The sequence below is a fragment of the Aptenodytes patagonicus genome, chromosome W, assembly GCF_965638725.1.
Source record: "Aptenodytes patagonicus chromosome W, bAptPat1.pri.cur, whole genome shotgun sequence".
Classification (NCBI taxonomy): Eukaryota; Metazoa; Chordata; class Aves; order Sphenisciformes; family Spheniscidae; genus Aptenodytes; species Aptenodytes patagonicus.
This window is the reverse complement of record NC_134981.1, coordinates 44,462,161-44,750,518: the sequence shown is the minus strand read 5'-3', so window position 1 is coordinate 44,750,518 and position 288,358 is coordinate 44,462,161. Positions and strand designations below refer to the sequence as shown.

The following is a 288,358-nucleotide window of genomic DNA, read 5'->3' as shown; positions in this document are numbered from 1 at the left end:
TGGGAAAATCGAACGATACAATGGACTGTTAAAGACTACACTGAGAGCAATGGGTGGCGGGACGTTCAAACATTGGGAGACACACATTTAGCAAAGGCCACCTGGTTAGTCAACACTCGGGGATCTGCCAATCGAGCAGGCCCTGCCCAGTCAGAACTTTTACGTACTGTAGATGGGAATAAAGTCCCTGTAGTGCACATAAAAAATATGCTGGGGAAGACAGTCTGGGTTATTCCTGCCTCGGGCAGAGGCAGACCCATCCGTGGGATTGCTTTTGCTCAAGGACCTGGGTGCACTTGGTGGATAATGCGGAAGGATGGGGCAGTCCAGTGTGTACCTCAAGGGGATTTGATTTTGGGTGAAAATAGCCAATGATCTGAATTATGTGATGTTAAGTGCTACATAATATTATATGCCATACTAATGATATTACAATAAGAATCACCCAGACTAATGAAGAATAACTTCAGTGAAACCAAGCAAAGCACAGTGATGATGGTACCAGAACTGACTTCAACATGAAACAATCCAACACCACATACCATCTCCATCTTTCCTGCCCTGGAAGATTATTATGACAGATGGAGCCCGAAGTCATGGACTAAATGAACTCACCGAACATTTTAGAGGGATGGCCCATGGACTAAGGGAATGATATCTGTGTGTGTGTATATATATATATTAAAAGAAACCCAGGAAAAGGGGTGGTGATTAATGAAAATGTACTGGAAAATATGAGACTTGAGCATGACGTAGATGGTATAGAATAAGGGGTGGATATTGTCCTGGTTTTGGCAGGGATAGAGTTAATTTCCTTCCTAGTAGCTGGTACAGGGCTGTGTGTTGGATTTAGGATGAGAACAAAGTTGAACAAACGCACCGATGTTTTAGTTGTTGCTAGGTAATGCTTACACTAGCCAAGGACTTTTCAGCTTCCCATGCTCTGCCGACTGAGAAGGCTGGAGGTGCACAAGAAGCTGGGAGGGGGCACAGCCAAACTGGCCAAAGGGACATTCCATACCATGGGACATCATGCTCAGTACATAAACTGGGGAAAGCTGGCCGGGGGGGCCGCTGCTCGGGGACTGGCTGGGCCTCGGTCGGCGGGTGGTGAGCAATTGTACTGTGCATCACTTGCTTTGTGTATTATTATTATTATTATTATTATTATTATTGTATTATTATTATAATTTTATTTCAATTATTAAACTGTTTTTATCTCAACCCACAAATTTTTCTCACTTCTACTCTTCCAATTCTCTCCCCCATCCCACCGGTGGGCGGGGGGAGTGAGCGAGCGGCTGTGTGGTGCTGAGTTGCCGACTGAGGTTAAACCACGACACTGTTACAAGCCAGGATGGTATTGGCCTTCTTGGCCACCTGGGCACACTGCCGGCTCATGTTCAGCTGGCTGTCGACCAACACCCCCAGGTCCTTTTCCAACAGGCAGCTTTCCAGCCACTCTTCCCCAAGCCTGTAGCGCTGCATGGGGTTGTTGTGACCCAAGTGCAGGACCCGGCACTTGGCCTTGTTGAATCTCATACAGTTGGCCTCGGCCCATTCATCCAGCCTGTCCAGATCCCTCTGTAGAGCCTTTCTGTCCTCAAGCAGATCAACACTCCCGCCCAACTTGGTGTCCTCTGCAAACTTACTGAGGGTGCACTCGATCCCCTCGTCCAGATCATTGATAAAGATACTAAACAGAACTGGCCCCAGTACTGAGCCCTGGGGAACACCGCTCGTGACCGGCCGCCAACTGGATTTAACTCCATTCACCACAACTCTCTGGGCCCGGCCGTCCAGCCAGTTTTTTATCCAGCGAACATTATACCCGTCCAAGCCATGAGCAGCCAGTTCCTCCAGGAGAATACTGTGGGAAACGGTGTCAAAGGCTTTACTGAAGTCCAGGTAAACACCATCCACAGCCTTTCCCTCGTCCACTAAGCGGGTCACCTTGTCATAGAAGGAGATCAGGTTGGTCAAGCAGGACCTGCCTTTCATAAACCAATGCAGATTGGGCCTGATCACCTGGTTGTCCTGATGTTCAGGTTCCTCAGGTGGTCCTCAAACCTGATCTTCTCCTAAGATGGGTGCTACTTCGTTCCCCCAGTCCCTGCCTTGAGTTTCAGGGGCTTGAGAAACGTGGGAAGAGATTACCATTGAAAACTGATTACCGTTTGTTGCCTGCCTCCTCGGTGCCATAAACTCCAGTGAGCTAGATCCTCATCTGATACTGGGGCTCTGAGCTCAAAAGGTTTATTGGCTAATTTTGGCCCTAAAGGTACCACATGGGAGACTGCATGCTTTGCTTGCTCAAAGGTGGTTCTTTCCTTCTGTTCCCAAATGAATTGAATCTTTTTATTCTCTACAATGGTTTCAATATCTGGCCCAAATATGGTATAAATTGTCTCCAAAACCCCCAAAGACTGATGATTCTTTGTACCTCTACTTTGCTTTGCATTTCTGCCATATGCAGTATGGTTTGGATGGCTGATTCAGGTATCATTCTGCAAGGGCCTTGCTAAACTATCTCCCAAAATTTTACTTCTGTGGCAGGTCCTTGAATTTCTTGGGGTTAATTTCCCAACCATGATTTCGCATTGTCTCAGTGACATTACTCAATGTTTCTCTCACTTATTGTTCAGTGGGGCCAGTGATCATAACATCATCCACATAGTGGAACAATTTACAATGCAGAGAAATATTGCAGTCCTTCAAATGTTGGGCTACCAGCCCATGACAGATTGTGGGGCTATGTAGATATCCCTGAGGTAGAACTATAAAGGTATACTGTAGACACTCCTATGAGAATACAAATTGTTTCTGTGATTCCTTAGCAATTGGGATGCTGAAAAAGGCATTAGCTAAATCTAACAGCGTGTGAGACTTCCCAGCTCCAGATTCAGTTCGCACAAGGAGGGTGACAGTGTCAGGCACTACAGCTGCAAGTGGAGGGGCAGCCTTATTTATCAATTGGTAATCAACTGTCATTCTCCAGGAGCCATCAGGCTTTCTCACTGGCCAAATGGGGCTCTTGAAGGGGGAATGGGTTCTCTGATTCCAGCCTCCAATAACTGTTTAATTGTCTGGGTGATTTCAGCATGACCTCAGGGCAGCTTATGCTGTTTTGACACAATCGGTTTGAGCAGAGGGTACCCCAACAAATCATGCCCAATAATATATTCAGGTACTTTGGTTACCCACACTTTTGTCATAAAAGGCAGGTAGAAATCCAACTGTAATATTAAAGAGATTTCACGAGCAGGTTCTTCTACTCCCCCAAAGGCATTAATTTTCCTTAGTTTATTTTTTGACTATTGGGATGGATCTCCATGAATCAAAATAACCTCAGCCCCTGTGTCCATTAGAGCCATCTCCGGCTGTTGGTTATGACAGCTCCAATGTATTGTCATCGTCTGTTATCTCCCCACGGGACTCCCACCACCCGTTGTGTTACCGTAAGTTGGCAAATTAAAAACTCTCTAAGACTCAATTTGGAGTTTTAGAAAGCAGGCATTCTTTATTGCAGCACCGGGCGCACAGGGGATCGCTCCACCTAGTGTGCGCACCGAGCTGCTCAACTATAGGAGTTATGTACAATCAGAATATATATATTCATTAGATTTCTGAGAAATTATTAACATATTCATGTTATTTCTTGGAACTCATTAACATATGCAAATGTCTTTAACGCATGCACTCTTATGTTCATTGGTGGTCTTTCAGGGTCCTCTGGCAGTCGTCGATAGTCTTCCTCACCGTGTCTGCTAGTTGAACTCAGTCTTTGCGCCTGCACAGTTTGTCTTTTGGCCCAGCTGCACTAGCTAGCTGATTTCAGCAGAACTTCCTTATCTATTCCACCCCTGTACACAGAGCTTCAAGGCTTCCTTTTATCTACGGAATGTCCAGTCTATCTATCCACGGAACATTTAGCTACTTTGTTTCAACAAAGAGAACCATATGTCTCCTTAGTATTTCTTTATATTCGGTATCAGTTGCACCTTGGGGGTGAGATCCAAATCTTTCCTTCACTTTCTAAAAACCTCCCAGAATTGCTGGAGGCAAGTTAACAATAACCAAATACTATGCAAATCCTGTTGTCCTTTGCCCAGTCCTACCCCTTGCTTCTCTAAACATTTATTAATACCCTTAGAGGTGGAACACTGAGGTAATTCTTTCTCAGCTTACAACTCACGGGGGTGGTGGTGGGCGGTTACCCAGGCTAAATGCTGTGCAACTGGCCCCCATACCTGTGTGCAGGGCCAACCTGGCACCCATTCAGACTTTCCCTGCTCTCTGCTATCCTTCTTCAAAAATGGCATTTCTCCTTGAGATCCTGCTGACTACGTCAAATGTTCTGCACCAGGAGGGGGGTGGTGTAGGGTTCTTTTTGGATCACAATAAGAAAGGCATGACTACAAATAGCATAATGAAATTGCTTTAATAGTAGTAATGTTACCGTAAATCGGCAGATGAAGAACTCTCTAAGACTCAATTTGGAGTTTTAGAAAGCAGGCATTCTTTATTGCAGCGCTGGGTGCAAGGTGGAACTTCCACAAATCAAGCACACCTCAGGTTAGATCACCGTTACATTTATACACAAAAATTACAAGGTACCACACTCCCAGTTACAATGATTGGTTAGTGATTTACATAAACTTATAATATCTGCTGTGTCATTCTCCTCCGTTAGTACGCTTGCGCAGGGGAAGGGTCTTCACCTGGGCAAGGGTCTTCTTGACCTGTGGGTGTGTTTTTTAGTATTATAATGAGGGCAGTTCACTTTAGGTTACTTTAAAAGTAAGTTTCGTTGCCAAGTTAGCTAGATATTCATCTACCTTGTCAAGTTGTCAAATAACTCATCCCATATACAATAAAGCCTAAGTGGTCTGGTTACGGTCTAGAAAATTAAGACTAAGGCTAACATGGTCCAGTGAATAACACAGCAACCCCTACATAACGCTAACATAAAGATTAATCAAAATATTCTTATAGTCGCTTATTCATTATCAAACACAAAATATAGAAAGATTCAATAAAAACTTATGATAATCTTCAACATTTCCCCCCTTTGAAAGTTTTGAAAATCATTTCAATACTTTCATTTTAATATTTTAATTTCTATTTTAGTGTTTATATAATCATTATATCTCAGTGGTCTCCGTGGGAACCCTTGAAACTGTATCTAATTCATCTTGTTGTCTGGCCACTGCTTGGACGATCATTCGATTAAATGCAGTCTTACTATTTATTTGTCTTTTTAGATAATAATAAATCAAACTGATTATCAAAACAATTATCAATATGATTAATACAGTGTGTATCAATGATTTTACCCATGAACTCAAATTCCATCCCAGTCCTTTGAAGATTTTATCTATCCAACTTTCCTGTATGTCTTGTTGGAGCTCTTGAGTATCTTCCTCTACCTTCTTCAATAAATCTAGGTCATGTTCTACATCTTGTGTCACATTCGGAATATTTATACAACAATGGTCAATCCTGTCTTTTAGATATCCACAGACTCCATGTTCTTTTAGTAAGAGCATATCCAAAGCCATCCTATTCTGTAGAGTCATCCCTGAAGTTGCCTGCAGTTGTAAATTCAAATCCTTGAATCCTTTCCTAGTTACATTTGCTATCCTCTCCACTTGTCCCGTCAATTGATATATCCATTCTCTATTTCTATATACTCCTATTGGAGTCAGCAAAGATTCCAAAGCCCAACCAACTTTCACTCCAGACTCAGGTTCGTTCCACTCTTCATTCATCTCTGACCTCTTTACTCGTTCCAATTTCAAGTTTTCTAGTGCTCCTTTGAAAGGAGATTTTTTCCAAATTGGATATAGAGTTGGCATGCCTAGTGTTATTTGTTTCACTTTACCATCTACAGGCAAATGAGTTGTCCAAGTCCCATCACTCATTGCCCACACCAGGTGTCCTGGGCTCCAGATTGCAGATCTTTTACAACTAAATATTGTTCCCCTTTTAGGTATATATTCCTCGGGTAATCTAAGATCATTTCTAAGGCCTCTACACAAACATCCATATTTTAAAGCAGCAGCTAACGGAGGAATGACCTGAATTTCCTCACCAATGGTACTGCAATTATACACTTTTCCACACTTCCACCAAGACACAATATTTTCCTTTTCTCGTAGTGTACTACTTTTATCATTTACATTTGGCCAGGTTGCAAAAATTGTTCCATCCCAAATAAAACACCATGGCGCCTTAGCCATGTATTGATATTGAGATAGGATGGCCATTGTCCAAACAGAATCCCAATTTGCCTCATTTTCTCGCACCTGTTTTATTTGATCACATTTCCATTCCATAACCATTCAACTCACATTTTTCTTTTTTTGTTCATCATACGAACAATACCCCATCTCTGTTGTACCAAAGAAAAAGAAAGATGACTGGGGTCTAGTAAAAACATGGTTCAACAATTTTTCACATTCGGCCTGATAACCCATGAATTTCCATTGTTTCCGAATGGTTGTAATCTGTTCTTGCCATTCTATCACAGGTTTTGATTCAGAATGTGTTGTTTCATTTCTTTCTATTTTTGTCAAATTCATTGTTAGAATTCCCCATGGAATTGATTCTCCTACTGCTCTAGGAATTGGTAAACAAGCAGTAATTTGTCACACATTTTGTAAATTAGCAAATTCTTTAATTAATCCTAACATCAGATTTTCATTCTGTGCTTTCCTTGGGATTTGTATTAATTGATGTGCTTCTATTTGTCTTTTATATCTAGTTCTGCTTTCTTTTCTTTCCCACCTTTTCTCCAACTCTCCCATCATCTTCTCAGGATCTAGGTCTGGAATTTGAGTAAAATTTTCTCTCAGTTTCAGTAAGTTCCCCTGTTTCTCTAAATCTCCTATTGATTCAGTCTCTACTGAAAAATTGACTCCCACTACCATCCAAATCAGTATCCATATCCATTCCCATCTCTGAAAGGAACATTCAATATTAGACATATTTCAGGGTCAGCTTTGAAGTCTTTTTATCCCTATTGATGATTTTCCACAATGGGGGGGCTTTCTTCACCCTGGTGTAGTGTATCCACGCTTCTGATTCGGCTATCTTGATGGCAGTGAAGGTAGTCAACAGTACTTGGAAAGGTCCTCTCCAACATTCCTGAAGGGGTTCAGAAGTCCGTGTTTTCACATAAACATAGTCTCCTGGTTGGAAATCATGTACTGGATTCTCCAAGGACAGAGACCTGTTCCAAACAACTACACTCCGAAGCGCAGTTAAAGTTCTTCCTAGGGAAAGTAAATATTTATATACGTCTTGTTTTCCTTTAATGTGTACATTCAAATTTGGTTCTGGAGATTCATATGGTTTCCCGTACAACAACTCATACGGACTAATTGAGGTTCCACTCTTAGGTTGTACCCGAATTCTCAAAAGAGCCAATGGGAGTGCCTGAGGCCGCTTCAAATTAGTTTCCTGACATATTTTACTAATCTGTTTTTTTAATGTTTGATTCATTCTTTCTACTTTACCACTGGATTGTGGTCTCCAGGGTGTATGCAAATTCCAAGTAATTCCTAATTTTACTAACACCCTGTACCACTTCTGCGACAAAATGTGGACCTCTATCTGAGGATATTCCTATTGGTACTCTAAATCTCGGGATAATTTCTTGCAATAGCCATTTAATAACTTCTTTTGCTTGATTGGTCTGACAGGGAAAAGCTTCGGGCCATCCTGTAAAAGTATCAACCCCCACCAAAATGTACCGATATCCCTTTTGGCGAGGTAATTCTGAGAAATCAATTTGCCAATTATCTCCTGGTTCTATTCCCGATTTTAATGTTCCCATTTGAACCTTTTTCTTTACAACTGGGTTGTTTTTCAAACATATCTCACATTTTGCAGTTATCACTTTAGCCACTTCTAGCATCTTTACTGATACTATTTGCTTTCTTAGAAGTGTCACCAATGCTTCTGCTCCCCAATGGCATTCCTTATGTTTTGTCTGTATTATTTCCCTCATTACTAGTGGTGGGACTACTACTTGGCCTTGTGATGTTATCCACCATCCTGCCAGATTCTTTTTTGCATTTAACAACTGACCTAATTTCTCATCCTCCTCTGAATACTTAGGTTTCTCCCTTGGTAGAGCAATGGTCTTAATATGGATCAATGCCATTTGAAAGGCATCTCTCTTTGCAATTCTCCTAGCTGTCTTATCTGCCAATTTGTTTCCTATAATTTCTTTTGTATTTCCCAATTGATGTGCTTTACAGTGCATGATTGCCACCTTAATCAGTTTTTGGACTGCTTGTATCAATTTTAAGATTTCTTCTTGATATTTGATACTCGTCCCCTGTGAGGATAATAATCCTCTTTCTTTCCACAGGACTCCATGAACATGTACTACGCCGAAAACATACTTTGAATCAGTCCAAATGTTCACTTTCTTCCCCTCACTTAACTCCAATGGCTATCAATGGTCAAGGCTATCAATTCTGCCTTTTGGGCTGATGTTGTGCGGGGTAAAGAATTTGCTTCTACAACACAATTCTCAGTAGTCGCCGCATATCCTGCATATTGGATCCCATCCTCCACAAAGCTGCTGCCGTCCGTGTATAACTCCCAATCAGGATCCTCTAGCAGTCTATCCTTTAAGTCTTCTCGACTGGAATAGACATGTTCAATGGTCACCAGTCATGTTCTATTTGTCCTTCTTCCTGTACAGAGTTCAAAAAGACTGCGGGGTTAATTAAGTTAGTAGTTTTCAGTATGACATCATCCTGTTCTGTCAAAATCACTTGATATTTCATCCTTCTGCTAGGGGATAACCAATGGCCCCCTTTTTGTTCCAAAACAGTGATTACCATGTGTGGTACATATACTGTTATTGTCCTTCCCAAAGTTAATTTCCGGGCTTCTTGTATTAACATCACTGTAGCAGCGACTGCTTGGAGACATGTAGGCCATCCTTTACTTACAGTGTCCAGTTGTTTGGAGAAATACCCAACCGGTCTTTTCCAGCTTCCCATTTTCTGAGTCAGCACCCCGAGGGCAAGAGGTTGCCTTTCATGAACAAATAACTGAAAATCTTTGGTTAGATCGGGAAGTCCCAATGCTGGTGCAGTCATTAAAGCCTGTTTTAAGTTCAGGAAGGCTTTTTGCTGTTGTGGACCCCACACAAATGGTACATTCTTTTGGGCCTCATAAAGTGGTTTTGCTATCAGAACGTAATTCATTATCCAAAGGCAACACCATCCAGCCATTCCCAGAAATGCTCTTAATTCATGAACATTTTTTCGGTTCAGGAATACTGCAAATTGCTTCCTTACAGTCTGTTCCCAATCGTCGTTGCCCTTTCGAAATCTCAAAGCCCAGCTATATTACAGTTTGGCTCGCTATCTGAGCCTTGTTCCTAGACACTTTGTACCCATTCAGTCCAAGAAAGTTTAAAAGGTCTATTGTTACCTTGATGCAGGTCAGTCTTTCTTCTGTAGCAATCAAGATGTCATCCACGTATTGTAGAAGCAAATGTGCAGGTTTAGGTTCTGTATCACTTTGCTTCCACTGTTCCAGGTCTTTTGCCAACTGATTACCAAAGATCATTGGACTATTCTTGAGTCCTTGTGGCAGTCTTGTCCATGTTAATTGTGTTTTCCCGTCCTGTTTGTGGATTTTCCCACTCAAAGGCAAATAACTTTCGTCTTTCCTTCTCCAGAGGTATACAAAAGAAATCATCCTTTAAATCAAGCACTGTAAACCACTGATCAACCTCTCTCAATGCTGTTAAAAGTGTATATGGATTTGCGACTACAGGGTGTATGTCTTTAACTATCTGATTTATAGCCCTTAAATCCTGTACTAATCTGTATTCACCTGAAGGTTTTCTTACTGGTAAAATTGGAGTGTTATATTCTGATTCGCATTCTTCAAGAATTCCAAACTTTAAAAATTTATCAATCAATTTCTTGATCCCTTGTCTCACCTCCAGCTTAATTGGATATTGCTTAATTCTTACTGGTTTTGCCTGTTCTTTTAATTCTATTTTTACAGGTTGTGCTGTTTTTGAGTTACCAGGTACGTCTGTATCCCAGACTATAGGTATAACAGCCTGGTCTACTTCCTGTGGTATTTGTTCCCTGACCTTTTCCTGTATCATCAATATTTCACCTGTCTTTGATTCTGGTATTTTTAAAAGAATTTCTCCTTCTTCGAACACTATTTGCGCATTTAATTTGGACAATAGATCTCGCCCTAGCAAGGGTATCGGACAATCTGGCACATACAAAAATTCATGGGTAATTACCTTATTTCCAAATTTCAAATCTAGAGGTTGAAGGAATGGCCTGTTTTCCTGTTTCCCGGTCGCTCCAATTATATTAGCCACTTTATTTCCCAGTTTTCCTTTGCAAGTATTTAAAACAGAATATGTGGCGCCCGTATCTACTAAGAATTCAACCTTATCATCTCCCAGCTTAATTATAATCATTATAACTTTCCATGCTACTTCGAGCATTTTATTTAAATTTCTGGAATCCTCTCCCTCTAACTTTTGGAGTTTTCTTTTTATATCGGGTGCTGATTGTCCCATAAAAATCAAAGCCAATTGTTGTCGTTCTGCCTCTGTTCCCATTTTTAAATCGGTAAATTTTCTGGTAATCTCTTTTAATTTTTCTAGGAACACAGAGGGAGATTCATTTTTGTCTTGTTTTACCTCATATATTTTAGACCAATTTAGAGCTCTTGGCATTGCATGCCTTACTCCATACAATATCCAGGTTTGGTACCGGTTTAACCTTCTTTTGTGTTCCACATTATTTGGGTCCCATTGGGGGTCTCCTGATGGGAAATTCTGCTCCAAAGTTACAGGGAGAGCTACCGTCTCTGCTTGCACTCTTGCTTTTTTAACACCATTTGTTTCTCAGTACTATCCAACAAAGTGTCTAGTATCACTTGTAAATCATTCCAATCAGGGTCCTGAATTCTAATAATTGTCTCTATGATTCTTCCCACCCTCTCTGGATCTTCTCTATATACCCCTGCTGCCTGTTTCCACGCCATCAAATCTGTGATTGAGAATGGCACTTTTACATATACTGGGCCATTCTGTCCCACTCCCTGTCTTAAAGGAGATAACAATTGGGTTTGTTGTCTCGTCCTCTGAGAAACAGGAGTATGAATCTCTACCTCTTCTATCTCCTCCATTCCACTGCTATCCGGTTCTTCAACACTTCTTTCCCTTATACGTGGGAGGGGGCGTCCCTCCTGCGGGGGTGCCACTTCTAATTCCAACTCCATTTCATCCTCTTTTGGTATTGTACATTTAATGCACCTCCTTCCAATATCACAAGCCGAACAACAACTCTTTGTCTTCTTATTTTCCGAAGTTAACGCCATTACCATATTATCTCGACTAATTAGCTTACATTCGTTCTGCCAATCCACTCGCTGCCTCAAATAAAAAAACAAATCTACATATGGCACTTCGTTCCACTTGCCTTCCCTTCTACAAAACAACATTAACTGTAAAATAGTATTATAACTCAAAGTTCCATTCTTTGGCCACTTTTCCTGATCCTCCAAAACATACAAAGGCCACCAGTGGTTACAATACTCAATCATCTGACTCTTTCGTAAATCATCATGTAATTCGCCCCAATGTGCTAACAAACACCCCAACGGCGAGGTTTTTTGGTATCTTTTCATCCGCTGCCAAATTCCCAACACTTTTACTCTTAAACAGTTTTACAAATCCGGTTGCCATCCTCCCCACAAAATGTTCAAAGATGATTAGTAAAATTTAAAGGTGACTGTGGTTTAACAGATTTCAATGGCAAAAGTACTTTACTGGATAGAGGATAGGGTCAGACAAAGTTGTTAAGGAGACCCTCCCGTTGAGTCATGAGGTTCAGAAAGGACCCCCTTGCTTTCTAAACTCCTTCTCAGAGAGGAGTTTAGGTGCGGCTGGATCCAATCCTAGTCCCAGACTTGGTCAACGGTTTATGTCTAAAGGATTATAGATAACAGATAGAGTTTAGAAATAACAAATAGAGTTCAGGCAAATAGTGTTTCAGATAGAGTTTAGAAGTAACAAAGAGTTCAGGCAAATATTGTTTAGAAATAATGAATAAAGTTCAAAAGAAATGAATAGTGAACAGAGTTCAAAAGAAATGAATAGAGTACAAAAGTCCAAACAAGTGTCCAACCCAGCAATAGCTTTCGCTTATGACTTACGGGCAGACGCCTAGGCTTCCAATGCAAGCGGGTACCCTCTAAGCCCCAACCCTGCGCAGCTTTCACCGCGCCTTACAGGCAGGCTTGCGGCAGTCTCCGACCCCACCAAACAAGCAAGCAGGGGAATTCACCCCCTTCCTGGGTTTCAAGTTTCTAAGAATGCCTTAATACTCACAATGTTCTTTGCTCAGGGGCTCTTCGGTCCAGGGATCGGAAAACCCTCTCCGAGAATCCCTCGGTGCCGGCTGAGGTTCCACGATCCCAGGATCCGTTGAGGCTCAAGAGCAGTGTCCCATCTGGGTCGCCAAAACTGTTACCGTAAATCGGCAGATGAAGAACTCTCTAAGACTCAATTTGGAGTTTTAGAAAGCAGGCATTCTTTATTGCAGCGCTGGGTGCAAGGTGGAACTTCCACAAATCAAGCACACCTCAGGTTAGATCACCGTTACATTTATACACAAAAATTACAAGGTACCACACTCCCAGTTACAATGATTGGTTAGTGATTTACATAAACTTATAATATCTGCTGTGTCATTCTCCTCCGTTAGTACGCTTGCGCAGGGGAAGGGTCTTCACCTGGGCAAGGGTCTTCTTGACCTGTGGGTGTGTTTTTTAGTATTATAATGAGGGCAGTTCACTTTAGGTTACTTTAAAAGTAAGTTTCGTTGCCAAGTTAGCTAGATATTCATCTACCTTGTCAAGTTGTCAAATAACTCATCCCATATACAATAAAGCCTAAGTGGTCTGGTTACGGTCTAGAAAATTAAGACTAAGGCTAACATGGTCCAGTGAATAACACAGCAACCCCTACATAACGCTAACATAAAGATTAATCAAAATATTCTTATAGTCGCTTATTCATTATCAAACACAAAATATAGAAAGATTCAATAAAAACTTATGATAATCTTCAACAGTAAGATAGAAATAGGAAGAGAAATATAGATAGCAAGTAAATCTTATGTCTCTTCAGATACTGGGAATGCTGCTTTTGTGCAACATTGGATGGACCCCAGGTGGACAGCCATGGCATGCTGTGCAGTATTCCTGTCTGTGGAGAGGTTCGCCCTTCCCCCAGTACCGATGGGGTAACGTGTAAAACCCAAAACTATACAACTTGTTTTGTCAGGTAGGAATGCTATCTCTTTCTTAATGCCCACCAGAGCATAGCTATCTACATGTATCTAGGAACTGTATCCAGGAACAGCACATATCCAGAGCCTTCCAGCATGTTACCTTATATTGTTATATACCTGAGGTTATACAGTGGTCCCTTATGCTAACATATGGGTATCTCAAGCCTTAGCACAAGGCCCAATATGGCTGTCAGGGCTTGCTCAAGATCACTAACTCCTTGAATACAGTGTCTTCTGCAAGGACCTCAATACAGCATTCGAGTGATCTTTGTAGGACTGCATATTCCATTCCAAGGTCTAAATAAGATGCTTTATATGTTAGAAAATTGGAAAAAAAGCCCAACACATTCCTTGTGGTCTACTGACAGACCAGTTTATGATCTATCCCTTGAATGAGACTACAAGCTGGGAGACCCAAGGCTAAACATTTTCATTTGCCACTCCAAATATTCTTTCTGCCTCTGTGCAAATCAAGCACACTAATTCACTGGTGGATCAGCTCTAGGTAGCTCTTTATTTCCCATGGACAAGGTACCAGGGAATAAGGAATCACATGGGCTGTGTGATCTTGGGCAAGTCACCTACCCTTTTTGGATGACAGTTTTCCAACTATTGACTTTTGTAAAGGTTGGTCATCTGTGGACAGATAGTGAGATGAAAGCCCTAAATAAGATTATTCAATGATTCCTCCATTTCTTTTTCGCCAGTTCCCTTTTCTTCTGCTATTTCTGGTGGATATGCTAATTCACAGTGTCTTACCAGCTATCTTGACATTGGGCTGAACTTACAAATAGCTATAAGAGCTAATAGATACAACATGAATATAGACTTTTCCTTACCAGTGTGTCTACCTGAAACTTAACATGGAAGAATCACTTCTGGAAGTAGTCTTCAGGTCTTGTGCAATCCTAAGAGCTGATATCTACCTGAATGGGAGGCACTTAGTGTTAAAAGTGGCATTAGTCTTCTGTGACATGGATTTAAGCCATTGTATTGGGTTTATGTGGCAAGGTTTTGGTAGTGCAGGGGGCTGCAGGGGTGACCTCTGTGAGAAGAGGCATGGGGCTGTCCCGTGCTGGACACAGCAAGTTCCAGCTGGCTTTGCAACAGCCCCACTGCAGACCAAAGCTGAGTCAATCAGCAAAGCTGGTGGCACCTCTGAAAACATATTTCAGAAAGGGCAAAACACTGCATGGCAGTAAGGAGTGAGAAAGAAAAAAGTGTGAGAAATAAGCCTGCAAACACCAAGGTCAAAGAAGAAGGACAGGGAAGAGGTGCTCCAGGTGCTGGAGCAGAGATTCCCCTGCAGCCCATGGAAGAGACCACGGTGGAGCAGATATCCACCCTGCAGCCTGTGGTGGACCCCACGCCAGAGCAGGTGGATATGCCTTGAAGGAACCGCGGCCCGTGGAAAGCCTATGCTGGAGCAGGTTCTCCTGACAGGAACTGCAGCCCGTGGAGAGGGCCCACACTGGAGCAGGGGAAAAGTGTGAGGAAGAATGAGCAGCAGAGAGGACCTGTTATGAACTGACTGCAACTCCCCATTCCCCATTCCCTTCTGCACCACTCAGGGTGTGGGGGAGGAGGTAGAGGAGTTGGGAATGAAGGAGTGAAGTTGATCCTGGGAAGAAGGGGGGGTGGAGGAAAGGTGTTTTAATTTTTGTCTTTGTTTCTCACCATCCTACTCTAATTTTAATTGGCAATAAATTAAATTAATTTTCCCCAAGTTGAGTCTGTTTTGCCTGTGAGAGTAATTGGTAAGAGATCTCACTGTCCTTATCTCAACCCATGAGCTTTTTCATCTTTTTTTGTCCCCCTGTCCTGTTGAGGAAGCTGAGTGAGAGAGTGGCTGGGTGGGGGTGTCTGGCAGCTGGACAAGGTCAACCCACCATAGCCATTTAAAAGCCCTTTGTTGGCTATGTGAGAAGATTGCATTTTGGGAAATGTCTGGCTTCTTCCTTCCATTCTGGGTCAGATTTGAATGAAGGTAGTGTAGACTATTGCACAGGTCATGCAATCCATCCAGATCATTTTAAACAGTTTGCATACTATTAGGGGTGGACTTAATCTGGCATTGTATGTCATTTCTGTGGGGAAAAGGAGGGGAGACATCATGGAAAGCTCCTGTAAAACGTAATAGCGGCCTGTCTGAACAATCCTCTAGTAATAGAATATTATATCCTTGTTACAGAACAGGAAGTTTCAGGAAACTTATGAAAGGATGTTGGCCCTTTCTGTATAATCATCTTGTGTTGCTACAGAATCCAGGCCATACTATGCACAACAGATTGTTTCCATCATGGGGGATTAGACAGAAAGGTTCAGTGGCTTCTTAGATCAGAAACTTCTCCAGAGGTTTGGATTGCATCTGAAATCTGAAAGGGCCTGTTTTTCTGCATGGGATAGGAATGCAAATAAAATTTAATGAAGACAGATTTACTTATGAAATTTTTGGGGCAATCAGTGGACACTCACAAGGACTACTGTTAACAAGTGAGGTTTTGAATATTAATAACTTGAAGGAACAGTTTTCTTATGCTTTCTGCCCACCATACTGAGGGTCACTGTTCTACAAGAGTGGATAAGGTGATTTCAGGCTGACCTTGAATCTACCTCTGAATTCAAGCTCTGATTTTGCCTAAAATATTGTCCTGAACCTACTCCAAGTCTGCCTATTTGGGCCCCAGATCATCCACATTGTACACGTGTCTTGGTTTCAGCTGGGATAGAGTTAATTTTCTTCCTAGTAGCTGGTATAGTGCTGTGTTTTGGATTTAGGATCAGAATAATGTTGATAACACACTGATGTTTTTGTAATTGCTGAGCAGTGCTCACACAGAGTCAAGGCCTTTTCCTGCTTCTCACACCGCCCCACCAGCGAATAGGCTGGGGGTGCACAAGAAGTTGGGAGTGGACACAGTCAGGACAGCTGACCCCAACCGACCAAAGGGATTCCACCTGACCAGGAAGACCGAGCAGATGAGGCCCTCTATAGACAGATAGGAGCAGCTTCACGCTCACAAGCCCTGGTCCTCATGGGGGACTTCAGCCACCCCGACATCTGTTGGAGGGACAACACGGCAGGGCATAAGCAATCCGGGAGGTTCCTGGAATGCGTCGATGATAACTTCCTTCTCCAAGTGGTAGAGGAGCCAACGAGGAGAGGTGCTACGCTGGACCTTGTTCTCACCAACAAGGAGGGGCTGGTGGGGAATGTGAAGCTCAAGGGCAGCCTGGGCTGCAGTGACCATGAAATGGTGGAGTTCAAGATCCTTAGGGCACCGAGGAGGGCGCACAGCAAGCTCACTACCCTGGACTTCAGGAGAGCAGACTTTGGCCTCTTCAGGGATCTGCTTGGTAGAGTGCCATGGGACAAAGCCCTGGAGGGAAGAGGGGCCCAAGAAACCTGGGTAATATTCAAGGATCACCTCCTCCAAGCTCAGGAGCGATGCATCCCAACAAAGAGGAAGTCAGGCAAAAATGCCAGGAGGCCTGCGTGGATGAACAAGGAGCTCCTGGACAAACTCAAACACAAAAAGGAAGCCTACAGAGGGTGGAAGCAAGGACAGGTAGCCTACGAGGAATACAGAGAAATTGTCCGAGCAGCCAGGGATCAGGTTAGGAAAGCTAAAGCCCTGATAGAATTAAACCTGGCCAGGGACGTCAAGGGCAACAAGGAAAGATTCTATAGGTACGTCGGGGATAAAAGGAAGACGAGGGAAAATGTGGGCCCTCTCCGGAACGAAACGGGAGACCTGGTTACCCGGGACACAGACAAGGCGGAGGTACTCAATGGCTTTTTTGCCTCGGTCTTCACCGGCAAGTGCTCGAGCCCAAGCCGCAGAAGGCAAAGGCGGGGCCTGGGAGAATGAAGAGCCGCCCACTGTGGGAGAACATCAGGTTCGAGACCATCTAAGGCACCTGAAGGTGCACAAGTCCATGGGACCCGATGAGATCCTCCCGCGGGTCCTGAAGGAACTGGCGGATGAAGTTGCTAAGCCACTATCCATCGTATTTGAGAAGTCGTGGCAGTCCGGAGAAGCTCCCACTGACTGGAAAAGGGGAAACATAACCCCCATTTTTAAGAAGGGAAAAAAGGAAGACCCGGGGAGCTACAGGCCAGTCAGTCTCATGTGTGTGCCTGGGAAGATCATGGAACAGATCCTCCTGGAAGCTATGCTAAGGCACATGGAGGACAGGGAGGGGATTCGAGACAGCCAGCGTGGCTTCACCAAGGGCAAGTCCTGCCTGACTAACCAAGTGGCCTTCTATGATGGAGTGACTACATCAGTGGACACAGGAAGGGCTACAGATGTCGTCTATCTGGACCTCTGTAAGGCCTTTGACACGGTCCCCCACAACATCCTTCTCTCTAAGCTGGAGAGGTATGGATTTGATGGGTGGACTGTCCGGTGGGTGAGGAATTGGTTAGATGGTCACATCCAGAGGGTAGTGGTCAATGGCTCAATGTCCAGATGGAGATTGGTGATGAGTGGCGTCCCACAGGGGTCCGTATTGGGACCGGTACTGTTTAATATCTTCATCAGTGACATAGACAGTGGGATCGAGTGCACCCTCAGCAAGTTTGCAGATGACACCAAGCTGAGTGGTGCGGTCGACACGCCAGAGGGACGGGATGCCATCTAGAGGGACCGGGACAAGCTCAAGAAGTGGGCCCGTGTGAACCTCATGAGGTTTAACAAGGCCAAGTGCAAGGTCCTGCCCCTGGGTCAGGGCAACCCCCGGTATCAATACAGGCTGGGGGATGAAGGGATTGAGAGCAGCCCTGCCGAGAAGGACTTGGGGGTACTGGTGGATGAGAAGCTGGACATGAGCCAGCAATGTGCACTCGCAGCCCAGGAGGCCAATTGTATCCTGGGCTGCATCAAAAGAAGCGTGGCCAGCAGGTCGAGGGAGGGGATTCTGCCCCTCTACTCTGCTCTGGTGAGACCCCACCTGGAGTACTGCGTCCAGCTCTGGAGCCCTCAGCATAAGAAAGACACGGACCTGTTGGAGCGGGTCCAGAGGAGGGCCACGAAAATGATCAGGGGGATGGAACCCCTCTCCTATGAAGAAAGGCTGAGGGAGTTGGGGTTGTTCAGCCTGGAGAAGAGAAGGCTTTGGGGAGACCTTATTGCAGCCTATCAGTACTTAAAGGGGGCTTATAAAAAAGATGGGGGCAAACTCTTTAGCAGGGCCTGTTGTGACAGGACAAGGGCTAATGGCTTTAAACTAAAGGGGGGTAGATTTAGACTCGATATAAGGAAGAAATTTTTTACGCTGAGGGTGGTGAAACACTGGCACAGGTTGCCCAGAGAGGTGGTGGATGCCCCATCCCTGGAAACATTCCAGGTCAGGTTGGACGGGGCTCTGAGCAACCTGACCTAGTTGAAGATGTCCCTGCCCATGGCAGGGGGGTTGGACTAGATGTCCTTTAAAGGTCCCTTCCAACCCAAACTATTCTATGATTCGATGATTCTATGGTTCTATGATATTCCATACCATATGACGTCATGCTCAGTATATAAACTAGGGGAAAAGCTGGCTGGGGGTCTGCTGCTCGGGGACTGGCTGGGCATCGGTCAGCGGGTGGTGAGCAATTGCATTGTGCATCACTTGTTTTGTATATTCTTTTATCATTATTATTATCATTATTATTTTCCCTTTCTTTTCTGTCCTATTAAATTTTCTTTATCTCAACCTACGAGTTTTACCTTTTTTTTTTTCGATTCTCTCCCCCATCCCACTGCAGGGGACTGAGCGGTGTGGTGTTTAGCTGCCTGCCGGGTTAAACCACAACAACATGTATGTGGTAGATTGTTAGGTAGAGGCAGTAATAAAAATACACCTGTTAAATGCCTTTTATTATGTACATCCTACTGAACAATCGCATGGCCATTTAAAAATTATTACAGAAGATATTATATGCTTGCACAATAAATACTATTTTCAAAAAGTATAAGTTAAATATTCTTTGTTATTAAACTTTGAGTAAGTTTTCTAATAAAGTTAAAGCCTTCTCATTTCTCATATTCACAAACTTTCTTCCTGATTTAGCAGGAAAAAAAAGAAATGACAGACACCAGAGATCTCTTCCTAGGAAAATAGTTCTCCTTAACTCTGTTTTTACCCCGAGCTATAATACCTAGATATGCATTTAGAAACTCTGTTCATTGCCATACTTTATCTATGCCAGCATTATCTTTGCTAACACTATAATTTGATCAGGGTTATATGGTTGCCAAAAAGTAAATTTTCAAATATATTCAGAACACAGCCTGACTTCACAAATGTCTCCTTTATCTAGTTTACAAAAATTTCAAGCTTATACATAAATGCATTACAGGACTTTTATTCCTCCATTACAACAATACGATCCTCCTCATATTAGAGCAAGCCTTTATATATTTATTTCATTCATATGTTCAAGGTACAAATTCTTTTATGTCCATTATAGAATCTAGCACATCTTTTAGGTAGGCTTCTATTTCCATACCCACTCCTGAACAAAGCTGTAGTAGAGACAAAAAATATCTTTAAATAGTCAACAGTTATTAAAATTATGCACTGTATTAACCTTGTTGGACTTAATGGAATACTCTCAAAGTTAAGGCAGTGTGTAAATGTTTTTTTGGATCAGGAACTTACATTTCATACTTAAAAATTATGTGCTCCTCCATGGATTTGGTTGCATTTGTGCTTTTCAAATAAAATTGGCCAAGGTTATTTTTGGTGTATTTCTACTTGACCCATGGCCTTGAAAGAAATGCTATAAAGGAATTGAAATTCTATAATAATTTCCCCTTGCTTTTATATCACCTCATTACTTTAAAAAGATAGAGTTGATAAAAACATTGAGGCCTTCTAAGGTTTCTTGCAGACATACTTTACAGGTTTGATCATGATGCATTTTTCAAGTACAGTTACTCTTTTCCTCAGTGACTCTGATGTTAACTTCGTCCTGTTATGGACTCTTATTGCTGAGGGATGAAATATCAGTTAATCTCCTTGCAAGAATTACATGCTCTGTCTTTCCATGAAGTAAACCTGGCTATGACTTATACTTTGTGAAAGACCTTCTAACATGGTAATAGCATATGGGAAGCAAATGGAATTAAAAGGGCTATCTTTGATTAATGCTAATAAAAGAAAATAAATTAGATGTACCAACTAATGCAGTTTGGGTTTTACAAACCTGCTTTAACTCTAACTTAACTTGACCATTTAGCAGGCTTTTTTCTGAAGAAGTCATTGTAGTAGGAAAATCTAATTTCTCTTTAAATAAAAGTATAAATTCATAGAGAAAATGTTGCGAGCCACAAAATCTAGATTAAGAACAAGAAGAATCAAACCACAGAAAACATCTTTACTTGATGTTTGGATATGTGTTCTATTGTAATGGTACTGCTCCAATCTCATAATGGAATTCACTAGCATAAATGAAACTAGATTATTTTCATTGGCCAGATGAGAAGAAATGAAATAAATGAACTACATAGAGAACTTACTATTTTAAAAATTCTTTTCATTTCTGCAATCTACAATATGTTACCATAAGTCGGCAAATTAAAAACTCTCTAAGACTCAATTTGGAGTTTTAGAAAGCAGGCATTCTTTATTGCGGCGCCGGGCGCACAGGGGATCGCTCCACCTAGTGTGCGCGCCAAGCTGCTTAACTGTGAGAGTTATGTACAGTTAGAACATACATATTCATTAAATTTCCAGGGAATGATTAACATATTCATGTTATTTCCTGGAACTCATTAACATATGTAAAAAGTCTTTAACGCATGTGCTCTTATGTCCATTGGTGGTCTTTCAGGGTCCTCTGGTGGTCGTCGATAGTCTTCCTCACCGTGTCCGCTAGTTGAACTCAGTCTTCGTGGATGCACAGTTTGTTCTTTGGCTCAGTTGCGCATTTTGCTTACACAAACTAGCTTATTTCAGCATAGCTTCCTTATCTATTCTACTCCAAGATACAAAGTTTCAAGGTCTTCTTTTGCCTACTGAATGTTTAGCTCATCTATTCACAGGGTACTTCTATTGAAGGTCTAGCTTATCTACAGAGTACGTCAAACTTGGCTACATTATTCCAATAAGAGAGAACCATACGTCTCTTCAGTATTCCTTTGTAATCGGTATCAATATATTTAGAAATTCTGGAGAGGAATAATTTATTCTATTTCTATTTTTCAATTAATATTTCTCCTTTAGTGAAGTTCTGGTTTTTGTTTTTGTTTCTGTTTTTGTTTTAATGTACTACTTTCATCATACTCTGCCAGGAATACTTTAGAACAGTAATGAACACCCAGGTCAAACTGTATTAACATTGACATTTCCCATGAATAGTATAGAATAGTCTAGGGGAGATCTGATTTAGGACAATGAGTCTTTTTGCAGTATAGCTACCATAACCCCAGAGAATGAAAGTAAGAGCCAAAACCAGAAAAGAAACCTGAATAATTAAAAAAGTGATCAGAAATTAAGCTATGAGAAGATGCAATGGAGACAGTGCAGACAAGAGAAAGGCGGGTGATGTTGTGGAGCCCAGTGGTGCATTGTGTAGCCTCCCTCTAAGCCAGCAAGAGCCGTGTAGTCTCTGCACCAAAACTACCCTATGCAGGGGTCTTGGCATCCACAGTATGAGGCTCTGACAGAGCATGTCAAATGTTTAGGGGATTGCAGAGCAACACTGGAGTCATATGTGGAGTCCAGATAACTCTAGGACAAATGCAGTGGGAATAGCGCATGTTCAGTTTTGTCATTTTGGGCCCAGCTCATTCCCTTTTGACTATATTCTACCTTAAGCAACTCAGTCCTTTTTTCAGCTCTCTCTGTGATAGCCTGGAGACAGCATAGGTGCTTTAATGGTCTCTTCTGACTTTAAAAATATCTGTATTTATTAATTAAAAGTACTAAATAAGCAGTAATTGTTGCTATGATGATCCCATAACAACTGTAGCCTCAGTAGCTGTTAGCGTCTTCTGTGAAACTCCATTTCATTGGGGTTTTCAGTTCAAATTTTACTTGTGCTGTGGGGTAAAAAAGGGTAAAACCTGTTGCGCAACAGCAGCCGGAGGAGACGAGTGAGAATATGTGAGAGAAACAACTCTGCAGACACCAAGGTCAGTGAAGAAGGAGGGGGAGGAGGTGCTCCAGGCACCAGAGCAGAGATTCTCCTGCAGCCCATGGTGAAGGCCATGGTGACGCAGGTTGTCCCCCTGCAGCCCATGGACGTCAATGGTGGAGCAGATATCCACCCTGCAGCCCGTGGAGGACCCCATGCCGGAGCAGGTGGATGTGCCCTGAAGGAAGCTGTGACCCTGTGGAGAGCCCATGCTGGAGCAGGCTTTCTGGCAGGACCTGTGACCCTGTGGAGAGGAGCTCAAGATGGAGCAGTCTGTTCCTGAAGGACTACACCCCGTGGAAAGGACTCATGCTGGAGCAGTTCTTGAAGAACTGCAGCCCCTGGGAAGGACCCATGTTAGAGGAGTTTGTGAAGGACTATCCTGTGGGAGGGTCCCCACACTGGAGCAGGGGAAGAGCATGATGAGGAAGGAGTGGCAGAGACAAAGCATTATGAACTGACTGCAACCCCCATTCCCCGTCCCCCTGTGCCGCTCAGGGGGGAGGAGGTAGAGAATTCGGGAATGAAGTTGAGCCTGGGAAGAAGGGAGGGGTGGAGGGAAGGTGTTTTTAGATTTGTTCTTATTTCTCATTATCCTACTCTGATTTTGACTGGCAATAAATTAAATTAATTTTCCCAAGTTCGAGTCTGTTTTGCCCGTGACGGTAATTGCTGAGTGATCTCCCTGTTCTTATCTAGACCCACAAGCTTTTCATTGTATTTTCTCCCCCTGTCTTGTTGAGGAGGGGGAGTGATAGAGTGGCTTGGTGGGCACCTGGTGGCCAGCCAAGGTCAACCCACCACAGCACTACACAGCCACTTGCTCCCCCACCCCAGCAGGATAGGGGAGAGAATTGGAAGAGCAAAAGCTAAAAACTCGTGGGTCAAGATAAAGACAGTTTAATTAGTGAAGCAAAGCTGCGTGCGCAAGCAAAGCAAAATAAGAAATCTATTCATTACTTCCCATTGGCAGGCAGATGTTCAGACATTTCCAGGAAAGCCGGGCCTCAGCACGCATAATGGTTACTTGGGAAGACAAATGCCATAACTATGAAGGTCTCTGCATCCTCCTCCTTTCCCCAAGCTTTTATTGCTGAGCATGATGTCATATGGTATGGAATATCCCTTTGGTCATTTGGGGTCAGTTGTCTCAGCTACGTCCCCTCCAAACTTCTTACACACCTCCAGCCTGCTTGCTGAGGGGACAGAGTGGGAAAAAGAAAGCCTTGATGCTGTGCAAGCACTGCTCAGCACTAGCCAAAATACTGGTGTGTTATCAACATTGCCTTTGTCAGAAATCCAAAACACAGCACCATACAGGCTGCTATGAAGAAAACCAACTCCATCCAAGCCAAACTCAGTACATTTGCACAGCTTGCTCTGCTCCTTTGCAGTAGGACTACCAGATGCCAGCTGAGAGACTGGGCTGTCATTTGGGTCACATCCTGCCACTACAAAATTGAATGGGGAGCGTGAGTCGGGGCCCAGCAGTATCTGTGGTGGAGAGCTCAGCCTCAATGACAATACGTGCTTGGCAAAACAATGCTTCCAAGCAATTCAAACCAGAGCTGTAAATGCAGAAAAGTGAATTGACAAGATCAATCCCACTTTAATTGCAAGTTTTTACGTGTGGGACTGAACTTTTCTTCAAGGCAACATTTAGGCAGCTCAATGCTACCCTGAAGACAACTTGAAAGCAACCATGTGGTAGCGATTCAGAGAGCAAATGTGGCTAACGTACAGATTCAGAAGAAATTTAGCAAGTTTGCAGGGAGATATGCAATTGCATAGTCGTAAGGGCAAATGCTGTTCATCTGTCTGTATAATGTTTAGCAATGTTGTTTAAATGCACAAAACCAGTTTAAGAATGAAAAAAGAGCTTATTGGCTCAATTACCTGGCCTAGCCCAAGCAAAGTTTGGAGCAGCCTGAGGACTTTTCTATTTTGTTATGGCTGACTGTGGTCATCAGGGTCCCATGTTAGCTAGGCATAGCTGGAGTACACCCTGATGTTGCCACGCTATTGACCCATCCCCCAAAGGTCTTCTGCTTCAGATGATGCAGGGAAGAAGGAGGTGCACTTTAATAAACAACCTCCATATCTGTAGGGGACCAGCCAAGTCCCCAGGAAAGGTCTTGAAAAAGACTCCCGCTATCTGAGCAGTAGCAGTAGTACCCTAACCTCACACTGGGTAGATGCTCTCAGAATATGGCCTTAAGCAAATCCAATTAGGAAAAAAAAAAAAGGAAAATTTGGCAAGTGGTATTCTGAACAAAGTGTTTATCCTTTGCTCATTAGTTTCAGCCATAACATAAGTTAGAATTGTAACAGTGCCATTCCTTATATCCTCAACAGAGACTGAATCTGATTCAGTGTGAGAAACCATGTCCCTATATGATTTAAGAACCAAAGCTAACTAGGATCAGGTTAGCCAGGAACTAAGCCAGGTGGTATTATTCAGGGGAGACTTCTTTTTCCTATAAATAATGCACCTTTGGGCTGACAATTCACTGCTCCAAACTGAATGTGTTAAACTGTGCCAAAGCAAAAGAGAAGAATGAGAAAATTCACGCACTGGTGAGAGTGGCTTGGTGGGCACCTGATGGCTAGCCAAGGTCAACCCACCTCACATACTCAACTCCTGGCAAATGCAAGGTAATTTGAGTTAGTTTAACCCTCAGCAGAAGGGCGAATTACTGAATTGCTCTTGTAGTGGGAAATGTTCTTTTAAGAGCTTCTTTTCCACAGCAGTCTCAATTTTCTCTCTTGTAATGGTTTAAAATAACTTGACGGCTGTTTGAAGTTCTTTTCTCTCCTTCAGAAGTCTCAAAGAATACATCGATGTAGTCAAAATATTCCAGCTACAGTGGTACCTCACCACTCCTCTCTGTCTAGTCCATTACAGCCTGAATCGTTCAATGTTAATCTTCATTGTTCTAAACCGATGTCCTATGCAAGTGGAGTGGTTTTATACTGGATTCTGGTCAGTTACCGTTCTGGCCATGGTTATATGGCTGCTTTCTTAAGGCAAATCTCTTACTGTTTTATCATCGGTATGGGGTGTTCTCAGCCAGTGGGAGCTGGCTTAGGTTGGGTCTTCAGGTCATGTTGACCCTGAGGTAAAAGCTCGTAGTCCCAGGTAGTGTTCATTCTAAGCAAGTTGTATTGCAGTTAGCGCCTTGCCTTTCACAGTATATCCCTGCAGCCAGTGGAGGGGACCACGTTGGAGCAGATATCCACACTGCAGCCAGTGGAGGACCCCATGTGAGAGCAGATGGATATTTCCTGAAGGAACTGTGACCCGTGGAGAGCCCACACTGGAGAAGATTTTCCTGACAGGAGCTGCAGCCCATGGAGAATCCATGCTGGAACAGATTTTTTCTTGAAGGACTGCAGCCCGTGTAGAGGACCCACAATGGAGCAGAAGAAAAGTGTGAGGAGGAAGGAGCAGCAGAGAGGAACTGTTATGGACTGACCACAACTCCCCATTCCCCATTCACCCTGTGCTGCTTGGGGTGGGACGAGGAGGTAAAGGAGTTGGGAATGAAGGAGTGAAGTGGAGCCTAGGAAAAAAGGGGGTAGTGGACGGAAAGGTATTTTAGTTTTTGTCTTTGTTTCTCACCATCCTACTCTAATTTTAATTGGCAATAAATTAAATTAATTTTCCCCAAGCTGAGTCTATTTTCCCTGTGAAGGTAACTGATAAGTGATCTCCCTGTCTTTATCTTGACCCAGGAGCTTTCCATCTTATTTTGTCTCCCTGTCCGGTTGAGGAGGTGGAGTGAGAGAGTGGCTGGGTGGGGGCATCTGGCAGCCAGCAAAGGTCAACCCACCACACCACCACAAGGCAAGAGGCAGAAATTTGGTATCTGCAGAGTGAGCAGCATTCATACATGTAAATAGTGTCCTATTGACTGTGTCAGTGGTGGTGAGCAAGTTGTTTATGGTATAAATTCTGCAAAGTTCTTATGCATATGCAGAAACTTTAACACCTGTTTAGGCCCAAAGAAGCTAAAGAAACCACTTGGGAATTTAAAATATGCATCAAAGTACTCTATCAATCAATGAGAGTGGAATTTCTAGAATGATAATCTAGCACTGGGACTTTTTCATATCATAGAAGCAAATACTGGATGTTCACATTCCAGGTGATTTTTTTTTTTGCAGTCGTATACTGTTTCTGATTCTTAAGCACCACCTTTTCAATCTTGCTCATGTTTACTGTCAGTCTTACAGGATACAGCTTTTCAGCTATAGATGCATATACATGCCCTTATTTTGTACGGGCAGTTCGAAGGCAAGCTAATCTAGTTGACCAAGGGAAGCCAGTAGATGTGGGGTTTTTTATTTTAGCAAAGTTTTTGATACTGTCTCTCACAGTATCCTTCTGGACAAAATGTCCAGCATGCAGCTAGACAAGTCCATAATAGGTTGGGTGAGCAATTGGCTGACGGGTGGGGCTCAAAGAGTTCTAGTAAATGGGGTTACATCAGGCTGGCAGCCAGTCACCAGTGGGGTTCCCCAGGGCTCAGTTTTAGGGCCAGTGCTCTTCAATGTTTTTATAAATGATTTGGACGCAGGAATCAAATGTACATTAAGTAAGTTTGCCAACGATACTAAACTAGGAGGAGCTGTGGACTCCCTTGAGGGTAGAGAGGCCTTACAGAGAGATCTGGATAGACTAGAGAGCTGGGAAATTGCCAACTGTATGAAATTTAAGAAGAGCAAGTGCCGGATCCTGCACCTGGGATGGGGCAATCCTGGTTAATCGTACAAATTGGGGGACAAGAGGCTGGAGAGCAGCCCCGTGGAAAGAGATCTGGGGGTTTGGGTTGATGGCAAGTTGAACATGAGTCAACAGTGTGTCCTGGCAGCCAAAAGGGCCAACCGTGTCCTGGGGTGCACCAAGCACAGCACAGCTAGCTGGTCGAGGGAGGTGATTGTCCCATTCTACACTGCACTGGTGCGGCCCCACCTCGAGTACTGTGTGCAGTTTTGGGCGCCTCAATATAAGGAGGACATCAAACTATTAGAATGTGTCCAGAGGAGGGCGACCAAGATGGTGAAAGGCCTCAAGACTTATGAGGAGCGGCTGAGGTCACTCGGTTTGTTCAGATTGGAGAAGAGAAGGCTGAGGGGTGACCTTATCACAGTCTACAACTTCCTCAAGGGGGGCAGCAGAGGGGAGGTGCTGATCTCCTCTCTCTGGTGACCAGGAAATGGCATGAACCTGCATCAGGGGAAGTTCAGATTGGTGTCGTGATTTAACCCCAGTTGCAACTAAGCACCACACAGCCGCTCGCTCCCCCTCCCACCCCCAGAGAGATGGGGGGAGAGAATCAGAAGAGTAAAAGTGAGAAAACTCGTGGGTTGGGATAAGAACAGTTTAACACTTGAAATAATAGAATAAAAATGATAATGATAATGATAATAATAAAAAAATGTAATGAAAAGGAAAACAACAACAGAGAGAGAGAAACAAAAAAAACAGGGAAAGAAAACAAAAGTGATGCAATGCCTCACCACCCACCAACCGATGACCAGTCAGTCCCCGAGCAGCAGTCGCCCCTCCCCTGGCTAACTCCCCCCAGTATATATATTGAGCATGACATCACATGGTATGGAATAGCCCTTTGGCCAGTTTAGCTGTGCCCCCTCCCAGCTTCTCGCTGGCAGGGCATGAGAAGCTGAAAAGACCTTGACTAGTGTAAGCACTACTTAGCAACAACTAAAACATCAGTGAGTTATCAACATTATTCTCATCCTAAATCCAAAACAAAGCACTGTACCAGCTACTAGGAAGAAAATTAACTCTATCCCAGCTGAAACCAGGACTGTATTCACCCTTATTCTATACCATCTACATCATGACCAGGTCCCCACACTTTCCAATGCATCCCAATTAATCACCATCACTTTTCTTGTCTTTTAATATACACACACAGATATCATTCCCTTAGTCTATGGGCCATCCCTATAAAATGTTCGTTGAGTTCATTTAGTCCATGACATTGGGCTCCATCTGTCATAACAGTCCTTCAGGGCAGGAGAGATGGTGTGTGGTGTTGCATTGTTGCATGCTGAAGCCAGCTCTGGTTCCATCATCACTGTGCTTTGCTCAGTTTCATCAAAGTTCATTCTTCATTAATCTAGGTGATTCTTACTGTGATACCATTGATATGGCATACAGCCACCACAGAAGTGATGATATACAGTATTACATAGTAATTAACATCATACAGTTCAAATCATTGGCTATTCTCACCGAAAATCAAATCCCCTTGAGGTACACATCGGACTTCCCCATCCTTCCACATTATCCACCAAGTGCACCCAGGTCCTTGAGCAAAAGCAATCCCACGGATGGGCTTGCCTTTGCCCGAGGCAGGAATAACCCAGACTGTTTTCCCCAGCATATATTTATGTGCACTACAGGGACTGTATCCCCTTCAACAGTACGTAAAAGTTCTGACTGGGCAGGGCCAGCTCGATTGGCAGATCCCCGAGTGTTGACTAACCAGGTGGCCTTTGCTAAATGCGTATCCCAATGTTTGAACGTCCCGCCACCCATTGCTCTCAGTGTAGTCTTTAACAGTCCATTGTATCGTTCGATTTTCCCAGAGGCTGGTGCATGACAGGGGATGTGATACACCCACTCAATGCCGTGCTCTTTGGCCCAGGTGTCTATGAGGTTGTTTCGGAAATGAGTCCCATTGTCTGACTCAATTCTTTCTGGGGTGCCATGTCGCCATAGGACTTGCTTTTCAAGGCCCAGGATAGTGTTCTGGGCAGTGGCATGGGGCACGGGATATGTTTCCAGCCATCCGGGGGTTGCCTCCACCATTGTAAGCACGTGGCGCTTGCCTTGGCGGGTTTGTGGGAGTGTGATATAATCGATCTGCCAGGCCTCCCCATAGTTATGTTTCAGCCATCGTCCTCCATACCAGAGAGGCTTTAACCGCTTGGCTTGCTTGATTGCAGCGCATGTTTCACATTCATGGATAACATGTGCAATAGGGTCCATGGTCAAGTCCACCCCTCGATCACGAGCCCATCTGTATGTTGCATCTCTTCCTTGGTGACCTGAGGTGTCATGGGCCCACCGAGCTAGAAATAATTCACCCTTATGTTGCCAGTCCAGATCCACCTGAGCCACTTCAATCTTAGCAGCCTGATCCACCTGCTGGTTGTTTTGATGTTCTTCAGGGGCCCAACTCTTGGGTATGTGGGCATCTACGTGACGGACTTTTACAACCAGGTTCTCCACCCAGGCAGCAATATCTTGCCACAATGCGGCAGCCCAGATGGGTTTGCCTCTGCGCTGCCAGTTGTTCTGCTTCCATTGCTGCAACCACCCCCACAGGGCATTTGCCACCATCCATGAGTCAGTATAGAGATAGAGCACTGGCCACTTTTCTCGGTCAGCAATGTCTAAAGCCAGCTGGATGGCCTTGACTTCTGCAAATTGGCTCGATTCACCTTCTCCTTCAGCAGTTTCTACAACTTGTCGCATAGGACTCCATACAGCAGCTTTCCACCTCCGATGCTTTCCCACAAGACGACAGGACCCATCAGTGAACAGGGCATATTGCTTCTCATTTTCTGGTAGTTCATTATACATTGGGGCCTCTTCAGCACGCGTCACCTCCTCCTCTGGCAATATTCCAAAATCTTTGCCCTCTGGCCAATCCATGATCACTTCCAGGATTCCTGGGCGACTGGGGTTTCCTATTCGAGCCCGTTGTGTGATCAGTGCGACCCACTTACTCCATGTAGCATCAGTTGCATGATGTGTACAGGGGACCCTCCCTCTGAACATCCCGCCCAGCACCGGCAGTCGGGGTGCCAGGAGGAGCTGTGCTTCAGTGCCGATCACTTCCGAAGCAGCTCGAACCCCTTCATAGGCTGCCAATATCTCTTTTTCAGTTGGAGTGTAGCGGGCCTCGGATCCTCTGTATCCCCGACTCCAAAACCCTAGGGGTCGACCTCGAGTCTCCCCAGGTGCTTTCTGCCAGAGGCTCCAGGTAGGGCCATTCTCCCCGGCTGCGGTGTAGAGCACATTTTTTACCTCTTGCCCTGCCCGGACTGGCCCCAGGGCTATTGCGTGAACTATCTCCCGTTTAATTTGTTCAAAAGCTTGTCGTTGCTCAGGGCCCCATTTGAAATCATTCTTCTTCTGGGTCACTTGATAGAGAGGGTTTACGATCAGACTGTAATTTGGAATATGCATTCTCCAAAAACCCACGACGCCTAAGAAAGCTTGTGTTTCCTTTTTGCTAGTTGGTGGAGACATGGCTGTTATTTTGTTGATCACATCCATTGGGATCTGACGACGTCCATCTTGCCATTTTATTCCTAAAAACTGGATCTCCTGTGCAGGCCCCTTGACCTTACTTTGTTTTATGGCAAACCTGGCCTTCAGCAGGATTTGGACTATTTCCTTCCCTTTTTCAAAAACTTCTCCTGCTGTGTTGCCCCACACGATGATGTCATCAATGTATTGCAGGTGTTCTGGAGCTCCACCCTGTTCCAGTGCAGTCTGGATCAGTCCACGGCAAATGGTGGGGCTGTGTTTCCACCCCTGGGGCAGTCGGTTCCAGGTGTACTGAACGCCCCTCCAAGTGAAAGCAAACTGTGGCCTGCACTCTGCTGCCAAAGGGATTGAGAAAAACGCATTAGCAATATCAGTTGTGGCATACCACTTGGCTGCCTTTGATTCCAGTTCGTGTTGAAGTTCTAGCATGTCCGGCACAGCAGCACTCAGTGGTGGCGTGACTTCATTTAGGCCACGATAGTCTACTGTCAGTCTCCACTCTCCATTAGACTTCCGCACTGGCCATATGGGACTGTTAAAGGGTGAGTGAGTCTTGCTGATCACTCCTTGGCTCTCCAGTCGACGAATCAGCTTATGGATGGGAATCAGGGAGTCTCGGTTGGTGCGATATTGCCGCCGGTGCACCGTGGTGGTAGCGATGGGCACCTGTTGGTCTTCGACCTTCAGCCGCCCCACAACAGAGGGGTCCTCCGAGAGACCAGGCAAGGTGGACAGCTGTTTAATTTCTTCCGTCTCCAAGGCAGCTATACCAAAAGCACACCGGTACCCTTTTCACAGAATCACAGAATCACAGAATCATTAAGGTTGGAAAAGACCTCTAAGATCATCGAGTCCAACCGTCAACCCAACACCACCATGCCCACTAAACCATGTCCCTAAGCGCCTCATCTACACGTCTTTTAAATACCTCCAGGGATGGGGACTCCACCACTTCCCTGGGCAGCCTGTTCCAATGTTTCACCACTCTTTCAGTAAAGAAATTTTTCCTTACATCCAATCTAAACCTCCCCTGCCGCAACTTGAGGCCATTTCCTCTCGTCCTATCGCTTGTTACTTGGGAGAAGAGACCGACACCCACCTCGCTACAACCTCCTGTCAGGTAGTTGTAGAGAGCGATGAGGTCTCCCCTCAGCCTCCTTTTCTCCAGGCTAATCAACCCCAGTTCCCTCAGCCGCTCCTCATAAGACTTGTTCTCCAGACCCCTCACCAGCCTCGTTGCCCTTCTCAGGACACGCTCCAGCACCTCGACGTCCTTCTTGTAGTGAGGGGCCCAAAACTGAACACAGTATGCGAGGTGCGGCCTCACCAGGGCCGAGTACAGGGGCACGATCACTTCCCTACTCCTGCTGGCCACACTATTTCTGATACAGGCTAGGATGCCATTGGCCTTCTTGGCCGCCTGGGCACACTGCCGGCTCATGTTCAGCCGGCTGTCGACCAACACCCCCAGGTCCTTCTCTGCTGGGCAGCTTTCCAGCCACTCTTCCCCAAGCCTGTACCGCTGCATGGGGTTGTTGTGGCCCAAGTGCAGGACCCGGCACTTGGCCTTGTTGAACCTCATACAGTTGGCCTCGGCCCATCGATCCAGCCTGTCCAGGTCCCTCTGCAGAGCCTTCCTACCCTCGAGCAGATCAACACTCCCGCCCAACTTGGTGTCGTCTGCAAACTTCCTGAGGGTGCACTCAATCCCCTCATCCAGACCATCGATAAAGATATTAAACAAGACCGGCCCCAATACTGAGCCTTGGGGAACACCGCTCGTGACCGGCCGCCAACTGGATGTAACTCCATTCACCACAACTCTTTGGGCCCGGCTGTCCAGCCAGTTTTTGACCCAGCAAAGAGTACACCTGTCTAAGCCGTGAGCCGCCAGCTTCTCTAGGAGAATGCTGTGGGAGACGGTGTCAAAGGCCTTGCTGAAGTCCAGGTAGACCACATCCACAGCCTTTCCCTCATCCACTAGGGGGGTCACCTGGTCATAGAAGGAGATCAGGTTGGTCAAGCAGGACCTGCCTCTCATGAACCCGTGCTGGCTAGGCCGGATCCCATGGTTGTCCCGCTCATGCCTTGTGAGCGCCCTCAAGATGAACCGCTCCATAATCTTCCCCAGCACCGAGGTCAGGCTGACAGGCCTGTAGTTCCCCGGATCCTCCTTCCGGCCCTTCTTGTGGATGGGCGTCACATTGGCAAGCCTCCAGTCGTCCAGGACCTCCCCCGTTAACCAGGACCGCTGATAGATGATGGAGAGTGGCTTGGCGAGCTCCTCCACCAGCTCCCTCAGCACTCTCGGGTGGATCCCATCCGGCCCCATAGACTTGTGAGCATCCAGGTGGCGTAGCAGGTCATTGACTGCTTCTTCTTGGATTACGGGGGGTTCATCCTGCTCGTCGTCCCCGTCTTCCAGCTCAGGGGGCCGAGTACCCTGAGGATAACTGGTCTGCCTGTTAAAGACTGAGGCAAAGAAGGCATTGAGTACCTCAGCCTTTTCCTCATCCTCGGTGACAATGTTCCCCCCCGCATCCAATAAAGGATGGAGATTCTCCTTGGCTCTCTTCTTGTCATTAATATATTTGTAAAAACTTTTTTTGTTGTCTTTAACGACAGCGGCCAGATTGCGTTCTAGCTGGGCTTTTGCCTTTCTCATTTCTTCTCTGCACGACCTAACGAGATCCCTGTACTCTTCTTGAGTTGCCTGCCCCTTCTTCCACAAGCGGTAAACTCTCCTTTTTTTCCTGAGTCCCAGCAAGAGCTCCCCGTTCAGCCAGGCCGGTCGTCTTCCCCGCCCGTTCTTCTTATGGTATACGGGGACAGCCTGCTCCTGTGCCTTTAAGACTTCCTTCTTGAAGATCGTCCAGCCTTCCTGGACCCCTTTGCCCTTCAGGACCGTCTCCCAAGGGACTCTCTCAACCAACGTCCTGAACAGGCCAAAGTCTGCCCTCTGGAAGTCCATGGTTGTGGTTTTGCTGCCCCCCCTCCTTACTTCACCAAGAATGGAGAATTCTATCATTTCATGGTCGCTAAGCCCAAGACGGCCTCCGACCACCACATCCCCCACCAGTCCTTCTCTGTTTGTAAACAGCAGGTCGAGCGAGGCACCTCCCCTGGTAGGCTCACTTACCAGCTGTGTCAGGAAGTTGTCTTCCACACACTCCAGGAACCTCCTAGACTGCTTCCTCTCTGCCGTGTTGTATTTCCAGCAGACGTCCGGGAAGTCGAAGTCCCCCACGAGAACAAGGGCTAGCGATTGAGAGACTTCTGCCAGCCGCTTGTAGAACGCTTCATCCGCCCCTTCATCCTGGTTGGGTGGTCTATAACAGACTCCCAGCAGGATATCTGCCTCGTTGGCCTTCCCCCTCATCCTTACCCATAGACACTCGACCGTACCATCATCACAATCGTTGAGCTCTATACAATCAAAACACTCCCCAACATACAGGGCCACCCCACCGCCTCTCCTTCCTCGCCTGTCCCTTCTGAAGAGTCTATAGCCATCCATTGCAGCACTCCAGTCATGAGAGTCGCCCCACCATGTTTCTGTGATGGCGACTAAGTCATATCTCTCCCGCTGCACAATGGCTTCCAGCTCCTCCTGCTTGCCGCCCATGCTGCGTGCATTGGTGTAGATGCACTTGAGCTGGGCTATCGATTTCGCCCCCGGCATCGGCACGCCACCCCTAGGCTCATCTCTAGCGAGCCTGGTTTTATCCCCTTCCCCCTTCGAACCTAGTTTAAAGCCCTCTCAATGAGCCCTGCCAATTCATGAGCAATGATCCTTTTCCCCCTGTGAGACAGCTGGACTCCGTCTGTCACCAGCAGGCCCGGTGCCATGTAAACCTCCCCATGATCAAAAAAGCCAAAATTCCTCCGATGGCACCAGCCCCTGAGCCACGCGTTGATCAGGTGTGTTTTCCTGCTCCTTTCAGTATCCTTCCCTGCCACTGTAGGGATTGAGGAAAACACTACCTGTGCTCCCGATCCTTGAACCAGTCACCCCAGTGCCCTGAAGCCCCTTTTGATCACTGCAGGACTTCTCTCTGCAACCTCATCACTGCCAGCCTGTATAACCAGCAGCGGGTAGTAATCAGAAGGCCGTACCAAACCAGGGAGCTTCCTAGTGATGTCTCTGACCCAGGCCCCAGGGAGGCAGCAGACTTCCCTGTGGGACGGGTCCGGTCGGCATATAGGGCCCTCTGTTCCCCTCAGAAGGGAATCGCCTATGACAATTACCCTCCTTTTTTCTTAGCAGCGGCAGTCATAATGCGTGGGGCTGACTGCCTCACCCTAGGCGACCCCCTGGATGGACTTTCGTCTACATCCTCGTTTGCCTGGCCCTCAAGTTCCAGGGCCCCATATCTGTTGTGTAAAGGCAACTGGGAAGGTGAGGGAGACCGGGCGGGGGTTCGCCTGGCACGCTGAGCAGGGACCCGTTTCCATCCCCCCCCGTCGCTTAGGTCCCCTCTTTCTACCTGGTGGCAAGAAGGCAGGGGATCCTCTGCTTCTCGCGGAGCCTCCATCTGCTGCCTCTGCCTCAGGGACGGTAGGGTGCGGCTCCACCAATCTATCTCCCTCTCACACTCCCGGATACTCCTCAACCTTTCCACCTCCTCCTTCAGCTCTGCCACCAGGCCGAGCAGATCATCCACCTGGTCACACCGCACACAGGTGGTGTCTCTGCCGCCCTCCAGTACAGCTGACAGGCTCAGGCACTCCCTGCAGCCAGAGACCTGGACAGCTGTATGCTTGCGTGTGAGCTCTGTCTGGGTCGCCACATTCCTTCTGGCGACGGCTTTCGGCCGAGTGGAAACCATAGCCGGTCCTCTTCTCGGAAGCCGACGATTACCAGTTGAGTTGGCCTCTAGAGCCGGGAGTGGGGCTGCGCCTTGCCTGCTCGCCTTCCCTGCACGCCCTGCCTGCGCGAACTGCCGCGCAAACTGCCGCGCCACGCCCTTCTGACGCGCCACGTCCTGTTTGCCCGCCCTGTTCGCCGCCCTCCGGGTCGCTCGTGCTCCCTGGGGGCTGCTCTTGTAAGTGAGGGGGTTTGGCCGCTGCCCCTCTTGTCCCCGCCCACGCTGAGTCAGAGCTGCCGCTCGTCAGGAACGCCCTCCTCCGGCTCGGGGAATGGGGGGGCTGGGGCTCCCTCTCGCTCCCTGCGCTTTTGCTTTTCGCGGGTTTGGCCGCGGTTTTGCCGCTTCAGGAAGGGTCCCCCGTCGCGATCCTCCGCTCCGGAGCCCTTCGCCTCGGTGGCTTTTGGGTCCTTGAAATACCCTCTCCTGAGGTAGTCTATGCCAAGGATGCACGGAGCCTCTGGGCCAGTCACAATGGGGTGCTTCTGCCACCCATTCCCAGTTAGACTTACTTGGGCTTCCAATACAGTTAGCTGTTGGGATCCCCCCGTCACCCCAGAAATACAGATGGGTTCTGCCCCTATATAGCTTGATGGCATTAGGGTACACTGTGCACCGGTGTCTACCAGAGCCTTACACTTCTGTGGGTCTGACGTGCCAGGCCACCGAATCCACACAGTCCAGTAAACCCGGTTGTCCCTTTCCTCCCCCTGGCTGGAGGCAGGGCCCCTCTAATCCTCATCACAGTACTCATTTCTCATTTCTTGTACGTACGAGTCAGAAGTTTCTTCATTAAGATCAGGAGTAAGATCAGCCCTTCTACTCTCTCTGGGGAACTGCCCGCTGGAAACTGGAGCAGCAATTTTCCTGGAAGAACCTCTTTCTGTGATTGTTTTCCCTTGCAATTCGCGTACCCGTGCCCCTAGGGCTGCGGTAGGTTTCCCATCCCACTTCCTCATGTCCTCTCCGTGGTCACGCAGATAAAACCATAGGGTGCCCCGTGGTGTGTACCCTTTATATTCTCTCTCTTGAGCAAAAGAACGCTTACTTCTAATAGCCGAGATACTGGTCCGTACAGGTGAGGAGTAGGACCTATCCTCTCTGAGTTGCTGGATCTCCCGGGACAGTTTCTCCACAGCCGAGACGAGGGAGGAAGAAAGACTTTCCTCGTATTGCCGGAGTTGACTAGCCAATTCATCCACTGTTTGTTCCTCTCCATCTTTCCAGGTCATCACTGCCAATGAGTTGGCATATGATGATGGTGAGCTCCTTACAAACTTCCGCCACATGGGTCGTGTGCACTTGACTTCGTCTGGATCTTTGGATAGCTGCTTGTTTTCTAGGTCATCATAAATCACCTCCAGCACTGCTAATTCCCTAAGGTACTGGATACCCTTCTCCATGGTGATCCACTTGCCTGGGCGACATATGACATCTTCCTTGAAGGGATACCTTTCCTTCACGCTTGACAAGAGTCGCCTCCAAAGGCTGAGGACTCGTGTCCCTTTCCCAATCACTTTGTTAATGCCCCCTTCCCTAGAAAGGGATCCCAGCTGCTTGGCTTCCCTACCCTCTAATTCCAGGCTACTGGCCCCATTATCCCAGCATCGGAGCAGCCAGGTGACAACATGCTCACCTGGACGATGGCTGAAATCTTTTCGTATATCTCACAGCTCGTTCAGGGATAGGGATCGGGTGGTCACTGCCTCGTTTATGAGTTCTTCCTCTTCTTCCTCCCCGAGCAGCGGCCAGCTTTCCTTCTCGTGATGGCTCTACTCTGGGGTAGTCTGCCTTGTCCACTTCTTCCTCCTGCTTACTCTTAGAATAAGCTTCTTCCTCCGTTACTAAATGAGCTGATTTCCGCTTCCAATATTTCTTCTTGTGTATAGGGGCGACTGATACCATCACAGGCTGGTTCTTTGATTCAGCTGCAGGGCCTGCCGCTGGGGTTAGAGAGGCCGTAGTGCCTGCCGCCGGGGTTGGACTAACCGCTGGGCCTGTCATGTTGTCATCAGATCCAGAGACCTTCTCTTCCCATTGAGGGTACTGAATGGTGTTGAACAGGGCTCGGTAGGCATGGGCCAGGCCCCAGCACGTTGAAATGATCTGCATCTCTCTGGAGTTGCCAGGGTGACAGCATACTTTGTCCAAATATTCTATTAGTTTTTTAGGATTCCGCACTTGCTCAGGGGTGAAGTTCCAAAACACTGGGGGTGCCCATTGGCCTAGGTACTTGCCCATCTTGTCCCACACACCCTGCCACTCATAACTATCCAGCCTTGGGGCAGATCTCTGGGTGATTCTTTTAAATAGTTCTTTAACCCTAAACAAGACCTGAAACACTTTCAGGAGACCTAGCAATAGGAGCATGCTGGCTTGAACATACCAAGGATATTCAAAATTCTCAAGAAGTGGTGTAACTAGCGTGAAAGAGAAAGGGAAGGTGAAAGAATGGGGGAAATCATCCCCCCCGTCTTCTCTGTAGGTTTGTTCTCCGAGGAGAAAACGTGAAGAGTGTCATTATTAATAATTTGTGAAAGATGGCACCCGAGGTACGGAGATGACAGCAATACTAAATACAAACACCAAATTAGTCTTTTTACCAGTAATATTATCGTATCATAAGCCGATGTTACACAGTACAGCAAAATGGAAATCCTGACCCATCTCCCAGAAGTGATAAACAGCACAGCAGGGAATATATACTGCAAGCAAGGATTTACATAACACAACCATGCGAACAAATAAAAGAACATTGTGACCAATGACTATTAAATGCTTATAACAAATCTATTTTACCACGCTCTGGTCAGATCTGTCGTCATCTCAGCCCTTTGAGCCCCACGTTTGGCGCCAAAATGGACTGTCGTGGTTTAACCCCAGCTGGCAACTGAGCACCACACAGCTGCTCGCTCACTCTCCCCCCACCCCAGTGGGATGGGGGAGAGAATTGGAAGAGTAAAAGTGAGAAAACTCGTGGGTTGAGATAAGAACAGTTTAACACTTGAAATAATAGAATAATAATAATAATGATAATGTTAATAATGATAATAAATTGTTATGGAAAGTAAAACAACAAGAGAGAGAGAAAAAAAACCCCAAAAACCCAGGGAAAGAAAAAGAAATGATGCAACCGCTCACCACCCGCCGACTGATGCCCAGTCAGTCCCCGAGCAGCGATTGCTGCCCCCCGGCCAACTCCCCCCAGCTTATATGCTGAGCATGATGTCATATGGTATGGAATATCCCTTTGGCCAGTATGGGTCAGCTGTCCTGGCTATACTCCCTCCCAGCTTCTTGTGCACCTCCTTGTTGGCAGAGTATGGGAAGCTGAAAAGTCCTTGGCTAGTGTAAGCATTACCTAGCAACAACTAAAACATTGGTGTGTTATCAACATTATTCTCCTCCTAAATCCAGAACACAGCACTGTACCAGCTACTAGGAAGGAAATTAACTCTATCCCAGCCAAAACCAGGACAACTGGACATTAGTAAAAGGTTCTTCACTGAGAGGGTGGTCGGTCACTGGAACAGGCTCCCCAGGGAAGTGGTCATGGCACCAAGCCTGTCAGAGTTCAAGGAGCATCTGGACGACACTCTTAGTCATATGATTTAGTTTTAGGTAGTTCCGCAAGGAGCAGGGAGTTGGACTCAGTGATCCTTGTGGGTCCCTTCCAACTCAAGATATTCTATGATTCTAAATCCTTTGAATATTTACCCTCCCTCTGAGTAAATAACAATGAAAGTCCTAGTTCTTAATGGTCCAAAATTTGGAACCAGAACTCATTTCTGTAGCTGAACACCATCTGTGCATCAATTGCATGGTGAATAATAATAAGAAACATACAAAAATTCTCTAAAAGTCCTGTATTTCCTCATGTTCTCCTGTTTCCTTAGCTGCAGCTCCAGTCTTCTGTACCTAAGCCTTTATTCAAAGTCTGTTCCAAGGCTGATGGAAATCATTCCATTATTTTACCATTGCTTTCAACGGGCTTTGGATCAAGAATAAAGATTTAGAAGAACAGATATCATATTTAAAAAAATAATTATGCAGAAACTGCATAATTTTTCTCTGATCGGTTGGGCCACTGAAGCATTTTCAGGTATTTTGAAGTCTTCTTTTATCTTTTTGGAGTTGCTAATGCACAGTTTTATCTAGATCCTCAGGATATTTAGATCCTCCTTGAAACCTCAAGCACTTGAATTGCTGAATCAAGGTTTATTGTGACTAGTATCTAGACTTCCTGCCTGAAGTTTGGAAATCTAAGCCTCAGACAACAGAAGATAAATAAAAAGAATGCAACCTTCATTATTATATTTTTAAAATCATGGATTTAAGGTAGTGCAATGATTTTTTGAGTCTTGATCCATTATCATTTAATACTTGGAACTGATAAAAAACCATCATTTCTTCTCTAAACTTGTTGCATCTAGCTCTCAGTAGTGCTAGTAATGTGTTCCTTAACTACTCACTCTAAACAACATCAAGCTTAGTGTCTTTTCTGCTAATATTAAGCATTTGCATCTCTTCACATCTTCTCAAGGTTGCTTTCAAAATGAGCACTTACGGCCCTGTATGCTGACCTCCTAAATTTGTCATGTAAGAGAAGCTACAGCTATTAAACAGTTGTGAAAAGTTGTCTATCAAAACACATCCATTTCAGAATGGTGTTAACCAATGCAGGGAACCCTTGCAAAGGAGAAAAAAAAAATTATGAGGAAATGTGTTAGAAGAAAATATATCATGCCAACAGCCTGAGAGAGGCAAGGCTGCCGCAGCTCCGTGACCCCAGGTCCAACCAGTAATGAGGTTGAAGATGTATCCCCAGCAGGCACATGCACACAGAGCACACAGATACATATATACATATATACATGGCCAGCCACATAGATCACACTCAGAGCACTTGCATGAACACAGACAGCAGTAATGGCCTTATCCTGCTCCCCTCTCTGGCTGAGCAGGATAGAGGTTCACTAGTGAGAATTGTTGGGGAATTTTAATGGTACTCCTCTGATACTGAAATACTAAGGAGACATATGGTTCTCTTTGTCGAAGCAAAGTAGCTAAATATTCTGTAGACTGGACATTCCATAGATAAAAGGAATCCTTGAAGCTCTGTGTACAGGGGTGGAATGGATAAGGAAGTTATGCTGAAATCCGCTACTGCAACTAGGTGAAAAGACTGAGTTCAATTAGCGGACACAGTGAGGAAGACTATCGACGACCACCAGAGGACCCTAGAAGACCACTGTCCTGGTTTTGGCAGGGATAGAGTTAATTTCCTTTCTAGTAGCTGGTACAGTGTTTTGGATTTAGGATGAGAACAAAGCTGATAACGCACCGATGTTTTAGTTGTTGCTAGGTAATGCTTACACTAGCCAAGGACTTTTCAGCTTCCCATGCTCTACCGACTGAGAAGGCTGGAGGTGCACAAGAAGCTGGGAGAGGGCACAGCCAAACTGGCCAAAGGGACATTCCATACCATGTGACGTCATGCTCAGTACATAAACTGGGGAAAGCTGGCCGGGGGGGCCGCTGCTCGGGGACTGGCTGGGCCTCGGTCGGCGGGTGGTGAGCAATTGTACTGTGCATCACTTGCTTTGTGTATTATTATTATTATCATATTATTATTATTATAATTCTATTTCAATTATTAAACTGTTTTTATCTCAACCCACGAGTTTTTCTCACTTGTGCTCTCCCAATTCTCTCCCCCATCCCACCGGGTGGGGGGAGTGAGCGAGCGGCTGCGTGGTGCATAGTTGCCGACTGAGATTAAACCGCGACAACCACCAATGAACATAAGAGCGCATGTATTAGAGACATTTGCATATGTTAATGAGTTCCAAGAAATAACATGAATATGTTAATCATCTCTTCGAAATTTAATGAATATGTATATTCTGATTGTACATAACTCCCATAGTTGAGCAGCCCGGTGCGCACACTAGGTGGAGTGATCCCCTGTGCGCCTGGCGCTGCAATAAAGAATGCCTGCTTTCTAAAACTCCAAATTGAGTCTTAGAGAGTTTTTCATCTGCCGACTTACGGTAACACCTCGAGGCGAATTAAACACGTTTGTGCTTAAATATAAAAAAAATTATTAATGAACAATGCATTGGGCAGCATCCTACCGCCATAAGCGGTTCTACAAGGAGTCTGCAAAGATATGTAACAAGTAGATTCCTTATATACACTTGCACCTGCACCAATCCGTGAGCGTGAGCGATTGCATGGGGCACCTCAGGCTGGCCTTGGGTCCATTCCGCGCCCCCTCCCCCCTCCCCGGCCCAGCCCTGCTGCCAAAGGTGGCCCCTGAGCAGGATTGCTGCAAGACAATGCTGCCTTTCTTACCTCATCACCGAGGGAAACTTCACTCCCTTACAGGGAGTCCTTCTCTCTCTGGCATGCCTGCTTCCAGCCTTTTTAACCCCTTCTGTAGTTGGGCCTTCTTGCCTTCTGTGCCAGATCATTCCTCGATCACAAATTACCACTGCTGAGCAGTTACAATTTGAATTTCCCCTTCAGAATATATATACACATATGTACAAGGTGGATCCCTGTAAGGGGAGGATTCATAAGATTAGCAAAGAGTCAAGGACATGGCTTGGTGTGTGCAATCTAGTCCCAGTTCATGAAGTGAACATCCTGCCCCCACTGATGATCATCAGGTCACAGGGACTCTAGCTTCTAAATATTGCAATATTGTATTGTTTGATGTGGGCATGATACATATAATCTGCTGTCAAAAAGAAAAAGTATATAAGTTGAGGCAGGGACATCCCAGAGCTGAGCCTTGATTGGATGCCTGACCCGACCGTCCGCTTTTTCCTTGCAACCCTCTGCAGTTACTGGGGGTCCCCACACTTATTGGACTGTGAATATATTATCAATAAACTAATAGCTATCTAACTCCTGTTGTGGTCTTACATTTCACCTGATGGTATCGAACTGCAGAATTATTTCTGAGAACCTTTTTGCCTACAATCCCTCCAGCAACTGGGCTCAGACACTCAGTCTCCACTGTAGCTGGCCCCTGGATCTCAGTCTCCCCAGTTGCTGGCATCTGGACTTACAAACTCCCGAGGCCACAGTACCACTCCAGTTGCTGCTACAAACCATCACATACACACACACACCCCCCCCACCACACACACAGAGCTGGCCAGGTCCCCAGTAGCTGACCCTAATAGGTCCTCCCCTGGTCCCAATAGCTGACCCCCCTGTGTTCTCGCCCTTAGAGAAACACAGGCACTCACACACCCAGAATTAGCCGTGATTCCCCTGGTCCCCAATAGCCAATCCCCTTGTGTTCTTGCCCTTAGACATATGCAAGCACTCTCACACAGAGTTGGCCCTTAGAGACCCACTTACCCTCTTGCTCCCAGTCCATTTCACCTATTCACTGGCTAGTCTGGCTTGTTCTTCGCTAGTGATCATGTACTTACACACTTAACTCACTCCAGTCACTGGCACCATGCATACGCAGGCCCTCAGACCCGTCATCTCACTCCAGTTGCTGGCACTCAGACCCCCATACACACACGCGCGTACAGAATAGAGAGGGCCCCACCCAGGACTGAGTTAGAAAATAATTTAATAAGAAGATAGGACAAACTGTGCTGATCAGGCACAGGGCATAGCCAGACAAGCATACTGACCAACAAACTATTTACACATGACCAGCCTTTTGTATCCCCTTATGCCCCTATTTTCCCACACTTGTTCCTCCCTACATCACCTAACCCTTTTCCTTTTCCTGCCTTTGGTTTCTCCCCTAAACAGCCCATAATAAGTCCTGTGCAATCCTGAACTGCTTTACCCCTGCATTCCATAATGTGTCCTACCCCTAGGCAGCAACTCTCCTTAGTCCAAAAGGTGATCTGGAGAGCTGCTCCAGATGACTCATCATGATGGCTTTCACGCCTGGACAACAGGTCTGTGTGTCTCCTGGAACAGCCTTGGGAGGGGCCTGGACAAGGTGTTCAAGGTTTTCTTGTTCCTCTGAGTCCTTGATTTGGGTTCCCACATGCCATTGCATGCTCCTGTGCTCCTCTGGGCTTGTGGAGACGGCCTTTGATGGGCTGATGGCCTCTGTGATGGGCCTGAGAGTATCCCAGCAGGGTATTATTTAAGTTTAGAACAATCTCACAGACGCAAATATAACAGAAAACTCTGTCATTGAGTGAGTATATTAAAATAGAAGTTTGGTTTGAGTCTGTCACACACTGTCAGAATAGCGTAAGTTAAGATTCTTTGTAGCAAAACTAAGGCAGCCTAACCTTTCCACACTCTTGAACCAGTTAAGAAGATTTCAGAGCTGTGGGTATAAAATGCAGATAAAACAGAGCAAGGGGACAAGGGAACTATGTGTCAAGAGATTAACTAAATAGAAAAATATCAGAAGCAAAGAATGTGAATATTATTGTTGGAAAAAGAATTCTGCAAAAGATTTTTTTTTAATAAATGGAAAATACTTCAAATTCAAGCCATACTTAAAATCATAACCATGTGGGACAAGAACAACAGCTGAACTAACATATTTTCTTAAGAGATGAGCATTCATACTCTGTGCTATATCAAAATAACATTCCTGTATATCAGTTTAGTTCATAAGTGCTTTTGAAAGAGAGTATTTCTTCGTACTTTCTGAAGCCATTTTTAGCTGGAGTCATCATTGCTCACTCTTCCCCAGTGACACACAGTATGCTGGATCCTCATAAGCAGAGTAGAATATCCCTTTTCTGGCAGTAAAGAGGGCATTGGCCCCTCTATATTGCCTGAAGAAGGAGAAAGTGAGGAATATGTTCTGCCCACATTATTTCAATATTTATCCATCCTTGAAATAAAAATTCAAGTATAACATGAAAAATAAAATGTTCAAGATCTTGCTCATAAATACTTTATTTATGGCTTTGAAAATATAAATTAGAATGTCAAACTGAAATATGTTCTGCACTTATAATCATAAATTAAACAGCACTATAAATTTACAGCACGTTTTACAAATACAGTTATTTCCCTTGTCCCAAAGAATTTAAAATCTATATCAGGCATGACAAACAGAAGACATGGCACAGGACAATAGTTCAAGAGATGAATGATGAGAAAAGAGTAAAGATTGTCTGAAGTGATGGGTTTAAAGGAGAGAGAGAAAAGACAAGGAAAAGTTCTCTTTTTAGGTGTGGACAAGGAGGCAGTTTTAAGTTTAAGCCCCTCTCTCTGCTCCCTAGAGAAGGAGAAAATATAGCTCTGGAGGGCTTCATTCACATGCCTACTGATAAGTCCACTTTCTGAGTTTTGAAGCTTTGGTTGAAGTTTATGTTTTGATTGTTAATACATTATTATTCTAAATATACTCACAGAACGACACTGAATTTAAAAGTGACAGCTTTTGGTTTAGTAACAAAGTTAAAAATCTGAGCCGGAGGTGGCAGAGGGTTTTGTATTGCTCTGTGTTCATGACACAGAGGGCCTGTGCCAAGTGCGGAGGGAAGCCATGACCATGGTGCAAAGCTGACTTCACAGATAGAATCAGCAGTGTCTGTGCAAAGCTGATTATGTGGGAACCTAGTTGGTGGCAGTCACCCAAAGCTAACCTCACTGCAACTTCTGGCTACCAGAAGCAGAGCTGATATCACAGGACTCTACAGACATACTGTGGGGTGGGACCCAGTGGAGGGGTGCTGGTAGACCTCAGGGGGTCTGCAGAGAGCTGCCACTTCCATGGGTCCCTTGTCTAGCAAGGATGCAAGAATGGGGTTTGAGTGAGGTGATAGATCAAGCTTGTGGTGGGACTAAATGTTCTGGACCTCAGAAAGCTGGGCAATAAATACTTGGAGCTCCAGGTTGATCAAACTCTAGGTGCAATAGTTTGGAGTAGTCATTTCCCTTAACGCAAGCTAAAAGCATGGAGAGTTATCCAATTTTTCCTTGTTGGTCTTTTTATCCCTCTACAAATAATACCTGAATTTCCTGTTCTTAATAAATGCTTAGGACTGGTAAAAAGCCATAGCGATTTCTCTGTGCCATAGTAGTGGTATAGATAAGATGATACCTCATGGGAGACTGTTTTGCACCAGGAGGTGCTGGTCCGTTATGATCCCAGTAAGAAAAGCACTCACACTCTGTAAACTATCATCTAAAATGCTATTTATTAGAGCTAACACTATAAAGAAGGAAAGGATAGTATAGATAATCTTATGTGCCTTCAGATGCTGGGAACCCCACGTTCGTGCAGCACCGGACAGATCCCGGATGGATTTTTCCCATGGCGTGCTGTGAAGATCCTGTCCGTGCAGAGAAGCTCCTCCTTTTTGGTCATTCGAGCTATTATAGGATTTTCTTGCAAGAAAACAACTCTATTCATCATTTCTACCGTCAAACAGAAAGGATGTTCTCATGAGAACTGCTTGCTGCACTGTTAGATAAAGGCAAGGCCACGCAGGTGGCGTATTCACCGGTACCAAGTGGGAGCTGCCTGCAGGCTCCTCTGGTACAGTGAGCTGGCTGAGTTTGTCCTGAGGCCAAGGGATTTGTGCGGCCCAACACAGGCCTGAAGGCCGAGCTGTATGTGGCGCAGCACAGCACAGTGCAGCACAGCACAGCGCAGCACAGCACAGCACAGCGCAGACCTGGGCCTACTCAGGTTAACTGTACTGTGGATCGCTAACTCCTCGATGTACAATGGTCTTCTGGTCAGGATCACTACAGAGACATAGTCCAACTGCAGCACTAAAAGTCTAGATTCAGTTGCTTTGACACAGGAGCCTACTGTGATTTGAGACATCCTCAGGCACCTGAAACCCTTGTAAAGGACTTGTGGGAGCCCTGCAACCATCTGGGACAGCAGCTGGAGGTAAGATGTAATACCCCATAGCACCTAAAATGACATCTATGTTTAACTGAATACCTTCCATGGTGTCAAACAAAAGAGGGGCAAAACAAAAAATACTTTAATATATGTGACTGAAATGATGTTTTACCTCAGCTATTGTTTCCTGATTATCATGAAACAGTGACAAATACAGATAAATTCTCAAATTATAAAATAGCCTGTGTATCTACCAGCAGTTGATGTTGCTGAGCAGTTCAAAAAGGTCTCTTGCCCCATCATCTCCAACTCAGCCTTGCTCTGGTCTAGATGCAACCAGCCAATTTATCTCATTTTGTTGGTCTTTGACAATTGCTGGAACAGTTTAGTGACAAAAGGGGTATCAAATTGCCAGAGGTGTACTGACTGGCCTGAGCAGTGGTGATGTCTGACCATTTCCAGTGGGTGCTAGACAGACACAGAGCAGGACATGTGATAAGACATCATGTGGAGAACTCTGGCAACTGAATTGTTTTGGAAGCAGAGAAGTTGCTCACTTCTGCTGTCTGACTGCATTTCATAGGCTGTCATCTAGGTCAAAGCTCCCCCCCAACACTGCTTGTTGTTACTTCTTCACAGAGGGACAGCTGTACGCTGCTTTCAGTAGTAGAGTGGACTGGGTTTACTTGTATAAATGGACATTTATCCCTCTTAATGCAAGAGATAGCCATGGTTACTGCTGATATGATTTAATGTCCTAGTCTGAAATCTGCACATAAGGGGCTATGTTCCTGGTGGTGGATACATCCAAAGGCAAATGGTTTACTTTTACCAAGAAAGACATGCTGGACAAATTTTTGAGATGTAAAGATTTCAGTTATAGCTTATGGCATGTCTCCCTTTTAAAGATGGAATTAACTATGCAATTACCAATGCAGACATGAGCTCCAGTTGCAGATCCAGGCTATCTTCTCTTTACTGAAGGAACAGAATGCATTTACATCTGGATGGTGAAATCTTTGTTGTCATGAGTTATTATCTTGTTTTGAGATGTAGAAACAGTACTTAAAGCTGTTTCAAGTGGTTTATCTAGGTCTATGTCCTTTTCGTTTCATTATAACCAAAGATTAGGAAGGATGTGTTAGAATAGAATAGAATAGAATAGAATATTTCAGTTGGAAGGGACCTACAGTGATCATCTAGTCCAACTGTTGATCTCTTATTATTGCCCACTAGGGATGCAAAACAGTCAGTTTGCTAGAAGTTGTGGGGCCAGAGCATCATGGCCTAACCCCAGTCAAAAAGACTGAATAAACATCTTGGTTCAAAAGTACACTTACTTCTTTGCACAAAACAATGACTTTCATTTTCCCAATTGGTGAATCCAGCTACTGGTTTCCAAAGAGATGCACCAAAGTGCACCTGAGCAAATCAAGGAAGAACTGGAACAACTAGATTGTTACTCTGGAGATATTTCACAAAATAAAAATTATGATAAATTAGCTTTTCCTGTGACACTTCTGAGCAAAACTCTTGTCTTTACAATGATAACTCCCAGCCTGTCTTATTTATCAGTGCTACCTAGAGCAAGTCTAATACTGGTTGTACCTAGGAACATGCAGATCAAAAAAGGCCACTGTACTCTTGCGATGAGAAAAATAGGCTCATTCACTAGATTTCTGCTTAGGCAGTAGTGCCATGGAAACTGCCTAGAACTCAGCAGTTTGGCTTCCCAAACTGAACAGAAGGAGGAAATTGATACAAAAAGTGCTAATATGCTAAATCCTGGTCTATAAACTTGAATATTTGGGTTTAGCACAACAGTGCTGGATGGGGCTATCAAGACAGGACTTGACCCCCACAATCCAAGAGGAAGCAGTCAATGACCTGCTACGCCACCTGGACGCTCACAAGTCTATGGGGCCGGATGGGATCCACCCGAGAGTGCTGAGGGAGCTGGCGGAGGAGCTCGCCAAGCCACTCTCCATCATTTATCAGCAGTCCTGGTTAACGGGGGAGGTCCCGGACGACTGGAGGCTTGCCAATGTGACGCCCATCTGCAAGAAGGGCGGGAAGGAGGATCCGGGGAACTCCAGGCCTGTCAGCCTGACCTCGGTGCCGGGGAAGATTATGGAGCGGTTCATCTTGAGGGGGCTCACAAGGCATGAGCGGGACAACCAGGGGGTCAGGCCCAGCCAGCACGGGTTCATGAGAGGCAGGTCCTGCTTGACCAACCTGATCTCCTTCTATGACCAGGTGACCCGCCTAGTGGATGAGGGAAAGGCTGTGGATGTGGTCTACCTGGACTTCAGCAAGGCCTTTGATACCGTCTCCCACAGCATTCTCCTAGAGAAGCTGGCGGCTCACGGCTTAGACAGGTGGACTCTGCGCTGGGTCAAAAACTGGCTGGACGGCCGGGCCCAAAGAGTTGTGGTGAATGGAGTTACATCCAGTTGGCGGCCGGTCACGAGCGGTGTTCCCCAGGGCTCAGTACTGGGGCCGGTCTTGTTTAATATCTTTATCGATGATCTGGATGAGGGGATCAAGTGCACCCTCAGTAAGTTTGCAGACGACACCAAGCTGGGCGGGAGTGTTGATCTGCTCAAGGGTAGGAAGGCTCTGCAGAGGGACCTGGACAGGCTGGATCGATGGGCCGAGGCCAACTGTATGAGGTTCAACAAGGACAAGTGCCGGGTCCTGCACTTGGGCCACAACAACCCCATGCAGCGCTACAGGCTTGGGGAGGAGTGGCTGGAAAGCTGCCTGGCGGAAAAGGACCTGGGGGTGCTGGTCGACAGCCGGCTGAACATGAGCCGGCAGTGTGCCCAGGCGGCCAAGAAGGCCAATGGCATCCTGGCCTGTATCAGAAATAGTGTGGCCAGCAGGAGTAGGGAACTGATCGTCCCCCTGTACTTGGCACTGGTGAGGCCACACCTCGCATACTGTGTTCAGTTTTGGGCCCCGCACTACAAGAAGGATGTTGAGGTGCTGGAGCGTGTCCAGAGAAGGGCAACGAGGCTGGTGAGGGGTCTGGAGCACAAGTCTTATGAGGAGCGGCTGAAGGAACTGGGGTTGTTTAGCCTGGAGAAAAGGAGGCTGAGGGGAGACCTCATCGCTCTCTACAACTACCTGAAAGGAGGTTGTAGCGAGGTGGGTGTTGGTCTCTTCTCCCAAGTAACAAGCGATAGGATGAGAGGAAATGGCCTGAAGTTGCGCCAGGGGAGGTTTAGATTGGACGTGAGGAAAAATTTCTTTACTGAAAGAGTGGTTAAACATTGGAACAGGCTGCCCAGGGAAGTGGTGGAGTCCCCATCCCTGGAGGTATTTAAAAGACGTGTAGATGAGGCGCTTAGGGACATGGTTTAGTGGGCATGGTGGTGTTGGGTTGACGGTTGGACTCAATGATCTTAGAGGTCTTTTCCAACCCAAATGATTCTATGATTCTATGATTCTATGATTCTATGACCTCCTACAGATGGTAGCAAAGGAACCGCATCCAGTAAGCCACAACTGTAACACGACAGCTGCTTCTGTCCCTACTTAGACTAGTTAAAAATATGCAGTTTGTCAGGATCAGAAAGTTTTGTGGGAACAGATTGACTTCCACAAGATTATTGTCAGGAAGTGGTTGGAATATGTAACTTCGATTTCATCATTTTGATTAAGCTTTAGATGCTCAAATTGTAACAAATATCAAGTTTATATGACACTGCAATCTATATATATACTATGTTAAATAGTTATATAGTTATAGGTGTTAACTATCACATGGGCTAATTTAGTCTAATTTTGAAAGTTCCAAGGAAACAAAACACTAATATTGAAACATTTTTTTTAGTACAACCACAGTAATTAAACTGTCAGACTTTTGTTTGACAGAGGTATTTTAGGGTTTTGTTCTGTTTTGGAATAAGCTTTGTTTCTAACCATTGGAATTTCCTTTACAACAGAAATCCCAATTCCCAACTAGTTTTGATCCCATTGTTCCTGTATCCCAGATCTCAGCACCCAGAGGCAAAACTTCTTTTCCAGTGCATGTCCCCGTTTCACCTCCCCATCCCCACAAGTCCTGCTGCGTAGAGTCTCACAGGCTTCTCTTTTTGAGAAACAACCTATGCAGACAGCACATGCACCAAGTCCACTATTTGTTTTATATTAGGTACCTGTGCCTAGGGCTCTTTATAGCAGAATCTCTCATAACACTAACATTAACCATCTGGTACTGTTTACCCTAAGGAGAAGCCTGGTGGACTACATTACCCAAAATCCTTGACAGGGGAGTTCATATGTGGCTACTGAGTGAAAAATGAATCATGCTCAATTACTCTATATTCCTCAAAGCCATGTTTTTTTTCTTGCCAGATGTACACAATGGATCATGGTGACAGCAGGTAAAAATGAAAGCCAGAAATAGGTTGCACTCAGATTTGTCTGAATCACAAGTGAAAATTCAAACCCGGTTGTTCTGTTCAGATCCCAGCAATAATTGTGAAAACCTTGGTTTGGCTGAACCCTTATAGAAATATTAAAAAAGTTGGATTCACTGTAAAATCCTAGGAAAAAAAACCCAAATTCTATAAATAAAATACCTGATGAGATTAACCAAAGTAGAGCACTAAGATAGTGGGAAGCAGTGGTTAAACATAGATGACTCCAGATGCTGTAGCGAGACACCCATAATGATTTCATCACAGGCACAGCTGGAGAGAAGCCAAACTTCCTCAGTGTAAATGGAGCAGGTGACAGTGAATCTTTGTTTCTCCCCTAAGTAGTCATGTATTTGCACCCTCCGCTACCAGCTCCTTAAGATCAGAGTGCTGCTGCTTTCAATGTTGACAGCAGGCATCCAGTTTCACACATGGATTGCTACACTTTAAAAAAGCTTATTTAAAGTTTACAATGGTGGAGTTGTCACATAACATTTGTTTTTTGATGTGATGCAGTGTAAATGCTGTAATCATATTTACAAAACATGATTGATAACGTTGCACGCAAACTCTTTCCTTTAAACTTTCCCATAAAACACACTCATCTGCCATTTCCCAATCTCAAACCCCAGAAGGTCCAAGTGAAAAAAAGAAAAATTAATTAGGTCCAAACATGGCAAATAGGCCCAGTCATTCAGGAGCAGGAGATGAAAGTTCAGTTTCAAATTTGAGTTGGCTGAATCATCATGCTCTTCCTTTAAAAGTTTATGCAAATAGTTTGTTTCTGTTTCAGTCAGCATAAACTCATACCCCATGTAAGATTAATGTGAGATACCAATGAATGCTAAGTCCCAAAGCAAAACTGTTCACTTGATTCCAAGTTCATTAATATTTTTTCAGTGCTGTGATCTCATTGATTCAGAAAGTTACTCCTGAGCAGCATCGCTGTACAGGGATCCATGGGAGAAGCTGTGGAGGAGGCTGTGGACTTCTTGAGCTGCTTTGCTGACTGATAATGTTCTCCCCTTAGCTACTCAATATTGCAAACTGCAGTAAATAACCCTAAGTCACTGCTAGATTAATATGGCCAACTCTTCTGGCAGGGAATTAGGGAGCACTCCGCTATCATTCTAACTCCAGAGTTGGGAGATGATAATCTCTGACATAGGGCAATCACAAACAGCTGTCAGGTTGTACCCCTGTTAGATACTGAAGACTTCCACTGCAGCCTTAGATACTGTGTGTGGGGAGGGAACATTTCACAAGTTAGTCAATCACTTGTGCTCACTTAACTTTCTTGAAACTCCCCCCTCAACATCCATACAGGAAAAGTTTGACTTCTGTAGAACTTGAACGTGACTAGCTCACATAATAGGAAAGGCATTAAATTCCTGTAATTAGATTGTGAAGGAACAATTAAATCACCAGTGAAAAATGCAAGTACATCATAGTAAAGGAAGAACATGGTAAATAAGTCCAACTGGGATGCTGGATCTTTAGATACATTTGTGTTGCACTTGACTTTTACATGATTCTGAGATTAAAGGTACCAAGTAACATGTATTCAAAAACTCCAGTTACAAAAGAATCAAATTCCATTTTTTTGTCATACAGAAATGTATTATTTTGCTATTGCATGTTTGAATCTGCAGATAAGAATGGTTAAAAATATGCTACAAACCTTTGGGCCAATAGGAGATGAGGTTAAAGTTGAAGCAAAATCATCATCCCCAGGAGTCTGGAATGTAGCAAAGTTGTGCTGGAATAATTTAAAACATCAGAATACCTTGCGCAGCAGTGGGAGAGACTTTGAATGATAGAAGGACATACAATCCTGCAGATGTTCAGATAACAAATGTTTTCAAGGCACTTTGAAGATAAAGCACTGCATATAAATAGAATGTTTCATTATTAGATATTAGGAAGAATAATAAAAATGAATACATTTCATCAAACTAAAGAACATCTGAAGGCCCATTTATGAGACACAACATAGGGGTCTTTTCAAAGTAATGATTTATTTTTTCATATTACTCCTTTTCATTATCAGAGTTCAGAAAATAATTTGACAGTTTCTGTTTCATCCAACCCAACAGTGTCAAACATTTTTGCAGAAGACACAACGACTTAGAGAGCATGAAGAAGTTTGTGAAAAGCTACTAGACAGAAATGTTCACTCAACCAGTAGCAGCACTGATTGGATCCAGAGCCACAATAAAATGGATGGACAATATATGCCATTATGTTAAAACCATCTCAAATATCACACAAAGGAAGGGGGGCACAGGAGCAGGAGAGAGCACTGTAGAAAAGCAAAATGAAAGCCATTCACCAACATCTCAGTTTTGAACAGTTGTGTAAAAACATCTGAAAGTTGCAAATCCTGAAGAACCCAGCAGTCCTCTAGTCTCCTGTTTCACCCAAGGACCATATTTGGCCTCTATGAACTAGAGAGCAGGAACAAAAAGAAGCATAGGACAACAAATAAAGAGCATGCATGATATAGATATTCATTGGCTTCATTACAATCAATCCATTTTCCATCTGATGAATGAGAAATGTCCTACGGGACTCAGGCTGTGAGAGGGGTATACCACAGAATTCCTTTTGTTTATATGGATAGCAATGGTAAGGAAAGCTTACACACCAAGGCTTACATACGTAAGTGTGATCTTTCAACCATATCCTTACGGCCATTGTAAATGTATATTGTATCTAGTCAACCTTCTGCTTTTCCAGTGAAGATTATAGGTAACAACAGTTTTGATGGATATATCTTCAATAAGGGAAATTACAGTAAAGATCATAGGAGTGCCTTTGAAGTAAGGAACATACTGAATGATAACCATTAAATATTTATGGGGTTTCCTTTGCTGGTAGAAGATAAAACTCTGTAGTATTTGATAAACAAAATGAGGCATACTGCAAATTTAAGTACCACTTACAGAAAAGTTGAGAAAACATCTCATATGGTATTAGGAAAATAATATAAGATGTTGTGCATAGTATGAGGCAATTTTTCTGACTTCTGAAGCTGTGAATCCTAGCATTGTCAGAGAAATAATTTAATTGAAATACAAGAAAGAACATTCTCAAAAAGAAAAAGGATAGAGCAGGGAGTAGGGAGGTAAAAACAAAGCAGAAGATAAATAGTTGTCAACTGGATCAGTAAATGACTGCTTACAAAATTGAAAACCAATCAGGTAAGGACAGAACAAAGCTATAGAATGCAAAGCTCTTGATTTTCCTCTCAATTTTGGAGGGAGGGAGGTTTGTGTTTGTGGATAAATAAATACCTATTTCTATGATTTAGACATAAAAGATTATATGGTTTAGAAAACCCACAAACATTTTTCTAGTGATAGAGAAGCCTAGGAATATAAGGAATATTTTAGGAACCTCCAATTATAGCTAGAACTATAATGATCCTGAAAAGCAAAACTATTAGGAATGGCAGTATTTTGCATCTGTGGTGCACATATGTAGAGTTAAAAATGCACAATGAAGTTGCAAAGGCAATTCCTTAAAGTTAAGAACATCAGAACTTCCATTGCCCATAAAAATCTTCTTTGGGTTCACTTGCATGTGTGCCTCGGGGTATGGTGAGAGCTTACAGACTGGGCTGCTAGTCATCAGTTTGTCCCATTCTCATTGTTCTGCACATGCCTTTTGCATAATTCAGACTCAACTTTGAAGACAGAATTACTAAATTGCTCGCAGGTCTCTCTGTTTTACTTCTTATTATAATACTTGAGTGCTCTATGGACATGACTGCATTTATAAGAAGCCTGTCAAGAGTGGGACTACTATAAAAGATGGGAATTGAAGCACCAACAGATTAATGTCCAAAGGGCCTGTGTATTTTGGGTGCAATAATTTGAGGCTAATTTGATGCTGCTAGGATTTCATTTTTCAGACTTTTTAGCATTAGCAAGCATGTTACATTTACCAGTCCAATTGACTTTTGCAGCTATTGTGAGTGCTCTGCAGTTCTGTAAGTGAGACCCCAGCACATAGCAAGTGATTACCTGTTAAATTCTTGGTGATGTGCTGCACAATAAATGTGTCGGAAAGAGAGAATTCATCTGTCAGTGGCAGCATTTCACCACTCTAGCTCTGCTCCATTCAGTAAATACCTTCCAGTTTCCTCAACAAGAAGGCTAGAAAAAGATAATGATGTCCTTCATTAAACAGTCCTGTCTCTTCTACTGGGTCTGGCTGGGATGAAGCTATGAAGTTAACTTTCCCCATAGCAGCCCTCATAGTGCTGTGCTTTGTATTTGTAGCTAGAGCAATGTTGATAACACACCAATGTTTTGGCTACTGCTGAACAGTAAAATTTAAAGTGTCAAGGCTTTCTCTCTCTCTTCCCTCCCCAACAAATGTGAGTAGTGTTGTGGTTTAACCCGGCAGGCAGCTAAACACCACACAGCCGTTCACTCACTCCCCCCCAACTCCCAGTGGGATGGGGGAGACAATCTGGGAAAAAAAGTAAAATTTATGGGTTGAGATAAAGACAGTTTAATAGGACAGAAAAGGAAGGGAAAATAATAATAATAATAATAATGATAAAAGTATATACAAAGCAAGTGATGCACAATGCAATTGCTCACCACCCGCCGACCGATGCCCAGCCAGTCCCCGAGCAGCGGCCCCCCCAGCCAGCTTTCCCCCAGTTTATGTACTGAGCATGACGTCCCATGGTATGGAATAGCCCTTTGGCCAGTTTGGGTCAGCTGTCCTGGCTGTGCCCCCTCCCAGCTTCTTGTGCACCTCCAGCCTTCTCAGTCGGTAGAGCATGGGAAGCTGAAAAGTCCTTGGCTAGTGTAAGCACCAGTTAGCAACAACTAAAACATCGGTGTGTTATCAACATTATTCTCCTCCTAAATCCAGAACACAGCACTGTACCAGCTACTAGGAAGGAAATTAACTCTATCCCAGCCGAAACCAGGACAGTAGGCAGGGGGTGGACAAGAGGTTGGAAAGGACATAGTCAGGGCAACTGACCCAAACTGACCAAAGGAATATTCCATACCATATGACATCATGCTCAGCAATAAAAGCTCAAGGAAGGGGGGACATTCGTGGTTATGGCATTTGTCTTCCTGAGCAACTGTTACATGTGATGGAGCCCTGCTTTCCTGGAGATGTCAAACAGCTGCCTGCTGATGGGAAGTAGTGAATTAATTCCTTATTTTGCTTTGCTTGTGCACGTAGCTTTTTATTTCCTTATTAAACTGTCATTATTTCGATCAATGAGTCTTTTCACCTTCCTTTGATTTTTTCTCCCCATCCCCTGGGAGAAGGGACTGAACGAGAGGCAGGGTGGGTGTTTTGCTGCTGGCCGGGGTCAACCCACCACACTACTGCATTTGTGTGCAGAATAGACCCACTCAGACTATTACCAGAAACAGTCCCCCATGCAAATTGAAAGCAGAAGTTTCCTACGAATATGCCAATGAGTTTCTTCCCTTTCTTGGAGAATTTCTAAAATATCACTGAGGGAGACTGAGGGGAAAAAAGAGTCGGGTCACAAAAGCTGAACTCCTATTAGAGTTCCTATTGGAAATCCTATTCAGCAATTTCAAACCCAAGCAAGGAGTGGGATGGGGTCTGGAAAATATAAATCCAACATGCATCCCTATATCCCTGTTTCCAGGCAAAATTTTAACTGGTTTACTGGAAACCACTTTTCTTGTTTTTCACATCATGTGCAGATAAATAAGAATGGACCATGGAATGGCACCCCTTCTATCTTGTGTTCTCAATTGTCCTGGTTTCGGCTGGGATAGAGTTAATTTACTTCCTAGTAGCTGGTACAGTGCTGTGTTTTGGATTTAGGATGAGAACAAAGTTGATAACACACCGATGTTTTAGTTGTTGCTAAGTAGTGCTTACCCTAGCCAAGGACTTTTCAGCTTCCCATGCTCTACCGACTGAGAAGGCTGGAGGTGCACAAGAAGCTGGGAGGGGGCACAGCCAGGACAGCTGACCCAAACTGGTCAAAGGGACATTCCATACCATGTGACGTCATGCTCAGTACATAAACTGGGGAAAGCTGGCTGGGGGGGCTGCTGCTCAGGGACTGGCTGGGCATCGGTCGGCAGGTGGTGAGCAATTGCATTGTGCATCACTTGCTTTGTATATTCTTTTACCATTATTATTATTATTATTTTCCCTTCCTTTTCTGTCTTATTAAACTGTCTTTATCTCAACCCGCGAATTTTCCTTTTTTTTTTTTCCAATTCTCTCCCCCATCCCACTGGGGAGGGGCAGGAGTGAGGGAACGGCTGTGTGGTGTTTAGCTGCCTGCCAGGTTAAACCACAACAGTCCTTTTGGCGCCCAACGTAGGGCTCAAAAGGTTGAGATAACAACAGATCTGACCAGAGTGTGTTAAGGCAAATTTGTTATAAGCATTCATCATATTGGTTTAATAGTCACTGGTCACAATGTTGATTAATTTACTCTCAAAGTTGTCGTGCTTGCTCTCAAAGTTGTGCTATGTAACACCTTACTTGCTGTATATGTTCCCTGTCGTGCTGTCTATGACCTCTGGGAGCTAGATCAAGGGTATCATTTTGCTGCACTGTGTAACACTACTGGTTTATGATGTGATAAAATTTTTGGTCATGAGACTAATTTTTGTATTTGTACTTCTGTATTTGTACTCAGTATTGCCATTATCGCTGTACCTCAGGAGCCACTTTTCGGAAACTATTAATAATTACACCTTTTACCTTTTCTCCTCGGGGAACCAATCTATGGGGTAGATGGCAGGGACACACTTTTTCCCGCTCCTTCACCTTCCCTTTCTCCTTCAGGCGAGTTACAACAGCTCTTGAGAATTTTGAATATCCTTGGGATGTTCAAACCAGCATGGTCCTGTTGCTCTGTCTCCTGAATGTGGTTCAGGTCATGATCTTGTTTGAGGTTAAACAATTATTTAAGAATACTATCCAGAGATCAATCCCGGTGACAGGCACTGTGGCTACTGAAACCCCGCGACAGGCACTGCAACTACTCCAGCCTGCACGACAGGCATTGCAGCTACTCAAACCCCAGCAACAGACCCTGCGGCAACTCCAACCCCGGCGACAGGCACTGTGGCTGAACCAGAGAACCAACCCGTGCCAATATCAGTTGCCCCTATACACAAGAAGAAATACACAAGAAAATCAACTCGTTTAGTAAGGGATGAAGATGAACCAGGGCCATCACAAGAACAGGAGCAGGAAGAGGCAGAACCCATAAATAAGATGGTAACCACCCCATCCCTATCCCTGAGTGGGCTGCGAGATATGCGAAAAGATTTCAGTCGTCGTCCAGGCGAGCACGTTGTCACCTGGCTGCTCTGATGCTGGGATAACGGGGCCAGTAGCCTGGAATTAGAGGGTAGGGAAGCCAAGCAGCTGGGATCCAACTCCGGCAATACGAAGAAAGTCTCTCTTCTTCCCTACAGGCCTGCATCTCGGCTGTGGAGAAACTGCCAGACATGTTACCTGAGAAACTGTCCCGGGAGTTCCAGCGATTCAAAGAGGATACGTCCTACTCTCCACCTGTACAGACCAATATCTCAGCTATTAGGAGTCAGCTTTCCTCTGCTTAAGAGAGAGAATATAAAGGGTACACACCACGGGGCACCCTGTGGTTTTACCTGCATGACCATGGAGAGGACATGAGGAAGTGGGATGGAAAACCGACCTCAGCCCTAGAGGCATGGGTACGTTAGTTGTAAGGAAAAACAATCACAAAAGGGGGTTCTTCCAGGAAAACTGCTGCTCCAGTTTCCAGTGAGCAGTTCCCCAGAGAGAGTAGAAGGGCTGATCTTACTTCCGATCTTAATAAAGGGACTTTCGATTCGCATTTACAAGAAGTGAGTCTACTACTCTATCCCAGCCGAAACCAGGACAAGTATTGTCGGCAAACTTAATGTACATTCGATTCCTGTATCAAAATACAGGAAAAGTGGTGGTGATTAATTGGGATGTATTGGAAAGTGTGGGGACCTGGTCATGACGCAGATGGTATAGAATAAGGGGTGGATACTGTCCTGGTTTCGGCTGGGATAGAGTTAATTTCCTTCCTAGTAGCTGGTACAGTGCTGTGTTTTGGATTTAGGAGGAGAATAATGTTGATAACACACTGGTGTTGTAGTTGTTGCTAAGCAGTGCTTACACTAGCCAAGGACTTTTCAGCTTCCCATGCTCTACCGACTGAGAAGGCCGGAGGTGCACAAGAAGCTGGGAGGGGGCACAGCCAAACTGGCCAAAGGGACATTCCATACCATGTGACGTCATGCTCAGTACATAAACTGGGGGAAAGTTAGCTGGAGGAGGGGTGACTGCTGCTCGGGGACTGGCTGGGCATCGGTCGGCGGGTGGTGAGCAGTTGCATTATGCATCACTTATTTTGTATATTCTTTTATCAGTATTATTATGATGTTCCCTTCCTTTTCTGTCCTATTAAACTGTCTTTATCTCAGCCCACGAATTTTACTCTCTTTTTTTCCGATTCTCTCCCCCATCCCACTGTGGGGGTGGGGAGTGAGCAAACGGCTGTGTGGTGTTTAGCTGCCTGCCAGGTTAAACCACCACACGTGGCAAGGCTTTTGGTAGCGGGGGAGCTGCAGGGGTGGCTTCTGTGAGAAGACACCAGAAGCTGCTTCCATGTTGGACAGAGCCAGTTCCAGCCAGCTCCAAGACAGACCCACCCCTGCCCAAAGCTAAGCCAATCAGCGACGTTGGTAGTGCCTCTGAGACAATGTATTTAAGAAAGGGTAAAAAAGGCTGTGCAGCAGCAGCTGGAAGAGAGGAGTGAGAAAATGTGAGAGAAACAAGAGAAAATGTGAGATAAAATGTGAGGAAGGAGTGGCAGAGACAAAGCGTTATGAACTGACTGCAACCCCCATTCTCCATCTCCCTGTGCTGCTTGGGGGGAGGAGGTAGAGAGGTTGGGAGTGAAGTTGAACCTGGGAAAAAGGGTGGGGGGTGGGGGGAAGGTGTTTTTAGATTTGTTCTTATTTCTCATTATCCTGCTCTGATTTTGATTGGCAATAAAGTAAATTTCCCCAAGTTGAGTCTGTTTTGCCTGTGACTGTAATTGGTGAATGATCTCCTTGTCCTTATCTGACCCACAAGCCTTTCTTTGTATTCTCTCCCCCTGTCCTGTTGAGGAGGGAGAGTGATAGAGCAGCTTGGTGGGCACCTGGTGGCTAGCCAAGGTCAACCCACCACAGCTAGGTAACTATTTTGCTCATAGGCGTGCGAGTTACAAGTTAGGAATTGGAGAACTTGAGTTAGAGAATTCATGAATTAATGAAGTAATGAATTAGTTAATTCATGTGTTAGACTAACCTGTACAAAGGGAATTGAGTCCTTTTTTTGATGCTTCAGGGTTTTTTTAATGAGCTCATAAAACAGTTTCATTTACAGAGCACATTGTGCTGTAAATTTGAGAGCGCCAAACAAACTGTGACACACACTACACCTGGAAGGAAAAGGCCACAACTGTATTTACGTTAACAAGGATTCCATGAAGACCAAAAGGTAATGGGACCCCATAAGCTTTTGGTTTCTAACCCCAATTCATTCACTTCCCTGTAAACTTTACCTTTCTCACTGTTTTAACCAAGCTTAAGTGAATACAAGGTAATCTATTCAAAACAGGTGTTTGGTAAATTAAATTGGATTGACTTCTTCAATTTTGAGATATCTCATTGAGAAAATTCCAAGTGTGAAATTAGCACTACCTAAATAATTGTTCTAATAGTTAAATAAATAATAGTATTTTGCATGTGGTTGTATAGGAACTTTTGTCTTTTTGAGGAATGTTGGTTGAGCCAATTGAAAAGAATTTTTCAGTATTTGCTTGTTTTGCAACTGGATGAAAAGTGGTGTTTCCCTCACTTTGCTTCCAACCAAATGATTCAGTTATGCACTTGCCAAACTAAGTAATTGAGGCATTTTGTTGGACTCAGCAAGGGAGTTAGTTAGCTGCCTCAGGTTAATCGTATGCTTAAATTCTTTACTGGCTTGCAGGCTATAGCTGAAAGCACTCCACAGCTGTTAAATGTTTAACTGGTAGGCTGACTTACCCCTGCAATTCCTTCTCCCCACAGTAGACAATTTTCTTACAATGACATTTCTGTCCCATGTAATGACCTTTATGAATGTTGCTCATATGCAGCTGTGTGGCCAACTATATTTCTAATAGGAATATGCTTATGACAGTTGTTCATCCACTAAAAATAGATATGAGTTACTCTAGTTTATGACCATTTTGGTGCAAATTCCATAGCATTGTTAGCATTATTGTCAAAACCATGTACTGGGATTAGAGGAAGTAAAATTTAATGCAGACTCTAAGTCCCACTTTATTTTAGCTATAGTTTTCCTGTTGATGTCATACTTCTATAATGTTAACTAGCATAAAATGGTTATGAATTTCGGTATATTCCCTGGGGGAGTTGGCCCCTGTAAGTTTCAGTGGGTATGAAGTAGCAGACAGGACTTTTACTGTAGTAAAGTGATAGCAGCTGTTTATGACTGAACTAGTCATACAGTTCTTAGAAGTCTTCTTGCTGTTTAGGTGAAGAGACTGCATTTTACAGCAGTGGTATTGCTTGGTGATGATTAACTCAACATCAACACAAAGCTGTACTCCAGTTTTCAGTGTTTCTATTGTGCTGTTTTATTATGATTGGGGAAAGGTATGCTAATAGGGACTATAACCTAATACAGTGAATATAATTATACTAGTTTTCTTGCTCTTGAATAGTTCTATTTATTTATTTATTAGGGCTGGTGAACTGGGTCTCAATTTTGTTGGTGCCAATGTTGTTATACTGTTTGATCCAACATGGAATCCAGCAAATGATCTTCAAGCTGTTGACAGGTATACTCTCAAAATACAGAACTCCGTCCACATTGTGTTCTTCTGTTTTGACCCTATAATCTAATTGTCCAATTAAAATTTTCCTAAGGGAAGAAGATACTTTTTAACATAATCTGACTTGTCCACAAGACAGTAAGAAATGTCCAGCTGTGGTGGGTTAACCTTGGCTGACTGCCAGATTCCCACCCAGTCACTCTCTCACTCCCCCTTCTCAACAGGACGGGGAGTAGAAAATAAGATGAAAATGCTCGAGGGGTGAGATAAAGACAGGGAGATCACTTGCCAGTTACCATCATAGGCAAAACAGACTTGATGTGAGGAAAATTAATTTAATTTATTGCCAATTAAAAATAGAGTAGGATGGTGAGAAACAAAGATGAAAACTAAAACACCTCTCCCGCCTTCTTCCCAGACTCAACTTCACTCCTTCATTCCTGACTCTTCTACCTCCTCCCCCAAACACTCAGCAGCATAGGGAGGGTGGGTGTCGTGGTTTAACCCCTGTAGGCAGCTAAGCACCACACAGTCGCTCGCTCACTCCCCCACCCAGTGCAGCTTCCTTCAGGACATATCCATCCGCTCCTCATGGTCTCCTCCAAAGGTTGCAGGCGAATCTCTGCTCTGGCGCCTGGAGCACCTCCTTCTTCTCTGTCCTTGGTGTCTGCAGGATTGTTTCTCACACTTTTTTTTTCCTCTCACTTCTCTCTCGTACACACTGCTGCACAGTGTTTTTACACTTTCTTAAATATGTTTTTACAGAGGCACCACCAGCTTCACTGATTGGCTCAGCTTTGGTGTGCAGTGGGTCCGTTATACAGCGGGTCTATGCGACATGGGGGCAGCCCCTGATCTCTGCTCAGAGAGGCCACCCCTGCAGCCCCCCCTGCTACCAAAACCTTGCAACGTAAACCCAATGCATGGGGTTAAAAAAATGCCATCGTTACTGCAACTTTTCATGATCTCTAAAACAAGTGTGTGCATAGAGCCAGATGGCATTTTTCCTTTTTGTCATCACAACGTATACTGTCACTGACCCTAGTTCAGAAGTGATGTTTTGAATTCCAGAATCCCTAAAGAAAAACATTTATGTTCTTTTCCACCTCAACTTTGTGGATACTAGTCGCTTTTCAGCATTCGCTTCCATGTCCGATATTATGCCATTGGAGTATTTTCAGGAGTCTTGATTTTTCTTTTGAGGCTTTTTGACCATAGCATGTTGTTTCCCTAGTAGTTCAGGACAGACTTTTGAATATCTGAAGTAAAGAAGATTGGAATCTTTCAAAATTTAGTAGTTTTATATATTTTAATGAGCAAAAGTAAACTTGGTTTTGTTGTCCAGTTCTTGTGGGTTTACCTTGGTAGGCAGCTAAGCACCACAGAGCCGCTCGCTCACTTCCCCCCCACCCCCAGTGGGACAGGAAAAGAGGAAAGGAAGAGTAAAAACAATAAAACTTGTGGGTCAAGATAAAAATAGTTTAATAAGAGAAGGAGAAGTGGAAGAAGAGAGAAAGAAAACAAAACAAGTGATGCAAAGGCAATCACTCACCACCTCCCACAGGTAGACCAATGCCCAGCCAGTTCCTGAGCAAAAGATGGCTAACCTACCTAAACCCCCTTCCTCTTCCTGAGCATGACATTATATGGCATGAGCTATCTCTTCGGTTAGTTCGGGTCATCTACCTGTTTGTGTCTCCTCCCAACCTCTTGTGCAACCCCAATCTATTCACTGGGGGGGCAGAGGGAGAAACAGAGACGGCCTTGACACTATGCAAACACCATTTAGCAATAGTAAAACATTAGTGTGTTATCAGCATTGTTTTGGTCACGAATCTAAAACATAGCACCATACGAGCTGCTATGAAGAAAATTGATTCCATCCCAGCCAAAACCAGTACACCCATCCAACTATGCAATTGCATTTTAAGGATCTTCCTGATTTCTAAGACATGTTTATGTGGACCTGTTCTACTGAAATAAGTCTAGCAGAAATGTGTATTGTTGAAAGGGACTGTCTTTATAAAACCTTTGTGAGATCATATTTCTATAATTGGTTCTTGTGGAAGAAGGGGCAGGCGACTCAAGAAGAGTACAGGGATCTCGTTAGGCCATGCAGAGAAGAAATGAGAAAGGCAAAAGCCCAGCTAGAACGCAATCTGGCCGCTGTCGTTAGAGACAACAAAAAAAGCTTTTACAAATATATTAATGACAAGAAGAGAGCCAAGGAAAATCTCCATCCTTTATTGGATGCGGGGGGGAACATTGTCACTGAGGATGAGGAAAAGGCTGAGGTACTCAATGCCTTCTTTGCCTCAGTCTTTAACAGGCAGAGCAGTTATCCTCAGGGTACTCGGCCCCCCGAGCTGGAAGACAGGGACGGTGAGCAGGATGAACTCCCCATAATCCAAGAGGAAGCAGTCAATGACCTGCTACGCCACCTGGACGCTCACAAGTCTATGGGGCCGGATGGGATCCACCCGAGAGTGCTGAGGGAGCTGGCGGAGGAGCTCGCCAAGCCACTCTCCATCATTTATCAGCAGTCCTGGTTAACGGGGGAGGTCCCGGACGACTGGCGGCTTGCCAATGTGACGCCCATCTACAAGAAGGGCCGGAAGGAGGATCCGGGGAACTACAGGCCTGTCAGCCTGACCTCGGTGCCGGGGAAGATTATGGAGCGGTTCATCTTGAGGGCGCTCACAAGGCATGTGCGGGACAACCAGGGGATCAGGCCCAGCCAGCACGAGTTCATGAGAGGCAGGTCCTGCTTGACCAACCTGATCTCCTTCTATGACCAGGTGACCCGCCTAGTGGGTGAGGGAAAGGCTGTGGATGTGGTCTACCTGGACTTCAATAAGGCCTTTGACACCGTCTCCCACAGCATTCTCCTAGAGAAGCTGGCGGCTCACGGCTTAGACAGGTGGACTCTGCGCTGGGTAAAAAACTGGCTGGACGGCCGGGCCCAGAGAGTTGTGGTGAATGGAGTTACATCCAGTTGGCGGCCGGTCACGAGCGGTGTTCCCCAGGGCTCAGTATTGGGGCCGGTCTTGTTTAATATCTTTATCGATGATCTGGATGAGGGGATCGAGTGCACCCTCAGTAAGTTTGCAGACGACACCAAGCTGGGCGGGAGTGTTGATCTGCTCGAGGGTAGGAAGGCTCTGCAGAGGGACCTGGACAGGCTGGATCGATGGGCCGAGGCCAACTGTATGAGGTTCAACAAGGACAAGTGCCGGGTCCTGCACTTTGGCCACAACAACCCCATGCAGCGCTACAGGCTTGGGGAGGAGTGGCTGGAAAGCTGCCTGTCGGAAAAGGACCTGGGGGTGCTGGTTGACAGCCGGCTGAACATGAGCCGGCAGTGTGCCCAGGCGGCCAAGAAGGCCAATGGCATCCTGGCCTGTATCAGAAATAGTGTGGCCAGCAGGAGTAGGGAAGTGATCGTGCCCCTGTACTCGGCCCTGGTGAGGCCGCACCTCGACTACTGTGTTCAGTTTTGGGCCCCTCACTACAAGAAGGACGTTGAGGTGCTGGAGCGTGTCCAGAGAAGGGCAACGAGGCTGGTGAGGGGTCTGGAGAACAAGTCTTATGAGGAGCGGCTGAGGGAACTGGGGTTGTTTAGCCTGGAGAAAAGGAGGCTGAGGGGAGACCTCATCGCTCTCTACAACTACCTGAAAGGAGGTTGTAGCGAGGTGGGTGTTGGTCTCTTTTCCCAAGTAACAAGTGATAGGACGAGAGGAAATGGCCTCAAGTTGTGCCAGGGGAGGTTTAGATTGGATGTAAGGAAAAATTTCTTTACTGAAAGAGTGGTGAAACATTGGAACAGGCTGCCCAGGGAAGTGGTGGAGTCCCCATCCCTGGAGGTATTTAAAAGACGTGTAGATGAGGCGCTTAGGGACATGGTTTAGTGGGCATGGTGGTGTTGGGTCGACGGTTGGACTCGATGATCTTAGAGGTCTTTTCCAACCCAAATGATTCTATGATTCTATGATTCTATGAATTTCCTGAAAATAATCTATGAGTTTCAGAGTTAGCAATTTAAATAGTCTACTGCCTGTTCATTATCTGTTTTTATGATGTTATAACTTGCACAGTGTTTTATAAAGTTAGGAAGGCACAGATTTCCCCAAATAATCCATGGTCTAACTAAAATATAATGCAAATAGGAACATATCTCATGAAAGACCAGATGCAGATGGAGGGGGAGTGGGGGAAGAAAAAGAAAAAACAGAATGGAAGATGTGTTTTCATGAGAGACGGGAGACAGGCCTTGTGATACCAAGAGATATGAAAGCTTTTTCAGCTGGATAGGGCTGGGAAGAAAAATACAAAATTAAGGATAAAAGAAAAGGGAATGGAATACTGAGAAAATTTGGAAAAGCAGAAAAATTTTAATGCATAAATGATTTAGAGTATTTCTGTTTTTTTGGAATTGAGATTTTTTTTACTGCCCCTAAGAGCTCTCTCTATTTTTACTAATAAAGAATATGTTTTTCAATACAGCTCTGTCTTTGCAGGGCTTATAGGATACACGTTCATTAGCTTATACTGAGAAGTAACCTATTTTATTTAGAGAGTAGGTTAACTCAATGGGCGAATTATACCCTATTTTAAAGAAAGCTTTATGAAACTGATGAGTTAACCTAATAATTTGAATGATCAGCCATAAACATGAAAAATATGGTATTGGGTCTGCAGTGACAGCCACCCTTTTGTGGCCAGGTTTGTCACATGTTGAAGGGGGATGGAGGATGAATGAGTGGGAAATGCAGTAATAGAGGGATTGTCATTACCCTTATACAGATGTAAGCAAATGCCAAATAAGAATAAGGTTCTGAGATCAAGTATTTGGACACCATATCTGGTGTCATAGTTTTCATACAGCAGATAGTCAGAAAACCCACAACTGGAGGATCAAGTCTTGAGTTGCTCTCAGTAGTGTGTATGACCTGCTTTAAAATGATACCATCAAAAGTATAACAGTGACGTTACCTTACTTAGATTCAGTATTTTGTAGAAGCCAAAAAGCCATTAGAGTTCTGTTTATTTTTAACAAAATGAACTAATTAAAAAAGAGGAAATTTGTTAAAAAGAAATTAAAAGGAATAGGTGAAGGGCTGAAATGCTCTCAGGTAATTGGGCAATTTTCAGACTGTATCAGAAGCTCAAAATGAAGAAGACATTGTACTAGAACTTGAAATCATAGCCTAATGAGGCAAGTTAAATTTAAAAACACAGTAAGTCCAAGAATGATTTTTGAGAAACAATGGGCTAAAAGCATAAAAACTAATAATTTATTTTCCAAAAACATCAGAGGCAAAATAGCGTTCATAGCAAGCAAGCAAGCAAGCAAGCAAACAAACAAACAAACAAACAAACCCCACTTAATTCTTCTTATCCACATTCACAGAAAAGCTTAGAGAGCATCCTGTATCACCATCTTTCCTGTGGGAAGTGTTTTGAGGATTCATTTCAAAGGCAAGTATCAGTAGAAGAGGTTTCAGAAAGACTAAAAAATGAGAAATAGCAGATTAGCAGGACCAACCTTATTCACTAGAAATCCTAAAGGAGGGAAGTCATGCTTCACAGAGGTACTTGGAACTGGTGATCTTGTGGATAAAGAAGACCTGGATGATACTGTCTGCTTGGATTTCCAAACTCTTGTATCAAAACTCTTCTTCAAAGGCTCTTAGCGTGTTTTTTTTTTCAAGTTGATGTGGAATAAGAGGCAATAAACTAGAAAACAGAATAATTGTAAATCTGGGATTGTTTTTTTAGTCTACACTTGGATTGCATTCCCTGCTATTGACACTGGAATTGGGCACAGTTAAGAAATTTTCAGTAAACTGCGAATAAAATGTGTTTGCATCTGCTGTTGAGAATTCAGAAACATCAGTTAATGTGAACATGTGGCTTTTATTAAACTATACAAGTGCATTCTCAGAGTGCTAAATGTTGTTTTCCGTCCTTTGTAAGAAATGAATTTATGCAAAAATGCTTTGTCATGTTTGTAGTGTATTCTTACTGAGGGAACAATTTTATTTTAAAATCACTGAACTTTTTATTAGTGATATTCAGTTGTCTGACCCAGCCATATGTGATTGTAAATCTGAAACAAAAAATTGAAATCTAACATATATAAACCCAAATAAGTTATATATGTATCCTGAAGTATACTTTTGTAAATACCATACAGAATTCAGCAAAGATGTAAATTGTGCCTAGCTAAAGTTAAATAATTACTGGCTTACATAATTCAAGAGACTGTTGCACTCTTGGAAAATGCCTGTTCAGTGCTAGAACTAGAAGTGAGTAGAGCTCAAGAACTACCAACTTCTTTGAGACAGTTACAAAAAAATATTACAGGTCTGGTATCCATAAAATCATAATTTTTATATTATTCCTGTTCAAATTAAGTATATCTATTGGGTTTATGTGGCAAGGTTTTGGTAGCAGGGGGGCTGCAGGGACGGCTTCTGTGAGCAGATGCCAGAAGCTTCCCCCATGTCCAATAGAGCCAGTTCCAGCCGGCTCCTAGATGGACCCACCTCTGGCCAAGGCTGAGCCAGTCAGCGATGTTGGTAGCACCTCTGTGATAACATGTTTAAGAAGGGGAAAAAAAACTGCTGCGCAACAGCAGCCAAGAGAGGAGTGAGAATATGTGAGAGAAACAACCCTGCAGACACCAAGGTCAGTGAAGAAGGAGGGGGAGGAGGTGCTCCAGGCACCAGAGCAGAGATTCCCCTGCAGCCTGTCTCTAAGGGTGAGACCATGGGGGAATTGCCTACTTGAGGACCAGGGGAGTCCTGGTCAGCTCTGGGTGTGCGGGTGTGTGTGCACGACGATCTGTACCAGCAACTGTAGTGGTGCTGCAGCCTCGGGGTCTCATATGTCCAGGTGCTAGCAGGTGGGGAAACTGGGATCCAAGGGCAGCCGCTGGGCAGACTGAATATTTGAGCCCAGCTGCTGGAGGGATCCACCTTATACATATGTGTATATTCTCACTAGTGGACCTTCATCCTGCTCAGCCAGAGAAGGGAGCAGGATGAGGCCATTGCTGCTGTCTGTGTCCGTGTGAGTGCTCTGTGTGTCTGTCTGTGATCTGTGTGGCTGGCCGTGCATACATGTATCTATGTGGTGTCTATGTGTGATCTTGTGAGTGTGTGCCTGCTGGGAATACATCTTCAGCCTCACTACTGGTTGGACCTGAGGGCACAGAGCTGTCGCAGCCTTGCTTCAGGCTGTCGGATCCAACACTATATGTTTTTTCCAAACAGTAATCTTGTGGCTTTATTTGGTGCTTACCAAGTAAGCATACAATACCATGTACTATGAAAAAATATCAAGAATTTAGTATTGAAAAATAAGCAGTTGAGATACAGAGTAGTGTCAGTAGTATGTATAGTAGGTGTCTGATATTAGACAACAAATAGAAGATTTGAAATATATCTTTATTTTATTTATTCAATAAAACCAGGCAGGTTCATATTATACTACAATGGCAAGATCTGTCAGGGAAATTAAAATAAAGTATTGTCCCTTAGGAATTTCTGAATGCTCCATCTAAAGTTGTGTATATAATGTGGATGCCAGGAAATTCTGACATGTTGCTGGAGCAAACACTTCTGAAATCTTGTGTTGTTCTGTTTTAGCAACTTCACTGTGCGGTGGTTGGAAGTGAAAATGCCAAGCGGTACTTTGAGGCAGCAAGCATCAAAGGAACATCAAGGAGAGCTTTTTAGGATCTACAGCCTTTTCAAACTTATGACTCGTGGGTCCTGTCTTACCAAAGAAATCCTGGAGGTGTGAAGTTTTTCCTTTTTACTTTTGGATATTAGTTTTAAATTTTTCCTTTCCTAATGAAATTTTTTTGTCATAATGTTGAATGGAGGCACTTTGTAAAACAGAATGTTGAAATTTAAACAGTACATATGTAGTGTCTTAAATGAACTAGGCCTGCTAATTTCTCTGATGTATGACAGAAAAATTTCCTTAAATCAAACAAAAAAATGGAAAATATGTTTGGGTTATAATTTCCAAAAGTCTGCTAATGCATGTCTCTTCCAAATAAACATACCATAACTGATTTTTGTGATCCTTTCACATATTTTCAACTTTGTGCACAGATGTCTTTTATTTATCAATAGCTATAATTGTCCTTTATACCTCAATTCTTTTCATAAAATATTTTTTATGATCATAGTCACCACTGTATAGTATGTGTTTAGATGGGAAAAACTGTTTCATAAAATATATTTTATTATGCTGCTTTTATTTAAAAATGTTGCAGGGTAGAAGTGTATAACTGAGGCTTTATTTTAAAAGTCATAGCTTAGTAACTCTAAAAAGAAAGAAGACTGTTGGCCCAGATCCACAGAGTGTGGTGCAAATTGGTTTGAAGTATATGCAGTATATATGCCTTTTTCTCCCCAGCATGTTTGTTGCAGCTGATTTGCATCTTGGAATTTTTTGTAGCCTTATTCTCGGTTTCTTTCCATTCTTCCCTCCCTTTATTTTGTTATTTTGCCTATACTAGGAGGAAGCTGGGGAAAAGTTGGGATACAAGTCATGTGCTATAGCAGTATAAATGTAGCATAGCAAAGAGTAATGTGAGCACGTAATATCTACTTTGGGGACATTCAGCTCAAAACTACTCTGCTGAGGTCTAAATTAAAACATGGCATGTACTGTAAACATTGTAGCAGTCATTTTGCTGGGGGAAAAAAGTCTGAAAGTATTAAAACAGCATTTGGATCAAAAGAGCAGTAAGTTTATTGACAAAATGTGTTAGTCTGGACTTTGGTGATTCTACTTCTGATGCTCATACCTCTACAGAAAGAAAAACTAAATTTTTGATGGGCTTGCCTTTGTTAACTTGAAGTCATAGAACACACAGGTATAGTTTTTATTATATAACGTTCTTGACTGTTTTAGAGGGAACGGCGAGTAGAAGCAGGTGTAATGACAGCAACTACATGGCTAAAGGAAGAGACTCCTCCATGCAGCCCAGAAAAGGTGAGGTATCTTTGTGGCATACAGAGCAGAGCATGAAAGTTTCTCTTGTTCCAGATGCTACAATGGCAAATGAGGACAATATGTTGTTAGGCTGGTCATGCTTTTACCCTCGATTGCACTTGCCATCTTTTATTGTCTGCTTGTCCTTTGTTTTGCATATTATGAAGTATTAGGTAATGTCACACTCTCTGTATGTAAAATGGAATGTTTTGAACATCTGGTAATACTATATTCTATGACCTTTACAATACTTAGATATCATCAGTTTGGATGAAGCTATTACTAACATGCTGTTATTCTAGAGCAATGCTGTTTACTGAAACACTGCGAAGTAGTATCTTAAGAGTAGTTTATATGAGAGCCTTCTGATAAAATCAGTTGAGAATCTGATAGCTACTGTTGTTTAGAATATTTTGTTTGGGGAATTGTGAAAAGTACAATTGGTTTAAAGGCTTGAAGGCTTTTTAGAAGGTTTTGTGGTCCTTTCAGTTTGTTCTGTCGGATCTCTGTGGAAGAGTTGAGCCATTTAGTTGATGTAATCAAACAGTGATTCCCACCACATCAGTTTATTCCATCTAGGCTTTTTGTTTGTTTGTTTGTTTGTTTGTTTCTGGACAAAGATTTTTTTTCTGTAAAGGTTAGGTTTAAATGGGAACATTTTCATGAATGTTTTTTGACTGAACACTGCATTCAGATGGGAAATGAACAACTAGGTCTAGAATATAGCCTCTAAGAGTGAAAATACTATTAGATGACCACATCCCACTGAATTGGACTGCATATTAGCCACCATCACTTATGCTTTGTCTTTGTGGGGATTTCTGCATATGGACATGGTGAAAACCAGTAACTTTTTAGCTTGTTAAATGCTTTTCGCTAAACAGGGTTATATCAGGATTAATATATTAATTTTAACTGGTAAAACTTTTCCACATGAACAAAAGTTTAGTATTTACCCTTATGAATTTTCATTTACATTTTGAAATAGAATAATAGAGAGTATTGGTGCTATATTCTGGACTTCTATAGCTTCTAAGTGTCTCAAAGTTGCATAGAGGCAATTTTTGTTTGATAACAGTGAACCTCAAATAATTTCAGAACAGAATGTCATGTACTCACAGCTCTTTTAAACTAGAAGTGTTAGCCCCTGTACACAAGGAGGTTGGCTGCTGTGCTCTGAGATTCTTTATGCATAATTTCATTATGCAGTAAATACTGCTTTGAATCATAGAATCATAGACTCAAAGATTCATAGAATGGTTTGGGCTGGAGGGGACCTTTAAAGATCATCTAGTTCCAAACCCCCTGCCATGGTCAGGGACATCTTTCACTAGATCAGGTTGCTCAAAGCCCTGTCCAACCTGACCTTGAACACTCCCAGGGATGGGGCATCTACAACTTCTCTGGGCAACCTGTGCCAGTGTTTCACCACCCTCATCATCAAGAATTTCTTCCTCATGTCCAATCTAAATCTACCCTCTTTCAGTTTAAAACCATTGCCCCTTATCCTGTCGCAACAGGCCCTGCTAAAAAGTCTCTCTTTCTTATAAGCCCCTTTTAAGTATTGAAAGGCTGCAATAAGGTCTCCCCAGAGCCTTCTCTTCTCCAAGCTGAACAACCCCAGCTCTCTCAGCCTTTCTTCATAGGAGAGGGGTTCCAGCCCTCTGATCTTTTTCATGGCCCTCCTCTGGACCCGCTCCAACAGGTCCGTGTCTTTCTTATGCTGAGGGCTCCAGAACTGGATGCAGTACTCCAGGTGGGGTCTCACCAGAGTGGAATAGAGGGGGAGAATCACCTCCCTCGACCTGCTGGCCACGCTTCCTTTTATGCAGCCCAGGATGCGATTTGCTTTCTGGGCTGCAAGCACACGTTGCCGGCTCATGTCCAATTTTTCATCCACCAGTATCCCCAAGTCCTTCTCAACAGGGCTTCTCTCAATCCATTCATCCCCTAGTCTGTATTGATGCTGGGGATTGCCCCGACCCAGGGGCAGGACCTTGCATTTGGCCTTGTTGAACTTCATGAGGTTCCCATGGGCCCCCTCCTCAAGCCTGTCAAGGTCCCTCTGGATGCCATCCCTTCCCTCAAGTGAATCAACTGCACTACTCAGCTTGGTGTCATCCACAAACTTGCTGAGGATGCACTCAATCCCACTGTTTACATATTTGATGAAGATATTAAATAGTATTGGTCCCAGTACGGACCCTTGAGGGACACTGCTTGTTACTGGTTTCCACTTGGACATCGAGCCATTGACTGCAACTCTTTGGATGCAGCCATCCAGCCAGTTCCTTATCCATCTAACAGTCCATCCATCAAACCCATATCTCTCTGATTTAGCGGCAAGAATGTTGTGGGGGACTGTATCGAAGGCCTTACAGAAGTCCAGGCAGATGACATCCATAGTTCTTCCCTTGTCCACTGATGGAGTCACTCCATCATAGAATGCCACCAGATTAGTCAGGCATGATTTGCCCTTGGTGAAGCCTTCTTGGCTGTCTCTAATCACCTCCCCATCTTCCTTATGCCTTGTCATAGCTTCCAGGAGGATCTGTTCCATGATCTTACCGGCCACGGAGGTGAGGCTAACTGGTCGGTAGTTCCCAGGGTCCTCCTTTTTACCCTTTTTAAAAATGGGTGTCATGTTTCCCTTTTTCCAGTCACTGGGGACTTTGCCTGACTGCCATGACTTTTCGAATATGATGGAGAGTGGCTTGGCAACTACATCAGCCAATTCCCTCAGGACCCTCGGATGCATCTCATTGAGTTCAATGGACTTGTGTATGTTCAGGTTCCTCAGGTGGTCTCGAACCTGATCTTCTCCTGCGATCGGAGGGACTTCATTCCCCCTGTCCCTGCCTTGAGGTTCAGGGGCTTGAGAGATTTGGGAAGAGAGATTACTATTGAAAACTGAGGCAAGAAAATTGTTGAGTACCTCAGCCTCCTCCATGTAGGTTGTCACTAGTTCTCCTGTCTTATTTATCAGGGGGGGGTACATTTTCTTTTGTCTTCCTTTTCTGGCCAGTGGACCTGTAGAAGCCCTTCTTATTATTCTTCGCACCCCTTGCCAAATTCAGCTCCAGCTGTGCCTTAGCTTTCCTGATCCCATCCCTACACATCTGGGTAGCGTCCCTATAGTCTTCCCAGGATACACATCCCTGGTTCCACTGCCTGTGCATTTCCTTCTTACATTTTAGTTTGACCATGCTGGTCTCCTGCCTTCCTTTCCTGACTTCTTACATATGGGAATCGAGAGCTCTTGCACTCTAAGAAAAATGTCCTTGAAGAGCTGCCAGCTCTGTTCAGCTCCTTTATCTCTGAGGGCAGTTTCCCAGGGGGTCCCATCCACCAGTCCCTTAAACAACTGAAAGTTCACTCTCCTAAAATTCAGGGTCCTGACTCTACTCTTCACCTGGCCCACATCCCTCAAGATTGTGAATTTTACCAGGGCATGATCACTGCAGACCAGGCTGCCACCAGTCTTGACATCTCTAAGTAGTTCATCTGTGTTGGTGAGCAACAGGTCTAAGTAATGCTTCTCCTCTGGTTGGGCTATCACCTGGATTAAGAAATTATCACTCTATTGGTGATAGAGATTATACTATAGTATTGGCTAATAATACGTCTCAACCAACTTCTGCTAAAGCTATCCTCTGTAGTTCTAAAAATTTATTGTACATCTCAGAACCTCAGTGTTTCAGAAAGCAGCCAAGTATTTCTCTGGAATCTAAAAAGATCTCTGGCTGTAATCTTTCACAGCAAGTCGTAAGTGTGAAAGCAAAAAATATGGTCAGCTCTCTGATAACATGATGCAGAACATGTGTATGAGGATTACACCATGCCTCACTACTCTAAACACCTGAGGGTAGAAAATATATGCCTTCTAGTGTGACAGACATCCAGTAAAAATTATCCAGAGCTGGTCCTTGTTGCCTCCTTATTCATATGACCACAAAATACAGTTGATCTGCTATTTCACAGATTATTCTTGAGAAAGGTTTTCTGGTCTTTTGTGCTGACTAAAAAAGACTATATTCAAAAATTAACCTGCTGGAATAAATAACTTGTTTTTCCTGCATTATTTTGTGTATTGCTTTTAGACTGATTTAATGACATTGAGTCATCTTTGTTCTGCTTTTTAATTTCAATTCAAATCTTTTTGCATGTTTGTGCATAGACTTCGTTAAAAATTGATTGCTTTTTCATGAAACTAATGGAATATTATTGCCTCTAATAATGACACATCACTATTTGTTAGAAAGACAGTTATTTATTTTGCTTTTCAGCTAGCTTGTGTAACTAGATAGAAGGATATTGAAAAGTAAAGCTTGTAAAAAAAAATGTGCAATGAACATGTAGACTGGACATACTAGCCTTCTAAAGCCACAGTAATTTTTTTAGAGGAGAAAAGGAATGTCAATTATTTCAGCCTTAAAAAAAAAAGGCTTGAGAGTCATTCATGCAATATTTGCTTCAAAACTCTTCTGGCATTATGAATTTTTAGAAAAAATGAAAGTGTTAAAATCTTCTCTAAAATCTTAGTCATCTACTAAGTACTTTTACAGATTTTGGTTTTTTAATCAGGTTTTTTCCTGGTGGCTAAATTCCAAAGCAACCTGGTTGCTTTTTCTGTGACTTATTTTGCTTTTGGGGTAACTTGCATTTTTATTTACAAAGCTTTTTCTTAGCTCACCATAAGAAATAAAACCTCCCAGAGCCAAGATGAAACATCCTTTTCTAACATTTCTAGTCTATTCTGAATTAGATACCTACATTCCTTAATTAATTCCCTAATTAATTTCTGTGTTAACTGGCAAAACCAACCTATGTGAAATGTTTTGCAAAAGTATAGAAGTCTGGAATAAGCTTTCTTTAGTTCCTATAAAGGTGAATTTGTGAAGTACTTTTTCAGTAGGAATCTTAGGGGCGGGGGCGTGGAGCATGGGGAAGACTGGAGAAGGCTTGGAGACTTCAGAGAAAAATAAAAAATGGGAACAGAACATACCAAATATTTTGAAAAACTGATGATGTCCCACATGAGAGCTAATTTGCTCTTTTTAATACATGGAAATGTGTTAGTTACAAAAACTTGTACCTGTTGAATATGTGGAGCCTTTTTTTTCAGTCAACTGCATGTTTTCACATTGTTTACTTAATTTTTTACTGAAATGTACAAAGACATATGTTCAATTGAGGATTAATCACTATGGCAACAGAAATGAGGTGACTGAAAAGGGGGAGGACGTATTCTCCCCTCAGCTTCTTGCCAGCTGTCATATTCAACTTCTGCGGAATGAATTCAGGCCAAAATATAGACTGTGACCAGCTCTAAGGAACTATATCTGTATTTTTATAAAATGATACAAGAATCACAATATAAAATAAGACTTAATCCTCTGAATTGGATGACACATACTTGGCACACTTGCCAGTGTTTGACAGAGAAATAATGGGATGCTTTGTAGTAAAACCTGGATTAATGGTAAATCCTTCTTTATGTTATTGCAATGTGGTGTAAATGCGAAAACTAAGCATGCCTGGGGAAAATGTGCACTTTGTATCTCCAATGCAGGTTTAAGTGCTATTGAAAATACCATAAATAAAAAAGTTGTGTTATTAAGAACTCTTCTTTATTGTATTTTTATTACATTGACATTTTGTGGATTATTTAAAAAAATACTTCTATCAGTTATAGTAACTTTCATTGCAGTGTGCTTGCACAGCTTTTTTGGATTCAGCAAGTTTAGATAGTTGTTTACAATGAGTACATTTTTGAGTGATAGCATTCCATTATCCTTATTCTTCCGGGATGGGGAATGCTATTCAGCTTTAAAGTAATTGTTCCCAAATGAATGGCCTGTAATGCTGCTTTACTGAGTTTACTGTTTCAGCTTACAAGGCAATTAACCATTTCAGTATGTCTTTCAGTGTTTTTTGTGTTTTTTTTTTAATAGAGTGAGTTCATATGTGGCATTCTGAAGCATATAGTTGCATTTTCTTTATGGTGTACATGCCTGGTTGCTCTTTTGGTGCTGTTTGATGGAGGGATGGGAGGACTATAGAATGTAGATGCAAGTCTACTGGAATAAACAATTACCTTAGCTTTGAATTCTGAAACAGGCTGATCATCTCCTTTCATTTTGAACAATAATGATAACTCTGTTGATTTATGGTCAGGTTTTTGGTGCAAAAAAAAGTGATGTATGGCTTACAGGAATTCTTTTTGTTTAAAAAGTCAAAAAACTGCTACTAATGAGACATGTTTACTCTGTTACCTGATTGGAGAAGAAACATTGAGACTTAAAAGTTAATGCAAAACAGAGAGGAAAAAAATCCATCCTCAACTGACTTAGTAGTCTATTCTCCACTACCAAGCAAAATACTAGTTTATGAAATGTCCTTGGTCCTTTAAACAAGTACTGTTTAAAGGACAAGGAATATCCTTAAAACAAGTAAAAAAGCTAGAGATGTCAACCAGGAGAAAATAAGTATATATTACTCTGATAAAATTTCTTTACTTTTATCAGCAGTCATAGCTTGTCGCGGTTTAATCTCAGTCAGCAACTAAGCACCACGCAGCCGCTCGCTCACTCCCCCCTCCCCCAGTGGGATGGGGGAGAGAATTGGAAGAGCACAAGTGAGAAAAAACTCGTGGGTTGAGATAAAAAACAGTTTAATAATTGAAATAAAATGATAATAATAATAATATGATAATAATAATAATACACAAAGCAAGTGATGCACAGTACAATTGCTCACCACCTGCTGACTGATGCCCAGCCAGTCCCCGAGCAGCGGCCCCCCCGGCCAGCTTTCCACAGTTTATGTACTGAGCATGACGTCACATGGTATGGAATGTCCCTTTGGCAGCGGAGTGCAGGCCACAGTTTGCTTTCATTTGGAGGGGCGTCCAGTACACCTGGAACCGACTGCCCCAGGGGTGGAAACACAGCCCCACCATTTGCCATGGACTGATCCAGACTGCACTGGAACAGGGTGGAGCTCCGGAACACCTGCAATACATTGATGACATCATCGTGTGGGGCAACACAGCAGGAGAAGTTTTTGAGAAAGGGAAGGAAATAGTCCAAATCCTGCTGAAGGCCGGTTTTGCCATAAAACAAAGTAAGGTCAAGGGACCTGCACAGGAGACCCAGTTTTTAGGAATAAAATGGCAAGATGGACGTCGTCAGATCCCAATGGATGTGATCAACAAAATAACAGCCATGTCTCCACCAACTAGCAAAAAGGAAACACAAGCTTTCTTAGGCGTCGTGGGTTTTTGGAGAACGCATATTCCAAATTACAGTCTGATCGTAAACCCTCTCTATCAAGTGACCCGAACGAAGAACGATTTCAAATGGGGCCCTGAGCAACGACAAGCCTTTGAATAAATTAAAGAGGAGATAGTTCACGCAGTAGCCCTGGGGCCAGTCCGGGCAGGACAAGAGGTAAAAAATGTGCTCTACACCGCAGCCGGGGAGAATGGCCCTACCTGGAGCCTCTGGCAGAAAGCACCAGGGGAGACTCGAGGTCGACCCCTAGGGTTTTGGAGTCGGGGATACAGAGGATCCGAGGCCCGCTATGCTCCAACTGAAAAAGAGATATTGGCAGCATATGAAGGGGTTCGAGCTGCTTCAGAAGTGATCGGCACTGAAGCACAGCTCCTCCTGGCACCCCAACTGCCGGTGCTGGGCTAGATTTTCAGAGGGAGGGTCCCCTGTACACATCATGCAACTGATGCTACGTGGAGTAAGTGGGTCGCACTGATCACACAACGGGCTCGAATAGGAAACCCCAGTCGCCCAGGAATCCTGGAAGTGATCATGGATTGGCCAGAGGGCAAAGATTTTGGAATATCGCCAGAGGAGGAGGTGACGCGTGCTGAAGAGGCTCCAATGTATAATAAACTACCAGAAAATGAGAAGCCATATGCCCTGTTCACTGGTGGATCCTGTCGTCTTGTGGGAAAGCATCGGAGGTGGAAAGCTGCTGTATGGAGGCCTATGCGACAAGTTGTAGAAACTGCTGAAGGAGAAGGTGAATCGAGCCAATTTGCAGAAGTCAAGGCCATCCAGCTGGCTTTAGACATTGCTGACCGAGAAAAGTGGCCAGTGCTCTATCTCTGTACTGACTCAGGGATGGTGGCAAATGCCCTGTGGGGGTGGTTGCAGCAATGGAAGCAGAGCAACTGGCAGCGCAGAGGCAAACCCATCTGGGCTGCCGCATTGTGGCAAGATATTGCTGCCCGGGTGGAGAACCTGGTTGTAAAAGTCCGTCACGTAGATGCTCACGTACCCAAGAGTCGGGCCACTGAAGCACATCAAAACAACCAGCAGGTGGATCAGGCTGCTAAGATTGAAGTGGCTCAGGTGGATCTGGACTGGCAACATAAGGGTGAATTATTTCTAGCTCGGTGGGCCCATGACACCTCAGGTCACCAAGGAAGAGATGCAACATACAGATGGGCTCGTGATCGAGGGGTGGACTTGACCATGGACCCTATTGCACAGGTTATCCATGAATGCGAAACATGCGCTGCAATCAAGCAAGCCAAGAGGTTAAAGCCTCTCTGGTATGGAGGACGATGGCTGAAATATAACTATGGGGAGGCCTGGCAGATCGATTATATCACACTCCCACAAACCCGCCAAGGCAAGCGCCACGTGCTTACAATGGTGGAGGCAACCACCGGATGGCTGGAAACATATCCCGTGCCCCATGCCACTGCCCGGAACACTATCCTGGGCCTTGAAAAGCAAGTCCTATGGCGACATGGCACCCCAGAAAGAATTGAGTCAGACAATGGGACTCATTTCCGAAACAACCTCATTGACACCTGGGCCAAAGAGCACGGCATTGAGTGGGTGTATCACATCCCCTGTCATGCACCAGCCTCTGGGAAAATTGAACGATACAATGGACTGTCAAAGACTACACTGAGAGCAATGGGTGGCGGGACGTTCAAACATTGGGATACGCATTTAGCAAAGGCCACCTGGTTAGTCAACACTCGGGGATCTGCCAATCGAGCAGGCCCTGCCCAGTCAGAACTTTTACGTACTGTAGATGGGAATAAAGTCCCTGTAGTGCCCATAAAAAATATGCTGGGGAAGACAGTCTGGGTTATTCCTGCCTCGGGCAGAGGCAAACCCATCCGTGGGATTGCTTTTGCTCAAGGACCTGGGTGCACTTGGTGGATAATGCGGAAGGATGGGGAAGTCCGATGTGTACCTCAAGGGGATTTGATTTTGGGTGAGAATAGCAAATGATCTGAATTATGTGATGTTAAGTACTAATTATAGTTATAATAGTTATGCTAATAATACACAGATATACTAATCATACTAATAATATTATATGCCATACTAATGTTATTACAATAAGAATCACCCTGTCAACTCCAGAGAGATGCAGATCATTGCAACGTGCTGGGGCCTGGCCCATGCATACCGAGCCCTGTTCAACACGATTCAGTGCCCTCAAAGGGAAGAGAAGGTCTCTGGCTCTGACAGTAAAACAACATGCACTGCGGCCACTCACACCCGGGCAACACGCCCTGCGGCCACTCAGATCCCGGCGACAGGCCCTGCAGCCACTCAGACCCCGGCGACATGCACTGCGGCCACTCCAACCCCGGTGACAGGCCCTGCGGCCACTCAGACTCCGGTGACATGCACTGCGGCCTTCAGCAGGATTTGGACTATTTCCTTCCCTTTTTCAAAAACTTCTCCTGCTGTGTTGCCCCACACGATGATGTCATCAATGTATTGCAGGTGTCCTGGAGCTCCACCCTGTTCTAGTGCAGTCTGGATCAGTCCATGGCAAATGGTGGGGCTGTGTTTCCACCCCTGGGGCAGTCGGTTCCAGGTGTACTGAACGCCCCTCCAAGTGAAAGCAAACTGTGGCCTGCACTCCGCTGCCAAAGCGATTGAGAAAAACGCATTAGCAATATCAGTTGTGGCATACCACTTGGCTGCCTTTGACTCCAGTTCGTATTGAAGTTCTAGCATGTCTGGCACAGCAGCACTCAGCGTTGGCATGACTTCATTTAGGCCACGATAGTCTACTGTCAGTCTCCACTCTCCATTAGACTTCCGCACTGACCATATGGGACTGTTAAAGGGTGAGCGAGTCTTGCTGATCACTCCTTGGCTCTCCAGTCGACGAATCAGTTCATGAATGGGAATCAAGGAGTCTCGGTTGGTGCGATATTGCCGCCGGTGCACCGTGGTGGTGGCGATTGGCACTTGTTGGTCTTCGACCTTCAGCAACCCCACAACAGAAGGGTCCTCCGAGAGACCAGGCAAGGTGGACAGCTGTTTAATTTCCTCCATCTCCAAGGCAGCTATACCAAAGGGCCACCGGTACCCTTTTGGGTCCTTGAAAAACCCTCTCTTGAGGTAGTCTATGCCAAGGATGCACGGAGCCTCTGGGCCAGTCACAGTGGGGTGCTTCTGCCTCCCATTCCCAGTTAGACTCACTTCGGCTTCCAATACAGTTAGCTGTTGGGATCCCCCCGTCACCCCAGAAATACAGATGGGTTCTCCCCCTATATAGCTTGATGGCATTAGGGTACACTGTGCACCGGTGTCCACTTGAGCCTTATACTCCTGTGGGTCTGATGTGCCAGGCCACCGAATCCACACAGTCCAGGAAACCCGGTTGTCCCTTTCCTCCCCCTGGCTGGAGGCAGGGCCCCTCTAATCCTCATCACAGTACTCATTTCTCATTTCTTGTACGTACGAGTCAGAAGTTTCTTCATTAAGATCAGGAGTAAGATCAGCCCTTCTACTCTGTCTGGGGAACTGCCCACTGGAAACTGGAGCAGCCATTTTCCTGGAAGAACCTCTTTCTGTGATTGTTTTCCCTTGCAATTCACATACCCGTGCCCCTAGGGCTGCAGTAGGTTTCCCATCCCACTTCCTCATGTCCTCTCCGTGGTCACGCAGGTAAAACCATAGGGTGCCCCGTGGTGTGTACCCTTTATATTCTCTCTCTTGAGCAAAAGAACGCTTACTTCTAATAGCCGAGATACTGGTCCGTACAGGTGAGGAGTAGGACCTATCCTCTCTGAGTTGCTGGATCTCCCGGGACAGTTTTTCGGACAGTTTCTCCACAGCCGAGACGAGGGAGGAAGAAAGACTTTCCTCGTATTGCCGGAGTTGACTAGCCAATTCATCCACTGTTTGTTCCTCTCCATCTTTCCAGGTTATCACTGCCAATGAATTGGCGTATGACGATGACTTTCGCTTCCAAGATAAAGGACAAGGAATATCCTTAAAACAAGTAAAAAACTAGAGATGTCAACCAGGAGAAAATAAGTATATATTACTCTGATAAAATTTCTTTACTTTTATCAGCAGTCATAGCTAAATGCTGGTCTCTCCATAAGCTGATGAAAATAAAATTATGTACCCTGTTTTGGCTGTTGGCAGAATATTTTGGAGGAGTAATTTGGAACCAGGATAAAACTAACTGTTTTTATAGCTTGAAGAATATTTCAGCTATTGGTCTGCTGTGATTATATATTAGATATCTTTGTCACAGTATTCATAGCCAACATCCTGAGTAGTTTTGTTTAGTTCAGAAAGTTTGAGTATAAAATGCAATTGTCCTAGAGTATTTGAAATTTCAAGGTTGGTTAGCTTCATTTTCTAAGACAACTGAGGTACTGAATATTAGCTTTACAATTACCTCTAATTCTCATTCTACAATCCTGTTTTGTTAGAACAATAGACCAACTCTTTCTGAGTGAGACTGCTTTTCAATAAGGAAATTTAAATTCTAAGGAAAAATTAATGTGCACTTTAGAAATCATTATAAAGTATGATAATATTTGAGCCTATTTCAAACTGAGATGCATAAGTCACCATAACCCTCAGAACTATGTAATTCATTCAATACTATATCATCAGTATGTAGAAAAGCAATTCTTGTTTATTTAAGAACTAGGTAAAAATAGATGCATTCTAATTTTTTGCTGTAGATAGCTATTTTATGATCCTGACTATATGGGCCTAATTTTTAGAGAAAAAACACAAAAAAATTTATGTGGACATATTATACTTTGTATCCCTTAGCATGCAGAATAATTTAGGAAGAAATTTTTGTTTTAAGTGTGTATATGTAGAAGAAAGAAAGAGAAGAAACCAAGAATGAAGTGTTAGGTAACAAACATTTCAGGGTGTTTATATATTTCCTGGCAAGTATAGAAAATATAGTTAAAATAAAAAACAATATCTAAGAATAGCATACATTCAAAAACAGCTTATAGAAAGATCATACTAATTCACACATGATGGAAAAAGCCCCCAGAATAAAAACCAAGGAAAACTATAAGGTGTGGTGGGCTGACGTGGACTAGCTGCCAGATGCCCACCAAAGCTGCTCTATCACTCCCCCTCCTCAACAAGACAGGGGGAGAAAATACAAAGAACGGCTCGTGGGTCAAGATAAGGACAGGGAGATCACTCACCAATTACAGTCACGGGCAAAACAGACTCAACTTGGGGAAATTAGTTTAATTTATTGCCAATCAAACCAGAGTAGGATAATGAGAAATAAAACCAAATCCCCCCACCCCTCCCTTCTTCCCTGGCTCAACCTCAGTCCTGATTTTCTCTACCTCTTCCCTGTGAGCGGTGCAGGGGAATGGGGAATGGGGGTTGCCGTCAGTTCATCACACGTTGTCTCTGCCGCTCCTTCCTCCTCACACTCTTCCCCTGCTCCAGCGTGGGGTCCCTCCCACAGGAGACAGTCCTTCACAAACTGCTCCAGCATGGGTCCTTTCCATGGGGTGCAGTCCTTCAGGAACAGACTGCTCCAGCATGGGTCCCCCATGGGGTCACAGGTCCTGCCAGAAAACCTGTTCCTGCATGGACTCCTCTCCACAGGCCACAGTCCCTGCCAGGAGCCTGCTCCAGCACGGGCTCTCCACAGGCTGCAGCTTCCTTTAGGGCTCATCCACCTGCTCCGGTGTGGGGTTCTCCATGGGCTGCAAGTGGATATCTGCTCCACCGCTAACCTCCATGGGCTGCAGAGGGACAACCTGCGTCACCATGGTCTTCACCACAGGCTGCAGGGGAATCTCTGCTCTGGCGCCTGGAGCACCTCCTCCCCCTCCTTCTTCACTGACCTTGGTGTCTGCAGAGTTGTTTCTCTCATATTTTCTCACTCCTCTCTCTCACAGCTGCTGTGCAGCATTTTTACCCCTTCTTAAATATATTATCACAGAGGCGCTACCAACGTCGCTGATTGGCTCAGCTTTGGCTAGTCGTGGGTCATGTTTTAGAGCTGGCTGGAACTGGCTGTTTGACATGGGGGCAGCTTCTGGTGTCTTCTCACAGAAGACACCCCTGCAGCCCCTCCACTACCAAAACCTTGCCACTTAAGTGGCATAAGGGAAAAAAGATTATCTGAGATTATTTATGACTGTAATTTGGATAGATAGATAGATAGATAGATAGATTCACTGGAATGTAGTCAGTGAGTAACTGCTGGTGAAAATAACAACAGTAGTCTAAAACCCCCTGCAACTCGCAATATATTTGGAAGGTCATCTATTTTTCTCAGGTTTTGAGGGGAGTGGGAATATACAAAGTAGAATATGGCATAAGGGTTTGTTTATTATTTTCTTGCAAGTGAGTTTTAAGAGGAGAGTCATACTGTGTTTAATGCTTTTGTATGATTTAGGTGATGACAAGGCAGCTAGAGATTTCAGTAGGCCTTTCTTGTTTGTTTTAGAAATGAAAACAATTAAACTGTGCAATGGAAAGTGTCCTGCATATCTGACAGCAGTGGTTTCATGCATACTTGAAGAGAAAAGCTAGTTAACCCTGTTCCAGCTATGAGCAGGGGAAATCACAGAGGGGAACTGCTGACTGGAAATCTGTATTTGGCAAGATACCTACCAAAGTGATATTTTGGGTAATCAGGCAGTAAGAGAGAGGAAGAAACTCAGACATAGCATAATTATGGCTGAGGAATAATTATGCAAACGCATACAACTTGAGATTCAGGCTTTTCAAGGAAATTCATTATCCTCTAAACCTGGTGACTTCAGCAATTGCCACAGAGTTGAGATACTTTAAAAAAACAAGTATCATCCCTAATTCCCCATTTCGCTGTTTCTCTACTCATCCCACTCCCAACCTCTGCTCGTTTGCTCTCCTGTACATTTTCATCTTGCTGTACTTAAAAAAGATGAACATTGTACTCTCTTTGCCTTGCTTGAAGGGGCTAAAGAGAGAAAGAGGGAGGTTACAAGCTTAAGGTGGCCAGGCATCTCAGTCATGTGAGGATGCTCATACATCAATTTGCATTAATTTCCCCAGAGCATAGAGCCATCTCTCTATGCCTATTGCAGGAAGGAAAGATACAGAAGTTGTGTACCACCAAAGATAGACAAAAATTGGTTTTAGTATGTGTATACTATTTTAAAACCTTCTGTAACCATGCAGCAGAAGACACTTAGATTATCACGCAGTGCTAACAGAGCCAAGAGTTATTACATATTCAAGATGGAATCTCTAGGTAGAAGTTGTTACCGTAAGTTGGCAGATGAAAAACTCTCTAAGACTCAATTTGGAGTTTTAGAAAGCAGGCATTCTTTATTGCGGCACCGGGTGCAAGGTGGAATTTCCACAAATCAAGCACAACTAGGGCTAGATCACCGTTACATTTATACACAAAAATTACAAGGTAGTACACTCCCAGTTACAATGATTGGTTAGTGATTTGCATATAATTATAATATCTGCTGTGTCATTCTCTTCTGTTACTACGCTTGCGCGGGGGAAGGGTCTTCACCTGGGCAAGGGTCGTCTTGACCTGTGGGTGTGTTTTTTAGTATTATAATGAAGACAGTTCACTTCGGGACACCTTAAAAGTAAGTTTTGTTGCCAAGTTAGCCAAATATACATCTACCTTGCCAGGTTGTCAAATAACTCATCCTATATACAATAGAACCTAGGGGCTCCGGTTATGGTCCAGAGAATAAGGACTAAGGCTACCATGGTCCAGAGAATAGGGACTTCAAGCAACACAGCCTCGGATAACAAATAGCACAGCAACCCATACATAACGCTAACACAGAGGCTAACTTCTTGAAATCAAGATGTTCTTATAGTTGATTATTTCACAACCAAACATAGAAAGATTCAATAAAACTTAAGATAATCTTCAACAAAGTGACTGCTGCATTTAACACAAATTTTTGCTTGATGCTCAGCTGCATGTCTTCACTGTCCTTGAAAAGCATGTACATATAAGTCTTAAATGTGCAGACGCTGACATTTTTGCTGGACTCTTGATTACAGCCTGTGTGTAATATGCAACTCAGAGAAATTCCTAGTTTTCCCTAGTTCACAATAGCACTTCACAATTTCATTTTACTGTAAGTTCATCAACATTATTTTTTCCCTTTCCTGATATTTTCTGCAGTATAATATTTTCTGAAGTAAATTTTTTGAATACAAAAAATATTGGCTCTAACTGAAGAGCTCGTATCTGTGACATTGTGTGTCTTATACATGCTTTTGTTTGAAAATAAATTGTCTCTTTAAATTTGTGTGAAGATTTTCTTGACAAACTGGAAGCGTTCAAGGTTGAATAAAACAGTAAAATTGTCACATTCAGTAATTCAATAATACATTAGGGTTTTTTTTGTCTTTGATATAGAAGGAATTATTTTGCTGGTCTTTTTTCCCCCCACTGATGTATTGATTTGAGAAAGAAGAAAATGAGAGGAATGCAGTAATGTATAGTGGTCTTACAGATAATTCCGTATATGTGCATTTAATTTATCAGATGACTAATAAATGTGGTCAAGTTTTAAAGGGAAACTTTAAGCATTTGAACACTGGAAATTTCATAATGTACACTGCAAATATAGACTATATTTATTATATTTTTTTTATATTTAAAGATTAAAATTTAGAAGATGTGCTATATAAAACATGAAAAATATGTTTTAACACACAGGAATTCTGTATGTGTGTGTTAGAGATCTGGGGACTCCAAGTGCATAATAACACAAGTACAAGTACAATTTAGGACAGATCAAACAGAAGCTTTATTAACTACGATCATAGTGAGAGAACATTTGGACAACATCTCCCCCTCTGCTTCCCTGTTCTCTGCCAAGTGATTGCAGAGACCCAACCTAAATACTGTTTCAGAAAAAAAAAAAAAGAGGTGAGGAAAACAATCATTTCAGTGTTAACAAAGCCAGGTGTCCAGCCCTGGGAGGGATAGACTCCTCAAGTAGCTTGTTAACTGCCACAATTCTAAGAAGGAATCAAACAGTAAATAATGTGACAATATGGAGAGATGACTCTTGATGGAGCCTATAGGAGTGCTACACCCATTATTATCTTAGCTCAGAAGTGGGGAGTTGGAAACAATCACAGATTGTTAACTTTTAGTTGAAAGGAATGTTCTTTTAGTTAGGAAAAACTTCTCAGCCAGACCTCTCAAATCTTAAATATTAATAATTTTACCATGACATCTGTGACAGTATAATGTTTGATAAGAATCCTTTTGGGTTTCTATACTGTGATTTTAGTTTTCATTCAGAATAACTTGCCCATAGTCACATATTTGAAATTTTCAAGCATATTTACATTTTAAAGTGAGAGAAGATTGTACCATTGCTTACTTAAGGACGGAATCTTAATTTCAGAAGAAATAATTAATGTTGCTATTTGTGCGATTTCAGCTTTTTGATTATTTTTCCCCTCCCTGTGCTAAATTAGTTAACATATTTCAGTAGCTATGTTGTCCCGAATGTGGGCTTGTTGCCCGGTGCACAATTGTCGTGGTTTAATCTCAGTCGGCAACTAAGCACCACGCAGCCGCTCGCTCACTCCCCCCCACCCGGTGGGATGGGGGAGAGAACTGGTAGAGCACAAGTGAGAAAAACTCGTGGGCTGAGATAAAAACAGTTTAATAATTGAAATAAAATGATAATAATAATAACCCAGTCTGGAATAACCCAGACTGTCTTCCCCAACATATTTTTTATGTGCACTACAGGAACTTTATTCCCATCTACAGTATGTAAAAGTTCTGACTGGGCAGGGCCTGCTCGATTGGCAGATCCCCGAGTGTTGACTAACCAGGTGGCCTTTGCTAAATGCGTATCCCAATGTTTGAACGTCCCGCCACCCATTGCTCTCAGTGTAGTCTTTAACAGTCCATTGTATCGTTCAATTTTCCCGGAGGCTGGTGCATGACAGGGGATGTGATACACCCACTCAATGCCGTGCTCTTTGGCCCAGGTGTCAATGAGGTTGTTTCGGAAATGAGTCCCATTGTCTGACTCGATTCTTTCTGGGGTGCCATGTCGCCATAGGACTTGCTTTTCAAGGCCCAGGATAGTGTTCCGGGCAGTGGCATGGGGCACGGGATATGTTTCCAGCCATCCGGGGGTTGCCTCCACCATTGTAAGCACGTGGCGCTTGCCTTGGCGGGTTTGTGGGAGTGTGATATAATCGATCTGCCAGGCCTCCCCATAGTTATATTTCAACCATTGTCCTCCATACCAGAGAGGCTTTAACTGCTTGGCTTGCTTGATTGCAGCACATGTTTCACATTCATGGATAACCTGCGCAATAGGGTCCATGGTCAAGTCCACCCCTCGATCACGAGCCCATCTGTATGTTGCATCTCTTCCTTGGTGACCTGAGGTGTCATGGGCCCACCGAGCTATAAATAATTCACCCTTATGTTGCCAGTCCAGATCCACCTGAGCCACTTCAATCTTAGCAGCCTGATCCACCTGCCGGTTGTTTTGATGTTCTTCAGGGGCCCAACTCTTGGGTACATGAGCATCTACGTGACGGACTTTTACAACCAGGTTCTCCACCCGGGCAGCAATATCTTGCCACAATGCGGCAGCCCAGATGGGTTTGCCTCTGCGCTGCCAGTTGCTCTGCTTCCATTGCTGCAACCACCCCCACAGGGCATTTGCCACCATCCCTGAGTCAGTGTAGAGATAGAGCACTGGCCACTTTTCTCGGTCAGCAATGTCTAAAGCCAGCTGGATGGCCTTGACTTCTGCAAATTGGCTCGATTCACCTTCTCCTTCAGCAGTTTCTACAACTTGTCGCATAGGCCTCCATACAGCAGCTTTCCACCTCCGATGCTTTCCCACAAGACGACAGGATCCACCAGTGAACAGGGCATATTGCTTCTCATTTTCTGGTAGTTCATTATACATTGGGGCCTCTTCAGCACGCGTTACCTCCTCCTCTGGCAATATTCCAAAATCTTTGCCCTCTGGCCAATCCATGATCACTTCCAGGATTCCTGGGCGACTGGGGTTTCCTATTCGAGCCCGTTGTGTGATCAGTGCGACCCACTTACTCCACGTAGCATCAGTTGCATGATGTGTACAGGGGACCCTCCCTCTGAACATCTAGCCTAGCATCGGCAGTCGGGGTGCCAGGAGGAGCTGTGCTTCAGTGCCGATCACTTCTGAAGCAGCTCGAACCCCTTCATATGCTGCTAATATCTCTTTTTCAGTTGGAGTATAGCGGGCCTCGGATCCTCTGTATCCCCGACTCCAAAACCCTAGGGGTCGACCTCGAGTCTCCCCAGGTGCTTTCTGCCAGAGGCTCCAGGTAGGGCCATTCTCCCCGGCTGCGGTGTAGAGCACATTTTTTACATCTTGTCCTGCCCGGACTGGCCCCACGGCTACAGCATGAACTATCTCCTCTTTAATTTGTTCAAAGGCTTGTCGTTGCTCAGGGCCCCATTTGAAATCGTTCTTCTTTCGGGTCACTTGATAGAGAGGGTTTACGATCAGACTGTAATTTGGAATATGCATTCTCCAAAAACCCACGACGCCTAAGAAAGCTTGTGTTTCCTTTTTGCTAGTTGGTGGAGACATGGCTGTTATTTTGTTGATCACATCCATTGGGATCTGACGACGTCCATCTTGCCATTTTATTCCTAAAAACTGGGTCTCCTGTGCAGGTCCCTTGACCTTACTTTGTTTTATGGCAAAACCGGCCTTCAGCAGGATTTGGACTATTTCCTTCCCTTTCTCAAAAACTTCTCCTGCTGTGTTGCCCCACACGATGATGTCATCAATGTATTGCAGGTGTTCTGGAGCTCCACCCTGTTCCAGTGCAGTCTGGATCAGTCCATGGCAAATGGTGGGGCTGTGTTTCCACCCCTGGGGCAGTCGGTTCCAGGTGTACTGAACGCCCCTCCAAGTGAAAGCAAATTGTGGCCTGCACTCCGCTGCCAAAGCGATTGAGAAAAACGCATTAGCAATATCAACTGTGGCATACCACTTGGCTGCCTTTGATTCCAATTCGTATTGAAGTTCTAGCATGTCTGGCACAGCAGCACTCAGCGGTGGCGTGACTTCATTTAGGCCACGATAGTCTACTGTCAGTCTCCACTCTCCATTAGACTTCCGCACTGGCCATATGGGACTGTTAAAGGGTGAGCGAGTCTTGCTGATCACTCCTTGGCTCTCCAGTCGACGAATCAGCTCATGAATGGGCATCAGGGAGTCTCGGTTGGTGCGATATTGCCGCCGGTGCACCGTGGTGGTAGCGATTGGCACTTGTTGGTCTTCGACCTTCAGCAACCCCACAACAGAGGGGTCCTCTGAGAGACCAGGCAAGATGGACAGCTGTTTAATTTCCTCCATCTCCAAGGCAGCTATACCAAAAGCCCACCGGTACCCTTTTGGGTCCTTGAAAAACCCTCTCCTGAGGTAGTCTATGCCAAGGATGCACGGAGCCTCTGGGCCATCACAGTGGGGTGCTTCTGCCACCCATTCCCAGTTAGACTCACTTCGGCTTCCAATACAGTTAGCTGTTGTGATCCCCCCGTCACCCCAGAAATACAGATGGGTTCTGCCCCTATATAGCTTGATGGCATTAGGGTACACTGTGCACCGGTGTCTACCAGAGCCTTATACTCCTGTGGGTCTGATGTGCCAGGCCACCGAATCCACACAGTCCAGGAAACCCGGTTGTCCCTTTCCTCCCCCTGGCTGGAGGCAGGGCCCCTCTAATCCTCATCACAGTACTCATTTCTCATTTCTTGTACGTACGGGTCAGAAGTTTCTTCATTAAGATCAAGAGTAAGATCAGCCCTTCTACTCTGTCTGGGGAACTGCCCGCTGGAAACTGGAGCAGCAATTTTCCTGGAAGAACCTCTTTCTGTGATTGTTTTCCCTTGCAATTCACGTACCCGTGCCCCTAGGGCTGAGGTAGGTTTCCCATCCCACTTCCTCATGTCCTCTCCGTGGTCACGCAGATAAAACCATAGGGTGCCCCGTGGTGTGTACCCTTTATATTCTCTCTCTTGAGCAAAAGAACGCTTACTTCTAATAGCCGAGATACTGGTCCGTACAGGTGAGGAGTAGGGCCTACCCTCTCTGAGTTGCTGGATCTCCCGGGACAGTTTCTCTACAGCCGAGACGAGGGAGGAAGAAAGACTTTCCTCATATTGCCGGAGTTGACTAGCCAATTCATCCACTGTTTGTTCCTCTCCATCTTTCCAGGTTATCACTGCCAATGAATTGGCGTATGACGATGGCGAGCTCCTTATAAACTTCCGCCACATGGGTCGTGTGCACTTGACTTCGTCTGGATCTTTGGATAGTTGTTCATTGCTCAGGTCATCATAAATCACCTCCAGCACAGCTAATTCCCTCAGGAACTGGATATCCTTCTCCATGGTGGCCCATTTGCTTGGGCGACATATGACATCTTCCTTGAAGGGATACCTTTCCTTCACGCTTGACAAGAGTCGCCTCCAAAGGCTGAGGACTCGTGTCCCTTTTCCAATTGCTTTGTCAATGCCCCCTTCCCTAGAAAGGGATCCCAGCTGCTTGGCTTCCCTACCCTCTAATTCCAGGCTACTGGCCCCATTATCCCAGCATCGGAGCAGCCAGGTGACAATATGCTCACCTGGACGACGGCTGAAATCTTTTCGTATATCTCGCAGCTCACTCAGGGATAGAGATCGGGTGGTCACTGCCTCGTTTATGAGTTCTTCCTCTTCCTCCTCCCCGATCAGCGGCCGGCTCTCCTCCTCCGGTTCTCGTGATGGCCCTTCTCCAGGGTACTCGTACAGTTCTTCCTCCGGTTCCCTTTTAGAAGAAGCTTCTTCCTCCCTTACTAAACGAGCCGACTTCCGCTTCCAAAATTTCTTCTTGTGTACAGGGGCGACTGATACCGGCACAGGCTGGTTCTTTGGTTCAGCCACAGGGCGTGTTGCCGGGGTTGGAGTGGCCGCAGTGCATGTCGCCGGGGTTGGAGTGGCCGCAGTGCAAGTGCATGTCGCTGGGGTTGGAGTGGCCGCAGGGCCTGTCGCCGGGGTTGGAGTGGCCGCAGTGCATGTCGCCGGGGTTGGAGTGGCCGCAGTGCAAGTGCATGTCACCGGAGTCTGAGTGGCCGCAGGGCCTGTTGCCAGGGTTGGAGTGACTGCAGTGCATGTCGCCGGGGTTGGAGTGGCCGCAGTGCAAGTTACCGGGGTTGGAGTGGCCGCAGTGCGTGTTGCCCGGGTCTGGGTGGCCGCAGTGCGTGTCGTTTTACCGTCAGAGCCAGAGACCTTCTCTTCCCTTTGAGGGCACTGAATGGTGTTGAACAGGGCTCGGTAGGCATGGGCCAGGCCCCAGCACGTTGCAACGATCTGCATCTCTCTGGAGTTGCCAGGGTGACAGCATACTTTTTCCAAATATTCTACTAACTTTTCAGGATTCTGCATTTGCTCAGGGGTGAAGTTCCAAAACACTGGGGGTGCCCATTGGCCTAGGCACTTGCCCATCTTGTCCCACACACCCTGCCACTCATAACTATGCAGCCTTGGGGCAGATCTCTGGATGATATTCTTAAATTGCTTACCAACTTTAGACAAAACCGAAACAGTATTCCCAAGAAGTATTAATAGAAGTATCTTAACTGCCCAAGGATGTTCAAAATACTGAAAAATTACTGTAATGAAGGAGGAAACATCATAGAAGAAGGTAGTGACACTGCCATTCTGTATTTCCTCCGTAAAAAAACTCTCAGAAAGGTTACTGCAATTGCTAGTTGTCTCTACGAAATGGTCTCCGTGGTACAGTAACGGCTTCATTGCGAAGTTTACATACCACAGAAACGTCAAGGTCAATGTTCTAAAAACAAACCTCACAAGCGAGACATTACTATTCACTGCAGACCACAGCAAACTGCAAAACCCAACACCAATCTTTAGCATGTACAGCAGGAAAAAGAGCGCGATGCAGATTATACAAATCAATATCAAGAACAGAGAAACCAACATTGTGACCCACAACTACTAACAGATATAAGTTCCTTAATACACTCTGGTTAACCTGTTATTATCTCAAACCCTTCGAGCCCCACGTTGGGCGCCAAAAAGGACTGTCGTGGTTTAATTTCAGTCGGCAACTAAGCACCACGCAGCCACTCGCTCACTCCCCCCTACCCGGTGGGATGGGGGAGAGAATTGGAAGAGCACAAGTTAGAAAAACTTGTGGGTTGAGATAAAAACAGTTTAATAATTGAAATAAAATTATAATAATAATATGATAATAATAATAATAATACACAAAGCAAGTGATGCACAGTGCAATTGCTCACCACCCGCCGACCGAGGCCCAGCCAGTCCCCGAGCAGCGGCCCCCCCGGCCAGCTTTCCCCAGTTTATGTACTGTGCATGACGTCACATGGTATGGAATGTCCCTTTGGCCAGTTTGGCTGTGCCCCCTCCCAGCTTCTTGTGCACCTCCAGCCTTCTCAGTCAGTAGAGCATGGGAAGCTGAAAAGTCCTTGGCTAGTGTAAGCATTACCTAGCAACAACTAAAACATCGGTGCGTCATCAACTTTGTTCTCATCCTAAATCCAAAACACTGTACCAGCTACTAGAAAGGAAATTAACTCTATCCCTGCCGAAACCAGGACAACAATGCCAATTCACACACAGAGACGAGGTATTTCCATTTCTTTATTCTAGTTTGGGTAAAGTAGGGAGCTAGGTAGTAGCCCACAAAAGACTAGCTCCTCGATTATCAAAGCCTTTCACTATTTATAGTCTCTGTCAAATGGTCTTCTCGCCTCTTATGCTAATTAGTTTGCATGCTCAGTCTCTCTCCGCATTTGGGTCGGAGGGTGTCTTGAGTCGGTGGGCTGTGAGACGGTGGTTGTGATCTCCCCCGGTCGGAATTACCTCTTCTTCACCTTTAGCTTCATGCTTCAACCGCTGCTGCTCGGTTCCTGCAGCTGTCTTGGCAAATTGATTATTTCAGGCTTGAATCGCCACTATCCATTCTTTGAGGTTTCGCTTGACAGAGACTTCACTTAGCAAAACAGATTATTGTGTCACAGTTTTCTTAGATCCTACGTTAAACATTCACTTGAATATTTAATAAAAGCTTTGGGCAAAATAATTGCATATTAATCAATGACAGCCTCTCGCAAACTTACATCACTCCTATCCATAGGGTACGTAAAAATGTAACCTAAAAATGTAAAGATAAAGCTGCCAGCTGTTGCTTTCCAAAAAAGAGGCAGCAAAAAGTTTCTCCCTCCAATGATGGGATGAAAAGAGCCAGCCAGGAGAGCAGAGCTGGTAGAAAAATACCTGACTAGATGGGCAAAAGAGAGGGAAACCCATCACATATGAGGCAGCTGGGAGGGAAACCAATAAGCAGAAGAAAAGAAAATCAATCATTTTTATATATAATACTTTATATAAACTGAGACTAGGAGGCTTCTGCAAGTTTGTATATGTTGTTTGATATTACTATCTATTTTAATCCTTTCAAGAATAAGAACAAAATTCAACAAAACATAAAATCCCCATGTGTCTTCCAGATTGTCCATTTTTTGAAGAATTATGCATCACAAATTTGTAACTATAGAAAAGGCTGTAGAAGAGGGCAACTCTGCCGAGAAACCATTGGCTCTTCCAGATAAAGCAGGAAGCAATCTAAAGGCCTTGATAGGAAACTAACTTATTGCAATCATGTTAAAAAACAATGTTGTTATTCTTGTTTCCATCTGAACTTTAGCTTGAAAAGGAAGAGCCGTACAGTCAAGCCAATTTACTACCAATTTACTACCCGCTGCTGGTTATACAGGCTGGCAGTGATGAGGTTCCAGAGAGAAGTCCTGCAGCGATCAAAAGGGACTTCAGGGCACTGGGGCGACTGGTTCAAGGATCGGGAGCACAGGTAGTGTTTTCCTCAATCCCTACAGTGGCAGGGAAGGATACTGAAAGGAGCAGGAAAACACACCTGATCAACGCGTGGCTCAGGGGCTGGTGCCATCGGAGGAATTTTGGCTTTTTTGATCATGGGGAGGTTTACATGGCACCGGGCCTGCTGGTGACAGACGGAGTCCAGCTGTCTCACAGGGGGAAAAGGATCATGGCTCATGAATTGGCAGGGCTCATTGAGAGGGCTTTAAACTAGGTTCGAAGGGGGAAGGGGATAAAACCAGGCTCGCTAGAGATGAGCCTAGGGGTGGCGTGCCGATGCCGGGGGCGAAATCGATAGCCCAGCTCAAGTGCATCTACACCAATGCACGCAGCATGGGCGGCAAGCAGGAGGAGCTGGAAGCCATTGTGCAGCGGGAGAGATATGACTTAGTTGCCATCACAGAAACATGGTGGGGCGACTCTCATGACTGGAGTGCTGCAATGGATGGCTATAGACTCTTCAGAAGGGACAGGCGAGGAAGGAGAGGCGGTGGGGTGGCCCTGTATGTTGGGGAGTGTTTTGATTGTATAGAGCTCAACGATTGTGATGATGGTACAGTTGAGTGTCTATGGGTAAGGATGAGGGGGAAGGCCAACGAGGCAGATATCCTGCTGGGAGTCTGTTATAGACCACCCAACCAGGATGAAGGGGCGGATGAAGCGTTCTACAAGCGGCTGGCAGAAGTCTCTCAATCGCTAGCCCTTGTTCTCGTGGGGGACTTCGACTTCCCGGACGTCTGCTGGAAATACAACACGGCAGAGAGGAAGCAGTCTAGGAGGTTCCTGGAGTGTGTGGAAGACAACTTCCTGACACAGCTGGTAAGTGAGCCTACCAGGGGAGGTGCCTCGCTCGACCTGCTGTTTACAAACAGAGAAGGACTGGTGGGGGATGTGGTGGTCGGAGGCCGTCTTGGGCTTAGCGACCATGAAATGATAGAATTCTCCATTCTTGGTGAAGTAAGGAGGGGGGCCAGCAAAACCGCAACCATGGACTTCCAGAGGGCGGACTTTGGCCTGTTCAGGACGTTGGTTGAGAGAGTCCCGTGGGAGACGGTCCTGAAGGGCAAACGGGTCCAGGAAGGCTGGACGATCTTCAAGAAGGAAGTCTTAAAGGCGCAGGAGCAGGCTGTCCCTGTACGCCGTAAGAAGAACGGGCGGGGAAGACGACCGGCCTGGCTGAACGGGGAGCTCTTGCTGGGACTCAGGGAAAAAAGGAGAGTTTACCGCTTGTGGAAGAAGGGGCAGGCGACTCAAGAAGAGTACAGGGATCTTGTTAGGTCGTGCAGAGAAGAAATGAGAAAGGCAAAAGCCCAGCTAGAACGCAATCTGGCCGCTGTCGTTAAAGACAACAAAAAATGTTTTTACAAATATATTAATGACAAGAAGAGAGCCAAGGAGAATCTCCATCCTTTATTGGATGCGGGGGGGAACATTGTCACCGAGGATGAGGAAAAGGCTGAGGTACTCAATGCCTTCTTTGCCTCAGTCTTTAACAGGCAGACCAGTTATCCTCAGGGTACTCGGCCCCCTGAGCTGGAAGACAGGGACGGTGAGCAGGATGAACTCCCCATAATCCAAGAGGAAGCAGTCAATGACCTGCTACGCCACCTGGATGCTCACAAGTCTATGGGGCCGGATGGGATCCACCCGAGAGTGCTGAGGGAGCTGGCGGAGGTGCTCGCCAAGCCGCTTTCCATCATTTGTCAGCAGTCCTGGTTAACGGGGGAGGTCCCGGACGACTGGAGGCTTGCCAATGTGACGCCCATCCACAAGAAGGGCCGGAAGGAGGATCCGGGGAACTACAGGCCTGTCAGCCTGACCTCGGTGCCGGGGAAGATTATGGAGTGGTTCATCTTGAGGGCGCTCACAAGGCATGAGCGGGACAACCAGGGGATCCGGCCTAGCCAGCACGGATTCATGAAAGGCAGGTCCTGCTTGACCAACCTGATCTCCTTCTATGACCAGGTGACCTGCCTAGTGGACGAGGGAAAGGCTGTGGATGTGGTCTACCTGGACTTCAGCAAGGCCTTTGACACCGTCTCCCACAGCATTCTCCTAGAGAAGCTGGCGGCTCACGGCTTAGACAGGTGTACTCTGCGCTGGGTCAAAAACTGGCTGGACGGCCGGGCCCAGAGAGTTGTGGTGAATGGAGTTACATCCAGTTGGCGGCCGGTCACGAGCGGTGTTCCCCAGGGCTCAGTACTGGGGCCGGTCTTGTTTAATATCTTTATTGATGATCTGGATGAGGGGATTGAGTGCTCCCTCAGTAAGTTTGCAGACGACACCAAGCTGGGCGGGAGTGTTGAACTGCTCGAGGGTAGGAAGGCTCTGCAGAGGGACCTGGACAGGCTGGATCGATGGGCCCAGGCCAACTGTATGAGGTTCAACAAGGCCAAGTGCCGGGTCCTGCACTTCGGCCACAACAACCCCATGCAGCGCTACAGGCTTGGGGAAGAGTGGCTGGAAAGCTGCCCAGCAGAGAAGGACCTGGGGGTGTTGGTCGACAGCCGGCTGAATATGAGCCGGCAGTGTGCCCAGGCGGCCAAGAAGGCCAATGGCATCCTGGCCTGTATCAGAAATAGTGTGGCCAGCAGGAGTAGGGAAGTGATCGTGCCCCTGTACTCGGCCCTGGTGAGGCCGCACCTCGACTACTGTGTTCAGTTTTGGGCCCCTCACTACAAGAAGGACGTTGAGGTGCTGGAGCGTGTCCAGAGAAGGGCAACGAGGCTGGTGAGGGGTCTGGAGAACAAGTCTTATGAGGAGCGGCTGAGGGAACTGGGACTGTTTAGCCTGGAGAAAAGGAGGCTGAGGGGAGACCTCATCGCTCTCTACAACTACCTGAAAGGAGGTTGTAGCGAGGTGGGTGTCGGTCTTTTCTCCGAAGTAACAAGTGATAGGATGAGAGGAAATGGCCTCAAGTTGCGGCAGGGGAGGTTTAGATTGGATGTAAGGAAAAATTTCTTTACTGAAAGAGTGGTGAAACATTGGAACAGGCTGCCCAGGGAAGTGGTGGAGTCCCCATCCCTGGAGGTATTTAAAAGACGTGTAGATGAGGCGCTTAGGGACATGGTTTAGTGGGCATGGTGGTGTTGGGTTGACGGTTGGACTCGATGATCTTAGAGGTCTTTTCCAACCTCAATGATTCTATGATTCTATGATTCTAATTTAAGCAAAAAAGAAGTAAAAAGAACCTTACATTGCAGAAGACTTCTAGAAAAGTAATTCTCACAGAAATCATCCTATAATGTAAAACTGGGAAGTTTCAGTCAATAACCAAGCATAAGAGAAATTTTCTATGAGACTGTAAATTATTTAGCTACTACATAATGAAGTTTTTTTAATATTTATTCATTTATACATATTAATCTTTTCTAAAAAAACGAGACCCTCTTCTACTTCACATGCACAGAACTGCCTTTCCCATACTGAACTTGAACATAAATACTGTATTTTATAAAAAATACAATAATATATTCTTTAAAAATTGTATTTTTGTTATGCAAACTTGATGTTGTGGTTAGAAGAAATAACCATCATACGGGAATTCCACAAAGGAACACACAATCACTGTGTGATGAACGTGACTAGGTGATGATCAGAGGCACAAAGTCCAGTTGGAGGCCAGTAACTAGTGGTGTACCCCAGGGTCAATATACTGGGTCCAATCCTGTTCAATATCTTCATTAATGATCTGGAGGATGGGGCAGAGTGTACCCTCAGCAAACTGGGAGGAGTGGCTGATAGGCCAGAGGGTTGTGCTGCCATCCAGAGGGACCTGGACAGGATGGAGAAATGGGCTGACAGGAACCTCATACAGTTCAACAAGAGGAAGTGCCAAGTCCTGCACCTGGAGAGGAACAACCTGATGCACCAGCATATGCTGGGGGCTGCCCAGCTGGAAAGCAGCTTGGCAGAAAAGGACCTGGGGGTCCTGGTGGACACCAAGTTGAACATGAGCCAGCAGTGTGCCCTTGCAGCAAAGAAGGCTAATGGTATCCTGGGCTGCATCAAGCAAAGTATTTCCAGCAGGTCGAGGGAGGTGATCCTTCCCCTCTACTCAGCACTGGTGAGGCCACACCTGGAATGCCATGTACAGTTCTGGGCCCCCCCAGTACAAGAGAGACATGGACATACTGGAGAGAGTCCAGCACAGGGCCACAAAGATGATGAAGGGACTGGAGCGCCTCACACATGAGGAAAGGCTGAGAGAGCTGGGACTGTTTAGCCTGGAGAAGAGAAGGCTCAGGGGGGATCTCATCAATGTAATAAATACCTGAAGGGAGGATGCAATGAAGACGGAGCCAGGCTCTTTTCAGTGGTGCCCAGGGACAGGACAAGAGGCATTGGGCACAAATGGAAACACTGGAGGTTCCGTCTGAACATCAGGAAACACTTTTCCACTGTGAGGGTGACTGAGCACTGGAACAGGTTGCCCAGAGAGTTTGTGGAGTCTCCTTCCTCGGATATATTCAAAAGTTGTCTGGACACGGTCTTTGGCAACCGACTCTAGGTGGCCCTGCTTGAGCAGGGGGCTTGGACCAGATGACCTCCAGAGGTCCCTTCCAATCTCAACCATTCTGTGATTCTGTAATGTTATTAAAGCCACCATTGCTACAAAACCCCAGAAAACAATGCTGTACAAACCAAAGCAGGAATTGCTACTTTAACCAGCCTGAGTCACTGACTTTTTTGAACCAGATCAATTACTTAAGTAGGGTACTAGCTTTATAAATGAAGACATTTATCCTGATGTGGCTTCATAGCATCGGATATAGTACACTTGCCATCAATAGTAAAAGCTGACATTTACCCTGTTGCACATTTGGAAAAAAGTGCCATTATACATATTGACTGTTCTAAATCATTCTGATAATGGCGTACTGTCACACACTAGCTCATTCCAACAACTGTTCCTATACAAATTAAGCAAAACTACTATGAATGCTTTATAACTATTGAGGTTCGACCACTTAAAGTGGAGTGCAAATTTTTTTTTCCACTCCAATTAAAAAATACTGTAAAGGTAAAATTTAAGCATACTATGAAGTAAAAACATTTTATTTCTTAAATTATGAAGCTTAAATACAAAATTGTTGAACAAATGAGGCTAAAAAAATGAAGAAGTTCTCTTCCAAAAGACGTCGAAGTAGGATGTTTTGAGTTCACTTAAATATACATTTCTCATTTAAAAAAAAAAAAAAAATTCAAAATGAACATTTCATATAAACGAACTGATTTCAAGAGATTTCTCACTGAATGTTTCCAAGAGATATACACCATTATACTTCTGATATTTAAACAGCTCACTTTTTTGTTAGGCAAGGATTCACAACACTTTGGCACTGAGATGTGCATACAAGTTACTGTCAACAAGCTCCCGTGGGTCAGCTGCCTCACAACACTTGTCTGTGGGCACACTCTTCCCCATGGTAAACATGAGTGAGCACCTAGAAGTTCACACACTTACTGTGAATTACCAAGCACCTGGTAACTTCTGGATCTGCTCTCTTATACAACCATCATTTTCCACCTGAGCAAACATTTTAATTAATAAACATCTGAACATCACTCTGGAAAGATATATAGAAGATGCTTATCTGGGACATTATCACGTTTTAATTTATGGCCATATAAACCTCGGTAGAGCCTATGCATTAAAGCATTCAGAGAAATTTGGCATACCAGAAGTCAGTCAAGGCCACTGATGTCAAAGCCAGGCCTGCTGCTTTGGGAGCGTATCACCCAAAGGAGTGGTTAAAGGGCTCGTGCAGTCTATGTGCTGAACACCATACACTTCCTCCTGGACAAGATGTAACAAGGAAAGGGCTTAGGAAATTTAGCTGAACACGGAGGAGTCACCAAGCATCCCCCAACCCCGGGGGGACATTTTAAGGCATTTCAGATTGGAAAACTTTTCTTTGCCTCCTGACACCCCTGCACCACTGCCAGACCCGATAATGGCTGGGCAGCCTCATAGCTGCCACCCTTCTGTCAAGGCTGCCCCCATCCAAGGCTGCCACTCAGGCAGGGATGGGGTGTGTGTGGAAATTAGGCACAGGGCAAAGGTGATCACTGCTCTGCCAGGAGCCATGCTGGTGTCCGGCTAGCCAGCAGGTGCTGCTGGGCAGGGAGAAGCCATGCCCAGGGATGGGTGGTGGTAGTGAGCGTCTTCATCACACGGTGCGTTTGTCTCCACCACCCACCCTCGCCCCACAGTTCACTGCCCCCTGCATCACCCTGCCCCCACTTCACCAGGCACTGGAGGTTTGGCCAGAACCATAAGAAGAACAGATCCTGTGGGACTTTTTTCTTAAAGGAGCTGGAAGTGAAGTGAAGTGAAGTGAAGTGAAGTGAAGTGAAGTGAAGTGAAGTGAAAGGAGGGGGAAGTATTGTGAGGTTTAGTGGTATTCTTGGGAGAGGTGGGCAGGCAGGTGGAAAGTTGGGGAGGGGAGGAGAGGGGCTGGGCCAGAAATTGTCCTGCACAGGCTGTAGGATGCAATCAGCTCTGGGTAGGGCTAGGCCCTTCTCAGCCAAGTGGTCTGTCATTAAAGTTTCTCAAGCAGTAGGTACAAGTGGTGCTGTGTCCCAGAGGGCCTTCGGGGGTGCTTGGCCTGAGGGCAGCCATGGTGTTGTGGGTGCTGGTGAGGTTAGTCCCCTGCAAAATACAGCTGTTATGAAAATTCCCTTCCCTAACTATTGTATCAACCAGTCTTTATAGTATGAAAGTGCATCAACATTGTTAATATATATTAATTCACATTATACACTGTAATGTAATGAGGTAGTGGAATTTTACTGGAGACTTTGGTATTGTTCATGCTTAAGTAAAACAAACTAAAGGACAGCCCAGCCCTGGAAATAAGGACTTTGCTTCTTGGAAGCTTAGAGCTGTCCATGAAGGATAAAGGATACCTCTGGACAAACAAGGTAATGCCAGCATCCAAGCCCCTCTAACATGTCTTTGAAACCCTCCCAGCATCATCTGGCGTCACAGATAAGTAACTATAGCAGGACTGGCTCCAGGGACATCTGGATCAATAGACAAGCAGCAAGAATGCTGCAGAAATATAGTTGCTTTGCAAAGTTTTACTATGATTAGTAATTGGTAGTGTGGGTGTTAGTGATTAGTCAAATCGTGTTGTACCTGAACATTTGAAGGGTATAAGAACACTGTGTAAAACCACATTCGTGGTGCCCCAATTTGAATGGGACACCTCATGTGCATGAATAAATATTTACTCTTGTAATTCTATACTTTGCGTCCTAGCGTCTCTCCTCGGTCGGCACGGGCCAGTTGCAAATTTTCGTGACACAGCACAGGATCCAGAATATCTCAAGTTTGTGCTATGCACTGTTAAGCCATATTACAAGCACAATATTAAATACACTTCTGTATAGAAATGTACAGAGATGGAATATGGTACGTGTAGTGCTATTGTACAGATTTGACAAGTGAAAAATATGATATTGCCTATGAATGTAGCCCATTGGAGCATAGCTACTCAAGGTGGAATTTAATCAGGCCATTTTTAACTATTGCTACAGTTTCCACATATCTTAAAGGCTATCAGCCCTCTTCAAATTGTTTTAAAGATACTGAGCTCTGCAGATTTTTCTTTTCCCTAGAAGCTAAATTCTTCTGCTGAAGTTGAAAGCTGGTGACAGCACTTCTTTTATTATTAACAGAATTGGCTGGGTTGGACTACTTTTTTTCAAACTGATCTAAACCCTTAAAATCAGAAAACAATCAAGCAAGTTCTGTCATAGAATCTGTGAAACCTAATCAGAAACATATCGCAGCATATGCTGAGTGTCACAAAGCATTTTACAACTAAGCAACCAAATATGAGGAGGTTGACTGAAAGACTTGCCCCAGACAAAAAGGAATACTTACAGCAACCAGGAATAAAAAAATCCTTAGATTCTTAGTTTCTCATTTCTAAAGTCCAGATTCTCATTCCTAAACTCAAATTCTAACACCAACTTTTACTGGTAGTATGTTGTTTTCTACTAAAAAATTATGAGTTTCACTCCAAAGTCAAAAGGCTCCAAACTCAGTTAGCTGCAGAAATATGAAAATATATAAACCTGAAATGAAACCGCATCATTCATGCCAGAAGCATTTAAAAACAATTTTATATAAACAAGGAAGTCATTGTTCTATATCAGCTAAAGTGGGTGTCTCCATTTGCATAAGATAACCAGAGAAGACTATCGCTCAGTGATACACTCTGAACTCTTTGTTTTGGAATGAATGTGTCTCTAAGATAAGAAAATGGAATAGTATATCAGTTTGCATACCACTTTCAATGAAAATACACCATCGAAGCCAGCCACTGTCATTCCACAAAGGCAGTTTCATCTAACAGAACATCTAGTCTACATGTACATTGAGAACTTTTCCCAGTATCATGATATTAGTATGATAAATAACAACATATTTAGACCAACAAATTTATGAATAAATTTATTTAGGCAAATAGGATGTTATTAAAAAAAGTACTCTATTGTCAGTATACATTGTATCTATATTAAAAGAGTGCAGAACTCTAGCTATATATACGCTGGGTGAGCAATTGGCTGACGGGTGGGGCTCAAAGAGTTCTAGTAAATGGGGTTACATCAGGCTGGCAGCCAGTCACCAGTGGGGTTCCCCAGGGCTCAGTTTTAGGGCCAGTGCTCTTCAATGTTTTTATAAATGATTTGGACGCAGGAATCAAATGTACATTAAGTAAGTTTGCCAACGATACTAAACTAGGAGGAGCTGTGGACTCCCTTGAGGGTAGAGAGGCCTTACAGAGAGATCTGGATAGACTAGAGAGCTGGGAAATTGCCAACTGTATGAAATTTAAGAAGAGCAAGTGCCGGATCCTGCACCTGGGATGGGGCAATCCTGGTTAATCGTACAAATTGGGGGACAAGAGGCTGGAGAGCAGCCCCGTGGAAAGAGATCTGGGGGTTTGGGTTGATGGCAAGTTGAACATGAGTCAACAGTGTGTCCTGGCAGCCAAAAGGGCCAACCGTGTCCTGGGGTGCACCAAGCACAGCACAGCTAGCTGGTCGAGGGAGGTGATTGTCCCATTCTACACTGCACTGGTGCGGCCCCACCTCGAGTACTGTGTGCAGTTTTGGGCGCCTCAATATAAGGAGGACATCAAACTATTAGAATGTGTCCAGAGGAGGGCGACCAAGATGGTGAAAGGCCTCAAGACTTATGAGGAGCGGCTGAGGTCACTCGGTTTGTTCAGATTGGAGAAGAGAAGGCTGAGGGGTGACCTTATCACAGTCTACAACTTCCTCAAGGGGGGCAGCAGAGGGGAGGTGCTGATCTCCTCTCTCTGGTGACCAGCGATAGGACACGAGGAAATGGAATGAAGCCGCGTCAGGGGAAGTTCAGATTGGACATTAGGAAAAGGTTCTTCACTGAGAGGGTGGTCGGTCACTGGAACAGGCTCCCCAGGGAAGTGGTCATGGCACCAAGCCTGTCAGAGTTCAAGGAGCATCTGGACAATGCTCTTAGTCATATGGTTTAGTTTTAGGTAGTCCTGCGAGGAGCAGGGAGTTGGACTTGATGATCCTTATGGGTCCCTTCCAGCTTGAGGTATTCTATGATGCTATGATTCTATGATTCTATATTAAAGTAGTTGTACCAGAAAACCTGTCCTTCAACTTCTCTGCAGTGACCTAGTTTAAATTAGCTAATTTCGCTGTCAAGTAGCCACAGCAGAAAAGAGCTCATCAAGGGTGGGCTTTTGTATTTTTTCAGGTAGGTTTTGCAGCCTGCATTGTGATCTATCTACCAAGTGATCAGGCCCAGTCAGCATGGGTTTATGAAAGGCAGGTCCTGCTTGACTAACCTGATCTCCTTCTATGACCAGGTGACCCGCCTAGTGGATGAGGGAAAGGCCGTGGATGGTGTTTACCTGGACTTTAGTAAAGCCTTTGAAACTGTTTCCCACAGCATTCTCCTGGAGAAACTGGCTGCTCATGGCTTGGACGGGTATAATGTTCGCTGGATAAAAAACTGGCTGGACGGCCGGGCCCAAAGAGTTGTGGTGAATGGAGTTACATCCAGTTGGCGGCCAGTCACGAGCGGTGTTCCCCAGGGCTCAGTTTTGGGGCCAGTTCTGTTTAATATCTTTATCAATGGTCTGGATGAGGGGATTGAGTGCTCCCTCAGTAAGTTTGCAGACGACACCAAGTTGGGCAGGAGTGTTGATCTGCTTGAGGGCAGAAAGGCTCTGCAGAGGGACCTGGACAGGCTGGATCGATGGGCCCAGGCCAACTGTATGAGGTTCAACAAGGCCAAGCGCCGGGTCCTGCACTTCGGCCACAACAACCCCATGCAGCGCTACAGGCTTGGGGAGGAGTGGCTGGAAAGCTGCCTGGCGGAAAAGGACCTGGGGGTGTTGGTCGACAGCCGGCTGAATATGAGCCGGCAGTGTGCCCAGGCGGCCAAGAAGGCCAATGGCATCCTGGCCTGTATCAGAAATAGTGTGGCCAGCAGGAGTAGGTAAGTGATCGTGCCCCTGTACTCGGCACTGGTGAGGCCCCACCTTGAATACTGTGTTCGGTTTTGGGCCCCTCACTACAAGCAAGACATTGAGGTGCTGGAGCGTGTCCAGAGAAGGGCAACGAGGCTGGTGAGGGGTCTGGAGAACAAGTCTTATGAGGAGCGGCTGAGGGAACTGGGGTTGTTTAGCCTGGAGAAAAGGAGGCTGAGGGGAGACCTCATCGCTCTCTACAACTACCTGAAAGGAGGTTGTAGCGAGGTGGGTGTCGGTCTCTTCTCCCAAGTAGCAAGCGATAGGATGAGAGGAAATGGCCTCAAGTTGCGCCAGGGGAGGTTTAGATTGGATATTAGGAAAAATGTCTTCACCGAAAGGGTTGTCAAGCATTGGAACAGGCTGCCCAGGGAAGTGGTGGAGTCCCCATCCCTGGAGGTATTTAAAAGACGTGTAGACGTGGTGCTTAGGGCCGTGGCTTAGTGGTGGACTTGGCAGTGTTAGGTTAACGGTTGGACTCGATGATCTTAAGGGTCTTTTCCAACCTAAATGATTTTATGATTCTATGATCTTGTTGAAATGAAACTGATAACTGTACCCAAGCAAGCCAGTTTAAAGCTAGCTTAGATTATTTAGTATCCAATGATATCTGAAACTGTTACATGAGCATGCTAACACCTACCTAGATTATTGATATTGCTGTATATTTACTTTCAGATGCATCATAGCTGTGGCTCATAGCATGAGTGAAGGCACAGGCATTTAGACGGTGAGAAAAGATTTATCAGTGTGGCAAGTTCCTCAAGAACTAGTTCCTACACTACCCCTATTTTTTCCCAAGAAAAAACTTTTATTCTAACTGAACAATTGTAATTGGCTACCTTTTTAATACTTTGCCTTAAATTCGGAGTTGACAGAAAAAAAGGATTAAGGCGCAGGAATCAAATCTTGAACAGTGTTCCAGTCCCATCACAATCCTGTATTTTAGTAAAGGCTTATTTTAGTTCAGTGTGTTCTTCTGAGTAATATAAAACTGTTCAGTTAACTAGGGTGAAGACATAGATTATGATCTAATTTCTGTTTCTTTCTTGCCTTCCCTTTCTTCTTTTTTCCTTCTGACTTTAGGAAGGAGTCCTAGGACCAGAAGGAAATTAGAATTAGATACCTAATGCGTGAGCTGCAGGCTTTCACAAACAGGTACACGAAATGCCAAATCTGAGAGATATGTTCCTACGTCTCCCAACCCCCTCACAGCAGGGGGGTTGGAACTAGATGATCTTTAAAGATCCCTTCCAACCCAAACCATTCTATGATTCTATTTCTTTACTGAAAGAGTGGTTAAACATTGGAACAGGCTGCCCAGGGAAGTGGTTGAGTCACCATCCCTGAAAGTATTTAAAAGACGTGTAGATGCGGCACTTAGGGACATGGTTTAGTGGACATGGTGGTGTTGGGTCGATGGTTGGACTCGATGATCTTAGAGGTCTTTTCCAACCTTAATGATTCTATGATTCTATGATTCTATGTGAATGATGTCCCTGCCCACAGCAGGGGTTGGAACTAGATGATCTTTAAAGGTCCCTTCCAACCCAAACCATTCTATGATTCTATGTATATTTGCTGACTCACAAAATTATTTATGTACATACTTCTTACAGATGGAGCTATACTGCAGTTTGTAAGGGACTGTTTTCTTTCACAGCAAATAAAGGGATGGCATCTCCACAAGTGGGCTTGTTTAGATGCCTTATGTTGTGTTTCCAGTTTACTTGAGTTTTATTTCAAAAATATTTTTCAAGAAAGGTTAGTTTAAAAGGTACAGCTTCTGCTAGGTTGAGTTTTATTTTATGCAGAAAAGTGGCTTTTGAGGTTACTGAGCTGCATTTTCTTCCCATTTAATGTTAATGCATTTAGCTTATTCTTTCAATTATATGGCAGCTAATGCAGAAGGAGAATAAGCAAATAATATATTTGAAGACTGACAAAGACATATGCTCAGTGTCATTGCTATGTCATTTTACTATTGTTGCATGCCTTCTACTGCTTTGCTTTTTCTATTATCTGTCTATATTATACACTTTTTGGATCAAAGCCATTTTCTCCACATGTGGAGTTATATGAACAGTATTTTAAAGCCTTTGTTTTAGAAAAAGAAAGAATGGCTGTAATTTGATTATGCTTTAGTTCCTCTGGGAGATTAAAGAAACATATTAAATTGTTTCTTTCAGATCTCTCAGATGCTATGTCCCTAAGTATTCATCTTTCTAATCTTCTATTGTGACACATGTAACAGACAGCAAGTAAGAAAATGCCTCAGTTGGCACCATGGACAGAGACCCCCTATGAAGTGGCTATAGTTGTACAGTCCATTCCTGACAAATCTTACTCATGTGTATAACTAAGAGACTTAAATTACTTAATTAGATTAACTGAATTAGTTGCATTGGTAGATTTTGAGGGTGGATAGTTCTTCCCTCAAAACTGGAAAAAAATAACTCTTCTATAAAATAACTGTAGTTCAGGGGAGTTTCAAATTGACAACTGATAGCCAAATGTTCTGCAGTCATATTCCCTACCACATAATGTGAAAATAAAAGTAAACACCACTATGAATCTATAGTCCAAGCCTGTAGCATAACACTGTCAAACTTTGCTTTTTGGTAGTAGTCTTCTGCCCTCTAAAATATACATTCAGCTCCCTGCAATGTCCCACCGTTGCTACACCTAACGAACACATACACCCTAGGAGAACACAATCCCAACACACTCCATGTGGGGGGTTGCATTTTTATTTTCTTCATGAAAAATGAAGTGGAGCTGGAAGACATTGGCTGTCCCCAGAGGACACCATAATTACAATACAGCTTCTGGAATTCCAGTACCACACTGTAATTAGTCATCCCCACTGACGTGAAAAAAAGAAAATAGGGGTGTGTGGGGGAAGCTCCCCAAAATATTGTTATCATCCATTTCATGTTCAGCAGTTAGTCACACACCTATAGCTGCAGACCCCTTGTTGAGAAGAAAGGATTAAAGAACCTTCTCTTTTGCACTGGGACGTTTTGGTCATGGTCAACTCTAATCATCCACACCTGTGAGACTTGGGCAGGGAGCCTCCCAAGACAGGATGGAGAAGAGGTGCTCCTCAGTCCTAAGACAAAGTACTGCTTCCTAACAGAGTGCCATTTACCAAAGCTTTCCCACATATGAAAGTAGGCTGCTTTTTTTTTTTTTTTGTGTTGGCTTTTACAAGGTTATATTTTGTCCTTCATACACAAAATAAAAACAAAAAATCCTCTGCCAGGGGCCTTAGGAGTCAAATGCGGGGGGACTACTAGTTTCTCCTAAAACCTAGGGCTGAAGTGAAATTCAGGAAGGGAGAGGAGATTCTTGCTGACCAACAATCCAGGGATGGAACCTACTCCAGAATAGCAGGGAGAATAATTTCTAGCTGAATTTATGATCCACAGTGGTGGTAATGTCAGGGTATGGTCCTTAGATTTTATCATGCCCATTTTTAAAAAGGGTAAAAAGGAGGACCCTGGGAACTACTGACAAGTCAGACTCACCTCTGTGCCTGGTAAGATCATGGAACAGATCCTCCTGGAAGCTATGACAAGGCATAAGGAAGATGGGGAGGTGATTAGAGACAGCCAAGAAGGCTTCACCAAGGGCAAATCGTGCCTGACTAATCTGGTGGCATTCTATGATGGAGTGACTCCATCAGTGGACAAGGGAAGAACTATGGATGTCATCTGCCTGGACTTCTGTAAGGCCTTCGATACAGTCCCCCACAACATTCTTGCCGCTAAATCAGAGAGATATGGGTTTGATGGATGGACTGTTAGATGGATAAGGAACTGGCTGGATGGCTGCATCCAAAGAGTTGCAGTCAATGGCTCGATGTCCAAGTGGAAACCAGTAACAAGCAGTGTCCCTCAAGGGTCCGTACTGGGACCAATACTATTTAATATCTTCATCAAATATGTAAACAGTGGGATTGAGTGCATCCTCAGCAAGTTTGTGGATGACACCAAGCTGAGTAGTGCAGTTGATTCACCTGAGGGAAGGGATGGCATCCAGAGGGACCTTGACAGGCTTGAGGAGGGGGCCCATGGGAACCTCATGAAGTTCAACAAGGCCAAGTGCAAGGTCCTGCCCCTGGGTCGGGGCAATCCCCAGCATCAATACAGACTAGGGGATGAATGGATTGAGAGAAGCCCTGTTGAGAAGGACTTGGGGATACTGGTGGATGAAAAATTGGACATGAGCCAGCAGCCAGTCTCCAAGCCCACTCGGAAAACCCTTCAGGAGTATACCAAGGAGGGGGAGGTTTATATCGCCATGGTCCTGGCATTTGTCTAACAGCATGTATTATTGAAGATAATAGAGAGACAGTATGTTCACCGGCCCCTGCATCAGGGTTCCGAAAAATTATTCCTGGTCCCAGAAATATTTGTCTGGCCTCATTCCAATCAAGAATAACAGTTCCAGCTCCCATTTGATGACACCGTGCCACCCATCCTAGCCAGTCCTCACTCCGCTTTTTGGCAATCTGCCTTAATGGACAAGGTGCTATACCCTAGGACATGATGACTGTGCTAGCAACAGCAGCAGGTAAAAAAAGACTATTGCAAAATGCAGTGCCTGGGGGACCAAAGGGTTTAGCCTTGATGTTACACAGCAGGGATACTGATTGGAATGCTATAATGACTCACAGGCTGCAAAATTGGATAGCTCTTATGGGGAACCACACTGAAAATGACTGTCCATAAAAGGAAAGGTCTGGTCAGGATTGCCCAAACACCAAAGGAAAATCCTAAGAGACGAAATGCTCAAAAATACCCCATTAGAACTAATCCATCTGACACAAAAGAACCACCTGACAAACAGAAGTAAGATTTAGAATGAAGATGGTTATGAGATCTCCTGCAAGGGGTAGGGTTTACGACAGGTGAGTTACAGAAACTATGGGATAATTATGAGAGAGATTGCACCGACAGCCTGGATGCTTGGAGGGTGCTAGACAGTATTTTTCTGTCTGCTCCCCTGATCCCAGTATCAGGAAACTGACGGAGGAACTTCTGGCCCACAGAGTTCCGACAACCTGTTCCAAGTGGCCTAAATTTTGGAATTAATTTTAGTGAAAGCCCTTGTATACTGTTAATAGTGAACGAGAAATATTTTGTCTCTTTTCTCATAACATGCTGCGGTCCCTTCCATTACAAATCTTATTTTGAATTACTCTCCCTAAAGCTAAATGACAGGGACCTAGTCAAGTAGTTCAATTTTTAGGTGTAACCTGGAAAGGCGGCAGGAGGTCTATCTCTGATATTTGCTGTTACAGCAAATATCTGAATTAGATTAACCCTCTAATAAGAAGGAGCTCCGACAAGCCTTAGGAACTTTAGGATTTTGGTGAGCACATATTCCAGGAATTAGTATAATTGCTTGACCCTTATATAATTTGTTAAAGAAATGTGCTACCTGGGAACGGACAGTTATTCATGAAGAAGCATTTTGTTTATTAATATGCAGTGTTTCAGAATATCAGGCTATGGGCCCAGTAATACCAGGAGCCCCTTTTAGCGTACATACAGGACTTACGGAAAAAGGATATCAATGGGGATGGTGTCAACAAGTTCCCGATAAAGCCCAATTAACTCTTATACGATGGAGGATAAAGGAGCTAGCGAGTGCTGGGAGTTTTTCAAGAATGCGCTCCTAGAAGCACAAAACCAGTTCATCCCCTTTAAAGGTAAGGGAAGTAGGCGGAGCAAGAGACCCCCTTGGCTTAACTGCGAGCTTCTGAGTCTGCTCAAAACCAAGAGAGAAGCATACCAGAGATGGAAATATGTAATAATAATAACAATATACAAAGCAAGTGATGCACAATGCAATCGCTCACCATCAGCCGACCGACGCCCAGCCAGGCCCCGAGCAGCGGCCCCCCCGGCCAGCTTTCCCCAGTTTATGTACTGAGCATGACGTCACGTGGTATGGAATGTCCCTTTGGCCAGTTTGGCTGTGCCCCCTCCCAGCTTCTTGTGCACCCCCAGCCTTCTCAGTCGGTAGAGCATGGAAACCTAAAAAGTCCTTGGCTAGTGTAAGCACTACCTAGCAACAACTGAAACATCGGTGCCTTATCAACTTTGTTCTCATCCTAAATCCAAAACACAGCACTGTACCAGCTACTAGGAAGGAAATTAACTCTATCCCTGCCAAAACCAGGACAATATCCACCCCTTATTCTATGCCATCTAAGTCATGCCCAGGTGCCCCACTTTCCAATACATTTCCATTAATCACCACCCCTTTTCCTGGGTTTCTTTTAATATATATATATACACACACACAGATATCATTCCCTTAGTCTATGGGCCATCCCTCTAAAATGTTCGGTGAGTTCATTTAGTCCATGACTTCGGGCTCCATCTATCGTAATAACCTTCCAGGGCAGGAAAGATGGAGATGGTATGTGGTGTTGGATTGTTTCATGTTGAAGTCAGTTCTGGTACCATCATCACTGTGCTTTGCTTGCTTTCATCAAAGTTCATTCTTCATTAATCTGGGTGATTCTTATTGTAATATCATTAGAATGGCATGTAATATTATGTAGCATATAACATCACATAATTCAGATCATTGGCTATTCTCACCCAAAATCAAATCCCCTTGAGGTACACATCGGACTTCCCCATCCTTCCGCATTATCCACCAAGTGCACCCAGGTCCTTGAGCAAAAGCAGTCCCATGGATGGGTTTGCCTCTGCCCGAGGCAGGAATAACCCAGACTGTCTTCCCCAACATATTTTTTATGGGCACTACAGGGACTTTATTCCCATCTACAGTACGTAAAAGTTCTGACTGGGCAGGGCCAGCTCAATTGGCAGATCCCCGAGTGTTGACTAACCAGGTGGCCTTTGCTAAATGCGTATCCCAATGTTTGAACGTCCCGCCACCCATTGCTCTCAGTGTAGTCTTTAACAGTCCATTGTATCGTTCAATTATCCCAGAGGCTGGTGCATGACAGGGGATGTGATACACCCACTCAATGCCGTGCTCTTTGGCCCAGGTGTCTATGAGGTTGTTTCGGAAATGAGTCCCATTGTCTGACTCGATTCTTTCTGGGGTGCCATGTCGCCATAGGACTTGCTTTTCAAGGCCCAGAATAGTGTTCCGGGCAGTGGCATGGGGCACGGGATATGTTTCCAGCCATCCGGTGGTTGCCTCCACCATTGTAAGCACGTGGCGCTTGCCTTGGCGGGTTTGTGGGAGTGTGATATAATCGATCTGCCAGGCCTCCCCATAGTTATATTTCAGCCATCGTCCTCCATACCAGAGAGGCTTTAACCACTTGGCTTGCTTGATTGCAGCGCATGTTTCGCATTCATGGATAACCTGTGCAATAGGGTCCATGGTCAAGTCCACCCCTCGATCATGAGCCCATCTGTATGTTGCATCTCTTCCTTGGTGACCTGAGGTGTCATGGGCCCACCGAGCTAGAAATACTTCACCCTTATGTTGCCAGTCCAGCTCCACCTGAGCCACTTGCCACTGGCCTTGACTTCTGCAAATTGGCTCGATTCACCTTCTCCTTCAGCAGTTTCTACAACTTGTCGCATAGGACTCCATACAGCAGCTTTCCACCTCCGATGCTTTCCCACAAGACGACAGGACCCATCAGTGAACAGGGCATATTGCTTCTCATTTTCTGGTAGTTTATTATACATTGGAGCCTCTTCAGCACGCGTCACCTCCTCCTCTGGCGATATTCCAAAATCTTTGCCCTCTGGCCAATCCATGATCACTTCTAGGATTCCTGGGCGACTGGGGTTTCCTATTCGAGCCCGTTGTGTGATCAGTGCGACCCACTTACTCCACGTAGCATCAGTTGCATGATGTGTACAGGGGACCCTCCCTCTGAACATCCAGCCTAGCACCGGCAGTCGGGGTGCCAGGAGGAGCTGTGCTTCAGTGCCGATCACTTCCGAAGCAGCTCGAACCCCTTCGTAGGCTGCTAATATCTCTTTTTCAGTTGGAGTGTAGCGGGCCTCAGATCCTCTGTATCCCCGACTCCAAAACCCTAGGGGTCGACCTCGAGTCTCCCCAGGTGCTTTCTGCCAGAGGCTCCAGGTAGGGCCATTCTCCCCGGCTGCGGTGTAGAGCACATTTTTTACCTCTTGCCCTGCCCGGACTGGCCCCAGGGCTACAGCATGAACTATCTCCTCTTTAATTTGTTTGAAGGCTTGTCGTTGCTCAGGGCCCCATTTGAAATTGTTCTTCTTTCGGGTCACTTGATAGAGAGGGTTTACGATCAGACTGTAATTTGGAATGTGCATTCTCCAAAAACCCACGACGCCTAAGAAAGCTTGTGTTTCCTTTTTGCTAGTTGGTGGAGACATGGCTGTTATTTTGTTGATCACATCCATTGGGATCTGACGACGTCCATCTTGCCATTTTATTCCTAAAAACTGGATCTCCTCTGCAGGTCCCTTGACCTTACTTTGTTTTATGGCAAACCCGGCCTTCAGCAGGATTTGGACTATTTTCTTCCCTTTTTCTGCTGTGTTGTCCCACACAATGATGTCATCAATGCATTGCAGGTGTTCCGGCGCCTCACCCTGTTCTAGTGCAGCCTGGATCAGTCCATGGCAAATGGTAGGGCTGTGTTTCCACCCCTGGGGGCAGTTGGTTCCAGGTATACTGGACACCCCTCCAAGTGAAAGCAAACTGTGGCCTGCACTCTGCTGCCAAAGGGACTGACAAAAACGCATTAGCAATATCAACTGTGGCATACCACTTGGCTGCCTTTGACTCATGTTCGTATTGAAGTTCTAGCATGTCTGGCACAGCAGCACTCAGCGGTGGCGTGACTTCATTTAGGCCACGATAGTCTACTGTCAGTCTCCACTCTCCATTAGACTTCCGCACTGGCCATATGGGAATGTTAAAGGGTGAGCGAGTCTTGCTGATCACTCCTTGGCTCTCCAGTCGACGAATCAGCTCATGAATGGGAATCAGGGAGTCTCGGTTGGTGCGATATTGCTACCGGTGCACCGTGGTGGTAGCGATTGGCACCTGTTGGTCTTCGACCTTCAGCAACCCCACAACAGAGGGGTCTTCCGAGACACCGGGCAAGGTGGACAGCTGTTTAATTTCTTCCGTCTCCAAGGCAGCTATACCAAAAGCCCACCGGTACCCTTTTGGGTCCTTGAAATACCCTCTCTTGAGGTAGTCTATGCCAAGGATGCACGGAGCCTCTGGGCCAGTCACAGTGGGGTGCTTCTGCCTCCCATTCCCAGTTAGACTTACTTGGGCTTCCAATACAGTTAGCTGTTGGGATCCCCCCGTCACCCCAGAAATACAGATGGGTTCTGCCCCTATATAGCTTGATGGCATTAGGGTACACTGTGCACCGGTGTCCACTAGAGCCTTATACTCCTGTGGGTCTGATGTGCCAGGCCACCGAATCCACACAGTCCAGGAAACCCGGTTGTCCCTTTCCTCCCCCTGGCTGGAGGCAGGGCCCCTCTAGTCCTCACCATAGTATCCATTACTCAGTTCTTGTAAATGCGAATGAGAAGTCCATTTATTATGATCAGGAGTAAGATCAGCCCTTCTACTTTGTCTGGGGAACTGCCCGCTGGAAACTGGAGCAGCAATTTTCCTGGAAGAACCTCTTTCTGTGATTGTTTTCCCTTGCAACTCACGTACCCGTGCCCCTAGGGCTGAGGAAGGTTTTCCATCCTACTTCCTCATGTCCTCTCCATGGTCACGCAGGTAAAACCATAGGGTGCCCCGTGGTGTGTACCCTTTATATTCTCTCTCTTGAGCAAAAGAACGCTTACTTCTAATAGCCGAGATACTGGTCCGTACAGGTGAGGAGTAGGGCCTACCCTCTCTGAGTTGCTGGATCTCCCGGGACAGTTTCTCTACAGCCGAGACGAGGGAGGAAGAAAGACTTTCCTCATATTGCCGGAGTTGACTAGCCAATTCATCCACTGTTTGTTCCTCTCCATCTTTCCAGGTTATCACTGCCAATGAATTGGCGTATGACGATGGCGAGCTCCTTATAAACTTCCGCCACATGGGTCGTGTGCACTTGACTTCGTCTGGATCTTTGGATAGTTGTTCATTGCTCAGGTCATCATAAATCACCTCCAGCACAGCTAATTCCCTCAGGAACTGGATATCCTTCTCCATGGTGGCCCATTTGCTTGGGCGACATATGACATCTTCCTTGAAGGGATACCTTTCCTTCACGCTTGACAAGAGTCGCCTCCAAAGGCTGAGGATACGTGTCCCTTTTCCAATTGCTTTGTCAATGCCCCCTTCCCTAGAAAGGGATCCCAGCTGCTTGGCTTCCCTACCCTCTAATTCCAGGCTACTGGCCCCATTATCCCAGCATCGGAGCAGCCAGGTGACAATATGCTTGCCTGGACGACGGCTGAAATCTTTTCGTATATCTCGCAGCTCACTCAGGGATAGAGATCGGGTGGTCACTGCCTCGTTTATGAGTTCTTCCTCTTCTTCCTCCCTGATCAGCGGCCGGCTCTCCTCCTGCTGTTCTTGTTATGGCCCTTCTCTGCCATCACAAGATGGCACTTCAGAGGAAGTCTGCCTCTTCCACTTCTTCCCCAGGCTCCCTTTTAGAAGAAGCTTCTTCCTCCCTTACTAAACGAGCCGACTTCCACTTCCAAGATTTCTTCTTGTGTACAGGGGCGACTGATACCGGCACAGGTTGGTTCTTTGCTTCAGTCACAGGGCCTGTCGCCGGGGTCTGAGTGGCCGCAGGGCCTGTTGCCGGGATCTGAGTGGCCGCAGTGCGTGTTGCCCAGGTCTGAGTGGCCGCAGGGCCTGTTGCCGGGGTCTGAGTAGCTGCAGTGCATATTGCTGGGGTCGGAGTGGCTGCACGGCGTGTCGCTGGGGTCGGAGTGGCCGCAGTGCATGTCGTTTTACTGTCAGAGCCAGAGACCTTCTCTTCCCTTTGAGGGCACTGAATGGTGTTGGAACAGGGCTCGGTAGGCATGGGCCAGGCCCCAGCACGTTGCAATGATCTGCATCTCTCTGGAGTTGCCAGGGTGACGGCATACTTTGTCCAAATATTCTACTAATTCTTCAGGATTCCGCACTTGCTCAGGGGTGAAGTTCCAAAACACTGGGGGTGCCCATTGGCCTAGGTACTTGCCCATCTTGTCCCACACACCCTGCCACTCATAACTATCCAGCCTTGGGGCAGATCTCTGGATGATATTCTTAATTTGCTTACCAACTTTAGACAAAACCGAAACAGTATTCCCAAGAAGTATTAATAGAAGTATCTTAACTACCCAAGGATGTTCAAAATACTGAAAAATTACTGTAATGAAGGAGGAAACATCATAGAAGAAGGTAGTGACACTGCCATTCTGCATTTCCCCCTAAAAAAACTCTCAGAAAAGTTACTGCAATTGCTAGTTGTCTCCACGAAATGGTCTCCGTGGTACAGTAACGGCTTCATTGCGAAATTTACATACCACACTAACGTCAAGGTCAATGTTCTAAAAACAAACCTCACAAGCGAGACATCACTAATCACTGCAGACCACAGCAAACTGCAAAACCCAACACCAATCTCTAACATGTACAGCAAAAAAAAGAGCACAATGCAGATTATACAAATCAATATCGAGAACAGAGAAACCAACATTGTGACCCACAACTATTAACAGATATAAATTCCTTAATACACTCCGGTTAATCTGTTATTATCTCAAACCCTTCGAGCCCCACGTTGGGCGCCAAAAAGGACTGTCGTGGTTTAACCTCAGTCGGCAACTGAGCACCACACAGCCGCTCGCTCACTCCCCCCTCCCCCAGTGGGATGGGGGAGAGAATTGGAAGAGCACAAGTGAGAAAAACTCGTGGGTTGAGATAAAAACAGTTTAATAATTGAAATAAAATGATAATAATAATAATATGATAATAATAATAATACACAAAGCAAGTGATGCACAGTACAATTGCTCACTACCCGCCGACCGAGGCCCAGCCAGTCCCCGAGCAGCGGCCCCCCCGGCCAGCTTTGCCCATTTTATGTACTGAGCATGACGTCACATGGTCTGGAATGTCCCTTTTGCCAGTTTGGCTGTGCCCCCTCCCAGCTTCTTGTGCACCTCCAGCCTTCTCAGTCGGTAAAGTATGGGAAGCTGAAAAGTCCTTGGCTAGTGTAAGCATTACCTAGCAACAACTAAAACATCGGTGGGTTATCAACATTATTCTCCTCCTAAATCCAAAACACAGCACTGTACTAGCTACTAGGAAGGAAATTAACTCTATTCCTGCTGAAACCAGGACAGTAGAACAAGGGATGAAATGACATGGGCAGCCATGAAGATGGCCTGGTGTGGTGGGTTGACCTTGGCTGGCTGCCAGGTGCCCACCAAGCTGCTTTATCACTCCCCCTCCTCAACAAGACAGGGGGAGAAAATACAAAGAACGGCTCATGGGTCAAGATAAAGACAGGGAGATCACTCACCAATTACTGTCATGGGCAAAACAGAATCGGCTTGGGGAAATTAATTTAATTTATTGCCTATCAAATCAGAGTAGGATAATGAGAAATAAGAACAAATCCGAAAACACCTTCCTCCCACCCCTCCCTTCTTCCCAGGCTGAACTTCACTTACGATTTCTCTACCTCCTCCCTCTGAGTGGCACGGGGTGACAGGGAATGGTGGTTGCAGTCAGTTCATAACGGTTTGTCTCTGCCACTCCTTCCTCCTCACACTCTTCCCCTGCTCCAGCGTGGGGTCCCTCCCACGGGAGACAGTCCTTCACAAACTGCTCCAGCATGGGTCCTTTCCACGGGGTGCAGTCCCTTGGGAGCAGACTCCTCCAGCATGGGTTCCCCATGGGGCCACATGTCCTGCCAGAAAACCTGCTCCAGCGCAGGCTCTCCATGGGGTCACAGCTTCCTTCAGGGCACATCCACCTGCTCTGGCATGGGGTCCTCCACGGGCTGCAGGTGGATATCTGCTCCACCGCTAACCTCCATGGGCTGCAGAGGGACAACCTGCGTCACCATGGTCTTCACCACAGGCTGCAGGGGAATCTCTGCTCTGGCGCCTGGAGCACCTCCTCCCCCCCCTCCTTCTTCACTGACCTTGGTGTCTGCAGAGTTGTTTCTCTCATAGTTTCTCACTCCTCTCTCTCACAGCTGCTGTGCAGCATTTTTACCCCTTCTTAAATATATTATCACAAAGGCGCTACCAAAGTCGCTGATTGGCTCAGCTTTGGCCAGCAGCAGGTCCATCTTGGAGTTGGTTGGAAGTGGCTCTGTTCAACATGGGGACAACTTCTGGTGTCTTCTCACAGAAGCCACCCCTGTAGCCCCCCCGCTACCAAAACCTTGCCACGTAAACCCAATACACCTGGTTGGAAGGGGAAAATTACTGAGCAAAAGAAAATGTCTGCTGAACAATACTGACAGAGAATGGCCTGCCAGCCTGGAACAGTGAGCCTGTGAACTAGACCTGTGAACCAGAAACATCCTTGAAAAGAGCAGCTGGCATCTTTGAAGTACAGCCGGGGTACCTAGAAACCGGAGACATCCTGAGATACCACCAATAAGTGCAAAAAGAAGGGACTGTAACAGCAACTTATTTTCTGAAAAAGTGGAAACAGTCTAGAAAAATAAAAATTGCTCAAAAAACCCAGAAACATCATGATCTATTGACTGTTACAGGTGAAGAAAAGAAATTAACAGCATCTATTGACTGCTCGAAGTAATATATCCTACGCCCACTTATGTCTCTGTTTTAAAAAAGACTTAATTTTTATCCAAAATGGAACCTCTGTGTCTCCGAGAACTTCCTGTTCTGCACTTATTTTTCCTTTGCTTAAACAGGTTGAATTCTCCACACAAAGTTTCTACGAGATCTTGAACTTTGACTGGGGATGCCTGGCTGACTCCAGACTCTGTGACATGGATCATCTTTGAAGTGCGACTCTGTCTGTTATCTTATTGATGTCCCTTTGGGCCCAGTTTTGGGGTCAGTTTGGTTTGTCCTCTCCGCTCTGGGATGGTTTGGCCTATTCTGAAATCTGTCTAATTCGCTTGATACTGGTATTATACATCCATATAAATAATCTATCATAAGCCAAGTCATACTATTGATTGATACTATATTATTGATTGCTGAAAGTAATTTGTAATAGCTTGAGAGATATATATGTGTGTGTGTATTCACTTTATTTATCATAGTTTTACTTGCTAGTGGTGATTTTTCTGCTATTTGTGGTAATCTGTAACAAAGTAGAAAAATTTAGAGGATAAAGCCTTTGTGTCCTTGTATATTACAAAATCCTATGAGCCCATGGTCACGATCTCTATACACCTGCAGACTGGGTAACATTTAGGTCATGACAGTATGGGCTCACCAGTGCTGAGTAGAGGGGAAGGATCACCTCCCTTGACCTGCTGGCAACACTCCTCCTGATACAGCCCAGGATACCATTAGCCTTCTTTGCCGCAAGGGCACATTGCTGACTCATGTCCAACTTGATGCCCACCAGGACCCCTGTCACGTCCCACCTGCGGGAAGGGGAGAGTGACTAAGGTCCGCAAATCCCCTCGGTGTGGATTAAGGTGAAATAACACTCAAGGTCCAAACACAAACTCCAACTTTAATGGCACAAACACTTCTATAAGCATCAACCCTCTATGTCTTAATATATAATACAAGCTAAGCAGCTTTGTGAGGAGTTGAGGTAGGCCTTGTATTACTTAGCAACATCAAAAGCAGAGAGCAAGAAGGAGGAAGGGGAGAGAGAGAGCTGGGAAGCAGGAGAGAGGTAGAGAGAGATAGAGAGATCACCAATCCTGGATCCAGCGTCGGACCTGCCAATGGGGGGGGGTGTGTCGGTGTGGAGAGTGCTCTAAGGAGGCTCATGTGCGCCCCTATTTATTGGCTCCAGCCCAAGGTTTCTAGAGTCTTCTCTCACCCCAGCTCCAGGAGTGGTTGAGACATTAGTCAGTCAAGGAGAGTGACACCGGGCCCCTCCCCGTGGCTGGCTTCTGGAGCTTTTCCTGGGGCATTGTCTGTGCTTACAGCACAGCCACGTGGGCCTCGTCCCTTACAACCCCCAGGACCTTTTCTGTCAAACTGCTTTCTAGATGGGTGGCTCCCAGCATATACTGGTGCATGGGGTTGTTCCTCCCCAGGGGCAGGACTTACACTTCTCTGTTGAACTTCATGAGGTTCCTGTCAGACCATTTCTCCAGCCTTTCAAGGCTCCTCTGGATGGCAGCAAGACCCTCTGGTGTATCAGTCACTCCACAGTTTTGTGTCATCAGGAAACATGCTGAGGGTATGCTCTGCATGAAGATATTAAACAGGACTGGAACGAGTAATGACCCTTGGGGTACACTGCTAGTTACTGGCCTCCAACTAGACTTTGTGCCTCTGATCACCACCCTCTGGGCCCAGCCATTCAGCCAGTTTTCAGTCCAATTCACTGTCTGCCTATCCAGCCCATACATCAACAGCTTGTCTATGAGGATCTTATGGGAGACAGTGTCAAAGGCCTTACTAAAGTCCAGGTGGACAATATCCACTTCTCTCCCCTTGTCTACCAATCCAGTCATTTCATTGTAGAAGTTTATCAGGTTGGACCCACAGTCAACGGGACAGGTAGAAAGAATGAATCGAATAATAAAAACCATGACTGTAAAATTATGTAAGGAAACAGGGTTGAAATGGCCAGAAGCTTTGCCTTTAGCCGTGTGGACAATCAGACGAACACTACGTCAATCCTTAGGACTTTCTCCTTTTGAAATTTTGTTTGGATGGCCTAGTTTTGTTCCGGGAACATATATTCCTGCTCATGCCAGCCTCTTAGACGGAGATGAGACCCTAACTCAAAATGTATTAAGGTTACAGTGAGAAGTTAAGTGTATTCAAGCTAATGCTCAGTTGTTCCAATCGGTGCCCTTAGGGTTGCAAATTCACCCTTATCAGCCAGGAGATTGGGTAGTAATTAAGAAATTTGCAAGGAAAACTGTACTAGAGCCTAAGTGGGTAGGCCCTTATCAGGTCTTATTGTGTACTTAATCTGCCCTTAAAGTTGCAGGTAAAGACACCTGTATTCATCATAGCCACATTAAGTCAGCTCTGGATTAACTTCACTGACTCACAAATGTCGGAGTTTCCCTTTGTTCAGTGTCGACGACGGAGCGGGAGTTGCGATTCCGGAGTAATGACAGATCTCAATATGAGTATGGTCATTCTCCTTTATTTACACTTATAACAGGGCTTATATAGTTAACTGCTATGGACACGCGCTACCTGCAGCTTGCAGATAGGTTACAGCCTTGTGTTCACGCGCATCTATGCTCTAGCAGATTGGCCTGTTCTTTCTGATCATGCGAAATGCCTTCATGGTCTTTATCTTGTTTTTCTCCTTCCAGCTGCACATTCCTTTCTCCGTTGTTTTCTGCTTAAGTGCCTTGTTATGCCGGGTGGTGCAGTGTTTGCTCATTAAAATCAAACTCAGGAATGTCCGTTAGTGAGACTCCCATTCCCACATCTCCCCCTTTTTGTTTTACTAGAAACACTGCTGAAACCGATCTTTCAATCATTTTTCGTATACATTGCAACAAACAGGGTACACAAAACAAAAATGCATATAAATACTATTACACATATCCCTCTTAGCTTGGCTAGTCCTTTTAACCAGCCATGAGGAGGAGCTGTCTGATACCTGCAAGTCTGCAAACGCAGCAGCCAGGGGGTCTTTCTCCCCGGTCACTCCCCCATCATTCATCGGAACGGATAGGGTGGCTGGGCGCGCTCTTCATAACAACCTATAATTGGTTAATCACAGCTGTCCACGCACTCACAATACCCTTCTCATTGGTAGCTGCCGGCTGGTCTCACCGATCTGTGCCTCCTCCTTATCCTGGGTGTTGTTCCGCTGTTGTTGTTCATCACGTAGTGAGGCTCCTTCTTCTGCTCAGGGAAGGATGGTCAAGGTCACCAGCCGTTTTTGTCAGCATATCCCTGCTACTGTTAAAAACATGGGTTGCTCATGGATACTAGATCGTGCCCCTGCTGTACCAGCCACTCCTCCACAATTCCCCCTTCTTGTTTTTGAGCAACCCAGACTTGATTAACAATTTTCATAATTGCTTTCTTCACACAGCTAAAAATTATACAAGAGCATATACTTATTACTAATATAACAATTAAAATGCGTAAGCTTTCTTTTATTAAACTTATTATCCAAGATGGCAGTTCCCCAAATATATTCTTAAGCCAGGTATCGAATAAGCCGTGATCTTGTTGAATATTCTTGGTGTGGTCCTTTAACCATTGTAGCTGTTTGTGGATTGACTCCCCATGGTCAGACAGATTCATACAACACATCCCTTCAAAATCCTCACACCCATGTCCTTGTGCTAATAACAGAAAGTCAATAGCAGCTCTATTCTGTAAAATCGCATGATGGAAGGTATCCTGATCTGCAAGTAATTTTTCAATAAGCTCTGTTGTCACATCAGCCTGCTTTTTAGCCCAACAAGCTAATTTCCCTACCTCATTTAGGGCCCTCGCAGCTGCAGCACCTGGTACAAATAGTGAAAGGAAGACCTTTTCGGTGTCGCTAGGCAGAATTACGTCATCACGACAGTCTGGGGAAAGACCCGTGGCGGCTCTTTTTTGTCTTTGTTGTTGCCCTTTTCTTGTTATGGTTTTCCACCAATTTTCTCCCGGGGCCAACAAGGTCAATTTTCCTAAGTAGCATGGCCCTCCTACAGCATTTGCTGGGATACCCTGCCAGGCCCTGTCCCCACATATTAAAAATACCTGTGGGGGCAACGCCTTTGGGGTACCATTGTTCCAGATCTCTATTCCTCCCTTTGTTTCCGCTGCAGCCGCTCCTAAAGCATAGCTATTACCACTGTCATTGGTACCACAAAAATCGCCCGCATCCTGATACTTGTAGTAAGATGCGTGAGAGGTGACATTAGTCCACCCTGTCCAATTTCTTGCCTGGTAGAAGTGGATACCCGTCTGTAGGGGTCCCCCAAATATAAAACATGTCTGAGTCCAATTTTTAGATGTATTTCCAACTCGCATCGACCCTAATAGTTCCAACTCCTGGGGATTCCAGGGTAGCGAGTGATTTAATCCTTTTATCAAGTTAGCACTACAGTTGCTAGTTGCAGTCACATTAGTACAACTGCCAGTACTGAACCTGGCAAAGTCACCTTCCTTATATCCAGGCATACCTAACAAACAAGTCCTAAACGGCTCAGTTGCTGAGGCGAGGGAAAGGCAAAACGCGGGCTGCCCTGTTTTATTTGCCCAGGTTACCCACATATTTTCCCTTGGGTTAATGCGATGTATAGTTGCCGACCCTGGGATTATTAAGATTAGCCCAATTACGATCACATCTGCCTGGCTCAACATTTTCTCTTCTAGGCGAATTGCCTTTCTTTTTTTGGTTTGGTGGGTTTTTTTTTTTTTTTTAATTTTTTTTTTTTTTTTATACAAACAATAATCAATTTGGCAGTTTCGTGAACTGTATTTCGTGTCCAGTGGTTATTAATATTCTATACAGCACTATTTCTTTCAGATCGCAAGTTTCAGATCACCTTTGTGCGCGCGTGCACCGGGCCCACCACTTCTTATCACAATGGTAACACTGACACAATACTCATGGTACACACCGTAGGCAGTCTTTGTTTTTGTTTTTTTTTTTTTGTTTGTTGGGGGGTTTTTTTGTTTTTTTTTTTCTTTTTTTTTCTTTTTTTTTTTTTTTTTTTTCCACGTATCGCCCCCCACAAGCAATCGACAAAATGACTATACGCTTCAGTGGCACCTTGCTGTACAGAACTAAAAGATGGAGTGGACGAACCGGGTAAGGCTAAAAAGGCGTCTAGCACCAGTTTGGCAGACAACTGCAACAAAGCAATAGGAAAAACCAACTGAGCATTAATATCATTAAACCTTCCCGTCCCCGTTATCATTTCCGCGGTAATCCCATAGAGGGGATCCCCCTGCGTTTGATGCTGTGCCGCAGCACTTGCCGCCCACCGTGACCATTCCGACCCCCACAACAAATACTGCGTAGGTGACAATAAAAGCCGCATAAGGTTTTGGCAGTCAGCAGGGCACATCAGGTCAGCCGAAAAAATCCAGATTACAATTTAACGTGAAGCTTCTGATTTTATCCCATACTGGGACACAGTGTTTTTTGCTTGCTGTAGGATTTTCCAATCGTGAGGTGCCCACTTATTGCTGTTATTCTCTTGCAGCACAGGAAAAGCACTCGCCCCCAAGCCGGATACCGCTTGCCACTGCCCGTCCAGCATAGCGTCTCTAGCCACTTCGCTCCAGCTGTCTGGGCTGAACCGTTGCTGGTGGCCCAGGGAGGCAAGGGGGTAGGGATTCCCCTGATGCCCCGGACAGGTGCTCCATCCCTCCCCTCTGGGCTGTAATTGTTAAGTCCTGTAACTGTTGCACTACCTTCTTCAGGAGCTCATTAGTCTCAGCCATACTCTGTTCTTTGCTGTCACCCTGTGGTGGAGTAGACGCACCTGAAGAGACTCCTAGAGGCGGGGCTGTTGGCCACGGAGGGGTTAACGGAACCAGCCGCTCCTCCTCCCCGGGTCGTCGCTCTTCCGCGACCGCCTCAGGTGAAAGAGGGGCCCCGTTACCGCTAGTTTCTGCATCTTTGCAGTCCGTAAGCGGAGGGTACGTTTCAAGCAGTTCAGAAGCGCCGTCACCCCCCAGAACACTATACTTGGCTTCCAAGGCAGTTCGTTTGGGGGTACCCGACATACCTCGGACTGCAGACGGCCCAAAGAACCGAAACAGTCCAGATGTTGTATTCTTCGGTCTATCAGGCAAGGGTTCTGGGGCTAGCATTTGAGTGGCTGCACAAGCCACCTTTCTTTCAGCTTTCATGGTTTTTAAAGTCTCTAACACAGACTTCCATAGTTCCCGCACTGTTTTAATCTCCTTCTTTGACTTTTCATCCCCCGTGATAGTCTGCTCCCACATAGTATTGCCAAGCTCTCGCCACTCAAGGTCAGAAAAAATAGTTTGACTGTCCTTAAAATGTCCCCAACGTTGTCCTAATCAACGTACATAATTGTTTTACCGTTGTCTCGATCCCTCTCTTGGAGAGGATGCTTACGAGCAACACAGCTGCCGCCTCTGTTTCCATGATAGCGGTCGCTCACTGGGAGGCAGTTGGCCAGACTGCTCCGTTATCTTATCCCCCTCCGATCATCGGGATAGTACAACTCCCAGCCGCTTTTCTCCCGCTCCCCTTCTCTCGCTGCTCTTACCGCAGTCTCGAAGATATGCGCCGAACCATCCTCTGCTACCAGATGTCGGAGTTTCCCTTTGTTCAGTGTCGACGACGGAGCGGGAGTTGCGATTCCGGAGTAATGACAGATCTCAATATGAGTATGGTCATTCTCCTTTATTTACACTTATAACAGGGCTTATATAGTTAACTGCTATGGACACGCGCTACCTGCAGCTTGCAGATAGGTTACAGCCTTGTGTTCACGCGCATCTATGCTCTAGCAGATTGGCCTGTTCTTTCTGATCATGCGAAATGCCTTCATGGTCTTTATCTTGTTTTTCTCCTTCCAGCTGCACATTCCTTTCTCCGTTGTTTTCTGCTTAAGTGCCTTGTTATGCCGGGTGGTGCAGTGTTTGCTCATTAAAATCAAACTCAGGAATGTCCGTTAGTGAGACTCCCATTCCCACACACAAACAATAGTATTCTGGACATTTGACCTGCTGTCAGTAAGTGTTGGACTAAGTGGACTGGGAGTACTTGCTGTAGTTATTTGCCTGTGTTAAAACCTTTATTTCAGATCCTTCTGTTGCTAGATTTATTGGTAAGCCATGGGGAATGCAACTGCCAATGCCATATCTGCCCTACAAGAGGAACTTGCCCAAGTATCTAAAATAACTATGCAAAATTGTATGGGACTAGATCTCCTATTAGCATCCCAGGAAGATGTATGTGCAGTAATTAAATCAAGTGGTTGTGTATTTGTAAACCAGCAAGGTCATATCAAAACTGACATAAATATTATACAGCAACAAGTTCATCTTTTTCATCGGCTGTCCCAAGATGATGCCTTTTGGGGTTTCAGTAACATGTGGAATTGGTTGACCTCTTGGCTTCTGGATCTCAGCCTTTGGATAAAGAAACTTTTATATATCATAGCATTAGTGATTATTATCTTTGTGATTGTTTTGTATTAATAGTGTTGTTGCTTATGTACTAAACAGCTGATGATAATTACCCGAGGGAATAAGTATCGTTCCCCTCCTTCATATGTTTCCTGATGGTAATATCAAAAGGGGGGAGTGTTGTGAAACAATATTAGGCCCTGAGGACTTGAGGCCTGCGCAGCCTACCTTCTTAGCCTAACTAACTGACCATACTTTAAACCCGTCCCAAGTATGGTAAACAGGATGAGTCTGTTGAGCCTACAAGATATGTTAACCAGAACTAACTTCAAGGTCTCATCCATATAAGGCTGTGATCATTGCATCAGTAGACAATTTGTTTCTTATGTTTTTGTTAGATAAGTAGTTTTGAAATTCTTAGTAGACTAATGAATATGTATGAGTCCATGCGCATGATATCCTATGTATCACGTGCCGAGTAAAATATGATTGGCAGAATGATACAATAGATATAAAAGTTATTGGGTAAAACTAGTAATCGTGTTGTGCACACTGGGTAAAAAGATATAAAAAGGCTGTTTTTCTATTGTCTGGGGTCCCTCCTCGGAGGCACCTTTTCCTGCAGCAAAATAATAAATAATACAAAGAAGGATCTGACCCTCTCGCTCTTTCTCACTTCAGCCTGCTCACAAACTATTACATGGCATAATTGCGTAATCTGTAACAACTGCAGGTTACAGTCAGCTTGTGAGCCCTCAAGGAAAAAAACAAATGGTGCAAAGGTAATCACTCACCACCTCCTACCAGCAGACCAATGCCAAGCCAGTCTCTGAGCAACTGCTACCTTGGAAAGACTCTCCCCCAGTTTTTATTGCTGAGCATGAAATTATATGATATGGAATAATTCTTTGGTAAGTTTAGGTCCGCTGTCCCAGCTGTGTCCCCTCCCAACTTCTTGACCACCCCTGGCCTACTCGCTGGCAGGGGCAGAGTGGAAAAAGAGAAAGCCTTGACACTGTGGAAACATTCTTTGGCAATAGCCAAAATACTGATGTGTTATCAACATTATTTTAGTCACAAATCCAAAACATGGCACCATATAGGCTACTCTGAAGAAAGTTAACTCCATCCCAGTCAGACCCAGTACAATTACAAGATCACTAATTGGTGTAAAGCAACAGAATTTGCTGTTCACTGAGGTGGGAGATGCCAACAACCCAGTGGAGAATCAGAATGTCATACAAGAATTAGGAAAGTCTGAGGACAAGAGTCATGATAACACACCAGTGTTTTGGCTATTGCTGAACAGTGGATACACAGCATCAAGGCCTTCTTTGTTTCTCACTCTGCCCTCCCAGCGAGTAGGTTTAGGATGCATATGAAGTTGGGAGGGGATGCAACCAGGACAGCTGACCCGAACTGACCAAAGGGATATTCCATACCATATGACGTCGTGCTCAGGAATAAAAAGGGAGGGGGAGGGGATTTGGGGAAGGCAGACATTGCTTGGGGACTGGCTGGGTATTTGTCTACTTGTGGGAGGTGGTGAGTGATTGCCTTTGCACCATTTGTTTTGTTTTGTTGGGTTTTTTTTTTCTATTTCTTTCTTCTTCCTGTAACATCATGCTCAGCAATAAAAATGGAGGTGGGGGATGGGTGTGAGTAGGTAGCCATTGCTCGGAGACCGGCTGGGCATCAGTTTACTTGTGGGAGGTGGCCTTTGCATCCCTTCTTTTCTTTTCTTGTCTTGTCTTGTCTTGTCTTTCTTCTTCCTCTATCCTTCGCTTATTAAACTATTTTTATCTCAACCCTAAGTATTCTTGCTTTTGCTCTTCCTATTCTCTTCTCTCCTGCTTGGGGAGGTGGGAGTGAGTGAGCGGCAGTTTGTAATTATATGCTATGTACAGATGAATGAATAGTGAGACATTTGATTATGATTAAGCACATCACATTCATTTTAAGCAAATGTTAAGAAAAAACTACTAAGAAAATCCAGCTGAGTTCTAGTGAATATCTAAAATCTGTGTTCACAGTAAATTTAGGTGGGTGGCCCTGGACTGTTTATGTGTCCTGGCCAAGAGACAACAACAAAATGAATTCCAGCTGCTGGAAACCAGATGAAAAAGTACAAGCTTAGTGGGATAAGGAACATGCCTCTGGAAGAAAGTATTACAAGAAAAAGCTACAGGTCAAAGTCACATCATACACAACATTTGGAGACCTTTCCTTGACCATCATTTGAAAAAACTATTTTCAAAAAGCATGATTTATTAAAAATTGCAGTGATTATAAAAATAACTAAAGAATGATTCAGAACAAAAATAGAAGTGTCCTGGTTTTGGCAGGGATAGAGTTAATTTCCTTTCTAGTAGCTGGTACAGTGTTTTGGATTTAGGATGAGAACAAAGTTGATAACGCACCGATGTTTTAGTTGTTGCTAGGTAATGCTTACACTAGCCAAGGACTTCTTAGTTTTCTATGCTCTACTGACTGAGAAGGCTGGAGGTGCACAAGAAGCTGGGAATGGGGGGCAGAAGCACCCCATTGTGACTGGCCCAGAGGCTCCGTGCATCCTTGGCATAGACTACCTCAGGAGAGGGTATTTCAAGGACCCAAAAGGGTACCGGTGGGCTTTTGGTATAGCTGCCTTGGAGATGGAGGAAATTAAACAGCTGTCCACCTTGCCTGGTCTCTCGGAGGACCCCTCTGTTGTGGGGTTGCTGAAGGTTGAAGACCAACAAGTGCCAATCGCTACCACCACGGTGCACCGGCGGCAATATCGCACCAACCGAGACTCCTTGATTCCCATTCATGAGCTGATTCGTCGACTGGAGAGCCAAGGAGTGATCAGCAAGACTCGCTCACCCTTTAACAGTCCCATATGGCCAGTGCGGAAGTCTAATGGAGAGTGGAGACGAACAGTAGACTATCGTGGCCTAAATGAAGTCACACCACCGCTGAGTGCTGCTGTGCCAGACATGCTAGAACTTCAATACGAACTGGAGTCAAAGGCAGCCAAGTGGTATGCCACAACTGATATTGCTAATGCGTTTTTCTCAATCCCTTTGGCAGCCGAGTGCAGGCCACAGTTTGCTTTCACTTGGAGGGGTGTCCAGTATACCTGGAACCGACTGCCCCAGGGGTGGAAACACAGCCCCACCATTTGCCATGGACTGATCCAGACTGCACTGGAACAGGGTGGAGCTCCGGAACACCTGCAATACATTGATGACATCATCGTGTGGGGCAACACAGCAGGAGAAGTTTTTGAGAAAGGGAAGGAAATAGTCCAAATCCTGCTGAAGGCCGGTTTTGCCATAAAACAAAGTAAGGTCAAGGGACCTGCACAGGAGACCCAGTTTTTAGGAATAAAATGGCAAGATGGACGTCGTCAGATCCCAATGGATGTGATCAACAAAATAACAGCCATGTCTCCACCAACTAGCAAAAAGGAAACACAAGCTTTCTTAGGCGTCGTGGGTTTTTGGAGAATGCATATTCCAAATTACAGTGTGATCGTAAACCCTCTCTATCAAGTGACCCGAAAGAAGAACGATTTCAAATGGGGCCCTGAGCAACGACAAGCTTTTGAACAAATTAAAGAGGAGATAGTTCACGCAGTAGCCCTGGGGCCAGTCCGGGCAGGGCAAGATGTAAAAAATGTGCTCTACACCGCAGCCGGGGAGAATGGCCCTACCTGGAGCCTCTGGCAGAAAGCACCTGGGGAGACTCGAGGTCGACCCCTAGGGTTTTGGAGTCGGGGATACAGAGGATCTGAGGCCCGCTACACTCCAACTGAAAAAGAGATATTGGCAGCCTATGAAGGGGTTCGAGCTGCTTCGGAAGTGATCGGCACTGAAGCACAGCTCCTCCTGGCACCCCGACTGCCGGTGCTGGGCGGGATGTTCAGAGGGAGGGTCCCTTGTACACATCATGCAACTGATGCTACGTGAAGTAAGTGGGTCGCACTGATCACACAACGGGCTCGAATAGGAAACCCCAGTCGCCCAGGAATCCTGGAAGTGATCATGGATTGGCCAGAGGGCAACGATTTTGGAATATCGCCAGAGGAGGAAGTGACGCGTGCTGAGGAGGCCCCACTGTATAATGAACTACCAGAAAATGAGAAGCAATATGCCCTGTTCACTGATGGGTCCTGTCGTCTTGTGGGAAAGCATCGGAGGTGGAAAGCTGCTGTATGGAGTCCTATGCGACAAGTTGTAGAAACTGCTGAAGGAGAAGGTGAATCGAGCCAATTTGCAGAAGTCAAGGCCATCCAGCTGGCTTTAGACATTGCTGACCGAGAAAAGTGGCCAGTGCTCTATCTCTATACTGACTCAGGGATGGTGGCAAATGCCCTGTGGGGGTGGTTGCAGCAATGGAAGCAGAGCAACTGGCAGCGCAGAGGCAAACCCATCTGGGCTGCCGCATTGTGGCAAGATATTGCTGCCCGGGTGGAGAACCTGGTTGTAAAAGTCCGTCACGTAGATGCTCATATACCTAAGAGTCGGGCCACTGAAGCACATCAAAACAACCAGCAGGTGGATCAGGCTGCTAAGATTGAAGTGGCTCAGGTGGAGCTGGACTGGCAACATAAGGGTGAAGTATTTCTAGCTCGGTGGGCCCATGACACCTCAGGTCACCAAGGAAGAGATGCAACATACAGATGGGCTCGTGATCAAGGGGTGGACTTGACCACGGACACTATTGCGCTGGTTATCCATGAATGCGAAACATGCGCTGCAATCAAGCAAGCCAAGCGGTTAAAGCCTCTCTGGTATGGAGGACGATGGCTGAAATATAACTATGGGGAGGCCTGGCAGATCGATTATATCACACTCCCACAAACCCGCCAAGGCAAGCGCCACGTGCTTACAATGGTGGAGGCAACCCCCGGATGGCTGGAAACATATCCCGTGCCCCATGCCACTGCCCGGAACACTATCCTGGGCCTTGAAAAGCAAGTCCTATGGCGACATGGCACCCCAGAAAGAATTGAGTCAGACAACGGGACTCATTTCCGAAACAACCTCATAGACACCTGGGCCAAAGAGCACGGCATTGAGTGGGTGTATCACATCCCCTGTCATGCACCAGCCTCCGGGAAAATTGAACGATACAATGGACTGTTAAAGACTACACTGAGAGCAATGGGTGGCGGGACGTTCAAACTTTGGGATACGCATTTAGCAAAGGCCACCTGGTTAGTCAACACTCGGGGATCTGCCAATCGAGCAGGCCCTGCCCAGTCAGAACTTTTACGTACTGTAGATGGGAATAAAGTCCCTGTAGTGCCCATAAAAAATATGTTGGGGAAGACAGTCTGGGTTATTCCTGCCTCAGGCAGAGGCAGACCCATCCGTGGGATTGCTTTTGCTCAAGGACCTGGGTGCACTTGGTGGATAATGCGGAAGGATGGGGAAGTCCGATGTGTACCTCAAGGGGATTTGATTTTGGGTGAGAATAGCCAATGATCTGAATTATGTGATGTTAAGTACTAATTATAGTTATAATAGTTATGCTAATAATACGCAGATATACTAATCATACTAATATTATATGCCATACTAATGTTATTACAATAAGAATCACCCAGATTAATGAAGAATAACTTCAGTGAAACCAAGCAAAGCACAGTGATGATGGTACCAGAACTGACTTCAACATGAAGCAATCCAACACCACATACCATCTCCATTTTTCCTGCCCTGAAAGATTATTATGACAGATGGAGCCTGAAGTCATGGACTAAATGAACTCACCGAACGTTTTAGAGGGATGGCCCACAGACTAAGGGAATGATATCTGTGTGTGTGTGTGTGTGTATATTAAAAAAAAAAAAGGGGGGAGGTGATCAATGAAAATGTACTGGAAGATATGAGACTTGAGCATGACGCAGATGGTATAGAATAAGGGGTGGATATTGTCCTGGTTTTGGCAGGGATAGTTAATTTCCTTCCTAGTAGCTGGTACAGTGTTTTGGATTTAGGATGAGAACAAAGTTGATAACGCACCGATGTTTTAGTTGTTGCTAGGTAGTGCTTACACTAGCCAAGGACTTTTTAGTGTTCCATGCTCTACCGACTGAGAAGGCTGGAGGTGCACACGAATCTGGGAGGGGGCACAGCCAAACTGGCCAAAGGGACATTCCATACCATGTGACGTCATGCTCAGTACATAAACTGGGGAAAGCTGGCCGGGGGGGCCGCTGCTCGGGGATTGGCTGGGCCTCGGTCGGCGGGTGGTGAGCAATTGTACTGTGCATCACTTGCTTTGTGTATTATTATTATTATCATATTATTATTATCATTTTATTTCAATTATTAAACTGTTTTTATCTCAACCCACGAGTTTTTCTCACTTGTGCTCTTCTAATTCTCTCCCCCATCCCACCGGGGTCGGGGGGGGAATGAGCGAGCGGCTGCGTGGTACTTAGTTGCTGACTGAGATTAAACCACGACAAGAAGAAATGGAGAAAAAAAAGTTTTCCCATTATTTTAAAATACATCTGTAAAGTTTTAAGTTAGAAATCCAAGAAGAGTTGCTTCCAGGGCTAACAACATGTTTAAATGTGTTGAAATCTTTTTAGAAGTTGTTAACTTTTCGTTACATACTCCTTCCAAGGAAAAAGTGGGGAGGGAGAAATACTCTTTGAAATTATGTATTTCTTCAGAAAAAAGTAAATAAGGAATGTGTACTCAGATTTCTTATAAAAATAACTATTGGGTCTCTTTGAATATTTGTTTGTTGGCTAGTTAAGCATGAAGAAAAGAAGTGAACCAGCACTCCTTTGTTGGTAGCATACCCATGCTGATGAGACTTAGATATCCTCAAGCCACAGTTCCATCATCAAAGGTACCTCTCTTAAAAGATGACTCATAGGCAGGGACAAAGAATAGGGGCTGGGTCAGAATTTACTCTGTATCAAATTGTGACATTTTAATATGCTTTGGAAACATGCCCCAGTCATCTTTCTGAGAAAAGTGGAGTGCCATAGTGACAGACTGATATTTAGATTCTGATACTGAGAAAAGTTCGAGTCTCTCTAGAGAATACAAGAGAGAAAAGAGAAAAGAAGATCCATCTCTAGGCCATCAGGACTGCAGCTATAATTTAATTTGTCATCCAAATCCCCAATATGTTACCGTAAATCGGCAGATGATGAACTCTCTAAGACTCAATTTGGAGTTTTAGAAAGCAGGCATTCTTTATTGCGGCACCGGGTGCAAGGTGGAATTTCCACAAATCAAGCACAACTAGGGCTAGATCACCGTTACATTTATACACAAAAATTACAAGGTAGTACACTCCCAGTTACAATGATTGGTTAGTGATTTACATAAACTTATAATATCGGTTATGTCATTCTCTTCTGTTACTACGCTTGCGCGGGGGAAGGGTCTTCACCTGGGCAAGGGTCTTCTTGACCTGTGGGTATGTCTTTTAATATTATAATGAAGGCAGTTCCCTTCAGGACACCTTAAAAGTAGGTTTTGTTGCCAAGTTGGCCAGCTAGATATCTACCTTGCCAGGTTGTCAAATAACTCATCCCATATACAATAGAACCTAGGGGCTCTGGTTATGGTCTAGAGAGTCCAGAGAATAGGGAATAGGGACTTCAAGCAACACAGCCTCAAGTAATAAGTAACACAGCAACCTATACATAACGCTACCATAGGGGCTAACTTATTGGAATCAAAATGTTCTTATAGTTGATTATTTCACAACCTAAAGATTCAGTAAAACTTAAGATCATCTTCAACAAATAGGGGGAATTTTTTTTTTGGTCAGCTTCCTTAACTTCCTAATGCTATAATTTTTTTTCAGTAGCAGCTTCAGCTTCAGTTAAATTTGTAAGGAAAAGAACACTTCTGTCTGGTGTTTGTTTGCTGGTATCAGATTCTCTAAATGATCTATCTTTGACTGAATGTGTGTTGGCAAGTTAACTGGGTTAGACAAGGGAGGGGAAGTTGCCTCTTTTTTCCGAAATACATACTTCTTGGCTTCAGCCTGAAAATTTTTGGCTATGTGCAGGGTGCAAAGACCCCCCACATACCTCCCTCTGTAGGTACCAATGAAAATAACCATAATCACAGAATAATAGCATTAAAGAAGGAAAAGGCCATAGGCATATATGCTTGCTATGCATATGCAGCATTATTCCATACAGTACTTCTATTAATAATCTGTGGCACCTAGTTTTAGCTCACAGGTCTTATAGCCAACCATTCTATAGCCAAGCAGATCGCACTGTTAGGAAGTTTTCTCTCTTTCTCTTTTTCCCTTTGTTTTGCCCCTTTAATTTCATTCCGCTGACTTATCCCCAAATTGCCTTTCCTCCTAGTTGCCTACCCTCTCTAAATACTTGCAGTATCTTGATGACCCCTTAATAGTTGTCTCTAGGCTCCAGAAGTATCTCACAAAAGGAAGTACCTACGGTCAGCAGGACCTCATTGACCTTGGTACCCAGAAATCCACCATTATTCTTCTTGTAAAACTAAGTCCCCATTTTTTTCTCAAGATACATTTATGCTAATATTAACATATTTACTTAACTTGCCATTCTAGAAATTTGTGTAAGTCTATGCCATTGAAAACTGACAGATTAATTTCTGCTGTCCTGCTACTAGTCAATAATGATTCTAGAGTCTGCAGTCACATGGTAAAGCTAGGTATAATAAAAATTGCAAATCAAACCTTTGATCCTATAAAATTTCCAGATCTGGTATGTTTTCAGTCTGAGCAGGTTCCTGCTGAAGCCAGTGGATTCTAAACTGGTACAGGTGAACCTACATATACCTGCAGGGTGATCCATGCTAAAGAAATAGGAATTCCAGCTAACCTGGGATCTTTTCACCCATACTATTCTCTGTCAGATCCTTTGCTCAGAGGGGAAAATCCTGTATAAGGGTTTCTGACAGCAAAAAGATTTATTTATTTAGAAGAAAACTGCCTTTTTTAAGCAAACAAGGTCTTGAAGAGCTCTTTTCTTCAGAACAGAAGTGTAAGCTGAAAAATTACCAGCAGTTGCATTCTTAAGCCAAATATTGTGGGTTTTCAGAGGTGTCCTTTGATGTATTTGCCAAAGCCCCATTTTAGGATTCAATATTTCCCCTGTTGTCATCATTAGTGGTTTCATTAAGTGTTTCAGGGGAGCCAAAGACTTGAGTGTTAGGTCTGCAGAAATAAAAACATGGAACAAAAACTGTTTAGCTGAGATAGCATTAAGCAAGAGCTTTCAAAATAGAAATTGAATTGAAAATGAAAAATACTATGTTTTTCTGAAGCACAGAAACATTATACACTGATGCATTATTAGACATTAAAACCAAGAGTGCTGGTCCATCATGGTGCATAACCATTAATATTTAACTGGGAACAGGTAATGGAGAGGTAAGAAATTGCCAGCAGCAAAAACATTTCAGGTAGCATTTGCTGGATAAATTTATAGACATAAATTCAAGAAGCTTTTAGAATGGCTGTAAATAGCACAATTTTGTAATTATGGCATACAGTTAAAAGGAGGTTTTACATCACGACTAAAAAAGAAAAAAACAACAAAATAAATCCTTTTTCAGCCCCACTCAGAAAAAGAGAAGAACAGAAAGTTATGAAGGAGGACTGAAAATTAAAATATAACAAGAAAGGAGCCTGTGGATAGTCAAAAAAGGGTTTGGTTGAAGCCCTGCGGGGAGAAGGGCCCCTGCAGTTTTTCCTCTCTGGCACATTTACTTATAAATATCTGATTTAAGTACACTAAACCCTCCCTTGGGTGAATCTATTTTTGAAGCATGATAAATACAAAACGATATACTGTAAGTGTCCTTTCTGTTAAAAAAAAAGTTCTCATTTACTCTTAAGTCTATCCTTCAATATTTAAAGAAATTGATTATGGGGGGGGGGGGGGAGAGGACAGAGAGAGAGAGAGAAAGCGAGTACTTTTATCCAAGATAAGTAAATCCATCAAGTACATCAAACCAGGAAGTCCCTTCCCCCTACATGCACAGGGAGTCGCCTTTTTGTTTCAGCTGCCATTTTATGGCAGAGCGCTGCCATTTTTGTTAAACGTCATAAACCACATGTTCTCATACTGCTCTGTGATTGGCTAACAGCCATTTCTTGACACTGCCATATGCATGTGTTCTCAGGTAGCTTTGTGATTGGCTCACAGGACCTTCCAGTTTACCTCAGAAGGATGTCAGAGCAGGAAACCCCCCTCCCACTAAATAGGCATGGACCGCCATGTTCTTTTAGCCACCATTTTGTGGCAGGTAGCCACCATTTTTGACAATGTCATGACTCATGTGTTTTCATACTGCTCTGTGATTGGCTGACAGCCATTTTTGGACACTGTCATACTTATGTGTTCTCAGATTTTCCTCTGATTGGCTACCCGCTTCCTTTGGACCAGGAAGGGCTCAGATTAAAAAATATATACATTTATATACAATATATACAATATATAGACATGTAGAAATATATATAAAAAAGAGTGTACAAATATGCATAAATATATATTATTTATTTATACATAGATACACCATTTTATATATATACTTTTTATATGTGTATATGTATACACATTCAAAAATATATAGAAAAATATATATAGCCATAAAAACATAGGTATAAAACAGATAAAAAATTCTTTAATAAGAGAATGGAATGAATAATTAAAGCTTAAATGTGAATAGAAAGGAATTAAACAAAAGTAAAAGGCAAGTTTGCGTGCCCCCCCCCCCCAACTTTACCAGGCTGCAGAACAAGTCTTGACATGTCTGGGGTGGGGAGGACCTTCAATAGGGTGGAAGGGCACCAAAAGCAGGGAGGGCAGGACATGCCCGAGGGCTACGGACCACCTCCTAGGATGCTCACCAAAGGGACCCCTGCACAAACTCTGCCACGTGCAAAGAAGAGACCAGTCCTGTGAGCTGCACAGAGAGGCCCCTGCATCCGGGCCTGGCCCAACAGAATGACCATGCAGTATTACTGGGGCAGACTTTGGGCTTTGCACCATACTGCAAGACACAGACAACACTGTCTGCAGAAATGGAAAACCAGAACAAAATGCCAACTTCGGAAGAACGTGTGCATGGGGACAATAAGGAAAAGACCTGAAGGGGATCCCTCAAAACACCAAACAAACAAGAAGAACCAGCCAATGGGCGCATGAACCGCAAACTGGATTTCGAGGCAAGTGCCACACAGAGAGGGAGGGTGATAGTGGGGGAGCTCCCTTTGCCCATAGTTGTGGGGGATCTTACAGCTACCTGTAAGACCATTATGGGCTGCAGGCTGGAGCTTTATGTGTTTTCTTTTCCTTAGGGCAATGCTGCAAAGAAGAGGCAGAAGACCAAGCATGCAATCAAGACTGTCCTGTTAGACAATGATTACTGCGAAAGCAGCAAGATGCAGGCTTTGGGACAGAGACTGCAGCCTTATGCTCTTAGAGATCACAGCTACTGCAGTGTACTGTGTCTGGCTACAATGAAGTTATGAAGTTAACTTCATAGCAGCATGCATGATGCTGTGCTTTGCATTTGTGGCTAAAACAGTGTTGATAACACACCAATGTTTTGGCTACTGCTGAACAGTGCTTGCACAGTGTCAAGGCTTTCTCTCTCTTCTGCGGACAAAGCCAAGACAGCTGACCCAAACTGACCAAAGGGATATTCCATATCATATGATGTCACGCTCAGAAATAAACACTCAGAGAAAGGAGGAGGAAGGGTGGATGTTCATGGTTATGGCATTTGTCTTCCCAAGCAACTGTGATGCGTGCTGAGGCCCTGCTTCCCAGAAAGTAGCTGGATATCTGCTTGCCAATTGGAAATAGTGAATGAATTCTTCTTTTTGCTTTGCTTGTGCATGCAGCTTTTTCTTTTCTTGTTAAACTGCCTTTATCTCCACCTATGAGATTTTTTCATCTTATTTTCTCCCCCCATCCTGTTGAGGAGGGGGAGTGAGAGAGTGGCTGGGTGGTGGTCTGGCAGCTGGCCAAGGTCAACCCACCACACACAGAAAGAGCAAGTAGATCACTAAGAGCAATGGAGGTGTTGCAGAGCTGAAAGACTGATTATTTTCTGACATAGAGGAGTAGCAGGCAGGTTGTTGGTGATAAAAGGGCTGGTGGGGCTGTTAGTTCTGGGGCCTTTGCTCACAGGCTAGGAAAACAGGAAAAAAATGGTTACAACAAAGACTGCTAATTAGGAAAGCTAAACGAATTTTGCGTCACTGCAACTGTCTTGTTAGCAAGGGATTACAGGGACCACAGCGGTTTAAATGCAATCTCCTTTTCTGAACCTGATGCATCAGTGAACATGTGTCCCACAAGGGTAGAAGATGACCCCCCTGGAAGGGACTTCCCAGTTACTGCAGCCCTCTGCAGACCAAGAGGCTGTTGAACATAATGAGGATTTTTCCCGGGGGGCCCACCTGCTGCACTCCCAAGTCCTGAGGGGGCATTTGAAAGCCCAGCTTTATCCCCACCCTCAAATGTAGCAAGGGTGGTAGAGGAAGGGGCAAACCATCCCACGGCTTCCATGGAGCATGTTCGTCAGTGGGCATGGCCAATCCAGAGGTTCAGGGCTAGGACATACATAGAGGAATACAGATTTGTTAATTTAGATCAGGTACCACTACATGAAGCTTATGAAACAATTATTTCCATGTAGAGCAAATTTTTGATCATTTACGCCAACTGCTTGATGATTACACTCAGCTCTGTATTGAAGCTGTCAGCATGCATGATTTATTATATTCTCTAACTATTTAAGCAACATGAACACTGTGAAATTTTTAGACTGGGTCAGTACTCTCCTGCAAAGTAAGAGCGCGCTGTGTTTTGATCAGACTTTTTACTTGGCTATCAATATTAGAAAAGTTGTTGGGGTTGAGGTATGCAGAACCCAACAGTCTATCCCCCATTCCAAAATTATAGACAAAAAGTGGCACTATTTAATTGATCTAAGTAACAGTGAAAATAATATCTGTTTTGCTGAGAATATCATAGCTCTTACAGCAGTGAGGGATCTGGCAGTTGCAGAATTGTTAAGCAGAGCAAAAGAGCTACATGACAAACTGGGGTGGTCTGTGCTCAGGAAGGTCATGCTGAGTGACATCCCCTTGTTTGAGGATCTGCTACATGTTAATATATGCATCCTCCTCCTATCTGAGAGGAAAAAGTGTTGGGGGATTTTTAAGCCAAACAACAGTCTTAGATATCCCAAGACCTGCTTTCTCCTTTTACACAATGAACATTACTATGGTGTTAAGGATGTCAGGAAGGTATATGAGTTGAGGAACTTTTGTGAGCTTTGTCACACATTCTGTAACCATAGCTACAGCTGTAAATGTTATTGCTGGCTCTGCTTGTCTTGCAACTGTGCAGTTAACATGGGAATGACAATAAGGTGCCCTAATGTTGTGGTTTAATCTCAGCCGGCAACTGAGCACCACACAGCTGCTCGCTCACTCTCCCTCCGCCCTCGTGGGATGGGGGGAGAATCAGAAGAACAAAAGTGAGAAAACTCGTGGGTTGAGATAAGAACAGTTTAATATTTGAAATAAAGTAAAATAGTAATAATAGTAATAATAATAATAATTGAAGAATATACAAAGCAAGCGATGCACGACGCACTTGCTCACCACCCAATGACCGATGCCCAGCCAGTCCCCAAGCAGCGGCCCCCCCGGCCAGCTTTCCCCCAGTTTATGTACTGAGCATGACGTCCCATGGTATGGAATAGCCCTTTGGCCACTTTGGGTCAGCTGTCCTGGCTGTGCCCCCTCCCAGCTTCTTGTGCACCTCCAGCCTTCTCAGTCGGTAGAGCATGGAAAACGAAGCATCCTAGCCCCTCTAACACCTCTGTGAAACCCTCCCATTATCTGGCATCATAGATAAGTAACTGTAGCAAGTTAGTAGTATGTGTGTCTTAAGCAGTGATTGGTCAAATCATGTTGTATCTGAACGCTTGAAAGGTATAAGAACCACGTGTAAAACTGCATTCTGGTTTCCGCAGGGATAGAGTTAATTTCCTTCCTAGTAGCTGGTACAGTGCTGTGTTTTGGATTTAGGAGGAGAACAAAGTTGATAATGCACCGATGTTTTAGTTGTTGCCAGGTAATGCTTGCACTAGCCAAGGACTTTTTAGTGTTCCATGCTCTACCGACTGAGAAGGCTGGAGGTGCACAAGAAGCTGGGAGGGGGCACAGCCAAACTGGCCAAAGGGACATTCCATACCATGTGACGTCATGCTCAGTACATAAACTGGGGAAAGCTGGCCAGGGGGGCTGCTGCTCGGGGACTGGCTGGGCATCGGTCGGCGGGTGGTGAGCAATTGTACTGTGCATCACTTGCTTTGTGTATTATTATTATTATCATATTATTATTATTATCATTTTATTTCAATTATTAAACTGTTTTTATCTCAACCCACGAGTTTTTCTCACTTATGCTCTTCCAATTCTCTCCCCCATCCCACCGGGGTGCGGGGGGGAGTGAGCGAGTGGCTGCATGGTGCTCAGTTGCCGACTGAGGTTAAACCACGACAATTATAATACTAGAAAACACACCCACAGGTCAAGAAGACCCTTGCCCAGGTGAAGACCCTTCCCCCGCGCAAGTGTAGTAACAGAAGAGAAAGACATAACCGATATTATAATTATATGTAAATCACTAACCAATCATTGTAACTGGGAGTGTACTACCTTATAATTTTTGAGTATAAATGTAACGGTGATCTAGCCCTAGTTGTGCTTGATTTGTGGAAATTCCACCTTGCACCCGGCACCGCAATAAAGAATGCCTGCTTTCTAAAACTCCAAATTGAGTCTTAGAGAGTTCTTCATCTGCCGATTTACGGTAACATTTTTGGTGACCCAGATGGGACACTGCTCTTGAGCCTCGATGGATCCTGGGATCGGGGAACCTCAGCCGGCACCGAGGGATTCTCGGAGAGGATTTTCCGATCCCTGGACTGAAGAGCCCCTGAGCAAAGAACATTGTGAGTATTAAGGCATTCTTTTGGAAAGTTTAAGTTGGAACCCGGGAAGGGGGTTGGAGTCCCCCGTTTGGGAAGGGGGTTATAGTCCCCATTTGGCGGGGATGGAGACCCCATAAGCCTGCCTGTAAGGCGCAGCGAAAGCTACGCAGGGTTGGGGCTAAAAGGGTACCTGTTTGGCAGTTGGAAGCCTAGGCGTCTGCCCGTAAGTCATAAGCGAAAGCTATTGCTGGGTTGGACATTTGGAGGGGTTGGAATCCCCGTTTGGAATTTGGAGGGGTTGGAATCCCCATTTGGAATTTGGAGGGGTTGGAATCCCTGTTTGGAAACTCTACCTGTTACCTTTGAACTCTACCTGTTACCTTTGAATATTTTGTTCGGATGACATCAGGATTTGTAAAACTGTTTAAGAGTAAGAGTGCTGGGAATTTAGCAATGGATGAAAAGATACCAAAAACCTCACTGTTGGGATGTTTGTTAGTGCATTGGGGTGATTTACATGATGATTTGCGCAAGAGCCAGATGATTGAGTGTTGTAACCATTGGTGGCCTTTGTATGTTTTGGAGGATCAGGAAAAGTGGCCAAAGAACGGAACTTTGAGTTATAATACTGTTTTGCAGTTAATGTTGTTCTGTAGAAGAGAAGGCAAATGGAATGCTTTTATTTGAGGCAGCGAGTGGATTGGCAGAATGAATGTAAGTTAATTAGTCGAGATACTTCGGTAATGGCGTTAACTTCAGAGAATAAGAAAGCAAAAGAGTTGTTGTTCGGCTTGTGATATGGCTTGTGATATTGGAAAGAGGTGCATTAGGTGTACAGTACCAAAAGAGGATGAAATGGAGTTAGAACTAGAAGTAGCACCCCCGCAGGAGGGACGGAATTTCCCTCCCTCACGTATAAGGGAAAGAAGTGTTGAAACAGAATGGGATAGTAGTGGAATGGGGGAGGAGATCGAAGAAGTAGTGGTTATACTGTATGGAATAAAGCATGCAATGCCAAGACCTCTGAATTGGTCTAAATTATATGAAGTAAAACAAGACAAAAATAAACCTGTGTTCTTAGAAAAATTAAAGGAAACTGCTAGAAAATATACTGATTTAAAATTGGAAACAGGCAGAACAACAACAATTGGCTTTGTTTTTTTTAATAGGAAAATCGGCACCCAATATAAAAAAGGAAACTCCAAAAGTTGGAGGGAGAGGATTCCAGAAATTTAAATAAAATGCTCGAAGTAGCATGGAAAGTTATAATGGTTATAATTAAGCTGGGAGATGATAAAGTTGAATTTTTAGTAGATACAGGTGCAACATATTCTGTTTTGAACACTTGCAAAGGGAAATTGGGAAATAAAATGGCTAATATAATTGGAGCGACTGGGAAGCAGGAAAACAGGCCATTCCTTCAACCCCTAGATTTGAAATTTGGAAATATTGTCCAAATTAAATGCGCAAATAGTGTTTGAAGAAGGAGAAATTCTTTTAAAAATACCAGAATCAAAGATGGGAAATATTGATGGTAACTCAAAAACAGCACAACCTGTAAAAATAGAATTAAAAGAACAGGCAAAACCAGTGAGAATCAAGCAATATCTAATTAAGCCAGAGGTTAGACAAAGAATCAAGAAATTGATTGATAAATTTTTTAAGTTTGGAATTCTTGAAGAATGTGAGTTGGAATATACTATCCCAATTTTACCAATAAAAAAAACCCCAAACCTTCAGGTGAATATAGATTAGTTCAGGATTTAAGGGCTATAAATCAAATAGTTAAATCCTGCACTTGTAAATCCATATATTTTTTTTTTAACAGCATTAAGAGAGGTTGATCAGTGGTTTACAGTGCTTGATTTAAAGGATGCTTTCTTTTGTATACCTCTGGAGAAGGAAAGCCAAAAGTTATTTGCCTTTGAGTGGGAAAATCCACAAACAGGACAAAAGACACAATTAACATGGACAAGACTGCTGCAAGGATCCAAGAATAGTCCAACGATCTTCGGTAATCAGTTGGCGAAAGATCTGGAACAGTGGAAGCAAAGTGATACAGAACCTAAACCTGCACATTTGCTTCTACAATACGTGGATGACATCTTGATTGCTACAGAAGAAAGACTGACCTGCATCAAGGTAACAATAGACCTTTTAAACTTTCTTGGACTGAATGGGTACAAAGTGTCTAGGAACAAGGCTCAGATAGCGAGCCAAACTGTAATATAGCTGGGCTTTGAGATTTCGAAAGGGCAACGACAGTTGGGAACAGACCGTAAGGAAGCAATTTGTAGTATCCCCAAACCGAAAAATGTTCATGAATTAAGAGCATTTCTGGGAATGGCTGGATGGTGTCGCCTTTGGATAATGAATTACGGTCTGATAGCAAAACCACTTTATGAGGCCCAAAAGGTTGTACCATTTGTGTGGGGCCCAGAACAGCAAAAAGCCTTTCTGAACTTAAAACAGGCTTTAATGACTGCACCAGCATTGGGACTTCCAGATCTAACCAAAGATTTTCAGTTATTTGTTCATGAAAGGCAACCTCTTGCCCTCGGGGTGCTGACTCAGAAAATGGGAAGCTGGAAAAGACCGGTTGGGTATTTCTCCAAACAACTGGGCACTGTAAGTAAAGAATGGCCTACATGTCTCCGAGCAGTCGCTGCTACAGTGATGTTAATACAAGAAGCCCGGAAATTAACTTTGGGAAGGACAATAACAGTATATGTACCACACATGGTAATCACTGTTTTGGAACAAAAAGGGGGCCATTGGTTATCCCCTAGCAGAAGGATGAAATACCAAGTGATTTTGACAGAGCAGGATGATGTCATTTTGAAAACTACTAACTTAATTAACCCCGCAGACTTTTTGAACTCCGTGCAGGAAGAAGGGCAGATAGAACATGACTGTTTGGTGACCATTGAACATGTCTATTCCAGTCGAGAAGACTTAAATGATAGACCGCTAGAGGATCCTGATTGGGAATTATACACGGATGGTAGCAGCTTTGTGGAGGATGGGATCCGATATGCAGGATATGCGGTGACTACTGAGAATTGTGTTGTAGAAGCAAATTCTTTACCCCGCACAACATCAGCCCAAAAGGCAGAATTGATAGCCTTGACGAGGGCATTGGAGTTAAGTGAGGGGAAGAAAGTGAACATTTGGACTGATTCAAAATATGCCTTTGGCGTGGTACATGTTCATGGAGTCCTGTGGAAAGAAAGAGGATTATTATCCTCACAGGGGACGAGTATCAAATATCAAGAAGAAATCTTAAAATTGATACAAGCAGTCCAAAAACTGATTAAGGTGGCAATCATGCACTGTAAAGCACATCAATTGGGAAATACAAAAGAAATTATAGGAAACAAATTGGCAGATAAGACAGCTAGGAGAATTGCAAAGAGAGATGCCTTTCAAATGGCATTGATCCATATTAAGACCATTGCTCTACCAAGGGAGAAACCTAAGTATTCAGAGGAAGATGAGAAATTAGGTAAGTTGTTAGATGCAAAAAAAAAGAATCTGGCAGGATGGTGGATAACATCACAAGGCCAAGTAGTAGTCCCACCACTAGCAATGAGGGAAATAATACAGACAAAACATAAGGAATGCCATTGGGGAGCAGAAGCATTGGTGGCACTTTTAAGGAAACAAATAGTATCAGTAAAAAATGCTAGAAAAGGCTAAAATGATAACTGCAAAATGTGAGATATGTTTGAAAAACAACCCAGTTGTAAAGAAAAAGGTTCAAATGGGAATACTGAAATCGGGAATAGAACCAGGAGATAATTGGCAAATCGATTTTTCAGAATTACCTCGCCAAAATGGGTATCGGTACATTTTGGTGGGGGTTAATACTTTTACAGGATGGCCAGAAGCCTTTCCCTGTTGGACCAACCAAGCAAAAGAAGTCATTAAGTGGCTATTCCAGGAAATTATCCCGAGATTTGGAGTACCGATCAGAATATCTTCAGATAGAGGTCCACATTTGTTGCAGAAATGGTGCAGGGCGTTAGTAAAATGTTGGGAATTACTTGGAATTTGCATACACCCTGGAGACCACAATCCAGTGGTAAAGTAGAAAGAATGAATCAAACACTGAAAAGACAGATTAGTAAAATATGTCAGGAAACTAATTTGAAATGGCCTCAGGCACTCCCATTGGCTCTTTTGCGAATTCGGGTTCAACCTAAGAGTGGAACTTTAATTAGTCTGTATGAGTTGTTATACGGAAAACCATATGAATCTCCAGAACCAAATTTGAATGTACATATAAAAGAAAACAAGATATATATAACTATCTACTTTCCCTAGGAAAAACTTTAACTGCGCTTCGGAGTGTAGTTGTTTGGAACAGGCCTCTGTCTTTGGAGAATCCAGTACATGATTTCCAACCAGGAGACTATGTTTATGTGAAAACATGGACTTCTGAACCCCTTCAGGAACGTTGGAGAGGACCTTTCCAAGTACAGTTGACTACCTTCACCACCATCAAGAAAGCTGAATCAGAAGCGTGGATACACTACACCAGGGTGAAGAAAGCCCCACCATCATGGAAAATTGTCAATAAGGAAGATAAGACCTCAAAATTGACTCTAAAATATGTCTAATTTTGTGTATTCTTTTCAGAAATGGGAATGGATATTGGTTTGGATGTTAGTGGGAACCAATTTTCTAGTGAAATTTGAACCAGCTGGGGAATTAATAAAACACAGAAATTTATTAAAATTGGGATGTAATTCTACTCAAATTCCAAACCTTAATCCTGAGGAGATGAAAATCTTCAAGGGACTAGGATGGAATTTGAGTTCATGGATAAAATCACTGATTAGCACTGCATTAGTCTTGTTGATAATCTTTTAACAATTATTTTGATTTACTATTGTTTAAAAAGGCAAACAGTAAGATGGCATTTAATCGAATGATCATCCAAGCAGTGGCCAGACAACAGAATGAACCAAATACAATTTCAAAGATTCCCACTAAGATCACTGAAATGTAGTGATTATCACATCGCTAAAATAGATATTAAAATGAAAGTATTGAAATGATTTTCAAAACTTTCAAAGGGGGGAAATGTTGAAGATGATCTTAAGTTTTACTGAATCTTTAGGTTGTGAAATAATCAACTATAAGAACATTTTGATTCCAATAAGTTAGCCCCTATGGTAGCGTTATGTATAGGTTGCTGTGTTACTTATTACTTGAGGCTGTGTTGCTTGAAGTCCCTATTCCCTATTCTCTGGACTCTCTAGACCATAACCAGAGCCCCTAGGTTCTATTGTATATGGGATGAGTTATTTGACAACCTGGCAAGGTAGATATCTAGCTGGCCAACTTGGCAACAAAACCTACTTTTAAGGTGTCCTGAAGGGAACTGCCTTCATTATAATATTAAAAGACATACCCACAGGTCAAGAAGACCCTTGCCCAGGTGAAGACCCTTCCCCCGCACAAGTGTAGTAACAGAAGAGAATGACATAACCGATATTATAAGTTTATGTAAATCACTAACTAATCATTGTAACTGGGAGTGTACTACCTTGTAATTTTTGTGTATAAATGTAACGGTGATCTAGCCCTAGTTGTGCTTGATTTGTGGAAATTCCACCTTGCACCCGGTGCCGCAATAAAGAATGCCTGCTTTCTAAAACTCCAAATTGAGTCGTAGAGAGTTCTTCATCTGCTGATTTACCGTAACACCCGCTTTTAGCCCTCCTCCACCCTCTTGAATTGCCTTCCCCCACCTCAGACATGTCAGGGCTTGTTCTGCAGACTTGTAAAGTGGGGGAAGCCTAACTTGCCTTTTACGTTTTAAAAAATTCCTTTCTATTCACATTTAAACTTAAATTATTCATTCTGCTATCTCTTATTAAAGAATGTTTTATCCATTTTATACCTATGCTTTTCATAGAATCATTTAGGTTGGAAAAGACCCTTAAGATCATCGAGTCCAACTGTTAACCTAATACTACCAAGTCCACCACTAAACCATGTCCCTAAGTGCCACGTCTACACGTCTTTTAGATACCTCCAGGGATGATCACTCAACCAGTTCCCTGGGCAGCCTGTTCCAATGCTTAATAATGGATATATATTTAATTTCTACATCTTTTAAAATTTGTATATATATATGTGTGTATACACACACACATATAAGTATATATATATAAAATATTGTATCTGTATAAATAAATAATATATATTTATACATATTTGTACATTTCTTTATATATATATTTCTTTATATGTATATATTGTATATTTTTTATATAAATGTATATATTTTTACATCTGAGCACTCCCTGGTCCAAAGGAAGCGGGCAGCCTATCAGAGGGAGATCTGAGAACACATGGCTATGATGGTGTCAAAAATGGCAACCAGCCAATCAGAAAGCAGTAGGAGAATGATGGGGAATGATGTTGTCAAAAGTGGCGACCTCCTTGTGTGTAGTGAGATCGGGCTTCCTTTTTTGACATACTTCTGGGTAAACTGGTAAGGGCATCTAGTCCTGCCAGCCAATTACAGGGCAGTATGAAAACACATGGGGCATGACATTGTCGAAAATGGCAGCTATCTGCCATAAAATGGTGGCTGAAAGAACATGTGGGTCCCTGCATAGGGAGGGGGGCTTTCTGCTTTGACATCTTTCTGGGGTAAAAAGTTTGGGGTGGCTTTTCCTATCAGCCAATCACAGGGCCACCTGAGAACACGTGGGTATGATGGCATTAAGAAATGGCTGTCAGCTAATCACAGAGCAGTATGAGAACATGTGGGTTATGATGTTTAACAAAATGGCAGCTCCTTGCCATAAAATGACAGCTGAAACAAAAAGGTGACCCCCTGTGCATGTAGGGGGACAGGACTTTCTGGTCTGATGTACTTCCAGGAAACCTGGAAAGGGTGGGTGGTCCTGCCAGCCAATCACAACAGACCGTGTGACTGGAAGAGGGAGTGAAACCCAGGGCAAATGGTATATGTGACTGCCTGCAGGGGAGCGGGACTTCCTGAGGAAGCTGGGGGCAGGGCACCTGTCACTTCTTATTTTGTATATTAGTGGTACCTATACTACTTACATGTCACAGATATCTGTCGGCATAGCTGCTTTCAGCAGCTAACTTCACCATTAGCCTTGCCAGATGCCACACAGAGATCTCCATGGGGATATGCAAAAGAGGGAAAGCAAGCAAGACAAAGGGAGAAGACAAGAGTAGTAGTGCTGTAGCTGTGACTAAAATCCTATTTAAATTTAAAAAAAAAGGATTATTTCCATGCAGAGATCCACTTCCACAGAGCGACAGGGCACAATCTAGGTCATTGCACTTAGGGTACAGAGATTTTCTTGCCCAAGTTACTTATCAAAGATTAAAGGAAGGGTATGAATAGCATTCATTTGCATTTCATGTACTCTTTCATGCATTGCATTGTACTATACTGTACATGAGCCAAACCACACAAAGATTAACACAAATGAAGATTTACCTAGAAGTCATCCTACTGAAGACAATTTAAAAGCAATACTTGCTTAAGGCTGAGCATGTTCTTAAACACCATTGCTGACTCATGGTTTATTCCCATTAGAGTTGGCAGGGATTTCTTTGTCACTCTATGTATACTCATTTCAATAACAAAATGTTTAGAAGTTCTTAACAGCTCCTAAGGAACCATAACCAACTACTGTGTAAATCCTTGTTAGTTCACAGGCTACTGATTCAATGGTTACTTTGGAATATTACAGTCTATTGCATTAGCGAACATCCATTGAAATTGGTTTAAATCCATGTACTGTATAATTAATTCATTGGGAAAGCTATTTATAAATGAGATTAAAGCTTTCACAGACAATGTGTGTAAAAGCCCTTTTTGCCTCCATACATGTACTTTTCCTCAAAATTATGCTAAAATGCCTGGGCCAAACTGAACAAAACTATAAGTGCACGGTGTTCACAAAGCTCATGCCATGGATACTTTTATTCCACTCATTTAGTTTCACAAGTACTTTGTGATCAATTTTTTTTCAAATTATGGGAATACAAAACTGAACAAAAAGAGTGTTTCCCCCACCAACACCACCTTTGCCAGGTAGAAAGCTAACTTGAAAATAAAAAGTTGTCTTTTATATATCATCTGATAATTTGCCTAAGTGCTACACTAAGGTGTGTGACACTGTACAATAATACTGCCCCTTAACCTTTTTAAGGTGTTTAAATTTGAACCTGTTAGTCTTCTAAAATTTTATATAAAGGTACAGAGGCATATAAAAATGGCTACCAAAATAAATACTCAAGTTAAAATAAATAGATTAATATAATTGCATAAAGGGAATTGATAAAGTGAAAGGGGGTTTGCCTGAAATATCTTATGGAATTTGCTAGGTATTTAGGGTGAAAATTGTGAGCTTCCTACTTCCATCAGTTGTTCTGACTGAAATAGGGCACTTAAATATTTTATCTTTATTAGTCTTAACAACTAATAAAATATCTGCTCCCTTGTTTAATGAAAAGAAATAACCTGTTTGGCTCTTAAAGGTAAATTATAATTACAGATAGGTGTCGTGTAAGAGTAGGAGTAAGATCAGCCCTTCTACTCTGTCTGGGGAACTGCCCGCTGGAAACTGGAGCAGCAATTTTCCTGGAAGAACCTCTTTCTGTGATTGTTTTCCCTTGCAATTCACGTACCAGTGCCTCTAGGGCTGCAGTAGGTTTTCCATCCCACTTCCTCATGTCCTCTCCATGGTCACGCAGGTAAAACCATAGGGTGCCCCGTGGTGTGTACCCTTTATATTCTCTCTCTTGAGCAAAAGAACGCTGACTCCTAATAGCCGAGATACTGGTCCGTACAGGTGAGGAGTAGGACCTATCCTCTCTGAGTTGCTGGATCTCCCGGGACAGTTTTTCGGACAGTTTCTCCACAGCCGAGACGAGGGAGGAAGAAAGACTTTCCTCATATTGCTGGAGTTGACTAGCCAATTCATCCACTGTTTGTTCCTCTCCGTCTTTCCAGGTCATCACTGCCAATGAGTTGGCATATGACGATGGTGAGCTCCTTATAAACTTCCGCCACATGGGTCGTGTGCACTTGACTTCGTCTGGATCTTTGGATAGTTGTTCGTTGTTCGTTGTTCATTGTTCAGGTCACCATAAATCACCTACAGCACGGCTAATTCTCTCAGGTACTGGATACCCTTCTCCATGTGTCGTGGTTTAATTTCAGTCGGCAACTAAGCACCACGCAGCCGCTCGTTCACTCCCCCCCCACCCGGTGGGATGGGGGAGAGAATTGGAAGAGCACAAGTTAGAAAAAGTCGTGGGTTGAGATAAAAACAGTTTAATAATTGAAATAAAATGATAATAATAATATGATAATAATAATAATAATACACAAAGCAAGTGATGCACAGTACAATTGCTCACCACCCGCCGACCGATGCCCAGCCAGTCCCCGAGCAGCGGCCCCCCCGGCCAGCTTTCCCCAGTTTATGTACTGAGCATGACGTCACATGGTATGGAATGTCCCTTTGGCCAGTTTGGCTGTGCCCCCTCCCAGCTTCTTGGGCACCTCCAGCCTTCTCAGTCGGTAGAGCATGGGAAGCTGAAAAGTCCTTGGCTAGTGTAAGCATTACCTAGCAACAACTAAAACATCGGTGCGTTATCAACTTTGTTCTCATCCTAAATCCAAAACACTGTACCAGCTACTAGAAAAGAAATTAACTCTATCCCTGCCGAAACCAGGACAATATCCACCCCTTATTCTATACCATCTGCGTCATGCTCAAGTCTCATATTTTCCAGTACATTTTCATTAATCACCACCCCTTTTTTATATATATATATATACACACACACACACACAGAGATATCATTCCCTTCGTCTGTGGGCCATCCCTCTAAAATGTTCGGTGAGTTCATTTAGTCCATGACTTCGGGCTCCATCTGTCATAATAATCTTCCAGGGCAGGAAAAATGGAGATGGTATGTGGTGTTGGATTGTTTCATGTTGAAGTCAGTTCTGGTACCATCATCACTGTGCTTTGCTTGGTTTCACTGAAGTTATTCTTCATTAGTCTGGGTGATTCTTATTGTAATAACATTAGTATGGCATATAATATTATTAGTATTATTAGTATATCTGTGTAATATTAGTATAACTATTATAACTATAATTAGTACTTAACATCACATAATTCAGATCATTGGCTATTCTCACCCAAAATCAAATCCCCTTGAGGTACACATCGGACTTCCCCATCCTTCCGCATTATCCACCAAGTGCACCCAGGTCCTTGAGCAAAAGGAATCCCACGGATGGGTCTGCCTCTGCCTGAGGCAGGAATAACCCAGACTGTCTTCCCCAGCATATTTTTTATGTGCACTACAGGGACTTTATTCCCATCTACAGTACGTAAAAGTTCTGACTGGGCAGGGCCTGCTCGATTGGCAGATCCCCGAGTGTTGACTAACCAGGTGGCCTTTGCTAAATGCGTATCCCAATGTTTGAACGTCCCGCCACCCATTGCTCTCAGTGTAGTCTTTAACAGTCCATTGTATCGTTCAATTTTCCCAGAGGCTGGTGCATGATAAGGGATGTGATACACCCACTCAATGCCGTGCTCTTTGGCCCAGGTGTCTATGAGGTTGTTTCGGAAATGAGTCCCGTTGTCTGACTCAATTCTTTCTGGGGTGCCATGTCGCCATAGGACTTGCTTTTCAAGGCCCAGGATAGTGTTCCGGGTGGTGGCATGGGGCACGGGATATGTTTCCAGCCATCCGGTGGTTGCCTCCACCATTGTAAGCACGTGGCGCTTGCCTTGGCGGATTTGAGTGGCCTCAGTGCATGTCGCCAGGGTTGGAGTGGCCGCAGTGCATGTCGCCGGGGTCTGAGTGGCCGTAGTGCGTGTTGCCCGGGTTTGAGTGGCCGCAGGGCCTATTGCCGGCGTCTGAGTAGCTGCAGTGCATGTTGCTGGGGTCTGAGTGGCTGCACGGCCTGTCGCTGGGGTCGGAGTGGCCGCTGGGCGCGTTGCCCGGGTCTGACTGGCCGCAGTGCGTGTCGTTTTACTGTCAGAGCCAGAGACCTTCCCTTCCCTTTGAGGGCACTGAATGGTGTTGAACAGGGCTCGGTAGGCATGGGCCAGGCCCCAGCACGTTGCAATGATCTGCATCTCTCTGGAGTTGCCAGGGTGACAGCATACTTTGTCCAAATATTCTACTAACTTTTCAGGATTCTGCACTTGCTCAGGGGTGAAGTTCCAAAACACTGGGGGTGCCCATTGGCCTAGGTACTTGCCCATCTTGTCCCACACACCCTGCCACTTGTAATTATTCAGCCTTGGGGCAGATCTCTGGATGATATTCTTAAATTGCTTACCAACTTTAGACAAAACCGAAACAGTATTCCCAAGAAGTATTAATAGAAGTATCTTAACTACCCAAGGATGTTCAAAATACTGAAAAATTACTGTAATGAAGGAGGAAACATCATAGAAGAAGGTAGTGACACTGCCATTCTGTATTTCCTCCGTAAAAAAACTCTCAGAAAAGTTACTGCAATTGCTAGTTGTCTCCACGAAATGGTATCCATGGTACAGTAACGGCTTCATTGCGAAGTTTACATACCACACTAACGTCAAGGTCAATGTTCTAAAAACAAACCTCACAAGCGAGACATTACTATTCACTGCAGACCACAGCAAACTGCAAAACCCAACACCAATCTTTAACATGTACAGCAGGAAAAAGAGCGCGATGCAGATTATACAAATCAATATCGAGAACAGAGAAACCAACATTGTGACCCACAACTACTAACAGATATAAGTTCTTTAATACACTCCGGTTAACCTGTTATTATCTCAACCCTTCGAGCCCCACGTTGGGCGCCAAAAAGGACTGTCGTGGTTTAACCTCAGTCGGCAACTAAGCACCACGCAGCCGCTCGCTCACTCCCCCCCACCCGGTGGGATGGGGGAGAGAATTGGAAGAGCACAAGTTAGAAAAACTCGTGGGTTGAGATAAAAACAGTTTAATAATTGAAATAAAATGATAATAATAATATGATAATAATAATAATAATAATACACAAAGCAGGTGATGCACAATACAACTGCTCACCACCCGCCGACCGATGCCCAGCCAGGCCCCGAGCAGCGGCCCCCCCCGGCCAGCTTTCCCCAGTTTATGTACTGTGCATGACATCACATGGTATGGAATGTCCCTTTGGCCAGTTTGGCTGTGCCCTCTCCCAGCTTCTTGTGCACCTCCAGCCTTCTCAGTCGGTAGAACATGGGAAACTAAAAAGTCCTTGGCTAGTGTAAGCATTACCTAGCAACAACTAAAACATCGGTGCGTTATCAACTTTGTTCTCATCCTAAATCCAAATCACTGTACCAGCTACTAGAAAGGAAATTAACTCTATCCCTGCCGAAACCAGGTCAATAGGTTATATGTTTGATAACTGGTTACGGATAAATTGGTATTTTAACCTCAAGATTATTAGTTTAAATCCAGCCCATCTCAAAGTCATTTGTTACCTATATTTGGTGATCTATGAAGTCACATATACATTCAGTAAAACACCATTAGTACAGGAGCAGCACTCTGTGGTGACAGGGTCTCCTAAAGGAGGCTTCCCACATAAAGTACCGCCAAGTGCTGGCAGACCAGGGGCGCAACTTCTCCCGTCTTCTGGGCAGGACACAACATAAGTCACAAGAGAGAGGAAGAGGAAAGATTTCCATTAGTCAAAGTTACATAAGCTGGAAAAAGGAAGCATAATAATACTCTTCTTTTGAATCCTTTCTAGCTACTGAATAATTAATGTTTAATTCCTTTCCTCTCTTTTTTTCAAAAGGCTAGCCAGACTTTCCCCTTTACAGGTCTATTTCCCAATGCAAATTTCAGTCAAAAAGGACAAAAAGCTCAGGCTTGCTAAACCAGACAAAACCTGGAACAGAACAATCAGTCTTCTTACCCAGGCTTTAAAATATGCTGGTAATACCATTCTGGGTCTCCTAAACCAGATGCTGCAGTGCTCTCTCTTCCAGAGCATCCAGGGTATCTCACTTCTGCCATAAATCCCCTTCTAAAAACTTCAGCAGTCTTTCCCCCTCAACAGATGGGTTTTTCCACACACAACCACTAAGAACCACTTAATTCACTTGTGAGGCATGGCCCCCACTTCCCAACCCTTCCCTCTCCAACCAAGACCGAGACTTTCCTGGGAAGCGGTTTCCAACCTCCAGCCTCCAACCCTCCTCCTTCTCAGCTGCTGCAGTTTATAACCTTGCTCCGCAACAGGTTTCACAAAACTCTGGTGTCTGTAGGCAACTGGGGACCTGCAAAGTCAGCCCTACCTCCAAGGCCTGAGCTCAAAGGACAGAAAGACCTGCTCAGGAGACAGCCTTGGGAAGAGCCCTTCCTCCTGTGATTTATCTCCAGCTTCAGCGTCAGTTTAGGAGCTCCCTGTTGTGGAAGGGCAGAGGGCAGCAGAGAAGTGTGTTTTGAGAAACAGTTTGGCTAGGGCCCAGGAGAGCACAGGCAGCACCACTCCAGAGCAGGAAGTGCTCCCACACACTGGGTGTCATGGTTTTTTGTGCTATGTCACACAAAAGTGCATCTCCACCACCTGGACATGAGGTTCTAATTCAGATTAGCTGACTCAAAGGCATTGCAACACTTAACTAGAGTTAGCAGCTTGAGTTAAGCCTGGAGAAGAGCCTGGGGATATGCTCTGATTAGCAATACAAATTAAAATGCATGCTGCCTTGTGTTTGCTTTAGGCAAAATGAGTTATAGCACATTAACTAACTCAAGGTAGATATGACTTTCTCCACTGCAGAGCCTTACCCTACATCAGTGCCACACAGGTATAGGTATAGCTGCCATGGCAGCACAAACATTAGTAACATGCCTATGCAGTTACAGCTGTTAAAATGAGGGTGGAAATGTTCCTAAGAAAAGCTATTATAGGATAGTAAATGGCTTGGATGCCACTGTAGATGACCTCAAAATCTGAGGTAGAGATTTCCTTTTCTTACATAGTACCCACAGGGGCAGAACGGTTTCCACAGTACCAAACATGCTAGTATATATTCAACTTTTTTGTACAATTAGCAGAACACTGCCCTCATTTTTGTGTTTAATTAGTTGCAATTAACCATGTAAAGTTAAGCCAGGCAAGTATTTTTTTTAAGCCACTCAGACTGGGTAGTGCAGTTTCCTGGCATGCATCCTGTTCTAGCAGTAAGGTCCAACATGTCTGCAACAAAAAGGACAAGAACGATTAAATGGAAGAGGGAATTAGTAATTGTTCTTATTACTTGCATAAGTCATTAAAAGTAATTACACTTTGGCAAAGGTGCTTTTCAGATATAAACAGTCAGTGTCTCGGATGCTAATTGGGAGTGGAAGATACCAAAAATGAAACACCTGTTATACATCAGTGCTGCTGCAGTTTAGCAGCATGCAGCATTCCTGGAGCTGTTAAATACATGCATTATGCCAAAAAAAATTTGGCCACATATTTACTTAAGGCTTGAATAAATATGGCTGATCTCTGACAAAATCTGAATAAAAACATACTGACAGCAAGAAGTGTCATTTATAAGAAAACTAAACATAGAATAGAATAGAATAGAATAGAATAGAATAGAATAGAATAGTTCAGTTGGAAGGGACCTACAATGATCATCTAGTCCAACTGTCCAACCACTTCAGGGCTGACCAAAAGTTAAAGCATGTTATTAAGGGCATTGTCCAAATGCCTCTTAAACACTGACAGGCTTGGGGCATCGACCACCTCCCTAGGAAGCCTGTTCCAGTGTTTGACCACCCTCTCGGTAAAGAAATGCTTCCTAATGTCCAGTCTGAACTTCCCCTGGTGCAGCTTTGAACCATTCCCATGTGTCCTATCACTGGATACCAGGGAGAAGAGATCAGCACCTCCCTCTCCACTTCCCCTCCTCAGGAAGCTGTAGAGAGCAATGAGGTCACCCCTCAGCCTCCTTTTCTCCAAACTAGACAAACCCAGAGTCCTTAGCTGCTCCTCATAGGACATGCCTTCCAGCCCTTTCATCAGCCTTGTTGCCCTCCTCTGGATGCATTCAAGGACCTTCACATCCTTCTTAAATTGTGGGGCCCAGAACTGCACACAGTACTCAAGGTGAGGCCGCACCAATGCTGAATACAGTGGGATAATCACCTCTTTGACTGGCTGGTTATGCTGTGTTTGATGCACCCCAGGATGCAGTTTGCCCTCTTGGCTGCCAGGGCACACGGCTGACTCACGTTGAGCCTGCTGTCGACCAGCACCCCCAGATCCCTTTCTGCAGGGCTGCTCTCCAGCCACTCCTCTCCCAATCTATACTTGTGCCCAGCATTACTCCATCCCAAGTGCAGAATCCAGCATTTGGACTTGTTAAATTTCATGCCATTGATGATTGCCCAGTGCTCCAATCTATCTAGATCGCTGTCCTGGTTTCAGCTGGGATAGAGTTAATTTCCTTCCTAGTAGCTGGTACAGGGCTGTGTTTTGGTATTAGGACGAGAATAATGTTGATAACACACCGATGTTTTAGTTGTTGCTGAGCAGTGCTTACACTAAGTCAAGGACTTTTCAGCTTCTCATACTACCCTGCCAGCGAGGAGGCTGGCAGTGCACAAGAAGCTGGGAGGGGGCATAGCCAGGACAGCTGACCCAAACAGGCCAAAGGGATATTCCATACCACATGACGTCATGCTGAACAAAAAACTGGGGAGGTTGGCCGGGGGGGGCGCGGCCACTGCTCAGGAACTGGCTGGGCATCAGTCAGCAGGTGGTGAGCAATTGCATTGTGCATCACTTGTTTTGTATATTCTTTTATCATTATTATTATTTTCCCTTCCTTTTCTGTCCTATTAAATTGTCTTTATCTCAACCCATGAGTTTTACCTTTTTCCGATTCTCTCCCCCATCCCACTGGGAGGGAGTGAGTGAATGGCTGTGTGGTGTTTAGCTGCCTGCTGGGTTAAACCACAACAATCCCTCTGCAAGGCCTCTCGTCACTCGAGACAGTCATCAGCACCTCCCAGTTTGGTATCATCAGCAAACTTGCTAATAGTGCATTCAACTCCTGCATCCAGATCATTGATAAAAAGATTGAACAGAACTGGCCCTAGAATTGAGCCCTGAGGAACACCACTGGTGACCGGTTGCCAGCCAGATGTAGCCCCATGCACCGCAACCCTTTGAGCCCTGCCGTTCAACTAGTTCTTCACCCAGCACACTGTGAATTTTCTCATCCCACAGTTGGACGACTTGTCCAGAAGGATGCTGTGAGGGACAGCATCAAAAGCCTTACTAAAATCCAGAAAAAACTACATCTACCGCCTTCCCTTCATCCACTAGGCGGGTGACCTTATCATAGAAGGAGATCAAATTAGTTAGGCAGGACTTTCCCTTCATGAACCCATGTTGACTGTGCCTGATGATTGCATTGTTCTTTAAATGCCTTTCAATAGCACCCAGTATGATCTTCTCCATAATTTTTCCAGGTACTGAGGTTAGACTGACAGGTCTGTAGTTTCCTGTGTCTTCCCTCACGCCCTTCTTGCAAATTGGAATAACATTGGTGTACTGGGTTTGCGTGGCAAGGTTTTGGTAGCGGGGGTCTACAGGGGTGGCTTCTGTCCGATAGAGCCAACGCCAGCTGGCTCCAAGTTGGACCTGTCGCTGGCCAAAGATGAGCCAATCGGTGACGGTGGTAGCGCCTCTGTGATAACATATTTAAGAAGGGGTAAAAAAACCTGCTGCACAACAACAGCAGCCGGAGGAGAGGAGTGAGAATATGTGAGAGAAACAACTCACCAAGGTCAGTGAAGAAAGAGGAGGAGGAGGTGCTCCAGGCACTGGAGCAGGGACTCCCCTGCAGCCCGTGGTGAAGACCACAGTGAAGCAGGTTGTCCCCCTGCAGCCCGTGGAGGTTAACCGTGGAGCAGATATCCACCTGCAGCCCGTGGAGGACCCCATGCTGGAGCAGGTGGATATGCCCAAAGGAGGCTGTGACCCCATGGGAAGCCCACGCTGGAGCAGGTTTGCTGGCAGGACTTGTGACCCCGTGGGGGACCCATGCTGGAGCAGTCTGTTCCTGAAGGACTGCACCCCATGGAAAGGACCCATGCTGGAACAGTTCATGAAGAACTGTAGCTTGTGGGAAGGACTCATGTTGGAGAAGTTCATGGAGGACTGTCTCCTGTGTGAGGGACCCCGTGCTGGAGCAGGGGAAGAGGGTGAGGAGTCCTCCCCCAGAGGAGGAAGGAGCAGCAGAGACAACATGTGATGGACTGACCGCACCCCCTGTTTCCCATCCCCCTGCGCCGCTGGGGGTGGAGGAGGTAGAGAAAATCAGGAGTGAAATTGTGCCCGGGAAGAAGGGAGAGGTGGGGGGAAGGTGTTTTAAGATTTAGATTTTATTTCTCATTACCCTACTCTGATTTGATTGGTAATAAATTAAACTAATTTCCCCAAGTGGAGTCTGTTTTGCCCATGATGGTAATTGGTGAGTGATGTCTCCCTGTCATTATCTCGACCCATGAGCCTTTTGTTATATTTTCTCTCCCCTGTCCAGTTGAGGAGCGGGAGTAATAGAGCAGCTTTGGTGGGCACCTGGTGTCCAGCCAGGGTTAACCCACCACAACTGGCTAGCTTCCAGTCAGCAGGGACCTCCCCAGACTCCCAAGGTAGATGATCGAGAAGGGTCCTGCCATAACATCTGCTAGCTCCTTCAGTACTCTGGGATGAATCCCATCAGGCCCCATGGACTTGTGAACATTCAGCTGATACAACTGGTCCCTTACAATTTCAGTGTCCAGAAAGGGAAAGTCACTGTTCCCACACTCATGGTCCTCTGACTCAGGGGACCGGGCAGACCAAAGTCTATCAGTATTATTAAAGACTGAGGCAAAAAAAGCATTGAATGCCTCCACTTTTTCTTCATCCCTATTAGTCGGGTAACCATCTTCATCAAGTATCAATCTAATGTTTTCTTTAGACGTCCTCTCGCTATTAACGTACTTAAAAAAGCCTTTCTTGTTGTCTGACACAACACTGGCAATTTTCAACTCTAGTTGAGCTTTGGCCTTTTGTGTCTTCTCCCTGCATATATGAACGACAGCTCTGTAATCTTCCTGCGAAGCCTGACCTTGCTTCCAGAGATCATAGAACCATAGAATCATAGAATAGTTTGGGTTGGAAGGGACCTCTAAAGGTCATCTAGTCCAACCCCCCTGCCGTGGGCAGGGACATCTTCAACTAGGTCAGGTTGCTCAGAGCCCCGTCCAACCTGACCTTGAATGTTTCCAGGGATGGGGCATCCACCACCTCTCTGGGCAACCTGTGCCAGTGTTTCACCACCCTCACAGTAAAGAATTTCTTCCTTATATCTAGTCTAAATCTAACCCCCTTTAGTTTAAAGCCATTCCCCCTTGTCCTGTCGCAACAGACCCTGCTAAAAAGTTTGCCGCTATCTTTTTTATAAGCCCCCTTTAAGTACTGATAGGCTGCAATAAGGTCTCCCCAAAGCCTTCTCTTCTCCAGGCTGAACAACCCCAACTCTCTCAGCCTTTCTTCAGAGGAGAGGGGTTCCATCCCCCTGATCATTTTCGTGGCCCTCCTCTGGACCCGCTCCAACAGGTCCGTGTCTTTCTTATGCTGAGGGCTCCAGAGCTGGATGCAGTACTCCAGGTGGGGTCTCCCCAGAGCAGAGTAGAGGGGCAGAATCCCCTTCCTCGACCTGCTGGCCACGCTTCTTTTGATGCAGCCCAGGATACGCTTGGCCTTCTGGGCTGCGAGCGCACATTGCTGGCTCATGTCCAGCTTCTCATCCACCAGTACCCCCAAGTCCTTCTCGGCAGGGCTGCTCTCAATCCCTTCATCCCCCAGCCTGTATTGATACCGGGGGTTTCCCTGACCCAGGAGCAGGATCTTGCACTTGGCCTTGTTAAACCTCACGAGGTTCACACGGGCCCACTTCTCCAGCTTGTCCAGGTCCCTCTGGATGGCATCCCGTCCCTCTGGCGTGTCGACCGCACCACTCAGCTTGGTGTCATCTGCAAACTTGCTGAGGGTGCACTCGATCCCACTGTCTATGGCATTGATGAAGATATTAAACAGTACCGGTCCCAATACAGACCCCTGCGGGACGCCACTCGTCACCAACCTCCATCTGGACGTTGAGCTGTTGACCACTACCCCCTGGATGCGACCATCTAACCAATTCCTCACCCACCGGACAGTCCACCCATCAAATCCATACCTCTCCAGTTTAGAGAGAAGGATGTTGTGGGGGACCGTGTCAAAGGCCTTACAGAGGTCCAGATAGACGACATCTGTAGCCCTTCCCGTGTCCACTGATGTAGTCACTCCATCATAGAAGGCCACTAGGTTGGTCAGGCAGGACTTGCCCTTGGTGAAGCCATGCTGGCTGTCTCGAATCACCTCCCTGTCCTCCATGGGCCTTAGCATAGCTTCCAGGAGGATCTGTTCCGTGATCTTCCCAGGCACAGACGTGAGACTGACTGGCCTGTAGCTCCCCGGGTCTTCCTTTTTTCCCTTCTTAAAAATGGGGGTTATGTTTCCCCTTTTCCAGTCAGTGGGAGCTTCACCGGACTGCCACGACTTCACAAATACGATGGATAGTGGCTTAGCAACTTCATCCGCCAGTTCCTTCAGGACCCGCGGGAGGATCTCATCGGGTCCCATGGACTTGTGCACCTTCAGGTGCCTGAGATGGTCTCGAACCTGATGTTCTCCCACAGTGGGCGGCTCTTCATTCTCCCATTCGCCTTTGCCTTCTGCGGCTTGGGCGGTGAGGCTCGAGCACTTGCCGGTGAAGACCGAGGCAAAAAAGTCATTGAGTACCTCCGCCTTCTCCATGTCCCGGGTAACCAGGTCTCCCGTTTCGTTCCGGAGAGGGCCCACATTTTCCCTCGTCTTCCTTTTATCCCCGACGTACCTATAGAATCTTTTCTTGTTGCCCTTGACGTCCCTGGCCAGATTTAATTCTATCAGGGCTTTAGCTTTCCTAACCTGATCCCTGGCTGCTCGGACAATTTCTCTGTATTCCTTGCAGGCTACCTGTCCTTGCTTCCACCCTCTGTAGGCTTCCTTTTTGTGTTGGAGTTTGTCCAGGAGCTCCTTGTTCATCCCTGCAGGCCTCCTGGTGTTTTTGCCTGACTTCCTCTTTGTTGGGATGCATCGCTCCTGAGCTTGGAGGAGGTGATCCTTGAATATTACCCAGCTTTCCTGGGCCCCTCTTCCCTCCAGGGCTTTGTCCCATGGCACTCTACCAAGCAGATCCCTGAAGAGGCCAAAGTCCGCTCTCCTGAAGTCCAGGGTAGTGAGCTTGCTGTGCGCCCTCCTCGGTGCCCTAAGGATCTTGAACTCCACCATTTTGTGGTCGCTGCAGCCCAGGCTGCCCTTGAGCTTCACATTCCCCACCAGCCCCTCCTTGTTGGTGAGAACAAGGTCCAGCGTAGCACCTCTCCTCGTTGGCTCCTCTACCACTTGGAGAAGGAAGTTATCATCGACGCATTCCAGGAACCTCCTGGATTGCTTATGCCCTGCCGTGTTGTCCCTCCAACAGATGTCGGGGTGGCTGAAGTCCCCCATGAGGACCAGGGCTTGTGAGCGTGAGGCTGCTCCTATCTGTCTATAGAGGGCCTCATCCGCTCGGTCTTCCTGGTCGGGTGGCCTGTAGCAGACCCCCACCATAATGTCACCTGTCCCTGTCTTCCCTTTGATCCTGACCCACAAGCTCCTCATCCATCCCCAGGCAGAGCTCCATGCACTCCAGCTGGTCATTGACATAGAGGGCGACACCCCCTCCTCGTCTCCCCTGCCTGTCCTTCCTAAAGAGCCTGTATCCCTCCATCCCAACACTCCAAGCATAGGAGCCATCCCACCACGTCTCCGTGATGCCAATAAGGTTGTAGCCCTGCAGGCGTGCGCATGTCTCGAACTCCTCTTGTTTATTCCCCATGCTACGTGCGTTTGCATAGAGGCATTGAAGCTGGGCCCCCGCTGAAGCTGTCTTACTGGCTGGAGTTCCTTTGTGCTGCTCCTCAGGCGCTCGCCTGCTGACCTGTGTTCCTTCTCCAGGCTCTGGGCATCTATTGCTGGCCCTGGCATCAGACTGGTAGGAGTGGGATGGATTGAGGTTCCCCTCCCCCAGCATCATACCATTTCTTTTACCTCTTGAGTTCCACAAGGAGTTCCCTGTTCAGCCAAGCTGGTCTTCTGCCCCACTTGCTTGACTTTTGACACAAAGGGATTGCCTGCTCCTGTGCTTCTAAAAGGTGCTTCTTAAAAACTGACCAGCATTCGTGGACTCCTTAGCCCTCAAAAGCAGATTCCCAGGGGACACTGCTAAATACATCCCTGAATAGCTTAAAGTTTGCTCTCCTGAAGTCCAGGGTAGCAACTCTGCTGACCTTTTTTCTCATTACACTGAAAATTTTCAACTCAACCATTTCATGATCACTGTGGCCAAGACAGCCACCTACCATCACATCCCCCACGGTACCTTCTCTATTCACAAACAACAAGTCTAGGACGGCATCTTTCCTAATTGGTTCTCTGAGTACCTGTGACAAGAAGTTATCTTCCACAAACTTACGTGACAAATAATGCAAGATAAATACCTACAGATGTAAAATGAAATTCTGAAAGAAAAAGCCTATGTTCTTGTCATGGTTTAACCTCAGCCGGTAAATGAGCACCACACCACCGCTCGCTCACTCCCCACCCGCCCCTGGTGGGATTGGAGAGAGAGAATCGGAAGAGTAAAAGTGAAAAAACTCATGGGTTGAGATAAGAACAGTTTAATAATTGAAATAAAATAAAATAATAACAATAATAATAAAAGAATATACAAAGCAAGTGATGCACAATGCAATTGGTCACCACCCGCCGACAGATGCCCAGCCAGTCCACAAGCAGCGGCCCCCCCCGGCCAGCTTTCCCCCAGTTTATATACTGAGCATGACATCACATGGTACAGAATAGCCCTTTGGCCAGTTTGGGTCAGCTGTCCTGGCTGTGCCCCCTCCCAGCTTCTTGTGCACCTCCAGCCTTCTCAGTCGGTAGAGCATGGGAAGCTGAAAAGTCCTTGACGAGTGTAAGCACTGCTTAGCAACAACTAAACCATCGGTGTGTTCTCCTCCTAAATCCAAAACACAGCACTGTACCAGCTACTAGGAAGAAAATTAACTCTATCCCTGCCGAAACTAGGACAGCATCCACCCCTTATCCTATGCCATCTACGTCATGCCCAGGTCCCACTCTTTCCAATACATTCCCAGGTGTCTATGAGGTTGTTTCGGAAATGAGTCCCGTTGTCTGACTCAATTCTTTCTGGGGTGCCATGTCGCCATAGGACTTGCTTTTCAAGGCCCAGGATAGTGTTCCGGGCAGTGGCATGGGGCACGGGATATGTTTCCAGCCATCCGGGGGTTGCCTCCACCATTGTAAGCACGTGGCGCTTGCCTTGGCGGGTTTGTGGGAGTGTGATATAATCGATCTGCCAGGCCTCCCCATAGTTATATTTCAGCCATCGTCCTCCATACCAGAGAGGCTTTAACCGCTTGGCTTGCTTGATCGCAGCGCATGTTTCGCATTCATGGATAACTTGGGCTATAGTGTCCATGGTCAAGTCCACCCCTCGATCACGAGCCCATCTGTATGTTGCATCTCTTCCTTGGTGACCTGAGGTGTCATGGGCCCACCGAGCTAGAAATAATTCACCCTTATGTTGCCAGTCCAGCTCCACCTGAGCCACTTCAATCTTAGCAGCCTGATCCACCTGCTGGTTGTTTTGATGTTCTTCAGGGGCCCGACTCTTGGGTACGTGAGCATCTACGTGACGGACTTTTACAACCGGGTTCTCCACCCGGGCAGCAATATCTTGCCACAATGCGGCGGCCCAGATGGGTTTGCCTCTGCGCTGCCAGTTGCTCTGCTTCCATTGCTGCAACCACCCCCACAGGGCATTTGCCACCATCCCTGAGTCAGTACAGAGATAGAGCACTGGCCACTTTTCTCGGTCAGCAATGTCTAAAGCCAGCTGGATGGCCTTGACTTCTGCAAATTGGCTCGATTCACCTTCTCCTTCAGCAGTTTCTACAACTTGTCGCATAGGCCTCCATACAGCAGCTTTCCACCTCCGATGCTTTCCCACAAGACGACAGGATCCACCAGTGAACAAGGCATGTACATTTTCTGGTAGTTCATTATACATTGGAGCCTCCTCAGCATGCGTTACCTCCTCCTCTGGTGATATTCCAAAATCTTTGCCCTCTGGCCAATCCATGATCTCTTCCAGGATTCCTGGGCGACTGGGGTTTCCTATTTGAGCCCGTTGTGTGATCAGTGCGACCCACTTACTCCATGTAGCATCAGTTGCATGATGTGTACAGGGGATCCTCCCTTTGAACATCCAGCACATTTTTTAACATCTTGTCCTGACCGTACTGGCCCAAGGGCTACTGCATCTCCTGTTTAATTTGTTCAAAGGCTTGTCGTTGCTGTACTGGTTTTGGCTGGGGTAGAGTTAATTTTCTTCATAGTAGCTAGTATGGGGCTACGTTATGGATTTGTGCTAGAAACAGTGTTGATAACACAGGGATGTTTTATTTACTGCTGAGCAGTGCTTACACAGAGTCAAGGCCTTTTCTGCCTCTCACACTGCCCCACCAGCGAGTAGGCTGGGGGTGCACAAGAAGCTGGGAGGGGACACAGCTGGGAGAGCTGACCCCAACTGACCAAAGGAATATTCCAGACCATATGACATCATGCTTAGCATATAAAGATGGGGGAAGAAGGAGGAAGGGGGGAAGTTCGGAGTGATGGCGTTTTGTCTTCCTAAGTAACCGTGATGCATGATGGAGCCCTGCTTTCCTGGAGATGGCTGAACACCTGCCTGCCGATGGGAAGCAGTGAATGAATTCCTTGTTTTGCTTTGCTTGCGTGTGCGGCTTTTGCTCTACCTGTTAAACTGTCTTTATCTCAACCCACGAGTTTTCTCACTTTTACTCTTCCGATTCTCTCCCCCATCCCACTGCAGGGGGAGTGAGTGAGCGGCTGTGTGGTGCTTAGTTGCTGGCTGGGGTTAAACCGTGACAGTTGCTCAGGGCCCCATTTGAAATTGTTCTTCTTCCAGGTCACTTGATAGAGAGGGTTTACGATCAGACTGTAATTTGGAATATGCATTCTCCAAAAACCCACGACGCCTAAGAAAGCTTGTGTTTCCTTTTTGCTAGTTGGTGGAGACATGGCTGTTATTTTGTTGATCACATCCATTGGGATCTGACGACGTCCATCTTGCCATTTTATTCCTAAAAACTGGATGTCCTGTGCAGGTCCCTTGACCTTACTTTGTTTTATGGCAAAACCGGCCTTCAGCAGGATTTGGACTATTTCCTTCCCTTTTTCAAAAACTTCTCCTGCTGTGTTGCCCCACACGATGATGTCATCAATGTATTGCAGGTGTTCTGGAGCCTCACCCTGTTCCAGTGCAGTCTGGATCAGTCCATGGCAAATGGTGGGGCTGTGTTTCCACCCCTGGGGCAGTCGGTTCCAGGTGTACTGGACGCCCCTCCAAGTGAAAGCAAACTGTGGCCTGCACTCTGCTGCCAAAGGGACTGACAAAAATGCATTAGTGATATCAGTTGTGGCATACCACTTGGCTGCCTTTGACTCCAATTCGTATTGAAGTTCTAGCATGTCCGGCACAGCAGCACTCAGCGGCGGCCTGACTTCCTTCAGGCCACGATAGTCTACTGTCAGTCTCCACTCTCCATTAGACTTCTGCACTGGCCATATGGGACTGTTAAAGGGTGAGCGAGTCCTGCTGATCACTCCTTGGCTCTCCAGTCGATGAATCAGTTTATGGATGGGAATCAGGGAGTCTCGGTTGGTGCGATATTGCCGCCGGTGCACCGTGGTGGTAGCGATGGGCACCTGTTGTTCTTTGACCTTCAGCAACCCCACAACAGAAGGGTCCTCCGAGAGATTGTGCAAGGCAACTCATGTAGCCGTGCCTCTAGGGCTGAGGTAGATTTTCCATCCCACTTCCTCATGTCCTCTCCATGGTCATGCAGGTAAAACCATAGGGTGGTCCGTGGTGTGTACCCCCTATATCCTCCCTCTGGAGCAGAGGGACGCTTACTCTAATGGCTGAGATATTGGTCCGTACAGGTGGAGAATAGAACGTATCCTCTTTGAGTTGCTGGACCTCTTGGGACAGTTTTTCGGAAAGTTTTTCCACAGCTGTAGACGCAGGCCCGTAGGGAGGAAGAGAGACTTTTTTTGTATTGCCGGAGTTGGCCAGCCAATTCATCCACCATTTGTCCCTCTCTGTCTTTCCAGGTCTTTACTGCCAATGAGTTGGCATATGACGATGGTGCGCTCCGTACAAACTTCCGCCACATAGGTCGTGTGCACCGGACTTCATCTGGATCTTTGGATAACTGCTCGTTGTCCAGGTCATCATAAATCACCTCCAGCATGTCTAATTCCCTCAGGTACTGGATACCTCTCTCCATGGTGGTCCACTTGCCTGGGTGACATATGACATCTTCCTTGAAGGGATACCTTTCCTTCAGCCCTGACAGGAGACGCCTCCAGAGGCTGAGGGCTTGTGCCCCTTTTCCAATTGCTTTGCCAATGCCCCCTTCCCTGGAAAGGGATCCCAGCTGCTTGGCTTCCCTACCCTCTAATTCCAGGCTACTGGCCCCATTATCCCAGCATCGGAGCAGCCAGGTGACAATATGCTCGCCTGGACGATGGCTGAAATCTTCTCATTTATGGGTTCTGCCTCTTCCTGCTCCTATTCTCATGATGGTCCTGGTTCATCTTCATCCCTTACTAAATGAGCTGATTTTCTTGTGTATTTCTTCTTGTGTATAGGGGCAACTGATACCATCATGGGTTGGTTCTCTGGTTCAGCCACAGTACCAGAATATAAAAAGCAAGTGATGCACAATGCAACTGCTCACCACCCGCCAACTGATGCCCAGCCAGTCCCCGAGCAGCGGCCCCCCCCGGCCAGCTTTCCCCAGTTTATGTACTGAGCATGACGTCACATGGTATGGAATGTCCCTTTGGTCAGTTTGGGTCAGCTGTCCTGGCTGTGCCCCCTCCCAGCTTCTTGTGCACCTCCAGCCTTCTCAGTCGGTAGAGCATGGGAAGCTGAAAAGTCCTTGACTAGTGTAAGCACTGCTTAGCAACAACTAAAACATCAGTGCGTTATCAACTTTGTTCTCCTTCTAAATCCGAAACACAGCACTATACCAGCTACTAGGAAGAAAATTATCTCTATCCCAGCCGAAACCAGGACACTCTTTTATGGTTAAACTTCCAGAAAATGTAAAATGAAAATAAAAATATATACTTGTATTTCATCTGACCATGAAAATTAGAAGTTGAATTATCCGAAGACATGCTTGAGCTTTTGGTGTATGAGAAATTTATAAGATTCATGATAAATTTACATAAGGGATATAGGATAAAGCCAAGGATTGCTGGCTCTATGGTACTTCGGTGGATGCTTAGCACAGTATCTTTGCATACCACAAGCTACACAGGGTGATGACATGACACAAGTGACTTCTGATTGAAGTGTTGCTGCTTACAACACTGGTACCCAAAATAGTCTCTCATCTTTCCCAATCATCGGGGAACTGCATGCTGGCTTGCAGTTGCTAGCACATCTCCTGGAAGAGGTTTTGTCAAGACCCTCCCTTCTTAGACTCTAGAGTTTTCAGAATTCAGATTTTTTTTTTTTGTTCCACAAAGTAGGAAAAAATAGACTATTTCTCTAATCCAATTTAAGGAATAACTACAGAGAAGGAAGCAGGCAAAAAATTTCTACCCACCTCTAAGAATAAGTAACCTGTATGATAAACTGCCTCACCCAAGTGCTAAATATTTACACAAAATGCTTCATTCAGAAAGAGAATGAAATGTATAATCCAGCTTATACCTATCCCCCAGAGACATAAAAAGGGCAATAGAATCAACAGACAAGCACCTACATTTTACAATTTATCTATGATTTTAGAATTTGCTCCTTCTCCAAAATAGGCCAAATCTCAATCTTCCAAAAATCTCAAATTCTTGCTCCAAATTATGGAGGTTCCAGATTTGGGGTTGAGTTTGCTGAACTAAGAAATAAGATTTTATGTTTCAAGTTGGATTTAGGCTCAACTCTGACTATGAAAGTGCAAACTGACATATGATACAACAACTATTTCACTACAGCATGTAGTAGACTTACCAATAATATAGCATGTGCCCTGAAGGATGATTGCTACTCCATAGCAATCAGTATAATTGCATGATTGTATCTGCATAGTTGACCAGTACATAAAAAAAAATAAATCTATAAACAACAAAATCCATAACCAATAAGTTATAATATTTTTATTCATGTTAGAATTTCTATCAGTGTTTGAACATTAATATTTAGAGAATTTGTACAATTTCCTTTCAAGGTTTAAAATGAGAACCACACTAGGTCACAAATGGTAACTAAAACACAGTCCAGAATTGTATGAATATTCACACTCTCTTTCTCTCTTAACAGTGTTTAACACTTTCTTTTCTGCCATGGGGTTTTCAAGGAAAAGTATGCACCATAATCACATTTTAGCAGTGGTCTAAAACATAATGCTATCATAATTGCATATAAACTCTTTAAAAATATACTTCTGTCAAAAGACTTGATGACTATTATGTACACTACAAAAATAAATTTTCACATAAATAAATTATATGGCATAATTTTATCTTTGTAACTGAAATGACACAAACCCACTCCTACCAAAATAGACAGGTGATGAGACCCAGTTTGAATATTTTTTCCTTTTAACTCTTTATGCTAAAAGCTATGACAAGTCTTTAATGTGTTATATACTCTTTCCTATTTAACATTAGTAATCACTCTATACAAATAAAAATACATTAAAAAGGAAAAACATAGCTGTAATAGTGTTTCCAATAGAAATAAAATCCCTGCATTTTGCTTGGTGTAAACTGGCATGACAAATACTGTAAGAAAACATTCTTATGATACAAAAATATAAATATCATCCACAATTAAAAAAGGTTTTAAAAAAACCCAAACCAAACCAAAATAAATGTTGCCAGCCACCGAGTTCTCCCTTTGCCAATGTGACTATCGGAGCGTGAAGCAGCAGACAGGTCATCTGCACATAACATGCAGAACAAGGAATTGGGCAGGGGCAGATGGGAGATATCACAGCTCCTCCTTGCCCCCTTCCCTCCTGTTGTCACCTCAGAGGAAGAGGAGGGAGAAAGGGAGCACGTGCCTGTGGGCTGCACCAGCGGTGTCAGTGGGAGCTCTGCTGACCTCTGACACAGGAGCACACACACTTGGCAGTTGAAGGTAGCTTCCAATTAGTATCATACAGTTTTGTAGCAGAGTTTTTATGACCTGAGGTCACTATGCTGCTAGTACTAAATTGGGGCCCCTCGTCTTTTTGTCATTAAGAGTTTTCATGTTAGGCAGTGAACTGGACCAGTAGGCAATTACAACATTATCCCCTAGCGTGCATTGAAACAGTAGCTTATGTATCACGGGAACAACATCAGGCTCTCACTGTTGTTCACATTGAAGATCTGTAAACAAGTGCCTCATATCAAAGTGTTTTCAAGTGAGCGAAAAAGGCATGAATATTTGTGCATTCTAGTTATCTCCATTCACTGTGCTGGGAAGGTCTGTGGGCAAAGATAGACTCCCTGAAGCCACTGGAGAAATACACCTTCCCATCAAAGAATTTGGAGCTGCTGTTCAGGCACTGTATTATAAAGAAAAGCCCCACCACCACTGTGTTTAAAAATCGAATGTTGGTTGTGTGTGTTTGGCTCTGAATACATATTTGATCATCTACCTGCTCTAAAAAACAGCTTGGAGAAGGGCAGAAAAAAGATGGAGAAAGACGAAGAGAGAGAGAATGAGAACTTTTGTTCTAGTATTTTAAATAAAGGTTCTCCAGTCTTAGCATTTGGTTTCAACCAGAACACAGAGATTGTAGTATTTTTTCAGGCCCTTCACCTGCAGCAATCCATCTTTAGTTTAAAAATAACAACAAAAAAGCTAAATTAGTTTCACAAAGGGATCCCAGTTTAGCCGTTTTAATTAAAAGTGCCAATGCAGCATGGGAAAAAACAATCAAAACAACAGAGAAAAAAACATACCAGGTCTTAAGTGTCATTCATTACAGTCCTGGATCCAACAGAAAGTCATTTTCATTTATATTTAATAAGTGAAAATATAAGGGTTTTTTTAATCCTTCCATTTGATTTTTCTCACTTACTATTAACTTCTTTCCTGCCATTAAAATAAGGTGACAGAGGATACTGCTTTGAATGTTATAAGGACACAGCTGAGCTGTGGCTTACCAACAAACAACTAGATTATTTAGCTTCTAATGCCACTCATAGTTAACAGTATCAATATCAAAACAAGGCATATGCTTACTGAATTTCTATAACCACCAGCACCTCTCAACATCCAGCACCTTTTGAAGTGAAAAAAGAATGGTTATAGTGTTTGCACTTACTTGGCACCATTTATGAAAAATATCAAAACACTTTCACAAACAGTAATTAAGCCTCACAACTCTCCTGGGAGGTAGGTAAGTACAGTTATACCCATTTTACAGTTTGAGAAACTGAGGCACAGGGCACTTATGTGACTTGACCAAAATCACATGTACCAAGTCATTAATAGAGTGGGAAATTGAACCACACTCCCAAAACCTGACTTCCTGTCTTCTATTTTATCTTGGCCCTTTGATGATGGTAGTCTATGGTACACGTTGGTAAACACCAATGCAGTTTTCACTAGTGCCTACTAACAGGGAAAGCCAGACTCACACCAGCATCAGTGGGTTCATAAGCCCATTAAGGGTTACCATACAGTAAAAGAGAAACTACAGTACACTGGGAACATACACACACTGACATGCACACTTCCAGATGCACACATCAATACACACAGCAAAACAAAACCTGCACACAGCTAAACCTATATAAGTCTCCAAGATTAACATGCTTTTCTTCATATCTGCTTATTTTAAAAAATTTTCACACATAGCGTGTTTGAAAGTTAACAGTAACATTTCATAATACCACAGGGTTGTGATATGCAAATTTAAAATATTTTCAACAAACATGTACCTTTACAGAAAAAATCCTATTACATAAGCAATATTTGCATAGAATTATACAAGTAAATCATACAATATTTAAGCAGCAGCAACTTATGCTGAAAATTAGAACTAGATTAAGTTTACTTGTGGCAAAGAGATCAATATACAGTAAGTACAGAGCAAAACCAATATTGTCCCCAATCCATTAACTGGAGGCAAATGACTCCAGATTATACTACTTTACAATGTTCTTTTGTATATTACATATGTGTACATCTTTAAATATTTATAGAAATATTTAACAAAATAATACAATAAGTTACAGTAACAGTGAATTGTTGTCCTGATGCAGCATGTCTTTTTCCACAACTTTGAGCACTTCTTCTCTTCAAGCAGTTCTGGAAATATAGTTTTCCATCTTTGGCGTCGTCTTTGCTTCAGTTATTACCCTTTACAAATACAGAGGAAAAAAAATACAAACATTCATTAAAGTTAAAGAAAAAGAAACAAATCAAGCTAATCCAACACTCATTTCATGATTCTTGTGGTTACAGTTAGCAGTCAGGCAATGTGGACTCTGTTTCCATCAGTCATGGACTTCTTGGTAAAGAAATCCTGATGCCAATTAAAAAAATGTGGATGCCTTGATTTCTGAATGCCACAAATTCAGTCAAAACCAATGGACACTTCAAAGAGAAAAAAGCTGTATCTGATACTGGACACAGTTAAGATTCTCATATTGGCCTGCCGTTCAGCTGGGAAAATCTGAGCCCGAACATTTCCTTATTCTGAGGATACTATTACTTACCATATTCCTAGACTTTGAGTATAAATGCATTCAGGTTTATTTGCACTTTGAGATGTTTGGAGAGAAGTTTTATAAATCAGAAGGTGATTTTATCAGGAATCATCCAAAAATTTCCATCAAAATTCTGCACGCATATGTACGTATGTGCGTGTGTGTGTGAGTAAAATATTTCTGCAACCAAAATAAAATGGCTTGCTTTGGTCAAACTAGTGTCTGCCACTGTTGTGGTTTAACCCGGCAGGCAGCTAAACACCACACAGCTGTTCGCTCACTCCCCCCTCCACAGTGGGATGGGGGAGAGAATTGGAGAGGGGAAAAAAAAAAAAGTAAAATTCGTGGGTTGAGATAAAGACAGTTTAATAGGACAGAAAAGGAAGGGAACATCATCATCATCATCATAATGATAAAAGAATACACAAAATAAGTGATGCACAATGCAATTGCTCACCACCCACCGACTGATGCCCAGCCAGTCCCCGAGCAGTGGTTCCCACCCCCCAGCCAACTCCCCCTGGTTTATATACTGAGCATGACGTCACATGGTATGGAATAGCCCTTTGGCCAGTTTGGGTCAGCTGTCCTGGCTGTGCCCCCTCCCAGCTTCTCGCTGGCAGGGCATGGGAAGCTGAAAAGTCCTTGACCAGTGTAAGCACTACTTAGCAACAACTAAAACATCGGTGTGTTATCAACATTATTCTCATCCTAAATCCAAAACACAGCACTATACTAGCTACTGGGAAGAAAATTAACTCTATCCCAGCCGAAACCAAGACAGCCACTGAAAAGCTGTGAAAAGCAGAGCAAGAAAATAGGGACCAAGAGCTAAGTAAGGATTTAACACTTCTGGTTTTTTCCCCCAAATGAGGAAAAAAAAAGGAGTTAAAATAATTAAATCGGTTTTCAATCACAAGCCCCAAAAAGCTTTAGAGGTAAAAAACTCAATTTATTCCTCCCCTTCAAAGCATTCCCCATAAAATTAATGGATTTTTTTCAAGAAAATAAACAGCTTTAGTCTTCCCCAAACATCTGAAATATCTCATCTGTTCCGAACAGCACTACATCCTGTAACTTTCTATTGCTAGCCTAAGGAGAGATAATGATTTAAGTTTCAAATCGCACAAATTCTGGGATGAACCAGCAGAATATTATTTCACAGGAACATATTAAATGTCCTGTTAAGTCAGCTTTGACCTATATGAATCTGTGATAGCCACTGCAACTGCCCCTGGCAAAACAGAGTGCTTGGCCCAGGGACTCCTCCAATCTGGGAGCTTGCTGGGCAGATCTCTGAATACAGCGCCGCATCCCCAAAGCACAGGGGACACCCCACAACGCAACGCTGCACTAGGCAAGGTGGAGCTTTCCCATCTCTCTCACTCGGCCCATCTCCCAGAGGGATTCAGTCCTCACTATGGACTTCAAATTCTTTTGATGAATTTTATTTGAAAAAGGACAATTCTTGAAGTAACTGGCAATTTTACACTTTCACTGTCATTGCTGTGTGATGTTTTAGATGATAGCCTGATTCAGCGATCAGAGCACAGGGAAACAACTGAAAGTTCACTTTCCTAAGGTTTAGGGTCTTGACTATACTTTTCGCCTGGCCTATATCCCTCGAGATCATGAATTCCACCAGGGCATGATCACTGCAGCCCAGGCTGCCACCAATCTTGACCTCTCCAATAAGTTCCTCTGCGTTGGTGAGCAACAGGCCCAGTAATGCATCTCCTCTGTTTGGGCTTTCTATCACCTGGATTAGAAAGTTATCCTCGATGCACTCCAAGAGTCTCCTAGACTGCTCGCAGCTTGCTGTGCCACTTTTCCAGCGGATGTCAGGGTGGTTGAAGTCCCCCAGCAGGATCAGAGCCTGCGAGCATGATGCTTCCTGTAGTTGAAGCAAGAACGCTTCATCAACATCCTCCCCTTGATCAGGCGGCCTGTAGTAAACACCAGCCACGAGGTTTCCTTTGTTGGCTTGGTCTCTAATTTTCACCCATAGGCTCTCAACCTGTGTACTGCTGCTTTTCAAAGACAGCTTTGTGCAATCAATCCATTTTTTTTTTTACATAGAGGGCACCCCCCCGCCCCTCCTTCCTTGCCTGTCCCTCCTGAATAGTTTATAGCTATCGATTGCAGCGCTCCAATCATGTGATTCATCCCACCAAGTTTCAGTGATAGCGATCAGATCATAGCTTTCCAGCTGCACAGTGGCTTCCAGCTCCTCCTGTTTGTTACCCATGCTGCGTGCATTGGTATAGTGACACTTCGGTTGGACTGTCGACTGTCTCACCTTTTTGGCAGAACCTTTTTGGAGGGTTGGGGGGCATTCCTCACTACTCCAGTAGGTGCGCTCATCCCCCCTGTTGCTTGTGAGTACACAAGTGTCACGGCTTTGGACCTCACCCCCCAAGTTCCTTAGTTTAAAGTGCGATTCACTAAGTCAGCCAATCTGCCAGCGAAGATTCTCCTTCCTCTTCTAGACAGGTGGATCCCATCTCTCCCCAATAGGCTGTATTCATCGAAGAACGTCCCGTGATCTTAGAAGCCAAAGCCCTGGCGACGACACCGGCCACGAAGCCAGGTGTTGATCTGCATGATGCGTCGACTTCTGCCCGCACCCCTATCCCTGACTTGCAAGATAGAGGAGGAGATCACTTGTGCCCCCAGGGCTCTGAAGTCCTGCTTGATCTTGCCCAGGCTATGCTTTACCGTGTCATTGGTGCCCACGTGGAAAAGAAGTAGGGGATAGTAGTCTGCGCTTTCAACCAGTTGTGGCAGTCTCTCTGTGACAACCTGGATCTTGGCTCCTGGCAAGCAGCAAACTTCCCTTGACTGTATATCAGGCCGGCAGATGGGTGTGCCTCGGTGCCTCTCAGCAGGGAGTCGCCTACTACTAGCACTTGCCGCTTCCTTTTGCAGTTTTTAGTGTGTGCAACTGGTGCGGTTTCTCCCTGCGAGTCTTGTTCATTGGCTTCACCCACTGCCAAGACTTCGTATCTGTTGCTGGTTGGTACATACGAGGAAATGGGGGGGAAGTGATATCCTGTTGCCACGAGTCACCAGAGACCATGGCGCCTCCTTCTCCAAGGTGCTGTCTGTTTGCTGTGGACGCTCTGTCTGGTAGTTCTTGGAGGTCAGTGCCACGGGGCCCTAGTGTTTCTTCTTGCAAAGTCTCAAATAATACTCTATCTATTTCTTGTTCCCCCTCCCTAATACAGCGTAACCTGCTGACTTCCTCCTGCAGCTCCTCCACCTGCTGCCCGAGCGACTCCACCAGAGCACACCTTGCACAGGTGGAGCTTGTACCCTCCTCCACCCAGGAGTGTGGGGTACAGACTTTACAGCCCTCCACCTGGACAGCAGCTTCCCTGATAGGAAGCTCTGTCTGGGTGGCTGCCTCCACTCATCCCAGGCTAGCCTGGCTAGGTAGATGGTTCCTGGCTGCTGCAGAGTGCAGCCCTCGCCGGGTGTCTGCCACCATGCTTCCGACGACCCCAAAGAACTGCCTAATAAGCCCTTCTAATTCCCTGGAGGCCTCAAGCTGCTGGGTAGGTTTGCACAGCCAACAGCTAGCTGGGGTGACTGTCGGGGCTGCAGCCGAAGCCTGCGGGTGAGCAGAGCAGGCAGCAGCCTGACAACTGGTAGAGTGCGCCGCCCTTCTCATGCGCCCTTCCACGCAAACTTCCGCACTGCTCCTCTCAGACGACGCTCCCTGTTTGCACGCCCTGTTTGCGGTGCTCCTGGTTGCTGGAGCTCCCTAGGGGCTGGTTATATGCGGCTTCCCAAGGTTTGAACTGGCCGCGGGGACAGCCGGCACCACCCGGCATCTACATGTTGTAGATGAGGTACAGAGTTGGGCATATATAGTGCTGCTAGCTAGTATGCTATATAGTTGCACGTAGTATAGTGCTGCTAGGTTTGAAGTAGAAAAAGTTGCAAAAACATTCATCTTGAGAGAAATAGGAATGTAAAAAAAGCAGCACACAACTTAGTAGTGTTACTTTATACTGGTCCTGTTGAATACACTGGCAACTTTCCATCAGTTGAGTGCTTACTGTGTATAATATCTGATAGTGTGGATCCTCAGACCTGTGAGGAGAAATGCACTGTATCAGTGGACACTTCTGTGTAAAGTGACAGAAAGACTTGATCCACTAGTAAATGCTACCGTGGATGTGACTGTGTGCGTGAGCAAAAGTTGCAAGTCCTTGGTCTGTTCCAAGTGTATTCAGGAAAACCTGAATCAGTATTGGCTAGTTTTACAGCAAACTTCCCATGACAGTCATGGAAGCTATGCCCTCGTGAGAGTGACAAGAATAGCCCTATAATTTTTACACCTGAAGTGCTTTTACCATAAAATGAATTCTTTGCGTGTGGAAACAAGCAAACCAAGAAACAAATGAAAAGCCTACTGGTGCAGGCAGGCATTGTTTCCAAAATTTTTACTACGGCTCTGACTCTGTAATCAATGCTTACTCTGGTCATGTGACTTCAGCAGCAGCTATATGGTATGACTGCAGGATCAGACCTTGTCTTGAAGTCTAGCCAGCTATAGAGATACTTTAATGGGCTGTAAATGGAAGTAATTAACTGGTGAAGAACTGCATACTAAGAGAGGCTGTTTGAAAGGCTGTACGTGTCTCTCTAATGAAATGGATTTCATTGTTTTACAGGCATTTTTAACTGCCGTAGGAGACAAGAACCATAGGGCTGTCCTTGCATTGGAACATATGTTTGCACCAGCGTTGGATGGAGCTGTGTCCACTCTGTTTGGAGTGTTAATGCTCGTAGGATCGGAGTTTGATTTTATTGTCAGGTAAAGCATTTGTGTGTCTTGACTTTTTTTTTAAATAAAAATAAGTATGCTTTTAATATTTAGACATTTCAGTGTATCTGTCATTTTATTACTATGTATGGTGTGTCAAGCATGCTTACGTCATGGTCCTGTTTTCCCTATGTTTTATTAACTCCTTGTCACATGCTAGACATAGTAGTATTTTCATTGCTGGTATTAAAATCTGTTCCAGGAAAATCTGACTCCCAGCATGAAAGGAAACAAAAATGGCCCTCTTTAGCAAAGTTTGCTAATTCTGGAATTAAGTCAGTTTGAAGCAGCTAGTATTGTCCAATATTAGCTGGATTTTACCTTTAACCTTCCAGATATAGGTCCTCCAGATTTTTCATATGCACAATGATTTGCCTGGAAAGGACACATGGAGCTACAAACATGCTGCAATTATGCTGCAACTGATGCTCTCTGGGCCTTCTCCTGCTATCTTTATAGGAGGTTTACAGCAATTTATAAATGGGTGAGGAAAAAAGCCCTGTTTGGGAGCTAGGGAACCATAAGTATGAACACAGAACTTCATATTAAAATTTTGTAAAGCAAAGTCCGAAGGCTCTTCTGTTTAGAACTACAGGCATAGTTTCTTGTGGATTTAATTAAGAATGTGAATTCGTCAAGTATGAGAGGAGAGCAAGTTTTTCTTTTGAGGGGAATTTGAGAAGTACAATGAAACAGATCCTAATCCATTCCAAACAACCTGTGGAGCTCTGCAAAATCGCTAATCTTAGAAGTAACACAGGTTCTTTGTGGCAAACTGCAGCACACAAAAAAAATTAAATCCTAGCCCTAAAACAGAACTGAGGTAGAACTGGGCCAAATAAAATGCTCTGAAAGATGACTTAACTGCTTAGGTAAACATAAACTGGATAGGTGATCAGACTTAGCTGACATCCATTTGACAACAACAACAACAAAATGTCGGAGGCAGAAACTGAGAGAATGATTGCTAAATCTCATCAGGATTTTTTGTTTATGTATGTAAGAGATTTGCAGAAAGCAGGGAGTAGGAGGTATACACTTAGGTCTAAATACATTAAACCTACATGGGGATTATTACTATACAGATATTGCATGCCCTGAAATAGAACTTGTATTTTTTCAGGTCAGTATATTTTATTTTATTTTATTGGTGGTGAAGAAATAAGGTAGAATTATTCTTTTAGGACCTGATCTTGTAAGGGATGGAACACACTGACATATAGGTTGCTCATAGATTTAGCCTAAATTTACAGGGGTATATTTGCTGTGCTACTTTCCTACTTAACAGACAAAAGATTTGGCAAGCATATTTTTGTATCATAGCAAATGGAAGACTGTAGCAGCCCTTCATTCAAAATTTGGAGTGGATATTCTCTTAGTATATAAAATGAGCATTTCAACTTTTCAGCCTCTTTTATTTTACTTTTTTGCCCATCAGTTTCTTGTTTTCTAGCACAATCTGACTTTAGTTCACCTTGTTTAAAAAATAAAAATAAAATAAAATAAAATAAACTATCAGAGCCTGAGCATTGTTATAGTGGGTGAAGATGACCCCAAACTTCCAGAAAGGGATAGATTAGTCCAACAGTGTGGAATATTAAGTAAATTAACAGGCACTGTATACACCAAGTGGTCAGAGCTATAATCTTCTTGTTTATCCTAATGTTAGATGGATGAGATGCAAATGTTTTAATGCTTGTTGTTGATCTCTGTCTCAGTATAAAGTTCTGGTGGTTTATCTTAGTGGAGTAGATTAGTTCACCGATTTTGCTAATGCAGATCAGGAATTCCAAAATGTTTACAGTAGCAGGATATTTGTAGTTTTACAGGAGTCTGATATATTTGATCAGATGTAGAAACATGGAGGCAGTAAAGTTTGTTGCCAGCAGAGCCATTAGTAGCAAACTCGCCCTCAGTTCTTCTCCTACCCCTTCTCCTCCGGGAATTTACCCAAGACTGAGTTCTGGAAATCATTAGTTATAATGCAGCCTTAAATTTAGTCTGAGCTCCAGCTGTGCTGAATACCAACTAGCAAGGCTTTCCTTTTACTGACAGGTTTACCTTGGTATTCATGAAGGATCCCAGCCCTTAGCCCTCAGTGCTGGGAAAGGACAAACCCTTGTGCACTTTCCTCTTCTTCCATAGTACTTCAGCCTTTATGTTTGAATTGCCTGATGCAAAACAACAGTATTCAGAGGTGTTAAATTGTTCAACGAAAGATTAGCCTGCAATGCAATTCTGCTATTGTGGAGTGCTATTACTCAGTAGGATGCTGAAGCTTACTATAGAATGGGCAGCATTTTCTTTGCAGAAAGACGGTTCCTGTGTTGTAAAAAGGCTGCCATTTGAGCTATTTGGTAAAACTGGAACTCACAGAATTCTAGGTGGAGAGTTGTGATTAATGAACGGCAGGGGAAAGCCTTACCTTACGCTGGAGATTTAATTCGAGATACCACTGTAAGATGCAAAAGTATTTCACACTGGATTAGCTGCTGGGAGAAGTGGGTTTCTTTCCCTTCTAGGATAAATTGACTTCTACACCCTTCACCTCATTTGTTTGCTTCTGCTGAGTTTTCGCTAATGGGGGCCCCTTTTCATTGTATTTGTGCTTTCAATCCATTCAGCCATTCACTACACATTCCATATTTTTGTATTTGTGTAACACATTCATAAATAACATTACGTGCTGCCAGATTCTGGGAAATTAACAAATTTAATTTTCTGTCTTTCTTTCTTTTATCAACTAATACTTTGGGTTGTGTGATGTACGTTCTCTAATCCAAAGGGTAAAAAACAAAATCAAAAAAACTTTATATAAAGAAAGTGATATAATTATTTAGTACAATATTAGTAATATTTGAGATTTAATTTAGTATATGTATTTTTTAATATATTTAGCAGTAGTATGTAATCCCTTATTTCTAACATTATTTGTGCCTCTTCTCTTCCCCCTCCCACCCCCTTAAACCCTACTTCAGGTATTTTTTTGCTGTTTTGGCAATCTTAACCATTTTGGGAGTTCTCAATGGATTGGTGCTGCTTCCTGTTCTTCTTTCACTGTTTGGACCATACCCTGAGGTCAGTAAAACTAATGGTGAACAGAAGAAATGATAATATTCTCTCTCCCCCTGCAACCAACCCCCTTCTCTAGAAACTTTATTTTTAAAATTCTCTTGGATTTTTTAAATTTTTACTTTAAGTTTCTTGCTCTAGTTTTAATTTAAATCTTTATTAAATGTTATGTTTGTTATTTATTTGATATTCTTCTACTTTCTTAAACTTTTAAAGTATGTTTTTTAATAAGTATTGTTTTAGAGGCTGCAATCAACAAGCTAGATACAAATGTAGGTATTAGGTAAGCTTTTAAAAGCAGAATGTCATATGCAAATATAAAACCAGGCTTTTCCCCAAGACTTTGCAAAAGACAGTTCCTTTTGTACACACACCTTCTCCTTTCCCACCCCACTGCCTCTGTTGCTTTCCTCAAAATATTTAACTCATCAGACCACCAAGGAGGCCTGTGTGAACCAACATTACACCAGTGGTGGTCCACAGACCACACCCTGATAACCATGGTCAGAAGTTTGCCGAAAGGTGCCCCCCACCCCCCAGTCCAGTCATCCCTCCCTGTGGTACCCTCTTGGCTCAAGCAAAGATCTTGGTGGGTGGAAGGCTCCACCTGGATGTTGAGGTCTTTACAGTATAAAGCCCAAGTCCAGCAAAAAAGGAATCACAGCTATCAAATTTCTATTTGATTATTCATTACCTACACTTCAGTTAACACAATTATTGTGCTATATATGGATAACTATGGCCTTCTACGATGGAGTGACTGCCTTGGTGGATAGGGGAAGAGCAACTGATGTCATCTCTCTTGACTTCTGTAAGGCCTTTGACATGGTCCCCCACAGTATCCTTGTCGCTAACTTGGAGAGATATGGGTTTGATGGATGGACTGTTAGATGGATAAGGAACTGGCTGGATGGTCGCATCCAAAGAGTTACAGTCAATGGCTCAATGTCCAAATGGAGATCAGTAACAAGCCGTGTCCCTCAAGGGTCCGTATTGGGTCCAGTACTGTTCAATATCTTTATTAATGACACAGATAGTGGGATTGAGTGCACCCTCAGCAAGTTTGCAGATGACACCAAGCCGAGTGGTGTTTGAGGAAGGGATGGCATCCAGAGGGATCTTGACAGGCTTGAGGAGTGGGCCCATGCGAACCTCATGAAGTTCAACAAGGCCAAGTGCAAGGTCCTGCACCTGAGTTGGGGCAACCACCAGTATCAATACAGACTGGGGGATGAATGGATTGAGAGCAGCCCTGAGGAGAAGGACTTGGGGATATTGGTAGATGAAAGATTAGATATGCACTGGCAATGTGCGCTTGCAGCCCAGAAAGCCAATCATATCCTGGGCTGCATGAAAAGAAGCGTGGCCAGCAGGTCAAGGGAGGTGATTCTCCCCCTCTACTCCACTCTCATGAGACCCCACCTGGAGTACTGCGTCCAGCTCTGGGGTCCCCAGCACAAGAAAGACATTGACCTGTTAGAGTGGGTCCAGAGGAGGACCACGAAAATCGTCAGAGGGCTGGAACACCTCTCCTATGAAGAAAGGCTGAGAGAGTTGGGATTGTTCAGCCTGGAGAAGAGAAGGCTCCAGGGAGACCTTATTGCGGCCTTTCAATATATAAAGGGGGCTTATAATAAAGATGGAGAGAGACTTTTTACCAAGGCCTGTAGGGACAGGACAAGGGGCAACGGTTTTAAACTGAAAGAGGGTAGATTTGGACTGGATATAAGGAAGAAATGCTTTACGATGAGGGTGGTGAGAGACTGGAACAAGTTGCCCAGAGAAGCTGTGGATGCCCCATCATTGGAAGTGTTCAAGGTCAGGTTGGATGGGGCTTTGAGCAACCTGATCTAGTGAAAGATGTCCCTGCCCATGGCAGGGGGGTTGGAACTAGATCATCTTTAAAGGTCCCTTCCAACCAAAACCATCCTATGATTCTATGATTCTATGATCTATCAACAGGAAATGCAATCACACAGCTTTGTGCGGGCTACATAACATCTCTGCTTCATTTTCCTCTTCTGGTAAACTGGGGTCATAATATGTACTCACCCACTTTGCAAGGCTCTTGGAGTAGTTTATGTTTGGATCATTGTAACTTCTTAGCACTGGAAAGCACTATCTTATCCAACCTAACTTCTAGTGCAAAATGTATTATATTCATGGTCAGCAGATTCCAGATGATCAGGGACTAAGAAGTAAACCTACCTGAAGAAAAGGTACTTCAGAGAATTCTTATCTTTCCCCTTTCTTCTGATCACAGCATTACCCAAGACAGGCAAATCTACTAGCTACAGGAGACAGATCTACCTTATTCTGAGTTGTTGCCAGGTATCCTTTCTTCACATTCAACATCTTGCAGTTCTATAACTTCTACTTCAGAATTTCTTCTTTCATACCACACATCAAAAGGCACGTGGGGGTCCTCAAATGGCCCATGGTCAGCTTCATAGTATCCCTTGTAGGACGGAAAGCTCCCTCCCCAAGAGTTGTGGTTGTTCACGACAGGGTGGACAGCAACAGTCACTGAAGCTGAGGCAGTCACAGTAGTGATAGGCTGGCAGTAGGCTGGTCCTGAGGCACTCATGGTACCAAACACCGGGCTTCTCATGTTATGAGAATGAGCCTTGTGGCCCAAGCAACCCCTATTGCTAGGTCCTGAATGCCGTTCAGCAGAAATTTCAAAAGCGTCCCTGCGAGGGCAGTAATGAGGTGGTCGCAGCCCTTCCCTTGTTTCCCATTTTGGTTGTCTGCCCTGATGCCGTGCCTGCTGAGTGCCAGCCTCTGGATTCGACTGCAATCTGGGACTTGACTGATACCTTGTCTCTGGCTGAACCACCTGAAAGGGAGACACATGGTTATGCCTCTGACAAAGTAAGGCAAACAAATACTACACTCTTTTATATTTTATCCCAGGAACAACATTTATAATGGTATTGTCCTGGTTCTAACTCTATAAAGGTAGTGTTCTGGAGTCTTAGAACTGTTAATTTTTCCAGACATTTTTTGTCTGAAGTTGTTAAAACCTGGAAAGCATAACTTCAGAAAAACACAGGACTACAGCTGAAAATATAGGCACTAATCATAGAATCATAGAATCATTAAGGTTGGAAAAGACCTCTAAGATCATCGAGTCCAACCATCGACCCAACACCACCATGCCCACTAAACCATGTCCCTAAGCGCCTCATCTACTCGTCTTTTAAATACCTCCAGGGATGGGGACTCAACCACTTCCCTGGGCAGCCTGTTCCAATGTTTAACCACTCTTTCAGTAAAGAAATTTTTCCTTACATCCAATCTAAACCTCCCCTGCCGCAACTTGAGGCCATTTCCTCTCGTCCTATTGCTAGTTATTTGGGAGAAGAGACCGACACCCACCTCGCTACAGCCTCCTTTCAGGTAGTTGTAGAGAGCGATGAGGTCTCCCCTCAGCCTCCTTTTCTCCAGGCTAAACAGTCCCAGTTCCCTCAGCCGCTCCTCATAAGACTTGTGCTCCAGACCCCTCACCAGCCTCGTTGCCCTTCTCTGGACACGCTCCAGCACCTCAATGTCCTTCTTGTAGTGCGGGGCCCAAAACTGAACACAGTATTCAAGGTGCGGCCTCACCAGGGCCGAGTACAGGGGCACGATCACTTCCCTACTCCTGCTGGCCACACTATTTCTGATACAGGCCAGGATGCCATTGGCCTTCTTGGCCGCCTGGGCACGCTGCCGGCTCATGTTCAGCCAGCTGTGAACCAGCACCCCCAGGTCCTTTTCCGCCAGGCAGCTTTCCAGCCACTCTTCCCCAAGCCTGTAGCGCTGCATGGGGTTGTTGTGGCCCAAGTGCAGGACCCGGCACTTGGCCTTGTTGAACCTCATACAGTTGGCCTCGGCCCATCGATCCAGCCTGTCCAGGTCCCTCTGCAGAGCCTTCCTACCCTCGAGCAGATCAACACTCCCGCCCAACTTGGTGTCGTCTGCAAACTTCCTGAGGGTGCACTCGATCCCCTCATCCAGATCATCGATAAAGATATTGAACAAGACCGGCCCCAATACTGAGCCCTGGGGAACACCACTTGCGACCAGCCGCCAACTGGATTGAACTCCATTCACCACAACTCTCTGGGCCCAGCCGTCCAGCCAGCTTTTTACACAGCGCAGAGTACACCTGTCTAAGCCATGAGCCGCCAGCTTCTCTAGGAGAATGCTGTGGGAGACGGTGTCAAAGGCCTTACTGAAGTCCAGGTAGACCACATCCACAGCCTTTCCCTCATCCACTAGGGGGGTCACCTGGTCATAGAAGGAGATCAGGTTGGTCAAGCAGGACCTGCCTTTCATGAACCCGTGCTGGCTGGGCCTGATCCCCTGGTTGTCCCGCACATGCCTTGTGAGCGCCCTCAAGATGAACCGTTCCATAATCTTCCCTGGCACCGAGGTCAGGCTGTGTCCTGGTTTCGGCACGGATAGAGTTAATTTCCTTTCTAGTAGCTGGTACAATGCTGTGTTTTGGATTTAGGATGAGAACAAAGTTGATAACGCACCGATGTTTTAGTTGTTGCTAGGTAATGCTTACACTAGCCAAGGACTTTTTAGTTTCCCATGCTCTACCGACTGAGAAGGTTGCAGGTGCACAAGAAGCTGGGATGGGGCACAGCCAAACTGACCAAAGGGACATTCCATACCATGTGACGTCATGCTCAGTACATAAACTGGGGAAAGCTGGCCGGGGGGGCCGCTGCTCGGGGATTGGCTGGGCATCGGTCGGCGGGTGGTGAGCAATTGCACTGTGCATCACTTGCTTTGTGTATTATTATTATTATCATATTATTATTATTATCATTTTATTTCATTTATTAAACTGTTTTTATCTCAACCCATGAGTTTTTCTCACTTGTGCTCTTCCAATTCTCTCCCCCATCCCACCGGGGTGCGGGGGGGAGTGAGCGAGCGGCTGCGTGGTGCTTAGTTGCCGACTGAGGTTAAACCACGACAGTCCTTTTTGGCGCCCAACGTGGGGCTCGAAGGGTTTGAGATAATAACAGGTTAACCGGAGTGTATTAAGGAACTTATATCTGTTAGTAGTTGTGGGTCACAATGTTGGTTTCTCTGTTCTCGATATTGATTTGTATAATCTGCATCGCGCTCTTTTTCCTGCTGTACATGTTAAAGATTGGTGTTGGGTTTTGCAGTTTGCTGTGGTCTGCAGTGAATAGTGATGTCTCGCTTGTGAGGTTTGTTTTTAGAACATTGACCTTGACGTTAGTGTGGTATGTAAACTTCGCAATGAAGCCGTTACTGTACCATGGATACCATTTCGTGGAGACAACTAGCAATTGCAGTAACCTTTCTGAGAGTTTTTTTACGGAGGAAATACAGAATGGCAGTGTCACTACCTTCTTCTATGATGTTTCCTCCTTCATTACAGTAACTTTTCAGTATTTTGAACATCCTTGGGCAGTTAAGATACTTCTATTGGTACTTCTTGGGAATACTCTTTCGGTTTTGTCTAAAGTTGGTAAGCAATTTAAGAATATCATCCAGAGATCTGCCCCAAGGCTGCATAGTTATGAGTGGCAGGGTGTGTGGGACAAGATGGGCAAGTACCTAGGCCAATGGGCACCCCCAGTGTTTTGGAACTTCACCCCTGAGCAAGTGCAGAATCCTGAAAAGTTAGTAGAATATTTGGACAAAGTATGCTGCCACCCTGGCAACTCCAGAGAGATGCAGATCATTGCAACGTGCTGGGGCCTGGCCCATGCCTACCGAGCCCTGTTCAACACCATTCAGTACCCTCAAAGGGAAGAGATGGTCTCTGGCTCTGACAGTAAAACGACACGCACTGCAGCCACTCAGAACCGGGCAACACGCCCTGCAGCCACTCCAACCCCAGCAACATGCTCTGCGGCTACTCAGACCCCGGCGACATGCACTGCAGCTACTCAGACTCCGGCGACAGGCCCTGTGGCTGAACCAAAGAACCAGCCTGTGCCGGTATCAGTCGCCCCTGTACACAAGAAGAAATCTTGGAAGCGGAAGTCGGCTCGTTTAGTAAGGGAGGAAGAAGCTTCTTCTAAAAGGGGGCTGGAGGAAGAAGTGTACGAGACAGATGACCCTAGAGAAGGACCATCACGAGAACGGGAGGAGGAGAGCCGGCCGCTGATCAGGGAGGAAGAAGAGGAAGAACTCATAAACGAGGCAGTGACCACCCGATCTCTATCCCTGAGTGAGCTGCGAGATATATGAAAAGATTTCAGCCGTCGTCCAGGCGAGCATATTGTCACCTGGCTGCTCCGATGCTGGGATAATGGAGCCAGTAGCCTGGAATTAGAGGGTAGGGAAGCCAAGCAGCTGGGATCCCTTTCTAGGGAAGGGGGCATTGATAAAGCAATTGGAAAAGGGACACGAGTCCTCAGCCTTTGGAGGCGACTCTTGTCAAGCGTGAAGGAAAGGTATCCCTTCAAGGAAGATGTCATATGTCGCCCAAGCAAATGGGCCACCATGGAGAAGGGTATCCAGTTCCTGAGAGAATTAGCTGTGCTGGAGGTGATTTATGGTGACCTGAGCAATGAACAGCTATCCAAAGATCCAGACGAAGTCAAGTGCACACGACCCATGTGGCGGAAGTTTATAAGGAGCTCACCATCGTCATACGCCAATTCATTGGCAGTGATGACCTGGAAAGATGGAGAGGAACAAACGGAGGATGAATTGGCTGGTCAACTCCGGCAATATGAGGAAAGTCTCTCTTCCTCCCTCGTCTCGGCTGTGGAGAAACTGTCCCAGGAGATCCAGCAACTCAGAGAGGATAGGTCCTACTCCCCACCTGTACGGACCAGTATCTCGGCTATTAGGAGTCAGCGTTCTTTTGCTCAAGAGAGAGAATATAAAGGGTATACACCACGGGGCACCCTATGGTTTTAACTGCGTGACCACGGAGAGGACATGAGGAAGTGGGATGGAAAACCTACCTCAGACCTAGGGGCACGGGTACGTGAATTGCAAGGGAAAACAATCACAGAAAGGGGTTCTTCCAGGAAAATGGCTGCTCCAGTTTCCAGCGGGCAGTTGCCCAGAGAGAGTAGAAGGGCTGATTTTACTCCTGATCTTAATGAAGAGACTTCTGACTCGTATGTACAAGAAGTGAGAAACGAATACTGTGATGAGGACTAGAGGGGCCCTGCCTCCAGCCAGGGGGAGGAAAGGGACAACCGGGTTTACTGGACTGTGTGGATTCGGTGGCCTGGCACGTCAGACCCACAGAAGTATAAGGCTCAAGTGGACACCGGTGCATAGTGTACCCTAATGCCATCAAGCTATATAGGGGCAGAACCCATCTGTATTTCTGGGGTGACGGGGGGATCCCAACAGCTAACTGTATTGGAAGCCGAAGTGAGTCTAACTGGGAATGGGTGGCAGAAGCACCCCATTGTGACTGGCCCAGAGGCTCCGTGCATCCTTGGCATAGACTACCTCAGGAGAGGGTATTTCAAGGACCCAAAAGGGTACCGGTGGGCTTTTGGTATAGCTGCCTTGGAGATGGAGGAAATTAAACAGCTGTCCACCTTGCCTGGTCTCTCGGAGGACCCCTCTGTTGTGGGGTTGCTGAAGGTCGAAGACCAACAGGTGCCCATCGCTACCACCACGGTGCACCGGCAGCAGTATTGCACCAACCGAGACTCCCTGATTCCCATTCATGAGCTGATTCGTCGACTGGAGAGCCAAGGAGTGATCAGCAAGGCTCTTTCACCCTTTAACAGTCCCATATGGCCAGTGCGGAAGTCTAATGGAGAGTGGAGACGAACAGTAGACTATCGTGGCCTAAATGAAGTCACGCCACCACTGAGTGCTGCCGTGCCAGACATGCTAGAACTTCAATACGACTTGGAGTCAAAGGCAGCCAAGTGGTATGCCACAACTGATATCACTAATGCGTTTTTGTCAGTCCCTTTGGCAGCAGAGTGCAGGCCACAGTTTGCTTTCACTTGGAGGGGTGTCCAGTATACCTGGAACCGACTGCCCCAGGGGTGGAAACACAGCCCCACCATTTGCCATGGACTGATCCAGACTGCACTGGAACAGGGTGGAGCTCCAGAACACCTGCAATACATTGATGACATCATCGTGTGGGGCAACACAGCAGGAGAAGTTTTTGAAAAAGGGAAGGAAATAGTCCAAATCCTGCTGAAGGCCGGTTTTGCCATAAAACAAAGTAAGGTCAAGGGACCTGCACAGGAGATCCAGTTTTTAGGAATAAAATGGCAAGATGGACGTCGTCAGATCCCAATGGATGTGATCAACAAAATAACAGCCATGTCTCCACCAACTAGCAAAAAGGAAACACAAGCTTTCTTAGGCGTCGTGGGTTTTTGGAGAATGCGTATTCCAAATTACAGTCTGATCGTAAACCCTCTCTATCAAGTGACCCGAAAGAAGAACGATTTCAAATGGGGCCCTGAGCAACGACAAGCTTTTGAACAAATTAAAGAGGAGATAGTTCACGCAGTAGCCCTGGGGCCAGTCCGGGCAGGGCAAGATGTAAAAAATGTGCTCTACACCGCAGCCGGGGAGAATGGCCCTACCTGGAGCCTCTGGCAGAAAGCACCAGGGGAGACTCGAGGTCGACCCCTAGGGTTTTGGAGTCGGGGATACAGAGGATCCGAGGCCCGCTATACTCCAACTGAAAAAGAGGTATTGGCAGCCTATGAAGGGGTTCGAGCTGCTTCGGAAGTGATCGGCACTGAAGCACAGCTCCTCCTGGCACCCCGACTGCCAGTGCTAGGCTGGATGTTCAGAGGGAGGGTCCCCTGTACATATCATGCCACTGATGCTACGTGGAGTAAGTGGGTCGCACTGATCACACAACGGGCTCGAATAGGAAACCCCAGTCGCCCAGGAATCCTGGAAGTGATCATGGAACGGCCAGAGGGCAAAGATTTTGGAATATCGCCAGAGGAGGAGGTGACGCATGCTGAGAAGGCCGCAATGTATAATAAACTACTAGAAAATGAGAAGCCATATGCCCTGTTCACTGATGGGTCCTGTCGTCTTGTGGGAAAGCATCGGAGGTGGAAAGCTGCTGTATGGAGTCCTGTGCGACAAGTTGTAGAAACGGCTGAAGGAGAAGGTGAATCGAGCCAATTTGCAGAAGTCAAGGCCATCCAGCTGGCTTTAGACATTGCTGACCGAGAAAAGTGGCCAGTGCTCTGTCTCTACACTGACTCAGGGATGGTGGCAAATGCCCTGTGGGGGTGGTTGCAGCAATGGAAGCGGAGCAACTGGCAGCGCAGAGGCAAACCCATCTGGGCTGCCGCATTGTGGCAAGATATTGCTGCCCGGGTGGAGAACCCGGTTGTAAAAGTCTGTCACGTAGATGCTCACGTACCCAAGAGTCGGGCCACTGAAGAACATCAAAACAACCAGCAGGTAGATCAGGCTGCTAAGATTGAAGTGGCTCAGGTGGAGCTGGACTGGCAACATAAGGGTGAGTTATTTCTAGCTCGGTGGGCCCATGACACCTCAGGTCACCAAGGAAGAGATGCAACATACAGGTGGGCTCGTGATCGAGGGGTGGACTTGACCATGGATACTATTGCGCAGGTCATCCATGAATGTGAAATATGCGCTGCCATCAAGCAAGCCAAGCAGTTAAAGCCTCTTTGGTATGGAGGACAATGGTTGAAATATAACTATGGGGAGGCCTGGCAGATCGATTATATCACACTCCCACAAACCCGCCAAGGCAAGCGCCATGTGCTTACAATGGTGGAGGCAACCCCCGGATGGCTGGAAACATATCCCGTGCCCCATGCCACCGCCCGGAACACTATTCTGGGCCTTGAAAAGCAAGTCCTATGGCGACATGGCACCCCAGAAAGAATTGAGTCAGACAACGGGACTCATTTCCGAAACAACCTCGTAGACACCTGGGCCAAAGAGCACGGCATTGAGTGGGTGTATCACATCCCCTGTCATGCACCAGCCTCTGGGAAAATTGAACGATACAATGGACTGTTAAAGACTACACTGAGAGCAATGGGTGGCGGGACGTTCAGACATTGGGATACGCATTTAGCAAAGGCCACCTGGTTAGTCAACACGAGGGGATCTGCCAATCGAGCAGGCCCTGCCCAGTCAGAACTTTTACGTACTGTAGATGGGAATAAAGTCCCTGTAGTGCACATAAAAAATATGCTGGGGAAGACAGTCTGGGTTATTCCTGCCTCGGGCAGAGGCAGACCCATCCGTGGGATTGCTTTTGCTCAAGGACCTGGGTGCACTTGGTGGATAATGCGGAAGGATGGGACAGTCCGATGTGTACCTCAAGGGGATTTGATTTTGGGTGAGAATAGCCAATGATCTGAATTATGTGATGTTAAGTACTAATTATAGTTATAATAGTTATACTTATAATACACAGATATAGTAATAATATTATATGCCATACTAATGTTATTACAATAAGAATCACCCAGACTAATGAAGAATAACTTCAGTGAAACCAAGCAAAGCACAGTGATGATGGTACCAGAACTGACTTCAACATGAAACAATCCAACACCACATACCATCTCCATCTTTCCTGCCCTGGAAGATTATTAGGACAAATGGAGCCCGAAGTCATGGACTAAATGAACTCACCGAACGTTTTAGAGGGATGGCCCACAGACGAAGGGAATGATATCTCTCTGTGTGTGTGTGTGTGTGTGTATATATATTAAAAAAAAAAAGGGGGGCGGTGATTAATGAAAATGTACTGGAAGATATGAGACTTGAGCATGACGCAGATGGTACAGAATAAGGGGTGGATATTGTCCTGGTTTTGGCTGGGACAGAGTTAATTTCCTTTCTAGTAGCTGGTACAGTGTTTTGGATTTAGGATGAGAACAAAGTTGATAACGCACCGATGTTTTAGTTGTTGCTAGGTAATGCTTACACTAGCCAAGGACTTTTCAGCTTCCCATGCTCTACCGACTGAGAAGGCTGGAGGTGCCCAAGAAGCTGGGAGGGGGCACAGCCAAACTGGCCAAAGGGACATTCCATACCATGTGACGTCATGCTCAGTACATAAACTGGGGAAAGCTGGCCGGGGGGGCCGCTGCTCGGGGACTGGCTGGGCATCGGTCGGCGGGTGGTGAGCAATTGTACTGTGCATCACTTGCTTTGTGTATTATTATTATTATCATATTATTATTATTATTATTATTTTATTTCAATTATTAAACTGTTTTTATCTCAACCCACAAGTTTTTTTTCTCACTTGTGCTCTTCCAATTCTCTCCCCCATCCCACCGGTGTGTGGGGGGGAGTGAGTGAGCGGGTGCGTGGTGCTCAGTTGCCAACTGAGGTTAAACCACGACAGGCTGACAGGCCTGTAGTTCCCTGGATTCTCCTTCCGGCCCTTCTTGTAGATGGGCGTCACATTGGCAAGCCTCCAGTCGTCCGGGACCTCCCCCGTTAACCAGGACTGCTGATAAATGATGGAGAGTGGCTTGGCGAGCTCCTCCGCCAGCTCCCTCAGCACTCTCGGGTGGATCCCATCCGGCCCCATAGACTTGTGAGCATCCAGGTGGCATAGCAGGTTGTTAACTGCTTCCTCTTGGATTATGGGGGGTTTATCCTGCTCGCCATCCCTGTCTTCCAGCTCAGGGGGCTGAATACCCTGGGGATAACTGCTCTGCCTGTTAAAGACTGAGGCAAAGAAGGCATTGAGTACCTCAGCCTTTTCCTCATCCTCAGTGACAATGTTCCCCCCCGCATCCAATAAAGGATGGAGATTCTCCTTGGCTCTCTTCTTATCATTAATATATTTGTAAAAACAGTTTTTGTTGTCTTTAACGACAGCGGCCAGATTGCGTTCTAGCTGGGCTTTTGCCTTTCTCATTTCCTCTCTGCACGACCTAACAAGATCCCTGTACTCTTCTTGAGTCGCCTGCCCCTTCTTCCACAAGTGGTAAACTCTCCTTTTTTTCCTGAGTCCCAGCAAGAGCTCCCCGTTCAGCCAGGCCGGTCGTCTTCCCCGCCTGTTCTTCTTACGGCGTATGGGGACAGCCTGCTCCTGCGCCTTTAAGACTTCCTTCTTGAAGATCGTCCAGCCTTCCTGGACCCCTTCGCCCTTCAGGACTGTCTCCCAAGGGACCCTCTCAACCAGTGCCCTGAACAGGCCAAAGTCCGCCCTCCGGAAGTCCATGGTTGTGGTTTTGCTGGCCCCCCTCCTTACTTCACCAAGAATCGAGAATTCTACCATTTCATGGTCACTAAGCCCAAGACGGCCTCCGACCACCACATCTCCCACCAGTCCTTCTCTGTTTGTAAACAGCAGGTCGAGCGAGGCACCTCCCCTGGTAGGCTCACTTACCAGCTGTGTCAGGAAGTTGTCTTCCACACACTCCAGGAACCTCCTAGACTGCTTCCTCTCTGCCGTGTTGCATTTCCAGCAGACGTCCGGGAAGTTCAAGTCCCCCGCGAGAACAAGGGCTAGCGATTGTGAGACTTCTGCCAGCCGCTTGTAGAATGCTTCATCCGCCTCTTCATCCTGGTTGGGTGGTCTATAACAGACTCCCAGCAGGATATCTGCCTCATTGGCCTTCTCCCTCATCCTTACCCATAAACACTCAACCTCGACTTCCTACATACTGCTCCATCTTTTCAAAGGGATGGATAGGAAGCACTTGATCTTAACTGATTCAACAAGCAGAACTGCAGGCATTTGGAAAAGGCTCCACCCAGGGTACATACACAGGATGTTAGTGGGGTAGTTTGTACAGACTGTAGGAATCTTTTTCTGGATTTCTTTAAAATGCGTGAAGCACAGCGACCACATCAGTCAATAAACCGTGACCAACTTCAAATGTGGCTGTGCTTGTACCTATTTTTAGGCCTCTCATGAACAAAAAGAGATCCACATTGCAGCTCAGCATGCAGCATCATGGGGAGAGGAGACGGAGCTTTTTCACTTTCCTTTGAAATCGCAGTTATGCCAACCCAGTAGCAAGATGGAACAGACCCAAGATTTGATACAACCCTGAAACTTCTTTTTTTCTGGGCTCTATCAATCTTTCTCTCAAGTGAGCTGTCCATAGAAGAGGTATATGAGATGGTGACCCACATGGAGCTGTGTGGAAGAGGTTTGGATCTTTTAAATCTCTCCCCACTTTCTTTCCTGGAGGTCACCCAGAACAGTCATTGAATAGACTGAGAGTTCTCTTTTGTGGCTGGTGCTAATATGATATAACAGCAATTACACGTGCTGAAGACCTCAGCTTTGGTACCATAATTTTACCCCCCAACTTGATTCTAAAGGAAAGCTTTCATGTCCTGTCTACAAGTGCTCCAATTTTTGGCACAGTCACAAAGCATAATCAGCCAGAAACATGAAAAAAATATTACAGCCTTCCCACAGAAATAGATTGAAATAAAAAAAACCCCAACCAAACAAAAAATATTCTTGCCCTCCCTCCAATCAATATGTGAGCTACTTACAGTGGATCTTGCAAAGACAGGATTCTCAGTGGCTTCCACTATTACTTGATAGACTGGTGCCCCAGAGCCTCGAGTAGCCTCATACTGATGGAGCTCTTCACTAATGCCTGACACTGCAGTTTGACAGCTGTACTCAGAATCAGAGGAATCTGACCCATTATTTGTGTGCCCGGGTGGCAGCGCAAATCTCACGATGCTGGGGGGTGGCTCAAAAGATGGAGTAGGTAATCTGTTTCGTCCACTGGCTGGAGAAACCTGATAATGACAATGATAATTATAATTACAAGCATTCAGTATCATTCAATTAGCATTACCCTTATTATTATTAGCACTTGATAGAAATATTCTTTAGCCAAATACACCTTTCCATGCCATGAGAACCTTGGCACTAGTTTTCTGATCAACACCTGTATTACACTGAAAAAATGCATGAAAGAAAGAGAGACATGATCTCCATCTCTGGAGATGTATGCAAATAGGATTATACATATTCCTCTATGTATCATTGTCTCAGCAAGTGCATATACGTACATGAACATGCACACTTACACTTATAAATATACAAATAATTCCTGGACTAGCCTCCCCCCTCAGCATACATTAAGCGTGATTTCATAAATCATCTCAAATGTGTATGTATAGTATGGTTCAGTGTCTAGTTGCAAAGAGAGATGGACACATAATTGCAATATATGCACATACATACATATATATTGTTTGAATAAGGGACAGGCCATGTATACTGTTAGGAATATGAGAGATTATGCACTTCTGTCAAAACTGTTTTATTAATACTGTATTGGGTGTATGTGGCAAGGTTTTGGTAGCAGAAGGGGGGTCTTCAGGGGTGGCCTCTGTGGGAAGAGGTGAGGGGCTGCCCTGTGCTGGACAGAGCCAATTCCAGCCGGCTCCACAACAGCCCCACTGCAGGCCACAGCCAAGCCAATCAGTGGAGCTGGTGGCGCCTCTGTGAAAATATATCTAAGAAAGGGCAGAAATTGCCAGACAGAGAGAGGAAAACAGCAGAGGGAACACTAAGGTCAGAGAAGGAAGAGGAGTTGCTCCATGGCACCAGAACAGATATTCATTGCAGCCTGTGGAAGACCTATGCTGGAGCAGTTATTTTTTTCCTGAAGGACTGCAGCCTGTGGGAAAGTCCACACCGGAGCAGGGGAAAAGTGTGAGAGGGGAGAAGCAGCAGAGAGAAACCACTATATACTGACAGTAATCCCCATCTCCCATCTTCCCCTGTGCCACTTGGGTGGGAGTGGAGTGAAGGAGTGAAGTTGGGCATGGGAAAGGGGGGAGGAAAGGTGTAGTTTTAATGTTTGTTTTTGTTTCTCACTACCTGAATCTATTTTAATTGGCAATAAATTAAATTAATTTTTCCCAAGTTGAGTCTGTTTTGCCCAAAACAGTAATTGGTAAGCAATCTTCCTGTCTTTATCTCGACCCATGAGCTTTTTTATCCCTTGTCCCGCTGAGGAGGGGGAGTGAGTGAGCAGCTGAGTGAGCATTTTGCTGTTAGCCAAAGTAAATCCACCACAAATACTAAGACACAAAATAAATACATCTCAAATATTACTAGCACTGTATATGTACCTTGTGTTTGATTTTTATACACATGCGCACACACACACACACATATATATAAACATGCAGCATAGAATTACTGATTCTACTAATGCATGATAAAGATATCCATATATAGCACAATAATTGTGTTAACTGAAGTGTAGGTAATGAATAATCAAATAGAAATTTGATAGCTGTGATTCCTTTTTTGCTGGACTTGGGCTTTATACTGTAAAGACCTCAACATCCAGGTGGAGCCTTCCACCCACCAAGATCTTTGCTTGAGCCAAGAGGGTACCACAGGGAGGGATGACTGGACTGGGGGGTGGGGGGCACCTTTCGGCAAACTTCTGACCATGGTTATCAGGGTGTGGTCTGTGGACCACCACTGGTGTAATGTTGGTTCACACAGGCCTCCTTGGTGGTCTGATGAGTTAAATATTTTGAGGAAAGCAACAGAGGCAGTGGGGTGGGAAAGGAGAAGGTGTGTGTACAAAAGGAACTGTCTTTTGCAAAGTCTTGGGGAAAAGCCTGGTTTTATATTTGCATATGACATTCTGCTTTTAAAAGCTTACCTAATACCTACATTTGTATCTAGCTTGTTGATTGCAGCCTCTAAAACAATACTTATTAAAAAACATACTTTAAAAGTTTAAGAAAGTAGAAGAATATCAAATAAATAACAAACATAACATTTAATAAAGATTTAAATTAAAACTAGAGCAAGAAACTTAAAGTAAAAATTTAAAAAATCCAAGAGAATTTTAAAAATAAAGTTTCTAGAGAAGGGGGTTGGTTGCAGGGGGAGAGAGAATATTATCATTTCTTCTGTTCACCATTAGTTTTACTGACCTCAGGGTATGGTCCAAACAGTGAAAGAAGAACAGGAAGCAGCACCAATCCATTGAGAACTCCCAAAATGGTTAAGATTGCCAAAACAGCAAAAAAATACCTGAAGTAGGGTTTAAGGGGGTGGGAGGGGGAAGAGAAGAGGCACAAATAATGTTAGAAATAAGGGATTACATACTACTGCTAAATATATTAAAAAATACATATACTAAATTAAATCTCAAATATTACTAATATTGTACTAAATAATTATATCACTTTCTTTATATAAAGTTTTTTTGATTTTGTTTTTTACCCTTTGGATTAGAGAACGTACATCACACAACCCAAAGTATTAGTTGATAAAAGAAAGAAAGACAGAAAATTAAATTTGTTAATTTCCCAGAATCTGGCAGCACGTAATGTTATTTATGAATGTGTTACACAAATACAAAAATATGGAATGTGTAGTGAATGGCTGAATGGATTGAAAGCACAAATACAATGAAAAGGGGCCCCCATTAGCGAAAACTCAGCAGAAGCAAACAAATGAGGTGAAGGGTGTAGAAGTCAATTTATCCTAGAAGGGAAAGAAACCCACTTCTCCCAGCAGCTAATCCAGTGTGAAATACTTTTGCATCTTACAGTGGTATCTCGAATTAAATCTCCAGCGTAAGGTAAGGCTTTCCCCTGCCGTTCATTAATCACAACTCTCCACCTAGAATTCTGTGAGTTCCAGTTTTACCAAATAGCTCAAATGGCAGCCTTTTTACAACACAGGAACCGTCTTTCTGCAAAGAAAATGCTGCCCATTCTATAGTAAGCTTCAGCATCCTACTGAGTAATAGCACTCCACAATAGCAGAATTGCATTGCAGGCTAATCTTTCGTTGAACAATTTAACACCTCTGAATACTGTTGTTTTGCATCAGGCAATTCAAACATAAAGGCTGAAGTACTATGGAAGAAGAGGAAAGTGCACAAGGGTTTGTCCTTTCCCAGCACTGAGGGCTAAGGGCTGGGATCCTTCATGAATACCAAGGTAAACCTGTCAGTAAAAGGAAAGCCTTGCTAGTTGGTATTCAGCACAGCTGGAGCTCAGACTAAATTTAAGGCTGCATTATAACTAATGATTTCCAGAACTCAGTCTTGGGTAAATTCCCGGAGGAGAAGGGGTAGGAGAAGAACTGAGGGCGAGTTTGCTACTAATGGCTCTGCTGGCAACAAACTTTACTGCCTCCATGTTTCTACATCTGATCAAATATATCAGACTCCTGTAAAACTACAAATATCCTGCTACTGTAAACATTTTGGAATTCCTGATCTGCATTAGCAAAATCGGTGAACTAATCTACTCCACTAAGATAAACCACCAGAACTTTATACTGAGACAGAGATCAACAACAAGCATTAAAACATTTGCATCTCATCCATCTAACATTAGGATAAACAAGAAGATTATAGCTCTGACCACTTGGTGTATACAGTGCCTGTTAATTTACTTAATATTCCACACTGTTGGACTAATCTATCCCTTTCTGGAAGTTTGGGGTCATCTTCACCCACTATAACAATGCTCAGGCTCTGATAGTTTATTTTATTTTATTTTATTTTTATTTTTTAAACAAGGTGAACTAAAGTCAGATTGTGCTAGAAAACAAGAAACTGATGGGCAAAAAAGTAAAATAAAAGAGGCTGAAAAGTTGAAATGCTCATTTTATATACTAAGAGAATATCCACTCCAAATTTTGAATGAAGGGCTGCTACAGTCTTCCATTTGCTATGATACAAAAATATGCTTGCCAAATCTTTTGTCTGTTAAGTAGGAAAGTAGCACAGCAAATATACCCCTGTAAATTTAGGCTAAATCTATGAGCAACCTATATGTCAGTGTGTTCCATCCCTTACAAGATCAGGTCCTAAAAGAATAATTCTACCTTATTTCTTCACCACCAATAAAATAAAATAAAATATACTGACCTGAAAAAATACAAGTTCTATTTCAGGGCATGCAATATCTGTATAGTAATAATCCCCATGTAGGTTTAATGTATTTAGACCTAAGTGTATACCTCCTACTCCCTGCTTTCTGCAAATCTCTTACATACATAAACAAAAAATCCTGATGAGATTTAGCAATCATTCTCTCAGTTTCTGCCTCCGACATTTTGTTGTTGTTGTTGTCAAATGGATGTCAGCTAAGTCTGATCACCTATCCAGTTTATGTTTACCTAAGCAGTTAAGTCATCTTTCAGAGCATTTTATTTGGCCCAGTTCTACCTCAGTTCTGTTTTAGGGCTAGGATTTAATTTTTTTTGTGTGCTGCAGTTTGCCACAAAGAACCTGTGTTACTTCTAAGATTAGCGATTTTGCAGAGCTCCACAGGTTGTTTGGAATGGATTAGGATCTGTTTCATTGTACTTCTCAAATTCCCCTCAAAAGAAAAACTTGCTCTCCTCTCATACTTGACGAATTCACATTCTTAATTAAATCCACAAGAAACTATGCCTGTAGTTCTAAACAGAAGAGCCTTCGGACTTTGCTTTACAAAATTTTAATATGAAGTTCTGTGTTCATACTTATGGTTCCCTAGCTCCCAACAGGGCTTTTTTCCTCACCCATTTATAAATTGCTGTAAACCTCCTATAAAGATAGCAGGAGAAGGCCCAGAGAGCATCAGTTGCAGCATAATTGCAGCATGTTTGTAGCTCCATGTGTCCTTTCCAGGCAAATCATTGTGCATATGAAAAATCTGGAGGACCTATATCTGGAAGGTTAAAGGTAAAATCCAGCTAATATTGGACAATACTAGCTGCTTCAAACTGACTTAATTCCAGAATTAGCAAACTTTGCTAAAGAGGGCCATTTTTGTTTCCTTTCATGCTGGGAGTCAGATTTTCCTGGAACAGATTTTAATACCAGCAATGAAAATACTACTATGTCTAGCATGTGACAAGGAGTTAATAAAACATAGGGAAAACAGGACCATGACGTAAGCATGCTTGACACACCATACATAGTAATAAAATGACAGATACACTGAAATGTCTAAATATTAAAAGCATACTTATTTTTATTTAAAAAAAAAGTCAAGACACACAAATGCTTTACCTGACAATAAAATCAAACTCCGATCCTACGAGCATTAACACTCCAAACAGAGTGGACACAGCTCCATCCAACGCTGGTGCAAACATATGTTCCAATGCAAGGACAGCCCTATGGTTCTTGTCTCCTACGGCAGTTAAAAATGCCTGTAAAACAATGAAATCCATTTCATTAGAGAGACACGTACAGCCTTTCAAACAGCCTCTCTTAGTATGCAGTTCTTCACCAGTTAATTACTTCCATTTACAGCCCATTAAAGTATCTCTATAGCTGGCTAGACTTCAAGACAAGGTCTGATCCTGCAGTCATACCATATAGCTGCTGCTGAAGTCACATGACCAGAGTAAGCATTGATTACAGAGTCAGAGCCGTAGTAAAAATTTTGGAAACAATGCCTGCCTGCACCAGTAGGCTTTTCATTTGTTTCTTGGTTTGCTTGTTTCCACACGCAAAGAATTCATTTTATGGTAAAAGCACTTCAGGTGTAAAAATTATAGGGCTATTCTTGTCACTCTCACGAGGGCATAGCTTCCATGACTGTCATGGGAAGTTTGCTGTAAAACTAGCCAATACTGATTCAGGTTTTCCTGAATACACTTGGAACAGACCAAGGACTTGCAACTTTTGCTCACGCACACAGTCACATCCACGGTAGCATTTACTAGTGGATCAAGTCTTTCTGTCACTTTACACAGAAGTGTCCACTGATACAGTGCATTTCTCCTCACAGGTCTGAGGATCCACACTATCAGATATTATACACAGTAAGCACTCAACTGATGGAAAGTTGCCAGTGTATTCAACAGGACCAGTATAAAGTAACACTACTAAGTTGTGTGCTGCTTTTTTTACATTCCTATTTCTCTCAAGATGAATGTTTTTGCAACTTTTTCTACTTCAAACCTAGCAGCACTATACTACGTGCAACTATATAGCATACTAGCTAGCAGCACTATATATGCCCAACTCTGTACCTCATCTACAACATGTAGATGCCGGGTGGTGCCGGCTGTCCCCGCGGCCAGTTCAAACCTTGGGAAGCCGCATATAACCAGCCCCTAGGGAGCTCCAGCAACCAGGAGCACCGCAAACAGGGCGTGCAAACAGGGAGCGTCGTCTGAGAGGAGCAGTGCGGAAGTTTGCGTGGAAGGGCGCATGAGAAGGGCGGCGCACTCTACCAGTTGTCAGGCTGCTGCCTGCTCTGCTCACCCGCAGGCTTCGGCTGCAGCCCCGACAGTCACCCCAGCTAGCTGTTGGCTGTGCAAACCTACCCAGCAGCTTGAGGCCTCCAGGGAATTAGAAGGGCTTATTAGGCAGTTCTTTGGGGTCGTCGGAAGCATGGTGGCAGACACCCGGCGAGGGCTGCACTCTGCAGCAGCCAGGAACCATCTACCTAGCCAGGCTAGCCTGGGATGAGTGGAGGCAGCCACCCAGACAGAGCTTCCTATCAGGGAAGCTGCTGTCCAGGTGGAGGGCTGTAAAGTCTGTACCCCACACTCCTGGGTGGAGGAGGGTACAAGCTCCACCTGTGCAAGGTGTGCTCTGGTGGAGTCGCTCGGGCAGCAGGTGGAGGAGCTGCAGGAGGAAGTCAGCAGGTTACGCTGTATTAGGGAGGGGGAACAAGAAATAGATAGAGTATTATTTGAGACTTTGCAAGAAGAAACACTAGGGCCCCGTGGCACTGACCTCCAAGAACTACCAGACAGAGCGTCCACAGCAAACAGACAGCACCTTGGAGAAGGAGGCGCCATGGTCTCTGGTGACTCGTGGCAACAGGATATCACTTCCCCCCCATTTCCTCGTATGTACCAACCAGCAACAGATACGAAGTCTTGGCAGTGGGTGAAGCCAATGAACAAGACTCGCAGGGAGAAACCGCACCAGTTGCACACACTAAAAACTGCAAAAGGAAGCGGCAAGTGCTAGTAGTAGGCGACTCCCTGCTGAGAGGCACCGAGGCACACCCATCTGCCGGCCTGATATACAGTCAAGGGAAGTTTGCTGCTTGCCAGGAGCCAAGATCCAGGTTGTCACAGAGAGACTGCCACAACTGGTTGAAAGCGCAGACTACTATCCCCTACTTCTTTTCCACGTGGGCACCAATGACACGGTAAAGCATAGCCTGGGCAAGATCAAGCAGGACTTCAGAGCCCTGGGGGCACAAGTGATCTCCTCCTCTATCTTGCAAGTCAGGGATAGGGGTGCGGGCAGAAGTCGACGCATCATGCAGATCAACACCTGGCTTCGTGGCCGGTGTCGTCGCCAGGGCTTTGGCTTCTAAGATCACGGGACGTTCTTCGATGAATACAGCCTATTGGGGAGAGATGGGATCCACCTGTCTAGAAGAGGAAGGAGAATCTTCGCTGGCAGATTGGCTGACTTAGTGAATCGCACTTTAAACTAAGGAACTTGGGGGGTGAGGTCCAAAGCCGTGACACTTGTGTACTCACAAGCAACAGGGGGGATGAGCGCACCTACTGGAGTAGTGAGGAATGCCCCCCAACCCTCCAAAAAGGTTCTGCCAAAAAGGTGAGACAGTCGACAGTCCAACCGAAGTGTCACTATACCAATGCACGCAGCATGGGTAACAAACAGGAGGAGCTGGAAGCCACTGTGCAGCTGGAAAGCTATGATCTGATCGCTATCACTGAAACTTGGTGGGATGAATCACATGATTGGAGCGCTGCAATCGATAGCTATAAACTATTCAGGAGGGACAGGCAAGGAAGGAGGGGCGGGGGGGTGCCCTCTATGTAAAAAAAAAAATGGATTGATTGCACAAAGCTGTCTTTGAAAAGCAGCAGTACACAGGTTGAGAGCCTATGGGTGAAAATTAGAGACCAAGCCAACAAAGGAAACCTCGTGGCTGGTGTTTACTACAGGCCGCCTGATCAAGGGGAGGATGTTGATGAAGCGTTCTTGCTTCAACTACAGGAAGCATCATGCTCGCAGGCTCTGATCCTGCTGGGGGACTTCAACCACCCTGACATCCGCTGGAAAAGTGGCACAGCAAGCTGCGAGCAGTCTAGGAGACTCTTGGAGTGCATCGAGGATAACTTTCTAATCCAGGTGATAGAAAGCCCAAACAGAGGAGATGCATTACTGGGCCTGTTGCTCACCAACGCAGAGGAACTTATTGGAGAGGTCAAGATTGGTGGCAGCCTGGGCTGCAGTGATCATGCCCTGGTGGAATTCATGATCTCGAGGGATATAGGCCAGGCGAAAAGTATAGTCAAGACCCTAAACCTTAGGAAAGTGAACTTTCAGTTGTTTCCCTGTGCTCTGATCGCTGAATCAGGCTATCATCTAAAACATCACACAGCAATGACAGTGAAAGTGTAAAATTGCCAGTTACTTCAAGAATTGTCCTTTTTCAAATAAAATTCATCAAAAGAATTTGAAGTCCATAGTGAGGACTGAATCCCTCTGGGAGATGGGCCGAGTGAGAGAGATGGGAAAGCTCCACCTTGCCTAGTGCAGCGTTGCGTTGTGGGGTGTCCCCTGTGCTTTGGGGATGCGGCGCTGTATTCAGAGATCTGCCCAGCAAGCTCCCAGATTGGAGGAGTCCCTGGGCCAAGCACTCTGTTTTGCCAGGGGCAGTTGCAGTGGCTATCACAGATTCATATAGGTCAAAGCTGACTTAACAGGACATTTAATATGTTCCTGTGAAATAATATTCTGCTGGTTCATCCCAGAATTTGTGCGATTTGAAACTTAAATCATTATCTCTCCTTAGGCTAGCAATAGAAAGTTACAGGATGTAGTGCTGTTCGGAACAGATGAGATATTTCAGATGTTTGGGGAAGACTAAAGCTGTTTATTTTCTTGAAAAAAATCCATTAATTTTATGGGGAATGCTTTGAAGGGGAGGAATAAATTGAGTTTTTTACCTCTAAAGCTTTTTGGGGCTTGTGATTGAAAACCGATTTAATTATTTTAACTCCTTTTTTTTTCCTCATTTGGGGGAAAAAACCAGAAGTGTTAAATCCTTACTTAGCTCTTGGTCCCTATTTTCTTGCTCTGCTTTTCACAGCTTTTCAGTGGCTGTCTTGGTTTCGGCTGGGATAGAGTTAATTTTCTTCCCAGTAGCTAGTATAGTGCTGTGTTTTGGATTTAGGATGAGAATAATGTTGATAACACACCGATGTTTTAGTTGTTGCTAAGTAGTGCTTACACTGGTCAAGGACTTTTCAGCTTCCCATGCCCTGCCAGCGAGAAGCTGGGAGGGGGCACAGCCAGGACAGCTGACCCAAACTGGCCAAAGGGCTATTCCATACCATGTGACGTCATGCTCAGTATATAAACCAGGGGGAGTTGGCTGGGGGGTGGGAACCACTGCTCGGGGACTGGCTGGGCATCAGTCGGTGGGTGGTGAGCAATTGCATTGTGCATCACTTATTTTGTGTATTCTTTTATCATTATGATGATGATGATGATGTTCCCTTCCTTTTCTGTCCTATTAAACTGTCTTTATCTCAACCCACGAATTTTACTTTTTTTTTTTTCCCCTCTCCAATTCTCTCCCCCATCCCACTGTGGAGGGGGGAGTGAGCGAACAGCTGTGTGGTGTTTAGCTGCCTGCCGGGTTAAACCACAACAGTGGCAGACACTAGTTTGACCAAAGCAAGCCATTTTATTTTGGTTGCAGAAATATTTTACTCACACACACACGCACATACGTACATATGCGTGCAGAATTTTGATGGAAATTTTTGGATGATTCCTGATAAAATCACCTTCTGATTTATAAAACTTCTCTCCAAACATCTCAAAGTGCAAATAAACCTGAATGCATTTATACTCAAAGTCTAGGAATATGGTAAGTAATAGTATCCTCAGAATAAGGAAATGTTCGGGCTCAGATTTTCCCAGCTGAACGGCAGGCCAATATGAGAATCTTAACTGTGTCCAGTATCAGATACAGCTTTTTTCTCTTTGAAGTGTCCATTGGTTTTGACTGAATTTGTGGCATTCAGAAATCAAGGCATCCACATTTTTTTAATTGGCATCAGGATTTCTTTACCAAGAAGTCCATGACTGATGGAAACAGAGTCCACATTGCCTGACTGCTAACTGTAACCACAAGAATCATGAAATGAGTGTTGGATTAGCTTGATTTGTTTCTTTTTCTTTAACTTTAATGAATGTTTGTATTTTTTTCAGTTGTTTAAGGGACTGGTGGATGGGACCCCCTGGGAAACTGCCCTCAGGGATAAAAGAGCTGAAAAGAGCTGGCAGCTATTTAAAGACATTTTTCTTAGAGCAGAAGAACTATCAATTCCCATGTGCAAGAAATCAGGCAAGGAAGGCAAGAGACCAGCATGGCTGAGTAAGGACCTCCTGGTTAAGCTGAAACACAAGAGGGAAATGCATAGGCAGTGGAAGTGGGGGCATGCATCCTGGGAAGAATATAGGGATGCTGCTCAGATGTGTAGGGATGGGGTCAGGAAAGCTAAGGCACAGCTGGAGCTAAATTTGGCAAGGGATGTGAAGAATAAGAAGGGCTTCTACAGGTACGTTAGTCAGAAAAGGAAGGCAAAATAAATTGTATCCCCCCTGATAAACAGGACAAGGGATGTCCCTTGTCCTCCAATGTCCAAATGGAGATCAGTAACAAGCCGTGTCCCTCAAGGGTCCGTATTGGGTCCAGTACTGTTCAATATCTTTATTAATGACACAGATAGTGGGATTGAGTGCACCCTCAGCAAGTTTGCAGATGACACCAAGCCGAGTGGTGTTTGAGGAAGGGATGGCATCCAGAGGGATCTTGACAGGCTTGAGGAGTGGGCCCATGCGAACCTCATGAAGTTCAACAAGGCCAAGTGCAAGGTCCTGCACCTGAGTTGGGGCAACCACCAGTATCAATACAGACTGGGGGATGAATGGATTGAGAGCAGCCCTGAGGAGAAGGACTTGGGGATATTGGTAGATGAAAGATTAGATATGCACTGGCAATGTGCGCTTGCAGCCCAGAAAGCCAATCATATCCTGGGCTGCATGAAAAGAAGCGTGGCCAGCAGGTCAAGGGAGGTGATTCTCCCCCTCTACTCCACTCTCATGAGACCCCACCTGGAGTACTGCGTCCAGCTCTGGGGTCCCCAGCACAAGAAAGACATTGACCTGTTAGAGTGGGTCCAGAGGAGGACCACGAAAATCGTCAGAGGGCTGGAACACCTCTCCTATGAAGAAAGGCTGAGAGAGTTGGGATTGTTCAGCCTGGAGAAGAGAAGGCTCCAGGGAGACCTTATTGCGGCCTTTCAATATATAAAGGGGGCTTATAATAAAGATGGAGAGAGACTTTTTACCAAGGCCTGTAGGGACAGGACAAGGGGCAACGGTTTTAAACTGAAAGAGGGTAGATTTGGACTGGATATAAGGAAGAAATGCTTTACGATGAGGGTGGTGAGAGACTGGAACAAGTTGCCCAGAGAAGCTGTGGATGCCCCATCATTGGAAGTGTTCAAGGTCAGGTTGGATGGGGCTTTGAGCAACCTGATCTAGTGAAAGATGTCCCTGCCCATGGCAGGGGGGTTGGAACTAGATCATCTTTAAAGGTCCCTTCCAACCAAAACCATCCTATGATTCTGTGATTCTATGTTCCCAATATTTGGCCATCTCCAGTGTGCTAGGATCCCCTTTAGTTCTCAGCTCCTTTTCACTGTCACCAGATCCTCTCAATACTCTACCAGTTCTCCTGTTGAGTCTAAAAGGTCTATTAAATCCCCATCCAATTTCTCTCCATCTCTCACCCCATTTTCCAGCCCCTTCCTTTCATTTCTTTTTTGATTGCTATGGTACTAATATACTAGAGACTATAGTAGGCTACAAACATCTTTTTCCTGAGTTGATATTATATTGACCACACTCACCCATTCTTACTGTTTAATACAGTAAGATTCAAATCCGTGAAGACAATGATATTCTTAAAATAACGTTCTTCTGAAAAATGGATTAGAATAGTCTTATAGGAAAATGATTTATGCTGAGTACGTGAAGAGACCTTTCCGTATGTAATGTTGAGAGTTCTGAGCTCTAACACTGCTAAGAACAGGTAAATAGAAAATGTTTTAAAACATGGGTAGCATTTCATTTGTAGTATATAAACATTTAAATTCTGAAATTCCCCAATTTCTAAGAAAATATCTAAGAACTCCAACTTAGTATCAAAATTGCTTAATTGGCAGAAAACAGAAATCAGGCCTTTGTCTAAGCTTATCCTTAACATTGCATAGATCAGCACTGCCACTGTCAAATGTGAACACAGAAAAATAGCCCTTTACTCCAGTCTTGGTCACCAAATAAAGCAGGATGAGTTTTGCATAACGAGCATCCACAACTGCTCCCTTGCAAAAGAACTGTCATTTCTCTGCACTTCTGTACATCAGGTTGACTAAGCTGGATGATTAGGTGCACTCTAGATTTAGACACCTAACTTTGAAAATGTTGAAAATGTTTTATATAAACATTCAAACATTTTTTTCCTCTCTGTTTCTCTTTATTACACTGGAAAACTATTTCCCTACAGATTACACATTTGAGCCCATTATTAATAGCTGATTGGTTTTGAAAAGAAGGTGGAGATTTTTCACATGAAGAATTCAAATCATTCAAATTTTAGTGGTCCAGAGAGATTAAATGACATTATATGATTTTGAATATCTCCCTTCAAAGGTTTCTTTACCACAAGATACAGAATCTACATACAAGAGGGCATAAACAGCTACATAGCACTGAGAGTCAACAACAGCAAGGCTGCAGATAATGAATGGGAGAGTGTGGCCTAAAATAATGAATATTAAGAGCTCTGCTTTGTCTATGTATTTGTATGGCTCACACAACTAGATACCACGTTTATCCATGATCTTAATCACAGTCTTCAAAAAGCATTATTAAATACTAAAATACTGTTATGTATTCCCACTTATCTTCTAGGAGACTGACTCAATAGTTAGGAACTATTTCATCAGATCAGATGTACTCTACCATGACAATCCAAATGGCACACAAAACTTTGTGCGAGGTTTATGACTGATACTCATGTCACTAACTCAGGAGTCTAAGTAAGGATTTGGAATCATAACAGTCACCATTTTATTTTAAAATACTTTGAAAATGCTTTCTAGTTTTACATACCAAAGCAATATGAACAGTGAATTCCACACCAATGCCAACAGAAGCAACCAGGATAACCACAGGCACTGCACTCAGCTTTATTCCAATTAGACCCATCATGCCAAACAGCTCCACAGTCATCAGAGCCAGCACCACCACCTAGATGATTTCAAACAGCCGTTAGTAACTTCTCATACTCTAGACAAACGAAGAGGAAGGATATTTCAGAACAACATGGGGACTATAAAATATATCCCTCAGATCAGTCCTTTTCTTATCCCCAAAGACAAGCCATTTTTCCATGTTTCATTGTGTTCAATGGCAATGACCCTCTAAAGAGTCAGTTTAAATTATTATCCCAAGAACCAGTTAACAGATCAAGCATTGCTTTTCTATTGGTAACAATTTATCAATGTGCTTTGAAAAATATTTTTTTTCTTCCTTCTCATGGATACCCACTGGAAGATAAATTTCACCTGTTTCTCTGACAATCCTTCTAGAAAAAATAACTTTCAAATAACTGCATTGGAATTCTTTTTGTAGTACTCCAAATATAAGTGAGGATGACTCCAGAGTAGGTTTAAAGCCCAGAAGAAAGTGAATGTCATAATTAGTTGATGAGTCTCAGGTTACAGAGGGCCTTTGAGCTTTAAAGATACTTGGAGGGATTGACAAGGACAACACAAATAGTTAAATCTAAGGGAAAGCTTTTATTTTTCTTTCATCTACCTTGTAAAAAATAATAAGGGAGGGGAGGAAATCCATGGGATCGACTTCAAAGTTTCTAAAGCCAAGCAGGAAAAAAGAGACAAACTTATAAAAGCAATGGTGGACTCTGAAAATAAACCACCTTTCCAAGGGAAAAAAGTATGCACTATAATAAATGATTTTATAAGCTAATGAATCAAGAAAAATAACATAAATTCCTTGATTAAGTGCTATGAAAAATATTCTAGACTAAACATTTACCTTTTAACATACTTGCCATATAAATGGATATTACAAAAACTAGTAACTGTTTTACACTTTTCTATGTCTGGCATTTTATAAACCATACAACAGTTCATGGAATTTAAACATAGGAACATCATCATCCAATTTAACTTGAATGTTTACTATGAGGCTTATGGTGCCTTGCAGAAAGCATGGAAGAGTATTCTCTTCCATTTATAATTTTATAACTCTTTCTCCTCAATAGCCCAGTTACACTTTCAGTGTGTACTGTACAACCTAACCATTTCAGTCTTTCCAGAAAGACTGCATTCAGAAATCAGTGGGCAAATTTACAGGCAAGTTAGTCACAAGCAACTGCCTTGAAAAATAACATTGTCTGATAAAAGGGAGGAAGGAAAAACTAAATGGAAATAACTTTAATATTTAATAACGTTCCTAATTTTTCTCTGTGTCTTTATTTCTCATGTTAATGTGCATCTGAACAAGGGCAAAAGTTCACATATACTTATAAGAAACATTTAAAGCTGCAAAAAGGTGGCCAAAGGATTAAGGTTATTAAGGTTTGTACCTTTAGCATGAACTCTACCCCCTCAAGTTGAATAAATATATAATGAATGATGCAATATACATACCCCACCAGAGGCCCAGACATAAACAAAACCTTCCTGACTACAGCAAGGGCTATGCTGAAAGGAATAGGACGAGAGGAAATGGCCTCAAGTTGCGCCAGGGGAGGTTTAGATTGGACGTGAGGAAAAATTTCTTTACTGAAAGAGTGGTTAAACATTGGAACAGGCTGCCCAGGGAAGTGGTGGAGTCCCCATCCCTGGAGGTATTTAAAAGACGTGTAGATGAGGCGCTTAGGGACATGGTTTAGTGGGCATGGTGGTGTTGGGTTGACGGTTGGACTCGATGATCTTAGAGGTCTTTTCCAACCTTAATGATTCTATGATTCTATGATTCTGTGAATTTGACTTCAACAAAGACCCTTATAATAAACTTACAATGATGCCAGACGTCCAAGGGTTCAGGAGGAAGAGGGCACACACCAGAAACGTGCAAGCCAAAACCACACTAATGGATAAGAGGAGCCAGTGACGAAGCCCAATATACTGCTCCCAAAATAGAAATGGGTAACCATTTGGGTAGCTGGCAATCCCCAGGCCGGCATAGTTATTACAGATAGCTCTCACTTTCTTGATAGCTTCCACAAAGTCAGAAGTTTCACGCAATCCATTGAGGTAGAAAGGAAACTGAGCATATTCTATGGGCTCAGCTGCTGGAACTAGGAAAAGGATAGCAATGTTTTAACGTGTTTGGGAAGAAGGAGATACACAGAGAGCATGATTAACAAGACACTTGTTCTCTATAGCAAAATGCTTAAAGGTGTTGAATTTAAATTTTGCATCTTTGGAACAACTGACACTTTAAAAACTCTAAATACAGGAGATTACTATATTTGGGATGAACACAGACTGTATCAAGTCCCCAAACAATTCTATATAATTTAACAACTACAGGTATATTTCAATATATGTATTTAATCTTCGCCAGCCTTTTACTGAATACCTGCCCTAGGGTTCGGATACATTGAAGCACAGCTAGCTTGTTACCCAAGCACATTTTCAAGAGCACCAGTCCTCCCCACATGTCCTCTCCCATTCCCCACTGGTGTCCAACTAGCAATCCTCCCAATAAATTCAAAGCTGAAGCAAAGCAAGGCAAAACAGCATTACTGCTCAGAATGCAAAACAGTGAACAGCACAGAGTGGGAGGGACAGAAGGAGAACACCCACTCACACACACTGTTCCCCTAAATAGCTCTTGTACCATATTGGTGTTGGTAGCTTATACATATGAGCTAACTTGATAAAATTTCCTTACATATTAAAAATTGAGGATAAACATGATGTAATCTCAGTGATGAAATTCAGGAATTTCATGCAATCTCCAGGTTTCTCTCACATACTGAACTATCAGGTGACATTAAAAAGCAATGCTTATAATAAGTTTTTAGAGCTTTGCTAGAAACTGTTATAAAACTCATTTTTCAACATGATAAAACCCTTCAGTGGTGCCACATTACACTAGATTCCACAACTGCATTTGTCTCCTGAGGCTACAGAGCAACACAATATATTGTTCTGTTTATGCTTCTGAGCCCTATACAGCATCACCCAACTAGAGTTACTAGGTCTTGAAGGAAGGAGTGAGAGCACCTATATAAACTGTAAGACATCAAGATGAAATGTTACTTACTTCTCAGCCTTGTTTCTGGCATATAGTCTGCTTTGTCATGGACCCATTCTGGGCGGTGAGGCCGGATGTTGGCTTGTGAGGCAGCATAGGCCACAGGGTCATTGCTAACCCAGGCTGTCAGGTAGACGTAGAAAGCATTTGGGTTAATGATTCCATCTGCATCCACCAAACGCTGTTTAGTCAGCTGCAAAATGGAAAGATTAGAAGCCATTCAGAATGAGTTTTGCTTTCAGGGCTCTTGCTGCAAAGCTTATGACAAAAAGCCTAGAGATGTGACACACACATATAGGAAGGGGGAAAGAAAAAGACAAACAGCATGAACTTTTACTTGAAGTGACTTTACCAGCAAACTATTGTTTGACAATGAAGAAAAATCTAAATAACTACAGTGACAGTGGAAAGTGGTTATTTATAAACTAATATTTATATAATATTTATAATAACCACTAAATCAGCAGATGGTTCCAGAATAGACTGAACCAATTAAATCTGAATTCCAAAAGACTGTCTGTAGCCGAGGGTGAAAACCAACCGAATTGGAGAAATATATTTTAAAGAAAGGGGAAAAAAACTTGCCAAGAGTCCCTATACATGCCTGTGTGCAGTTAACCTCTGTTGTTAACATTGAAGGAAATGCCACCCAGTAAATGGAGGAGAGCTATAAAAATAAAACAACATCTGTATAAATTTTTCTAACACTTTGTCCTGGTTTCCGCTGGGATAGAGTTAATTTTCCTCCTAGTAGCTGATATAGTGCTGTGTTTTGGATTATTTAGCATGAGAATAAAGTGATAACACACTGATGTTTTAGTTGTTGCTAAGCAGTGTTTATACTAAGTCAAGGACTTTTCAGCTTCCCATGCTCTGCCAGCGAGGAGGTGCACAAGAAGCTGGGAGGGGGCACAGCCAGGACAGCTGACCCAAACTGGCCAAAGGGATATTCCATACCATGGGACGTCATGCTCAGTATATAAACTGGGGGAGTTGGTCGGGGGGCAGCGATCGCTGCTCGGGGACTGGCTGGGTGTTGGTCGGCGGGTGGTGAGCGGTTGCATCACTTATTTTTCCTGGGTTTTGTTTCTCTCTCTCTTTTTGTTGTTTTCCTTTTCATTACAATTTATTATTATTATTATTATTAAATTGTATTTTATTTCAATCATTAAACTGTTTTTATCTCAACCCACGAGTTTTCTTACTTTTACCCTTCCGATTCTCTCCCCCATCCCACCGGGGGGGGGGGGGGAGGGTGAGCGAGCAGCTGTGTGGTGCTTGGTTGCCGACTGGGGTTAAACCACAACACACTTGTTTCCTATGACCTATATATTTCAGAAAATGCCCAGTGCCAAAAAAAGCAGACAAGTGCACTGTGTTATTTGGGTCACTGTTGGCAAATGTATCTGTGGGGTAAACAGCAGTGGTACACTTCTAGGGTTCTGCAGCCAAATACTGCACAGCTAGAGCTCTGACAGAGGACCCTCTGGATTAAAAGTATTACTGGTTTTTTTTTTGTTTTGCTTTGTTTATTTAAAATTCTGGCTTGGCTCCAGTTTCAGGTCTTTTTAATGAAATGAAGAACAGTGACAGCAGTTAAAAAAAATAAAAAAAAGCAAAAAAAGGATCTGGATTCAATTAATCCACAGGATATGCAACAACTGCATGTCTTCAAGCTGTCTTTGGAATTGCATAGTACAGCACTCAGCCCTTGTGGGTGCACTGCACTTTTCTCCCTCCCAGGCACAGAAAATTGTATCAGCAGCTGTAGTCCAATCACATTTATGCCGCAGTGTATGTGGTACACACTGCTAAACAAAATCTCACTGAAGGGTTTTCTCTTTGGCTCCCTACCTTTGCTAAATTCATAGCTGAAGCATCATGCAAACCTGACAGCATGCTGCATGTTGCCATATAGCAATGTGTTTTACACACCATAGTAACTGAACAATGTAATCCATAAATCTGTCACCTTTAATGCCAGCAAAAAAAGAAAATAAGCAGATCTGCCGAGAAGCTCACTAGAGAGACTATTTTCTGCCTGAAAGCACAAAGAGTCAATGATGATTCTAGCAGAGGAGAAGCTAGGTTCCTGCAGAATTTTTTCTTAAGAGGTTTAAAATCAAATTTTGGCATAAGGAGTCAAACCCAACGTGTTTCACCTACCTATGTGATAATAAAAAGCAGCAAATGCAGTCATATGCTGTGATAACCTTATGAAAGAAGCTCAGATGTATTTGATTTAGGCAGCTCAACCAACTGTCATTTTCAGTTCTACTACAGTATATCTATATTTAGTAATGACAGTACAATAATATTGTACAGCATATAGTTATTTCAGTCCCCTTCCATTCACTATCATTTGTAAACATCTTTCTTTAAAATGTGTGTTTTGAATAAATTGGTAGGAACTAACCAAATAATTGCAAACACTAGATTCAAAGCCACAGCAGAAGGCTGAGCAAAGGTCATCCCTATAAACAAATCTGATTCAAATCAGGAATGATGCCACTTAGGGCAACAAGGCTAACATTGGCTGTATGTCTGGCATAGGATCAGGCTCCATCTACCTATGGATGCAGAGTAGCATCTTCCACACCAATTGTAGTGGAAACTGCGTGTGTGTGTATGAGACAGGAACAGCATTTAACGCATGCCAGAAAATAATCACCAAGGACAGGCATTCCTGGTGTTGATTTTAAATACTTCTCAACACAGGCCAGACTGCAGCTAACATGTAGCTCAAGCAAAGACAGTGAGGCTACGCAATTAGGTACAACTCAGGAATTTCAATTCATCAAGATGAAAAAAGAGGCTATGGCATGCTCCTTGCATCTCCCCCAACTCCTGACGGATTGTTCATTCCTGTATAAACCAGTATGGACTCTGATACAGTACCTGGCTGATGTCAATGGGCTTTGCTCGGTTGCCTGTTTGCACCAAGAGTTTGTAAGCCAGAATAGCATCATCGGATCCATTTTTATAATTGTTGTAAGTGATTTTCCCAGCTTCCCAGTCACTGTCAAATGCATGCTGAAGTCCTAAAGAGTTGAGGAAGGTGTGAGGAAGATAGAACAAGCAGACAAGAAATCAATATTTGAAACAAATTTCAGTAGGAAGAAACATAACAATGATTCTTTTTAATATAAACTGTGACTATTTATAGCTGAAGCAGGAAGAAAATTATCCATCTACTGCCTCCTAAATTTGGGCTCTCTGCCTCACGGTCAGTGTGTGGGAAGGTAAAAGTACCAGTTGCACGTCCAGTACTTCCCCCAAAGAAAGGCAGGAGAAGCAAGAAGGTGCAAAGGAAAAGCCTCAAGACTCTTCCCACGTTGCTGACCAGTAAAAGTGAGCTAGCTAAAGGGAGATGCAGTCTGCACTGGAATAATCAGTTTCCCCTCAAGGCAAAAGGGAGAGTGGGGATGGGATTAGGACCCTCAGGTCCCCTGTCCTTCTCAGAGCCATTCCTGAGTTCGCATAGCCTCACCACTACCTCAGCGCAAGGCTGGATGTGAGAGCGCAACCTAGCACTCTGCTTGTACACTTATGCAGTGAAGAGTCAAAGGTGTCTAGAATAAAAAGCGTTTTTCTTCATGAACTACAGTTCCAGAGTCACCTCACTCAAATTCTTCCCTCCTCCCTTAGAAAACTGCCTCCCAGGTTATCCTACAAAATCGTACCCACTTGTAAAGCCAACAGGTTGAGAACAAAGCGATGAAATAAGCCTGCCAAACATGCTATGTGCAGCCCTTCAGCACCTGCCCAGAAAGAGGATGATTTAACAATAGATATTCTGACATGATTGAAGGGACTTCAAAGCCCCCTTTAAGAAAATGCTGTTTGTTGGTGCCCTTGGAGTGGGGAAAATATTATTTAGGAAGTGTGAAGCCACTCTCGATTATCTTTGAATGATCATGGAGATTGGGAGGAGCGCCTGAGGACTGGAGGAAAGCAAATGTCACCCCCATCTTCAAGAAAGGCAAGAAGGAGGACCCAGAGAACTACAGGCCAGACAGCCTCACCTTGATCCCTGGGAAGGTGATGGAACAGCTAATTCTGGGAACCATTCCAGGCACATGAAGGACAAGAAGGTAATCGGGAGCAGTCAGCATGGCTTCACAAAGGGGAAGTCATGCTTGACCAACCTGATAACCTTCTACAATGAAATGACTGGCTTGGTAGATGAGGGGAGATATTGTCTACCTTGACTTGAGAAAGGCTTTTGACACTGTCTCCCATAAGATCGTCATAGAGAAGCTGATGAAGTATGGGCTGGATGAGCAGAAAATAAGGTGGGTTGGAAACCGGCTAAATGGTCGGGCCCAGAGGGTAGTGATCAGTGGCACGAAGTCTAGTTGGAGGCCAGTAACTAGTGGTATACCCCAGGGGTCAATACTGGGTCTGATCCTGTTCAACATCTTCATTAATGATCTGGAGGATGGGGCAGAGTGTACCCTCAGCAAGTTTGCTGATGACACAAAACTGGGAGGAGTGGCTGATAGGCCAGAGGCTTGTGTTGCCATCCAGAAGGACCTGGACAGGCTGGAGAAATGGGCAGGCAGGAGCCTCGTGCAGTTCGACAAAGAGGAAGTGCCAAGTCCTGCACCTGGAGAGGAACAACCCGATGCACCAGCACATGCTGGGGGCTGCCCAGCTGGAAAGCAGCTTGGCAGAAAAGGACCTGGGGGCCCTGGTGGACACCAAGTTGAACATGAGCCAACAACATGCCCTTGCCACAAAGAAGGCTAATGGTATCCTGGGTTGCATTAGGCAAAGTACTGCCAGCAGGTCGAGGGAGGTGATCCTTCCCCTCTACTCAGCACTGGTGAGGCCACACCTGGAATGCCGTGTACAGTTCTGGGCCCCCCAGTACAAGAGAGACATGGAGCTACTTGGAGAGAATCCAGCGCAGGGCCACAAAGATGTTTAAGGGACTGGAGCGCCTCACATATGAGGAAAGGCTGAGAGAGCTGGGACTGTTTAGCCTGGAGAAGAGAAGGCTCAGGGGGGATCTCATCAATGTATTTAAATACCTGAAGGGAGAAGAGAGGGTGCAAAGACGACGGAGCCAGTCTCTTTTCGGTGGTGCCCAGTGACAGGAGAAGAGGCAATGGGCACAAACTGAAACACAGGAGGTTCCATAAACAGGAGGTTCCATCTGAACATAAGGATACACTTTTCCACTGTGAGGGTGACTGAGCACTGGAACAGGTTGCCCAGAGAGGTTGTGGAGTCTCCATCCTTGGAGAAATTTAAAAGCCATCTGGACATGGTCCTGGGCAACTGGCTTGAGGTTGAGCAGGGGGGTTGGACCAGATGACTTCCAGAGGTCCCTTCCAATCTCAACCATTCTGTGATTCTGTGAAGTGCAGAAATACAAATCCATCCTTCCTGAATACAGCTCTACTCCATTTCAGTCTCTTAGAAAGTGGTTATGTGAACGCATTTGTGCTATCATAATAGTCATGTAAAAGATCACTTTGGGAGCTAAGAGGAGGCTGTTGAAGAAGAATGTAGGAAAAAAGGAGAGACCTTTAAAGGACAGCTTAAGAGGAGCAGACAAGTTGCTATGCTAGACAATATTTGGAGGCAGAACTTTCAGACTAATACCAAACTCCTGACACAGGGCTAAGCAGACACAGAATACCAAATATATGCATTTGCATGCAACATTACCAATTTGTGGTTGCAAGTTACATTTTACATTACTACAGTGTGTGGAAACTTAGCTCTTTCACTTCTTTTTCCCCCTCCAATGTATGCTACAGTTCTTACAAGTTCGATCATCCCTCAAATCCAGCGCTCTTATATATCTTTATTTCTCAGCTGGCTTAATCACTTTACACTTTGGGTCATTTTATTACTGGCCTTGTACACTGCTGAAACTGAAAGTCTGCAGAAAGAATATCAAGAAACCACTATCAGTTGTGCTTACTTTCTGAAGGATTTCAAAATTTCAGCAATAAAAATTCCCTATAACACTTTGAAATTATTAGCAGAGTAACTGATTTAAAAGCAAACAATATTTTTATTATAAACTGTTCACACTAATGATTTTAAAAGCCCTTCAATCTGTTTTAAAGATAGCTGTAATTAATGAAATGTTTCTGGGCAGAAAGATAAAAGTTACTTGTTGACCCCTTTCTGCAGAGAAATTATACAAACTAAGGCAATTTTTTAAATGTTATATAGAAGAATGTAAAATCCTCCAAAAATATGTTGGATGCTGGAATGGGTGTGAGGAAGGAATTCCTACTGACCCATGTGAACAGCTGGCACTGTGAAACACGAGATAAGATTACCCTTTGCAAAAACAAGCTTAATTAAAAGCCATCAGGGAATTTAAGCTACCTCATTTACATTCAGTCACTTACAAAAATAATGTTAACATTTCCAGTTTAAATGAATGATTAATGTTAACTATCTTCTGTTGCATTTTCAGATAATAGAAAACATTAACATGATTTGATACCAGGAAGCAAAATACAAGTGAGCCTCTGAAAAAAGAGGTGCGTTAGGCTGAAAGCACTCCAGATACTGGCAGTTATGTGCATGTTTTCTAAGAATCATTGGCTGCATTGGCCATCTGTAAACAGTTAAGGTTAAAATTTATAGTCTCAGTAGGTCAGCATACTTTATTTTGCTGTTTGCAAAAGCTTCCTGAAGATTCTTCCAACAGAGAGACAGAGGTAGGACAGAAGTATTTCTGGGCAGGATGCGTTTGCTCACAAGAGAGAACTGTTAAATTTGCTGAGATGTAACGTTACTATTTATTTTAAATACAAAAGAATTACTTGCCTCAACATGAATAATTATAGTATCATGCCTTTAATAAGCCCACTTTAATATAATTATCATCATACTACCTATAACACCCCCCTCCCAGTTACAGTTCAGCACAGAAAAAGTAGCACCATAGAAAGAGCGTGGATACTTGATTGGAAGTCTAGAATGTGTAGTAATCTCCCAATCCAATAAAATGCCTAAGCCCCACTGAACTTTCTTCATGCCAGCAGTCCCAGCTGAAGCCAACAGGATCGCTTGTGCTGAAAGTTAAGCCTGTGCCAAAATACATTGCTGGACCAGGGCTTTTCATTTACTGTTCTCAAGACACTCAGCAAACATTTATCTTCCCAAGAAACTGGGCCATATTTGGCCATTAATTATAAAGCAGAACTCCTCATTAACCACTTAGAAATTAATGACATGAGATGACCTCTCATGGATACAATCTTTTAAAGCTCCAAAACTGCTTTATTGGGGAGTAAACTTAGCCACAAAGAATTTAAGTGAACTGTTAGAGAAACAGTGAATTGATGTCCGAGTTTGGATCAGAACCTAGGCATTTTCCCTCCTGCTAGCATGCTTTAAACCATGTGACCGTATTGGAAGAGGAGAGCATTACTACAGTGAATAATTGCTTGCTACTGTAGAATCAAAAAGAAAAGTTCATGCAATTCTCTCTTACCTTGCAGCCAGTCTCGAAAGTAGTGCAACCACATTTTGGGAAGCTGCTTATCCTCTTCCAACAAAACATATGTCACATTACTGAAACTTTTGTGAAGTTCATAAAGTAAGTGCTGGACATTGGGATAGTCTGCTTTCTGTGTCACTATATACATGTTGTAGAAAGAGAAATACTTGAATTGTGCTGCAATAAAGTCATATTCCTGGGTTTCTCGTGGTACAATGTCTGTGAGATTCAGTCCATCTCTAGCCTGGGTAGTTCCATAAAGGCTGAGCCCAAGTAAACCCAGAAAAAGAAAAATAACCACAATCTGCAACAGAAAATGGAAATGCATTTGGTTTTATGTTCCTAAAGAAATTAATAACTCATAATGGCACACAGAACCAGGTTCAAAATTAATACCCATCACTATACTTTTAAGCTTTTATATATTTATGCACACACACACACTACAAGGCCAAACTAATTTGTGTTTTAGTGAAGGAGCTCTAGATCATGAACAGGAAATTTATATGGTGATGAAGTTAAAAAGTAGATTTAGTTTCACTGTTCATGAGCTTAGGTTACTGAAAGTCACCAAAACCTTCACTCATAACTTACATTTGAAAAGTATGTCACTACAGCACTACCAAGATAAAACTTTTAAAGTATGAAATTAGGTGTAAAATTATTAAGAATTGTAATTCCAAAATAATTCTATTTATTCCTGATATTTAATACTATTGTCAGCATAATTTTCCTACTGGGCAAGGCAGAATATTTTTGAAAAACAGGTAAATAGTTTTCTGATTACCTTAGCTTTTGGTTTTAGCAGGAATGGAGCATAATGCTTTTCTGCAAAAGATGAGAGTGTCCATTTAGTACAGGGTGGCTCAAGGCAATGCATACTGGAGTCTGAGAATTGGGAAAGCAAATCTCTTGTCGAGCTTGTGCTTTCTGGGCTCTGGCAGCTGAGATTATCTTGCGTCACTGCCACTGGCTGCACAGATATTGCTGAGCAAGGCTCTGCTGTAGTGTAGTACACCTGTGCATGAGGATTGTATTCTGTGCGCAACTGCACTGTAGACTGCACTGTAATCTGAGTTTCATGTGCAAAACTGTGACTGATGTATGGGGGTGGAGGACTGTAGCAAGTATTATCACTGTTTTCCACATATGCTTGAGGCTCAATCTGAATCACTCTAGTGGCACACGGACTGCAAGAGAAGAGAAAAACATCTGTTCACATTTAGATAGGTCTTTATTTTAATCAGGCTAGATAGGATAATCTGCTTCCATCTGAGACTGCTTCTACTACTATTAAATTGTTTATGTTAATTAAGCATAATGTTTTGATGAGGATTTCCTTCTGCACTTTTAGGAAATATTTCCTAGATATGGTTTAAAGTGTAGGCCTCTGAGCCTGTTTCTGCACGTTTCCTGTGCCCAAGAAAGAAGGAACCAGCATTTGTCTGAAGACACTGGCATCCACTCACATCACTCTATTAATTACACACACTAATCAGATCAATAGCCAGGTAGTTGCACAGAGTCTGAATGCATGATATGTGTGTGTGAGTTTACATCTACATGACCATGCTGAGAATTAAACTATTTAGAAGATCAAAATGTAAATGCATGACATGCTGCTTTCTTCTGTTTAGAACTATTAAAGTAACTGTTAAATAATATTTGGGCTTTCTGGATAAGATCTCAGACTTTTGGGAGGCAGGTTGAAACCACTTGCCATACACTGACTGCATGTTTTAAAATTGAAGTAAACATATACAAGGATTAATTCCCAGGAAGGATGGGCAACATGAAGAGACAAAATTACAGAAGCATTTTTTTAAGCATTCCCTTTATTGTAGTCTATGCAAGAACATAACGGATTGTCGTGGTTTAACCTCAGTCAGCAACTGAGCACCACGCAGCCGCTCGCTCACTCCCCCCCGCACCCTGGTGGGATGGGGGAGAGAATTGGAAGAGCACAAGTGAGAAAAACTCGTGGGTTGAGATAAAAACAGTTTAATAATTGAAATAAAATGATAATAATATAATAATAATAATAATAATAATACACAAAGCAAGTGATGCACAGTACAACTGCTCACCACCCGCCGACCGAGGCCCAGTCAGTCCCCGAGCAGCAGCCCCCCCCGGCCAGCTTTCCCCAGTTTATGTACTGAGCATGACGTCACATGGTATGGAATGTCCCTTTGGCCAGTTTGGCTGTGCCCCCTCCCAGCTTCTTGGGCACCTCCAGCCTTCTCAGTCGGTAGAGCATGGGAAGCTGAAAAGTCCTTGGCTAGTGTAAGCACTACCTAGCAACAACTAAAACATGGGTGTGTTATCAACTTTGTTCTCATCCTAAATCCAAAACACAGCACTGTACCAGCTACTAGGAAGGAAATTAACTCTATCCCTGCCAAAACCAGGACACAGGTACCTAGTTTATTAAAAAAAAAATGTCATAAACAAGCCTCCTTCAGTAAATAAAAACAAATTGCTGATAGAAAATAGTATCAGAGATTTTTCACCAAGTGGAAAAATCCTACAAAAAGGAAGAAAATGTTGCCTACCTAAACAAAGCAAGCTCTTATTAACTGAATTTCTTCATATGTACATGGGCCCAAATTCTGATTCACATTTGGTACAACTTTAGATGGGGGAATAAATGGAAGGTCTGACTGCCCTGTACTTCTGAGAATCAGGGCTCCAAAATTCAAGCACATTAGACCATCCAGTGAAACTATGGCTGAATCAGAAACAGAAAGCAGGAGTCCTGGCTTGTGATCAACTCCCTGTTCTAACGACTCCCTCAAAAACAAATTTAGGAAAGCACTTTCTCTCTTTGACATCGAAGTTAAAAAGGTCAAACTGTGTCTGCTCCTACGTGGGTGTGAAAGGCTAAGAGGACACAAGGGGGGTTCTCTACATCCTGGTTATGACATGCATGTGAGAGTACACGTATAGAAATGCAGCTTATCCTCTTCATTGCAGGCAAAAGCAAAAACTAATGTAGAAAATATGCTTTATCTCTAAGCGGTGGCTCCGCTGATGACAGTAGCTTCCTCCTAGCCTGCCCCTGCCCTCAGAGATGGATGTGTATTAGGTAAGAGTGTGCATACTATCATTCTAAATTACTATTGGAGCCACAACAGAAAGTTTATCAATCACTATCTTGCAATGGTACTGATCATTCTGAATTCCTCATAGTCCTATGAAAAACTGGGCTAAAGGGAAGTAATTTTATAGTTTTTGCATTATTTTTATGCATTTAAGTTTCAAGGCATAAAAAGCATAAAAATTAGCACATAGTGATTAAGTATAACTAAGGCTTCTGAGTACCCCAAGTTATTTACAGTCTTCCATAAGAGACTGGAATTAAGTCTTCCAAGGTTACCCAATACCAGCACTGGACACACTGCAGTACCCCATAAAATTCTAAAAATACAGATATTACTAAAGCATGGATCTTTTACATGCTTCCAGAAAGTTGTCCTCCAATGGTTAAAATGTATGTATGTATGAATAAAGGAAAAAGTGTGTGTGTGTGAAATACCTTTTAACTTTTCCCCTCAGTCAGATAAAAAAACAAGGTAGCAAATGTAATTCAGTCACTAGCAATAAAACCATGACAATAACATACTGATCCTGCTGCTGTCCTGCTGCAATGAAGAACTCCCACTCCTGACAAGGGGTGGTAGCACTGATTGGTGATCACAAAAAGGATGCACCTCATATACTGTAATTCTATCACACATTCTCACCTTGTAAAACAGCAGAATATATCCAGTCTCCTGTCTTCCCGACGATAAAGGTCCATGCTCAGGATAGCAGGAAAAATCAGCAAAACCATAGCAAAGTTGAATACCACCACAACTGCTGCCTAGAGATCAATCATAAGATAGGCAAAGTCATTACTAAGCTTCATTTAGGGCATTGGCTTTACAAAGCATAAAGCCTCCTTTCAATTCTCACCCATCCACCCATTTATCATGTTTACTCATCAGACCCTTTCAAGCTTCTCCCTGAGGGAACTGGGAAGTATATTTTTACATTCCAGTTTCATTATGGTAGACCTACTGTAGTTAATTAATTTCTTTTAATATTAACCTTCATATTATTTTAATATCTCTATACCTAGAGATGTGGTGGCACCAAGATTTTTAAAATGGAAAAAACAGTGTCATCAATAAATTACACTTTTATATGAGATTCTGCCCTATTTAGAGTCTCACAGTACAAAAAGATGGAAGCAAAAGCAAACCTGGAACTAGGACTGAAGTTCTTACATTTAAGGGATCTGAAGTAATTTAAGTACCACAATAACATTAAAGCACATTATTAAATCAGTAATGAAATAAAGGTTTAATTCAATTTTAATGAAACTGCTCTATTTAGTAAAACACTATGCATTTGATGTACTTAAAGTCTAGCAAAAAAGAGTAACATTTTGGGATTATCTGTTGAACTCTCCTGCTTGTGTTTAACAGAACTTGATTAATGAGCCAGTCTACCAAAATGAGTCTTAAATTGGAACAAGAATAGTCAAGTTAATTTGCAAAGTGATCGTTATTTAAAGAAAAACAACAACCCCCACTTCAAACCATAACCCTTTCCTACACAGGGATTCCCAGAGAATCTCTATAAATATATGTGGTGCAGCATCTATCATTATTGTTAATGGTATTTATTTGCAATAAAACATAGCTAAGATCACTAGCCTTACAAAGGGAAAACTTGGGCACAAATAAGTTTGGAAGATAGTAGTAGAATAGTAGAGATAAGGATAAGTCATTGAGGAATTTTATTTTTTTTCCCCAAAAAACTGGAAAAAAATAGTTGAGCCATCAACAGATAAAATAAAAGGAAACCCTTATATTTTACTCATTATATAATCAGTAGGCATCTCTATAGTAGCCCAGTTTCAGGCTGAGGAAAGCATGTAAATTATCAAGTGCCTCCACCTGTAACTTCTGAAGTAAACACCACTTGGGTTCAAACAGTCAAAAAAAGGACTAAAATTGGATTACACAAACACAGGATTAAGTGCCTGACCCAATGCAAATGAGCCCTCCTTTTTCCAACACAGATCAATGGCTGCTTTTGATGTTGAAAATCAGCCCTTAAAATTGGCAACTCAAAAGATGAGACATCCAAAATTCATGTTTTAAAAATGCTCAACTTATATGACCCTAAATAATGCAATTTTGTATTTTTGTGTCTCTTATCTGTGAAAATCAAATTAGTAACCTCCTGAATGATTTTTAGGGTTTTGAAACTGTAAAGTATAATAAAAAGACTAGTTCTTGTTTTTACTTTTCTGAGAATGACAGAATCAGTTATGTATGTAAACATTTTATAGCTATTTCAATCATAAATATATTGTACACAAAAGTGGTTCCTACTGATGTTTCTCTTTTGTTGTCTCCAGCCTGCTTAAAGTAAGGTTTTGGTCCTGCTGATTGGCTGGAGACATAACTACTAAAATAGATTATCTAGTGTTTAAAGCCTAATTAGCATTTAATCATTACTTTAATCTTTGAGAGAAAAGATCCCATGACCATTTCATGTTTTATGAATATCGACACAGAAAGGTATGTAAGGTCATAGACAAGACTTCAAAATTAAGTGATTTCCTTTTGATCCTCTCTAGAATAGACTGAATCTGTCAGGAAAACAAATGGCTGCTGTTGCAAGCAAGGTGTTTGTTGCACCTAGTTCATACAACCGCTCTCTTATTGCTACTAAACCAGTAAAAATTGAATCACCCATAAATAATGAGTAATTAATTGTGTCTAATCAAGAGCTTCCATCAAGGATCAGCTATGAATTGCTGAGATTTGGAAAAATCAGCTGAGACCTGGTCTAAGGATTCTTATACCTCTCAGCACACCTGAAAAACTAACTGAAGTCCTCTACTTCTGCTCACTTCTATAAACACTTCCTGCCTTATCAGTTCTTTGTAGACCCCAGCGACCTTGAATTCCAAATGCTGCTAAACCCAAAAACTAACACTTAAATGCATGGCAGAGATGCCATTAGTTATATTTACATTTGATTTTTAAATGAGAATCGAAAGTATCCCAGCAACACATAGTAAATCTACCTATTAACATGGCATCTCTTTTTAGAGCAACTAGATTTTCCATTGCGCCATACTGATGTTGATGTACTGATCCTGCAAGTCAAATATTTCTAAACAAGCCTCTCTCTCACCCCATAAACTGATAAGGTGCAGTGTGCCTTCCAGTTCCTGCTGTACATCCCCAACTCCAGGGGCACTTGGAAGCGAGTGAGACAAGGGAAGGAGAAGTGGTTTGAGATTCAGATTAGCAAGGGGGGAAGGAAGAACTGTTGAGGAGTGACTGAATCTCTGACCTGATGCATCAGCCACCACCTTCCCTCCCCAATACTATTTAGAAGTCTGGTGGCCAGGAATGGGAACATATGAAAAAATGTGATCTTAATCTTGGCAATATCTGCAGTCTGTAATGGTGACATTGATTAGAAAAGCACCAACAAAAGTCTGTAGTAGTAGATCTCCCAATGTACAGGCAATCTGCTAGCAGCAGCTGAGCTGAGAGCAAGCAGAGGATTTTTGGGAACAGGCAGGGCATCTGCTTTCACCCTTTCAGAGAGGAATGGTCAAATGGGAGAGGAAAGGACCTCAGGCCTTTTCCTTGAAAAATCAATAAAGGTAAGATTAGTACTAGAGCAGGAAAAAACATGGGGCTTACTCAAAGGCATTAACTGAAGGAGTTCAGTGAAATGAGAACATCAGAGAGAAGTAAAAAAAAAAAAATCCATTAAGCAGACAAAACGATCACTTTCTGAGAAACATGCTCTGATTTTGCATTTTTTAATAATGCACAGCCTAAAATATTATTGCTGTTGCTGCAACTGTTAACTGAAACAGAAGAATGACAGTCTGTGCTGAAGGCAGCAAGGAAAAAGCGAGCCAGGATGATAGACTGGGGCCCTGACAAAGGTATGTGCTGCTATTTGCCATTCCTGGCAGCCCACCCAAGGAGAATGGGTGTGCTGTATAGCCAGAGGTGCTGAACAGATTAGGAGGTCTGTCAGGGAAACTTCCACCCTATGCTGCCTATCTGCAGCTCCCTCCTGATAACATACAGACTCAGATTTTCCCTGCCTCTTCTCCTTAGGTTTTATTTTTGCTTGTTAAATTCTCATATCAGAAGCAGGGAAAGCTAAAAGACTTGGGTAAGAGGAAGGGGACAAACCGCTTCAGCAGAGTAAGACAATGAGTGAGCTTAAAAACTTATATTCTTTCTCTCCCCAAACCTACCACCACCACCTTGGTAATCACTTTTATATTTAGGGAAAAAAGTTATAATTCCTACTGTGAGGAAAAAAAGTTACTGCTAAAACTTATTGCGCAAAGTTCCACCCTTATTCATTAGTGAGTCTATGCCATTCCTCTGCTGTTAGGGGAGGAAATTTCTGGGGCAAGCAAGAAGTTAGGTGAATTTTTATGAAGCTCTGTCTTCTCTTTCCAGGGCAGAATTTATTCCATAAGGGTGTCTGAATATTCTTTCTGAGGAAAGAATTCAGCCCAGTGGTACTTATACTCTGCCATGCCTCCTTCATTTATACTCAAAGGAAAATGCTATATTTAAGACATTCCTACAGCAAATTTCAAAAACTTTCAGGGGATTTCTTAGACAACCCCCTGATTTTAAGAAATACAACACATCTGAAAACTTAGGACCTACTCCTTCAAAGTCCTGAACACTCTCTTACAGATGATTCTTGTGACTGAGTACTTGGGATACATTCAGCATCTCAAAACCTAAAGCCCCTTAAATAAGGGGCTAATAAGATCAGTAAATGATAAAAAAAATGCAAACAGCAAAAAAGCTAAAATAGTCCTTTTCCCCATAAGGGAATTAATTAAAAAACCCAAAAAAACCTCACTTAAAGAAATGGAAAATGGTGATTTTTAAACTCAGCAAGAGCTAACCCACTTTGCTGAGTTAACCCTAGCAAATTCCTATGACAGCAGCAAACTTGCAGTGTTTAAGTTCCATAAAGTAACTGAACAATTCACAGGTATCAATGAACTGCATTAGCTGATGGAACAGAAGCTGAAAAAAGAAAGCACTAATATGCAAAACATTAGTTTCTAAGTAAAAGTTGGGCTTCCACATGCAAGGCTAGTCAGGAAACCATTTATTCTCCCTAGCAGCTGGGTTATTTTACAGATACTGGTCCACAAAAGTTATGGAAACTTTGACAGCTATTGTTGTGGTTTAACCTCAGCCAGCAACTGAGCACCACACAGACACTTGCTCACTCCCCACCCCTCCCCCGGTGGGATGGGGGAGAGAATCGGAAGAGTAGAAGTGAGAAAACTCGTGGGTTGAGATAAAAACAGTTTAATAATTGAAACAGAATAAAATAGTAATAATAATAATAATAATAATAATAATAATACACAAAGCAAGTGATGCACAATGCAATTGCTCACCACCCGCCGACCGATGCCCAGCCAGTCCCCGAGCAGCGGCCCCCCCGGCCAGCTTTCCCCAGTTTATGTACTGCGCATGACATCACATGGTATGGAATGTCCCTTTGGCCAGTTTGGCTGTGCCCCCTCCCAGCTTCTTGGGCACCTCCAGCCTTCTCAGTCGGCAGAGCATGGGAAGCTGAAAAGTCCTTGACTAGTGTAAGCACTACTTAGCAACAACTAAAACATTGGTGTGTTATCAACATTATTCTCATACTAAATCCAAAACACAGCACTGTACCAGCTACTAGGAAGGAAATTAACTCTATCCCAGCCGAAACCAGGACAGCTATCTTGCAATATCTTAAGGAAAGCAAATGAAGAGCAAAATAAGGTCAAGAACAATCCTTTTTTTAAGCCTATCTGTTAATAATTCACTATCTAGATGAGAAGGCAGCATCTGTGAAAAGTAAACTGCAGTATTTCATTGCTTTCTAAGTTTTGCTAGAAAGCTATCAAAGATGACAAGGAATTCCTGTTTAAACAAGCCTGAGTAAGAGGGACAGGGAGGAAGAAGACTGTGAATAAAGAAATCCAAATATACAGACCACCTGCCAAAATCTGCCATGGTTATCTGATTCTGAATGCTATGATTAAATGCATTACCTGGTTTTGATTATACCTCGTGAAGCTAGACAATGCAAATAATAGACGTTCCTTTCTAACAATAAGGGCTGTAATTTCAGTGGTTCCTAACTTATATACACAGATTGCTCTAGTACCAATAAATCCTCAGTATGGGTCTCTGGTTGGCCTTTCTGCACACTTTTCCATCACTTTTATATATATGAAGGGTTACTATGTGCGAGGAAAGACAGATTACAGATGCATCTGAGAAAAGATTGAGCCACTCAAACATTCATTTCTGGACACCCAAATGTACCTACACATAGATTCCATGTTAATCACTGCCTTAAAAATAACTTTGATCAGGATGTCATTCTGAATAATATCATCATGTTCATACATGGATATGTTGAAATCTCATCGGAAACTTTGTCTTTCGTTTTGCTTTTTGAAAGCACCATGCATTTGACAACATGGGCTTCCTTTTCTAGAACTTCTGCTGAGTCAGTTTACAGCAAGTCATAAGACATGGCAGCAGGCAAAAAACCAGACTTTTAAAAAAAGATAAATTTAATTTATACTCAAATTACAGTAACAATTACAGCTGTTGTCTCCACAGATATTACAAAGGCAACCTACCATGTTCTGATATGAAAAGTGAGAACAGGCTGAGCAAAATTTGATCAAAGAAAGCAGCACAGCAGTGTGACTAGGATAAAATGACCCATCCCTGTTGGGTTCTTATGAGGAGAGTGGCATTTAGGCTGAAGTAGCTTCTATAAAGCACGGTCACTGCAAAGCCAGACAAAGGGAAAATAGGACCTCTCTTCTGATTCCTAGTGAAGATCTCCAGTATCCTTTTTGCTGCTTAAGATATGTTAGATGTTTCAGTTTGGACCACAGATTATGGAATAGAATCATAGAATTATTTAGATTAGAAAAGACCCTTAAGATCATCAAGTCCAACCGTTAGCTTAACACTGCCAAGTCCACCACTAAACCATGTCCCTCAGCACCACATCTACACGTCTTTTAAATACCTCCAGGGATGGGGACTCAACCACTTCCCTGGGCAGCCTGTTCCAATGTTTAACCACTCTTTCAGTAAAGAAATTTTTCCTCACGTCCAATCTAAACCTCCCCTGGCGCAACTTGAGGCCATTTCCTCTTGCCCTGTTGCTTGTTACTTGGGAGAAGAGACCGACACCCACCTCGCTACAACCTCCTTTCAGGTAGTTGTAGAGTGCGATGAGGTCTCCCCTCAGCCTCCTTTTCTCCAGACTAAACAGTCCCAGTTCCCTCAGCCGCTCCTTATAAGACTTGTTCTCCAGACCCTTCACCAGCTTCGTTGCCCTTCTCTGGACACGCTCCAGCACCTCGACGTCCTTCTTGTAGTGCGGGGCCCAAAACTGAACACAGTAGTCGAGGTGCGGCCTCACCAGGGCCGAGTACAGGGGCACGATCACTTCCCTACTCCTGCTGGCCACACTATTTCTGATACAGGCCAGGATGCCATTGGCCTTCTTGGCCGCCTGGGCACACTGCCGGCTCATATTCAGCCGGCTGTCAACCAGCATCCCCAGGTCCTTTTCCGACAGGCAGCTTTCCAGCCACTCTTCCCCAAGCCTGTAGCGCTGCATGGGGTTGTTGTGACCCAAGTGCAGGACCCGGCACTTAGCCTTGTTGAATCTCATACAGTTGGCTTCGGCCCATCGATCCAGCCTGTCCAGATCCCTCTGTAGAGCCCTTCTGCCCTCAAGGAGATCAATGCTCCCGCCCAACTTGGTGTCACCTGCAGACTTCCTGAGGGAGCACTCCATCCCCTCGTCCAGATCATTGATAAAGATATTAAACAGAACTGGCCCCAATACTGAGCCCTGGGGAACACCGCTCGTGACCGGCCGCCAACTGGATTGAACTCCATTCACCACAACTCTCTGGGCCCGGCCGTCCAGCCAGTTTTTTTACCCAGCAAACAGCACACCCGTCCAAGCCATGAGCAGCCAGTTTCTCCAGGAGAATGCTGTGGGAGACAGTGTCAAAGGCTTTACTAAAGTCCAGGTAAACAACATCCACAGCCTTTCCCTCATCCACTAAACGGGTCACCTGGTCATAGAAGGAGATCAGGTTAGTCAAGCAGGACCTGCCTTTCATAAACCCATCCTGACTGGGCCTGATTACCTGGTTGTCCTGTACGTGCCATGTGATGGCACTCAAGATAATCTGCTCCATAACCTTCCCTGGCACCGAGGTCAGGCTGACAGGCCTGTAGTTCCCCGGATCCTCCTTCCGGCCCTTCTTGTAGATGGGCGTCACATTTGCTAACCTCCAGTCAACTGGGACCTTCCTGGTTAGCCAGGACTGCTGATAAAGGACTGAAAGTGGCTTGGTGAGCACTTCCGCCAGCTCCCTCAGTACCCTTGGGTGGATCCCATCCTGCCCCATAGACTTGTGTGTGTGTCTAAGTGGTGTAGCAGGTCGCTAACCATTTCCCCTTGGATTATGGGGGCTTCATTCTGCTCCCTGTCTCTGTCTTCCAGCTCAGCGGGCTGGGTACCCCGAGATTTAGATGACATAAATCACTTCTTTCAAAAGAAGTGTTACACTTCAAAAATATTTCACACACTCAAACTGGTCTTTGCCATAATATAAAACAATTCACTGTCATATCCCCTGTAAGAAGAGAGATCTAGGTTTTGGCAAGACAGCAGAACTAAATACTGCTAACTATTCAGGAGTAAAGCTCTAGTTTAAGATGCCACAGATATCTGCTCAACTATGCAGCAAACCAATGCCTTTATTCCCCTTTACTTTCTCTGTTATTCACTACCAAATTGCCTATTGAGAAGAAAATGGTAAACAAGTTAGTAATGTTTGTCATGTAGCTGCAATCATGAACACTTTATCATTTAATACCTTAATGCAGGCATGCTTAAATTGCTGAAAACAGCAATAATTGCCTCAGGTATTAAGAAAAAATGCAGCCCTTGCTTCCTCTGGGTAGGTCAGGGGCTCAAGGAGAATGAAAAATGATTGGAGAGCTAGGCTATAACAGAGGAAAAATGACTACTGAAAAAGTAGTTTGCCTGCTCTGCACCAAGGTCAGCCAATGCTATAAATCGCTTGTGTGTTAAAAACGTGTCAGAGGAGAACTTCCCAGAGCTTTCTTCAAAGAGCCCTTGCTTTCAAAAGAAGCTTTCTTCAGCATCCTTAATATTTCATCTTCCTGAAGCTATATTATAACAAAAAAAAAGAGAAGACAAATAGAGAAAGGGAGAGAAAGCAATACATGCTTCAGCACAGAAAATTCACATTTTCTCTCAAAACAGAACAGAACAGAAAATTCTTGATGAAGTTTTCTCCAACATTTTGCTAAAATTACATTGGGAACAAGTCAGTACAAACTGCTGCAGTAATAATTAATGTGAGAAATGCATTCTCGCTGCTGTCATTGCACTTTGGTTATGGTTTGTAATAGCAGCAAATTGGACAAACCAAAGGATTAAATTCCTACTTAGGAATGTGATGGTGTAAACTAGAGTACAGTTTACTGGTCTAGACTGCCTTAAGGATCCAAATCTTGCTGGAGGCTTGTTTCTGCTTAGTTGCATACTTCTTGGTTTTTGCACTCAACCTAGTTGGGATGGGTCAGGATATTCTTACACCCGCCAACAGGATGTGAGAGACTCAAGGCATGAGAAACGGAAGGAGCAGAATCAAGGGGAGAGAGCAATTGGTTATCACCAAGAACTATGGTAAACAGTGATCACATATTGGTTCAGTGAACTGCAGAAGCACTGAACATGGACTTTAACACTACCACTAACAGTTATTATCATTTGCTTTCCATGATGACACCATCTACAAGAGCTAACAAAACAACATAAAAACTTACTTGGAGTGAAAACGCTCGTAAAGCAGGAATAGGGATTAAGGCAGCCATAAAGAAAGCAGTAACATTGCTGATAGATGTAAGGGCTACACTTGCTCCTGTTCGCTTCAAACATTCACCTGTTCTGTCCTGCAAAACAAATGACGTGTCATACAAGTCAAGTGAATAAGGTGATGTCCTGCAAATGAAGGGGTCATCCTACAGATATAACATAGTAACAGTGAAAACTATTACAAGGAAATTCTGAATACAAGTGTGCATTTGAGAGTATGTAAGAATAAACAATATACTAAGTACACTGTCCAGGAGAAAAGCAGATGACATATGAAGTGCTTACATTTTTTGAGGGTAGCAAACATTATCAAAGCTGACACTGGCTTCAAAAGTCAAAGCTAAATGGATACTGACATTATATCAAATACATCAGTTATTAAGTTGAATGTATTTTGTATCAGTGCAGTCACTTGGTGTTCTCAACATTTTTCAGACAAAATAAGCATGCATTAACAGCGTAGATGCATAATGTCTTGAAGAAGCATGTAAAAAAAACAAAACAGAAACCCCAGGAACCACACAAAAAAACAGAGAGAATCAAATGCAGGACCCTTTCCCAACGCAGTAGGTTATTCTGAAGCATATGGAGGTTATAGCACAATGAGTTTGTAGTGCCTGCATGCCGAACCAGCTGGAAAGAGCACATGGAAGACATTGCTTGTACAAAACAAAACTGGCAAATATATATTGCTTTTAAATGATTTGTACTTTGGATATGAAACTTTGGACTGAGAATAAAAAGGTCAATAAAAGGAAAAGATTATAAAAGTGAGGAGGATCTTAGATTTCATAATGTGAATAATGTGAATGTCATGGTTAATTATAAATAAAAGGAAAGAAAAACAGGCCCTAGGACAAAGATCTCTGAAACAAAAGCTTTTTAAAAAAATCATTGCTAACTAATTCTAGGATAATATATTTTCCTATATGAGGCTTTTTCTTTTATTCTATTCTTTTATTTTCCCCCAACTCCCCATTTTGTCATTACCTCAAATGGAATTCTCTTATTCTGCCCTGTTTCACTAAATGCATGTACCAGAAGGAATACATCATCTACACCAACTCCAAGAGCAAGAAAAGGCAAAACCTTGGGGGAGAAACAAAACAAGCAAAAAACCAAGAACGTTTTTATATTATTCTTATGATCTACCATGCAGCTAGTCATTAGATGGCTAATCAAAATAACCTTTACACTACACTCTGAACACAAATCCAAGGTTAAAATGAAAATCAATAGGATGCAATACAGCTATTAACTTTTATTCTGAAAGACTGCTGAGGAACTTGCAGTATACCATTTACAGGGACAAAACCTCGCTAAAAGTAATTCAAGTTTTTGGTAGGCAAAGAATATCAGATAATATTTGAAGTTATTTTCAAAATATTTTCAGGAGTTTAACATCCTGATATATTCAGATGTAAGGACAAAACTTGCAGCTTCTTATGTACAACTGGATGCTTGCACTCATATTGGGACACAGAAAAACAAATATCCTAGAATCTACTTAATTAAACAAACTGCAGGATATCTGCCTTTTTCTTTAAAATCATTTGGCAGAACATTCTCTTAATTTCTCACAGCACAAGCTATTAGATAGGAGAAAGACACAAGTAAAAAATCTAAAACTCAAAATACTTTCTCAGCTTTTGTTTTTCCTCAAAGGTTGATTCAGATGTGTTCATTTACTAACAAAGTTCTTGTAATTTAGCAGCAGACTTGTGGCTCCTTAATACCTGAGTTGTGGCAGCATTAAAGGAAATTCCAATCAATGAGCACAGACCCAGTCCTGCAGCCACTGAGAGAGCAACCAAGATGACTCCTGCCAGCCCCACAGCACCCTGAGACTTGGCACAGTCCCACCGCAGCATTGTTAAACAGGCGTAGGCAAGCTGAAAGCAGAGCAGGGATTGGATTAGAATGGATCCTTCCCTATCAACTATCTCCCCACAACAACATACACAGCTTACAAGCGTTTTTAAACAGAACAGACACATCAGAGATGTTACATAGAGGAATAGGTGACAACCCTGAGGCAAATGTTTACAAACTGCAATTTTTATTTTAAGTATTCTGAAAATGTTCTGGACTGTTGACTGGTAACAATGAGGCAGCCATATGAGCCCTGCTATACTACTGGAGTCAATTAAATAAATAGAATTTATTTTCTTACCATTAGTAAGTAGCCACTAGCTACTCTGATAACACTGACATCAGAAAATGACTTTAGAATGTCATCCAGGGTAGTTGTAGTAAAGGAAAGCACCTTCTGAGTAGAGTTTTGTGCAACACTTTGATGAACAACCTATGGAAAGAAAAATAAAACTTAGTGTGGCTAAAAAAAAAGCCCATTATCCTCTTCTACAGCACATATCTGAAATCAACTACTTTTGCCTTAATGTTCCTGTTAAAGCACACACCCTATACGAGAGATTTCACTGATGCTACATGAAATAAATATTTTTGGTGCAAGCTACTGATTATCAAACAAGAATTTACATCCTTCAGGAAAGGCCACTGCATTCACAGCTCATTCAAAACATTTAACTTAACTCCTGAAATGTAAAGGAGGTTTCTTCTTTCCATAACTCTGCCACTGATTTGCTGTTGTATGAGTTTTGCCTTTAATCCAAGGTCCAGCAAACAGTAAAACCTTCATGGCTTCTCATATGTGAATAAGCAAGCAGCTTCTTAATTAAAAAAAAGAAGAAATCAGCCTTTTTAAATAGTCTGTTACAGCGCAAGGATAACTTTAAAACCAGGAGACAACACTCAATTCTAGTTTAAGCATCTTCCTTGAGAAAATACTATAAAAAGTCACAACTGAAGGCAGTGGATCTTAGTAAAACTTTATAGCAAGATATCTAGGTTATTTTCAATTTTACCTCAACATACATCCGCTGCCAGGCTTCCAGAATTGCTGCTGCCTTATCCTCACTCCAGTTGATATGTGAAACATATTCATACCCCTTGAAGTGCTCATACATTTGCTTAGGAGTCATTAACTGAAACATGGTTTGCAAAGCCTGGGCACTGTAACAGGGAGAGAAGAGAGAGGAGAAAGAGGCATAAAATAAGCATTTTCAGGAAATGATTTTTCACTGCATAAAGGCTCAAATGAGAGCCTAATAGGAGCTTGCACGAGTTCTTGATTTTATAGGCCACGTGTGTTAAATGTTTTTAAATGTTTTTAAATGTTTTAAATAAATTAAAATTGAACAGAGTATAATTATTCTACTATGTATCTGGTGCAGCTGTACTGGTCTATACAGTATTGAGGCTAAGTCTGTTTTCACTGAAGTTACTGAGAGTTTTGCCATTATTTTCAATAGGATCAGTTTCAGGAGCAAAGAATGTAACCCTACAAATCAGTTATAAAGATCATGACTGACAGACAGATTGCTATGAGGAGGACACAGGAACAGTTATTCCTATGAGATCTTGCAAATGCTGTTGGCAATTTGTCATTTGAAGACCTCGGTCTTTTTCATCCCTTGGAGAGAAATGCCAGACTAAACTGTGACATGAGCGCATGCCTGACAAGCAGCAAAGAATACACAAAAGGCAATAATTATCCATCATAAATTTCCACAGTATGTAACTGTATCCAACAATTTTAGAAGCTTAAGGAACTATTTTATTTTTCACCAAGAATAAAGTCTTTGGCTATTTGTTAGAAGACACTTTTGTGCAGTTTTTCAGAATAAATCAAAATTAGTAAGAAATTAAACTTCAATATTTAGTGTCAATGTAAAAAACATCAAAATCCATATCAAAAGTTCTAGTAAAAATTGTCTGTATTAAATATGCAAGAATTATACTTCTTTTAGTTTAATATAAATTTGGATTCAGTGTATACATCTAAATAATGTTTTTATATGTCCTATTTTTTTTAACACAGTTCTATTTCAAGGGGTTTCCCCCCCGAAGTCCAGTGTTCCATGACTTCTTCAAGAAGTCTGAAACAAAGGGTTTTATTTCATCAGTCAAAAGAGTATTCAAGATACAGTGACATAAAGAATATACTTTTCTCTGTGTTGACCCTAAACAAACAGTTCAATGGACATTTTGGAATTCTGAGAAAAGTCAAATGAGTGGGCACGTTACCAAAGTTATTTTCCCCCCTTTTTTCCTTTGATCATATTTCAAAAACACAATCAAAGTTCTTCAGTGTTTTAAATACTGTTCAATGCTTTATACATACACTCTAAATAACAAAGTTGCCAGGAAAAAAATTATTTCTGAGCAATGTACACTATCATTCTTAGGTTAGAAGCAGGTAGCAATGACACCTCCTTAAATTTAAACAACTGTCTAATCACTCTTAAATTCTGTCCTCATCAGGGATGTCCTCCTAGACCAGGGTTCATAATACACATCATTCACAGATTCTGAAAGGCAGCTGATTTTGCATGATCTGGCCCCCTGCCAAAAAAACCCCAAACCCTAACAAAGAAAAATTTTAAACTTTTCTGTAAACATTTGTTTGCTTACCTAACAAGTTTACCAGAACTATTCTTGACTGTACCACCTATAATCAATTCCTCCTGCCAATGCATGTATTTTCTTGACAGTCCATAGCATCCACCACTCAAAACAAGAGCCACATCAAGAGGCTAGAAAAAAGTTTTAAAGAAGCAATTCATCAGTTGCACAACTTCAGACAAACTCATATCCTAAATCAACACCTAGTGTACTGAAATAACAGATATTGAAGATCATCTAGGAAGTCTACAAAGAGAAATGTGTTCAACAAATGGAGTAGACAAACTAGCCCGATACTTGTTCACCAGACAGCAACTTCTCCAAAGCCTAGTGTGACTGAGAAAGGGATATATAAAATTGGGTCAACAAAACTGGCCCTAGTTGAAGGAAGACCTTGCTGCACGGTGTCAGTGTACAGCAGCAGCCGTATTCCAGGAGTGACTGCATCTGCCTGAGGCATGTTGCCTGCTGGGTCACTCTCAGAGGCAATCAGCTCCGGTGTGGGTGCGTCCCGCAGCGGAGCGGCGGATCATGGCGTATGGGGGGGGGTTCCTGAGCCGGGGAAACCCCACGGGAGCGCAGGGACCCGCCGGCAGCTCTCACGAGGGTGGCTGACGAGGTGTGGGCGGGGCCAGGAGTAACGGCAGCCACCCCCCATTCCCACTAAAGGCAGCCCCAGGGAGCGCTAGCCACCAGGACGGGCAAACAGGGCGTAGCACGTCAGCTAGGGCGTGGTGCGGCAGTTCGCACGGGAGGGTGCGCAGGGAGGGCGCCTCTTCGAAGGAGGGGCATTCCACAGGCCAAGTGGGAGACTTGGAGTACACATAACCCAGCAACCAGGCACTGTTCTGTGATCATCGGCAAAGGTCAAGGGCACTCATCCTACCTGACCCTCAAGGCGGGCACTCACCTGAGAACAAAGGCCACGGACCCGGCTGGGGGGTCTGCACCATCTACCCCAGCGGCGGCCGATGTCTCCACGCAGACGGAACTGCTGAAGGGAGAGGCTGCAGTGCAGACCTCAGGCTGCAGGAAGTGCCTAGACCTCTCTCCTGGGGCAGAGACAGGTGGCAGACCTGCCTGCAAAAGGTGTGCCCAGGTCGAGGACCTCCTGCAGCAGGTAGCTGAGCTGCAGGAGGCGGTGAGAAGGCTGCGTAACATCAGGGAGGCAGAGAAGGAGCTAGATAGCTGGTTCCAAGTGCAGTCTGCAGTGGACCCACAGTGAAACAGCCAAAAACTCTCCCACCAGCACACACAGAAGGGAGGGGGGCCAATAATGCAGAAGAATGGACGGTTGCAACGGCAAGGACCAGCAGGAGGAAGAGACTTCCCCCGAAGCCTGAGGTGCCCTTGCAGAACCGCTTCACCGCTCTGCAGACTGAAGAGGAAAGACCCATTACATCAGGAGAGACGCTGGAGCTGAGTAAGGCAGCCGGATCTGCCCCCTGTATAACAACCAGTGCAATTAAGAAAAGGCGACAGCTGATAGAGATGTGCGCACGCCTGCAGGGCTATGATCTTATTGGCATCACAGAGACGTGGTGGGATGGCTCCTATGATTGGAGTGTTGGGATGGAGGGATACAGGCTCTTTAGGAAGGACAGGCAGGGGAGACGAGGAGGGGGTGTCGCCCTCTATGTCAATGACCAGCTGGAGTGCATGGAGCTCTGCCTGGGGATGGATGAGGAGCTGACCGAGAGCTTGTGGGTCAGGATCAAAGGGAAGGCAGGGACAGGTGACATTACAGTGGGGGTCTGCTACAGGCCACCTGACCAGGAAGACCGAGCGGATGAGGCCCTCTATAGACAGATAGGAGCAGCCTCACGCTCACAAGCCCTGGTCCTCATGGGGGACTTCAACCACCCCGACATCTGTTGGAGGGACAACACGGCAGGGCATAAGCAATCCGGAAGGTTCCTGGAATGCGTCGATGATAACTTCCTTCTCCAAGTGGTAGAGGAGCCAACGAGGAGAGGTGCTACGCTGCACCTTGTTCGCACCAACAAGGAGGGGCTGGTGGGGAATGTGAAGCTCAAGGGCAGCCTGGGCTGCAGCGACCACAAAATGGTGGAGTTCAAGATCCTTAGGGCACCGAGGAGGGCGCACAGCAAGCTCACTGCCCTGGACTTCAGGAGAGCGGACTTTGGCCTCTTCAGGGATCTGCTTGGTAGAGTGCCATGGGACAAAGCCCTGGAGGGAAGAGGGGCCCAGGAAAGCTGGGTAATATTCAAGGATCACCTCCTCCAAGCTCAGGAGCGATGCATCCCAACAAAGAGGAAGTCAGGCAAAAACGCCAGGAGGCCTGCGTGGATGAACAAGGAGCTCCTGGACAAACTCAAACACAAAAAGGAAGCCTACAGAGGGTGGAAGCAAGGACAGGTAGCCTGCGAGGAATACAGAGAAATTGTCCAAGCAGCCAGGGATCAGGTTAGGAAAGCTAAAGCCCTGATAGAATTAAATCTGGCCAGGGACGTCAAGGGCAACAAGAAAAGATTCTATAGGTACGTCGGGGATAAAAGGAAGGCGAGGGAAAATGTGGGCCCTCTCCGGAATGAAACGGGAGACCTGGTTACCCGGGACATGGAGAAGGCGGAGGTACTCAATGACTTTTTTGCCTCGGTCTTCACCGGCAAGTGCTCGAGCCTCACCGCCCAAGCTGCAGAAGGCAAAGGCGGGGCCTGGGAGAATGAAGAGCCGCCCACTGTGGGAGAACATCAGGTTCGAGACCATCTCAGGCACCTGAAGGTGCACAAGTCCATGGGACCCGATGAGATCCTCCCGCGGGTCCTGAAGGAACTGGCGGATGAAGTTGCTAAGCCACTATCCATCATATTTGAGAAGTCGTGGCAGTCCGGTGAAGCTCCCACTGACTGGAAAAGGGGAAACATAACCCCCATTTTTAAGAAGGGAAAAAAGGAAGACCCAGGGGAGCTACAGGCCAGTCAGTCTCACCTCTGTGCCTGGGAAGACCATGGAACAGATCCTCCTGGAAGCTATGCTAAGGCACATGGAGGACAGGGAGGTGATTCGAGACAGCCAGCATGGCTTCACCAAGGGCAAGTCCTGCCTGACCAACCTAGTGGCCTTCTATGATGGAGTGACTACATCAGTGGACACGGGAAGGGCTACAGATGTCATCTACATGCACTTCTGTAAGACCTTTGATATGGTCCCTATCAACATCCTTGTCGCTAACTTGGAGAGGTATGGATTTGATGGGTAGACTGTCTGGTGAAAGACGAATTGGTTGGATGGTCACATCCAGAGGGTAGTGGTCAACGGCTCAATGTCCAGATGGAGGTTGGTGACAAGTGGTGTCCCTCAGGGGTCCGTATTGGGACCAGTACTGTTTAATATCTTCATCAATGCCATAGACAGTGGGATCGAGTGCACCCTCAGCAAGTTTGCAGATGACACCAAGCTGAGTGGTGCGGTTGACACGCCAGAGGGACGGGATGCCATCCAGAGGGACCTGGACAAGCTGGAGAAGTGGGCCCGTGTGAACCTCGTGAAGTTTAACAAGGCCAAGTGCAAGGTCCTGCCCCTGGGTCGGGGCAACCCCCGGTATCAATACAGGCTGGGGGATGAAGGGATTGAGAGCAGCCCTGCCGAGAAGGACTTGGGGGTACTGGTGGATGAGAAGCTGGACATGAGCCAGCAATGTGCGCTCGCAGCCCAGAAGGCCAAGCGTATCCTGGGCTGCATCAAAAGAAGCGTGGCCAGCAGGTCGAGGGAGGTGATTCTGCCCCTCTACTCTGCTCTGGTGAGACCCCACCTGGAGTACTGCATCCAGCTCTGGGGCCCTCAGCATAAGAAAGACACGGACCTGTTGGAGCAGGTCCAGAGGAGGGCCACGAAAATGATCAGGGGGATGGAACCCCTCTCCTATGAAGAAAGGCTGAGAGAGTTGGTTTTATTCAGCCTGGAGAGGAGAAGGCTCCGGGGAGACCTTATTGCAGCCTATCAGTACTTAAAGGGGGCTTATAAGAAAGATGGGGACAAACTTTTTAGCAGGGTCTGTGGCGACAGGACAAGGGGGAATGGTTTTAAACTAAAAGAGGGTAGCTTTAAACTAGATATAAGGAAGAAATTTTTTATGCTGAGGGTGGTGAAACACTGGAATAGGTTGCCCAGAGAGGTGGTGGATGCCCCATCCCTGGAAACATTCAAGGTCAGGTTGGATGGGGCTCTGAGCAACCTGATCTAGTTGAAGATATCCCTGCCCACGGCAGGGGGGTTGGGCTAGATGACCTTTAATGGTCCCTTCCAACCCAAACTATTCTATGATTCTAAATGGTGTGTCACCACATTGCAACACCCAGCCAGTAACCGAGAACTGTAATCTCACTCTAAATATGTGTGATTAATATCATCATCCCTCTCACAGGCTGAGGGAAAGTTAGTGACTCTGGGCTAATGGTATATAATAGGAACCGAATAATGAAATCACTGAAGAAAATAAAATATATATTACTTGGAAGGCAATGGTACCCTTTTCTCTCACCACACGTACAGAGCCTCCCTTGAAAAGATATACACAAAGATAAGCAAACTTACTTTGGTGGAATTTTTGTTGGGAGCTGTGATTGGGCAATCAGGATCAGCAGGATTCAGACAAGGTCGATCCATATAACCATGACCAACCTCTGCTTTATTCAGCATTTTTTCCCAGCTCTCCACTTGGTAGTTTATTTTCTTTAACTCTTCTAAGAATTCTAAGGGGTCAAAGTTGATCCACTGCAAAGGAGGTTTCCCTCTGTAAAAGAAATCAGGGAAAAATGACAAAAAAACCCAAAATAAGTACTGAAACATAAATTTTTAATTTGTATTTGCACAAATGAAGAAGTTTTTTTCTGTTACAAGCTATAACCCTTTCTGGTAAGGTTGTTTCATAAAATGAAATGCATGTTTTAATTATATTTGTTTATGTATACTTTTCTTGTAGCCCTGTGGTGATTTTAACAAAAATAGTCAGTACTTACATACCAATTTACTGTATGAAAGGGAATATTCACATGTTAAAAATACTTTCACTTACAAACCAAGTAAAACAAACCATCAAGCACCTAAATAACAAAAAAGCAGCCAACTGCTGCTTCAAAGAATTTGGAGGGAGGGGAGAGGGAAAGAAGGGAGGGGGCTGAGGAAAGAAATCCTTTCACATAGTATCAGATTATTTCTTGCTAGTCTAATAATCATCTTGCAAATGTAATCAATCAATATAGCTGATCTTTGTTTATCTATAACAATTCTGTGCTCCTGCAAATGCCCTGGCTGCTTGACTATCAACCATCAAGTTTTCCTGCTACCATGGCTGTCATCGCTATCACTGTCATGTCTCCCACCCCTTTCCACTTTTGAATTTGTGATGTTGACAGACTACAAAGGCTTTTGGCTGCCTTATTCTGTGATTCAAACTACACTGTATCTGCTTAACCAGGCTTAATTCTTTAATCAAAATCTCCCAACCAGAAAATGCAACCCCCCTTATTTCCCCATCTAAAACTGTACACTAAATGTTAGGAGATAGCCATTGCAAATTGCTTTCACAGAGACATGCAAACCAGGACAGAAACAATAACTCAAATGCTAACTCTTCCATAATTAACAGAAAATGCCTGCACAGATTAACAATTAACTCTCTGAATGATCCAGGGCATATAATATCACACTTGCAAATTGTGAGAAACCACCCATAAAAGATATATTTGTTTTCTTTAATAATCTCATAAGCAAAGGATTTGAGTTTTTTTCCTTAGGAAGACTCGAGTTTTTACCCAAGAGGCCTACATTTTCTTAGAAATAAAATTAATTCCCAGCCAATGTTTTTGTAGTTTGGGGGGGGAACGGACCAAAAAAAAAAAAAAGGGAAAAAGTTTATTTCCAAAAAAACATACAATTTAAAAACCTTGAATTCAGAATTTATATTTCCTTTTGCATGCTAGCAGAGCGAGAAAAGTAATGACACAGGACTTAAATTGATGCATACAAATCATCTTTTAGAAACAGAAAAATCTTTGTTCAATTAAAAAAAAAATCCATGCGCATTTTCTGCAAAGACACTACAATTTATTTTTTATGTTTTGGTTAAACCAGAATCTGAATAAGCAATGGGATGCAACTCAAAATCATGCATCATTTTACTATTAAAATCAGACGGACTGGAAAGTTATAAAAACAGCATGCTTACAATAGATAGGCAGTTCCTGACTGTAGCTTTGCTCCCTCCCAGAAGCAGTCCAAAGGAGTGATAATTAAACAAGGATAAAGATATTCTATGATCTGTCAAAGTCAGAAAGGGGAAAAAAAACACAGTTAGACTACAATATAATCTAAACACCACAAGCTGAATCATGAGAATATAAAATGTTTATAACCAAATGCCTTGTTATGCCTACCTGGTCCATGTAACCTGCTTCTGTGATGAGTTCTCCTGATTTATAACATAAGTGTTCCAATTTCCATTGTCTGTAATAAATATAAAGAACAAGTATTTTTTTCTTTCACAATTACTGAAAAGTTATTTTTAAAATGTAACATACATTAAAATTGCAACTCACATAGACATGGTGGCCTCAAGTAGTGAATCACTGAGAAAGACAAATTTTATTCAATGTAGGTATATCACAACCTCACAAAAAAGAAAAGGCCTTTCTTTTTGTAGTTATAACTAGAAATATTTATTTCATTTATGCTAAACAGTCTCTGTAAAAGTCATTAAAATAATGGAGCTACTTTTGGATTAATAGGCTAGTTGACACAACTAAAAGGGACAGAAATGTGGCTTTATATAAATGAGACCACTTGTGACTTAAGATATCACTCAGTGACACAAGAGAGAGAAGTCAGCTTCAGGCTCAGACTCATGCATGTAGGAGAAAAGAAACCATTAGAATTTCTGTTTTCCTTGTTCAGCTGTATTACAACTTCCACTGTAGTGACTTATAGCACCTTAGACAAGGCAGGAGCTGGGTAAAAGATAATTGGAGTCTAGGTATTAGTTCATTTAGGCATCAGTTAGATGTGCTGAAAAGATGTGCTGAAAGACAGCGGGCTTCATGCCTTGCAGACAGCATCCCTAGGCACATCATCATGTAAGTAGTAACCCTGGAGGAACCACTTGTCATGGAGAGATCTCACTAGCCCAAAGCTGGTGCCTTGTTAAGGTGCATTTTTAGTATTTTTATTGTTGGACAACTCTTAACTCCTGCTTTTCAGACAACTCCCAACCCTCAGTATGTACACACAGACACTCTGAAGGCCAACTTTACTATGATTGCATCTATGTTATTAAATAGCCCAGTAATTCCACCCACTGCCATTTCTCTTCCATTTGCATTTCCCCTTTAAACTCAAATTACTGGAAGGCTTTCCATTGTTAGGAATCCCATCAATAAAGTCCTATTTTTAAGAGCACAGTTATCACTCCTTTACCAAGAAAAATGCTGGACACTGTAGCACTGCTCATAAGGGTACATTTTCAGAATCTCATCCCACACCTCTTACACCATTTTATTTGTTAAAAAGTCAACTGGTCACTGCTATCATGCCACAATTTCAAGCATCAGTAATTAGTGACATTCAAATTAAAACACAGTTCTAAGGGAAAGGTTCTGAAGTGCTATCCATTAAAAATATATGCAAGGAAACATCTGTCCACTTTCTAGCTGTTACAGATGATCAAGAAAAGTTTTGCTTTTTTCCTTACCTGTTGTACATATAAACATCTACTCTGCTGGCCTGAAGTGCAGAGTCAAGGTGCTGTCTGAGTGCTTCTATTGTTAGTACATTAGCACCATCTTCCTGTGGAGTCTGAATCATGAGCTGGGGGTTAAACATGGCCTCTTCTCCGATCTTCTGCCGTGTGTAATTTAATTCCCGACTCACTCGTCCACCAACTGATGGATAAATATTAACAGCTTTGTATTAGCTTATTCTGTATTCACATGATGAGCACTCTCTGGTCAGAAAATCTTTACTATGTGCATGGAATATTCTACCTCAAATTGATTACAGCGTAGCTCTAAATCTAATATCAAATTTATTTTAGTAACAGTGTAACAAAAAACATATTCCCCATTAAAAAAATGCCATTGTTCCTACTGCACTAAAACACTGATGTGCAAATTGGAGCCTCTTAAACAACATGTTTTTTCTATATTAGAACCAATATTCCATATGTAAAGAAAAACCCAAAAAACCTTTTCCTTGCAGACCAGACCGAATACTCTTATGTTACAATTTCTTTCACTTATATAAACAGTCTGCTCCAATAGCACATTTCAAGATAAATGGCTTCAATTTACACTATTTAAATAATTTGGCAAAGGCAGAAAGGGGATGTTTCTTTTCAGTTAAAAGGGAAGAGGGAAAGAGTAAGTGAGCATGAGTACTTCTTTCAGCCTTATATAAAGTGAAAAAATATTAAATTCACATAAAGAGGTGCAGTCCTGAGTGCAACAGAGTGTAGCAGAAAGGACCATCTACAAACAATTTGCCCTAGTGGTCCAGTACCTGCATAACATGGTGTGATGCAGGGGATAATTCATACACAACATCTGTTTCTAAACCCACATGAGATGAGCAGATGTGCTCCATATCAAAACAGGGATTAAAAAAAAAAAGAAAAAGGCAGAGAGAGACTGCAAAGGAGACAGGCTCTAGAGGGAGCCATATTAAACTTGCCTTGCCAGAGAAAATTACATAAGAATGGAAAATTATCTTCCCACTTACAAAAAAGCATTCAGCTAGAGTACATATACTTTATATAACCTCCTCTATAGTCTCTCTAGAAAATGCATGTGGGAGGGGGTTCAATTAATTCAGCCCATTAGCTGAATCAAGACCACATCCAGATGAGGAGGAGAACACCACCACCAATATATTGTTTCCATCCCTTACAATTTATTAACTTTATTGCTCTCCTAGGTCCAAGCTACAGACCTGGTCTAATTTGTTACATTTTCTTCAGTTCTAGTCACCTTGGCACTGGTGATCTGAATTACTGTCAAAGTTCAGTTCTGCAACAGTGGGAATAGAAACTATACATGTACATCTCTCTCTTCTTAGGCCACATAATAGAAGACTGATCTGTAACCAGTCGGCAGTGTGAGAGATGACATTCTCAAGTCTGAACAAGCCTAGGACATACTTTTTCAATCAGTTGGACCCTCACTCTACCTGTAACCCCCCTGGGGCTAATGGGACCATCAGGCAAGAAGCTAGGCCCCAGCATGGATAAAGCTATCAGAATCAGGCCCTCAACAATTATAGTCATTCTGGCACGAAGCATCACTTAATTTTTAGTTCAAGAATTCTTTGAAGAAATAAGTATTTCTACAACACACTCCAACCATTTTCTCAGCCTGTCATATGTGGCACTACCTCATGTTACATCATGTAACAATGATCAGCTCACAGTAACAAAAAATAAAAAGCAAAGTATAAATTCCATACCTAGATTCCCCTTATAACTTATTAACATCCCTCTTATTACAGTGACAGGATATACAATAAATAAGACTGCATATGCATGGTAACAAAAAAGCTACTGTTAATTTATATCAATAATTAAACCCTAAAACCATTTAGACTTTGCCTCAAGTGTTTGAGTATATGCACATTAATCACAACTAAATGCAAATTCAAATCAAATAGCATACTCCATATCAAATGATCATTCTAGATTGAAAGTTACTTTGCAAACCCATATATCAGATTTGTTGTACTGCTGCTGTGTTGAAAGAAGTGATTGTCCCACTATACTCAGCATCGGTGCAGTCTCACCTCAAGTACTGTGTGCAGTTTTGGGCTCCACAATATAAGAAGGATATAAAAATATTAGAATGCATCCAAAGGAGGGCACCAAAGATGGTGAAAGGACTAGAGGGCATGACTTATGAGGAGCGGCTGAGGATAGTAGGTTTGTTCAACTTAGAGGAGACTGAGGGGTGACCTCATTGCTGTCTACAACTTCCTCGTGAGGGGGAGCGGAGAGGGAGGCGCTGATCTCTTCTTTCTGGTGTCCGGTGATAAGACATGAAGGAATGGCTTAAAGCTGCATCAGGGGAAGTTCAGACTGAACATTAGGAAAAGGTTTTTCACTGAGAGGGTGGTCAAGCACTGGAACAAGTTCCCCAGGGAAGCGGTCGTGGCCCCAAGCCTGTCGGTGTTCAAGAAGTGTTTGGACAACACTCTTAGATATATGGTTTAACATTTAGGTTGCCCTGGGTGGAGTCAGGAGTTGGACTCAATGATCCTTGAGTCCCTTTCAACTTCATGTCCACTGCTGTCTTTCTCCACCAGCCAGTACTCTATGACATGCTAATAAATTTTGCTTTGTCTTACAGGGACAAAGCAGTGGGGATAGGGGAGCACATGTATCCTAATCTATATGTCTTGGAACAAAAGCTTGCTTTTGCAGTCCTTTATATTGCAAGTACTTCAGAACACAAAATGTCTCTTTCTCTTTTTTTTGTTTAAATGCCACCCAAGACAATAAAGACCCAATTGGATGAGGACTTTGGAGCTAACCATAAACATCTACCCCTGCTACTATACTCTCTCCCATTCCACTCACACTTCACTTGAATTTAACTAGGACTTGAACCAACAGATCAAGCCATGCAAGACAAAGGGCAGCATTCCTATCTGCTGAAAGCAACCAATTGTTTATTATCAAAAGAAATTATTGCTTCCTAATCAAGATCCTGTCAAACTATATTAATTTCACTGAACAAGGCAAACTTAGCTAATCTGAATTGCATCAATCACACAAGTCTATCATCAGAAGTGAAGCTGGTTTTTCCCCTTTTACATTCAAAACAGGAATAACAAAAACATTCAAGAAAGCAGGCACATGTTCCAGAATTCAACAATAGAGCTGCTGCGCATTCTTCTTAAGGCATTACACCAATTAATTATTTCTTTGATGGGTCCATTATGAACATTTCTTCTCCCAAAAAGAATAGAGATAACTCCACAGGCTAAATGCAGATACTTTATACAACATAACACTCATACAAAAAGATTATAAACTTAGATTGCAGAAGAAAAAAGATTATGTGAAAACATAAGGATGGACCAAAAGCAAATATATACATCAGTGGCCTTTCAATATATCAGAAGCAATAAAGAACAAGAAGGAAGACAAAAAAATTACAAAAAGTTTCTACCAGTTAGATGTTTTCACTTCTTTTAACTGAAAGTTTACAAAAATCACTGTAGGCTGCCATGCCCAAAGATCTTGCATGTAAGCAAGGAAGTGCTTACAAGGCACCATTATGGAGAAATCCCCAAAAGCCTTTCTGGAAAATCAGCATGCTGTTGTGCCTCTCTGAAGTGCATATACACTAATGCATGCAGCATGGGGAATAAACATGATGAGTTAGAAATCTGTGTTCAGTTGCAGGGCTATGATCGAGACACACATACACACAGCTAGAAGCAGCCTCACATTCACAGACCCTGGTCCTCATGGGGGACTTCAACCACCCTGACATCTGCTGGAGGGTCAACACAGAAGGGCATAAGCAATCCAGGAGGTTCCTGGACTGCATCGTCGACAACTTCCTGAACAAGTGATAGAGGAGCTGACGAGGAGAGGGGCTCTGCTGGACCTCATATTCACCAGCAAGGAGAGGCTCATTGGGGATATGAAGGTCGAAAGCAGCTTTGGCTGCAGTGACCATGAGATGTTGCAGTTCAGGATCCTGAGGGGAGGGAGAAGAGCAAAAAGCAAGATCACAACCTTGGACTTCAGGAGAGCACACTTTGGCATGTTCAGGGATCTGCTTGAAAGAGTCCCATGGGATAAGGCCCTAGAGGGAAGAAGGGCCTAAGAAAGCCGGTTAATATTGAAGGATCACCTCCTCCAAGCTCAAGAGCAGTCCATCCCAAGTAAGAAGTCAGGCACAAATGCGAGGAGGCTTCCGTGTATGAACAAGATGCTCCTGGCAACACTCAGACACAAAAAGGAAGCATACAAAGGGTGGAAGCAGGGACAGGTAACCTGGGAGGATGTATTGGGTTTGCGTGGCAAGGTTTTGGTAGCCGGGGGGCTACAGGGGTGGCTTCTGTGAGAAGCTGCTAGAAGCTTCCCCTATGTCCGATACAGCCAATGCCATCCGGCTCCAAGACAGACCCACTGCTGGCCAAGGCCGAGCCAATCAGCGATGGTGGTAGCAACTCTGTGATAACATATTTAAGAAGGGGGGGGGAAACCTGAGCAACTGCAGCCGGAGAGAGGAGTGAGAATATGTGAGAGAAACAACTCTGCAGACACCAAGGTCAGTGAAGAAGGAGGGGGAGGAGGTGCTCCAGGAACCGGAGCAGAATCCCTGCAGCCCGTGGTGAAGACCATGGTGAGGCAGGCTGTCCCCCTGCAGCCCATGGAGGTCCATGGTGGAGCAGATATCCACCTGCAACCCGTGGAGGACCCCACGCCGGAACAGGTGGATGCCCGAAGGAGGCTGTGACCCCATGGGAAGCCCATGCTGGAGCAGGTTTGCTGGCAGGACTTGTGACCCCGTGGGGGACCCACGCTGGAGCAGTCTGTTCCTGAAGAACTGCAGCCTGTGGGAAGGACCCACGCTGGAGAAGTTTGTGGAGGACTGTCTCCCGTGGGAGGGACCCCACGCTGGAGCAGGGGAAGAGTGTGAGGAGTCATCCCTCTGAGGAGGAAGGACCGGCAGAAACAACATGTGATGAACTGACCGCAACCCCCATTCCCCATCCCCCTACTGCGGGGGAGGAGGTAGAGAAAATTGGGAGTGAAGTTGAGCCTGGGAAGAAGGGAGGGGTGGAGGGAAGGTGTTTTAAGATTTAGTTTTTATTTTCTCATTATCCTACTCTGATTTGATTGGTAATAAATGAAATTAATTTTCCCCAAGTTGAGTCTGTTTTGCCCATGACGGTAATTGGTGAGTGATCTCTCCCTGTCCTTATCTCGACCCACGAGCCTTTTGTTATATTTTCTCTACCCTGTCCAGTTGAGGAGGGGGAGTGATAGAGCAGCTTTGGTGGGCACCTGGCGTCCAGCCAGGGTCAACCCACCACAGAGGAATACAGATACACTGTCCGAGCATGCAGAGATGAAGTTAGGAAAACCAAAGACTACCTGGAATTTAATCTGGTGAGGGATGTCAAAGACAACAAGAAGGGTGTCTATAAGTACATAGGTGACAAAAGGAAGACTAGGGAAAATGTGAGCCAATTGCTGAATGAGACAGGGGACCGGGTGACACAGGACATGGAAAAGGCTGAGGTAACAAATGCCTCCTTTGCCTCAGTGTTTACTAGCAAGATATGCCTTCAGGAATCCCAGATACCAGGGGAAAAGTGTGGGGCAAGGAATACTTACCCTTGGTGAAAGAGGATCACGTCAGAGAATACTTAAGCAAATTGGACATACAAGAAAGTTATCAGGAGTAGTCAGCATGGCTTCACAAAGGGGAAGTCATGCTTGACCAACCTGATAACCTTCTACAATGAAATGACTGGCTTGGTAGATGAGGGGAGATATTGTCTACCTTGACTTGAGAAAGGCTTTTGACACTGTCTCCCATAAGATCGTCATAGAGAAGCTGATGAAGTATGGGCTGGATGAGCAGAAAATAAGGTGGGTTGGAAACCGGCTAAATGGTCGGGCCCAGAGGGTAGTGATCAGTGGCACGAAGTCTAGTTGGAGGCCAGTAACTAGTGGTATACCCCAGGGGTCAATACTGGGTCTGATCCTGTTCAACATCTTCATTAATGATCTGGAGGATGGGGCAGAGTGTACCCTCAGCAAGTTTGCTGATGACACAAAACTGGGAGGAGTGGCTGATAGGCCAGAGGCTTGTGTTGCCATCCAGAAGGACCTGGACAGGCTGGAGAAATGGGCAGGCAGGAGCCTCGTGCAGTTCGACAAAGAGGAAGTGCCAAGTCCTGCACCTGGAGAGGAACAACCCGATGCACCAGCACATGCTGGGGGCTGCCCAGCTGGAAAGCAGCTTGGCAGAAAAGGACCTGGGGGCCCTGGTGGACACCAAGTTGAACATGAGCCAACAACATGCCCTTGCCACAAAGAAGGCTAATGGTATCCTGGGTTGCATTAGGCAAAGTACTGCCAGCAGGTCGAGGGAGGTGATCCTTCCCCTCTACTCAGCACTGGTGAGGCCACACCTGGAATGCCGTGTACAGTTCTGGGCCCCCCAGTACAAGAGAGACATGGAGCTACTTGGAGAGAATCCAGCGCAGGGCCACAAAGATGTTTAAGGGACTGGAGCGCCTCACATATGAGGAAAGGCTGAGAGAGCTGGGACTGTTTAGCCTGGAGAAGAGAAGGCTCAGGGGGGATCTCATCAATGTATTTAAATACCTGAAGGGAGAAGAGAGGGTGCAAAGACGACGGAGCCAGTCTCTTTTCGGTGGTGCCCAGTGACAGGAGAAGAGGCAATGGGCACAAACTGAAACACAGGAGGTTCCATCTGAACATAAGGATACACTTTTCCACTGTGAGGGTGACTGAGCACTGGAACAGGTTGCCCAGAGAGGTTGTGGAATCTCCATCCTTGGAGATAGTCAAAAGGTGTCTAGACATAGTCCTGAGCAACTGGCTCTAGGTGGCCCTGCTTGAGCAGGGAGGTTGGACAAGATATCTTTTTTGCTGAATATTAGTTTCTGTTAAAAGCCCCTGAGTGGCTTTTCCAGAGAAGAGGGAAGTCCTGTGTGTCCGTGTGTCGTTCGTGTGTGTGTGATCCCCCCCCGGATAACCACAGGCTCCTCTCTTAATTCTTTGCCAGAACACAGGAGATGTGACTTGAGCAAGTCAGTCTCCTGTACCATTAAGCACATTGCTGCTCCTCCTGAACTTCCCCACTGACTTAAATGGAAGCTGGTTAAAGTACTTTGTCCTTCTCAGGAACCTGCAGAGAGCGGTAATTTGTCAATATGGACACCATGTTGCTAAGATCTATCTGAGGACAATCACATCTTCTTCCCCAAGAGCAATAAACAGCTGTCAGGCAGTAAGAAGTTTTAGTCATCCTTAACTTGAGGTAGACCTGAACCCATGAACTAAAGGTGAAGGCTCTATATCCTGTTACCAAGCACTTGAGTCACAGTCCCAGTGTCCCAGTTTGGTCAGGATGAGCCTCACAAGAAGCAGTGCAAGTGCAGCAGTAATGCGACCTGAGCTGGCTTTGGTGCCCAGTAACTCCACACAACACACCACCTCTCCTGTCCTGAGTGACCACCATAACAGATGGAGCCCAAAGTCATGGAATAAACAAACTCAACAGACATTTATGAAAATTTTACGGACATAAGGGAATGATATCTGTGTATATATCAAAGGACAGGAAGGGGGGAGTTGATTATTGAGGACGTATTGGATAGTGCAGGACCTGAGCATGATGTAAATGGTATGTAATAAGGAGTGAAGAATGTGCTGGTTTTGGTCAGGATAGAGTTAAATTTCTCCATAGTAGCTTGTATGGGGCTATATTTTGGATTTGTGCTGAAAACAGTGTTGATAATACAGGGATGTTTTCGTTATTGCTGAACAGTGCTTACACAGAGTCAAGGCCTTTTCTGCTCCTCATACTGCCCTGCCAGCGAGTAGGCCCAGGGGTGCACAAGAAGTTGGGAGGAGACACAGCTGGGACAGCTGACCCCAACTGACCAAAGGGATATTCCATACCATATGACGTCATGCTCAGCAATAAAACTGGGGGGGTGGAGGTTGGCGGGGGCTGCTGTTGTTTGGGGACTGGATGGGCATTAGTTGGTTGGTGGCAAGCAATTGTTTTCTTTTGCATCACTTGTTTTTCTTGGTTTTGGGGTTTTTTTTTCCCCTCTCTCTTTGTTGTTGGGAGTTTTTTTCTTCTTTTTTTTTAATTATTAAACTCTTTATCTCAACCCACGAGTTTTCTCACTTTTACCCTTCCGATTCTCCCCCCCATCCTGCTTGGGAGGAGTGATCAAGCGGCTGTGTGGTGCTTAGCTGCCTACCAGGGTTAAACCACAACACCCAGTCATCACACAATAAAATGCTTTGGTGCATCTTAAGTGAGAAGCACTCAGGAAACCAAAACTGTTTGCATCTAGTACACATTTGCACAACACTGATCATAGAATGGTTTGGGTTGGAAGGGACCTTTAAAGAACATCTAGTCCAACCCCCCTGCCATGGGCAGGGATACCTTCCACTAGATCAGGTTGCTCAAAGCCCCATCCAACCTGACCTTGAACACTTCCAATGATGGGGCATCCACAACTTCTCTGGGCAACCTGTTCCAGGGTCTCAACACCCTCATCGTAAAGCATTTCTTCCTTATGTCCAATCCAAATCTATTCTCTTTCAATTTAAAACAGTTGCCCTTTGTCCTGTACCTACAGGCCCTGGTAAAAAGTCTCTCTCCATCTTTCTTATAAGCCCCCTTTATATATTGAAAGGCTGCAATAAGGTCTCCCTGGAGCCTTCTCTTCTCCAGGCTGAACAACCCCATCTCTCTCACCCTTTCTTCAGAGGAGAGGTGTTCCAGCCCTCTGACGATTTTCACGGCCCTCCTCTGGACCTGCTCCAACAGGTCCATGTCTTGTGCTGATGTCCCCAGAGCTGGACGCAGTACTCCAGGTGGGGTCTCACGAGAGTGGAGTAGAGGGGGAGAATCACCTCCCTCAACCTGCTGGCCACGCTTCTTTTGATGCAGACCAGGATACGATTGGCTTTCTGGGCTGCAAGCGCACATTGCCAGTGCATATCTAATCTTTCATCTACCAATATCCCCAAGTCCTTCTCCTCAGGGCTGCTCTCAATCCATTCATCCCCCAGTCTGTACTGATATCAGGGATTGCCCCAACTCAGGTGCAGGACCTTGCACTTGGCCTTGTTGAACTTCATGAGATTCACATGGGCCTACTCCTCAAGCCTGTCAAGATCCCTCTGGATGGCATCCTTTACCTCAAGCAAATCAGCTGCACCACTCAGCTTGGTGTCATCTGCAAACTTGCTGAGGGAATAAGTGATGCACCTTTCAAAGACACAAGTGTGAAACTCTATGTATAATTTTCATTGGCACAATTTCTGACTGAGAGATTTCCACTGACTCTAAGAATTTTGAATTTATTGGGTCATTCAGTTCATGTACTCATTTCTACCTCAAATGTAATTTTCTTACCTATACTTTTCTCACGATTAATGTTCAACATTTACATGGTATTACATTAACATGCTTATAAAAAACTCTGGAACCTGCTACTAGAAACTTCAGTCCATTTCATACTGAGTAGTTTTAGGATTAAGTTTGACCTCTGCTACACTAGCAGATCTTGATCCTAAAGGAGGCAATGAATGACAGCCAAAAGTAATTACTTGTTAATTTGCTGTTTAGTTGTTCACAAGGAATGAAATTATTTCTTTTTCAGGATACCTCACAATGTTTCATTTCAAGCTACTGGAATTGCAACATATAGCCTGAGGTGGTTTTATTTTTTTGGATATGAACACTACTTTTACTAACCATTCAATAGCTACTTTGTGTACAACTGCACTACAAATAGCTTAATAGAGAACAAGCTCTCTATAAAAAGGAACATTCCTGGGAGCCAAACACTTGGGATAAAAATGTTCGCCTACCAACGTGGAAGACAGACTTTGAGAAACCAAAGACAAAATTTCCAGAAGTACTTACTGGTTTTGGAGCCTCAGTTTTTGTGTGACCAGTTTGAGGTGCCTGAACAGGGCAAAATTTTCAGGAAAATTCCCCTTGTAAAGACTATGGCCTTAAGGTGTTTCTATTTGAGCACTTGGCGGGTGGGGGGAGAACACACTTCCACTTTGTTTGAGAGACACCACATTTTCCATTTTTCCAGTATTGTAAATGTGTATCATTAGAGCAGTCTGGTCCAACATTTTTACATTGACAACTCAAAGCACTGAAATCATACCTCTAATAGTAATGGACAACTCACATAAATTTCATCCCTCCAAAGGATACTGACCCTTTTTGATAAATCAGATGTGTAGATCAGTGCCCCTTATAATGTTTCCATTACTGCTTGAGCAATGCCCGATGCAGGCAACATCTGCAATTCGCGATACCTGTTATCACTAGAATGGGACTAGAGAGGAATAAAATATGCCCACCACCACTTTCATGACTTGGTAACCATATAAAAGCAAAGACTGAGAAATATATCCCAATGCAGTCACCTGAGACTTAACCTTTACTATCCAACCCAAAAAGCAGCAGTGTGCAGAGGAAGACAAAAACAATCTGGACTTGCAAGAAGACTACGCAGCCTCTCCTATGCCATGCCACCTCCAGCACTCCACAGTGGGCAAGTGCCCATGGGGAAGCTACAGGCACCCTGCCTTCTCTCCATTCAGCACCTTCTCCCTGCTGGGACGGTAACCAGAAAGGGTCTCCGTCATTCTACCCCTCTTCCCAGCCTTGTACATAGTATGTCTTTCTCAACTTTGACTGCTGTTAAGGGCTTCCTTCTACTTCTCTTTCTCGCTTAGTCTCTCTTTGTACTGTTCCTATAACTCTATTACATGTGTATAGTGGTGTTTCTCAAAAACAGCAGAACAAAACTAGTTTCAGTCCATTACAATGGTATGCAGATAAACCAGACAGCCACAGCTTCAGCTCCCTAAGTGTGCACCAGGATTAGAAAAGTTTATACCTGTCACATAACAAAAGGCAATACTTAATGACATCAATGACAATTTCCATTTGAATTGATAAAGGAGCACATACTTCATGACAACAAAACATAACAGCCAAGTATTAATCACACAGGACTGAAAACTCCTAAAAAGAAATCAAGATACAAGAGCTGAAGTTCTCTGGCAGGTTATGAAGATTACCCTGCCTCTTATTGGGCATGTAAAAATAATGGCCTTTTGATTTAAAGCTTCCTGTTGCTCTCAAGGGAGTTCTGTCTTTGGGTTCTCTTGGATGTCTGAGCTTGTGTGTGCTGCTCATCATGTTCTTTGTCAGCAACAGAATATATTTTTTCTGCACACAGACAGTATTAGTTAGCAACCTGATTTTTCCTAACAGAAGAACAGGTAAGACAGCGCCTTCCTTAGAATTATTTTAAACAATACTTTCTCTAGGTCTGACTGGCAGAGTACAGAGGTAAAACTGCTAGCCTGAAAGACTTGCAAAATGCTTTCATTGAAATTTAAGGTTATTCAGCACAAGAAACAGGACTGGTTGGCATGTATGCTTCTTAAAACTTTTAAATGCTGTTTACTTGTAGAGTCAGAACTGATTTTGGTTTACATGGTCAGTTTCTGAATTTATTGACTACTGATTGTAAGACATTATCACGTATGTTCTGATATTCTAACAATGCTAAGGACAGATCTCACAAGTCCATCAGGGTTATATTCTAACAACATTTTTGCTACCTGCACTGATTTTTCTGCTCACTTATTTCATTGTGCAAAATAAAGGCTTAATAGGGTGTGCCTGAAATTGAGCTATCAAAAAACCCCCACAAACACATCAGTTAGCAATGATGAGCTACAGGAGCCAGAACGTAATAGTAAGCAATCGGTGTCTTAAAGAGATTACATAATCATTCAATGGGCTGTGCAACAGCTCAATGAAAAAAGATAATCTTTATCATGTAATTAAACATGATCTATGCTAGCACTGGACTAAGGACAGTCAGAAGTCTCATGCTGCATTTAGGTTCTCTTGCATGGCACTTACTCTGCTTAATACACATACCCACATATGTATAGTTCACCTGTAATGGCAACAGTTGTGCTTGCCCAGGTTAAGACAGCCTGCACTCTACCATTTCCTTTTCCAGCATCCAGATGGACACTACACTCCCCCCCCCATGATAAGGTCCAACAAAAGGACATCATCTACCTAGAATGTCATCATATCCCAATATGAAAACTTAGCCACCTCCAATCTCTCTTTAACACCACTGGCTTATAGGAAAATCAATGTGACCATCTCAACCATTTCTGTCACACCAAGAATTAGATAACGTCAGATTCTTAATTTCTGCTTTAAAAAAGAGGGGGAAAAAGACTGTCTGCTACAAATAAAATAAAGTTACAGAAAACACCAAAGCACTTCAAAAGACTGCTTTTTATTTCCCAACCCATCATATGATATAAGTTACGTTCCTCACACATGCTGGGGATGACTGCAATGTTGCTGTTACAAATTTCATTAATGCTAACATGGTTACAAATAGCAAAAATAAAAACAGACATCAAAGATCAGTTTTCATTCTGTCACAGTTTGACAAAGTTCAGGGCAGTGACAAGGACACAAAGCTTTCTGCAGACTCAGGAAGACAGTCCAACAACAGCTGCCTCACCTCATATTGGGAAACTTTCTCCGCAACTTTAAGGGTGAAAACCTTTTATTTCTAAAAATCAAATAAAAGCTTATTTTACATGTATGCATCTGTATTACCTAAAGCCAGAAAAATTATATTTCTGATGAGGTAAAATAGATTTATTGCTAAAAAAATAATTATATATTTTGGATGCACTTCCTTGGTGCCTCTCTGGCTTGAGAAATTGGGTTGAGAAAGCGCAGTAAAAAAAAAAGAACTGTACAAACTGAATAAAAAATATAAGAAGCAAGAAAATGCACAAGAATACAAATCAGACAAAACTTGTACATGTAATTCAAACTTTCCAATTAAATATAAAATCCAGTAGCTGCTTACTGAGCTGGGACACATGTCCTTGGTAACAGGACATGAGCTATTCACCTCTGGGTCACTAGTTCTAATCCAACCAGGAACAACAGTGACCACAAGTTGTTTACAATCTGACAGCTACTTAGTAGCTTATGTGAAATGAATTGGTGGTCTCAATCCATTTCCTAGTGGGCAGGTGTCCATATTATAGAAAACCACCCATCACAATTGGTATCCTTGTTGACCATTTCAACAAAGAGACTGAGAAATTAATGGATATGGAGAGTGAAGTATCCTTTCTTCCAAAGACATGGTCCATTCAGGTCAGAGCTGAGCCACAGTTTTTGGTGGAGAAGTCAAACTATAGAATTTTCTGGGTGAAGCAGCAAAGAAATAAAGGACTCCAGACTCTGATACTTCCTGGAAATCAAGGAGAAGGTCTACAGCTAGTATAGACTTGTAACTCTCTAATAGTTCATGGTCCTATGACAATTTACACCAGCTGAGGAGCAAAACCAAATTTTTTACTTTTCAGTAATTTAAGAAAACATTCGTGCATTCTTAATAGCAAGCCAAAATCCTCAATCATACTGAAAATGACTGAATCATAGAATCATTTAGATTGGAAAAGACCTTTAAGATCATCAAGTCCAAGTGTTAACCTAACACTACCAAGTCCACCACTAAACCATGTCCCTAAGCACCACGTCTACACATCTTTTAAATACCTCCAGGGATGGGGACTCAACCACTTCCCTGGGCAGCCTGTTCCAATGCTTGACAACCCTTTCGGTGAAGACATTTTTCCTCATGTCCAATCTAAACCTCCCCTGGCGCAACTTCAGGCCATTTCCTCTCATCCTATCGCTAGTTACTTGGGAGAAGAGACTGACACCCACCTCGCTACAACCTCCTTTCAGGTAGTTGTAGAGAGCGATAAAGTCTCCCCTCAGCCTCCTTTTCTCCAGACTAAACAGTTCCAGTTCCCTCAGCCACTCCTCATAAGTCTTGTTCTTTAGACCCTTCACCAGTTTCGTTGCTCTAAAGTTTCCAGGAGTTCTGCTGAGCAGAGTATGTAATGGACTTCAAGGTCTAAACCTAATGATTTTAAAACATCGGAATATAATTGTTTTAACTTACTTTGACTTGACTAAGAGTTTCTGCTAGGTAATACATCAAAAACAATTTGTTGTGTCGTTCCATAGATGTCAGTTTTCCTCGAGATCCAACTTTTCATTTAACCTATCAGTGCCCTTTCCTCAAATATGTAATTGTTTTCCTGTGTGATTAAAAGCAGCATTTTTAAGCCTTTTCAGCTGTACTCCTGGGATGGCACAAATTTAACCTGTATATGGAGTAGCACAAAATCTGAATACAAATTTTTAAAGGAACAGAAAACAGTCAAGACAAATTCTTTATCCAGAACCTCTATGGGGATACCATTTCCTAAATGATGTTTTTAGGAGACAGCAAAACTAACATATAGAAAAATGAAAGGAATGAACATATTATGAAACAGGGTACAGTTTCTTCCAAGTATTCCCTACCAGCTGCTTGCTGTACCATCTGTTGTTGCCTAAGCAGCTTCCTTCTGAATGGCTTTGCACTGAAGCAAAACTGTTCTCACTGTTGGACACAATCAGGTCAGGTCACCGCTCCCCCCAGCACTGAACCTGCTGCCTGTCACGGCTCCCCCCATCTCAATATTTCTTACTGGCCACCAGCTCCCAAGACAGTGCTGCATCTGTCAAGAGGCCCATTTCTCTTAGTTTGCTTGCTATTCACACCAAGCAGTAAAGAGCACATTTGACTTTGTGTATGAATGTAATTAGAGATTCCTGTCAGATATACTGAGAGTGTGACCATATGTCTAAGTTTATTCTAAAACACAAAGAACTGGAAAAGAAAGTTAAACGAATGAACAAACAAACCCCACAAAACAATCTTTACTTTCTACTTTTGGCTAGCCTGATCATTCAGATAATTTTACTTCACTACCAATCCTACCACATTGCAAAAATGATCTATTCTCCCTTTAAATCCAAAATTATTAGAATCTCTAGAAATAGGAGGAAAAATGCCCCTGCTGTAGCAAGTATATATAAAATACCAGAGATTTTATTAAACCAATTTCTGTACAATTAGCTAAGACCTCCTAAAATCCACATAAAGACAGTGTCAGTGCTTGCAATATACGTTCTCTATCAGTGCATTCAGCTTGTTGCATAACATTAACCCCCAGCTCCCTTCTCTCACTTTCTGTGGAGTTGACATCACCCCTCAGCACTGAGCACTATTTTCACCATTATACAGCGAGGCCTCCTTTCATTGTCTTTCCACTTGAGGCCGCATGGGGCAGAACACAATGGAAGCCCCCAGCTTCACACACAGGCTCCCCCGGCCTATGAAGAACATCACTCTGGACTGATCTATTTCTAACACTTCCTTCTCTCCGCATCTGTGCGGGGAAACACACATCACCAGGAACCACTTTCATGACTTTGTTGCGATCAGGATTAGCTGGATTAGGGGTTGATTCATAAGGACTCCCTGCGGCTGTGAGGAAGTTTCATCACAAGGTCAGTGTGGTGGGAACTATATTCTGTCAACACCACCACTCCTTATAGCTGACTACAAAACAATACAAAAGAAAAAAGTTGCAAATGTGAAATATATGAATGAACAGTTTATGGCAACAAAGAAATTTACAGATTTCCCCATCAGCTGTTTAAAAAGACGTGTACACTTCAATGATGTATTACTTTAAAACAAGAAACCTGTATTAGTAATTTTAAATTTATAAAAAATTTAGTGGTTTAGGAGGTGGGAGGAACCTGGGGAATAAGTGTAGCAACCCACACACAAAACCACAGAGGAACTTTTGACACTTATTCTAAAACCAGTCATGCCACTTGAAGATTGTTGCACTGTTGAGATTTTATTACATATAATGCTGTTACCTTCAAGGCTATTTAATTCCTAGACCCTAAGTGCAATAAGTAACAGAGACAAAAAAAGAAATTGTGGGTTGGAATGCAGAAAGGAGAAGCAAAATTCAATTTTTTTGCTTTTGTTCCTTAAAGCACAATTACCAAACTCTTGCCTTTCTCCCCAAAGATACCCCTCCCCCCATCATAAGGGCATCACGCAAAGACAGCAACACATTTGTAGCCTGCATGATGCAAAACAAAATCTATAGTGAAAGAGGGGAACTTTTTTTTTTGCATATGTGTGTGTGTAGTTTTGGGTTTTTTCTTTTTTTTTCTTTAAGAGCAGTCCCTCTTGATTGAACAGCCCAGTTCTGTGCAAAGCCTTATCTGTTATATTTCTGCCTGTCTTTCTCTTCAGTTTAGCACATTCACCAACACGAGAAAAGGAGGTAAAGCAATGGAGACTTTGACCTGCAGCTGTAACACAATACTTTCGCACAGCCCTGTCGACCCCTGACATAAATTTTACACCGCAGCTGGCATTTACACACTTAACATTACCATATGTATAGCCTACTCTGTGCTAATTATGCTAATCACCTGTCTAACGCTCTGCTGCAAAAAATGGTTGTATTTAGCAGTCCACTGCCTACCAATACAGCTTACTGTGTGGCTGAAATGTACATTCAGATGGACCTGAATGGCAAGAGTTTTCCACGCTGCTGGCTTCATTCAGACCACAGAAAAATTTATTCAAGTCAACTGCTTTCGGTCCTCAACAAAAAAGTTACGAGAAAAAAAGTGAGTGTGTTCCTGCCCTAACATTCTAAGTCTGCTTGCAAGCAAAATGATAAATCAATTGGTGTTGGAAACAAAAAGGGGGAAAGATTTCTTTTGCCAGCCATGTGAAACTGTAACCTATTTAAAAAAAAAAAGAAAAAAAAGGAATATAAAAGGTCATCCTATTTCCCCAAATCTCTAGAAAGAGCTAGCTAGCTAGATGCTTAGGCCTGATCACAATTCTCTCGAGTTGCTAGCTTTTATCTACAGTTGAAAGTCATAATAAACACAGTTTTATTTTGTTTCATGGTCTTAATAACTTGCACTAGAGTATCATATTTTCTATTATTTACCACTTAAACAGCATCAGTTTCTAAACAGCAAGGGCTTCTTTTCTGAGTATGAGGAATAACTCCTCCTCAAGAAGTCTGTAGAATAAGTCCAGTGTAAATGAAATCACGATCAGGCCCAAGTGGACAATCAAACAAGAGAAATGCACAAGAAACACCCTCCAGGAAAACTAGCACAGGAAAATATCTCTTTTAAATAACTGTACTCTTTTTGCCATTATAGAAAAGGTAACTTACAAAGAAAAATTTAAAGTTGCAATGGGTGGGTTTTTTACATTATCATAGTGTCAGCAGGAAGGGAGAGATTAAATGAGTTCCTAAAGCTTATTTTTCTTCTGGCTATCTCACTAAGGAGACTACACTCAGATCTGCATTGGGATTACATTCCTGTAGCTATTTAAATATAATTTATCACATACAAATAACTTCCTATAACCCCTTCCCCTCTGCACACATCCAAGGAAGCTACAGCAACTCAGAGATTTGTCCAATAACCCAAATGTAAATCTGATTATTGCATCACCCTTGGCAATTTCCCTTTCAGGTCAGATTTGCGGAATCTCCTTTCAACTAGTTTTTAAGTGTTATGAAATGACATGTTCATATACAAAATGGAAAAATGTGCAAATAAACCTCCTATATTCACTACTGAATCTGAAGAAGATAAGCACACTGGAAGGTAATTAATCGTTAATACACACCAAAGGATATTTAATTAAAAACAAGAACAGCTCTGCAATGTTTATATCCAGAAGGTGCGGTAACACACTCAGTCTTTCCATTACACAGCATGAGGTCAAGAAGAACCCTATGCCTCTGCCTTCCCTACTTCCCATCTTTTGTCTACTCTGCTTCCATGTGCGTGAGTACATGATTGTGCCCCTGTACTCGGCACTGGTGAGCCTCGAATATTGTGTTCAGTTTTGGGCCCCTCACTACAAGAAGGAGATTGAGGTGCTGGAGTGTGTCCAGAGAAGGGCAACAAGGCTGGTGAGGGGTCTGGAGAACAAGACTTATGAGGAGCGGCTGAGGGAACTGGGACTGTTTAGTCTGGAGAAAAGGAGGCTGAGGGGAGACTTTATCGCTCTCTACAACTACCTGAAAGGAGGTTGTAGCGAGGTGGGTGTCAGTCTCTTCTCCCAAGTAACTAGCGATAGGGCGAGAGGAAATGGCCTCAAGTTGTGCCAGGGGAGGTTTAGATTGGATATTAGGAAAAATGTCTTCACCGAAAGGGTTGTCAAGCACTGGAACAGGCTGCCCAGGGAAGTGGTTGAGTCACCATCCCTGGAGGTATTTAAAAGATGTGTAGACGTGGTGCTTAGGGACATGGTTTAGTGGTGGACTTGGCAGTGTTAGGTTAACGGTTGGACTTGATGATCTTAAAGGTCTTTTCCAACCTAAACGATTCTATGATTCTATGATACATGGTGAAGGTCTTTACTTTTCTCTAATATTTTACATATTACATCCCTGTTTAAATTAAGCAGACTCAGCCAAGCCATATCTTGATTTCTAGCATCTGTTTCAGTTATTATTATCTGCCAGTTGAAAGCACTAATTTATTTTCGCTCTTTCAGCTCTAAAATACTGGCTGTGCAGCCAAACGCACAAATAACATTACAACTACTGTGCCTATTTCAGAGTGTGTGGATTTTCCCCCTTTGTTTTCTTTTCTTTTTTTAAATAGATGGACCACCTCGATCTCATGGCACAGAACACTACATTGCAACACTTGACTGTGTAATACATCTGGCATTTTTGGGCAGGATTCCTGAGCTAGAGGCCAGAAGCCCTTAAGCAATGATTCTGGGGGGTGAGGGGAATCATACAAGTTGACTTAACAGTGCTCATTTCTACTTCGTTGCACTTAGCTTTTGGTTACTGACTGAAAAGTAGAAATGCATTGGACTAGTAAACAAGAGAAGGCTGTTTCTTTTAATCTATCTTATTGTTAATAAATGAAGACCATATTATAGTTCAAGGGCTCAATTCCAGCTTCAGGTATACGGGTGCACAACAATGCACATGTGCCTTAAAATATCAGCTTTTTCTTGCACATGAGCAATATACAGATGTTTCAAATATACAATGAAGACTTGTATATTTGAAGCTGGAATGAAGTTCTGTATGATTCTCTAAAGGAACAGCATCTTTGTAGGAGTCCGGTTATGTTTTTCCTCATTCCCTTACCTCATATTTTGCTCAAGGACTGAAACAACTAAGTTTTCAAAAAAACAAGCAGAAGTTAAAGCCAAGACATTCATTCTAAACAACAAAATTAAAATCTTCCCATACATGAAAATATATATATGGTCAGCAGTTTCTATAAAGGACTTTTTACCTCAGAAAACTGCAATTTCTGCCAAATTCAGGATGTTTACAGCAACTGAGGTGATGCTGAATAAAAATAACAGGGGAAAAAAAAAAGCAAGTAAATTGTATTTATGGTTATTAAACCTTCCTGTTAAAGAAAAAAAAAAGTTTATACAGCTAAGAATAAGATTTTTTTTTTTTAATTCTGAATTCAAAGTTATTCCTTGTAATTCCATTCCACCTATTTCTAGTAAGACCCTGCAATACACAATGGATCAAAATTATTACAAGTCAACATCACTGGATGAACAACAAGGATGAACATCTGGCATTCATTGTTCATATTTAGCATATTGTAAATAGAAAAATAAATAGCATAGATCATGCAAAACAGGAGCCAAACATTTTCCTGTTCTCCCTCTTGATTCATGGGCAGAGAAATAAAGTGGCTATTATAAGATACTATGCATTTTCAGTACACAGAAATCACAGAATCATTTAGGTTGGAAGGGACCTCGTGAGATCATCTAGTCTACCCCCCCTGCTCAAGCAGGGTCAGCTAGAGCAGGTTGTCCAGGACTGTGTCCTGTCAGGTTTTTAATATCTCCAAGGATGGAGACTCCAAATCATACTCCATAGCACTGAGTTTTCTCTTGTGAGGCACCATCTCAGAAATCTGCTCCCTCAGTAAAGCATCAACAGTAGAAACTCATAGTTTCTACCAGTAATAGCAGAAGTTGTGTATCTATATCTTTCTAAACTCTGACAGGAGACTACACTCCTTACTGTAGAACTGTCACTTAGCCGTTAAGGAGTTTTACTGGCTTCTTCAGGTTTTCCCAGATAGAGTTACTAACAATCACAAATAGGGAAAGACTTTCTACATAGTACAAAACTGGAATGATTAGAGAAACGAAGAGAAGCAAAGGCATATTGAAGATAAATAAGATTAAGAAAATATATACAACTGTAGGGTAAACACATGGGGTAGACAAAGAATAATGAACTGCTCGGTAAAATTCTGCACTTTAGCTGCTACTGAACTCCAAAAAGAGCAGCTAGGACCATGTATAGCCACATCATCATCTTTGGAGAGAAAAAACACTGTGCAAAGGCTGGAAGACTGAACTTAATTCTATACACAGGAGAAAAAGCCTGACAAGGAACAGTACTGCAAAGTCTATAACCAAAACAGTATTTTAACCAATCAGAATATTCTTAAATAGCTAGCTGTGGGGCAGAAAACTTTGCAAGCACAGTTTTACCTGACTGTTCATAGGTTGAAGTGCATAATTCACTGTTATGTTAACAAGAGTCATGCATAAAAATCCATGAGTATCAAGATAAGAACATATTCCATTAGACACCAAAAGGAAAGCAGTTGCAGACACAGTAAAATTAGCATCCCAGTGGACACAACTCTAACAGGTCATAGGGAGGTCAGCACTGAAGGAGAAATCCAAATGAAATATAAACATGGCATTGTGGAAACCAGACAAATCTCCCATAGCTTTGTCCAGCCAGCACTAATATAGGCATCTGCTGTGGAGCATAATCTAAACAAAGGAATCAGTCAATTCATACACCTGGAAGCTGTCATATTTTGGAGCCTCCTAACAGTTATGCATAACTGAAACATTCACTTGCATGTAATATCCTTTAAATTTGTTGAGCGGTCAAGAACTGTTACGTGTATACACAGTGTGTATTACTACCTTTCTGAGGAGCCACCACAAATACTATTTAGTAACAGTTGTAGGACCATCTCTTCCCACAGAAAAAATAAATCATGAAAATAGATGAGTGAGGAGTTTTCCTTAATGCATTCTCTGTTGAAAGTAAGTTTGAGTGTCCATGGCTTTTAGAGTTCACTCTTGTCTGAACCCAGCTCTGCTGAGGAATAATGAGAAAGGAAGGCCCATTCTCTACAAAAGAGACCACTTAACAAGTAATAGGAACTAGCAGACCTCAAACCACTCATCAACACTTCCAGGTGGTGCCACAACTCCAGCAGCAGCCTGCCCTACTGCTGAGCTAGCCCTACTGCTTACCTACATTCCCTCTGTTCCTGCTCAACAGCAGTGGCATAGGGAACAAGAAAATAATGTGGCTTTCAACTGTTCTATTTCACTCCTGGATTAATGAACCAAAATCTCCAAGCTCTCCAGTACTAAAAAAATGCCCATCTCAACCTGTTCATAACCAGCAAAATCCCCAGGGTGTAGGAATTCACTCAAAGCTCAGAAGAGAGGAAGAAAGGAATGGTGCAACCAAGGCAGTGCCCTGTCTAAGTGTACATGTTCCAACAGAAAAAGAAACAGACCCTTCCAAACAAGGATTTATAGTGCACATTCTGGCACAGACATTAGACACAGCGTGATAAGTTTGGAAATAATAATGAAGATTAATTTTCTGGAGCCTCAAGTAAATTAAACTCCTCTGAAGTTTGAAAGGCAAAAGGAACCACGTTCTTACAACTTAGGGGGGTGCCAGTTCTACAGAACAAGATCTTCCTCTTGCCCTTCCCATAATAGGTAGAGTGGGGGCACTTGTCATGTATTAGTCTGGTACAGTTTTGTACAAATGCTGGGCGAAGGCCTGGCTACACTAAAGTAATTCCAAGTTCTGCCACTGCTTTCAATGAGTTCAGGTTTCACCCTTTACCTTCTCAGTGACCGAAGAATAGTCGCACTATTCTAGACTAAACTAGAGTTTCATCTTTAAGAGTTTTAACTCAGTGAAAGAGGAACTTTAAATACTTAAGTTATTCTTTTGATGCATGAGCTTTTCAGCAATGAGCATCAACCCTGAGCAGTGACGTGGATACCTGTCAAGATGGAACTTGACAGAGACCTATCAATGATTTAGAATGTAATAGCTGCATTGAAATAATTGGCAGGGGTTGGGTGGGGGGATGCTGCAGGGGTGACCTCTGTAGGAGATCATGGACTGCCCTGTGTTGTATACAGCAGGTTCTAACTGCAGGTCAATGGAGGTAACCCTTCCCCTTTATTCAGCACTGGTGAGACCACACCTGGAGTAGTGTCCAGTTCTGGGCTCCCCAGTACAAGAGACATGGACATACTGGAGAGAGTCCAGCAAAGGGCAACCAAGATGATGAAGGGACTGGAGCATTTCTCCTAGGAGGAAAGGCTGAGAGAGCTGGGACTGTTCAGCCTAGAGAAGAGAAGGCTCAGGGGGGATCTCATCAATGTATATAAGTACCTGAAGAGAGGGTGCAAAGACAACGGAGCCAGGCTCTTTTCAGTGACAGGACCAGAGGCATTGGGCACAAACTGAAATGCAGGAGGTTCCGTCTGAACATAAGAAAACCCTTTTTCACTGTGAGGGTGACTGAGCACTGGAACAGGTTGCCCAGAGAATTTGTGGAATCTCCCTTCTTGGAGATATTCAAAAGTCATCTGGACATGGTCCTGGGCAACTGGCTCTAGGTGGCCCTGCTTGAGCAGGGGGGTTAGACCATATGACCTGCAGAGATCCCTTCCAACCTCAACCATTCTGTGTTTCTGTGATTTTTTCCTTGAGAATTGCATTTTTACTGCTAGGCCAGTCACACAGGTATTGTCAGCAAGCAGTTTCTTTTATCAAACTGTCAGGAGAAGCAGGTGGCATAAGATGGGACTACCCTTCCTAGTAAGTGAACCCTGGTAATATCAGGATAATAAACCTCAGGGACGAGGTGCTGGATGGGACTGCAATCAAACATTATTTACCAAACACTTATAAAAAGGCAGAGACAAAAAAGTAAGAGCAAAAATTGACAAAAGAAACTTTGCCACAACAATCTTGCAAGGAATTAAGAAAGAAATGTTGAGGAAAAAAGAATGTTCACAACTGTTTGCATTAGTAATTAAGGTGCACAGCACCTAATAACCAGAACAGATTCTGAATGTACATCTCTGCCTATGGGTGGGATCCTGCAGCGCCTGCTCTATTTTTCTGGGCTGTGGGGGCTGATTTCATCGTATTTTGGGCTCCTCAACTACATGTACCAAAAAAGTTCAATTAGTAGCACATTATTTTTCAAAATAGGAAGAACAATACTCACTAAATGATCCATGAACTTCATCCTGACACCAATACGGCTGTCATCTGCAAAGATAAAATCTGGTCCTATATGCTATAACTTGTCCACAGGGCAAGACAGACCACCTTGATAATAGCTGGTAACTTTGCACTCAGCACTAAATTCTCAACACACACACACACACAGAGGTATTTACTAATGATTACTTATGCAGTTTTCTGTATTAACTTTTATAAGCCAAATTCTGCTGCAAGCTACTTTGACATAAATCCAGAGTAACTACCACTGTCAACAAAGTCAGTCTGGTTTTACATCAACACAGCTAAAGAGGGAATCTGATGCTAAGTAAATAATATTTTTCTCCCTGAAAAGAAAAAATGACAACCTGGAGTCATGCCTCTCAGACTAGAGTAACCCTGAGCAGGCCCCCGGGCAGGAGGGCAGTGATGCTGACTGCCTCCAGACCCTCAAGGGAAGCAGCAGCTCCACATTCCCCCACCCGCATGCTGGGGTGGGGCTATTTCTAAAGGAAGCACACAAACCCCCAGCTTCCCAATACAATTTCTTCTCCTTTACCAAAGCAACCTTCCTACACTGGTGCTTACCAACACAAAGGCAACACGGGTGAGCCTTTTGGCTGGTTTTGGAGGATATCTTCCCCTCTGGCCTAGGGCAGTGCCCACAGCCACCCCACACCCAGCTGCCCAGCCACAGCCTCTGGGCGGGCCAGGCCAGGTTTCACTTCAGCAGTCTTTTTTTTTTTTTTTTAACCTTGAGACAAATGTTTCTCCCCGACAGTTGAAAGCTGTCCAAAAAAACAGGACCACACACAGGCACCCACCCCTCTAGGCCATGCTCCTCATGCACTCCCAAAATGGCAAAGGGGGGGTCTCCTTGCAGTGCAGCCTCCCGTCTCCGGCAGCGGGGTCAGAAAGACACCGCTGCCAGCAGCCCTCCTGTCCAGAGAAAGGGGCTGGAGGGTGGACAAGCGATATAGCTAGGGGCAACAAGGCCAGGCACTCACCCAGAGTGCACAGCCCACTGTCCTGCAGCCCTCCATGGGTGGTGAAGTGGTATGTGCCACCCAGAGCCAGTGCCCTGCTGCCCGCCCCTTCCCAACCTATACACATCTCTCACGTTCACCAGCTTCGCAGAGCCTCGCAAAACACCACAGCGCTGGGCACAGCCAGCGCTTTGTAGGCTTCCCCTGGCTGCCAGCCCAGCCCCCAGTCAGCAGGCCCTCCTCAGCATGAAGGTCTATTATATACATTATGCACACACACACACACACATGCATGCACACACTCTTAAAGTCTCTGACACTCAAGCTCTTTTTATCCAGCTCCTGAGGTGGAAGGGGCAATGTGGGGAGGGATGGCATCAGAAAGAAGGGGATCTCGGACTTACCTTCCACCCACAGCTCCTCCACGTTGGTTTCAAGATTTGCTGCCCTTAATCCTACAGCGAAAGCCCCAAATATGAGGAGGCCAACAACCAAAAACTTTCCACAGTTTTTTTGAATGTAACAGCCCAGTTTAAATAATAGTCTCTGAAACTTTGCTCTCAGCCACAGCGGTGCTTTTCTTCCAGTAGCTTTCCCCTACAAGGCAAGGAAAGGTTAGTAGTTAAGAGGCTGGGGCAGACACTGACACAGGCAAGGCACACTTATTCCAAGAGGGCATATGGGGAAAGCCCCCCTACAAGCACTAATGCAAGCAGAACAATTATTTATACATAAATGCTCATATCATAGAATCATAGAATCATAGAATCATTAAGGTTGGAAAAGACCTCTAAGATCACCGAGTCCAACCGTCGACCCAACACCACCATGCCCACTAAACCATGTCCCTAAGCGCCTCATCTACACGTCTTTTAAATACCTCCAGGGATGGGGACTCAACCACTTCCCTGGGCAGCCTGTTCCAATGTTTAACCACTCTTTCAGTAAAGAAATTTTTCCTCATGTCCTCATATCCTCACAGTGTCCCTTGGAGTAAGGACAGTAATGCTGTCCTTCATGAAGGGCCTTCACCCCATGGTTCAGCCAAGCAGCTTGCAACCACCATTAAGTATTCCTGTAGGCCAAGATGTGTACCTGCTGGTAACCGTCCTATTGCTAAACCACCACACAGGTTTGGGATTCGATCACTGCTTGAAATCCATATAAATGAGACAGTGTGTGTGTGCCTGCTCCTTGCCTAAGCTGCCCATCACTGTCTTGCACTCAAGTCACCACTACCAGTTCAGGTTGCAACACACTCATTCACGCTGGCAAGATTCATGGCTCTAGGGGAGAAATAACCTATGTCGATGAATCTCAACAGGCATGTCAAGAAAAAAAAAGTCCCCTTTCCTGTTCTCATTAGACCTCTAAAGGGCTGATGGCAGGGGTGGTGGTGGGTGTCGATGGTGAAGGAAAACTACTTTGTAGGTATTTGTTGCCATTTCTCCCATTCCCAGCCCTTAGCACAACTTTGTAGTAAATGCATGATCCACGTAGTGAGCAGTACTGTAAGATCATAAGCAATTAATTTCCATAGAGTTTGGAGACACTGTGTGATCTTAATTAGGAAGTAGAGCAGCCATCTGTAAGTTACGACAATATTTGTGAACGGAAGAGGGCAGCCACGTGGATTTTTTTTGCCTTTCCCCTTTTTACAAAGCCTAGAAATCTACTCGACGAAATGAAATGCTCTTTGCAGAAAGGCATTATCTCTTGAGATTGTTTATTTTGAACGTTTTTTGGTTTGCAGACGTTAGCGGTTGGGACCGTTTCCCCTTCCCCTCCCCGAGTCGGGCTTCCAGCGCGCTCCTGCACCTCCGGCGTTTCCACGCTAACAATAAAGCCAGTGAGCCAGGGGGACTCAGTACGACCTGCACAGAAGATTTAAGGTAGTAATTTATTTACAACTTTCACTTTTCCTCCGAACGCTGGGGTAAACGTTACAAACTTTCTCTGCTATGAGAACCCCTCTCTGAGGGTAGTCGCGTTTTCGGCACTCGGTGGAGAACTTCGCAAAAGCACAACTTTTTGCCAAGAAAGCAGCCGCTCATTTTCTCCCCTTTTCCGGTTAGAGACCGGTGTTAATGAAGTTGCAGAGTGCTACGAGGGAATAGAGAGAAGCAAAGGAAGTGGAGAGGGGAGAGGAAAAGCGAGAGCGGGCCACAAACTACCTGGGGGAGGCCGGGAGGGAAGTGAAACTGCCTCTGGGAAATTTAACTAGAGGAGCGCTCCGCAGCACAAACACACACCAGGGAAAGCATACGCAAGAAGGAAGGGAAGGAGAGCACTCTCTCCCGCACTAGAGTAACAGACGTCCCTCTCTTTTTCCCAGCATTTTATTGGTGGCTGTTTCATTTCCATCTCCTCCTTCCACCCCCCACGAGAAAACACCTCCCCCATAATAATAGTACTAGCGTATATCTATATCTCTGAAAAAAGTCTGAGAGATTGAATGCACCTTTGAGATCTGCTCCAAGGCGAAAGCAGCATCGCAGTAGCTTGGTCGCTGCAGATACTCCCGGTCGGGCGCCGCGGCGCGCTGGTTCCCTCCAGTCCTTCGCCGCCTCCCGCTATCGCTCCTCGCCGCCCGGCCGGGGTGGCCGCCGTCCCCCGCACCGCTGCTCGTCTCCGGCTCCAACACGTTAACGGCTGAGGCCATGTTGCCGCCGCTGCCGGCGGGGTGAGGGAGTTGCCTTTGGTGCTGCTGCTGCCGCCGCTGCGGCGGGGCCCGGAGCCCGGTAGTGGCCCGCGGAGCGCGACGGGGCCCGCGGAGGGCTGGCGGCGCTGCAGACCGCGGGCTGCTGCTGCTGCTGCTGCCGCCGCCGCTGCTGCGCGGCCGCTTCACGCTGGGCGTTGGGCGGTGGCTGCCGCCGCGGCCGCTCCTGCCGAGTCGCACCCCGCACCTCCCATTGCCACATCGCGTGCGGTCCCAGAGGTGCTGGCGGCTGCTCCCCGCACCCAGGGAGGGCGGGTGGGCAGGCGCGACCTCTACCCCCCCCCGCCGGTTGCCGCTGCGCTTTCCTCCGCTCCCGTTGAAAACGCTTCCTCCGGCCGCCGCTGCCTCTGGGAAGCCGCTGTCCGCGGCGGCGCTCAGCGGCGGCGCGGCAGCGGCACGGCGGGCTGTGGCTGCTGCTGCGCTGTCTCGCCGCGCTGGACCATACTGCCTCAGCGCCGGGGTGCTACCCGCGAGCCGCGGGGCCGACGAGGCTCCGCGCTCTGCCCCGCGGCGGCGGGCGGGCGGCTGCCTGGCGCTCTTCCCCGGCGTGTGTGCGGCAGGACCGAGCTGGAGCCCCTCGGCTCAAGAGATGAGGTGAAGAAGAAAAAAAGACTCTCTCCATTTGGATAAAGAGGAGGAGGGGTGGAAGGGGGGGCGTGAGAGAGAGAGAGGGAGGAAAAAAAGAGCTGAAAGCCCGCCCCCGGGGCTGTCAGATGGCTTGGGTTTCTACGAGGCGGATTGGCTCGAGGAGGGTAGAAATTACTCAGCAAACATGACTATTATTAGCTGCTTAGCAACAGCTCACCAAAGTAGAGAGACCACCCAGGCAGGCAACTCTTGTGTGTGCATCGCCAGCTTCAGGGGGAGCCTTAAAGAGATCCAGCCTTCTTTGCATGCAATACTTCCATTAAGGAATGCCTCCCCTCCTTCTTCATTTTTCAAGGTTTTTTTTTCGTTCGGGATGCTTTTAGACAAATACATGCCCAGAACTTTCTCGCGATCAATATACAGATTTTTTTTTCTTTTAAAAAAGAGGGGGAAACGGGAGGAGAGCAGCATTAAACGATTTCTAAAGCCCTTAAAAGAAAATCCTTTTAGGGGCACCTTGTCCTCAAGCTGCAACAAATACTGGGAGGTCCAAGCTGAATTCCCAGGCTTGCAGAAATAATGACAGGGTGGTGAATACTGCGGTAGGAAGTGCCAGATTTTTTCTCACTCTGACTTTATTTTTTAACTAAAGAGGTGACTTAGTTCCTTGCAATAAAAACACCCTGTCCAGTTAGAAAAACACAGTGGAAGCTTATCACTTGAGGGATTTAAAGTCACACAGTAGCTAGCCTGTTTCAACTTAGGGCTCATTCTTTAAAACTGAAACCGGAGGATAGCCAATTTTAATATGTTTTAATGCAAAAATTAATGAAACGCAGCCTGCCTGGCCGCGCGAAACACTTAAACTATACGTGATTGTTTACTTTTTTGGCACCGCTCCTCTCCGTCTCTGTTCATTGCGAATCGGCCATTAATTGCTGCCGTTACAGCTGCGCGCGTTCTCGTCCAGCCTCGGGGCTGCGCGCACTGGCTCCCCGCGGAGGAGCTGCAGGAAGCGGGGACAGCACAGAGGACGCTCCACTCCGCGCACCGTCGCGCCCGGCTCCGGCCCGGGCAGACCTCCCAGCGCACTCGCGCGGAGGATAGAGAAAAATTCGCCCGCCGCGGCTCTGCGCCTGGCCCGGGGAGGCTCTTTGGGAGCTGCCTCCGAGCAGGGGAATTGCTGCGCGGCAGCGAAGGAGCGCGGCTTTAAGGTGCGTCCGGTGTGTGTTCATTAAAAAAAAAAAAAGATAAAAAAGTCGAGGGGGGACAGGACGAGACGGGATCGGACCCAATGTGCGACAAAGCCCCCGAGCCCCGGGGTACTGCCAGCGACATCCTCCCTTGGGGGGGGGCTGTTTTGCAGAGGTTGTGCCCCGGCAGTGGGGCTCCTCCGGCAGGGCTGCGAGCCACAAAGCCCCAGCGCTAGGAGCAACCTATGCACCTCACCACCAGTGCAGAGAGTCTTTTTGTAAAATTACATAGTGGCACCCATTGATAGGGGTTTTCCAGGGTCACTGTCACCAGAGGGAGATCCTCTTTCCTTTCCTCTCCCTTCCCCCCACTTTTTCCCACTTTTCCCCACACTTCCCTGTAGTCTTTTGATTGCAAGGGAAATCTGCATCTTTGAAGGCCAGGCCTTGTGCTCCTTACTGAGCTGTCTCCAGGAAAACTGCTGGGAGCAGCACACACATGTACATACACAAACATGAGAGAAAGAAACCTAAAGGGAGCCAGAGGCTGGTTTCAGTTGGAGGATGAAATCCACACCTAAGATGCAGTCAACCACCTCTTATTCAAGTTTCAGCTTGGGAAAATAACTGTGCTTCTCATTAGGAACCAATGTGCCATTGCTCCTGCTCCCATTCAACCTGACCAGGTCTGATGGGGTGGCAGGGCTGAGAGACGGGGAATGAAGGGACTGGTGGACAGGTATTTTGGCTCAGCCTCCAAAACTGTAGAAGACTGTCTCTTCAAGTACCATGAGCCTTCAGACCTGCCCTGCCTGCCTCCTGCCTGCTAGGCTGACTTCTCAGGGCTTCACAAAATAGACCAGTGCACTTAAATTCTTGCTCTTGGTTCCAAAACTCGATCTGAAGACTCAATTTAACAAGTGCTATCTTAATCTCCCCTCTCTCCCTGTGGTCTGGAGGGATTATTTTTTTTTTTAGCATACACAAGAGATTAATTACTGCAGGGATTTAATTGGCCTTGTTTATTGGGTGTATGTGGCAAGGAGGTGGGTCAACTCACCACACCTTGTTTTTGTTTTTTGCTTTTTTCCTTAAGGAAGAAGTGTCAGTGTAAAAGTCTCCACTTGGGTGGTCAGAGCTGTGGCTGCCCCCAGTTTGTCTCATAGCTGATACCTGGGTGCTACATTCCTAGCGATAATGTTTTTCCTAATCAATCTGCCCTTGTTTACATTTGTAAGCACTGCTGGCTGTGTACCCAGAACTGCTCTTCCACACTAAGGGATTTTTTTCTAGCTTCAACAACTTGCAAGGATCCCCCATATTTTGTATGTCAGACTTGCTCTGTGGGTGAAAGCCTGCAAAGGTGTCTCCTTGGGTAGAGTGGCTGCAATCTGAAATCCTTTATACCTGGTCCTCCCAATGCTTGAACAGCCAGAGCTGGCATACAAAAATCTCAGGGATTTGGTTATACACAAATAACTTCATTTTGTAAGGCTCTGCCTCTTACTTAGGTCACCTTTGTTCTCAAAGGTACTGCATTATAACCCCTAATACTGCAGAGCTTCACACTTTCCCCAGCTAGATGAGGGATCAAATTCAACAGAGGTTAATAATGGGCAGCACTGATTTTATTTTAATACATTTTTCCAGGTTGCCCATTGCCTGTGGCCATGCCACCAAGAAGATTGCACTGCATGAGCTTCCAATTACCTTAATAAAGAACCAACACTGAAATGAAGTGCGTACTCTTCAGTTTACTTGTTGGGGACTAGGAGAGAGCTGAGTGTGGCAGAACAGGGAACAAAACCAACTTGCAGGAAAATAAGCTGGTTTTGTGTATCCTTTCAATTTTTTGCCTCTCACACGTTTTCATCATACAAGGGCACAGGTCTGCTTCAGCCCTATGCTCCACATACCTGCCTTACATTGGCTTTGGCATTAAATAAGGTCACAAGGTAGCACCTTCCCTGTGTTTTGCAGAGCAGCAAACCTACTTGAATCTGCCACCTCTCCATTTCTCTAAATAAATGCCCCACGCACCGAGCGCCCTACTTGCTACCTTGCATGTGGGTTTTACAGTCCAGTGGTAGCGGTGTGCAGCAAGGAACCACTCTGCAGGGCAGCCCCTCCGTAGAGTGCCTGCACTTGGGAAAGGACCCAGTAGCATGGAACAAGCCCTGCTCACTCCTTGCTCTCTCCCCCTCCTCAACACTGGAAGAAAGAGAACTGTCGAACCAACTTGTCAAAATAATGTGGCTAATTATCCCTGCTCTCCTTTAACAGAAAGCTGTTCTGTATGCCACAAAGGAGCAAATGAGGGATCTATAGCACCAATCCAGGAGCACAGGCATTTTCTTCTACAGAGGGCTGCAGAGAAATGCAAATTCAGAGCCACCAAGTTTCTGTGCTCCTCCAGCACAGCAGCAGATTCTCAGGGGAGGGCAATCCAAGTGCTCGGGGAACTGCGAAGGACAGCAGCAGTAGAAGCAGTCCTCTCGCTCTAAAACCTGGAGGACATCCCCAGCTCTAGCAGACCTTGTCATATTCCAGAAAGGGCTTTAGTTTTATAAACCAAAGTCATCTTCAAAACAGATTCTTTTCTGAAAAAATGCTTTGCCACTTGCAGGACTTCAGCGTGCACAAAGGGGGGGGGAAGTTAAGCTGAAAAGTTTTTAGAAAATCCAGACAACACTGAGTCTGTGTAACGATATAACTCAGTTCTTGCATTTGGAAGAAAGCAGGGCATTCATTTTCATGATCTCTGCCATCAGATCTTGCAGAAAAAAAAGCTGAGCGACAATAAATTTATTAGAGAGAGAGGCGTGAGAAATAAAAAGGAACTAAAATAATGCAGGCTTATTGTGTCTTTCTTTCAAACTGCTAATCCAGTATACACATCACTCCTACATGCCTCAGAAGGGCTTTATACACTATGGCAAAGGCAGAAGAAAAAAAAAAGTTGTGCGCGCACGTGTGTATGTGTGTGTGAAATAAGGATAAAAACAGAAAAGCCCAAGAAATAAATCCAGTGAGCTGCAAATTTTACATTTACTGCTACTTGAAAGCAAATAGCTTATAAAGGATTCCTGTTCCTCCCCCTCCCTCCTCAGGCCTAACAATTAACAAAAATATTAAATCCTCTTGAGATAGTGTCAGATAATAATTCAGACACACAATGACTCTAATAGCCCAAACAAAACTGTAGATACAACTATGAGACTGGTGCTGAAACTATATTAAAGCCCTTGAAACAGAATTAAGAAGTGTTGCCTGGTTAGAAGATGAGAGATATCAAGCTTGGTTTAAAAAAAAAAAATCTTTTAAAATTATGTTTAAACAGCATAGATTTTGTCAATTCCTCTCCACTTCCCATTCTCAGAAGCCAGGTATACGTCCCATATTAAGGCAATATACAAGATGGAATTATATAACTGAAAACATCTTAATTTCCTTCATTCCTTAAAAATTAGTCATATGCTCCCCTTCCATACTTCCTTTTGCCCTTCTACCATTCCACACTTCCTTCCTTTCCAATTATTAGTGTCATATGCTCGTTAGAGTTCCTTCCTTCCTGCATTTGTGCCTCTCTCCCTCCCTTCCTCCCTCCCTCCCTTCCTCTATTCCTCCCTCCCTTCCTCCCTCCCGTCAGTCCTTCCTTCCTTCCTCCCACAATCCCTCCCTCCCTCCCTTCCTTCCTCGGTCCCTCTGTCCCTCCCTCCCGCCCTTCCCTCATTCCCTCCCTCCCTCCCTCCCATCCATACTCCCACCTCCCTCCCTCCCTCCCTTCCATCCTCCCTCCCTCCGTTTCCTTCCTCCCTTAATCCCTCCCTCCCTCCCCTCCTCCACGTTCCTTCCTCACTCCCTCCCCTCCCTTCCATGCTCCTTCCATCCTTCCCTCCCTTCCATCGTCCCTCCCTCTCTCCCTCCCTTCCATCCTCCCTCCCTCCCTCCCATCCATCCTCCCTCTAACCCTCCTTCCCTCCCTCCCTCCCACCCTCCCTCCAAGTTCCTCCCACCCATCCTCCCTCCCTTCCATCCTCCCTTCCTCTCTCCCTCAGTTTCCTTCCTCCCTTCAATGCTCCCTCCCGCCGTCCCTCCCTCCCTCCCTCCTTCCTCATCACCTACCTTCCTCTCTCCGTCCCTCTCTCCCTCTGTCCCTCCACTCCCCTCCATTTCATCCTCCCTCCCTCGCTACCTCCCTCCCCCTCTTCCTTCCATCGTCCTTCCTTCCTTCCCTCCCTCCCTCCCATCCATCCCCCCTCTAACCCTCCGTCCCTCTGTCCCTTCCTCCCTCCACGTTCCTCCCTCCCTCCCATCCTTCCCTCCGTCCATTCCTCCATCCCTCCCATCCTCCCACCCATCCTCCCTCCCTTCCATCCTCCCTTCCTCTCTCCCTCAGTTTCCTTCCTCCCTTCAATGCTCCCTCCCGCCGTCCCTCCCTCCCTCCCTCCTTCCTCATCACCTACCTTCCTCTCTCCGTCCCTCTCTCCCTCTGTCCCTCCCCTCCCCTCCATTTCATCCTCCCTCCCTCACTACCTCCCTCCCCCCTTCCTTCCATCGTCCTTCCTTCCCACCCTCCCTCCCATCCATCCCCCCTCTAACCCTCCGTCCCTCTGTCGCTTCCTCCCTCCACGTTCCTCCCTCCCTCCCATCCTTCCCTCCGTCCATTCCTCCATCCCTCCCATCCTCCCTCCCATCCTCCCTCCCTTCCATCCTCCCTCTAACGCTCCTTCCCTCCCTCCCTCCACGTTCCTCCCACCCATCCTCCCTCCCTTCCATCCTCCCTTCCTCTCTCCCTCCGTTTCCTTCCTCCCATCAATGCTCCCTCCCTCCGTCCCTCCCTTCCATCGTCCCTCCGTCCCTCCCTCCCATCTTCCCTCCCTTCTATCCTCCTTCCCTCCCTCCCTCCCTGCCTCCCTCCTCCCTATCTACCTTCCTCTCTCTGTCCCTCTCCCTCTGTCCCTCCCCTCCCCTCCATTTCATCCACCCTCCATCGCTCCCTCCCTCCCTCCCTCTCTTCTCTCCATCGTCCTTCCCTCCCTCCCTCCCTCCCTCCCTCCCATAAATCCTCCCTCCCTTCCATCGTCCCTCCCCTCCACCTCCCTTCCTCCCACCCTCCCTGTCCTGGTTTCGGCAGGGATAGAGTAAATTTCCTTTCTAGTAGCTGGTACAGTGCTGTGTTTTGGATTTAGGATGAGAACAAAGTTGATAATGCACCGATGTTTTAGTTGTTGCTAGGTAATGCTTACACTAGCCAAGGACTTTTTCGTTTCCCATGCTCTACCGACTGAGAAGGCTGGAGGTGCCCAAGAAGCTGGGAGGGGGCACAGCCAAACTGGCCAAAGGGACATTCCATACCATGTGACGTCATGCTCAGTACATAAACTGGAGAAAGCTGACCGGGGGGGGCCGCTGCTCAGGGACTGGCTGGGCATCGGTCGGCAGGTGGTGAGCAATTGTACTGTGCATCACTTGCTTTGTGTATTATTGTTATTATTATATTGTTATCATTTTATTTCAATTATTAAACTGTTTTTTATCTCAACCCACGAGTTTTTCTCACTTGTGCTCTTCCAATTCTCTCCCCCATCCCACCGGGGTGCGGGGGGGAGTGAGCGATCAGCTGTGTGGTGCTCAGTTGCCGACTGAGGTTAAACCACGACAGTCCTTTTTGGCGCCCAATGTGGGGCTCGAAGGGTTTGAGATAATAACAGATTAACCGGAGTGTATTAAGGAACTTATATCTGTTAGTAGTTGTGGGTCACAATGTTGGTTTCTCTGTTCTCAATATTGATTTGTATAATCTGCATCGCGCTCTTTTTCCTGCTGTACATGTTAAAGACTGGTGTTGGGTTTTGCAGTTTGCTGTGGTCTGCAGTGAATAGTAATGTCTCGCTTGTGAGGTTTGTTTTTAGAACATTGACCTTGACATTAGTGTGGTATGTAAACTTCGCAATGAAGCCGTTACTGTACCATGGATACCATTTCGTGGAGACAACTAGCAATTGCAGTAACCTTTCTGAGAGTTTTTTTACGGAGGAAATACAGAATGGCAGTGTCACGACCTTCTTCTATGATGTTTCCTCCTTCATTACAGTAACTTTTCAGTATTTTGAACATCCTTGGGCAGTTAAGATACTTCTATTAATACTTCTTGGGAATATTGTTTCGGTTTTGTCTAAAGTTGGTAAGCAAATTAAGAATATCATCCAGAGATCTGCCCCAAGGCTGCATAGTTATGAGTGGCAGGGTGTGTGGGACAAGATGGGCAAGTGCCTAGGCCAATGGGAACCCCCAGTGTTTTGGAACTTCACCCCTGAGCAAGTGCAGAATCCTGAAAAGTTAGTAGAATATTTGGACAAAGTATGCTGTCACCCTGGCAACTCCAGAGAGATGCAGATCATTGCAACGTGCTGGGGCCTGGCCCATGCCTACCGAGCCCTGTTCAACACCATTCAGTACCCTCAAAGGGAAGAGAAGGTCTCTGGATCTGATGGTAAAACGACACGCCGTGTGGCTGCTCAGACCCGGGCGACACGCCCTGCGGCCACTCCAACCCCAGCGACACGCCGTGCGGCCACTCAGACCCTGGCAAGACGCTCTGCGGTCACTCCGACCCCAGCGACATCCTCTGCGGCTACTCAGACCCCAGGAACAGGCCCTGCGGGCACTCAGACGCCAGCGACAGGCCCCACGGCCACTCAGACCCCGGTGACATGCACTGCGGCTACTCAGACTCCAGCAACAGGCCCTGCGGCCACTCCTACCCCAGCGACAGGCCCCGCGGCCACTCTGACCCTGGCGACAGGCCCCGCGGCCACTCAGACCCCGGCGACAGGCCCTGCAGAATTCGGCTCATTTAGTAAGGGAGGAAGAAACTTCTAGAATGGAGCCGGAGGAAGAAGTAGACGAGGCAGACTACCCTGGAGAAGGGCCATCACGAGAACAGGAGGAGGAGAGCCGGCCGCTGATTGGGGAGGAAGAAGAGGAAGAACTCATAAACGAGGCAGTGACCACCCGATCTCTATCCCTGAGTGAGCTGCGAGGTATACGAAAAGATTTCAGCCGTCGTCCAGGTGAGCATATTGTCACCTGGCTGCTCCGATGCTGGAATAATGGGGCCAGTAGCCTAGAATTAGAGGGTAGGGAAGCCAAGCAGCTGAGATCCCTTTCTAGGGAAGGGGGCACTGACAAAGCGATTGGAAAAGGGGCCAAGTCCTCAGCCTTTGGAGGCGACTCTTGTCAAGCGTGAAGGAAAGGTATCCCTTCAAGGAAGATGTCATATGTCGCCCAAGCAAGTGGGCCACCATGGAGAAGGGTATCCAGTTCCTGAGAGAATTAGCTGTGCTGGAGGTGATTTCTGGTGACCTGAGCAATGAACAGCTATCCAAAGATCCAGATGAAGTCAAGTGCACACGACCCATGTGGCAGAAGTTTATAAGGAGCGCACCATCGTCATACGCCAATTCATTGGCAGTGATGACCTGGAAAGATGGAGAGGAACAAACGGTGGATGAATTGGATGGTCAACTCTGGCAATATGAGGAAAGTCCCTCTTCCTCCCTCATCTCGGCTGTGGAGAAACTGTCCCAGGAGATCCAGCAACGCAGAGAGGATAGGTCCTACTCCCCACCTGTACGGACCAATATCTCGGCTATTAGGAGTCAGCGTTCTTTTGCTCGAGAGAGAGAATATAAAGGGTACACACCACGGGGCACCCTATGGTTTTACCTGCGTGACCACGGAGAGGACATGAGGAAGTGGGATGGAAAACCTACCTCAGCCCTAGGGGCACGGGTACATGAATTGCAAGGGAAAACAATCACAGAAAGGGGTTCTTCCAGGAAAATGGCTGCTCCAGTTTTCAGCGGGCAGTTCCCCAGACAGAGTAGAAGGGCTGATCTTACTCCTGATCTTAATGAAGAGACTTCTGCCTCGTATGTACAAGAAGTGAGAAACGAATACTGTGATGAGGACTAGAGGGGCCCTGCCTCCAGCCAGGGGGAGGAAAGGGACAACCGGGTTTACTGGACTGTGTGGATTCGGTGGCCTGGCACATCGGACCCACAGGAGTATAAGGCTCTAGTGGACACCGGTGCACAGTGTACCCTAATGCCATCAAGCTATATAGGGGCAGAACCCATCTGTATTTCTGGGGTGACGGGGGGATCCCAACAGCTAACTGTATTGGAAGCCGAAGTGAGTCTAACTGGGAATGGGTGGCAGAAGCACCCCATTGTGACTGGCCCAGAGGCTCCGTGCATCCTTGGCATAGACTACCTCAGGAGAGGGTATTTCAAGGACCCAAAAGGGTACCGGTGGGCTTTTGGTATAGCTGCCTTGGAGATGGAGGAAATTAAACAGCTGTCCATCTTGCCTGGTCTCTCGGAGGACCCCTCTGTTGTGGGGTTGCTGAAGGTTGAAGACCAACAAGTGCCAATCGCTACCACCACAGTGCACCGGCGGCAATATCGCACCAACCGAGACTCCCTGATGCCCATCCATGAGCTGATTCGTCGACTGGAGAGCCAAGGAGTGATCAGCAAGACTTGCTCACCCTTTAACAGTCCCATATGGCCAGTGCGGAAGTCTAATGGAGAGTGGAGACTTACAGTAGACTATCGTGGCCTAAATGAAGTCACGCCGCTGCTGAGAGCTGCTGTGCCAGACATGCTAGAACTTCAATACGAACTGGAGTCAAAGGCAGCCAAGTGGTATGCCACAACTTGTGGGAATGGGAGTCTCACTAACGGACATTCCTGAGTTTGATTTTAATGAGCAAACACTGCACCACCTGGCATGACAAGGCACTTAAGCAGTAAATAACGGAGAAAGGAATGTGCAGTTGAAAGGAGAAAAACAAGATAAAGACCATGAAGGCATTTCGCATGATCAGAAAGAACAGGCCAATCTGCTAGAGCATAGATGCGCATGAACACAAGGCTGTAACCTATCTGCAAGCCGCAGGTAGCGCGTGTCCATAGTAGTTAACTATATAAGCCCTGTTATAAGTGTAAATAAAAGAGAATGACCATACTCATATTGAGATCTGTCATTACTCCGGAATCGCAACTCCCGCTCCGTCGTCGACACTGAACAAAGGGAAACTCCGACATCTGGTAGCAGAGGATGGTTCGGCGCATATCTTCGAGACTGCGGTAAGAGCAGCGAGAGAAGGGGAGCGGGAGAAAAGCGGCTGGGAGTTGTACTATCCCGATGATCGGAGGGGGATAAGATAACGGAGCAGTCTGGCCAACTGCCTCCCAGTGAGCGACCGCTATCATGGAAACAGAGGCGGCAGCTGTGTTGCTCGTAAGCATCCTCTCCAAGAGAGGGATCGAGACAACGGTAAAACAATTATGTACGTTGATTAGGACAACGTTGGGGACATTTTAAGGACAGTCAAACTATTTTTTCTGACCTTGAGTGGCGAGAGCTTGGCAATACTATGTGGGAGCAGACTATCACGGGGGATGAAAAGTCAAAGAAGGAGATTAAAACAGTGCGGGAACTATGGAGGTCTGTGTTAGAGACTTTAAAAGCCATGAAAGCTGAAAGAAAGGTGGCTTGTGCAGCCACTCAAATGCTAGCCCCAGAACCCTTGCCTGATAGACCGAAGAATACAACATCTGGACTGTTTCGGTTCTTTGGGCCGTCTGCAGTCCGAGGTATGTCGGGTACCCCCAAACGAACTGCCTTGGAAGCCAAGTATAGTGTTCTGGGGGGTGACGGCGCTTCTGAACTGCTTGAAACGTACCCTCCGCTTACGGATTGCAAAGATGCAGAAACTAGCGGTAACGGGGCCCCTCTTTCACCTGAGGCGGTCGCGGAAGAGCGACGACCCGGGGAGGAGGAGCGGCTGGTTCCGTTAACCCCTCCGTGGCCAACAGCCCCGCCTCTAGGAGTCTCTTCAGGTGCGTCTACTCCGCCACAGGGTGACAGCAAAGAACAGAGTATGGCTGAGACTAATGAGCTCCTGAAGAAGGTAGTGCAACAGTTACAGGACTTAACAATTACAGCCCAGAGGGGAGGGATGGAGCACCTGTCCAGGGCATCAGGGGAATCCCTACCCCCTTGCCTCTCTGGACCACCAGCGACGGTTCAGCCCAGATGCTGGAGCGAAGTGGCTAGAGACGCTATGCTGGATGGGCAGTGGCAAGCGGCATCCAGCTTGGGGGCGAGTGCTTTTCCTGTGCTGCAAGAGAATAACGGCAATAAGTGGGCACCTCACGATTGGAAAATCATACAGCAAGCAAAAAACACTGTGTCCCAGTATGGGATAAAATCAGAAGCTTCACGTCAAATTGTAATCTGGATTTTTTCGGCTGACCTGATGTGCCCTGCTGACTGCCAAAACCTTATGAGGCTTTTATTGTCACCTACGCAGTATTTGTTGTGGGGGTCGGAATGGTCACGGCGGGCGGCAAGTGCTGCGGCACAGCATCAAACGCAGGGGGATCCCCTCTATGGGATTACCGCGGAAATGATAACGGGGACGGGAAGGTTTAATAATATTAATGCTCAGTTGGTTTTTCCTATTGCTTTGTTGCAGTTGTCTGCCAAACTGGTGCTAGATGCCTTTTTAGCCTTACCCGGTTTGTCCACTCCATCTTTTAGTTCTGTACAGCAAGGTGCCACTGAAGCGTATAGTCATTTTGTCGATTGCTTGTGGGGGGCGATACGTGGGGGGGAAAAAAAAAAAAAAAAAAAAAAAAAAAAGAGCGAGAAAAGAGAAAAAAAAAAAAGAGGGGAAAAAAAAAACACAACAACAACAAAAAAAAAACAAAACCAAAGAGTGCCTACGGTGTGTACCGTGAATATTGTGTCAGTGTTACCATTGTGATAAGAAGTGGTGGGCCCGGTGCACGCGCGCACAAAGGTGATCTGAAACTTGCTATCTGAAAGAAATAGTGCTGTATAGAATATTAATAACCACTGGACACGAAATACAGTTCACGAAACTGCCAAATTGATTATTGTTTGTAAAAAAAAAAAAAAACAAACAAAAAACAAAAAACAAAAAAAAAACAAAAAAAAAACCCAAAAAAAGAAAGGCAATTCGCCTAGAAGAGAAAATGTTGAGCCAGGCAGATGTGATCGTAATTGGGCTAATCTTAATAATCCCAGGGTCGGCAACTATACATCGCATTAACCCAAGGGAAAATATGTGGGTAACCTGGGCAAATAAAACAGGACAGCCCGCATTTTGCCTTTCCCTCGCCTCAGCAACTGAGCCGTTTAGGACTTGTTTGTTAGGTATGCCTGGATATAAGGAAGGTGACTTTGCCAGGTTCAGTACTGGCAGTTGTACTAATGTGACTGCAACTAGCAACTGTAGTGCTAACTTGATAAAAGGATTAAATCACTCGCTACCCTGGAATCCCCAGGAGCTGGAACTATTAGGGTCGATGCGAGTTGGAAATACATCTAAAAATTGGACTCAGACATGTTTTATATTTGGGGGACCCCTACAGACGGGTATCCACTTCTACCAGGCAAGAAATTGGACAGGGTGGACTAATGTCACCTCTCACGCATCTTACTACAAGTATCAGGATGCGGGCGATTTTTGTGGTACCAACGACAGTGGTAATAGCTATGCTTTAGGAGCGGCTGGAGCGGAAACAAAGGGAGGAATAGGGATCTGGAACAATGGTACCCCAAAGGCGTTGCCCCCACAGGTATTTTTAATATGTGGGGACAGGGCCTGGCAGGGTATCCCAGCAAATGCTGTAGGAGGGCCATGCTACTTAGGAAAATTGACCCTGCTGGCCCCGGGAGAAAATTGGTGGAAAACCGTAACAAGAAAAGGGCAACAACAAAGACGAAAAAGAGCCGCCACGGGTCTTTCCCCAGACTGTCGTGATGACGTAATTCTGCCTAGCGATACCGAAAAGGTCTTCCTTTCACTATTTGTACCAGGCGCTGCAGCTGCGAGGGCCCTAAATGAGGTAGGGAAATTAGCTTGTTGGGCTAAAAAGCAGGCTGATATGACAACAGAGCTTATTGAAAAATTACTTGCAGATCAGGATACCTTCCATCATGCAATTTTACAGAATAGAGCTGCTATTGACTTTCTGTTATTAGCACAAGGACATGGGTGTGAGGATTTTGAAGGGATGTGTTGTATGAATCTGTCTGACCATGGGGAGTCAATCCACAAACAGCTACAATGGTTAAAGGACCACACCAAGAATATTCAACAAGATCACGGGTTATTCGATACCTGGCTTAAGAATATATTTGGGGAACTGCCATCTTGGATAATAAGTTTAATAAAAGAAAGCTTACGCATTTTAATTGTTATATTAGTAATAAGTATATGCTCTTGTATAATTTTTAGCTGTGTGAAGAAAGCAATTATGAAAATTGTTAATCAAGTCTGGGTTGCTCAAAAACAAGAAGGGGGAATTGTGGAGGAGTGGCTGGTACAGCAGGGGCACAATCTAGTATCCCTGAGCAACCCATGTTTTTAACAGTAGCAGGGGTATGCTGACAAAGACGGCTGGTGACCTTGACCATCCTTCCCTGAGCAGAAGAAGGAGCCTCACTACGTGATGAACAACAACAGCGGAACAACACCTGGGATAAGGAGGAGGCAGAGATCGGCGAGACCAGCCGGCAGCTACCGATGAGAAGGGTGTTGTGAACGCGTGGACAGCTGTGATTAACCAATTACAGGTTGTTATGAAGAGCGTGTCCGAAGGTGTTGTGAGTGCGTGGACAGCTGTGATTAACCAATTATAGGTTGTTATGAAGAGCGTGCCCAGCCACGCCATCCGTTCCGGTGAATGATGGGGGAGTGACCGGGGAGAAAGACCCCCTGGCTGCTGTGTTTGCAGACTTGCGGGTATCAGACAGCTCCTCCTCGTGGCTGGTTAAAAGGACTAGCCAAGCTAAGAGGGATATGTGTAATAGTATTTATATGCATTTTTGTTTTGTGTACCCTGTTTGTTGCAATGTATACGAAAAATGATTGAAAGATCGGTTTCAGCAGTGTTTCTAGTAAAACAAAAAGGGGGAGATGTGGGAATGGGAGTCTCACTAACGGACATTCCTGAGTTTGATTTTAATGAGCAAACACTGCACCACCTGGCATGACAAGGCACTTAAGCAGTAAATAACGGAGAAAGGAATGTGCAGTTGAAAGGAGAAAAACAAGATAAAGACCATGAAGGCATTTCGCATGATCAGAAAGAACAGGCCAATCTGCTAGAGCATAGATGCGCGTGAACACAAGGCTGTAACTTATCTGCAAGCCGCAGGTAGCGCGTGTCCATAGTAGTTAACTATATAAGCCCTGTTATAAGTGTAAATAAAAGAGAATGACCATACTCATATTGAGATCTGTCATTACTCCGGAATCGCAACTCCCGCTCCGTCGTCGACACTGAACAAAGGGAAACTCCGACAACAACTGATATTGCTAATGCGTTTTTCTCAGTCCCTTTGGCAGTGGAGTGCAGGCCACAGTTTGCTTTCACTTGGAGGGGCGTTCAGTACACCTGGAACCGACTGCCCCAGGGGTGGAAACACAGCCCCACCATTTGCCATGGACTGATCCAGACTGCACCGGAGCAGGGTGGAGCTCCAGAACACCTGCAATACATTGATGACATCATCGTGTGGGGCAACACAGCAGGAGAAGTTTTTGAGAAAGGGAAGGAAATAGTCCAAATCCTGCTGAAGGCCGGTTTTGCCATAAAACAAAGTAAGGTCAAGGGACCTGCACAGGAGATCCAGTTTTTAGGAATAAAATGGCAAGATGGACGTCGTCAGATCCCAATGGATGTGATCAACAAAATAACAGCCATGTCTCCACCAACTAGCAAAAAGGAAACACAAGCTTTCTTAGGCATCGTGGGTTTTTGGAGAATGCATATTCCAAATTACAGTCTGATCGTAAACCCTCTCTATCAAGTGACCCGAAAGAAGAACGATTTCAAATGGGGCCCTGAGCAACGACAAGCTTTTGAACAAATTAAAGAGGAGATAGTTCACGCAGTAGCCCTGGGGCCAGTCCGGGCAGGACAAGATGTAAAAAATGTGCTCTACACCACAGCCGGGGAGAATGGCCCTACCTGGAGCCTGTGGTAGAAAGCACCAGGGGAGACTCGAGGTCGACCCCTAGGGTTTTGGAGTCGGGGATACAGAGGATCCGAGGCCCGCTATACTCCAACTGAAAAAGAGATATTGGCAGCCTATGAAGGGGTTCGAGCTGCTTCGGAAGTGATCGGCACTGAAGCACAGCTCCTCCTGGCACCCCGACTGCCGGTGCTGGGCTGGATGTTCAGAGGGAGGGTCCCATGTACACATCATGCAACTGACGCTACGTGGAGTAAGTGGGTCGCACTGATCACACAACGGGCTCGAATAGGAAACCCCAGTTGCCCAGGAATCCTGGAAGTGATCATGGATTGGCCAGAAGGCAAAGATTTTGGAATATCGCCAGAGGAGGAGGTGACGCGTGCTGAGGAGGCCCCAACGTATAATGAACTACCAGGAAATGAGAAGCAATATGCCCTGTTCACTGATGGGTCCTGTCGTACTGTGGGAAAGCATCGGAGGTGGAAAGCTGCTGTATGGAGTCCTATGCGACAAGTTGTAGAAACTGCTGAAGGAGAAGGTGAATCGAGCCAATTTGCAGAAGTCAAGGCCATCCAGCTGGCTTTAGACATTGCTGACCGAGAAAAGTGGCCAGTGCTCTATCTCTATACTGACTCATGGATGGTGGGAAATGCCCTGTGGGGGTGGTTGCAGCAATGGAAGCAGAGCAATTGGCAGCGCAGAGGCAAACCCATCTGGGCTGCCGCATTGTGGCAAGATATTGCTGCCCGGGTGGAGAACCCAGTTGTAAAAGTCCGTCACGTAGATGCTCACGTACCCAAGAGTCGGGCCCCTGAAGAACATCAAAACAACCAGCAGGTGGATCAGGCTGCTAAGATTGAAGTGGCTCAGGTGGATCTGGACTGGCCACATAAGGGTGAATTGTTTGTAGCTTGGTGGGCGCATGACACCTGCGGTCATCAAGGAAGAGATGCAACATACAGATGGGCTCGTGATCGAGGGGTGGACTTGACCATATGTTGTGGTTTAACCTCAGCTGGCAACTGAGCACCAGACAGCCACTTGCTCACTCCCCCCCACCCGGTGGGATGGGGGAGAGAATTGGAAGAGCACAAGTGAGAAAAAGTCGTGGTTTGAGATAAAAACAGTTTAATAATTGAAATAAAATGATAATAATAATAATATGGTAATAATAATAATAATACACAAAGGAAGTGATGCACAGTGCTATTGCTCACCACCCGCCGACCGATGCCCAGCCAGTCCCCGAGCAGCAGCCCCCCCGGCCAGCTTTCCCCAGTTTATGTACTGCTCATGACGTCACATGTTATGGAATAGCCCTTTGGCCAGTTTGGCTGTGGCCCCCTCCCAGCTTCTTGTGCACCTCCAGCCTTCTCAGTCGGTAGAGCATGGGAAGCTGAAAAGTCCTTGGCTAGTGTAAGCATTACCTAGCAACAACTAAAACATCGGTGCGTTATCAACTTTGTTCTCATCCTAAATCCAAAACACTGTACCAGCTACTAGAAAGGAAATTAACTCTATCCCTGCCGAAACCAGGACAATATCCACCCCTTATTCTATACCATCTGCGTCATGCTCAAGTCTCATATTTTCCAGTACATTTTCCTTAATCACCATCCCTTTATATATATATATATATATATATATACACACACACAGAGATATCATTCCCTTCGTCTGTGGGCCATCCCTCTAAAATGTTCGGTGAGTTCATTTAGTCCATGACTTCGGGCTC

General features: G+C 44.5%; 2 protein-coding genes and 1 long non-coding RNA gene across 3 annotated transcripts; 2 read left to right on the top strand and 1 right to left on the bottom strand.

Annotated features, from left to right (window-relative positions):
• Positions 1 to 46,243: 46,243 nt before the first annotated feature.
• LOC143171972 (uncharacterized) lies at positions 46,244 to 71,820 on the top strand. Its single transcript, XR_012997253.1, has 3 exons — positions 46,244 to 46,531; positions 69,454 to 69,604; positions 70,736 to 71,820. It is a non-coding gene; the product is annotated as an uncharacterized LOC143171972 (long non-coding RNA).
• Positions 71,821 to 137,930: 66,110 nt separating this feature from the next.
• Positions 137,931 to 175,511, top strand: LOC143172258 (uncharacterized). The gene is made up of 4 exons (XM_076361481.1): positions 137,931 to 137,954; positions 138,087 to 138,230; positions 143,978 to 145,084; positions 175,278 to 175,511. The coding sequence occupies exons 1-4, from the start codon at positions 137,931 to 137,933 to the stop codon at positions 175,509 to 175,511; spliced, it is 1,509 nt and encodes a 502-aa protein (XP_076217596.1).
• On the bottom strand, positions 172,124 to 270,697 carry LOC143172104 (protein patched homolog 1-like). Its single transcript, XM_076361359.1, has 24 exons — positions 270,497 to 270,697; positions 268,440 to 268,632; positions 243,650 to 243,839; positions 242,340 to 242,409; positions 242,132 to 242,223; positions 240,499 to 240,697; positions 235,951 to 236,072; positions 234,342 to 234,489; positions 233,630 to 233,761; positions 233,193 to 233,348; positions 232,447 to 232,545; positions 231,408 to 231,533; positions 222,180 to 222,298; positions 219,221 to 219,623; positions 218,428 to 218,737; positions 213,855 to 213,997; positions 210,966 to 211,149; positions 209,711 to 209,991; positions 207,774 to 207,911; positions 199,644 to 199,786; positions 196,558 to 196,657; positions 194,131 to 194,385; positions 182,977 to 183,505; positions 172,124 to 172,410 (listed from the first exon to the last, which is right to left on the bottom strand). Exons 1-23 carry the CDS (start codon positions 270,695 to 270,697, stop codon positions 182,978 to 182,980), a joined length of 4,332 nt encoding a protein of 1,443 aa, XP_076217474.1. The 3' UTR covers positions 172,124 to 172,410; position 182,977.
• Positions 270,698 to 288,358: the final 17,661 nt, after the last annotated feature.

Coding starts and splice junctions, on each gene's coding strand:
- LOC143172104 (XM_076361359.1), bottom strand. CDS start 270,697: ATGGCCTCAGCCGTTAACGTGTTGGAGCCGGAGACGAGCAGCGGTGCG. Junction 231,534..232,446: donor ATAAGAGAATTCCATTTGAG/GTAATGACAAAA, acceptor TTTGTTTTGCAG/GACAGAACAGGTGAATGTTT. Junction 222,299..231,407: donor TACGAGCGTTTTCACTCCAA/GTAAGTTTTTAT, acceptor ATTGATCTCTAG/GCAGCAGTTGTGGTGGTATT.
- LOC143172258 (XM_076361481.1), top strand. CDS start 137,931: ATGAACCGCAAACTGGATTTCGAG. Junction 137,955..138,086: donor ACCGCAAACTGGATTTCGAG/GCAAGTGCCACA, acceptor TCTTTTCCTTAG/GGCAATGCTGCAAAGAAGAG. Junction 138,231..143,977: donor GAGATCACAGCTACTGCAGT/GTACTGTGTCTG, acceptor ACTGTAATATAG/CTGGGCTTTGAGATTTCGAA.